At 43.4% G+C, this 272,721-nt stretch overlaps 5 protein-coding genes across 6 annotated transcripts; 4 read left to right on the top strand and 1 right to left on the bottom strand.

Moving 5' to 3' along the window:
* Positions 1-29,141: 29,141 nt before the first annotated feature.
* Positions 29,142-32,230, top strand: LOC132582147 (metallothionein-1). The gene is made up of 3 exons (XM_060253620.1): positions 29,142-29,454; positions 30,054-30,119; positions 31,981-32,230. The coding sequence occupies exons 1-3, from the start codon at positions 29,424-29,426 to the stop codon at positions 32,073-32,075; spliced, it is 192 nt and encodes a 63-aa protein (XP_060109603.1). The 5' UTR covers positions 29,142-29,423; the 3' UTR covers positions 32,076-32,230.
* Positions 32,231-42,928: 10,698 nt separating this feature from the next.
* Positions 42,929-46,203, top strand: LOC132582529 (metallothionein). Its single transcript, XM_060254141.1, has 3 exons — positions 42,929-43,298; positions 45,211-45,276; positions 45,974-46,203. Exons 1-3 carry the CDS (start codon positions 43,268-43,270, stop codon positions 46,066-46,068), a joined length of 192 nt encoding a protein of 63 aa, XP_060110124.1. The 5' UTR covers positions 42,929-43,267; the 3' UTR covers positions 46,069-46,203.
* A 35,018-nt stretch (positions 46,204-81,221) lies between these two features.
* Positions 81,222-92,920, bottom strand: POLR2C (RNA polymerase II subunit C). The gene is made up of 9 exons (XM_060254534.1): positions 92,640-92,920; positions 92,137-92,186; positions 89,266-89,334; positions 88,988-89,040; positions 88,315-88,443; positions 86,994-87,045; positions 85,122-85,290; positions 83,619-83,693; positions 81,222-81,847 (listed from the first exon to the last, which is right to left on the bottom strand). The coding sequence occupies exons 1-9, from the start codon at positions 92,723-92,725 to the stop codon at positions 81,703-81,705; spliced, it is 828 nt and encodes a 275-aa protein (XP_060110517.1). The 5' UTR covers positions 92,726-92,920; the 3' UTR covers positions 81,222-81,702.
* Positions 92,921-111,517: 18,597 nt separating this feature from the next.
* On the top strand, positions 111,518-208,561 carry NUP93 (nucleoporin 93). 2 transcript variants are annotated; one of them, XM_060254531.1, is made up of 21 exons: positions 111,518-111,718; positions 112,592-112,709; positions 163,135-163,197; positions 164,967-165,095; positions 174,624-174,698; positions 175,629-175,718; positions 176,577-176,716; positions 179,114-179,246; positions 180,105-180,262; positions 181,306-181,471; positions 183,601-183,694; positions 184,482-184,673; positions 186,201-186,327; positions 186,434-186,506; positions 187,883-187,927; positions 190,696-190,812; positions 192,897-193,015; positions 195,615-195,732; positions 197,135-197,218; positions 205,360-205,488; positions 208,325-208,561. In XM_060254531.1, exons 1-21 carry the CDS (start codon positions 111,540-111,542, stop codon positions 208,433-208,435), a joined length of 2,460 nt encoding a protein of 819 aa, XP_060110514.1. In that variant the 5' UTR covers positions 111,518-111,539; the 3' UTR covers positions 208,436-208,561. The 2 variants fall into 2 exon arrangements, with proteins under 2 accessions (XP_060110514.1, XP_060110516.1); XM_060254533.1 differs by lacking the exons at positions 111,518-111,718; positions 112,592-112,709 and adding an exon at positions 145,381-145,641.
* A 15,784-nt stretch (positions 208,562-224,345) lies between these two features.
* SLC12A3 (solute carrier family 12 member 3) lies at positions 224,346-263,435 on the top strand. Its single transcript, XM_060254303.1, has 26 exons — positions 224,346-224,679; positions 225,806-225,952; positions 228,464-228,539; positions 229,456-229,551; positions 230,138-230,277; positions 232,690-232,800; positions 233,938-234,049; positions 235,535-235,665; positions 240,186-240,270; positions 242,988-243,142; positions 244,624-244,731; positions 244,944-245,067; positions 245,248-245,349; positions 245,647-245,802; positions 247,019-247,118; positions 248,180-248,291; positions 249,354-249,494; positions 250,802-250,908; positions 252,631-252,713; positions 253,273-253,341; positions 255,833-255,934; positions 256,295-256,406; positions 258,849-258,935; positions 260,308-260,443; positions 261,848-261,915; positions 263,119-263,435. Exons 1-26 carry the CDS (start codon positions 224,377-224,379, stop codon positions 263,258-263,260), a joined length of 3,105 nt encoding a protein of 1,034 aa, XP_060110286.1. The 5' UTR covers positions 224,346-224,376; the 3' UTR covers positions 263,261-263,435.
* The last annotated feature ends 9,286 nt before the right edge of the window (positions 263,436-272,721 follow it).

Genomic DNA, 272,721 nt, shown 5'->3' with positions numbered 1-272,721 from the left:
GACCTCAGCAATGGCATTTAGGATGGCCAGCAGACCTGGAGGAAAATGTCCTGTCCCTTTAACAGAGGCTTAATTGGATGTTATTTACCCCTATGCCATGAAAAGCTTCAGTGAGCTGCACACTGCCAAACATTAAACCTCTATTAAAGGGACTGGACATTTTTCTTTAATCCTAAAGGCAAAGCTCATGAACCACTGGAAATTATTTTCAGTCTTTCAGGATATTCTGCTGATGATCTTAGAGTTACCAGACTTGAAAGTCAGGCTCTGGCAGAAAACTTCTGAACCAGAATTTGTTACTAAAATGGTGAAGAGGATGGCCATGTATGATCCCTGAACTTCTTGAAGGATGGGTGGAATAAAACTGTCATAAATAAAATCCATGCATCTGATTGCAGGTTCTAGTCCACAAATGCTTTGCTACAAGAAACGTCATTCCAGTGACATGAAATTCTCTATTGTTTTTTGCTGTAATAGACTAATGCAGCTACTCCTCCGAAATGCATCTATAAACTGGCTCCAAAATGCATCCTGAGCTCAGACTGCCTCCTCTGTTACAATGCATTGTGCATGTGTTTCCTTTATGTCACACAACATCACATATTCTTTACCTCAGAAAAGAGAACAAGTAGAGCTAGCCTGCTGCAGTGAAGACTGTGTTGATAATTTGTTGTGCTTACATTTTTGTATATACAACTTGCTTCAATAATTTTTAATATAAATTTTAAGGAAAACTTTGCCCCAGAAAGGGAATTTTGTATGCTCGTGATGGGAAACTTTAGGGATATCTATGAACTCGCTGTATAATTCCAAATCTATCTGGGAAATAAATGATGCTTCTTATTCTGAAATACTAGCCACTTTCCCTTAGGGCCACTGAGAGGGAGGGAGGGACTGGGAGACAAAATTCCCAGAGGCCCAAGTCAGTTGGAGTGTCCCTAAAATCAACACCATTCTGCAATCAATTTTTTCTGCACCCAATTTTTTCTAATGCAGTTCTGCACTGCAGCCACTAGGGATATAGAGAAGTCAGAGCTCAGTAAAAAGTTGTTCTGACGTTGCTGGTGGAGCCTTCCTGCAATGTTTAGTAGGAGCCTGAGGGAAACCCTTGTTTCTCAGATCCTGCTAAATCCATCAGCCTAGCCAGTATTGGAGCACAGTTAGACCAGACAGGACAAGCTACAGTCATTGCCAGGATGCTGTTTCCTAACAAGGTCATTATCTCTCTTAACGTACGGTTCCTCTTGTCCTTTAGTTCCACCCAACACCAGTTTTGTCTGCAAAGCCAGATCTTGCAAAGGGGCAGCCCTGTTAGTGTGTGGCAGAAATATTTTAAACAAGCCATATTCATTGCCTTTTCCTGAACTCTTTTCCCCTCTTTCATGTTGCTGTTTTCTTTTCATTATCTGCTATTCCTCTATTCCCACTTATAATTTTCTCTTCTCCACTTATTTTTCAGCTTAACTTCTTCTCATCCAACCTGGTTGGCAACTTAGAACATTTATAATAGTAGTATAACAACAAACCTTTGTTAACATTATGAACAGAAGGGATGTGTTAGTATTTCCCCAAAATCAAAGTAGTAAAAGAATGCTTTTCTCCCCCCTTCCACACATTACATACATGATAACAGAATATGCCTTAGTGGTCATATCACCTCACACAAATACACATACTCTCCAACTCTGTAAAAGTATCATAAAGTTTGTACTTTTAAAGAAACTGACACCCTCATGTGTCCCACCCAGAAACAGATACTATGTCTTTTCATAGTGTCCCCAAATCTATATCTCTATACTCCACAATTTCATAGTGCTCAGCTCACAAAGTACACACAAATGCCCAAACCAATACAGTTCAACAGGGCAAGTGCCTCATAATTTTACAGGCAAAAACAAAGACCAAGCAACCTGTGCTACCATAAATGACTTGGGTGTGTGACATGTATATACATGGCACTTGTTTCAATCAGGAGATAACAACTCCAGTCAGTAAGCATCATATGACTGACATTCATTGAAAATTTCATACATAGTTGTACAGAACCATAATAAAACTGGCCCTCTTATTAGATTCAGAGTAGTGTGTGTAAAAAAATATATCAGGCATCCATGCAATTCCAAAGAACAGCATCTGTGTGGATCCATAAATAGTGACCATGATAAAAGGAAACTAGAATGGGGGCACAGCAAGGACGTTCTGCTCAGAAGGCAAATTCTCCAAATCACATCCACAGCTTCAGTTTTTACAGCCACTCTTGACCACAGGAGTCTGTGCATAATTTATGCACTTCACACAAGTTCATTCAACAAGTTCAAGTTTCTGCAGAATATATGGGGTTTGGATTCCAGCCAACCTACCTGATATCCCTCTTCAGAGAGTTCTGGCAGGATTGGACCATGACATCTGGAGGCTTTAATAAGGGTTATTAAATCTTACCTACCTCACTGTAGTGAAATTTACCAACGTTAGTTGCATTTTTACTAGCATTATATTTTCCTAACCAAAGAAAATTTCAAACCAAGCAAAAAACCTATAAAAAGAAATCACCTTTTAAAAGAAAAAGAAATCACCTGATAGTCTGAGAAAGAACTTCACAGCTTTTTAATCTTCCTTTGCATTTATGCAGCATTTATTAATAAACCTATGTGTCAATATTTTACAAAACACATGCTTTCAGAAATTGGGTGATATGTCACCGCACAAGCAGTCTCATCACTTAACTGCTTTGCTTACACAATGAGACCTGCAGTTCCAATCCAGACCTGTTTGAAAATATTAGAATATGATCATGTCCCAAGGGACTGGGCTACTTCCCAACTTCCATTCATTCCAATGTCTAGAAACATAAAATGAGAAGAACGTATAGGTGTGCCTATTTCTAAAAACATCCATATCAGAAAAGAACTTCCACAAGCATCAGAACATTTGCTTGGCATGCAGATGGTTCCAGGTTCAATCCCTGATGTCTCTACTTAAAAAGATCAGGGAACAGGTGAAGTGAAAGATCTCTGCCTGAGGCTGTAGAGAGCTGTTGCCAGTCAGAGCCAACAAGACTGACTTTTGATAGAACAATAGTCTGATTTCATAGTCCTGATATCTCCACTTAGGAAGTGATGTGAAAGGTCTTTGCCCAAGAGCCACATCCAGTCGGAACAGATAGCACTGAGCTGCCCCTGGGCTTTGATTGGGACCTGACACTGCTTCATGTTGCTCAACACTAAAGCTCTCTCTTTATTTTCTGCTTCTTCCCAAAGACTATCTTGTGTCATCCTCCTCAGGTCTTGTCTCACCCCCAAATCTGGTGTAACCACAGAAACTGACAGAAGAATGAAGGCTGGTTGATGGATTGAAACAATTCTGGTCATTCTGCCCCAAGTTCGCCTGGATCCAAAAGGCAGACCTGGGGCAGAATGACCAGAATTGCTTCAATTCATCAATCAGGCCTCATACTTCAGAGAAGGGCCAGAAATCCAGACCGTAAACATGTGATGGTTTTGATAAGAATTATACATATTCTGCCAGGAGCTACAAGGCTCTATACTAGGGCTTCATGTGTTTAGAGTGTAAAGAAGAATCTCTGCAAGCCTCCTCAGGACTGTGGGTCAGAAGATACATTATCCTGGAATTTTACCTTGACTTTAAAAAAAAAAAAATGAAAAGCAGCCACAAGAGGCTGCAGTCAAGAATGGAGAAACAGCAAGTGAAAAGCAGGTATGTTCATTCCTTTTACTCTGTAACCTGTTTCTCCTCCCAAAATCACACCCAGTAGCTTTCTTCCATACAAGGGAGGGAAATACAACCATACCTTTCCTCTTGAGGAAGAAAAATAAGCTGAGGGGATCGGTTTTGAGGAGAAATACAGGAAGCAGGAAAGATGAAGACCTCCCTTCCCATACACCCTCACAACACTCTTAACAGCTACTTTACATTTTTTAAGTTATAGGGTTGCCAATCTCCAGGTGGGGCCTAGAGTTCTCTCAGAATTACAACTGATTTGCAGATGACAGAGATCAATTTCCCTGGAGAAAACCACAGCTTCAGAGGATGGACATCACCTCCCTGCTAAGCTCTGGCCTCCATAGGTGGGGTGTGTGTGTGAAGTGCCATCAAGTCACTTCCAATTTATGGCGACCTTTTGAATTAATTATCTCCAAACCGTCTTATTGTTAGCAGCCTTGCTCAAGTCTTACAAACAGAGGGCTGTGCCTTCCTTGATTGAGTCAATCCATCTCACCTTGGGTCTTCTTCTTTTCCTGCTGCCTTCAATTTTTCTTAGCATTATTGTCTTTTCTAGGGATTCTTGTTTTCTCATAATGTGACCAAAGCACAATAGCTTCAGTTTAGTCATGTTAGCTTCCAGGAAGAGTTCGGGCTTCTACAACTCACTTATTCGTTTTTGGTGATTCATGGTACCTGTAAAAACTCTCTTCTAACACAGCATTTGAAATGAGCCCTCCACATATACTGCTACCAAATATTCAGGAATTTCCCAAGTTTAAGTTGGCAACCCTAGTTATACAAAACTTTAAGTTTATGTAACCGTAACACAACAAGCCCCATCTATGTGTTCAGGTTCTAGAATCCTTTTCAGGGATAGAAGGCAATAAAGCAACAACAAAAAAACCTGGTTGTTATTTTGAAGCCTCTAGATAGGCTAAGACTGATATAACGAAAGCTACAGATTTCAAGACATTTTGGCATAGGGTTTATTTATTTATGTATTTATTTCTGGTGTGTGTGTTTTTTTAAAGTCCATCTTTCTCACTGGGATTCAAAGCCTTAGGACCCATTTGGTTAGATATGTATTGTTAGTTCTGTTCTGATAAGTTAATTGCCAATTAAACATGGGTCATTAATTCAAATTGAGATATGGTTCAACACTACAAATTGAGATATTGCTTCTACACACAGACAACAGTTTTTCAGTCTTCAGTAGCTCCCCTCGGGGGTGTAGTTTTTCCCATTGAGGAACCTTATATGTACTCCATTCAGTGTACATGGCTTCTTCAACCAGGTGAACAGGTACCTCTGGGCTGTTCCAGATTAAAAGATATTATTGTAAGAGGGAAGGCTATAGAACCCATACAACATTGTCCCAATCCAGATTTATCCTGGAATTGCATGTTTTGTGTGTATTTAAAAAAGCCTTGATATTTAGGACAAAGGTTTCATAATATGTTTGGTTGACTTCCAGATCTGAAGAAGTTTGCATGTACATAAAAGCTTATACTTTGAATAAAACTTTGTTGGTCTTAAAAGTGCCACTAGACTCAAGCTTGTTCTGCTGTTTCAGACCAGCGTGGTTACCCACCTGATTCTATGTTTGGTTGGGTTAAGCTTCTTCTGAACTCTTGGCAAGTTTGTTATGATGGCCACTGTCTTATACTTGGGAAGCTATTTTCTTGTGTTTTGAGGAAGATTCTGTTTATTCTGTTTATTGTCCTGACTGTTCTCAGGCAACTAATCTTAGCATACTCTGGTGCTGTTCCATCCTTAGAAAACACAGGCCATTGTTTTGTAAGATGGCTCTTTACCACAGAATGGCTGACATTTGATTCAGCCTTGCTGGCAAGCATGGGTCATATCACATGCTTAAACTGGTGTAGCCTTTCTTTCGCCTCAGGGAGTCCTTAGAACTTGAGAGCCTTACTCAGTCATTGCCATGGTAAAATGAAGCGGCTTTGAGAAAACTAAATATGTTTCATTCAAAAATTAGAGTGGAGAGGTGAGTTGCTAAATCCATGACATGAATTATAACATTAGTGTGGCATTGTCATTAGCAGAATTAGGGCTAACAGACGGTTCACTGTTCAGAATGTCAATTATAAGGGCTCAAAGGGAGCATTCATGGAGAACACAGAATAAAAACCGACCTTCACATTGCAAAGCTTGGCATCTGTCCCCCCAACTCACAAAGCCCCAATGTTAAAATGAATTTGTTGTTTTTATAATTTGCAAATACTTTGATTAAGATTTTTGGCAACAACTGTACCTTCTAATAATGCTAGCATTTCTGTATGTGTACAAACAATAAGTTGTTGAGGTCTCTCCCCTCACCCCCCCCCCCCCTTTGTGTGGCTGAGAACAATTCAGGATTCAGTCCCCCAGACCCCTGTTGGGAGTGGGACTGGTCATGCAACTAAAGAGAAACTTGTAGAACAAAGTGTCCCAGAACAACGACAATCCAGATATAAAACACCAATAAGTGGATTCCAAAATCCAGAAACTACTACCTTTTTAAAGGAGTAGTGTAGCAAACTGGTTAATCCAAAGCAAGAGGAAGTCTTGGATTTTCAGACAAGGCGTGTCGTTAAGCAAGATCTATGCAAAAGGAGAAATGATGTTCATAGAAATACAGGAGAATATCTAAGCACAGAGAAATTATAAACAATATATATTTTTGGATAGTTGGCCATCAAAATCATTCACTTCATTCATTTCTCAACATGAAGCCCTGCCAAATTTCCCAGTGCTGTCTTCTGTTTCACGTCTGAGGTTTTTGTTTGTTAGTTTCTGTTTTTTGACACTTTGGAGAAGTGGTTAGGATTGGAAAAATATGGGTTCAGGTCCATACTTGGTCATGAATCATGACAACTGGTTGACTTTTGCATATCTGGCATAACTCATAGAGTTGTTGTAAAGATGTAAAGATACAGTCATGACACCAAGAAGGACATATCTTGAGCCCAATGCCTACTTGTCCCTCTTCTTTTTCCAGGGCTTGGGGAAATCCTCCTGTCCATCAGAGTGCCTTGCCATCCCCCCACCCCAAAGACTTCCAGCTGCAACCAGGTTTATCTATGCTTTCCTTCCTTCCTTTGTACAGTGTGCCAAGTTTGAAGAAGCAAATCTTTCAGGAAATTCCAATTTGTTGTGATGTCTGGACACGTTATCGAAGCAATGTATTTTTTATTTTCCAGGTGGGCAGCCATGTTGGTCTGAAGCAACAGAACAGAGTTAGAGTCCAATGGCACCTTTAAAACTTTGTTGGTCTTAAAGGAGCCATTGGAGTCTAATTTTGTTCTATTTCTTTTCCAGTCACTAGGATTTTGAAGTTGAATTAAATCAGGCTTAAGATAACCAAGAAAGAAACAAGCCTCAATTTGTTAAAGTGCCAATAGTGGACATTCTTTCAAGTTGAAGTTAGTCAAACCGGTATGAGTTTCTTCTCCAGTAACTGGGTTTTTAAACCCACTTTGAATTATGCTTAAGGTAACCACGCAGGAAACAAGCCTCGATTTGTTAAAGTGCCAGTGGTGGACATCCTTTCAAACCAAAGTTAGTTAAAAACTTTCATTAGAAACCCTGGTTGTAGTCCACTCCAGGACTTGATATAGGCAGAAGTAGGGAGAAAGGAAGTTGTCACTGTAGCTCCAGATGGAGAAAGGACTGATTAAACTATGCTCCTGTTTGAAACTATGCTGCCTTCTTATTTTGAGACTTAGCATTAAGGACAGGATCATCTGCACAGAGTAAAGGAAGATGGGGAAGCATCTGCTTAAGCCTGCTGAAAGCTTATAGAGTGCTGGAGGGGGTGGTCCTCCATTCCTGAGATTCTTCACAGGTTTGTTATGGCTTTATTGTAGAGACTCCCCTCTGCATGCCAGTTGTTCCTTTTTTAAATACCAAAGTGAGTAGATTTTACAAGCACCAACAAGCATCTCCTTGGCATCATAAGTTGTTGTTTTGTTGGCTTCCTTGAAGGCTTGATTCTAATTCTGAAAACTAGTATGCTACCCAGAAAACCCACCCCCAAATGCCTTTCTCCCATTTGACAAGGCTTAGGAATTTCAGGACACACATCAGCCCAGAAAAAGATTTAATAGGTTTTGGTAATACTTATCCTATAGAGTGAAAACTTGTGCTTTAAGCCACAAATGGAAGGCCTCTTAAAGTTATAAATGTAGATCTTGAGAACTTTCAAGCAACTAGCAGTCTCAACAGTTCTATACCCCCTTTATAGGAGATGACCAATGTTCCCTCTAAACTGCAGAGTCTTGTAAGCAAAAATTCTACTTTGTGAGCTACTGTCATTAAAGTTGTGGGCTAGTGGCTTTAAAGTTGTGAGTTACTGCATAAATTACTATGCTCTGGGGTCATCCTTCCTGAGCTAAGACAAAAAGGTGTCAGCTGGAAGCTAAAAATCTGTGAGCTAGCTCACACTAACTCAATTTAGAGGGAACACTGGAGATGACCAGTTCTAAACATGATGAAGCCCCATCCCAGTGGATAACATAGTATTGTTTCTTAAGACCTCCCAGTTATGCTTAGATCCTCCTGCTATATGCCCCTACCATGTTATCAGAAGAAAGACTACCAGTATACTTTGCATCCATGTATAGTTTTGGTTGCAAAATTGAGCACTGGGTTTTTCAGACTTCTGGTTTGTGTGTACCAAAGCTATATGCTTATGCAAAAATAGTGTGTTTTTTCCAGTTAGGGTTGCCAGCCTCTAGGTGGTAACTGGAGATCTTCTGGAATTCCAAATGATCTTCTGGTGACAGAGAGTTCACCAGGAGAAAATGGCCACTCTGGAAGGTGGAGTCTTTAGCATTAAACCCCATTGATATCCCTCCCCTTCCCAAACCCTGCTCTGCTGATTCAGCCTTCAATTTCTCCAGGTATTTCCTAACCCTGACCAGGCAACCCTAGTTCCTTTTCAGACCGCACAGCCACCATGCCTATCAGGAGCACCATACGTAGTGCACACACTTTGGTTATGTGCAGTTGTCAGTCTCCTAAGTGCGTGTGGACATGATTTCTGCAGTAGACTTCTAATTCGTGAGTAATGTATGCTCCTGAGATGCACGGCTGCTGGGCTTCTGGTAACCATGGATACCATGACTGAAAATGGCTATGGATGGGTAGCACTGCCCCCTTCACCCATATTCTCCATTTTCAGTTACAAATGGGCACCTCCCACCTTCACAATCCAGTTTACACACGAATGGTAGAACATATAAATACATCATGTCTAGTTTGACCCACATATACTTCATTAGAGATGCTGCAAGAATCATTGTGATGGAGTACAGGGATCCCCAGCCTTGCTGAGATTTCAGACTTTTGAGAAGGAGTAGTGAGCACTACCACAGTGGCTGCCATGAGAGCAAGGCCCAATGCAAAATGGCTGCCACATGGAGTTTGTATCTATGGCCAACTGAGGGTTCACACCTGTGCTACAGCTGCCCAGGATAAGCTTGAAGCATCAGTTAGCTGGAAGGGAAAAATGAAATGCTCCGTATTTTTTTTAGCATTCCATTCAGGACCCTTTACATTTTATCCATGGGAGGTCAAGATATTATTCACAGGATTTGCATTTTGTCCAAGCAAGCATGCATGTAGACCTTCGGTACGTGTGAACCAAAACTCTAAAAAATTCACTAGTAAGTTTGCAAGAACCAAAGTTGTATGTACATACAAAATATGCATGGTCCCCCTGTTCAAACACTCCGTTAAGAGTGTATATTGGTCAGATCCATACACAGTTGGAAGGTTCCCAGAATACATTACTGTCACATACGAACAGGGTTCTTGTTCTGCATTGTGGCCTAAATAATTCTGCTTTCAGTCCATATTACTTTCTGTTGGAGTTGAGCTATGAGAAAAATGCATAAGATAACAGTCGGTAGGGGGCAAGGAGGATGCAAGGTTTGGTTCTCCTGAATATCTTGTCCCCTGCTTTACATATGAATAGGACACACAAATAGCTGTACATACATCTTGTCACACTTAGTTTGGCCCTTTTTCTGCTTTAAAGGGAAAAAATCCCTGTGAACACAAGCAGTGTTCCCTCTAAGCTGAATTAGTGTGAGCTAGCTCACAGTTTTCTAGCCTCTGGCTCACACATTTTTGTCTTAGCTCAGGAAAAATGGCCCCAGAGCAAGCTAATTTATGCAGTAGCTCACCACTTTAATGCCAGTAGCTTATAAAATAAATTTTTTGCTCACAAGATTCCACAGCTTAGAGGGACCATTGAACACAAGCTGTTCTCTGCAAAAGTCTCTCCTCTCCCCTGCAGTGTGCATGCCATGAGCACTATGGCTAATGTACAGTGGGGATGATCAAAGGTATAGCACAGCCATGGGTGAGTCATAAACTATCAGCCTCAGTTTCCTATCTGTAACACAGAAATAATGTTGTCCTACCTCAGAAGGCTGTTGTGATGGCAAAGTCAAATCACAATTGCAAAGACATTAAGTACTCTACATATACAAAGGCTAAGGGTGCCAACCCTCAGATGGGGATGGATTCTCCCAGAATTAACAACTGATCTCCAGACAACAGAGATCATTCCCCCTGGAGGAAAGGGCAGCTTTGGAGAGTGGACTGTATGGCATTAGATCCCTCCTGAGCTCCCTCCTCTCCTCAAATCTCCAGAAATTTTCCAACCCTGAGGTGGCAACCACAAGCCTATATCAATGATATGGCTAAACGATAATGAGAATTTATACCTCTTAATGTCTCCTTTAGGAACAGAGTGGAATCACATGGTAAGTATGTGAAGAAGGACAAATTTGGAATGCTGGGGTAGACCCAGTACAAATTGACAACCTGAGTCCTCTTTTCCAGGTTTGATTTTCCTTCCTAGATTGGGAGGGAGGGAGTGTTTTGCAGCAGTTGAGAAAGCAGTAACGGTTGTTTCCCCTGCCTCCCCCCACACATGGCATGCATGTATCTCTTACAATTGATGTACCTTCCATTAGGTTTACAAGAGTTACCAGCTCACATCAAAAGGGGAAGAAAGCCTTTCATCTTTCAAACAGGCCCAGACACACTTCAGAGGCATTCAAAGACATGCCCTCTGCCAATGGGATCAGGGCCAGAGGGCATTGCCCAAGCAAAACGCTTTGCTGTGCTTAGCCTGAGCTCAGTAAATACCGAGTCTGTTGGCCTTATTAGTAAAACTATATGGGCACCTGTAGGGCACACTTCTGGGTGGGACATTTCTGAAAAGTGAAATTGCCTGATGTAGCTTGAAGGGTCCTGCTTCGGCCTTTCGTGATAATGTCTCATTTGAAAGGCAGGGCTGCCAGGTTTTCATGTCTGTCAACTCCAAAATGGGAGTCCTCCAAAGTGAAGCAGCTAACCTCTCCCCTATGCCCCCACACCCAAACTGAATCAAACAAAGCCCCACATTTAGGCTGCAATCACACACACGAAACAATGCAACTTTCAGTGCACTTTCCAACTGAATTTTACTGTGTGAACTGGCACAATTCAATTGGAAAGTGCATTGAAAGTGGATTGAAAATGCATTATTTGGTGTGTGTGATCACAGCCTTAAAACCATTGCCTTTGACTGATCCAACAAGAGGAATATTTCCCTAATGACTCCATTGCTTGCCTATCACCTACCAGGTTCAGTTCAAGGAACTATCATATACAAAGCACTGTAGGGCTTGGATTCTCAAATCTGCATGACCACCTTTCCTCCTATGTTCCATCCGGACAGCTTTGCTTCTCTGCTGAGGGCCTTATGCCGGTGTCACCCCACAAATGGGTACAGTCAACAACAGCCCATACTGGTGCTTTCTCTATTGTGGCCCCCACCTTGAGGAACAACCAGCCTGGGGAAGCCATGAGGCCTCTGATGCTCTTGTCATTTTGCAAATCACCTGAAGTGATTCTGGGGAGTTTTTCTGTGAAGATAATAGGACTATACTATAACATAATAATTCAGGAAGGCTTTTTATTCAGGAAAAGGGACCATAGATTATACCACAATGTACAGGAGCTATTATTAATTTACTGCAAATATTACCCTGTTGCCATTTCATTGTTTTCTACTGATGTATTAACCAGGGTTGCCAGCTTCCAACTGGGAAATACCAGGAGATTTTGAGGGTGGTAAGGGACAAATGGGGTATAATGCCACAGAGTTCATCTTCCTAAGTGGCCATTTTCTCCAGATGAACTGATCTCTGTCACCTGGAGATCAGTTGTAATAGCAGATCTCCAGCCACTACCTGGAGGATGGAATCCTAGTAATAGTGTTTTTTTCATTTTATCCATACGCTATATCACACATAAAATGCTATGCTCACTCACATTTTGGTAATCCTAGTCCTACTACCATACTCATTAGATGTCTCCTCATATTGATTATATTGACCTATACTGTGCTTAATAGATGTCTCTCCATATGGAATGTTATTGACTTACACTGTGTAATCCATTTCAAGTCTCAGTGAGAAAGGTGGACTATAAATAGAGTCAACCGGGGTCATTTTGTAGAAAAAGAGGTGCCAGATCTCATTAGCACAACCCTTTTGCATAACTTGCCTGTGCCACACACTCACGACACCACCAGAAGGTGTACTAAATTATATCAGCTCAACATCTACCGTCAAATGCTTCTTGAATTATAACTGTCATAATAAAACCTTACTCCCATCATACTTTTAAAATGACTTTCTCCTATGTGGCCACAGTGGAATGATGAAGATTTCCATCTGTCTGGTTTATATGTTTTAGTTCTTTTCCCATTTTTTTGTGAGGAAAAATATTAGAAAGTTCATTAAATCTTAGAGTTCAGCAAAATTCTCACAGGGGGGTTGAACAATGAAGCCCAGAAGCATTTTGGGGCGGGGGGAGGAAGAAAGAACACAATAAAATTTAGAACTTCTAGAGCTCCACTCCTGTGAACTCCTCCCCAAAATGAGGCCTGCAGTGAACAAATAAATACATTTTATGTTGGAAAAGTGAAAGTAGCATGGGGTTACTTTGTAAGGGAATCCTGAAATGCACAGCAAGTTTCAAAGACAGTCCCAAAGGGTTTCAGTACCATGGGCTTGAGCAAAAAGAACTCACACACTTTCAAAGGCACATGCTCTCTGTGTACATAATCTAGGCAACATATTTCTGAGCTCATCTAAAACAGTGATTTTTATGTATATTTTTATCTTGGGATTTCAGTTATACAAACTATGGCTGGTGTGTGGGAATAGGCCAAGTAGGCAACTACCTAGGGCACCACCTGACCTAGGGGGCACTGCCAGGCACCCTCTCTCCCCACACACAGCATGTGTGCTCCTTGGAGTCTGCCTTCCCCAATGAAAAGCAGGCTCCATGGAGTGTAGATGTTGCCTGGCTGGTGTTGTGTTCCCTGGGTCTGTTACAGACCTGGGAAACGCAAAACTGTACAGCACCTGTGCAGTGTGCTCCTAAGACCCCGGAAGGGATAAATTAACCAATTGTAAAAGCTGAAGAAGAGCCAATTACAGATTCTAAAAATTGGCTCTTGTTGAAGTTGTATGCTGCTACTCATCCTTTCTGCTCTACTTTAATAGAGCCATGGGGTGGGAGCCATAGCATCTTTCTCGCATGCACAAGGCCTTGTCACTGGCACCTCCAACTAAAAGGATCAAGTAGTATTCTTACAATTTTTATTGCTTAGTCTCACAATTTAAAAAAAAATTAAAATAAAAAAATTGTAAATTAAAAATGTAATTCTGTTTTTTAAAATGGGGGGGGGGTGCTAGTGGGCATCTCGCCCAGGGCATCAAAAACCATAGCACCGACCCTGAAACAAACCCCTAGTTCTGATTACTGAAACAAAGTGAAGCTTTGAAGAGTTAAATCCCCTCTCCCCTTCCTGCCTGGTCCCAATCCAAATCATAGCTGTGCATGTGTACAATTTCCCTTTAACAAATGGGCGGAGATCTGTGACACTGATAATGTATGTCTTAGCTTGTATATGTTGATATAGGAAGAATGAATTCAATAACTATATGCGGAGTGATTAGGAAAAGATAATGGGCCATGACGCCCGCCTTCATACTAAAATTACTTTTTACAAACCCTACAAACTCTAAAATTACTTTTCTTTTCATATGCAGCCTCCCAGGGTTATTTCTTTCTCTGGAAAAAAGCAGGGCCTTTTTTTGAGCAGGAATGCAATTCCAGCTGGCTTGGCATCAGAAGTGTGGCCTAATATGCAAATGAGTTCCTGCTGGGCTTTTTCTACAAAAAAAACCTGGGAAAAAGAAAAGGAAACTTTAACCGTTTCCTCTCCTGCCGTTTTTTTGTGGGAAAAACTACTCAAATGTTTCTTTTTCACTTCCTGGTTGAGGGAAAAAAACCTATGGGATAAAAATTTCCAAAATAAATAAGACATAGTAAATATTTAGACGATTAGAAACATTCAGGGAGGAGAGGTCCTTCAACTGCTATTAGCCATGGTGACTGAAGTAAACCTCCATATTCAGAGACAGTCAACCTTTGAGATACCAATGATCTAAGGCAACATTAGGGGAAAACCTTTACTTATTTGCACTGTTTGTTGACCCAACTGGGTGGCCACTGTGTGAAACAGAATGCTGGACCACTGGTCTGATCCAGCAGGGCTCTTCTGTTCTTCGTGCCCAAAACAGACAACTCAGCAACCAGTATTTTATTAATCTGAACATCAATCAGAAAATAGACTCTTGGCAGTTGGTGTGTATGGAGTGATGTGCCAATATTGCCTTTTAATTAATTTCAGGTTTTGGATAGATGTAGTATACAGCCAGGAGATCAGATGCATCAATGGAAACAGTAAATATTCATAAACCCAGAGAGGTTTCTCAGGCATTTTCCCCCACTGCTTGCTAAGATGCAGTCTCACTCAAATAAAAATGAATGTTATCCACTTCAACCCTCTCTATATGGGGCAAGAGATGTTTGTGTGTGTAGGAGGGGACGGGTCTTATTACAGAAACACATACTACAAAAAGAAAGCCAGACACAATGAAAATCTGTGACAATTTCCAAGAAAGCCAATAGAAATTCTTCTACAGAATGACATTTCAGTCATGAGACTTTGCTGTTGCTCAGTCGCACGGTCGAGTCTGACTCTTTGCGACCCCATGGACAAAGTCACACCAGGCCCTCCTGCTCAAAGTCATGAGACTATGTACTTACTTTTTGCAAGGTGTTGTAGAACAATCTCTCTCTCAGCTTGGCTTCGCGAACGAAGATTTAAGAAGGGTGCAATAGTCCACGTCTGCTGCAGGCTCGCTGGTGGCTGACAAGACCAATGCGGGACAGTATTGGAGTTTGAAATCCTCTATATTAATAGAAAACAAGTTTGTCTTGTGGTAACTACATGCACTGTAGGAATTACTCAGACCTTTGGGTCTGGATTCTTGTGCAGAAACTTGACACAGTGAAAGACATTGGTGTGCTGCCCAAAGCAGCATCCCAGTGTCCTTTCCCCCTCCTGTCCCTTGTAGTGCCCAATGAAACTCATTGCCTGATGGGACATCATTGTTCCACATAATTGGCTTCTGGTGATGGTAAAGGAATTTACAGTGTAATTATGTCCTGCCCTAAGCCTCACTAGATACTACCAGGAGGCTAGAAGCAGACACAATATGCTTTTTTTAATGACAACCCTGTGTCTCCTGTTACATTTAGTGTAAGTGCTCTCCATGGTAACCATGGAGAACACTTACAATTTTGCTTGATAAGTTTGAAAAAGCAATGTAGACCTTTATGCAGAGCTAAAAAAATATTATGATATATAATATGCTTTATAATTATAATCAGGGTTTGTTTGTGGAAAAAAATGAGCCCAGAGTGAACTCATTTGCATGTTAGGCCACACCCCCTGATTTCACCATTGTTTCCATGCAGGGCTTTTTTGTAGAAGAAACCCAGCAGGAACTCATTTGCATATTAGGCCACACCCCTGTCACCATTGTTTTCACGCTGGGCTTTTTTGTAGAAAAAGCCCAGCAGGAACTCATTTGCATATTAGACCACACACCCCGACACCGAGCCAGCCGGAACTGCATTCCTGTGTGTTCCTGCTCAAAAAAAGCCCTGATTATAATAATGCTCACCACATCCCAAAGAGACAGACTTTGAATGTACAAGACCATTTTAGAAATGGGGAACTGAGGCTAATAGAGACTTTTGAGTCAAAACAAACATCTCGCAACATTTCAACACACAAGTTTTCACATTCTGTCATCTGAACCTCGAGGTGCATATCAGTATTCTGACTCTTATGACTGACTGGAGGAATCTGAGATGTGTTCACTTCCATTCCAAGTCATCTGTGGGATACAGCCAAATGTTTTCTCCCTCTACATCACAGCTGCCAGATACTGTCACATTGAAATAATCTGATGGTATGAAAAGACATCATTAATATTGATGTGTGTATATGTGGGAAGCTTATCTGCCTTCTGTAGTCCTGCCAGTTCTCCCTCCCCTTGTCCAGTTAGCACCATTCAAAAGAAAAGGTCTTGATCTCAGGGAAGGGGCTATAGCAGGGGTGGCCAACGGTAGCTCTCCAGATGTTTTTTTGCCTACAATTCCCATCATCCCCAGCCAGCATGGCCAATGGCTGGGGCTGATAGGCGTTGCAGGCAAAAAACATCTGAAGAGCTACTGTTGGCCTCCCCTGGGCTATAGCTCAGTGGCAGGGCATGCAGTTTGCTTGCAATAGTTCCCCAGTCCAGTCCCTGGTATTTCCAGTTGAAAGGTTCTCAGGAGTTCATGGTAGGAAAGCTGGTTCTCTAGCAGGCCCTGGAGACCTGCTGCCATGTCTGAGCAGGCCATACTAAGCAGATGGATCACTGGTCTGGTGTCATGGAAGGCAGCTTCAGATGTTCTCCTGTCTCTCTGTCCTCCAATGAGGAGCCAGAATCCATAGCTCCATTCCTTCACACCCCAGTAAGCTCTTGGCAGACAGAACAAAGGGTGCACCTGGATATGTCAGGCTCCAAGCCAAGGCTCTGTTCCTGCTAGTTCTCACCCATTGGGTGGAGCTTGGGTGCTCAGCAGGCCTTTGCTGTAGGTCAGACCCCCTGCCAAAGCAATATCTGGCTTGCCCGGGAGCAGTCTCTCAGGATGTACAGAATGCAAACTCCGCCCCCCCTCTCTGAATCCGGCTCCCTGGGACCCAATATTTGTTTCCTGGTGACCAATGCTGGATTATTCCTACTCCAGCCCATTCTCAGTTTCAGCCTTGCTTTTGTTCTGGCCAATGCAAGATATAAAGGCAAGAGATTCCAATTCTAGAGAGGAACCTGTGTTAGTAGCCTTGTTCATGTTACAAGGAACGTGCGTACAACTTGCATGTACAAGCAAACATCTGTTTTAATTATAGAGACTTCACAAATGACTTTACAAATGAAACCCAGGACCAGTACCTGAATAACTGTGGAGTTTAAATCACAGTGTGCATGCACTGAATGTAACATATGAATTATTCAACTCATGTGTAATCAAGTATACATGGCTTGTACATGCATGCACTGAAATTTGTGAATGGGTTTGTCTGTTGCAGCAAAAGCAACTAAGAGCCTTCTTGGAGCACCTTAAAGCCTTAGAGCTTCTGCTAAGCAATGATAGTACTATCCTAAACAGAGTTACACCCTTCTAAGACCACTGAAGTGAATAGGCTTAGAAAGGTGTAATTCTGTTTAGGACTACTCTATGAAACTGTGTCAGTTGTCCCTTGGAGCTGTCCATGGTCTAGGTTTGCCTCTATTTGAACTGACTGGCTGCTTCATCATACAGAAACATCCCCTGTACATAGAAAGCTCATGTGTCAAGAAGACATGCTATTTTTTTATGTGCAGGGACTTTTTTATGGAAGAGCATTCAGTCATGTGAGGCCTCAACTGAGGTCTAAGAGTTCAAGTATACCTGATGTTACAGTTCCATAATTAAAATCATTTTTGGTTGTTTTTTTAAAAAAGACCAATCAGTAGCCTGAAGCACCTTCTTCACAGAACAGTGACATGTGGCAGAAAGAAGGAATATTTAACCCTTTGTTATCATTCCTTTTTCTATTGTTTAAATGGCTTCTCTCAAGCTGTCGCAGCCTCCACAGGAACAGGTACAGCAGAGCTTGCTATAACTTCACAAAGGTCATTGAGGCCATGGGAGGAAAGGGTTAAACCCTGCCCTCACATGGCCTCAATCTTCAAGGTCACCAGTAAGCAAGAGATTTTAATCCCGGAACTATCTGTGCTGTCTGGCACAAGGCCAGGTCTATAAAAAGGCAGGTTTGAGGGTGGCCTCAGGTGGCAGATTTCAGGGAGGTGGCACGCTTTGCCTCTCCTGCCACACCTCCCTCTAGCCTTTCACCCCCACTGATGCCTCCTCCTCCTTCTATTCCTCAGTCCTCCTCAGAAGCAAGATCAACTAACCTTCCTTTCCCACTTCACTCCCCAGATGTCTTTAAACACATTGCAGGCAAGACACACATCAACAATAGGGAAGGCCTACTGGACATGCAGGGGATGTGGAATGGTATAGTATAGCCCAATCTAATCAGATCTCTGAAGCTAAGCAAGGTTGGTACTTGGATGGGAGACCACCAAGGAAGACTCTGCAGAGGAAGGCAATGGCAATCCACCTCTGCTTAATCACTTGCCTTGAAAGTTCTGTGGGGTCATCATTGGCCTGTAGCCACTTGACAGCACTTTACACCCATATTGGACATGCACAGCTGGTTGGTGTAGTGGTTAAGAGCGGATAACTCTGATCTGGAGAAATGGGTTTGATTCCCTACTACTCCACATGCAGCCAGCTTGGTGACCTTGGGTCAGTCACAAGTTCTTAGCAGAACTGTTCTCTCAGGAGCAGTTCTCTCAGCCCCACCTACCTTACAGGGTTTCTGTTGTGTGGGGGAGGAAGGGAAGGAGATAGCAAGCCTCTTTGAGACTCTGAGTGAAGGGTGGAGTATAAATCCAATCTCTTCTTCTTGCTGCCTTTATTTAAAGATGCTTGTGGAACAAGGAGCCAGCCTAGGCCGAGACGGTGGGCAGAGGTGATGACTGCAGCAAATAGGGGTGGCAGCTTCAAGCAGCTCCCTTGCCAAACTACCAGTGGCGGCTCGCCTCTGTCTCTCTTCACACTCTGCATCACAATCTAGGCATGCAGGAGGCCCACCATTGGCCTCTTGGCAACTGCTCCTTCTGAGACTGCTTTCTCCACTATGTCTCACTGCTATCTCCCAGGTTGTCTGAAAACACCTTCACAAATATTCTGCTGCCAAATGACAAGGACACACCCAGAGCAGCTTGCTGGCTGTCCCACACAACCAACTCACACACACCCTCCTCTGGAGATGGGCCAGAATCCCAGGCCCGGATATTTTAAGATCTTCTTTTTCTTTGAATTGGAATTTGGTAGCCAAAATGCTCCCACGTAACCTCCAAAACGGGGTTGTAGCTCAGTAACAGAGAGTCTGTTGTGCTGCCAGAAAGTCCCAGGTTCAATCCCTGGTATCTGCAGTTCAAAGATGTGAAAGACTCTCCCTGAGATCCTAGAGAGCTGCTGCCAGTCTGAGTAGACAAGGCTGATCTTGGTAGACCAATTGTCAGTAGAAGGCAGCTAGAAAGGGCCTGTGGGGTTCAGTGGCAGAGCTTCTGCTTTGCATGAAAAAAATCTCAGATTCAACCCCTGGTGTCACCAATAAAAGGACTCTTTTTTCTGGGAAAGATCTCTGCCTGGGACTCTGGAGAGCCACTGCCAGTCAGAGGAGACAACAGCAACCTTGGAAGACCAATGGTCTTACTCAGTCTAAGGCAGCTTCACGTATTTACCCATAGAGTGACATGACTTTTTTTTTTTTTTACTACCTTGTTGGCTGCCTGTTGGACAACAGTTTCACTGACCTCTAGCTGAATCCAACAGCGTATGGAGTCCAAACTTCTGGATCTGCTGAAAGTATCTAGGGGATAAATCTCATTATTATCTGGAGCTAGCAGCCTCTCAGCTCCAAGCAAAAGAGGAGCAGAGGAACAAATCATCTCTCATGACAACTTGACTGATCATCCACAAACCTTTCACAGCTCACAGTTTTGTTGAAACAAGGCCCATTACAGCAGCATACATTGCAAGGGCTGGCAAAAGCTCTTTGCAAACAAGAGTCCAGAAACATGCTATGGCTCACTGCATGCAAGATTAGTTCCACCAATGAGCTAGTGCACAACATTTAAAGGTGCAGCCAGGAGATGATTTCTCATGAATACACTTGATCTTCACCACTGGGTAGTGGACCTCCTGTATGCAGCAGCCTTTCCCTAGGCACTTTCTGTCTTCATATGTACCTCGGGCTGTTGACAGGCCTGCTGGGTCTGGCTCCAGTGTTAATGTCTGAGCACTCACCTTTCTCTACCCTGATCCTTTGAAGAAATGCTTGCCTTCATCTTTCACGTGATGACTGAGCAAGCCCCACCCAAAGGCCATTGTTTGTAGTTTGTAATCTGCAGTTGTTCCGGTCGAGACAGGTGGAGTTGACATTAGCTAATCTACTTTTGTGGCACCAGTCTAAGACATCAAGGAGTGCATGTTTGGGCATACACTAAGCAGAGCTGTTGCATGCTTCTGCAGGACAGCTTCCCGAGCATGGAAAAAAATGGAGGCTCACCCATGTTTGGATCGGTGGGAGATGGTTCACAGGACGCAACAAAGACTCTGCTTTAGGAGATGGGTAGATGCCCTTCAGCAGCCTGAGTAGCCCAATGTAGTCTGAGTTTATCAGAGCTTGGAAGTTCACCAGTGCAATGTTAGGACTTGGAAGGGAGACCACCAAAGAAGGCTAGGGTTGCTAGGCAGAGGAAGACAAGGGCAAACCACCTCTGTTCATCTCTTGCCTTGAAAACCCCATGAGGGGTTGCCATCAGTCAGTTGCAACTTTGATGGCATTAGCTTATGTCAGCTGCAGCTTGATGGCACAATTATTATTATTGTTGTTATTACATGTCCTTACTAATAGCTGTAAAAGCAGCAGCAAAGACTTAGACCTGATTAGCAGAGAGGGCAGAATGAAATGACTCAGGGCAGTATATATGGCAGAGGTGGCCAAAATTGCTTAATGTAAGAGCCACATAGAATAAAAGTGAGATGTTTGAAAGCCACAAGACATGAACGTCAGATGTTTGACGACTGCAAGGAAGGAAGGAAGGAAAATAGATGGTGGAGGTGGAAATAAAACAACTTTAAATGTATTCGCCACACTGCCTGCTGGCTTGGTGAAGTGATTTAAAGAGACAAATGCCTTCTCCAAGCCAGCTGACAGGGCAGTGGGAGCTTTGAGAGCCGCACAATATGTGTGAAAAAGCCACATGTGGCTCCTGAGCCACAGTCTGGCCACCCCTGTAATAGACCAATCTCAGAATTTCAAGAAAAATGGAACATAGCTAAAAATCAGAATTAAATTGTTAAAACAGCAAATGATAAAAAGATAGGAAACGTGTTTGAAAAATAAATTGTCAGATATTAAGTAATTTGGAAAAGATAAAACAAAGTTAAACAGAAGTGAAAAATTAAGAGCAGAAGTTGTATACAAGTAAGTTTTGATTGACAAATGTATGAAATATATTATTGCAGTTTATGTTTTGGGTATGTAGTTTTTGTCCTGTGTATGAATGATTTAAATATTGTAGATGACATAGTTGTAGAAGATCAAAGATTATTGTTCATGTTTATGCAAAATGACTGTTTATGTCATACAGTTTGGTGTAGTGGTTAAGAGTGGCAGACTCTAATCTGGAGAACCAGGTTTGATTCCCCACTCCTTCACATGCAGCTGCTGGTATGACCTTGGGTCAGTCACAGTTGTCTCAGAACTCTTTCAGCCCCACTTACCTCACAAGGTGTCTGTTGCTGGAGAGAAGAAAGGAAAGAGACAGTAAGCCGCCCTGAGACTTCGAGTGAAGTCCTTGATAATGGTTTATACCAACTTTCCCAGTATTGAAGTCAGACTGACTGACCTGTAGTTTCCCAGATCTCCTCTGGAACCCTTTTTAAAGATGGGGGTGACATTTGTCACCTTCCAGTCCTCAGGAACAGAGGCAGATTTCAATGAAAGATTACATATTTTTGTCAGAAGATCCGCAAGTTCAACTTTGAGTTCTTTCAGAACTCTTGGATGTATGCCATCCGGACCTGGTGACTTACTAGTTTTTAATTCGTCTATCAGTTGTAGGACCTCCTCTCTTGTCACCTCAATCTGACTCAAGTCTTTCAACACCCCTTCCAATATAAGTGGTTCTGGAGCAGGCAAGCACTTTCATCTTCCACAGTGAAGACGGAGGCAAAAAATGCATTCAGCTTCTCAGCCATTTCCCTATCCTCCTTCAGTAATCCTTTTACCCCTTGGTCATCCAAGGGCCCCATTGCCTCCCTGACTGGTTTCCTGCTTCTAATATAGTTGAAGAAATTTTTATTGTTGGTCTTTATGTTTTTTGCAATATGCTCCTCATAGTCCCTTTTTGCCTGCCTGATCACAGTCTTGCATTTGATTTGCCACTGCCTGTGTTCCCTTTTATTAATCTCACTTGGACCAGCTTTCCACCGCTTAAAGGAGTCCTTCTTACCTTTTACAGCTTCCATTACTTTGTTTGTTAACCATACAGGCCTTCTCTTATACCTGTTTGTACCTTTCCTAACTTGTGGTATATATTTTACCTGAGCTTCTAGGATTGTAGTTTTAAATAGCCTCCAAGCTTCCCCAAGGGTTTTGACTGTATTTACCTTTCCCTTCAGTTTCCTCTTCACATGCCTCCTCATCTCAGAGAATTTAACCCTTTTAAAGTTAAACGTGGTTGTGCTGGTCTTTTGGAGCAACTCTCTATTTATACAAATGGTGAAATCAATAACGTTATGGTTGCTGCTCCCAAGCGATCACTTTTACATCTCTCACCAAGTCTTGGGCATTACTTAGGACCAAATCCAGGATCTCCCCACCCCTGGTAGGTTCAGAGACCATCTGCTCCATAGCACAGTCATTGAGAGCATCTAGAAACTCAATCTCTTTCTCTTGATAAGAACACATATTGACCCAATCAATCTGCGGTAGTTAAAATCACCTATGATGACACCGTTTTTACGTCTAGCCACTATCTTTAAGCCTTCCATCATATTATAGTCATCCTCTATCTTTTGATTTGGTGGGCGATAATAAACTCCCATAGTTAAATTTCCTTTTGGGCCCTCTATTTCAACCCAAAGCATTTCTAGAAGGGAATCTAATTCTCTGACCTCAGTCTTACTGCACCGTATGCCCTCTCTGACATACAGAGCCACCCCACCTCCAACCCTTCCCTCCCTATCCTTTCGATATAACTTATATCCAGGAATCACCGTGCCCCACTGATTCTCCTCATTCCACCAAGTTTCTGAAATTCCCACAATGTCTATGTTTTCTCCCAACACTAAACATTCCAACTCACCAATTTTACTTTGAAGACTTCTAGCATTTGTGTACAAACATCTATAATTTCCCAGGCAAGCTAGGCCCGCCACCTTCCACCTGCCGCCTCGAGACTCTGGCAGGTAGTCCATTCTGTTTGTCACCATCTCAGTGGACAACTCTGATCCATTACCCGGTAGAAAAGTAACAGCTAACCCTTCATCTCTTTGAGATGAGTCCTCCCGAACCAGAGACATTTCATCTCCTGTCGGCTTTCCCCCAAGATTTAGTTTAAAAACTGCTCTGCCACCTTTTTGATTTTAAGCGCCAGTAGCCTGGTTCCATCCAGGGACAAGTGGAGACCGTCTTTTTTGTACAGCTCCTGCTTGTTCCAGAAAGCATCCCAGTGCCTAACAAACTTAAACCCTTCCTCCTTACACCATCGTCTCATCCACACACTGAGACTTCTAATTTGTGCCTGTCTCTCCAGCCCTGCACGTGGAACAGGTAGCACTTCTGAGAAGGCTACCTTGGAGGTCCTGGCCTTAAGTCTCCCGTCTAGCAGCCTAAATTTTTCCTCCAGGACTTCATGACTGCATTTCCCCACATCGTTGGTGCCAACATGCACCATGACCACTGGCTCCTCCCCAGCACTGTCTATCAGCCTATCTACTACACACGTAATGTCCACTACCTTCGCACCAGGCAGGCAAGTCACCATACAGTCAGTACACGGTTTTGCCACCCAGCTGTCTACTTGCCTAAGGATCAAATTACCAACTACCAAGACCCCCCCCCCCCTCTCCCTGCCCAGGGATGGCTCCTTGGCGCAAAAGGATTTCCACTCACCAACTGAAGAAGAGGTCCCTTCTGAGGGCACATTCCCCTTATCCTCAGCCCGGTGCCCTGTTCCCTCTCAACCCTCATGCTCCCTGGCAGCAACGGGGCTGCCACGTTCAGAGCGGGGCTCATCTAACACGTCCCCAAGAGTCTTCTCCGAGTGCCTAACTGACTATCTCTGCTTCTCCAGGTTAGTCACCTCAGCCTCAAGGGTACGAACTTGTTCCCTGAGGACCAGGAGCTCCTTGCATCGAGCACACACCCAAGACTTCTGTCCTTTGGGCAGATAGTCATACATGTGACACTCAATGCAAAACACTGGAAAGCCCCCACCCCCCTGCTGGCATTCTACCTTTATGATCTCTCTCTCTCTCTCTCTCTCTCTCTCGGCTTGACTTCGCGAACGAAGATTTAAGAAGGGTGCAGTAGTCCATGTCTGCTGCAGGCTCGCTGGTGGCTGACAAGACCAATGCGGGACAGGCAGATCCGGCCACAGTGGCTGCAGGGAAAAGTCTGATTTGGGGTTGGTGCTGTAGCAGTGCGATTCTTCCTCAATCTCCTTTTGTCCTCAAGACCAGCTATGCATGCGTTCTCAAAGGAAGAGACAGCCTGGTGGATGGTGTGCCTCCATGCTTTGCGATCTGAGGCTAGGTCAGACCACTGGTGATGGTTGATGCGACAGGTGCCAAGGGATTTCTTCAAGGAGTCCTTGTACCTCTTCTTTGGTGCCCCTCTATTTCGATGGCCGGTGGAAAGTTCGCCATACAGAGCAATCTTGGGAAGGCGGTGGTTTTCCATCCTAGAAATATGCCCTGCCCAGCGCAGCTGCGTCTTCAACAGCAGTGCCTCGATGCTTGTAGCCTCCGCCCTCTTGAGGACTTCAGTGTTGGTCACAAAGTCACTCCAGTGGATGTTGAGGATGGTGCGAAGGCAGCGCTGATGGAAGCGCTCAAGGAGCCACAGGTGATGACAGTATAAAACCCACAATTCGGAGCCGTAGATGAGGGTTGTCATCACAACCGCTTTGTAAACATTGATCTTTGTGCCTTTTTTCAGATGCTTGTTGCTCCACACTCTTTTGTGCAGTCGGCCAATTGCACGATTTGCCTTTGCCAGCCTGTTGTCAATCTCCTTGTCGATCTTGGCATCTGAGGAGATGATGCACCCTAGGTAGCTGAACTGCTGGACTGTCTTCAGAACTGATTCACCCACAGTGATGCAGGGAGGGTGATAATCTTCCTGGGGTGCAGGCTGGTGGAGAACTTCTGTCTTCTTCAGACTAACTTCTAGGCCGAATAGCTTGGCAGCCTCTGCAAAGCAGGACGTCATATGCTGCAGAGCTGATACCGAGTGGGAGACGAGTGCAGCATCATCAGCAAATAGTAGCTCTCGGATGAGTTTTTCCATTGTCTTGGAGTGAGCCTTTAGTCGCCTCAGGTTGAACAGGCTGCCATCAGTGCGATAGCGGATGTAGACACCATCTTCATCATCTAGATCTACTGCGGCTCTTTGAAGCATCATGCTAAAGAAGATCGTAAAGAGAGTTGGCGCGAGAACGCAGCCTTGCTTTACACCTGTGCCTATTGGGAAGGGCTCCGAGAGGTCGTTGCAGTGTCTGACTTGGCCTCGCTGGTCTTCATGTAGCTGGATGATCATGCTGAGGAACCTTGGGGGACATCCTAAACGTTCCAAGATTTGCCACAGGCCTTTCCTGCTAACAGTATCGAAAGCTTTGGTAAGGTCGACAAAAGTCACATATAGACCCTTGTTCTGTTCCCTGCATTTCTCTTGGAGCTGCCTGAGAAAAAATACCATGTCGGTGGTGCTCCTGTTAGCTCTGAAGCCGCACTGGCTCTCTGGGAGGAGTTCTTCTGCAATGGTGGGCACCAGTCTGTTCAGGAGTATTCTGGCAATGGATGGAGAGCAGGGTTATCCCCCGGTAGTTGGAGCAGTCTGACTTTTCTCCTTTGTTCTTGTGTAGAGTGATGATGATTGCATCGCGAAAGTCCTGTGGTAGTTTGCCTTGTTCCCAGCAGGTGACAAGTACTTTGTGAAGTGTGCTATGTAGTACTGTGCCCCCATGCTTCCAGATCTCTGGTGGGATTCCATCAACTCCCGCTGCCTTGCCACTTTTCAGTTGCTTGATGGCTTTAACAGTCTCTTCTAGGGTGGGGATCTCATCCAACTCTGTTTTCACTGGTTGAAGTGGGGTGAGGTGGATTGTTGAATCTTGAACTATGCGGTTGGCACTGAAGAGAGCCTGAAAATACTCCAACCACCGATTCAGTATGGATGCCTTGTCTGTGAGGAGCACTTGGCCGTCTGCACTACGCAAGGGACTCTGAGCCTGATACCTTTATGATATCTTTTTAAAAATATACAGTCCCCTTTTAAACCCTCTTTGTTTATATGGCTCCCTGCCTGGAGAGTCTACTTACCTTATTGGGAACACAAGGAATCTGGGTTCCTGGTCCTTACACAGCCCCCAGGGTAAGAGCCACAGGCCAAGAGCCCTTTAGCTCTCTGGCAAGGCACAGCTTAATAATGGAAAAAGGTTGGGGAACACAGCCACTCCTAATCAATCAGCAGCAATCACCTTCACCTTCAGCCCTTCATACAAACTCAAAAGTTTTCAGCAACTCCCCCAGCTGCTAAACCACAAACCTCACGCTTGTAGCACTTCTCAGTCATCATTTCTCCAGTTTGCAAGAGTTTCCTGTGTCTTTCCCCACCTGCTACTAAATTATAAGGCACACAGATCTGGAACTGTACAATTACAAAGCCCTTGACAGTGAGTTACCACAGCCTGCTTAGAGAACTGCCAAAAAGGGGAAAGCAAGCACTTAACTAATTTGGATTTTACAAAGTACTGCAGTCTACAGGTGATACACGTGAACTTGCTGTGGATGTTGGTTGAGCCACTCATTTGCTCTGTGACTTGAGAAGAGTCATGGGAAGCCATAGTTTCCAAGGTTATATGACAAACAGCTGGGATCCTCCTTCTAGATGTAGCAGCCTCTCTGACCTGATTTTCAAGGCTGCTGAGCACAATGGAATTTTTTTTTTCTTGAAGGCAAGTGGAACTACAGGTACTAACAGGCCCAAGCATGAAATCTGTAGCTTGCCTCAAGTTTCTATCTGTAAAACAGGTATAAGGCACGTTTGTCCCATTTGCAGCAGACAGTATTAACAGAAAATAGCAGGTGGTAGTTTAGTTTAAACAGCTTTGGAAGAAGGGCTGTTTAAATTTGTTTCTCTTCATACTTCTCCGATGGAAAACTGCCACACTAGGATGATTCTAAGCATGGTGGTGAAAGCTTTGAGGTGGCACTTTTCAGTGGGGAAATGGGCAAAAATATCTCTCCCCTCAAATCACACTCTCAGTGGTTGTTTTTGATTTTTTTTTAAAATACAGGGCAGAAGAATCACAAGACTACACATAATCGGCAGTTCCACCTTCGGTAAATGTGTCCGTTGTGTTCTTTACAGCACATTAGAGATAAAAGGCCTGAAGTCCAAATATGAAATTAGATATCATTGTATTTTGGACACTTTGATTCTCATGTGGCTTCTATGATACAGAATCAAGATCATTTAAATGGGGATAAATGGGAATAATACCTAGCGTTTTCAGTGTGCAAAGAATTTAACACCCTTCATCATTGTAAAAACCTCACAACAACCTTGCACAGTAGGGAGCTGAGGTTGGGTGACTTTCCTATGGTCACCTGGTGGCCAAGGCTGCATTTGAACCAGCAGCTTCCTAGATGGAGCTCCTAAGCACTATCGGCTTCTGAAAGAGCAATTATCTTATTTAGACCCTATTTTTGGATCTAAGGATCCCAGTGGTTTCTTGCAAGTTTAACTATCATTTCTATAGTCACCTGAGCTGCTAGTTGTTGGGAGGAACTGTGATATTCAGTCGTTATGAACCAGGTTTCATGTTTCATCCCCAGCCACTGGCATGATCAGGTTTGGGTTTTTTTTAACTACCTCAGCCCCTGGAGAGCACTGATACTGCTGGTCAGTGTAGGCAGAACTGACCTAGATGGATCAATAGCTTCATATATTAAAAAGGATTTTAAATGTGGATCCAAACTACCTTTTCCACACATGCACGTGTACACCCCATTCCCCCTGGGAGATGACTCTTGCAGGAGTAATGTAAACTGGTTTTCCTAAATGGTTCAACCTGCAATTATCTTCCCTTTTAAATCAGAGTTCACTTTATCAGATGCATGAAAGGTACCTCCTCAGTAGATATCTTTATATTTAACTGTGATTTTTTTAAAACTTAAAAGTTTTATCTGATGCATTTATCCTCCCAATAATATTTGATGATCTGATTGACCACAGCTTATCCTGGAACAAGCGCCACTGGGCTCCAGTTTCATTTTACTGTTGCTGCAGCCTACCACAGCTTCCCCTCTGAAATTATTATCTAGTTCCCCTGGACTGCCAAAACTCAGCAAATCCATCCGTTCATGGAAGGAAGATGCTTACATGATGAATCCAACCTAAAGCGATCCATCTCCCCTTCAACAGGAAAACTGGGATCGGCCTCGTTTGTCCTGAAATTAATTCATTAAATAAAAGGTGCTGGTATATGAAAAGCACACGGAAGACCAGCGTTCCTAACTCCAGTTGCTGGGGGGTGGGTGGCGAGGTAGAGACTCCGAAAACATTCTGCACATGCTCAGAAGAGCTTTCAGTTCCAACCGGTTTTCAGGAGCAAGGAAACCAAGAATATGGAGCCTGGGAGTGCTCTGACATTGAAAGCCACACTTTCTGGAAGTAACCGCCACGCCAGCAACCAAAGATGCAATCCTAAAACGCATTTACCAGGGAGTAAACGCCCTCTGGAACTCAATCAAATATGTTGTGGTTCGTGCGGCAATGCTAAAGCAGGTTTAGAACAATTGGGATTGGGTCCTCTCCCCCGGTGGTTTGAGTACCCCCCCTCCCCCGGTGGTCTGAGTAATCGCCACTAGAGTAGACCCCAGAGTGACCCGCTAGTGGCTTTACACCTAGGCTTATCCTACCTACAACTGTTCTTCACAGCCGCTGTGACGTGTCTTTGCCCCCCCCCTTCCCTCCCCAGCCCGTGCGCACGGCGGGCAAAGCACGCAAAAGGGGGACCCTCCCTCAACTCCTCGGCAGCCGCGGGTGTGCAGAGGGGGAGTGCGGCGTAGTAGAGCATTGATCCGCATCGATCTCTCATTGGCGCGTTGGCGGCACCGCCCCCTCCCTCCGCAGCACGTGGCGGGCGGGCTGGTTGGTTTGAACCGAGGGAGCCGTGCGCATGGAGCCGGGCGGGGAGGGGCAGCTTTGCGCCCGCTTGCCGGCATAAATAGCAGCCAGGCGCGGCTCCGGAGTCAAATCGCAATCCTCCCTCGTGTCTGATCGTTTACCAGCCGCTGAACAAACCGAACCCAGGATGGACGCTGAAGACTGTCCCTGCGTTAGTGGTAAGGGAGCTTTATTTTATAAGAAGAGAACAGCCTCGCCTTTCTGTCTCTCTCTTGTGTGTGATATTTTTTTCTTACAATTCACAGGTGCGTGACGGTCTCTTTGGCTGGCAGACTAACAGTTTAGCAGAGCAGGTGCTCACAGGAAAACAGTCTCCAGTCCTGTTTTTACCTTTCTCTTGGGTGTTCTATAATAACTTAAGGGTGTGCAGTTTGACTCCTCCAAGTTGCTAGAGCTGGACAAAGTGCAATAGAGACTGTTGCTTGTGCTTCAGATTTATGTTTACTTATCAGAACATTTATATCATGCTTTTCTGCTTGGCTCAAAACAACCTCTGCGCTTTTCATCATCTCTAGGTATCTTAGTTGGCACAAGGCAGTTGGTCCAGTTCCAAATTCCTTTAAAACTGCTTGAAGCCTTACAAGCTGCTGCTCCCTCATCCCCCTGCTTGTATTCATTCAGTTTGTCCCAAAAAATGGGATCAGTTCTGCTTTGCTGATAGGAAATGGGTGAGGGCGATGCTAAACTGAGGCTCACGTTTCAGCTATCTGTGATCTTAATGCTTGTTTTCTTTTTTTCTTGTCATCTGGTCCGGTAGGTGGTCTGTGCACCTGTGGCAACAACTGTCAGTGCAAAAATTGCAAGTGCAAATCGTGCAGAAAAAGTGAGTTTCTGGGTTTTGTTCTTGATGGCCTATCTGATTAAATGTATGGTGATGGAAAATGCTATTAAGTCACACCTCTGCATAGAGATTTTGGACTTTAGTTATTTAGTTGTTAGTGGTCCCCAATCCAAGTACTAATCAGGGCTGAACCTGTGTGGTTTCCAAGATCTCATGAGACTGGGCTAGCCTGGCCCATCCAGATAGGGTGGCCATGTCTCCCCTGGCCACTGGCTGGGGATGGAGGAGTCAGGTTGCCAGATCCATATTCAGGGATGGAACCTGAGAAAGACAGGGGCCTCAATGGGGTACAATGCCATAGAGTCCACCCTCCAAAGCATCCATTTTCTCCTGGGGAAATAGATCTTTTGTAGTCTGGGGATGAGCTGTAATTCCAGGGGATCCTCAGGTCCCACCTGGAGGCTGGCATCCGTATGATCAGGGCAATTAACTTGTGTAAGTGGGGGGGGGGGTTGGCCAGTTAGTAACTTCTTTGTGCAGTGTGATAGTTATTGTAATGACTGACTTGGGGTGTGTCGTGGGTCAACCGAAATGATACACTACTAGCTTGGCACCTGCAGTGTATGTGTGAATTGCACATGGAGGGGAGCACCAAAGCTTGCCTAAGAGAGTGAGCCAGCATAGTGTAATGGCTAAAGTACTAGATAAAACTCTTGGCGATTCTGAGATTCAAATTCCACTTTGACATTCAAACTAATTGTGGGACCGTGGGCGCATCACTTCCTTCTCAGCCTAACCCAGCTCACAGGGTGTTGAGGGTAATGTGGAAAAAAGTATATGCTCTACCCTGATTTCCTTGGATGAAGGGCTCGTTCAGACAAGCTTTGGCTGCTTTTTTTTTTTTTAAGATACTAACAATGACTTGCCTTGCAGGGCTGTTGTAATTGTTTCAACAAATTCACTTATACAGAATGTATTTGATGCTCTAAACCTCTCCAGTTTGAAGAGCTGATGTAGTTCTAAGCAGTCCTGATTAAAAAGCCAATGGGGAATGGATTGATCATGGGTAGGGTCGGCAGAGAGATGCTCTCCCCTCAAAGGATCCTGCATGAGTATTCCCCAGCATGGTGCTACCATGAGCGTAAAGGGGTGAGGGAACCAATGATGTTGAAAACTCTACAGCAGGAGTAAATTGGGCACAGAGAGCCCACCTGTCGCACCTACTCCTGAATGCTTTGCTGCTTGGAGTGCTGTTGCGACTACTCAGTTGCAAGCTCCCTTTGAAGGGGTGCTTCTTGAAAGTCTGTTACCTTACCCTGCACTTTTAGCCAGCCCCATCCTCAAAAGGGTTTCCTGAGCATCTTACAGCATTTGAGTGATAATATTAATTAGAATACATCTCCCCCTCCCCCCCCCCCCCCCGCAAAAGAAAAGGTGCTCAGGGGAAGGCTGCTTGCTGAAGTTTCTTCCAGGTGGAATGGAGGCAAGTCCTTATGCCACCCTTCCTCTATCTAGCCTTGATAAGGAGCAAGAGCAGAACAAGCCTTGATAAGAAACAAGAGCAAATCAGCAGAGCATAAGAACGTAAGAGAAGCCATGTTGGATCAGGCCAATGATAGTGAGCTCTTAAGCAGTGGCCAGAGCACGTTTGTGTGCAGAAAATTACTACCTGTCTGCGTCTTGGTAGACAGAGGACTAAGAACCAGAAATGTGACTGGCTTGCAGAGTTTCTTACTGTGAGCGTTCAGACTGATGCCACATTTGCAAGGCAGATTTTTTAATATGGGTGTGTACCCCAGTGCTGTACTAGTTCAGGAGGAACATGACATTTGGCTTTCTCTCCATTCTGCAATCCTTGTTGGGCCCCATTCATGAGACTTTCTTTCTTTCATTTCTCCCCTAGGTTGCTGTTCCTGTTGCCCGGTTGGCTGTGCCAAGTGTGCCCAGGGCTGTATCTGCAAAGGGCAGCCTGCCGCAAAGTGCAGCTGCTGCAAGTGAATGTCCACTCGCTGTCCAAGCGATTATCTGTATATTTGATTGCCTACCAGAATGTAACCTTATTGTTCATTTCTATATGTGCCTGTGCGTTTTCTAGCATTTAGATGTAAAAAAAAAATTAAGCAACTTGAAAATAAAGAAAAGTGTGTGTGTGTGTACATATATATGCAACTGTGTATTTCATTTGGGATTTGAGATCTAGTTGTGTAAGCTTCCCTCTCACTTGCCTACATTTGTGAATCAGGCCAGTGAATCTGTCCTCCAGAGCATAAATGGGAAGGAGGGGGAACATTAGTGAAAGCCAATGTGGTGTAATAGTTATGACCAGCAGATTCTAATCTAGAGAACTGGGTTTTATTCACCACTCCCTTTGAATGAACCTTCTGGTTGACCTTGATTCAGTCACAGTTCTCTCAAAACTCTCTCAGCTCCACCTTCCTTCCAAGGTGACTGTTGGGGGGAGAGGAAGGGAAGGCAATTGTAAGCTGCTTTGAGACTTCTTAGGGTATAAAAATAAACCGTTCTTCTATGACAACCCCCTTACAATGATATGGTCTGTATAGTGGTGGCACCTCCTAATGCATTTCCTGACATTTACTTCTTCCCTAGACTGTGGCTTTCCCTCATTGGGGGAATATGTGCTTCCAAAGAGCCCAGCAGATGTTGCTTTAGACTTGGCAGCTGTTTCTAAATAAGTGCTTTCTGCAGACACAGTTAGATAGGAGAGCAGGGTTCTGCAACTGGCCCCAATCCCATTGCAAGCTGTTTTGTGATGGGCCATGGCAACCATGAAGCAGTAGTATCTGCTATTCTCAGACTTCACTAAAGGCTCAGTGAGACTGGATACTCCTTGGTCTGCCACTTTAAAAAGTACTATTTCATCATTGATGAAATTCTATGTATAGAATGGAAGTCCTGCATGAAAGGGCTCATGTTATAAGTTTGTTTAGGCTCTAGAATAACTATGTGATTAGGGGGGTTACATAAGAGAAATTAGGGGAAATACTTGCTTTGATACTGGCAAAATGCAACATAGCTTAAATGCCCATGTAAGAAATAAAATAGATGTGTCTGTGGGAAATCAAGGAAAACACCTCACCATAGAAATCTCAAAATGTATTATGCAGAAGGCTATCTATTGCTTCTCTGCATGAGACAGTGGTAGTGGACAAAGGCAGAAGGCTCTAGATCCACTACGGGCCCCATAATTGTCCACCATCTTCAGATAAGGGTGATTCACCTATAGCTGCTGCTACAGAACATATTAAGCTGCCTTATACTGAATCAGACCTTTGGTCTATCAAAGTCAGTATTGTCTACTCGGACTGGCAGCAGTTCTCCAGGGTCTCAAGCTAAGGTTTTTCACCTATTTGCCTGGACCCCTTTTAGTTGCAGATGCTGGGGATTGAACCTGGGACCTTCTGCTTACCAAGCAGATGCTCTACCGCTGAGCCACCATCCCTCCCTTCTACAGAAGTGTAGTAGAGCTGTCTACCTTCAAAGGAAGCCGCTTATTATATCTCTACATGAGTCACAGGTCCGGATTGCTCAACTAATTGAAAAAGTCAGAAGAAGAGGTTAGAATTATTTGCCCTCAAAGTTAACTGCAGGGCCAGCCCTAGACTGGCGTCCTAGGCAAGGCTAACTTTTGGCATCCCCCCTCCACTGTTAAAGTCACTGAGTCACAGTTTGGTACCCCCAGAAGGCTTGCACCCTAGGCACTCACCTAGTTTGCCTAGTGGCAGGGCCGGCCCTGATTAACTGTGGAAAAGGCAATATGACATGAGCCTGAATTCTTATGCTGGGAACAAGATGTGCTTCCAACTCCCAGAACTCCAGGGGAGTCAGGCTGAAATGCTGGGAAAACAAAGCCTTTGAGGCCCCTCTGATGGACTATCTAGGGTTTGACTTATATATGAGTTTGGTGAGGCCAGAGGAATTCCCCATGGGCCATGTGAAACTTGCACCTGTCATGAAAAATTAGCTGTATAAAGCAGATACATGTCTTTGGTGTGCCAACACATCTAGCTAGCCTGTGGGCCTTTGGCATTCTCACTGGCATTCTTTTGTCTTGCCAGCATTCTGTTTAAACTGGGCCCAGATGACTCCTCTTTCTCTGCGTAAACAAATTCTGGTAGCAGGACTGGTCCTACCAGATGACAGAGAAAAGTTCTCCTGGGTTAGGCAATGTTTCTGAAGTACCATTAAAAAGCAGCACTCTTTCGAATGTTTAGTGTATCATCTTTTTATCATCAATCAGTGTGTGAATTCCATTTGAGTTTTCTGCTCAGGATCCAAATTGCCCAGGCCTAGCTCTCTGGCCAGGGGGCTTCCTCCTGTCCCAGCTTCCTTCCAGAATTTGTACCTGTCAATTTCTGAGCAGCCTCAAGTACCTCCTTGCTATTCAATTGATTGGGGCTCCAACCATCCCTCTCTCATGAGCCTTGTTGGCTCAAAAGGCTAGCAGAAGTTGTACCTTCTAAGCCTCAGGAGGATCCATCCCATCACAAAATGGTTGCCATGGAGTCAGTCACAGTGTCAGGAGGCTCTTAAGTCTGTGATGGGGTGATGTTTCCAAACTGGGTGTTCCCTGTAGTCCTAAAGGTGATGCTTCTTAGTATCCAGTTCTGAAGTACCTCCTGCTCCAGTGAGGACTGGCTCTTTACTTTGAGGAAAAGATGCTTTGTTGAAAAAGCCAGTGGACACCAGGAAATGTTTTGGTGAGCACCACATTGGGGGATCACCTCTATGATTTTCTGCAGCACCCCCACAACTTGTCTCATCCCTGTCCCAAAGGATTTATTAGGATTTCCAACTTGATGTTCCGGTAAAGCGAGGTTTTGAAACCTGTAATCGCAACAGTCTTCAGCCCAAAATGTCTGTCATCTGAACCTTCTGGCCACAAAATGTGTAAATATTAGTAATTATGAGTCATTGATATAACCAATGCATGGAAACCCCTTTTGGGGTTTTCAGCACCAGAGATGAGCAGAAGTGGTTTGCTATTGCCTGCCTCTGTATAGCAAAAGGGCTGCATGAATAAAAAGGTCCTTCATTGCCTCTGCAGCATACTTAAGAGGGTGTGTGTGTGTGTGTGTGTGTATAGCCAAGAACAATATATTTCACAAGAGCACTCCACACTTTTTTTAAAAAAATATGCAAACTACAGATTTTTGCAAACAGTGCACAGTTTGAAATATTTTTAGTTTGCATCTTGGGACAATAAGTGAACTGGCACTTTGTGTTCTTGAGAACTCTCTGGTCATTTTTGATTCTTTCTGACAGTGCAGGGACACAACTACAGCACAAGAGGCCAGGAACATGTGCAAAGTTGGCTTGTAATTCCCTGAAAACTTCTGGCTAGAATCCCACTTGTTTAGTGCAACAAAAGAACATCCTTGCACGCTTATTATTATTGCATGCTTAGTGCAGGAGAGGACTTGTGTTGTATTTTGAAGACAATTTGTCCCTTAGGCCAGGGGTGGTGGTAAAGTAAGCAAATCATGCTCAGAATGCTGCCAGTGATTCAGGTTTTCCAGGAACATGGGGATTGTTTTAAAATTCAGACTTCAATTACCCAAAAAGTTTGGCAAAGAAGGCAAATACATAATGTACAAGTGTGGGCCATGTACAAACGCTGGGGGTTGTCCTTGTTTCATCTCACACTTAGCCCATCTAACATACTTGATCTGCTTCAAGTGGGCAACCATGTTGGTAGGAAGCAGTAGAACAAAGTAGGAGTCAAATTGCACCTTTGAGACCAACAAAGTTTTATTCAGAATGTAAGCTTTCGTGTGCTCCAAGCACACTTCATCAGATGAGGAATCAGGCACAGATAATTGATCTGCAACACAACACAGCCCAGACTAGTAAGAGACTATCTATGCAACCCTATGCAGAGGTACACCACTCTAAACACATGGTTTCAATGGGCTCAAATTGGAGTAATTCTGGACAGGATTGCACTGTATGTTTACTTGTGTGGGGCAGAAAATTTTGCATAGAAAAATATAGCATTGGAAAAATCTTCTACCACACTTCTCTGAGCAACATATTGAGAAATTTGGAGCTATTGTCTGGATAATATCTGTGAGCAAGCCCCCTTGAAGTGGTCTCCTTAACAGGATTTCAGAATGAGAACCAATATCTAAAAGAGGGCTCACTAGGGTTGCCAGGTCTGTGTTGGAAAATACCTGGAGACTTTGGGGGTGGAGCCAGGAGAGGGCGGGATTTGGGGAAGGGAGGGGCATCAGCAGGGTACAATCCCATAGACTCCACCCTTCAAAACAGCCATTTTCTCCAGGGGAGCTGATCTCTGCCAGCTGGAGATCAGATGTAAAAGCGGGAGCTCTCCAGGCACCACCTGGAGGCTGGCAACCTTCGGGCTCACCTCCTAAGAGTCATATGCTATATTAATTTTTCTCCTGAATAAAGTCACCACATTCTTATTAAAATGAAAATCAGCATCTTCCTGCATGATTGCAGCACCTTATACTCCTTTTCCTTTGCTAACCAGGGCCAACCCTGCCACTAGGCAAACTAGGCAATCGCCCAGGACGCCAGCCTTCCGGGGGGGACCGAATTGGTTGCCCCCATGTGACTCAGTGACATTATCATTGCAGGGGAGGGTGTCAGAATCTAGCCTTGCTTAGGGTGCCAGACAGTCTAGGGCCGGCACTGCAGCTGACCAAGGACACATGAACATTTTGGACAGAACTCTAAATGCTAAACTCAGGGGAAGCTATGGACTTTCTCCCTGTGGTCTCTTTCCTGTCAGGTTATGATTCAATTATATGTAACACTGAGGTAAAAGGAGGGTTCATATTTCATTTCCAATCATCATAATCAAAAAAGCTGAGGTATTAACTAATCTTAGGAACACTGTGTTTTTTATTCTTTGGGGAACAGTCTGTGCCACAAATGGCAAGCACCAGTTGTGAAATTAAACAAACACATAGTACCTTTTCATTTCCCGTCAAAAGGCAGCACTTGTGAGTAAACATACAAAGAATGTGAATGCTGCTGTCAACGTTTTTATATGCTTGTGTCTGAGAGCCTAGATGCTTCAACCAGGGATTCGGCTAGAACATACGAGTTATGTAAGGATTACAGGGCAGAGTGGGAAATCCTCTGTTTGCCTCAGTGGGGAATTCCCTGACAACAGCACTGAGGTACGATATGATCCGCTGCTTGTCACTGGTGCAGTCCTCTGCCCTTGACATGAAAGCTCTGGGTCACAATCCTGTTCACTGTGCTGTCTCTTCCCAAACCAGCACACAGGCTCTCAAGTCAAGAGAGGTTACTTTGTATGGCCACAGTCCAAAGAACACTTTTTCTGAGCAAGCCCCCTTGAATAAATGGGACTTACTTATGAGTAAACATGCCTGCACTACCACAGCAAAGGCAAAAGGGAGTTTCCCACCCTCTTAAAGAGAACCTTCATAAAGCCCACAAAAGCTTTCATTTCAATAAATCCGATAAAGCCTCAATACTTCCTTTTTTGTTAAAGACTGCAACTGTAAGTAAACACATAGATTTGGGTGATGTGTGTATAAAACTACATTTACCACGTCACCCTTTTGATATGTCCTTTCCCCTGTTAATCCCTCCCAATACTTATGACAGAATCCCCTAACGGAACCATGTTGCCATGGAAGTTTACCAGCCGGGTGACCTTGAGCCAGTCATGATGATGATATTGGATTTATCAGAGACTCAGAGCGGCTCACAATCTCCTTTATCTTCCTCCCCCACAACAGACATCCTGTGAGGTGGGTGGGGCTGAGAGAGCTTTTACAGCAGCTGCCCTTTCAAGGACAAATCCTGTAATAGCTATGCTGACCCAAGGCCATTCCAGCAGGTGCAAGTGGATGAGTGGGGACTCAAACCCGGTTCTCCCAAATAAGAGTCTGCACACAACCACTACACCAAACTGGCTCTCAGTCTGACCTATTCTCATAATTAACTTGCTGACTGGATGGAGGCAGCAGCGTTCCAATTATGCATGAATTTGAGAAAGAACTGAACATTATGAATATTTTCTACACATATACAGCAAGTTTTACAAGACGTTACCTGGAGGAAGGACCTGGCGGTCTGAAATGGGCTTTACTCTGCTAGTGGTCTGTTGGAGCTCTTTTCTGGGTTTATGATGTTTTGGACTATTTGCACAATGGTGTATATATGTGCATAAATATGCACATGCGGTATGTAAAATTATGAGGTTGCTTAAATGCACTCTTTTCCTTGTATGAATTATATTTTGTAATAGCATTTTTCACGGAGTGGTTTGTTTCATTTGGTTGCAATCCCCAGTTGAAGGCCGGGGATCCCCTGGTTTGGAGGCCCTCCCACCGCTTCAGGGTTATCAGAAAGTGTGGGGGGGGGGTTGAATGCCTGCTGGGGACACCATTATATGGATAACTGATCTGTGGATATCTAGGCCTGTGGGGAGGCTCTCTTTTTTTGAGGTATAAGCACCACATTTTCAGCATAGCATAGCATCTGGTGCCTCTCCTCAACGCCCCCCTCCAAGTTTCAAAAAGATTGCACCAGGGGGTCCAATTCTGTGAGGCCCCAAAGAAGGTGTCCCCATCCTCCATTATTTTCAGTGAAGAGAAGGCATTTTAAAGGTGCATGGTCCCTTTAAATGTGAAGGCCAGAACTCCCTTCAGAATTCAACCATGCTTTTCTTGCTCCTGGCTGGCTTCACCCCCTAAACTAAGTCCCCAGATATTTCCTGACCTAGCAATCCTAGCGGGGAGAAAGGAGGAAATAGTCCTTTAAACCAGCTTTCTGTAATAAAAATGCTGAATTGAAGCTCAGACTCAAGCCTTTACTGCATGAACCAGCCTGTTAGCATTTTTCAGGATTTGGACGAGGATGAGTGGGCCTGCCAAAAAAGCAGTGGTCTCATATTTCGGTTCTTCAAAGATTTTAATGCTCTCAGTAATCTAGACGTTTGCTTTTAGCTGTGCAGCTGTGTGTGTTTATTCAACATTAAATCTGACTGACCCCCCCCCGTCCTGTTAAAAAAAAAAAAGACTGAGGTCTCTTTTAGCTGTGCCCCCTCCCCAGCCTTTCCCAGGCGCAAGACAACCAAGCAGAATAGTCATTTGTATGCTTAATCGAAATTTAAGATTCAGTGTTCAGTGTATCTTAAACTCAAACACACACAATATTATAGGCAGACGTGTTGAGCTGAAGCCTGTTTATTGGGAAATAAGGCGCAGCGAATTACCACCTACCTAAGGCTTCACCCCCACCACGCAGTGCCTTTCTTTACCAAATCTCTGAGTCACCAATGAATCAGCATAATCGGTTTCCCGGAAGGCAGGGCTGCAGAGCAAACATATACAGAGCTTGCACACTGCACTGGGCATGTTTGTGTGTGACAGTGACTGTTCGCTTTGCCACGTGCTAGAGGTGGGGCTTCTCTTTGCACACAGCACAAGAGGTTGGGCAACGACATGGGGACCTAATGAAGGAGGGAGATTTTTGCACACAGCTCCCTGCGTGGCACTGGCACTTCTGGGTGGGAAGGGGGCGGGAGAGACCCTTCTGGAAATGCGTGGGAAGGGAGGCTGGGGACAAGGAGTGCATTTGTGAGGCAGCTCTGCTTGACTCCATGTACTCTCTTAATCTGCACAAAACTCCCATATTGCCACAGAGAAGTTCTCGCTCTCTCTGTGTACTCCTGGCACTCTGCAAAAATCAGCGTCCCAACAGCAACTCAGATTTATTTATTTACCATAATCGTTGACAGGAACGCGGCACTCCCAAACAGATTATGCCTTTCAAAGTCCGCTAACTTCAGTTGATTTAAGGTGCGCCGCAAGACATTTGGCGGGTTCTAAATGGTTTAATAAAATTGTATGTGAATCCCATGTCACAAATGAGCCACTGAAGTTGGTTGAAGACTTCAACCCCCATAGGATTTTTAAAAATTGATTACAAAAAATATAGCATATCTCAGTGAATTCGACAGTTTTTTTAGTCCAGTTGATTTCTGATCATTCAAATACTACTATAGTATTCTGATAGTAGTTTGGTGTAGTGGTTAAGTGTGTGGATGCTTATCTGGGAGAACCAGGTTTGATTCCCCACTCCTCCACTTGCACCTGCTGGAATGGCCTTGGGTCAGCCATAGCTCTGTCCTCCAAAGGGCAGCTGCTGTGAGAGCCCTCTCCAGCCCCACCCACCTCACAGGGTGTCTGTTGTGGGGGAGAAAGGTAAAGGAGATTGTGAGCCGCTCTGAGACTCTTTGGAGTGGAGAGCGGGATATAAATCCAATATCTTCTTCTGATTTCACTGTCATACTAGAAGTATAGAGCCCTCTTCCATATAATTAATATCCATAGAAGTTAGACTGGTGTCTTGCAGCCACCAAGTGCAAGATTCTGCCTCCTGTACTGAGTTTATAGCCCAAACCTTTAGCGACCACCATCCCATACAGAATTCATAGTTGGGAAGTACAGGATTTTTTTTGTAAATGGGGTTTAAGCTAATTTGGGAGCTTTTTCTTTCTCTTCCAAAGCTCCCACCCCCCTCTCCTAGCCTTGTGGGGACAGGCTGTGGTTAATTCTGGGAGTGGGAAGGTGGTTCCCATGTTCTCAGGCTCTGCTTCCAGGGCTCAGACATGAGGCTGCAAATAAATTCCAAGCCTGAGCCCATAAAGTCTCTGCAGAGATTTACACCAAATTATGTTCAGTCCACAAAGTGCAAGATACTACCTGCTGTATTCAACTTGTGGAACAGAGCACTATACAGCCCAGCAATGGACAGGGCAAAATAATTGTGTTTTACAGAATGTCAGTGAAAATAGTTTTCAGGAAATATTGAGGATTTCGTTTATAGCCTGGAGGGAGGCTGTCTTTCTTAATCAGTGTTTATGCTACTGAGAAGCAGAGGGCTCATTTCACACCTGTGTGTTGACCTGATCAATTAATGGCCTCCAGAACATCTTGTCATTGACAGCCTTGCTCAGGCCTTATTTTATTTATTTATTTATTACATCTATATCCTGCCCTCTCCTGGCGGGCTCAGGGCAGCTAACAACAATTAAAACAACATAAAATTAAATGGTTGCGAACTGTTGCGCTTGCACAACTTTTGTACCTAGTTTTCATAAATTGTCACATTTCAAAAAACATTACACACATCTCAGTCCTGAATTCTGAAACATTTTGAATTTCAGCATTCAGTACCAACTAGGCAAAACGGCCAGATCTGCAAAGGCAAATGGGACTGAGTTGTCGAGGAGGCAACAATGCTCCAGTATGTAGATCACAAACTTGATCTATTGGAGAAAACAGAACCTGACCCTTTTATGGATGTAACTGAACACTGCTCCTGAGCAGTGTTTGGGGTACCTTAAACTCACTGAGTTCCAAAGGGCTTCTTAGGAATGAATCTCAATGGTATCAGTATGGTGAGATGCAGAAAGCAAATCTGTAAGCATGTAAGAAGTTCCCAGCTGGATCAGACCAGTGGTCCATCTTGTCCAGCATCCTGAATCACATAGTGGCCAACCAGCTGCTTTGAAGGATCAATAAAGAAGGCACAGCTCAAGGCCTTCCCCTGATGTTGCTTCCCTGCACTGGTATTGAGGTTGACTCCCTCTGAATATGGAGGTTCCCTTTAATCACCACAGCTCAAAGCCATTGATGGACCTCTCCTCCATGAATCTATCTAATCCCTTTTAAAAACCAGGCATAAGGCCATCAACAAACCCAGTGGCAGTGAGAAAAGTGCTTCCTTTTTTCCTGTCCCGAATGTATTGTCCATCAGCCTTATGACAGACAACATTCTTTTTGCCCACTTTCTCACCCCATGCTTAATTTCCCCTGTTGTCTTGTCTCCCAATGTGAAAGTCCCAAACTGTTGCCTGGGGAAATAATTATACAGGCAATATAAATGTATATAACAATGGCAATCATTTATCCGGTACCAGACAAGACCATGGCCGACAAAGTGTTAGGATGTGTTTAGCAAAATAGTTTGTTCTTGGGCATGTCTGGATATAGGCAGATACTTGAAATATATAGGCAGCTGTGTAAAACCAATGTACATTTACTTTTTTTCTGATCAGTCCCAGACCTTAGCCTTTCCTCTTTGGAAAAATGCTCCAACATCATCTTGGTTGCCCTCTTCTGCACTTTCTCCAGCTCTGCCATTTCTTTTTTGAGGTGTAGTCACAGGTCCATGCATGCTGGAGCATTGTATTCCATGTATGCTGAAGCATTGTATATCCAAGTATTGTCCCCCAGGTTTTTCAGTCCCTTGCCTCATCATTTCCAGCAGGAAATCAATAACCGCTGTCTCACATCCAGATGACCTTTTCCTCCAGCTATCCACTACAACCCCAAGATCTTTTTCCTGTCACAATTAGCAGGGTTTACTTGGAAGGATCCGATCTCGCTGATAAAGAGGGTGTTGGCAGCTGGGGATGCCCTGGAATTACAGCTCATCTCATCAGTTCCCCTGAGTAAAAATGGATGTTTTGAAAGGTGTCTTCCATTGCACTGTGCCCCACTGAAGTCCCTGTCCATCCCCAAATCTGCGGGAATTTCCAAACCTGGATCTGGCAACTCTACCCCCACCCCACCCCCTTCCAGAGGTTAAGCGGACCTCGCAACCCTACCCAAGGGCTTCCAGGACACTCTGGTTTCCCCGTCTTCCCGAATTTCTGGGAAGAAAGGATCTCGCAACACGCTCTGGGAAAATATTTGCACGTGGATCTAAGTCCAGGGTGTGTGGGAAAGCGGGGCGGGGGGGGGGGAGGGAAAGGACCCGCAAAATTTGCACGTCCCCCCACCACTATTGAGAAAGGCAGGAAGAGATCAGAACGGTCCAAGGCCACCCGATAAGTACGTGCGAATGCACACGAGGGTGAAAAGGAGAGGGGGGGGGGGCGTGCATTCTTTTGCACTCGGCCACCCAGGCAGGCAAAGAGACTGCTAGAGGCGCGTGCACAACCCGGGGAGGCGGAGGCGAGCCCTCTTTGCGCCCTGCCCTGCGGGCTCGTGCGCAGGGAGGAGGAGGAGGCGGCGCCCGCAGCGGCTTTGCACTCGCGCGGTAGCTGCCCGGCGGCTATAAAGAAGCGGCCCAGAGGCTTCGGGGAACAACAGCTGATTGGCCTGCTCCTCTTCTCCAAGCTGCCGACGGTGACTGCAAAACAGCCTCTTAGCGTGATGGATCCTCAGGACTGCCCATGCGCTGATGGTGAGTCTTTCTTCCCATTCCTTCGTTTGTTTTTCTTTCTCATTGAACTTTCGCGTAACTACCTGACAGGTTGACAGCTTTTTCTGCACCCTTCTCTAGCAGTAAGCTTTGTTGAGTTCAGTCGAACTGGCTTCCAAGAAAGGATGTCTGCTGCATCCTTGCTTATTCCTTTAGTGGAGTTTTGGTGTTATACTAGAAGAAGCTCAGGAGGGTGTACTTGGTTCTTTCTTCTCCCTGAAACCGTTTCATTCTCCTAGCAGCCCTGCGAGGTAGGTTAGGCTGAAAGAATACCTGGGCTGCAGTGGTCTGGTAGATGACAAGCTGTTATCTTAATTTGTATCCCACTTTTCACCCCAATAGGATCCAAAGCGATGCACAATATTTTCTCCTCCATTTTATCCAGGGGTGATTTGAACTTGGGGTCTTTCCAATGTTAGTTCTAACACTTGAATCGTGGCTCTTAGAACTTACTTGTGCCTAAGCTTTAGTTATTTCGTGGGGGACTGTGTCTTGTGCCAGCCTGGGGCTGTCTCTCGATGGGAAAGCATCTACTTTGCATGGGGATAATCCCAGGTTCAACCTTCAGCATTGCCAGTTGAGAAGACCAGGTGGTAGGTAAAGAAGAGGACCTCCTCTTGGAGAGCTGCTGCCATTCAGAGTAGACAATGCTGACTTTGATATGCACAACCATTCAACTCTGTAAAAGACAGCTTCTCTAGAACTTCTACAGATATCTGTTGAAGTGTGCTGGCAGCTGAAAGCCCATCCCTTAAATAAACTTGTTGGTCTTAAAGGTGCCACTGGGCTCATAATTTGCTCTGCTGTTTCAGACCAACACGGCTGCCCACCTGGATCAATCTTCAGAGTAGTTTACTCTCCCCCACATCTCTTCTCCTACTTCATTTACTGCTCATGTACTTTTTAATTTTTTTAAAGAAAACTAACTTGAGGCTGTGCAACACAAGAGTCTGGGTGGTATAGTGGTTAAGATACTAGTATCTGGGAGTCTAATGCAGCGTTTCCCTGTACTCCTGAATACCAAGTTTGTTAAATAGCATGATCTAACTTATAAGCAGTTAGTGTGAGCTAGCTCACAGTTTTTTAGTCTCTGACTCACAGATTTTTGTCTTGGCTCAGGAAGGATGGCTGCAGAGTAAACTACTGTATGCAGTAGCTCACAACTTTAATGCCAGTACCTCACAAAGTAGAACTTTTGCTCTCAATTCACAGCTTCCAGGGAGTATTGCTTACAAGCCTTTATTGCTTCAAGATGAAGTTACAGTGATATACAGAATTGCATCTCTAGTTTATGGCATTACAGAGGAAGGAGGCTTCATTGAAGAAACTGAGTCTGGCAGTTGTAAGTGGTGAAAATCCTATAGTGCAGACTGACTTTCAAACAGGGAAAATACTTAACAGCAAAGTGTGTACCTTTTTAATTAGAAGTAAACCTTACTGGCTCATCATGGCCTCAAACTATTTTGTAGATCTGTGCTGACTTATTCTAAAAGTTTCTGCACTTTGATCCTTTCTGTAGCTGTGGGGCAGAAATTTCAGAGAGGAATTTTAGGACCAAGGGGTTTTAACCCACACTTTCCTGCACAATGATGCTGGTAAAATGGCCTTGTTGCAAGCCATAGCTGTTCTGCTGCCAGTTGCACAGGTGTGTTTGGAATGCCAACAGGTCTGGAGACAAAATTCCCTGTCCCTTTAATAGAAGTTTAATGGGGTGTGATTTAGTTGCTTGCTGTGAAAAGCTTCAGCTGCCTTTTTGCACACATGGAACTTCTCTTAAAGCAGCAGGACACTATTCTCTAGCAGCTGAGTACCCTTTAATGCCATGTGTGACTTCATGTATTTATTTTTTGCTCAGTACCATGTGACTTATGTTTTCCCTCCCTCTTTCCTTCAGGTGGTTCTTGTACCTGTGCTGGTTCCTGCAAATGCAAAAATTGCAAGTGTACTTCCTGCAAAAAAAGTGAGTATGTTTACTTCACTTATTCCCTTATCTTTTCCCCCTCCATTTTATCCTCACAACTCCATGAGATAGCTTAGGCGGAGTGTGTGTGACTGGCCCAAGATCACTCCGTAAACTTCCATGGCAGAGTAGGGATTCAAATGCAGGTCTACTAGATCCTAGTCTGACACTAACCCCTGCACCAGAGAAGAGCTGCAAATGGGTGAATGGCCCAGGCTAACATCATCTTGGAAGCTAAGCAAGGTTAGCCCTAGTTAGTGTCTGGATGAGAGCAGGGCTCTTTGTAGCAGGAACTTATTTGCATATTAGGCCACACACCCCTGATGTAGCCAATCCTCCAAGAGATTACAGGGTTCTTATTACAGGGCCTATTGTAACCTCCAGGAGGATTGGCTACATCAGGAGTGTGTGGCCTAATATGCAAAGGAGCTACTGCTACAAAAAAAAGCCCTAGATGGGAGATGACAGAGGAAGTCCAGGGTTTGCTATGCAGAGTCAGGCTACAGCAAACAACCTCTGCTCTTCATTTGCCTTGAAAGCCCCATAAGGGAGTCAACATGAGTTGACTGCAATTTGATGATGCTTTCCTTCTCCATCCTGAAGGGGACTTAAGGGGCGTTGAACCCATCAGTGGGTGCCACAGGGGGGGATCACTACTGTAGATTCTTTGTCTTGACTTATTTTTGGATTCTTCCAGGCTGCTGTTCCTGTTGCCCAGCTGGCTGCGCCAAATGTGCCAAGGGCTGTGTCTGCAAAGAACCTCTGTCGAATAAGTGCAGCTGTTGCAGCTAAAAATGCAGTGTTTTGTTCTTTGTAAATATTCTGTATCATCAAAAAGATGATTGTTTGATCACAATGAGTATTTTGTAACTGTTTTGCATGCTGGGGAGGGGGAAGGAAAAATAAAAGCTGTGATTTAACAGGAAAGAAGTCTGTTTGTATTAATCTAAACCTCTGTTTAAAAATAATGGTCATGGTCGCTGGACAACTCATTACGACTCTGCAGTTGTTCAGATATTAAATGCAATGCATGAATCTTTTTGGTAACCATTCCAGTATCACATGTATATATGCAGCAATGGTAAATGTCCATGCCAGCATAAGTTGTGTGTGTCAATGTAACACTTACCTCATCTATACCCTACCTTTTTCCCCAATGAGGACCAAAAACCAATTATATTATTCTCCTTTCCCCCTTGTTATCTTCACAACAACCTTGTTAGGTAGGTGAGGCTGAGAATGTATCTGGCCCAGGGTCACTTGGCGAACTACCATGCCAGAGTGAGGACTTGAATCCAGGGCCACCCAGATCCTAGACTGATACGCAGATTACCTTGGTGGTGTAGTAGTTAATCACTACTGCAAAACATTCCGCTACCCTAGCACCAAAGAAAGCAGAAGGATAAGGTGGGAAAATGTAGGAAAGTTATACACCGGAGCAGAGGAGGCGAAACTGTCTCAGGAGCGACATGCGGCTCTTTCATATATATTGTGTGGCTCTTGAAGCCCCCACTTACCCTGTCAGTTGGCTTGGAGAAAGCATTTGTCTCTTGAAATCGCTTTGCTAAGCCAGCCAAAGAAGGCATTTAAAGTTGCTTTCTTTCTGCCTCCCTCCACCCTATTTGCTTTTCTTCCTGTCTTGTAGCTTTTGAACATCCGGCGTTTGTGTCTTGCAGCTTTTAAACTTCTCACATTTATTCAATGTGGCTCTTAAAATATGCAAGTTAGACCACTCCTGCACCAATGCCATACCTTAAGAGGGTTTGTGCGGTGTTTAAGCAGTCAATAAAAGCAGAAAGTTGGCGAGGCTTCTCCTATTACTGTATGAAAGTTTCTACTCTGCCACAAAGCCTATTATGTAATTCTGGGCCAGTCACTTTTATCCTGAGCTGCTTCATGCTATTGCTTTGAGTATAAAATGTCTCAGTTTATCATTCTTTATATTTCTGGGCTTCGCCTCTTTTCCTTGTGCCTGTTTAGGAAACTCTTAACAAAAAACTTGTTTTCTGCAAGGGTGCTCCAGCCACAAAATGCTGGGAGGTTCCCTTCCAGCCCAAGCATTTGCTATGAGGGAGGCAGCTTTTTCCAAATGGGTGCTTCCTTGCAGACACTGAAGTTACATCTCCCGGGCTCCTCTGAAGCGTCTCCTACACCAAGCAGGCAGAGGAAAACCACAAGGATTGGCTCTTTACTTTGTGTGTGTGGAAAAGACACAGACACTAGAAAAAAACTGGTGGGTTGCCATGGGCAAGGGCCCTGTGCTGCAGATCTCTGAACTAGGAGAGTCAAGGGCATGGCCTGGCCTTTGTAAGGTTGCTCATTGGAAGAGAGACCTTACTGTATGGCCGGGTGAAGTCCTTTCCTTACCTTAGATTTATATCCTGCCCTCCCCACCAAGGCAACTGAGGGCGGCTTGAATGCCAGGGCAGAAGAAATTACTTCAGGGGGGTAAGGAAAACGGTAGCTGCTGAAGGCATTGTTTGGGAATATCAGCTAAGCCTAACCACTCTGTATTTTGTCAGAGTCTTTGTCGTAGGGACAGAGTCTAGGGATGATGCAGCACAACCTCCCAGCTTCCCATTTCATCAGCAGGCCTTAAAAAGGCATCAGTTTCCAGGAGGAGAGGGATTTGCTCAAACCTGGCTTGGGCCTAGGGAGTCTGGGACTACCAGTTCCCTTTCCCGCTCTGCTAGGTGGTCTCCCCTGGATCTAGGCTCCCAGTTGGGGGCAGGGGATCCCATGGTTTGGAGCCCGCCTCTGCTTCAGGGTCATCAGAAAGTGGGGGGGATGTCTGCTGGGCACTCCATTGTTTTCTATGGAAACCATTTCCCATAGGGTATAATGGATAATTGATCCACGGGTACCTGGAGGTCTGGAGGGGCTGTGTTTTGAGGTAGAGATGTCATATTTTCAGCATAGCATCCAGTACCTCTCCTCAAAACATCCTCCAAGTTTCAAAACGATTGGACCAGGGGGTCCAATTCTATGAGCCCCCAAAGAAGGTGCAACTATCCATTATTTCCAATGGAGGGAAAGCATTTTAAAGGTGTGTGGCCCCTTTAAACGTGATGGCCAGAACTCCCTTTTGAGTTCAATTATGCTTGTCACAACCTTGCTCCTGGCTCCACCCCATAGTCTCCTGGTTCCACCCCAAAGTCCTCAGATATTTCTTAAATTGGACCTGGCGACCCTACTGTCTAGGCCTCCTGTATGGGGCCAGGTCCCACCCTGTCCCTTCCTCATTGGCTGTTGCCACATCCCTGGGATCCCTCAGGCCTGGCTGAGGCACTGGCATGTTGCTAGGTGACTCCTTTGGCTGGGCAACCAAGTCCAACTGAATGGATAAGTATGGGGGGGGGGGGGACAGGACCCCAAGACAGCTTTGGAAAGCATTCCTTCAAGGTCTGTGTCTGCAGAGATGTTTAGATGGGTGAGTGGAATGCTCATTCTTTTCTTTTAACACATGTGGTATTAGGGTTGCCAACCTCCAGCTGGGGACCTCAAAATCTTCTGGAGTTATAACACAATAGACATCAGTTCCCCCTGGAGAAAATGGCTGCTTTAGAGGGCAGACTCTTCTATGGTGTTATATCCTGCTAAAATTCCTGCCCTCCCCAGGCTCCATCCCCAAATCTCCAGGTTTTATTGCAACCCAGAGTTGGCAACCGTATGTGGTACAGAAGCTTATCATTTGTTTATCTTTTCTGCCAAAAAGTTCTTTTTGCTGAAGCTGTTGTAGCACTTGGTACAAGAATTAAAAAAATAAAACCCATGAGTGCTAGAACAAATCCAGACACCCTCTTATGCTGACTAGTAGCACCTACACGTTGCACTCAATAAAACTCTAATTAGCCCCCTAATATACTAATGGTATAAGGCAATGAGAATTCAGAAGGCTCAGTATTCATTTTTCTTTTCAAGTACTTTTTGTTTTCTCCCCCATCTGTTTCTTTCTACAAAACAACCTAGCTTCTTAATAGGTCCACATTCCCATTTGCACAAAAACTTTTTTTGCATTGCACAGTATGGTTTTGCTGCTGCACAGAATGTATTTAGAGCACACCATGGATCCTATTCAGAAGCAGTTGTCCCAATTTTTTGTGACTACCTCTTCCACGGCAGTGATTTTGTGTTGCTCTCTAGTCTCTCTCAAAATTCCAAACATGTTTAATAAGGTTGGGGAGTCCAGACGGATGCTATCCTGGTCCCCTTGGGGAAAAAATACAATTGTCATAAATGGGTGAGAATAGATAATGTTCTTTCTTTGCAACTCTCTTAAACCAGTCCCCTCCCCAGCATCCAAAGCTTGAAACATGCTTTAGGCCTAGGGTTGCCAGGCCTGTGTTGGAAAATACCTGGAGACTTTGGGGGTGGATCCGGGAGAGAGCAGGGTTTGGGAAGGGCCTCAGTGTGGTCCAATGCCATAAAGTCCACCCTTCAAAGCAGCCATTTTCTCCAGGAGAGCTGATCTCTGCTGGCTGGAAATCAGTTGTAGAAGCGAGAGATCTCCAGGCCCCACCTGGAGGCTGGCAACCTTATTTAAGCCAAATGCTTTGTTTGGGAACAGCTTGGACTACCAGCTGACCAGCAAAACAATTGCTTGGCTGGCTTTTTTGGTCTTCATTTGGAAATAGCAAGAAATGACTCCTCTTCACCTTCTGGAGAGTTTCACAACCTGCTAAGGGCTGCCTATCAAGCTGCTGGTTAAAGGCACAGCTACAGTGGCTTGTAGTGGAACTTTGAGCAGGGAGGGCAGTTCAGCATCTCAGGCTGTTTTATGGGGAATTCACAGAGCGGAGCACCACTTCAAATGTTCTTGCTGGCAAGTGAGCAGTACATTAGAGTTCTAATGACTAGAAGAGGGATGACTAGAAGAGGGATCCCCGCTTTTGCTGAGCCTGTGGGTACTTTGAGAATTGAGAACGGGTACTGGCCACCATCACAAAATGGCTGTCATTGAGCACAGCTAACCACAACATTTCTGCCTTGGAGGCTTGAACCAATCAGAAGATGTTGGGAGGCTCCCAGCAAAATATGATGGGGGCAGAAGTTTCTAACAGGATGCTCCCTTCACATCCAGAGGTGATGCCTCTTTTGGTCTTTTTGAAACATCTCTTCCTCCAACAAGGAGGAGAAAAGCCAAGATTGGTTCTTTGATTTGGGGGAAAAGCAAGCAAGTGCCAGAGAATGCACTGGGATTCACCACACTGGGGATCGCTCACTTAGGCAGACAAGGGGGGGGAATGTTCCTACTGTTTCTAAACATCACATATTTGCATTTTGATCATGAGAAGCAGCCTTGCACAGACACAGTTGTCTTTTTCCTGTTTTGAAAGGAGAACCTATTCTGTCTTCTTGTTAACAACTTGGAAGATTTCAAAGACGTTGGGTAAAAAATACTTTGTTTCAATGACAGCAATGATTAATGTGAATTCAGTCAATAATATATCTGTATCATTTCCTCAGCAGAACTCATAACAGCCTAAGCAGAGTTACACAAGGCTAGCCATTTGCCTGCTAGCCCCAGTCCCCCACCCTCAAGAAACTGAGGTGCGGGAGAAAAAGTGGGTAGAAAAGGGCTTCTATAATGACACTTTAGGAATGTCCCCATGTTTTTATCCCAGCATTGCAGGAGTTGCTGAGCACAAACCACACCAGCAGTAGCAGTACAGAAGGAAGCACAATGCATGAGCTGGCCGCTATTGTGGGCACCATTGGTCAGGTCTGAGCTGAGTGGCTGCAGCAACACAAACAAGAAGTCCTGGAGGAGTTGTCTCTACTTCTTCCTGGCTATTATGTTAGAGGTCCTCCAAGGCAGCCCTTCTGAACTTTTCCTGGGATTTAAGTGGCCTAGGCTTACTATACTGCCTACCTGTAGTATGGTAGGCAAGGCTTTTTTTGAGCATGAATGCAGTTCTGGCTGGCTTGGCGGTATGGTGTGTGGCCTAATATGCAAATTAGTTCCTACTGGGCTCTTTCTACAGAAAAGCCTTGTGTGAAACAATGGTGATGTCAGGGGGTGTGGGCTAATATACAAATGAGTTCCTGCTGGGCTTTTTCTACAAAAAATGCCCTGGTGGTAGGATAGGAAACAGGTAGAAAAGAGATCTGGCCAGGTCATAGACTGATTTATTGAGTGAGACAGTAGTTCTTTATGCCTTTTAAGATCTCCAATAAACTTAGTTTGGAACTTAAATTGTACTCAGTTACTTGATATAACACCACCCTTGGTCTTTCATGAGCTGTTGAATCTATGCATGGACTCATTGCCTGTTGGATTCTCTTTTAGAATAATCTTTGTTTATTTGTTGAGGTAAGGTACCTTTAACATCTGTTATTGAATGTCCATGGAAACTAAAGTGTTCCCGCTGTGTTTTTTTTAATGTTTTCATTCTTTTCTTTTAAAACAAATTTTATTCTTTGCAACATATTGAAATATATTTAACCATATACTTTCAAATATTAATTAATACATTACAAATTTCCTCCTCCACCCCTCAATTTCTTGACTTCCATCGGTGCTTAAGTACTTAAAACAGAAAGAAAGGTAATATTCACAATTATAGAATCTTCACTTATACATCTAACACAGAATAAACCAAGACTATGCACTTACAACTATTGAAATTAAACTTCTATTTTTCTCATAATCTAATCACCCTTACATGTCAAATCAGAAACCATATTATCTACTTTATCTTCCCGTTAAGAGTTCAGGTACTATTATCAAATACCACTAAGTGTCTCTTAACTTTCCATTGTTTTTCAACATATTCTTGAAATTTCTTCCAATCATCCTTAAATTCTTCTGAACTACAGTCTTTTAAGATTCTAGTAAGTTTATCAATTTCACTCCAGTTTAACACTTTTAAGATCCAGTCCTATTTCTCTGGTATTTTATCTTGCTTCCACATTTGCGCATATAGTGTCCTTGCAGCTGAAAGCAAGTACCACAACAATGTGCTATCTTGTTTCGGAAAACTTTCCTACCAGAAAGGTATCAGGTGCTCTTTTAATATCATAGTTCAATATTTTTGAGGTCTCTTGTTGAATCATTTGCCAAAACTGTTTCGCTTTATAACAAGTCCACCACATATGGTAGAAAGAACCTTCATGTTTTTTACATTTCCAACACCTATCTGATATTTGATTGTTCATTATTGCTAGTTTCTTAGGTGTCATATACCATCTGTACAACATTTTAAAACAATTCTCCCTTATATAGTAAAACGTCGATATTTTCATAGAGTTCTTCCATAGGTGTTACCATGTCTCCATTTGAATTTCTTTGTTCATATTTATTGTCCATTTTATCATTTGAGGTTTCACTACTTCATCTTCTGTAGACCATTTCAATAGTAACTTATAAACCTTGGAAATCAGTTTTTCATTTTCGCGCAACAGCACTTTTCCCAGTTCTGTTTACTCGTCTTATTCCTGTATTTCTAATATCTTGCTCTACCAAACTTTTAATTTGTTGCAATTGGTACCAATTGAATTTGTCCTGCAATTCTTCCACCAGTTTTAGTTCCACCCTGCCTCTGTATTTTTAGCAGTTGTTTGTATGATAACCATTTATCTTGCTGAGGATCTGAAGACAACTTTATGACTTCTGTTGGCACAATCCATAATGGCTTTCTCTCATCACCATATTTGTTATATTTTTTCCAAGTATTCAGCAAGTTTCTTCTTATGTAATGATGTGAGAAAAATCCATCCATCTTCTCCTTCCTGTAATATATATAAGCATGCCAGCCAAAGACATTCTCATGGCCTTCTAATGCCAATAATTTCTTATTAAGCAAAGTTATCCAGTCCTTAATCCATACCAAACAAACTGCATCGTGGTATAACTTGAAATCAGGCAACTGGAAACCACCCCTTTCTTTCACATCCATCAGAATTTTCATTTTGATTCTTGTTTTTTTGCCCGCCCATATGTTTTTATGTTTTCATTCTTAATGTACTGATTTGTGCCCATTTATTTTCGGATGCAGAGACAGCTCAGTGTGGCCAATACACTGGTGGCACATAGTAGCATAAATTATTCTAGAAGATGTGCAAGCAAATGAGCATCTGGTTGTAGAAAGGAAGATAGTGCGAGGCAAACATTGTGGGCTAATTGATCTTCTCTGCTCAAGAAAAATATTTGTCATTGTGAAACATTACTAGAGAAGACTGTCTAACCTCTGGATACTTTCCAAAGGCATTGTTCTTGTAGTATGTTGCAGCAAAACCTCCAGAGGTCTTGCAGCACTTTTATCAGATTTATTGTGGCTAGGGTTGCCAATCTCCAAGTGTGGGATAGAGATCTCCTGGGGTTACAATTGATTTCTAGGTGACAAAGATCAGTTCACCTGGAGAAAATAGTTGCTTTGGAAGGTGGACTCTATGGTATTATTCCCCACTGAAGTCCCTCCCCTCCCCAAACTCCACCCTCCTCAGGCTCCACCCCAAAAATCTCCAAATATTTCCCAACCCGGAGCTGGCAACCCTAATTGTGACAGAAATTGATACCTCACCAAACTGGTTGATCTTTAAGGTACGACAAGACTGTTAGAATATTCTACACCACCCAGTATGCTGTTCTGTTAAAAGGAGTTCCCCACACCTTACAGATGAACCAGGAGATAAAGCCCAGCAGCAACAGGGTTAAGCCTTAGGCAGAAGAAAAGAAGGATGACTGAGGCCTGGGCGTGGGCATTTGTGTGGGAAATTTGTCATCTACCCAAATGTTTTAAATTATCATGATCACACACTCTGGAAAGGAATTCAAGTATGCCTGAGAGTGGAAGGCTTAAGAAAACAAATCATTGCAGAATCTGAAGCCTTATTTCAAACATGAACAGATTTTTGTTTTGTAATTAAAATTAAAAATGTTTTGAAAGGAACATCTAACTCTTGATGAATTTAATTATTTTTTTTTTTTGTTTTAGGATTCCACATGCCATATTTCATACCATCATGCTTAACCTCCTCTCCAACAACCCAGTTTCCCCAAATCTAACAGTACCCAAAGCTAGGTTGCTTGGTGGGGCAGCCTCGGGGGGGGGGGGGGGGGGGGGGCTCGAGATCCTCTCGGAATTACAGCTGGTCTCTGACTACAGGGATCCATTCTCTCTGTGAATAGGAGGTCTAACTGTTTTAATGGATTGTTTTATTCATTTTAATGTTCTCATTTTAACTGTTTAATTATGTTGTAATCTGTCCTGAGCCCATTCGCGGGCTAGGGGGGAATATAAATTTATCAAATAAATAAATAAAATGGCTGTTCTGGAGGGTGGGCTATATGTGGCATTATATCCTCCTGAGGTCCTTCCCATCTCCAAACCCCACTCTTTCTAGGCTGTATCCTCACATCTCCAGGAATTTCCCAACCCGGAGCTGGCAACCCTATTTGGGGGAATGTTTGCTCCTAAATTAGTTTCACCCCTTCCTAAAAGGGGAAGCCTGAAAGTTAGCTGTTGTGAGGAGAACAGACGAAGCTTGACAGAAAGAGGGAAGGATGTATGACACGAAAAGAAGGTCCTGGTATATGCCAAAGGCCTAACCAGTTCAGTTTATTATAGAAGGATTAAAAGCAGAGTTGGCCGCATACAATAGGTAGAGTTACAAGAAGTTAGTAGAGACAGCTTGGCTGAAAGAGAGGCTCCCCTTGGGGGCAAGGATAGTCTTGAGGGAACCAGCCTTTCATAAAGTGAAAATATCTGTTGAAAAGTCTAAGACCCTGGAGGACAGAAACTTAGCAATGAGGTGTGGAATAAAACCTGAAACCGAGAGTTGATCATTTTAACTGCTAGGGAGTGGGAGAACACTCCAGACACATTTCATTCATGACATTTCCACCCCTCCTTTCCTCCAAGGCAACCAGAGGTGTGGTTTAGGCAGACTGGTAGTTTTATTTTACTCAGCCTATCAAGAATAGCAAAACCCATAATTTGCTTTGTAAGGCACATAAATGTCAAATTCTCTGCAGTCACTACAAACCAATGGGAAACTTCACTTTGATACTCACATTCCATTGCAAAGCAAACAGTAGAAATACAATTTAAAAAAATTGTTTGGCCACAAACAGAATGGACAAGAGAGAGAGAGAGAGAGAGCATCCCTGCTATTTGTACCTCATTTCTCTCACCTCTCAACTTTTATTATTTTCATATTCCCCAAATACATAAAATTGGCCTTTATCATTAAAAGATGTATATGCATTGGGCTCTTGTAGCTGATATATTCACTGGTATAGTAAACCCATAATCTGTGTTCTGTTGTAGCAGGCTGCACTAAAGGCTAAACACAGCAGAGAAAACAAAGGACACAATCCATGTAACGCCTTTAATTACAATAAACTCCATGACACATGCTAGAGTTGCCAGCTCCAGGTTGGAAAATTCCTGGAGATTTTGAGAGGGAGCTGGGGGAGGGCAGGGTTTGGGGAGTCAAGGGACTCCAGCAAGGTGTAATTCCATAGAGTTTAACTCCTCCCTCCCCCAACAGCTGCTTTCTTCTAGGAGGCCTGATCTCTGTCATCTGGAAATCAGTTTTAATTCCAGGAAATCTACAGGCTCCAGCAGGCGTCTGGCAACCTTATCACACACCTATACACTAGAACTCTTCTTCAGACTGGATGTAACACACAGACACACGTTTTAAAAGGGCTTGGATAGGGGAGAATGACTGTCAGGTCATGGAGTTAAGCCCTGTTGCAAGCTTGTATTGTGTGTCAGATGCAGAACAAATTCATATGGAGTCAGGTTCAAGTTATTCTGGATAGCAGGCAATAAATTGATTACACTCCATAGCAAAACCATGTTCAACAAATGTCTTTGATATCTCTCTAGACTAGCAAAGGGCCCTTAGCATGCTCAAACCTTCTCTTTTTACCTTTGATCTCTCTTACAACTTTAATAGCTGGTTGTTCCTAATATCATGGTTATCCTGCTAGTGGAGTAGCCAGTTAATTCTGCTGTAGTTAACAAAATAGAAATCTAGTGGCACCTTAAAGACTAACAATGTTTACTGCAGACCCAGGTGGGCAGCTATGTTGGTTTGAAGCAGTAGGACAAAGTTTTGAGTCCAGTGGCATCTTTAAGACCAACAAAGTTTTATGCAATGTATGAGCTTTTGTGTGCATGCACACTTCCTCACTGAAACAGAAATTAGCAGTTCATACAATATAGGTAGAGGTTGAACAGCAAATTAGCATACAACATAATGAAGGTGTTTTAACAGATGCAAACAGGAATAACAAGCTAAATTTATATGGTCACCATTTGTTTGGATTTAATTCTGGGGGGGACAGTGAAGCAAATAAATATGTCAAAACTGGAGATAGATGTGTAAATGTATCTCAATTGTGAAGTGCTAAGAGAAACTAACTGTTATGCTCCATCCATCTCCTCTCAAGCATGGAGGTAACTACCAGCATTTTTTTATTTGAGGTGATTTGTAGTGCAGTGCAGTGTTATGTCTTCTGTCTTACAGGACCAGAGAAATGCTTTCCAATATGCCATTCTAAATGTCTTTACATTTTAATATGGTGTTACATTGCATTTACTATTCTAATCCGCTATTTAATACACTAAAATAAAGAGTACACACCTCTTTATTTTAGTGTCATATCCTATACCACTTATCCTTATCCTATACCACTGCCTTAGGCTATACCACTTAGCTGATAAATATTCCCCTTATTCAGATGGGTGCCTGTACGTAGCTTTTATGGATCTTAACACTGACTTCAATTCCTAGATCCTGCCTTTGGGCCAAGTTGAATAAAACATCAATAGATAAAGGCTTCCCATCTTCCTGCTGGGGGCAGGGTTTCCCCTGATTTCAGGGCCTCCAACCTACTGGCATGGAATTGGCTGGCAGGGGCGTCTTGCCCCCAAACAGTGCCAGTGCACCCAACATGCCCGGTGCAATGATGTCACCCAGAAATGACGTGATCACACTGGGCATGTCACATGGGAGATACTCTATCATTTGGGGGAAGTTCTATGATAACCATAGAAACTCTATGATAGCCATAGAGTTTCCCCCAAAACGAGAGTGTCCCCTGTGCCATGCGACTTGCCCAGTGCAATGACATCACTTCCGTGTGACATCATCATGGTGAGCATGCTTTGCAAGTGTACTGAAGATCCTGGAGAAGAGGACCAGAGTGCCCTGCTGGCAGCCAGGTTAGACCTGGCCACCCTAAATAGATAAAAGATTACTTTGACTTATTTTCAAACTCTATAAGAATCCCGCTGCACAAATCTATTGTGGTTTGGAGAACTAGCTTACTAATTCAATTTGTCTCTTGAAAGGAGTAAAATAAGACTGCCTGCTAACCCCCACACTCTTTAACTTTTAAATAAATGACATGATCCTCTGTATTAAAAAAATGGCCTATTATGCGCCTATATTAACCGGGTTTGAAATTCCTGTCCTGCTTTATGTGAATGATACAGTCCTAATAGCTAGATCAGAGGAGCATGGAGTGCAAGTGGCAAGTTTATGGTTAGTTTTGCATTTTTAAAAATTTAATTGTCTTAATACGTTTGTTATTGCTAAGATCATTTTTGCAGAAGAGCAACCCCTCCCCCCTCCCCGGTGTTGGCAATTCTTAAATAATCAAACTATGCAAAAGTCTCCACACAATATTTTGACTCCCCAGGAATAGATCTTAATGTTGCACCCTCATACACCACATTTTCCGAATTCAGTTTTTCTGCAGCTTCTTTTCCTTTGGAACGTAACTGTTTTCCTGGAGAGGCAATTGCAACCTTAAACCTTTTTCCTTTTTCTAATGTGCAGTCAGTCCATCCACTTTTACTTTCACAACCAATCCACTTTCCCTGGTTTTTGTTTAAGGCTCAGGTGAAAACACCCAGAATGCTGGTGGTGAGGAAGACCATGGCCTGGGGCAGGATCTTGATGAGACATGAATCTCTACACTGGTGGTAGAAGATAAGCATGGCCATGGTGTCAGTGCCCAACCAATAGATTGTTGAAGGGGTAGTGGGGGACCACTATTGGTCTCTTGTTCTAGGGGATGTTAAGCGTGGCTGGACCCTGGTTTATTTGTTGGGAATGCTGGTTTTTTTAAGGAACCGTGGTCAAATTATTACTAGACATGGAACTGTGGCCCAAATATACCTGTACTTGAAACTATGTCCAGACTATCAACAGCACATGACCTAACCTTTGCTCTAGGTTACAAGTACTGTCATTGCAGTCATAACATGATGCCATTCTGTTTTACCCACAAGTAGCACTCCCTAAAAATGGCTTCTAGGAAGATCTTGTCTTTGCACCAGCCACTCCGACAGCAGATCAGCCAGGTTGGCCATTGCTATGATTGCAACTAAAGTGTATGCCTGTTGGCATCTGTGCCTAGGTTCTGGTTTTAGGCAAGCCAAAACAATGTTGGGATAAGGGTGGCCATTACCACATTCCTCCATGCCACTTAAGGTAGGAGGAACTATGGTTTATTGTGTAACACTAATGGAAGAGTGTGCAAGTGAACCATCGTTTCCAACTTTGGGTGGCAGACAGTGACCTTTTCTCCTAATGGTTGTGGCAAACCATTTTTTGCTTGCTGTTAATAGGTCACCTAACCTAAGAAAGAGCCTTTTTTGTCATGGTGCCAAAACCTTGGAACTCCCTTCTTTTTGTCTGTCCTCCTCTATCATTTTGTTCTGGCAGCAGATGAAGGCTTTTTTATTTTGTTTGGTTGTACCCACAGTGAAACTCTCATTGGCCCTCTTCATTTTACTGGGGGTACTGGGGTGTGTGTATCTATACATTTTTATTGTTTTGTTAAATACGTTAACATATACATTTTAAATGTTGGTGTAAATGTCTTAATGTCTGATGTTCACTGTCTTGGGGATAATATTTGGGTGGAAGGGTGGCCTGGAAATGTTTAAAAAAATAAAGAAGGAATCAGATTTCAGTTTTGCAGATTGCCCTCCCCCCCACAAGCTTGAGGATGATTCCTTGGTGGTGGCAGGTGTTGGAAGAGGAAGACCTGATATTGTCTCAGCCTTAGACTGTGAGAGGGAGGTTACCAAAAAGTTAGTTAGACACATAGGCAGACTGTGGGTTTCCTTCCTGTTTACTCTCCCAATTGCCTTCTGTTCTCTCTAGGGGTGAAATTCTAGCAGGAGCTCCTTTGCATATTAGGCCATACCCCCTGATTTAGCCAATCCAAGAGCTTACAAGGCTCAGGGGTGTGTGGCCTAATATGCAAAGGAGCTCTTGCTAGAATTCCACCCTTGGTTCTCTTTCTTGTTCTTACACACACACAAGAAGGAGCATGTTGCTTTTTTCTTTGGCACAGTGGAAGCAGGATGCCTCTCAACATTCAGACCCATCCAAGACAGTTAGATTAGATCAGGGTGCTTTTTTTTGTAGAAAAAGGCCAGCAGGAACTCATTTGCATATTAAGCCAGACACTCCCTGACACCAAGCCAGCTGGAACTTTGTTCCCCTGCATTTCTGCTCAAAAAAGCCCGAGATTAGATTCTTTCTCTGTCTCTAAGCTTTACTATCTGGAATATAGTTCCTAAATAAAAGGACTATTCTTAGTCTTGAAACTGGTGGAATCAGCTCCCCATAGAGATCCGGGCCTACCATTAGTATGGCCTGCAAGATGGAGCTATTTTGCCAGGCCTTTGGTTGAGGCAGCGGGTGGCCTATTCCATCTGCTCATTCCATCTGCTTGGCTTCCCTTGCTGTGATATCATACTGTGATACTATGCTATTTTATTATTACCATCATTCAGGCCTTGGATTCAGTGGGAGCTCACAGGAGCACAGCTCCTGAACCTTTCTGAGAGTTCCCCCTCCTCCTTCTCATTTTGTCCATTGAATAGTAGGTGCAACTGCATAACAATCCCTGGATGAGCTCCACCACCTATTTTTCTATGAAACGCCCCTGCCATCATTATCCCATTCTTGGCCCAATAAACTGTTTTAATCTGTAGAATGTGCCCTTGCCGCCTATGATGTATTTTATTTTATTGCCTCTTGGTATATTGGTTTTATTGTATTGTTTATGGTTTTAATATATAGGTTTTTAATTGTTATTTAAATTATGTTGTGATCCGCCCTGAGCCTGTCTACAGGAAAGGCCAGAATATAAGCCTACAAAAGCAAACAAACAAACAAACTGACAAATGGCTCTGTGTAACTTTGTACCTCTGCCAGCACAAGTGCGAAGAGCTTCTGTTGCTTGTGCCCTAAGTGCATTCTGCTAAATTGAGATGGGATACTGGATTGACTATACCAGATACTCCCAGCTGCGGGTAGATGGGTGGGTGGGTGTGGGGAGCCTGTCTATTTCGGAAGACACCATCTTGGGACTGCCATGCCCAAAAAGTATGTGTGGAATAAGCTGGAGAATAAAGGGAAGGAATAAACTGGGAGTCCTGAGGATGCAAAAAAAAAGTTGAAAGACTCAGCACATTCTTCTTGGATTGTGATGGTGCTCACATGGCTTCCATAAAGACTTGCTTCTGGCAGGACCGGATCTACATGTTTTTTGAAGGGGGGGAATTCAAAAATGGCGCCCCCTTATGGGCCCATTCTACTTTATAGCCGCCCTGAGCCTGCCTTGGCGGGGAGGGCGGGGTATAAATAAAATATTATTATTATTATTATTATTATTATTATTATTATTATTATTATTATTATTATTATTATTATTATTACTACTTTATGGGCCCACAGAATAGAATGGACTCCATAGCCCATTTGGCATCCCCCCTCCAATGGTGCCCGGGGCAAGCACCTCCCTCTGCACCCACCCTAGATCCGGCCCTGGCTTCTGGTGTACTTGGCTATTCTCTCATCTTTTCAACAAAGGCAGCCTCAGCTCAAAGGATGGTTCTCCAACAAAGAAGTTTTAATTAAAGAGTACTGACCTACTGCTTTTCTCCTTCAAAGCACTTCACATGAAAAAATTTACTTCTCTTTACAATAACCCAGCGAGATAGGCTGATATTAATAAGCCCTTTTGAGCAGGTGCGCAACAGAGGGCTAAATGACACTTTATAAAATTATTGACTTTTTAATTCTAACATAAGCTTTAGTCAGCTAGAGCCCACTGTCAAAATTGATCCATGAAGCTTGTGCTAAGTTTTATTTTTAAAGGGTTCAGGCTTTAAAGTTGCCCCCATACTATTATTTTGCTGGTAAAGATCAACACAGCTACCAGACTTCCATGATACTCTTTACCAGCAACATATTTCTCTCTGCTTCTTTGTCCCTCCCCCTTCTTTCATTAGCTTCCAGCCTGAGGAGAAGTTAGGCAAAATCAAAACGCTAGTTCATTCTGTTATGACTAACGCTGACACAGGCCTCCATTTTGGTTGGTATCAGTCTCTCCTGATGGCTTGCTCCCTCCATCTTGATGCTCATTTGAGGCCAAACAGGATTTCTGTCATTTCCAAGACTAAAGGCAGAAGTGTAGGACAGCACCTAACCTGGGGTTGCCACCCTCCAGGTTGTACCTGGAGATCTCCCACTATTACAATTTATCTCTAGACAATCAAGAGCTGTTCCACTGGAGAAAGTGACTGCTTTGGAGGATGGACTCTATGGCATTATACCCTTTGGAGACCCCTCCTTCCTGAAACCCCGCCTTCCCTAGGCTCTACTCCCAAAATCTCTAGGTGTTTCCCAATCCAGAACTGGGGACTCTAATATTAGGCTAAGCAGAATAAACTTTGCATCACCTGATATCTGGGCCATTACTTCATTAATCAAGGCCTTTGAACCAGTCCTTCTTTAGCTACAAAAGGAATCTGTTGCATTTGCAGTCATTAAACAACCTACCTAACATTACCGTTTTTCACCTAAGGTTCTTCTGTTGCTAGTGATCAAGTTTAGATTATTTTAGTTGCCTGCCTGCCAAGGCCCCACTCCGCCAGAAGACTCACATCTTTAGCCAAGGAGTCAGATCCTAGTTACGTTTTACATTTCCCCCATGAGACCATGCAATCAGACCCGTTTGCAAATTTTCTACTGTGGGAACTCAGTTCCCAGGTGTGTAGGGGCCCCATTCAGATCGAGATCATGGTGTACAAGGAGAAGGGGCCCTTCTAGCCCCTTGCCATTTTTCCAATTTGAAATAGCCCCTGGGGATAGTGCTGTTTGCCCCACTGGGGGCTCCACACACGCTGCTACAAGGTTTCTCCAGTGGGACAAAGAATGCTCCTTTGGGGAGAAAACAACACTGAGGAAGGGAAGGCATAAATCCAATTATCCCTGCACTCAGTAGCCCTAATTTGAATTGAGTTCCATAGACCTGGGGATTGAGCTCTCCCTGGAGAACTCACAAGGACATATCTGGTTACAGAAGAGCGGTCTAAGCCGCTCCAGGGATGGCAGGTGAGTGCCCTCAAAAAGCGTGTCTACATGCGCACAGCTGCCTGCTGCCCCCGAGCTGTTTCCACAACGGGAGTCAGCTTTAAAAAGCATCACTTTCAAAGTGGTGCCTTTTTGCTGGGGCGTCTCCGAGGCACCTCCCCAGCCATCTGGACAGCTGGGAAGCACCTGGAAAGTGTCTGGGGTGCCGCAGAAGGGGCGCATGAGCACTCCACATGCTCCCCAGGGCACCTGCAGGCCATCAGGATGTTCTGGGTGCTCCTTTTCTGGCCGGCTCATTTCTGTGTTGGCTTGATGCCACCCTGAGCCCGCCGTCTGCTAGTGGCCAGGGAGTCTCCAAGGTAAATATAACCTGTATGAATCCTGTGGGCAGGCCTTGAGAAACAGTAGAAGGAGGTTTTCTTCCTTTCCTGCAAGCCATTTCAGTGTGGACTGAGTTTACTGGACAGTGGTCCACCTCACAGTGTGTAAGATTACACATGTCTTTGGTTCATATGTGTTAATACTTGTTGGTCCTAATGAAGGTATTACATCAATTCTGTTGTTAGCATTTGCAATACAGTCAAGAGCAGAGTTATATTTTTCTAAAACTATTGACTTCAGTGGACTTTGATGGCCGTAACTCTGCTTAGGACTGCACTGTTGGTATGTTGCTGTCTGAACCAAAAAACTGAGCTGTTGGCTTTCCAGTTATCTATATTGAAGCAATTCTTCTCTCAGGCTTCTAGCAGTGTCTGGCCGTACCATTCCTCCCCTCTCTATTTTAGAAAGACGTATAATTGCACATTGGTCGATTCTGCTGGTCCTATATGTCTCATGCAGAGCATTGTAGCTGTTCTAGTGTAATAATGCAATGCTGAGAGCTGGAAGATTACATTTATATGGAAGGTGACGATCCCCAATTGGCTGCAAGGCATTTATTTTACATGGGATGTCATTCAGAAACACGCAGAATGCAAAAATGACAAATGCAATCTTTATTTGTTCTTCTTTGCCTGGAAGTGGAAGGGAGTTTGGGAAGCACGCAAAAAAATTTAAATAATGCCCTCGATTTAGCAACAACAACCAGTTTATTCAGTAAATGAAAGTTGCTGATCTCAGCTTGCAAAAGGTAATACTGGGATATTGCTTTGGGCAGGGGTTCATTCTTTTTACGTCTCTTCAGCTGCAGTCAGCATCTTTCATGGATAAACCTATCAGGTTTAAGATGTAGCAGGCCCCCACCCCCAGCACAAGCCTGGACATTCGTGATTTGCGTACAGGTCATTGTCCAAAATGTGCCAGTGGTTTTTGAAGACACAATATTTTGTGTTTTTCTGCATGTATAGAAAACTAGCATGTTAGCAAGAAGGTTAGGCTTCCCATACATACCAACTTTCTGTGGTGATCTGAAATCACTGTCAGGGCAGAAATGGGGTCATCAGAAAGTTCAACTGCCAGGCAGGCCTTTTCTAAAGAGATACAGAAGCAAATAAAAGAGAATTAAAAAAAATCAGTTACCTTATCAGATACATTTGTTGTCGTTTATTGTCCAACTTTTTCATGGGGACTCAAGACTGATTACAAGTATGATTACAAAAATCTTTTCAGTCAGTCGGTAAGCAGACTACAAGATAATATTTGAATGTAAAAGCAAAGATTCCTAATGAAATAAAATAATGCAGTTGGGCAGGGATTGTGGAATGGGGTGGGGGAGAACAATTCAAGGAGACATATCTCTAAGGCTGGAAGACCATCAGCATAGGAAAAACAACATCTTTAATCCTGCTATGCCTATATCCTTAATATGAGTCACATCCTAAGCTTTGCTTCCTATTCAAGAAAGCTCCCCTGAACAATTCTGTTTTGCCCATGCTAAGCTAGCAGCATGCACTGTGTTGTGTGTTAAGTGCTGTCAAACAACTTCCAGCCCCATCAAAAAAAAGGTGAAGGTAGTGCCCTGTGCAAGCGCCAGTCATTTCCGACTCTGGGGTGAAGTCGCATCACGTTTTTACAGCAGACTATTTACAGGGTGGTTTATCAGATAGATAGTTTAATACGGTAAAAGACCAATCAATTGAATACAAATAACTTAATAAGATACAGTCAGGCAATAGTAAAATGGGAATAAAACATACACAGTATAAAATATAATTAGGCAATACTATAATGAGAATAAAACATAGACAGTATAAAATATAATTTCCTCCCCAAAAACACTGATTAAATTCCAGAACCAATGCGTTCAGTTGGGTATTTCCTTTAGGAATTGCTTCCAGAGATCTGTAGCTCGCAAAGCTATAAGATACAGTCAGGCAATACTATAAGGGGGATAAAACATACACAGTATAAAATATAATTAGGCAATACTATAATGAGAATAAAACATAGACAGTATAAAATATAATTTCCTCCCCAAAACACAGATTAAATTCCAGAACCAAGGCGTTCAGTTGGGTATTCCCCTTAAGAATTGCTTCCGGAGACTTATGGCTCGTGAAGCAAATTTTGCCACACATAAAGTGGTTCCTTTGTTCCTATCAGCCAATAATCTGTCTAGCTGAAATCTAATATTTCTTCCAGGGACACTGGCACAGATCGGGAGTATATAATCGTCCCTAATATGCTGATATAATTTACATTGGAATAATACATGCTCCCTATCTTCCGGTTTATTGTCCCCACAAATACACAGTCTCTCCTCGTATAATTGTCCTGTGTATCTGCCTTCAATAATAGCTGATGGTAACATATCAAATCTGAGAAGAGTAAATGCTCTCCTATACTCTGCTTTGTCAAGATTTTGCAAGTATGGCATCAGTGTTATTTTATGTAACTCCTCTATTCCTGGTAAATAGCCTTTAAGCTGATTCAGATCATGCTGTCTTTCAACATCCAAGATCCTCTGTTTAAGAAAGGGTTTAACCAGATTATGCTCCATATTGAGCAAAAATTGTTTAGATAGTCCATAATAGCCCAACTTGGACTCCATTTCTCTGATCCACAGAGGAACAAATGAATCTCTTACTATCAGCCCCGCCAAACTGGTGGGCTGAATCATTAGTTTGTACCAGTAGAGAATAGCAGCAATCCATAATCTTGCTTTCACTGTAACCATACCCGTTTCTACTCTGATAAGTGAGTTGGGAGCACATGGAGGGACTTGTAGTATATGCCTAAGGAATTTGGATTGCACTTTCTCCGCTAACTGCCAGAGATGCTGATATGGTGTTATACTCAAAGGTGCCCCATATAACATTTGGGCGAGGGCCTTGGCCTTAAAGACCTTGACTGCAGCCGCCACGTTCTGCCCCCCGGAGTAGGGTTGCCAAGTCCAATTTAAGAAATATCTGGGGACTTTGGGGGTGGAGCCAGGAGACTTTGGGGGTGGAGCCAGGAGCAAGGAAGTGACATCACTTCCAAGTCAAAGGTCAAGTGATGTCACTTCCTGAGCTTCACTCCTCTATATCACTTCCAGCACACTGCATCAAACCCCACCTCTAAAACCCTTCATGGGGGTTTAGGAATCCTAATTTCTACATCACTTAAATTGAATGTGTCCATCTAAAAAATTCAAACCCATGGGCAATGGCTATCCTCCTACACTTCAAAATGGGGTCTCTTCTAATACTAAAGGTATGTATCCCTCCCCAGCAAAAATGATCAGATATAGCAAGGTGCTGTAATTAATCTGAATTTTTTATTGAAGAACTTTTATTAGATACTCCAGCACACCTGATTCTAAAGGGGGGGGGGGAGAGACTTTAGTGCTAGACTCAATTCAAATGATAAGATTCTAATTGACAAATTTGGATGAAAGCTTGCTAAATCATGTCACTTAATTCAAAACAGATATGGGCTTCCCTCTTAAACAGTGGAAGCCATTCCCAACCTAGTAAGACTTAGTTACTGCTGTCTTCTCAGGTCAAACACAATTACAAGCCCACGTAGCTCTATCATACCTCTGGTAATTCTGTGGTCAGGTATTTCTCAGTTGCATTCTCTTTGCCACAAAAAAGAATTTGTAGCTCTTTATGCTTCAGGAACTTGGCAATTTGGAAGCTTAAGATAATTAACAGCAGAGAAAATTCTTATATGCACACTAGAGCATATTATGTCCTCCTCTATGTCTAGCAATTGGGAGTGGAGGTTTGCATATATCACCCCTACCAAAAATCCTAATAAGCAGCTCTGGTTACCATCATGTAATAGAATAGCTCTAGGGTTGCCAGGACCTGTCACTGACCAGAGGCAGGAGTAGGGTTGCCAGCTCCAGGTTGGGGTATTCCTGGAGACTTGGAGGTGGAGCCTGGGGAGGACACGGAACTTAGTGGATTACAATGCTCCCAAAGTCCACCCTCCAAAGCATCCATTTTCTCCAGCAGAAATTGACTTTGTAATCTGGAGATATGCCATAATTCCAAGAAATACTTTCAAGTATCAGTTATTCATCTTTTCATTTAGTGGGATTAGAAAAGAACACAATATCAAAACAATATCTGCAGTACTGCATTTAGAACACCTGAGACTCAGAAGCAATGTTCCCTCTAAGCTGTGGGGTCATGTGAGCAAAAAATCTACTTTGTAAGCTATTGGCATTGAAGTCATGAGCTCCTGCATAAATTAGTTTCATGTGGGGCCATTTTTCCTGAGCTAAGACCAAAATGTGTGAGCTGGAAACTAAAAACTGAACTAGCTCACACTAACTCAGCTTAGAGGAAACATTGCTCAAAAATATGTTTAAAAGTCATCTAGAACCAACATATTCATAATGCAATAAACTATATTGCTTCCTTTTCACAAAAAATACAATTCCTGTCAAACTATCTGATCTTTACCTGGAAAATCCCTCCCCCCAGTCATTATAGGATTGGTTTGTTTGGTGTGTTTGTTGTGATAAAAAACCTGCTATATCTTAAGGGGGGGGGGGAAGGAGAGCAGGATAATTAACTCAGCTAAACAATGCTAGCAAATAAAAATAGGTTAGTTTTAACACCCATTTTCTCAAGTGAAAATGACTTCTGTAATCTGCAAATCAGTTGAATAAGTATGCTTGCACATGAAAAAATATACCTTGAATTAAACTTTGTTGGTCTTAAAGGTGCCACTGGGTTCAAAGTTTTAGCAAGGTTTTAAAAATTAAGACAAATTTCTTCAGAATGTTCCAGACACCCGGGCCAGCATATACCAAAGTTAAGCTGAACATGGGGTAGCCAAAGGCAATAAAAGCAGAGGAGGCAATAAATCAGATAAGACAATGAAAAAATAAACAGTCTCCACAAGAACACAAGGCTGGGACTGCCCTTAGCCCAGCCCGGCTGAGAAGCACATAAAACGAAAACTTAAGCACTCTAAACCGATACCTTAAATCATTTAAAATTAAGCTTTTGAAAGCACCTTAGTCGCAGAGCAAAACAGCGTCAGAAGACTACTCCTTGCCTGCACACACATCCACTGCACTTCCTGTTCTGGAAGAGAGGCTTTTCTTCTTAAAGGCAAAACAACCCCAAAAGTTCTCAGTAAGTATTCTACTGCAAAGTTCTGCAGAAGTTGCTGCTGACAGGTTGAGGGCAAGGCAGTTTATCAGTTCATGCATCATTCAAAATCTCATCAAGAACACCTCATGCCTTTCTGTTCTGCAGTGAAGACACAGGGCAGGTTTGTGTGACGAGAAAATGTTTGCTAGATCTCCCTCTCTTTGTGCCTGGAAGGAATGTTTATTTACACACCAACCACCTCTACAAATCTTCCTTACTAACAGGACAGGACACACACACACACCCTCCCTTCCCTTCTTTTTCGGCTCTTGCTTAGCATGCCTGGGTGAGGACTGGACTCCAGTGCCGAGCCTTCGGTGGGTGCAGGGAATCAGGCAGGCTCTCTCCGGGAGAGTGGCATGAAGTTCCCCCCTCCCCCCGCTTCTGGACTTTTGGAGACCGGGGGAGGAGGCCATAAATTCTGGAGTCCCCCGCCAGGGCGGGGGGGTTGGGAAGCCTACCCCGGAGTTCCAGTAGAATTTCTCTATGGCTCCTGAGCTTTTTGCTGCACTAGTTGTGACGTAGTCCACGTGTGCCTTCCTGGCCCCTGAGGCCTGAAAAACTACCCCTAAATACTTAAAGCAGCGTGTCTGTTCAATAGCCCTGTCGTTTATCTTCCAATGATATACCTTAGGTCTTTTTGCAAAGGCTAAAATTTTTGATTTTGAGTAATTTATTTCAACCTGGTTAACTTGACAGTAATGCACCAGGGTGGTTTATCATTGCCTTCTCCAGTCATCTGCACTTCCCCTCCACAGCAAGTTGGGTATTCATTTTACCGACCTCGGAAGGATGGAAGGCTGAGTCAACCTTGAGCCAGCTATCTGATCCCAGCTTCTGCTGGGATAGAACTCAGGTCGTGAGTGGAGCTTGGACTGCAGTACTGCAGCTTACCACCCTGGGCCACAGGGCTCCCTATCAAATAATGATCTCCAAGATGCCCTGTCATTAGCATCCCTGCTTTTACAAACAGTAGGCCATGGCTTCCTTGATTGAATCGATCCAGCTTGTGTTGGTCTTCCTCTTTTCCTGCTGCCTTCAACTCTTCTGAGTGTTGTTGTTGTTTCCAGGGTCTCTTGTCTTCTCATAATGCAGCCAATGTATGATAGCCTCAGTTCAGTCAGCTGTGTCCTGACCTGGTGTCTGAAGTGAGGTAGTTACACCAACCTCTTGAGGCAGAGAGTTCCAAAGGCTTGCCCTTTATCAGAGTGTATTGAATTGCCCAAAACAGTCTCTTTAAATATTCTTTGATTGACCTCGGTTGAGGAGTCAGGATCACATTGACCTGGCTCTGATCTGAATTTATTATTAATAGTACTTTCATGATTTGGTCTCAGAGCAGGAGGGATTGTTCAGTGGGATTCCATTTTGTTTCTGTTCTTTGGATCAGTTATTTGATCAGTTTATTTTCTCCTTTACGTGTCTGTACTACCTTTCAACTTTGATTTGCTGGTTGTAAAGTGCAGCACTCTCAGATGTAAATTGTTGGTGCCACCTAGTGGCAGAGACCAAAACTTTCTGGAAGAGGCTGGTTATCTGAACAAAATAGGAGTCAATTGCACCTTTAAGACCAACTTAGTTTTATTCAGCACATAAGCTTTCGTGTGCATGCACACTTCATCAGATGAGGAATGAGGTACAGTAAGCAGAGCCACATATAGCTGGTGGGGTTTGGAATGCCAAGTGGTACGAAGTTAAAAACCAATAGCTGAATAGTAAAAATAAATTCAGAAAATCTTTGATCTGGGTTGAATTAGCGTGGGAAACCATAAAACAGTAACATGTCAGAATGTGAGAATGCCTGTTAATTATTCTATTGCTAATAAACCTGGGTCAAAAAGAAGGCATTTCTTTCCCAGAAGTTTTTCCTGTCCAACTTACCTTTTAACATGTAACATGCTAAAAACATTAGCACTTGTTGGTCTAAAGGTGTTTTCTTTGCATTTCTCCCATGGGATCCAGGGAACTGGGCAAAGGAAGTCCTGGCTCTTTCCCTCCCTTCCCAGGGGACCAGGCATTTGTCTTCTTCTCCCCTTTTATTTGACTACCAACTCAAACACCATCCATACTCCCAGCAGGCACCTCTTTCTGTTGAAGTGCAAAGGCTGAGGAGAGTCTGGCTCAATTCACCACACATTGGAGCAGGCCCGTAGCCAGAAAATTCTTGTGGCGGGGGGCACTGGGGAAATTGGTGGAGTCAAGGCTTTTGAGCAGGAATGCACAGGGGTACAGTTCCAGCTTGCTTGGCATCAGGGAGTGTGGTCTTATATGCAAATGAGTTTCTGATGTCAATGGTGACATCAGGGGCGTGGCTTAATATGTAAATTAGTTCCTGCTGGGCTTCTCTACAAGACAAACCCAGGGCATGATGTCATAAAATTAAAAAAAAAACAGCCCCCAGGCAGCCCAGCAGCAGTTCCCCCCTTTTGTACAGAGTTTTCTTTAATGCAGAGAGCTTTCAGAAGTATGATTCCCTTCTCTGTCTGGAGGGAGATAATCTTGTATCACTGTAGTAGTGGAAACGGCTCAGCGCTGCAGGTCTTCTGTGCTTTGAGTCAGCTTCCTCTGTGAAATTGGAGAGTGTCTGTCATCCATAAATCTTAATCTGCCGCTGGCAGGGTAGAGAAGAAAGGTTTTTTGGGTGGGTTTCTATTACCACCACTCTCAGAAAGAGGAGTGGTGAAGCTGGCTCAGGAGTTGTGGAAAGGGGAGAATGCACATTGGTGCCTGTTCCCCCCCTCCACCCTCTAAATGCCTGTTTTACCCCCATTGCTGTTTGACTAGGAAGACACCAGCTGTCCAGGGACTCAGGCAGGTCTTTCACAACACCTACTGCCAGATCCTTTAACTGGAGATGCCAGGGATTGAATTGGAGACTTTCTGCATGCTAAGAACATGCTTTACCACTGAGCCACTGCCCCTCTAATGTTCATAGACAAAAATAGAAACATGTAGGTAACACTCCTCTTCTGATACCAAAGAAACCCCCCAATTACACCTTGCTGAAGACTTTCCTCCATACACTATATTTACATAAATGTGCCATTCTCTCATTTAAAAACACAGATTGCATTTTTAAAAAGGTAAAATACAAATTAGAAAAAAATTGTCCTACAATATACCTTCTTCCTGACGTTTCATTTTACCTCATTTTTGTCCTACTTTTATCCCCAAAGCATCTTACAACTCTTGCTATCTCAATTTTACCCTCATCGTGACCATCTTGTGAGGTTGGTTAGGCTGAGAGTGTGTGACTGACCCAAGGTCACTCAGAAAGCTTCCACTGGCAGAGTGGAGCTTTGAACCCGGCTCTCCCAGATCCTAGTCTGATGTTCTGAAGAGTCTACTAAGGTATAGCCTACTTTTCTTAATCACCTAAACCAGAACAGTGACTAGCAACTGTAGAATTAAATTATACTACACATTATAAAGTGGTTGGGATATCAGCCAACTTAATAAGTGGGGTTTGGGGAGGGGAGGCACCTCACCATGATATAGTAGAGTTGCCAAGTCTGACTCAAGAAATACCTCAGGACTTTGGGGGTGGAGCCAGGAGATTTTGGGGTGGAGCCAGGAGCAAGGGTGTGACAAGCATGATTGAACTCCAAAAGGAGTTCTGGCAATCACATTTAAAGGGACCATGTTCCTTTTAAATGCCTCCCTTCCATAGGAAATAATGGAGGATAGGGGCCCCTTCTTTGGGGGCTCATAGAATTGGACCCCCTGGAGAGCTGGAAACAGAGATTGCAGTTGCCATGTGTTGATCTGTGTTTGAATTATATTTACTGTGGCTCCAGAAGCAAAGTTTGTGAGAGAAAAGGCTGACAAAGGATCGGAACCACGAAACCGTGAGGAACCCCGGGCAGACGGTCCCTTACTCTCTCATTGACAAGTTGTTTTTCTTCTGGAAATTGGAGGGCTTCACCCAAGTCACTGGACTTATGCAATAACAACAGGAAGGCGTCTGCTGAAACACAACAAACGGCAAGCATTGTGAACTAGACTTTTGGGGGGAGTGTAAAGTACCCCGTATTCCAGTTTTGAGTGGTTATCAGTGATATGTGATGATTATTATTAATGCTGATGCATATTTGTTGACTCAGTAGAGTATGTATACACACTAGATGTGCGGTGATTTTCATTGAAATTTTCTCCAGGGGAGCTGATCTCTTTTGTCTGGAGATCAATCGGAATAGTGGGAGATCTCCAGGCCACACCTTGAGCCTGGCAATCCTAGCCCCTCACAAGCTGTTAGGCTTTTTAAACTGAAGCCTGGCCTCCCCTTGTAGTTATGGGCAGCAGATTTTATGTTAGAGAATTTTCCTTATGCTCCAGGGGCAGAGATGTGAAGATGGAAATATACAGATAAAAGGATTCCTGCGGTTACAGCAGGCAGCGATGTGAACTGCAAGAGCAGGGGGTGGGGAATGTAAATCCGGCCCAGGAAAGCTAATAAGAGGAGTACAAAACACCAGACAGCAAGATATCCCTCCTCAGTAGCTTCCTACAACCTTTATGCTTAAAATCTGGGAGTTAGATTTAAAACAATGGGATTGGAAAGACAATATGCTGCCAGGTCCATATTTACAGACCCCAGGTGAGCCCTCTCCTGCAAACATAATATGCTTATATATACACAATAGCAGTGAAATGGTTCCAAGAATGAAACAATGCTTTCATTATTGCTTTCTGCTTCAAAGGGAGCCCTGGCTAATTCAAACAAAAGCCAAAAAGCGCATTGTAGGTCTTATAGTATCTTGTTTCTGGGTGACCTTGGACAGGTCTAAACCTAGGAATGAGGTCACACAAGGGTTGCTTGCCCTGGTTTGGAAGCTGCTCCCCCCATCTCCCCGCTTCCTCACAGCATGGTGGTGCTGCCAAGAGAAAAGGTTGGAAAAGCTGCCTCCTAAGTGGGAAAAACTCTGGAATGCAACCCATGCAGAAAGTCCCCAGTTCAATGCCTAACAGCTCCTGTTAAAAGATCCTCAGAGACCTTGGTGAACTGTTTGCCAGTGAAAGAGACAACATGGGTCAAGATCAGAGTGGGAAGTCAAAACAGCCCAGGAGCATGAGTGGCCCCTGTGGAGCTATAAGCCACAACTCAGAGGCTACTCCACTCAGATCTGGCTAGCAGCTTCCACCTGGTGTAGTCAGTAATCCCAACAATGGGGCCTTTAGTGGAGTTTCCTAGTGCCTATTTGTTTCTTCCTCAAAACAACTCTTACCCAAAAGCAAAGAACCAATCCTGGTTTTCCTTCACTGCGCTAGAGCAGGAGAACCCAGAAACCACTGACTTCCTAGTAGAAGGATTACCGCTTCCCAACATTCTGTGGTCCTGTTCACACAGCATGTTGCGTCCGTGTTAAACTGATCCGGTTCTGTTCTGAATATCTTTGTTCTGGATATTATTGATCAGACTGCCATACTGCAATTCGAATCACTTTGTGGTGAAACCGTCTTCTGCCGTCCACATGATTATGCGCATATCGCTAAATAGTAAAAAAAAATGGTGCCCGTAAACTGGATGTCTGAGGCTCCTTTTGCTCTGGGACAGCCTTCAGACATCCAGAAGTTGGTTAATATCGTAGCAGAACTATCCAGACAGAGAAAACTATGAGGTGAAGCCGAACAGCTAAAAAAAACACCGCAAAGGAGCAGGTAACAAAATAATCCGGTTTGGAGAAGGATTGAGGTAGGCGACAAGGATTGAGTATCAGGAGGCAGATGTTGCTGTCTGATCAGGCACTTTTAATTTAGTAAGAAACAGCAACGGCAACTGATTAAACTGTGCGTCTGAAGAGGCCCTGTGATTGGCTCTATTCCTCAAAGGCAACCATTTTGTGGTGGCACCTAGGGGGACTAAGTCTCCTGTTATAACAGGAGACCTCCCACTCCTAGTGCTCTACTGCTGTCTGGTGCAACTGCAGGAGAAATTGGGAGGGAAAAGTGACACGGGGCATTGCCTTGGCAAATGAGTGCTACCCCAGGAGCTTTTGAGGGTGGTGCCAGTATTGTGTATTGCTGCAACATCACTTCCATAGGTATAACCAGAAGTGTCATGTGTTACTGTGACACTCTAGCAACCAACCAAATCTCTCTGGTAAAACCATAGAGTTTTGGGGGCTCGCTACATCAACAGCACAATGCCATGATGTCACTTTTGGTTACACAACTGGAAGTGATGTCATGGCATCATGGAACACTGTATGACACTGGTCTGGCCTCAGAAAGCCTCTGGGGGGTACTGGAATATTACCCGTTCCCCTTCAAAATTCTGAAAGTAGTCACAGGAGCAACAACATTGGGGATCCCTGGAGTATACAAGGCATAACCTTATACCCATTGTGGGCACTACTGGCTGGGGCTGAACTGATTGCCTCATGTGGAGCTTCTGGGGCTTGGTTCCACTTGCTCTTGGCTGCCAGCAGCCCTCCCAGAAAGTGGCTGATCAGGAACTTTCCCCTGTAAGGGAAATGGCCAGTCCACACCCAATATAGAGCCAATATAACATGGTTTCATAGGCATCAGCATCCACTCTTCGGCCTTGGCTTCCTCACTTCCACTCTTCAGCCTTGGCTTTCGACATGTGTCCTTCCCACATGTAGAAAAAGCTGTCCAATAGGGTTTCTAGGTTTCCCCGACCATCAGTAGGGGGATGGGGGGTAGAGTTTCCAGATCCAGGTTGGGAAATTTCTGGAGATTTGGGGATGCAGCCTGGGGAGGATAGGGACCTCAGTGGGGCACATGCCATAGAGTTCACCCCCGCCTCCCCCCAAAGGCATCTGTTTCCTCCAGGGGAACTGATCTCAGAAGAAGAGCTGCAATTCCAGGGGATCCCCATTACCTCATTGGAGGCCGTCATCCCTATTCCAACGGGCTGCAAAATCTGAAATAAATCTAGCTGGGTCTGTCATATCATTTGTCAGCCTGGACTTTTTTTTGGAAACCAAGCCCTGCTTACCAGAAATAGTTGGGCCTTCGTACTCCAGCAGTCTTGGCTGAATGTCATTCTGCAGTGCAGTATTTCCACTCATGCTTCTCTTTCACTGGGCCTTCTGGAATTTTATGAGGTTGATGCTGCTTTTTTCTCTCTCCTGGAGCTGCATTTGGTTTTATTCAGGGAAACTTAGATGTTGTGTACAGAGAGATCAGATGAGATGGCAAAAAAAATGGTTTAAAGAATGCACCGTTTCAGATTGTAGGTGGGATGGTGACAGCTGAGGACATTTACATGATTGACTGCCCCTTCATAAAACCACTCTATGTATTAAAGACCAGATGTCTGTCGGCGTAGCCCACGCTTAGCTTTCTCCTTGAGGGGATTTTTTATATGGAGGAGCATTCAGGCTCTGAAATGGTACAGTCCTGCAAGCTTTTACCACCACATTTCCCCTTTGGTCTTTGTGGAATTCAGTAGAAGTGATTTTTGTACTTAGTTGCAACATTCATCATTGTGTAGGCTCAAGGTATTTTTAAGGGGAAAAAAAATATGCTCTTAGCCTTCAGTCCCCTTGCTTTCGCTGGCTGTACCACCTCTTCTCTTCTGTGGATTCTGGAAACTCCTCCCCCCCACCCCCCAAAATGAGTTTATAATTAGATGTTCCATTTCTCATCAGCATCTAAGGACAAACTTGATTCCGGAGGCTCCTGGATCAAAGTTGTTTTCTGCTATGTTTTTTTTGGCGGGGGGCGGGGAGGGGCTGTCAAATCACATAGAGACCTTGTGGGGCTTTCTAGACAAGAGATGTTTGGAGGTGGCTTGCCATGGTGTGCCCTCTGCATCACAACCCTTCATTTCCTTGGAAGTCTCTCATCCAAATACTAACTAGGGCCAAAACTATTTAGTTTTGGAGATCAGGCTAGCCTGTTCAGGGCATAAAAAATTCAGCCTTTGTTCTCAGCTTGTATGTGTAGTCAGAGGTGGCCCTGTCACTAGGCAAATTAGGCATTTGCCTAGGGCCCTGGGCCTGGGGGGGCACAGAATTGGGCCCTCCCCCCTCCTGGCTTGGCGCCATAGGCAAATGCCCCCCATCCGTCTGCCTGCCACCCTCCTCTGTGGCACCCACACTGCATTACCACCCGCACCTTTTTGCCCCCCCCCCCATGGGAGGCAGAGGCCGGGCACCCTTTCCACCATCCTCCAGCTTTGCCCATGGCGGGGGGGAGAATACAGGTGGCGGGGCAGGTGAGTTGGAGAAGGGTGGTGGGCAAGAGTACAGGTGGCGGGGCAGGTGCTGTGGAGAAGGGTGGTGGGCAAGAGTACAGGTGGCGGGGCAGGTGCGTTGGAGAAGGGTGGTGGGCAAGAGTACAGGTTGCGGGGCAGGTGCTGTGGAGAAGGGTGGTGGGCAAGAGTACAGGTGGCGGGGCAGGTGCTGTGGAGAAGGGTGGTGGGCAAGAGTACAGGTGGCGGGGCAGGTGCTGTGGAGAAGGGTGGTGGGCAAGAGTACAGGTGGCGGGGCAGGTGCGTTGGAGAAGGGTGGTGGGCAAGAGTACAGGTGGCGGGGCAGGTGCTGTGGAGAAGGGTGGTGGGCAGTGCAGCGGGAGGGCAGCAGGGCAGGGCCTTGCCTAGGGTGCCGTGTGCCCTATGGCCTCCCCTGTGTGTAGTGGTTAAAAGTCTCAGACTAGGATCTGGGAAATCCCCAACTCTGCCACAGAAGCTAGCGGGGTGACTTTGGACCAATCACATATTCTCAGCCTAACCTACTTCACAGAGGTGTTGTAAACATAAACTGTTGTTAAAACATAAAATTGCAAGCCACTTTGTGTGCTCACTTTGGAGAGAAGTGGAGTATAAATTAAAATAGCCATGTTAAGGCTGGGAAGACTGCAAAAAGCAGGGATAAAGGAACTGCAATCTGGGGGGGCGGGCGGGGAAAGCTTCCATATTCATTTTGCTTCTCTCTTCTGTGAATCAAACCTGTGGTTCTTTGTTTCTGTATGGTTTTGTTTGCTTGCACCACATTTTCACCACAGTTTAATATTATGTGCACCAATATACACACACACATATACAAATACACACACGCAAAATTCTATATATATAATTTTGTGTGTGATATATATATAACTCTCTTTCTCCCCCCTCCCTCTATCTCTAATTCTATATATATATTCTGTAAATTTTATAGACATTCTGTAAAAATACTATCTAAATTGCATCTAAAAGCCATATTTACTGTGCATCCTAAACCAAAAACAATCTATAAAACCTGCACTAAGAACCAGAGAGCCAAAAGTGTTGAAAGGAATTTAAACAGCTCTGCAAAATAACAAATAAGAGATGTTTATTCCCTTCTGGTTTTGAGGATGGCTTTTAAAAAGACGGGATGCTTAATAGGAGCTGTAACAAATACTCCTTGCTTCTTACTGACAGGAAGGGATTTCATCCATGTGGCTCTGCCTATAGCTGTTTTGTTTCCAGATGGGTAATGGAGAAGGTATTCCAGCCCTGCTGTCTCCTCTCCAGCCCACCATAGGAGAGGACAGAGGAAATCAAATAGCCATTCACGAGCATCAGGCTGTCTCCAATCCGAGCCCGGCTGGCTGACTGTGCAGTTGCAGAAAACATCCCATCAGTCCGTCTAGGCAATCCACCACACTGTCTGGCCTGCAAAAGGGTTAAGTTACGCCAAGCTCTTTAGTGAAAAATGGCTCTCAGGGGAGAAAAAAAGGGAAATTGATCTTTTCCTTCAGACAAAAATCTGGAGACAAAAATCTGCAGCAATCTGGTCTCAAAAGCATGTGGAAAAGCTGTGGAACCTCATTTTCATTCTTAAAAATGCCTGTGTATCAAAGTATAAGACTCTGCTTCAAGGGTGAGTCAGTCTTTCCCCCCTTTTACCGACTTGAAGGGTAAAATACCCTCCCCCACACATACCTCCCCTACTTCACTGAAGAGAAACCATCAAATAAAAATGTGCCTTGCTTGAAATCACCATTTTTTTCAGGCTTTACAGCTACAGAAAACCCTTTTCACACCAATATGCCTACCACATAACCCCCACACATTGCAGAGGATTCTGGGATTGTTTCAGATCTCATCTGGGTGCTGGCTGGGTGTTATCCTGACGGGGTCAGTGCGCACATCCTTTTGCAGTTGTGCAACTATCTAGTAAACTATGTTTCAAGAAGATTCATCAGCCATTCCTGATCTTCAAGCCATGCAGATCTGAAACACTCTTTGACCAAGTACATATTGTCTTGCCCAACCAAAACTTAATTTAAAAAAAAAATGTGACATTTTGGGTTAGATATTGATAGACAAGTCTGTTTTACAATACACTGTTCCCTGGATCTTAATCCACTTATTGTGGTACTGGGCTACACTCCTTCTTGGAAACTCTCAAAAGGATAAAGGTTCTAAATTTTGCCAACGCCTAAATGAATAGTTCTTCAAAAAGTAAAAGGGCAATAGTTCATCCACACATTGAGATATGGACAGAAGCAATGTTAGACCTTGTGGTTAAATAAAGAGCTGCCTTTATTAGATAAGAAAGCAAATGAGAACATTTGCCCTGAATTCATGGAACTGGATATTAATATGTATTATTTCCCCTCCCACCCCGGGTCACTTTTAGTCTGAAGACTGTATAATTTGTTAATGGCCTTCAGTCTTTTTTTTCTTGTTGGGTTTCCTGGTTCCACTAGATTTTCTACTGTTTTCTGTTAAAAATCATTTTTCAACTTTTCCTGTATAATATACACAAAAAGAACTTGTGCCTTAATGAATGGAGGGATCACTCCATTGTCTTCACAGTGGGATGGTAACCAGTAGGGAGAAAAGCAGATTTTCAGAAGGCAGAAATTCTTTATCGGCTATCAAGCATGGCAGCCGCCCCTAGAGTTGCCAAGTCTAATTCAGAAAATATCTGGGGACTTTGAGGGTGGAGCCAGGAGACTTTGGGGAGGAGCCAGACTTTCCCATTTCCAAAATAAATGCATAAAAATACAGCAGTGCAGTTCACCTGAATAGTCATCATTTCCTCTTCCCCCAATAGCTGCAATTCTAGTAAATGAAAGTGTAAACACAAAAAAAGCAGCCAAAATGCACAGAGTTTGCAAGCTCACATTTTTGTGATCTCACTGGGGTTTTACTCACAGGAACTGCTGTTCTTCAGCCTAACACAGGCAAACAAAAGAGAGAGAGGTGAAGTTTTCCTCTATCCCATAAACGGGCTCCTATACAAAGACTCTGAAAACAATGCAAAACAAACACAGAGACAGACACACACTATTACTGCCTCCCCTATAAAGACTTCTGAAAAGTTCTCTCTCTCTCTCTCTCTCTCACTCACTCACTGGGTCTGGTTCCTCCACAACAACATCTGACAATTTCAGGGGCTACGTTGCTCTCTCTCTCTCACACTCGCACACTCTTACTTGCTGTGAAACGAAAGCAAAACAAATGGAGGCTCTGCTTCTGACCCTTCCCCATGAAGTACTTCCTGCTCAACTTTAAAGGGGCACACACAAAGAGGCATTTTAAAACGGGACCTGTTTGCAGGTTTCTTAACCTGTGGGAGATCTAGAGGTACATGGTGGCTGTGGGGAAGCCTGTAAAACCGGGGAATCTCATGCTGGGACCTGGGGATTGGGAAGCCTAGCCACCCCATAGTATGCACACATTTTATTTTCCTTGTGGAAAAGAACCATACTCCACATCAAACCTCTTTAAGCAAGGTTTCACAGGGATGAAACATGCCATTCCAGAAAACTCCTGTGCACCACAACTAAGTCTGTTTCAGGCAGGTAGCCATGTTAGTCTGGAGTAGAGGAGCAAGAGTCAAGTCCGGAAGCACCTTAGAGACCAACTAGATTTCGAGGGTATAAGCTTTTGAGTTAAAGCTCACTTATCACATACCTGACAAAGGAAGCTTTGAGTCTCCAGAATTTATATCCTGAAAACTGTGGTCTTTAAGGTACAACAGGACTTGAATCTTGCTCAGCAACTAAGCCTGAAAGGGAAATAGCAAGTGGCTACACAGCAAAGAAAAACAAACCAGTGTACAAGAAATATATTCCAAAGACTTTGTGCCAATTTCTTAGAGATACCATATATCACAGTAAAAAAAATGAGCTTGTGCCCAATTGAAATGCAAAAAGATTTTTTGCTTGACGTCAAATTGTGTATATTACAGAACAATATGGCTCTTGAAAAAGCATTTTAATGCGAAATGTGGTCAGAAGTCAACTGACACATAAGGAGTACCTCTATTTTAGAAGTACTTTTCCTTTGGAGCCAAATCATTATACAGAATTGTTGGATTCCACACTGAAGATTAATGGAAATGTGGAGAGACTTGCTGCTTTATAAGTATTTCTGATTATGGACTCTATTTATAGAAAAAACCCGTCTTATTTCTGCAGTGGGACCTTCCCTTATGAAAGAAATTACTGTGATATATGAAGTGAAGTGGCCAAGTTTGCAGATGACACTAAATTGTTCAGGGTGGTGAGAACCAGAGAGGATTGTGAGGCACTCCAAAGGGATCTGTTGAGGCTGGGTGAGTGGGCGTCAACGTGGCAGATGAGGTTCAATGTGGCCAAGTGCAAAGTAATACACATTGGGGCCAAGAATCCCAACTACAAATACAAGTTAATGGGGTGTGAACTGGCAGAGACTGACCAAAAGAGAGATCTTGGGGTCATGGTAGATAACTCAATGAGAATGTCAAGACAGTGTACGATTGCAATAAAAAAGGCCAATGCCATGCTGGGAATTCATAGCAGGAACTCATTTGCATATTAGGCTCTTATTCCAATCCTCCAAAAGCTTACTTATTCCAGGACCTACTGTAAACTCTTGGAGGACTGGCTACATCAGGGGTGTGTGGCCTAGTAGGCAAAGGAGTTCCTGCTACAAAAAAAGCCCTGCACAAAATCTATGTCCCGGATTTTGATAGCCAGTGCAGAGATTTGGAGACATCCTCCATTGGAAAAAGCTGCCGAAAAGGATATTCTTAGAACAACAATTAGCAACCTTCATTAACTTAAATGTTAGCTGGAAAGCGATCAGTGCTCTGAGATCTCCTTCCCAAGGCACCAGATGAATGGTTAGCCAGGGAAAAGGCTTTTATTCAATACAGTAACAAACACAAGTAACTAGCAAACTTCAGTTACATAACCTGGAGAGCTGCCAGGCGGGGGCTGTTTATCCCAAAAGTCCAGCACAGAGAGAGGCAGAGGACAAAAAAAGTATGAGTGTGTGTGTGTGTGTGGGGCGGGGGAGATCTGTTTTGCATTCAGTCCCCAGGTTCCCTTCAAACAGGACAGCATGTCCTCCAGACAGAACGCAGCACACTTCCTTTTTAACAGCCAGAACAACAGATTTTTGTGTTTGTGAACGGCAGCTTCCATAAGAGAGGGCTGAAAAATGTTTGGCTCGAGGGAGCGACACACAACGTATTCTTCCAGAGGGTTGGAAGCAAGTGGCTCCAGAGTTCCCCCATCCCACCCCAGCCTTGCGATGTCAGCAGTCTCCTTATTCATAGTGTATCATTTACATAACAGCTACCCAGAGAGAGACAGACCAGAATCAGTTTATAGTCAGCACGTCACTCTGGATCTCGTGACTCAGCTGGGTTTGGAGGTCGCTCAGTTTCTTCTTCAAGCCAGACAAGGCTGAGAGGACAATGGTCTCAGGGCGGAGAGAGCCGCAGGACTCTACATTGTAATAAAACCTGCATGAGGATAAACAAGACAGGATAGATTCAGAGAGAAATTGATATATGCCCTTGCTGGAGTTCCATGTAAACCAAGGAAAAACAAACCCGAGATCTTTCCTTCCATTCCCAGCGCTAATTAATTTTTTAAAAGGGAGACAAATGGGCGATCAGTCATTCCCATATTGCTAGATCCTGCTGTTATCCGCCCTGCTATTTTGACATTTGCACCCTGCTGGCTCACCTCTTCCAGTTTATCCTCACAATAACCTTGTGAAGTATGTTAACATGTCTGAGAGAGAGTGACTGGCCCAAGATCACCCAGTGAACTTCCATGACAGAGTGGGGATTCGAACCTGATCTGGCCTCCCAGATCCTACCCCAACCACTACACCACACCAACCAGATTCTAACCACTAACACCACACCAACTCTCTCTCTCTCTCCCCTCTAGGAGAAGATGCCATTCCCTGATGCAAGTTCAGAGGAATGCTTTTACTGGAGAAAAGTGCCTCTGCTAGCATAACAGATCTGCAGGGTCTAACTCTCAATCGTTTATTATGATCCAAGATCAGAAATCAAGCTTGTCAAGTGACACAGACATTACTAGGTGTCAGAATATACACTGAGCATGAAACATATTTGCCAAGATAAAATTTCTTCTGGTCACGCTGGGCATGACAAAAACTTTCACGGCTCAGAATCTGAGATTGAAGAATGATGGCTTGGGCTATATTCTGTTTTTCTCTGAAGTGATATTGAATAGAAGTATTGAAATTACTAATTCCTAAGTACTCACTTTATTTTAGTTTATTTAGAAAAGTCTTTAGGCTGCTTTTTCCTATATCTGCTTGGCAATGGTTGAGTCTGTTTTGTATTATTATTATTATTGTTCAGACATTGTAATAGTATGGTGTTATTAGTATAACATTCTGTTATTATTATAGTTCTGAATATATCATTGTTATAGTTCTAATATTGATGTTATTGTTATAGTTCTAATATTGATGTTAAAGTCTTCTACAAGTTTCAATACCTCCCCCCCCCAAAAAACCCTATATATACAAGCATTTGTTCAAATAAAATCTGTTAAAACAAGAGCATATTCTTCCGCCTGGCTGAAAATGCCAAAGTACAAAAGTCAGCTATCTTTATAGTAATTTCATTACAACAGTCAGAAGCAGTGAGACATAAAATTGATTGGATCTGCCTGGATATTTGGACATAACTGGAGTGATATACAAAATCCACATGTTCTGGTAAAACTGACAATATAGGAAGACATGCTCAATTGTTTCTATTGAACTGGATTGACATGGCCAGAGATGTTTCACCTACAGGATATGTGCAGATCTCCCATCGAGTGGGGCAGATGGTAGCATGTTATGTTGGGCCAAGGTAAGGGTCCAACGCTAAGGGTGACCCACTGCATAGGGCAGTTGCAAGGATTGCACAGAAAGTGCACGTGGGACACTTTGCATGTTCAAACACACTATACGGACACAAGGTGGGATTATAACTTGCACAAAAACTGTAGTCTTGGCTACAGAGATGGTCTCAGGATTTTCTATATCAATAAAATAATAAATCAAATTTGAATTGTAATCTGTCTCAAGCAATAAAAACCTCCTAAATAAACCATCCCGTTCAGTCTTGCGTGCATGCATGCAGGCGCAGGAGTTTGAGGGACCTCACTCTGCAAACGGCCCCAACAATACTCTGAGCCCAGAAACAGGACGAACATTCATGTCACTCCCCCTTGCATCATTGTAGTTACCCAACTTCTCACCTTTCTGGCTTCCCACTGGGATCATAAGGAGCTTGAGCCTCATCTTCATCAATTTCAGAGTATTCACTCTTTGGCCTAGGATGAAACAGGCAAGTGAGGCTTCATGCAATGACTTCCCACTTACACAAAAGAAGGAACATTTAGACTTCTAAATATGGCAGAACTACAGGTCCGCATTCAGTAATGTCTAACCATGCTCTGGTGCCATGTGAACATGTCTCAGGCTTATGCATTTCATGTGCACACAAAGCTGCCTTATGCTGAATGAGACTGTTTGTCAAAGTCAATGTTACGTACTCAGACCTGCAGCTTCCCATGGTTGCAGGCAGAGGTCTTTCACCTCACCTACAACCTTATTTCTTAAACAGAGATTGAACTTCAGACCTTCTGCATGCCAAGCAGATACTCTACTACTGAGCCATGAACCCTCCCCCCTTTCTCCTTCCCTTGGACACCACACTTCCATCCTGTTTAGACACAAGTGATAATTTGTCCCTTGAGTTATTTGCCAGCCTTCTGAAGGAATCTGTAGAAGCTACATCCAAAGCGAATACTTTGAAGGAGAACCACAGATACACAGAGATGGCTGCCTTGTTCCACAAGAGGACAACACAAGCGTTCAAAATGCTGGGGTGGGATGGGAATAAACAGAATATATCAAATCAGGGGTGGCCAAACTGTGACTTGGGAGTTACATGTGGCTCTTTCACATATTGTGTGGCTCTCAAGGCCTCCATCACTCTGTTGGCAGGCTTGGAGAAGGCATTTGTCTCTTTAAATCACTTCTCCTAGCCAAGTTATAATTGCTTTCTTTCCCTCCCCCCATCTATTTGCTTTCTTTCCAGCTCTCCTTCCTTCCTGTCTTGTAGTTCTCAAGACAGGAACTTAAGTTAAGCAAGTTTGGCCACCCCTGCACCAAATCATCACAGCATCCTTGAAGTGGATTCTTGAGATGGTAAGCTAATAACATGCAAAATGTATTTAATAATGGCACAGGATCCTATCACCACCCTAACGCTCCACTGAACAAAGTCTGAAGAATTCCTCCAGCTTCTGCAGGAAGAGCTATTGAAGTTGCAGTAAGGATCCTGGATCCATGGCAATATACAAGTGAACAAACAGGTCACAGCAAAACACCCCATAACTAGTATATAGACCAGGCTTGACTCCAAAAGTGGACTGTTGTACTTTTATCGGGGTGGGAAGAGAGGGAGGCCTAGAGGGAAGGTGGGGGAAAAGACAGATCAGGGCACAGCAGCTCAAGGAGACTGCCTTCTCTTGTCTATGTGCACCAGCCTCTCTCTCCCCCTTCTTCAGAGATTTTTTAGAAAGTATAGAAGAGAGTGAAAAGCAGGGTGGCCACTGGGTCTAAACATCTGGGGCATTATCCTGCTGACAAACAGCTGTCAACCCATGTTCACATGCATGTTAAGGTTTGCAAGGCATCCCATACGGCTCACTTCAGAAGGCAACACTTAAAATGATGCATTTCTGGAAACCCACCACTCCTCTGGCTTCGGGTACACTGTGTGCCGCAAGGCATTGTCAGGGTCATACTCGAAGGCCACGCCTGCCGTGGGATTCCATTTGGCATGCTCTTTGCCAAACCCCTTCTTAGCGTAGGCCCGTAGCCTCAGTTCCTGGCCTTTGCGTAGTTTGACAATGAGGATATCTAAAGAAAACACACATATTTGTGACTTTCCAGACCTGGGAGTTCAATCCCACCTATTTAGATGAATTCTCACCTTAGATATGTCATTACAGGGCTCCTCGGAGAACCTGCTGATAACCTGCCAGGAGACCTGAGTACCCCCATATCACTATAGGTATACGAAATTGTCTTATACTGTGTCTGGCAATTGACCTATCTAGCCCAGAACTAGCAACAGACAACTCAGACACAAGCCCCCCCCAGCTCTGCTATTCAAGATCCTTTTGATAGATATCAGAGGTGAAACTTGGGTCCTTCTACAGGCAAAAGAACTTGCATGCATTTTGCACCAAAGCCACCCATTTATGCATCTATGTGAGCCTGATGTTTCAGCTAGGCCACCGGGCATTCTGACTTTCAAATTCCACTGGGATTTCGCAATGGACTCAGTGAGCTAAACGTAAAAGGTAAAGGTAGTCCCCTGTGCAAGCACCAGTCGTTTTTGACTCTGGGGTGATGTTGCTTTCACGATGTTTTCATGGCAGACTTTTTTACGGGGTGGTTTGCCATTGCCTTCCCCAGTCACCTACACTTTCCCCCCAGCAAGCTGGGTACTCATTTTACCGACCTCAGAAGAATGAAAGGCTGAGTCAGACTTTTTTACGAGGTGGTTTGCCATTGCTTTCCCCAGTCACCTACACTTTCCCCCCAGCAAGCTGGGTACTCATTTTACCGACCTCGGAAGAATGAAAGGCTGAGTCAACCTGGAGCCGGCTACCAGAACCAGCTTCCACTGGGATTGAACTCAGGTCGTGAGCAGAGGGCTCTGACTGCAGTACTGCAGCATTACCACTCTGTGCCATGGGGCACTTTTCAGTGAGCTACTAACAGGCAATAATGTTCAGGGCACAGTTTTACATGTCAAGTTTAAATACAATACATATATTAATCTGATCTTCCTCTTAAGGCTGGAGAGACTAGGATTCAAGCAGTTGTGCATGTTCAGGATGTCATTCTACATTTCAAGTATGAAACCCAAACTCAGCTTCTACACACATTTTTGTGGGGGAGGGTGGCGTTAATTATTATAGCTATATTTTGCTTTCCAAACATTAGAGCGGGTGAGGCAATATCTGAACAATGCCTGGTTTGAACAAATAATCTTTTAAAATGTATTGATTTTATTTCATTTCTAGCCCACTCTCCCTGCACAGCTGGCTCAGGGTGGGGTACAACAACTATAAACATCAACGATTAATTTACCATAAATAAAATGCAGAAACACCATACAGTCATTAAAACCTACAGCATCAGATAATTAATTATAGATGGCAACCTGTAGCACAAATGTAGAGTCCAAAGTTCTCTCTATGAGGGCCACAGATGGAATAACTCATGCAAGGGAGTTGGCCACAGTAGGTGGAACAGGGCAGGGGAGGCCAATGTAGATGTTTTACTGTCACTTCAACCATAGGCCTGGCAGAACATCTCCATTTTACAGGCTCTGCAGAATTCTATTAAGGGCCTTGATCTTGCTTGAGAGAGTGTTTGACCAGGCCAGCACCAGAGCTGGAAAAACTCTGGTTTTGGTTGAGGCTAGGTAGACTTCTTTTGGGTCTGGGATCTGCATTCATCGCAGTTTGCTCTTCCAGCAGAGGAACCTATCAAATAACCCTGAGAACAAAAATGCCATCCTTGCAGACATGATTCAATCAGATACGTACCATCCTGTTCAACATAGTCATTGGGGTCATTATCTCTGCTCCGGGATGTCACCTGTGCAAGCAAAGGAAGTCAATGTGAAACACTTCATGAATATAGAATCCATGGTCCTCCCTTACACAATGTTTGCAAAGAGAGCTGGATCAGAATGAAGTCTTTAAGAAAGAGTATACAACCCACTGCAATGTACCTTCTATGAATCACTTTTTGGAATTCATTACTGAGAACCACCATCTCTAGTTCTGAACACAATTCCATAATGGCATGATCCAAAAAATCCACAAAATGGGGCCATGTACAGACACAAGGGATTTTCCCAACAAAAATGGAGCAGCAAGAAAGATAACCAAAGGAGGTGTCAGCAGAAGCTGGGCAAACAAACAACGGAAAGCAAAAGGTAATAGCAGAGGCAGTGAGGAAGAGAGTAAGAAAGAGGTGGTGGCAGCAGGCAAGTGAATGAAAGAGGCAATGAAGGAAGAAGAGAAAAGAGAGCTAGAGAGCAAAGGGGGCAACAAAGAAAGAAGGACATAAAGAGTAAAGCAGTAAGAGGAGAGAGGTGGCAATACTGAAAGGCAGTGAGAAGGAAAAGGGCAGATGGAACAGAAATAACCAGCAAGGTGGAGACCAATACAGGTGAGTGGAATTTCCTCTCCCTGATAGTTTCTTGTGTGTCCGTTTGTCCCTGCTAATACCATCCCTCTTAAATTTCTGACTCTGGCTAAGTAAAGAGGTGCAAAGGTAATTCCCCCCAGTGTTTTTAAGACACTGCTCCATGGTGTATATGTATAGCTGGATCCTAACAACGTTTCTGTCTGCTGTGCAGCTCCAAATACAAAGTGGATGCTGACTTCTAGAATCTTAAAACTGGGAAAAAAGAGGAGAAACTGATCCAATGCTCCAAACTAAGCCATCCCCCCAAAAAAAATTTCCCTTGCCATGAAAGGTGGCACTCATGATCTGCTCCATTCAAGCATCAGATAAATCTGTTCTTTTGAAAGTTCCTGAGACTATGGAGCTAGCTGTAGCTGGACGTCCCTTATTTATTCAGGTTTTCAATATTCACTCCACTGAGGCCTTTGGACTCTATGCCTCTTGGACTTTCTGCCTTAAGGACAGATGGACCTGCTTCCCTTCGAATTTCCAGATGCCACAAGAGAGACTTGCGTGAGAGAGTTTCTGATCCACAAAGAACATTCTAAATCTCACAATGTTTTGGAAAGCAAACAATAGGACCACTGCTCCTGGTTGGAGACTTAGTAATTTCTATCTGGAGAACAGGAACAAGAGGTTGTGTCCAAAGAGAGCAGAAAACATTGTACTGACTGGTATAACCCGAGGATTGTTGGAGATGAGGTCCCGGGATGTAACATGACGGGTCTGGTCCTCATTACATCGGACGTCAAGGGTGAACTCCACCGAACACTCAGGGCAAAACTCGTCACAGGTGCAATCCTTGGGAGAAAGGAAGAAAAGAAGGATGGTATAGGACAACTGGAACTTCCCATTCAATGAGGGTCACTGCTGGTATCCTTCCATGAGAATCAGAAGAAACAGTACTAATAATTGTGTACCACCGAATTGCAACTGACTCATGCTGAGAAGATCGTTTTCAAGGCAAGAGACAACCAGAGGTGGTTTTTCATTGCCTTCCTCTGCATAGCAGCCCCAGTCTTCCTTGGTGGTCTTCCATCCAAGTACTAACTGTGGCTGATCCAGCTTTCAGGTGAGACTGGGCCAAACAGGGCTATTCAGGCTGATACAAAATCTCTGTGTGAGTTGTTAGCATACAGTGATCCTTGGGCTCAGTCCCACTTTCCACAGAATCCCGTTTGGCTCTCCCCAGTAGCCAACTGGTGGGATACAAGGAAATGGCAATTCTGGCAAAAGAATGTGCCAGGAAGCCATGCTAGAGGGACTGAAGTAGGGGATTTTGGCCCTTCAGATCTAAAAGCAGTCCTCCGAGAAACTGAGTTGCTGTCCAGTGCCCCCCACTCACCCTGGAATACTGAAGCTTATCAACAACGTCATCGCTGGTGAGGGGGATCAGACCTGAGGTGCAAAAGAGAAAATAATGAAAATAACCACAGAGCTGAGCCAATGGATAGGGCAACAGGACCACAATTAAAGAGTTTCATATTAGAAATTTCAGGCTAGAGCAGACCAGACTGCTCAAATGCTCTGCAACACGGAGTGATGTGGGTTTTTTAAAGAACTCAAGAAAACACTAGGGAAGCTCCACAGAACTCTCTATGAGCAAGCTCCTGAGGAACTCACCCAGTCTGTGTGCGATGAACTCGTCATGGAGCACAGAGGAGTTGGCATCTATCTGGACCCAGTCGATGGCTGCAAATGAAACAGGAATAAAAAGATGTCAAAGAGAAACGTTAACATGTATTTTGCTGTAAGATGTCAAGAGGATGTGGATCCCAAGGCCACATCTGTGTTGTAAGCCTAGACTGGTTCACTTGTCACAGCTTTTCCTAAGATATTTTCCTAAGATAGGGTGCCAGCACGGTGGGGGTGCCAAATTCAGCCCCCCCCCCCAGGCAAATACCTATTTGCCTCCCCAGCCTCTGAGTCCTCCTCCCTTCCTTTCTCTGTATTTTAATGGGCTCTTGAAAGGTCTCCCCACCATCACCGCTGACCAACTGATCAGCAGGTAAATCCGTGCAGGGGGCCACCCCTTCAGTGTGCTCATGATCAGCACGGGGGAAGCATTGGTGGGAAGGACGAGCGGGGGGAGGCCTTTCAAGAGCCCCCCAAATGTGGCACTTTACCGCCGGTTCCAGCCATTAAAATACAGAAGGGAGGCAGGAGGAGGCGGTGCTGCAGTGAGGGGCGGCAGATGCAGCGCAGCACCACAGGGGGTGCCACGGGGCAGGGGGCGGGCAGCAAGGCTGCCTGGGGCACTATGTGCCATAGGGCCAGCCCTGCTTGCACCTGCTGATGTGCTTTCTAGAACCCTCACTCTTCTTGTGGTAATGGAAAGGGCCATCAAGTCACAACTGACTTACAGCAGCCCCTCAGGTTTCAAGAGACCTTCAGAGGTGGTTTGCCATTGCCTGTCTCTGCATAGCAACCCTGGACTTCCCTCATGATCTCCCTTCCAGGTACTAACCAGGGTCAGTCCTGCTTAGCTTCTGAGATTGGACAAGCTCAGATTAGTCTGAGCAATTCAGGTCAGGATACACTCTTCCTACCTGAAGCAAAGACCCAGAGTTGCCTTTCTACTACCTCAATGTGGTGGGATGTGCTTTGGAAAAGCCTAAGAGGCATCATTTTCTGTCTGCAAGAAACACTGATTCAGAAGCAGCTGCCTCCATCATAGGAAGATGTTTGGCTTGGAACTGACCAACATTTTGTGCTTGGCCCATGGCAGCAATTTTGCAGTGATGCCCACTCCTTGTTCTCAAAATTCCAGGAATGCCTACAGGGTCAGGGATCCTGGGTTCAGGAATCCTGGGTCTGAACTAATGGGACTATAATCCTTGTACAACACTAAACTCATTGACCACCAACGCCAGACATACAGAATTTATGTCATAGAGATGCAGAGCCAGAGTGCCATCTACCTACATGGTGCCACATGGCTAGTAGAGTCCTTCAGTTTTGAACCAGAATTTGAGGCTGTGTCATTCTACTTTTTAAAAAAAGTCTGTTGTGTGAGTGTGTGTGTGTTGCCATCAAGTCACAGCTGATACAACGACCAGGTTTTTGAAGGCGAGAGATGTTTGGAGGTGGTTTGCCATTGCCTGCCTTTGCGTTGACTCTGGTTTTTCCAGGAGGCCTCCCCATCCAAATACTAGCCAGGGTTAACCCTGTTTAGCTTCCAAGAGCTGAAGTCTGTAGTAGTGAGCAACATTCAAGTACCATAGTACCTTAGAGGCCAACAAAATTATGGTTTTCAAGTATTTTTCAAAGACTATGTGCTATATTCACATAGACTGGTATCTATGCGTAGTAGCTATCTTCATAAATCACGTTGTTGGTCTCTAAGGTGCTCCTGGACTTAAATTTTATTCCACAACTGCAAACTAACATGGCAACCCACTGGGAACTATTATTTTCAAAAGTGTGTTGTTGTTTTTTTCCTTGCAGAACTGTGTAGTGGATCCCGAGATGTGGGGGAAAAGACAACAAAAAGCAGACTTCTGACTGACCCCCAAACAGCCATGCCTAACCAAAGTAAAAGGAAGGACAACACCAGTTCTGGAGGGGAGGGGGAGAACTTGGAGTGTGTGTGTGCTACAACCAGACTTCTTTGTACTGCTATGTCTGCAGGGACATAGAAGAGCTAGTGATTTGTGCTAATACTTCTGGGTACAGAGGGAAAAGGTGTGATAATGATCTATCACTGTGCTTCTCAAAAGCAGGGGTGGGGAACCTTTTTTCTGCCAAGGGCCATATGGATATTTATAACATCATTTGCGGGCCATAAAAAATTATCAACTTTAAAAACAGTGCTCCGCCGAGGGAGAATGATTCAGGTCAGCAAAATTAATGCAAATAATTGTTTTTCTATTTGAAGTCATGTGGGGAGAGCCTAACCTCACACACACACCCGGCCCACCGCCCTAGGCAAATGCATAGGTCCAGGGCTTTTTTGTAGAAAAAGCCCAGCAGGAACTCAGTAGCATATTAGACCACATCTCCTAATATTAGCATATTAGGTCACACACTAATTAGCATCACTCACACCATCTGGGATAATCACGTGCAAACTGAACTGTGACAGTAACTTTTCCAGGCCCTGCAGCAATTCTGGCCAGCCAGCCAGGCCCCAGGGAGACTGCCGCACAGTACATCTGGGCCCTGTGATTCCTGCCTGGCCCTGGGGAGGCTGCTGCACAGCACAGCTGGGCCCTACAATCCTTGCTGGCCAGCCAAGCCCCAGAGAGGCTGCCACATGGCTCGGTTCGGCCCAGCAATCCCCGAGGGCCACTCCAAGTGACCTCGAGGGCCGCATACGGCCCTCAGGATGGAGGTTCCCCACCCCTGCTCTAAAGAGACTGAGAAGAGGGACATCCCAATAAAAAATTCAAGGCTGTGTGTGTACCATAGTAATATATATTGGTGTTTATGTATAGTAGCCATCTTCACAAGCCCATGGGAAAAACAGAGAATACTGATTAAATAGGAAAATACCTATGGTAGGAACTTCAGCTATGAACACCCTCCGGATAGAGTTTGCAACCCTGGAAGAGAACAAACAAGACTCACAAATAATAGGTATTGCTTTTTAAAAGAAATGTTCATATTACAAATTTTAAATGCAGTTCACTCGTGTTTCAATTTTTGTTCCTTAGCCTACCTAATAGGATTTATTTAGCACATTTCCATCCCACTCTGCTTCCAAGGCCCTCAAACCAGCACTCATCGTCTCCCTCTTTCATTTTATCTTCACAACAACCCTGCCTGGCTAGGTTGGGAAGGTTAGGCTGCCTGGCCCAAGCTCACCCAACCAGCTTCCATGGTAGAGAAGGGATCTGAACCCAGGTCTCCGCTATCCTAGTCGGGCAACCTAACCGCTATATCAGGCTGCCTCTCTGAAAATATTTAACCGAAGAGTCTTCGCAACGGGAATCTGATCTCCAGCTTTCCACGAAGGCCGGAGAGAATCGTCCCTTCAACCCTCGCCCGGAGCTCACGCTAGGTCGGTGTTTTCGATGATGAACTTGACATTCTCGTCGCTGAGCTCTGTGATGCGCACCGTGGGCTGGTTGGCGTAAGGCATGGCCGCAGCCGCCTTCCCGGATCGGCGAGATGAAGGGCGGAGCGAGCCCGGCGAGAGAAGCACCGCCTGCCCGGGAAGGCTGAGGAAAGGCAGGCGCGGCTCGTCTCCTCGCTCTCGCCCCCCAGCGACCTGGGAGGACCTGCAGCCAATGAACCGATTCTCTTTCTGACAAGCCTCGCTTGTTGCTTGCAGGCATGAAGCATTCTACACGTGTTGGCTTCGGCAGTGAAAACACGCACACCCAGGTCTTAGGGAGGATCACTGAACGATGGATAACATTTTATTTCAGCATAAACTTTCATGGACCTGACTGCATTCCTTTCAGATGCAATGAATGGATCTTCACTACAGGGGTTATGGCCCTGGGGAGGGGGGGGGGGGCGGGGGGAGAGACACCCCGAAATGTTATTCCAGCATCAATTGACTGTGTATTAAAAAGCTGGTTCTGTTCAACCAGATAATATCATCCTAAGCAGAGTTGCACCGTTCCAAGTCCAGGGTTTAACTCTGCGTACAGTGCAGCACTGTTGGAAACCCTTGTTATGGAATAGTATTAAATGTATCAAGATGTGTAACAGACATGTTAGTCTGTCTGCAGCAGTAGCAGATGTGTACAAGTAATACATGTCATTTTGGAATAATAACAATAAGGTATGGTGTTCTTATGAATTAAGAAAATGTAGCAGTGTGAAGCCATCAACTTTTATTTCAGCATAAAATTACACACCGCCTTTCTCTCCACTGGGGACCCAAACAACCCTCTCTTCCATTCAGTCCTCACAAGAACGGTTCTTGAAGAACCCTTTGAGGTAGGTTAGGTTGAGAGAGAATGAATGGCTCCAAGTCACTTACAGTCCAATCCTAAGAGCACTTTCCTGAGAATAAGCCCCATTGAATAGACTTTAGTAGAATTCAGAGTAGACCTGTTTAGGATTGCTCTCTTAGTCAGTTTTTATGGTAGACTAGAGATTTGAAGCTGGGTATCCCAGATCCTGGTCAGACACTAACCACTAGGTAACGCCACTGGGGATGCAATGACAGCATTCTCTCTGTACATTTATGTGGGCATGAAAAGAAAACAGCAGGTCAAGGAGCCATGAAATACGGGGCGCAGAGTTTAATATAATTATGGAGTTTTAAATTTAATCAGGAAACAAATACAAATTCCATTTAGTTATGTTAAACTACTCAGCGCCTACAGAGGGCAGGTCATCCAGGTATTTTTCTAAAATAGCGAGACCTTTAAAATGATTTTAAAATCCCCGCTATATTTTTCTGTGACTACCTATACCGTGTACGTACTTCTGTAGCTTCTCATTGCTCCCACAGGTTAAAAGAAGCAGCAAGGGAAACCTACCTGCCCAACCAACCTCCCCCTCTTTCCAGAGCCCTCCCACCAGCCTTGACCTTTCTCTCTTTTGTTCAGATTCTCAAACAAGTTGAAAGGAGGCGTGGCGAGAGCCCGAGCCTCGTCGCGCTACCGCAGGGGCTCCTGGGAGAAACCGGCCTCTCCTCCAATCAGAGTGCGCGGCGGGGACCGGCGCGCCGTTGACGTGACGGCGCTAAAGGCGAGGAACGAGGCGGACAGACTCCGGTAAGAGACGCTCGAGCTTTATTGGCGCTTCGTGGCTCTCTCTTTTCCTTCCTTTCTTTTCCTTCACCGGCTCCCTTCTTATCCTTACAGCCCTAAGGAGAGGAGAGCGGCGCGTTGAGGCCGACGTGCTCGCGTGGCAATCTCTAGCTTGTTGGATTTCCTGGGTGTTTCCCCAGCCAGAAATTAACTCCAGATGATCAATTTATAGTAGCTGGAAGTGACTGAGAGGAATTTAAAAGCCATTATAGAGAGTTAAAACAGGGTTTTTAGACATCTTGGAATGTTAGGCGAACTGACCAGCTGGGCCGGGTGTTCTTCCAGAATTACACCTGATCTCCAGACTGCAGTGATCAATTTGCCTGGAGAGATGCCAGTTTTGGAGGATGGACCCATTGAGATTCCTCCGCCCCCCAGGCTCTGCTTTCTTCAGCCATCACCCCTAAATCTCCAGAAATTTCCTGAGCCAGAGATAGGAACCTGGAATGTCATTCTAGGAATGCTTTCCTGGGACTTAGCCCCATTGAATAGGATTCTGAGTATAGCTGTCAGGAGGAGGGGGTTGTTGCTGAGATCCAAGCCCTATGGAGGGTTGACAGATGGTAAAATGGTCATTACCTCTGGAATCTAGTGATATAATTCATTCTATAAATGGTAATGTTAACCCCAGTGTTGACAACCATTCAGTGTTCGGCTTTACTCTCTCCTCTAATAAAACATGTTATCTTACAACATGGCAGGTTGGTCTTCCAAGGTTATTTGTGAAGATACTAGAATATGTTAATCTACACTTGACATATTTGTCCAGGAATCTTGGATGATGGAAGAGATATATTTTCCTGGTTATTTAGTTTTCTCTAAAGTGGAGCTAAAGGCCCTTTGGGCCACCCTTTAGGAAGGTTAGTGTGCATGTCTAATTTCTATAGCACTCTCCATCTACAACTCTGAAATTATTAAGATGCAGGATTTTGTTTTAGTTAACATTGGGGGATTCATGCTGTAATGTTATTTACAGTTTGTATGCTGCTCAGGGCCTTTTTTGTAGAAAAAGTCCAGCAGGAACTCATTTTCATATTGGACCACACCCTCTGATATCACCATTGTTTAGCATAGGACTTTTTTGTAGAAAAAGCCCAGCAGAAGCTCATTTGCATATTAGGCCACACCCTCTGATGTCAAGCCAGCCGGAACTGCATTCTTGTGCATTCCTGCTCAAAAAAAGCCCTGATGCGGTTCACAATTTCATGTGAATCAAAGTGAAATTGGTTCTTCTTGGGTGAAACATTTGATAAATTTAAAAAGTAGTTTGATAAATGATGGGGTTTTTTTAACTATCCTTTCTCCAGAGATCCCTGAAAAGCATACATTGTTATTCTTGTGATAGTTAAGTTGTCTTAGCCTTTCTAGGCTTCAAAAGATTTCCAGCTTGCCCTCTGATAGACCAGCTTTAGCGTTCAGTTTGATTCAACCTAGTGAACTATGCCTACATTTTTAAGGAACAGATATCTGTGTAATGTGTAGGATAGGATCAGGATGATCTTTTGTGAGAACAGAACTTGCCGCTCAAAATTGTTTTGCCTGTTTGGAAGCCAGAACAACTCTTGCTTAGAAGAAGGAACTTTTCCTCCTCCAGAGTGGAAAGACAGCCTTAAATGAGTCCAAGAAGACTGCTTCTAACTTAACCTTGCTTGTTCATATTTGTTCCTTATCGTACTATTTTTATTTTGTTTAATTTTTAAATAAAATCTTAAGAAGGATAAATTGCTCTGATTCCTTTTATTTTTTCTGCTAGGAGACTAATCAAATAAAAGGATTCTCACCCTTTTTGGGTAGACAAAAGCCTAGCTAACTTTTGTAACTGGGCAGCTGCCATTGCATAGTTGCTGTAAGTCAAGAGTTATCATGTTTTCCCAAAAGAGGCACCTGTAACACATGGTGAGAGGGAAGGTGACTGGCTCAGTGAGTTTCAGGGCTCAGTGGAATTCTCCCCTTCTCCATTTTATTTTTCTAGTGACTGTGATTGGTTGGGCTCAGAAGGGAAGACTGGTCCAGAGTCATCTAGTGGACTTCATGGTAGAGTGGGGGTTTGAACATGGCTCTCCCAGATCCTAGTCTGATGCTCTAGTTCCTGCATCACACTGTATTGTGACTCTAGAAGATCTAGAGGCAATTCGCTTTCTTTTCCATGAAGCTTGCTCGGTGACCTTTGACTAGTCACACTCGTTCAACTCAGTGTACTTTACAGGATAGATGTGAAGATCAAAATGAACAGGAAATCATTTATACTTCACTGAACTTGGAGAAAGGCAGAGTAACAATGTGATGAATGGATGATCTATCTGTCTGTGGTCTGTCTGTCTGTCTTAGCTTTCCTTCCTTCTATGGAGTTCAGAGTGGCATGCACGATTCTTGGCTGGTGACCTTCTAGGTCATGGTGCCAAAACTTCGGAGCAGACAGAGCTGTCTATCTCCCTCATTGCCTTCAGCCAGCAGTTGAAAACTTTAATTTCTTTGTCATACTCCCAGTAACTCTTATTGGTCCTCCACCCTGACTTTGGTGTTATGTGTGTTATTTTAAATGTTGTTTTAATGTTGAAATATTTTGATGTTTGCAGTTTAGGGGGCTCTATGTGGGTAGAAATGCAGCATAGAAATGTTTTTGATAAATAAAATAAATTCTTTTCCATTCATTTTGTGAAATCCATAAGGTAGAAATAAGAGAGGATATTGTTTAAGAGACAGTATATGGCTTAAAGACCAGCAGTGATTTTATTATTATTATCATTTAAGCAGACAGTTTTATTTAAAATGAAAAAATGAGAGCACAAATACTTTCTATTTAATAATAATACCAAATTAAAGTTTTTACAGAGTGCATATTATAATCAAACATCATGGCATGCATTTAATCCTGATGAGATAGAGGTTCTCTGGGTTAGTACAGGGACATGAAAGCTCTCCTTTCTTGGATGGGGTTATACTCCCCTTGAAAAGCCAGATTTGCTGCTTAGGAGTGCTGTTTAATGCAGCAATCATGTTACAAAACCATATGGCTGTGGTTGGTGTGTCAGCTGTGTTCATTCCTGGTTCAGTCAGATCTTCGCCACGGTGACTCTTACCATAATTACATTTAGACTGGACTATTGCAATGCTCTCTACTTGGGGCTACCCTTGAAGAGCATTTGGAAGCTGAAGCTAGAGCAAAATGCTGCTGTCGCACTGCTGGTCAGGGTCAGCTATTGGGAGTATGTGACTGTGGTATTACAGCAGTTACACTGGCTCCCAGTCCACTCCTGAGCCCATTTCAGGACTGTCTTCTCTTATATGTTCCTGCCTGGGAATTGAGATCACAGGGAGAGGCCCTCCTGACTGTTCCACCAATCAAAGAAGCTTGTTTGGTGGGCACATAAGAAAGGGCCTTTTCATTGGCAGCCCCACAGTTATGGAACAACATTCTTAGGAGGTGCACCTTCCCCCTCACTTTCAATCTTCAGGAGGCAGTTGAAGAGTGCTTTATTTAGAATTACATTTGACTAATTTAGTTTTTATTTATTGGTAGTTGTAGTCTTTTAGGTGATTTTATAATAGTTGTTATATTTAAACTGTAAGCTACCTTGAGTTCCAAAAGGTAGAAAGGAGGCTAAACATGTTTTAAATGAATAAAATATTTACCATCACAGTATAATGTAGGTCTTGGGCATTATTATTATATGTAAGTTGTCAAATCACCAGTACCAGATTCTTATCAAGCCTATTCTATATAAATTAACTTTTACCTTCTACGTATGCCAATCTTCATCAAATATTTCTTGTCTTCAGATGTTGCAGTTATGTTTTCAGTGTACACTTTTTTTTCTGCTGTTAAAAAAATGGCTCATGCATTGTTTGTCTGGTAATATTTCTAATTAAATTTATTTTAATGCTTCTTTAATTCTGTGTGAAGTTAATTCATATAACTATATTCCAAAGCTTTGAGACTCCAATGGCAAATGTTTAATGTATCTCTCATGTTTCTACCACCCAAATATATCTGTTGGTTTTCTTGTTCCTATTCCTATCTGGACCCTATGCTGTTTTAATGATTTATTATTAAAGGCTTGCTTTTTGTTAGTTTGTATGTTCACATCTTCTGTTTTGGTCCATTGTGGTTTACTCCTTGCCCTTCTTTGGCTGGTTTGCTGGATTAGGGAGCAAAGCCTGGTAAACTGCAAAATACATTATATATTCAACAAATGAACCTCAGCAATGACTACTGAGTAGATAAAACTCTTAATAATTGACATTTAAAAAAAACATCCCTCTCTCCATTTTCTTTTTTTTTTCTTTTAAAGGTCCTATTCTCTTCTCCTTCTCTGCCTGTAGCATAAGCTCATACCTGCCTCCCTGTATATGGCATACATTCTTCCAGTACAGCAACTCTGTAAAGTAGGTGGGTATCTGCATAACTGCAGATGGGAGGGATGAGGCTGAGGTAGGGGATACACACACAGACACTCACATAATTTGTGATAAAATAAATAAGCCTTTAGACTGCAGCTCAGTCCCAAGTGTGTGTGTGCGTGGGGTGTCCCTTGACCAGCAAGTCTTGAACACCACAAACACCAGCCAGCCTGAGCATGCCTCAAGCCAGCTGGCTTGGCAACCTGGGCTGAAGATGATGCCACAGGGCTGCCCATTTTTGTTGTCCCGATTCTCTGGTGCCCTAGGTATTTGCCTTGAGCCTTCTCAAGGACAGGCTGCCCTTGGGAGTGTGTGACCAGGCTGTGATAGTCCTGGGTAGAATAATTCAGAAGTATCCAGGTTATTTTGTAACACTGGTTTCTTCCTCAGGCAGTATGCAGTTACCTAAGTGCTTGCATTTCACTAATGCAAAACTCCTTTGGCCACTACATACCCATAAGCAGCAAAAAAAGAACTTAGATTACATTCATCAACCAACAAAGAGTTATAGTCTGCAACTTCCCAAATTGCAGTCCATCAGAGCTAGCACAGCAGAGTAATTTAGTACTGAAACTGAAGCTTGTACCCCCTGAATTCAGGTATTGCCTCTACTATGACATTGCTAAGTGTTCCTGCAAACCCCAAAAGGAGGAGGGGCTCAAGTTCTGGTCCCCATCAAGCCCAACAGACTCTTCAACATCTTTTCTTGTGGGTCCTATTGACAGTTGAGATCATAAGTAGAGCTTGCTGGATCAGACAGAGGTGCATCTAGGTCAGCATCTTGTTTCACAGAGCGACCAACCAGTTACCTTGAAGAATCATGCAAACAGGACACAGGCTGTGGGCTTTCCCTGATGCTGCTTCCTGGCTCTGGGATTCAGAGATTTGCTGCCACTAATCATGAATGTTCCCTTTAGCCACCATGGCTAGTAGCCTTTGATGGATCTCTTCTCCACGAATCTGTCTCTCTTAAAAGCCATCTTTTAAAACCTTTTGGTGCTGCCACTGGACAGGAGGGACATTTTAGGATTTGGGTGTGAAGAGACTTCCACAAGTCCTTGGGCCACCCCTGTACACACCTGCTGGGAGGGGTACATAATACGTTGTTGAGATAGATTCTGTAGAATAGTTTTGTAAAACAAGAATTGTGGTCAGTGCCTGACAAAAGTGTGGGTTGGGTTGTTCTTTTAGCAAGAGATACCCATGAAAATGCATTAATTACACGATGTCTTTTGGGGTTGCCTGTTACTTTTATCAGGTGCTGTTCATTCTTCTAATATTGTAAAGGTTTGCAATGATTTCCTATTCCCTGTCACGATGCCAGGATGGCTAGGATGGCCTGTATCGTACTTTGTCCCTGCGATGCACTCTTGGTATTTTTCTTTGTAGCAGTTTGCTTGTTCACCTGCACTCAGAGACAGCCCAAGGGCATGTGGCATCCCAGGCAGACTCACTGTCTGCCACACCCCGCCCCTGGAGGCCCTAGGTGCGCACACACACCCCAGGCCGGGCCACCCCCTCCCTTCCTTTCTGCAGCACTGTGTTCTGATGCCCCCCCTGCCCCCAGCACGCTCAGAGGAGTGCCACTAGAATCGCCCCTGCCCTTTTAGACATGGCCCAGGCATCTTCACACTCTTGAGTGAGCGCTTGACGAAGCTTCACACCCCCTCACTTCCAATGGTTCTAGAAGTGAGGGGGGAGCGAAGCCTCGTCGAGTGCTCTCTCAAGAGAGAGCTCGGAGATGCCTGGGCCACATCTAAAAGGGCAGGGGCAATTCTAGCAGTGCTCCTCTGAGAGTGCCAGGCGGTGGCGGAGTGCGGCACCACAGAAGGGAACGGGAGTGGGGAGGGAGGAGGTGGCAGGGCAGCAACAGCAGCAGGGCAGCAACAGCGAAGGCATACTTAGCATTTGTCTTGGGTGCGGGGAGGGAGGAGAGCCCAGTCCGGCACCCTAGGCAAATCCCTAGTTTGCCTAGTGGGCGAGCTGGTCCTGCCTACACTATTATTATTTTTTTCTGAGAATGGTCCACTGTCTGATTATAAGTAGTACCCAGTTATTTGTTAATCTTTAGATATCCTAGCACAGGGTACACTCATTCATACAGTGTCCCAGGCTTCTTGTAATTGAGCAAAATGGCAGCATATCCTTTCCCTGACAAAATAAGTCTGCAGTCATCTTTGCAGTGGGGGAATAGATTTATCAAGAACCATTTAGGGGTGGGCACCTTCATCCACTCCAATGGAATGGACAAAGGGGAAAATCCATGCTTTGTTATTCGCTTGTGCATCAGATTTTGGCTTTTGTTGCTGTGACCTCTCTATCCTCACCGTGCCCTATGAAACTGCACATATTGCTTTCATGTGGGATTATCTAAAGCTGTTTTAACCCTTGTAATTAACTCATTCATGTCTGTGCTGCTCATGTGCTAAAGCAATTATTCCTTCTTTCCCCCCTACCCTTTTCTGTGTATCGAATCTTGTAAAGACATTTTGCACAAAACAGATATTGGTCCTTTGAATTTCTGCCTGATTGACTGAAATAAATTACCCTTTTTTTGTGCGGTGCTTCAGCACTCCAGGGGTGTGTGTGTGTAGGATTGATACTGAGTGCTGGGTCTTGCACTACTAATTGGAATGCTTTTAGCACACTTTTTCAGATCAGGGCATGCTTGGATTCTCTTGGTCTTGGACTAATGTTGTTTCTAAACAGGGTCCTAAGAGCACACTGTGGGTTTGGTGTGAAGAATGCAGCCATTGTGGTATACAAAGATTTTTGCACTAAGGAGAATTGCTTTAGACTGAGCATTAGGTATAGCTCACGGAGAGAATGCTGTGGGCTGTTACTTCACTGCCTGTGGGTAGGAGCATGCCTTTAAACTATGCAAGGTCATTTTCCTTACTACTCACAGTTGTTTGCATTGCAAACAGGCATTGACCACTGGCAATGTAGTGTTTCCTCAGGTGGACCTGCATTGCAGGGCTAGAGCTATGATAGATGAACGAAGTCCGTCAGAATCCTAAACAGTCTGGGCATAGTGGCCGTGTGTTAGAATAACTCCGACCTTTTTTTTTTTTTTTTTTGCTGTAGTTTCTTATCACTCTCTGTCATTTTGCATTGGCTGCTGTTGGAGACATGATGCTGGGTTTAAATGGCATACATCTTGATTGTTTTAATGTTGAAACATATTTAATTGAGTATACCATTCGTTACACAACCCACCAGGATGAACTACAGCTCCTTCTTGTTCGAATTAGTGGCTCTCAAACAAGGCACATCTGTCTCCTGCATCTCTTGTTTGCTGCTGTAACGTTTTGTGGTGCCATGTAGTGAATTTAAAGCATCCCAACATGATTTCACACCTCCCATTTTAAACCCTGCCTGTATGGGTGAAACACTAGGAGATTCTCTGGCATGTGTCTTCAGATTCAAGTTTTCAGGAGGCTTGTCTAAAATCTGTTCCATTTTTTTGTGTGCATGGCATTTTTTAAAGAGTTGTCTTCCTTTGAAGTAAATATGGTACGTTCTGCCTTTCTCTGTGGATTCAGAAAGCATTGCATTAAGATTAATGTTGCTGAAGTGTTGCCTTCAGCTGACACTGGATGCAAAGGAAAAACATGCTTCTCTAGACCAGCAACCATGGATTGCCATGGCACATGCTTCAACAGCGATTCCTTAATTTGGTCACAGCAAGATATCTTTAAACAGGAGTAAGGAAAAATCCTGCTTGACTCCTTTTAAGGGTAGCTAAAGATAGCCAGTGGCAACAGATTTTGATATGCAGTGGTTGTAAGAAGGCTGGAGAAGAAGGGAAGGGGCAGAGCCCCATTAGACTTTTGCCAGCAGTGGTCATTTTGTCAGGTCCCAACTGTGACAAGCTATAACTCTTAGTGCACTGCAAGGCATGTGCACCCTCTTCTGATGTGACTTCTGCCTCCTCTGCCAGACAGGAAAGCAGGCAGCATTACCATTTGGGAAAGGGAAGCAAGAACACAGGTTGGACTCTGTGCTGTAATGATCAGGCTCATGGGTCCTTGTGCCTCCAACCCCTGCTACGTGTGATACAGCTTTCTGTCTGTTTCAATCCTCTGAAGAAATGGTTGCAGAAAGGAGAGTCCTTGTGCTCTGGGACAACTGACTGTCCCTACTTTTGGCTTTGTTAGAGCCAGGCAGGGTTTTTTTTTTTAATAGCAGAAATGCACAGGAATGCAGTTCCAGTTGGCTTGTGTCAGGAGGTGTGGCCTAACATACAAATGAGTTCCTGCTGGGCTTTTTCTACAAAAAAAGGTCCTGGAGCCAGGAGATCTGCTGTGGACTCTGTGTTCAAAGAAAAGTACTTTCCTTGTAATCTAGGACAACTGACTGTGCCTACTTTTGGCTTAGAGCTGGGAGATCTCCTGTGGACCCTGTGTTCAAAGAAAGTACTTTGCTTCCACTAGGACAGGTTAGGAAGGCTTTTTTGGGACCCTGTTGCACCAGAGATGGCTCTGGTCAGAGGAACAGAGGCGAAGAACAGGTAAGTAACAGAGGCTGAAGATGTTAGCCACAGTCTCTTTTGAATGGCTTCAGGGTGAGCCTTATTTCAGTTCCCATTAATCACACTGTGGCTTCAGTGAGAGATTCCTTGAGGACTGCCTTTCCTGAACTTAGCTTTTTGTGTGTGTCTGTATTGTCCCTACCTATCTAGTTCTGGTTTCTAACACTGCTAATTTCCCCAGCAGTGGCACAAGGCAATTGACCTGGGTTTTTTTTCTGGGTAGTTTTGTGTGTGTGCGTGTGCCCCTGCTTTTCTTTTCTTTTCTTTTCTTTTCTTTCCTTGCCTGTTTGTCTTTTCCTTGCTTCTAGTGTAAAGCAGTGAAACTGACAGAAGACTCAATTTCCCCAGGTCAAAGCCAGAGGGACTAGGCTAGGGCTCTGTGGTGTCATTTCTCAATTAATTGCTCATCCTTTAAGATATCATTCTGCTAGATTCTCAGCAGTTTTTCACAACCTTTTGGCTTAAATGCCAACAGCTAATATGGTGGGTGCTAAACAGGGGACACCCCTCAACACTGTATATTTAAATAGAGAACTTTTTTTTAAAGCACAGGTTGTGACTTAATACCACAGCAGCTTACTGACAGCTCACCAACCGTGTTAGAGAAGAGTCTTGCTTCACCTGGCTTTCAGCCCAGTGTTCGATCAGGATTTAGAGAAATTAGTTTAATTCCTTCTGTCTGCATCTACTCTCCCTATTGCTGTTTCTCCAACCGGACATGAAGCTCCTGGCATCATTCTACTCATGACTGTGCTAGCCCTTCCCATCCTGAGAAGCTACATTAAGAGTCAGACTGCAGTCCCTTCAAAGCAGTACATTTCCTTCACGTAGACTACACAGTTTCGCTGTATGTTGGTGGTCTATAAAATGTTTGATACTAGTCATTTGAGAAGAAAATTCCCATTTCTTTCTCAGTTTGGGTTTGAATGATGGCTGAATTGGAAAAAAGGGCTATATTCTCCCTCTGTACCTTATTCAAAATGGGCTATTGCCTAACCTTCCAACTTACTATTTTTCTGTTCTGCATTCTTCCACTTCAGAACCCAAAGCAACACACCTAAATTCCCAGAAGGTATTTCTACCAAGCCGTGACCATGCCTAGTTAGCATCAGCAAGGATGTTACATTGTGCTGTTTCTACTAATATCCTGGTGTGTTTGCATCTATTCAAGTAAGGCTGTGAAATCCAAGATGTCTCAATATTTTTAAAAGCCCTATAGCAAGACTTGTGTCCTTAAAGTATCCCCAGATACGAAGCACACTGAAAGTTTTTGAAACCTTGCATTAAATAGACTCGTCTTTTGATCTGGAGAGGATGTTAACTGCGTATACCAGTCCTGAGGTCCTCTAATGATGGACCATGGACTGGATAGTCTATGAAGTCTTTTAAGACAGTTAACCATTTTAAAGAACATTTTAGCCTGCCTGGTAAAGAGGTTTGGGCAGTACATTGTTTTATTTATGCATCTCAACAAGGCGAGCCATTAATATTCCCATTTTAAGATGGTCAGGTGAAGCCCAGAGTATCTTATTTAGAGCTACAGAGAGGGCTGATTATTAAGCAGTAGTTTGGACCTGGGTCTTTGCAGTCCTGTTCTGATATTCTGTTCTACTGTTTGGCATTCTTGATACATAAAGGTTTGGGTTACATTGAGGGACAGGAATCATCCACTAGTCCTGACCTATGACACATAGCAAGTCTAGTACTTCCCCCACTTTTAAAAATTCTTGTTAACATCTTTGCTGATTAGAATTTTTATTTCATCAAGTATTAGTTTAGCTTCTTGTGTGGTCAAAATTTTAATGCTGGTTAACCCCATGAAGCCACCTCATGCATTAAAAAGGCATGTGGTTTAAAGCCTCCATGTGATTGGTGCCAACTAATGTGGGAAGTTGCTTGTTTGAATGCATTACCCATCTTAGCCTCTTATGAACATAAGAGAAGCCATGTTGGATCAGGCCAATGGCCCATCCAGTCCAACACTCTGTGTCACACAGTGGCCAAAATTAAGGTGCCATCAGGAGGACCTCCAGCAGGGCCAGATTCCAGAAGCCCTCCCTCTGTTGCCCCCCAATCACCAAAAATACAGCGCATCACTGCCCCAGACATTGTTCCATCTATACCTTATGACTAATATTTATTTCTCTGCCATCTTTATCCCATGCATAGCTTTGTAAACCTCTATCATGTCACCCCTCAGTCATCATTTCTCCAAGCTAAAGAGCCCTAACCTCTTTAACCATTCTTCATACGGAAGGTGTTCCATTCCCTTACTCATTTTAGTTGCCCTTTTCTGCACATTTTCCAATTCTATATTTCCAGTACTGTAATTTTTTTTTTTGAGATGTGGTGATCAGAACTGTACACAGTATTCTGAATAAGGTCATACCATTGATATATACAGGGGCATTATGATACTGGCTTATTTTCAGTTCCCTTCCTAATAATCCTCAGCATAGCATTTGCCTTTTTTTTGCCGTTACCTAATGGGTTGACGTTTTCAGTGAGTTATCTACCACGACTCCAAGGTCTGTCTCCTGGTAAGTATCTACCAATTAGGACCCCATCAAAGTGTATTTAGTTCATTTTTTTTTTGCTTCAATGTACATTACTTTGCACTTGCCCACGTTGAACCTCATTTGCCATGTTGATGCCCACTTGCTCAGCCTTGACATTTTCTTTTGGAGTGCCTCACAATCTTCCCTGGTTCTCATCACTCCAAACAACTTAGTGTCACCTGCAAACATAGCCACTTCTCTGCTTACTACCAACTCCAAATCATTAATGAACAAGATAAAAAGCACCAGACCTAGTACTGACCCCTCACTGCTTACCTCCCTCCACTGTGAGAACTGCCCATTTACACTTACTCTGTTTCCTGCTAATTAACCAGTTTTTAATCCACAAGAGGAATTCTCTTCTTGCCCCTTGATTACTGAGTTTACTTAGGAGACTTTGATGAGGAACATTATCAAAAGCTTTCTTGAAGTCTTGGCAAGCAATATCTATTGGGTCATCCTTGTTCATATGTTTGTTCTCCCCCTCAAAGAACTCTTAATAGGTTAGCGAGACAAGATCTTCCCTTAAAGAATCCATTCTGATTCTTCCTTAGTAGCTTTTGTGCATCAACATGCCTATTAATTCTATCCTTATTAGGGATGGGAAGAGACTAGTACCCTGGCTTCCTCACCTCTGCTGCTGAAATCACTTGTCTGCTAAACTTGCCCATTTATTCCCTTGTTCCAGACACTTTGTCACTGGAGCTGAGACATTTTTGTCACTAGAGCAGAGCCTGCTACTTCTTCCATATAGATAGCTTCAGGTGGGTAGCCATTAGGGATGGGTGTAAACAGGCTCACAAGCCAGAATTTGGGCCAGTGTTTAGGGAAGACACCTTCTTCAAACATTTACTGGACTTTTAGCTTGTTTGGTTCAGCTGTTTGGGGATCAACCATTTAAACCTAACAGCTGAGCAGTGCAGGGTCCACCGCTCAGCTGTTAGGTTTAAATGATTGGCTGACAGCCATTTAACCCTTTTGGTTTGCTCCCCCCTTCAAAGCAGCAGGGAGCAAAAACAAAGAGTTAAACAAAGCCCCTTCCTGGGAGATACCCACCCCCTTTCTCCCGGCCACAGGGAGCCATGGCCGAGAGAAAGGGGGAAAGGAAGCCCTGTTCCAGGTGATCCTCCCTTTCTCCCATGACCGGGAGAAGGTGGGAACCAAACTCGCCAGACTAGTTTATTTCATGTGGGGCCCATTTGGTTAGGGGTTTGGTTTCTGGGCTGCCTGAACTGAACCAAACCACCCTTTTTAGGTTTGTGCCCATCCCTAGTAGCCATGTTAGACTGTAGTACTACAACAGAATTAGAGTCTAGTAGCCCCTTAAAGACCAACCTGATTTCCGTGAGTATACGCTTTCATGAGACAAAGCTCAGATATTTTTTGTGAGTCATAGCTTGCTTCTTCAGATGCCTTCCATTGTAATGGATGAAGTGAGCTTTGACTCTTCATGAGTCAAAGGCTTTTAGCCTATAAAATTTGGTTTGTCTTTTAAGGTGCTATTGGACTTGAATTTTGTTCTTCCACACAAAAAGTTTAAATAGTTATCTAATTTATTCATGGCATTTATGTTAACCTACTTTTCATTCCTGAAGTACAGTATTTTTTGCACCATAAGACTCACTTTTCCCCCCCAAAAAAGTGGAGGGAAAAGTGTGTGCGTCTTAAGGAGCGAATACTGCAAAAAATTCACACAAATGCCTCTAAATTCACACAAACGGCTCTAAAAACTAGGTGCGTCTTATGCTCAGGTGCGTCTTATGGAGCGAAAAATACGGTACTTGCAAATTCAAAATTGCAAAAGACGATTAAAATTAAGAGAAGTGGATCCTGTTTGAAAGTGAGCACATGGTCACCAGTGACAATAACATCTATTTAGTTGCCATGTTTTTATTTTTAAAAATGCATGCATCTTTTAATCTTATTTGTTCTGGGCACTGCATATAATTTTGAAATCAGACTTGAAAGGAGAGGATGCCTTTAGAAACTCTGAAGGAGATTGTGTGTATGAAACCGTGACAAGCTCCAGCATCATTCTGTTGTATTCCCCCCCCCCCCCCCCTGGTTTTCACATTTTAACGAAAGCTTAATTAAAGGGCAGGGGAAAACTCCTATTAAAAATCTAAGGCTTTGGCTATTTTATCTGAAGATTTGTGAGGCAAGCCTATCATTTTTTTCCAGCATCAAGTCTGCTGCTAAGCAAAACAAAACTATACCACGGAGATTTATGAGATACTTGAAGATCACTGTGGTGTTAAATTTTTCCTGTTCTTGACCTTTTTGCCAGTATCGAGTAAGTGGCCCAGCTCTGCTAATGCACTCAAGACTTCTTGCAGAGTGTGCAGATCAGATCATTCCAGCATTAGCAAAGATTTGTGTGTTTTGACTGATTTACTCAATATTATTTAATAAATATATACAAGATGCTTTTCCAGTGACATAAGCAAGGGATTGAGTCCTTAGGAAGATACAGAGTGGGAGCATGTTAAAAGTCATATTGCTGGTAATTTGACTGTACTTTACAAGAGGAGTGATTGCATGCAACAGAAATTTTAGAGAGCGTATGAAATAGAAGTGCATGGGGTTTTTGATAACAGTCCATAACCTGAGGAAGATTCTCTCCGAAATGAAGTACAGAAATCTGGAGTCTTTGTCTTCAATTTCATATTGGACTGTACTTTTGAACTTTATAGTGATATCAGATAGTGTGATATATTTATGCAGTCTGTGTTCTAGCCCTGTTGAGATATATTTATTGAATAATGTTGAGTTGCTCGGATTTTTTGACACTTTTTGTAATACATCTTTATAAAAGTTAAAATAATGGTTGCACATTGAGATACTGTTGTTTAAAATATTTTCCTTGCACAGTGCCAGTTAGTCGTGGTTATATTTTCTGTATTGCCTTTACATATTGCGTCTCCTGTATGTTATACAAGTATTTTTGAGTATGGCGCAAATTGTTTACAGGTTTGCCTTTAATGATGAAGACAAAGATGGAATTCTTGCTGCTGTTCCCAGTTGGCTGATTTACTGCCACTTCTCTATGATGTGTGTGTTGTTTTTTATAAAAACAAAAGAAAAAACTACAAGCAAGGACATACATTAGTTGGGTGCAGCCAGTGGAATGCGCTTTCCCGTTTGACATGCTTATTGGCTTCATTGCTGTCTGGGAAGTTTTCCGGTGCTTATGCTGCTGTCTTTCCTACGAGGTAGTTAATGAAAAAGAGAAGTGAACCGGATCAAAGCAGAGCCTGTGCTGTTCTGGCAGCCGGCACTAGACGCACTGCTGCTCCTTCTGGGAACCGGCAGTAGCAGCTTCAACTGGGTGGGAGGGTGACTGCTCCGGTCACTGTCTGCCAGCAGAGGCTGTTCTGGCAAGCAGTGCACAGTCATTCTCTGCCAAGGGGGGGGGGGGGGGGCGGGGGGGAGCGGCTTGCAAGTAGATCTTGAGGCGGCATCCTGTACTGCATTGCAGGGCATGAAATTGTCTTTTCTCCATGGTCTCTGTCTCTGAGTGGCTTCCGCATCCACTCCCTGCACCATTTATTGGCTTCTCGAAATCTGGTTGCCATTTAAGCTAACAGAGCATGCTGGCTTATGATGGTCGTTTGTGTGTGGAGGCAGGATGTTCATTGAGGTCCATTGTCTGGAGCTAGCCTGGTAGTTTGCAGCTTGGCGTCTGCATGAATTCAGGCTTAGCTATCAGGCTGTTTTTTTTACCTAGCAGTATTCCTGTCTTATCCTGATGGGTGGGCTGAGCATTGAGAGAGAGCTTGTATATTCAGAGGGTGGGGGAGGAGTTCAGCATGCACACTGCAACAGCCATGCACCCCCTCCCCCCAGAAGTCTCCTAGAGAGTCCTTGTCATGAATTGTCAGAATGCTTCCCCACCCCCCACCCCCGCCATTGATTGTAAACAGTGGACTGGATCCAGACTAAATTTTCCACAAATGGAAGGAGTGGAGTGATTTCTGCCCATTCTAGTTTCCTACTGCAGACCCCCAGTTTGCTCCTCATGCCATTCCTAAGGGTCCCTTGTCCACCCGGAGCAGCATTTTGGAAGGCCAACCAGCTGCAGCAGGGCAGAAGCAAGAAAGATCACTTCTGCTGATGGAAAGCGTCAGTGGAAATTTTAATCTGGATCCAACCCAAGATCTCCAACTGTAGTGCTGTACTTTTCTCCATACAAATTGTTGTGCAGTTGTTCACTTCAGTGAGAGGGTATAAAGGGAACAGGGTTGGGGTGGGGATTAACCATACTGGTAAACGAGGTGGTTTGAATCTCGCTCTTACCTGTTCTGGATTCTGTTTGTTGGTCATCCTAAGAGTGCAGCAGACCATTGGGAGCAGGCTGCATTTATTCATATCCATCTCTACCCTCCATTAATCTGAAGTATTACATCTTCGTAGCCGACAGCGCTATGGTATATTGGGTGGCTGTCTTGGCTTTAGGAATCCCCCAGCGGCCCAAGTAGTCAGACGTTAACAAGAGAAATAAACTGCCGCAGACCAGTTAAGCAAGATGTCAAAGTCAGGTTGGCACCGCAAACATAAAGGCTTATAAGCTGCTTTTCAAGATGTTAAGCAATTGCCATGGTGTCCAGGCTTGAAGTCATCCAGCCACTTTGAACACACTGGAAGGAGCCCAGGTGGCTGCAGCAACCCCAACCCCAGACCCCATCAGCAGCAAGGCCGCCTGCGTAGGTGGCACAGGGCTGGGAGGGCAGCCTGATTGGAGCCGAGCTGGCCACTTCCATCCCGGCTCCTGTCCCAGGTCTCTGGCAGCAGGACCACCCTCCACTGAGGAGAGACAGGAGCAGGGTAGAGAGGTCAGCCATAGCCACCACTGGCAATGAGAGGTTAGTCTGATGGATGGGGTCAGGTGATCCGGGGAGGTGGGGCTTAAAAAGGGAAGGTGAGAGAAAAGGGTGCTATCAAGCAGAGACTGGGAAGGAAGCAATCTGGGGACCAGAGGCTATATTGTGGTGACCCAGCAGGGAAGAGGAGGATGGTGGTGACAACCCTCTTCCCATCAATTCTTAGACATCTAGCTGTTCCTGGGGCTCATAAGGCTGACAACAGAAGGCAGCAGACCCATGGAAGGACAGGTGGGGCATGATACATTAGGAGGGATTTCAGTGTGGGAACAGTGGGTAGCCATGTTGGTCTGCACTAGAAGAGCAAGATTTGGGTCCAGTAGAACCTTAGAGGACCAACAAGATTTCCCAGGCATAAGCCTTCTAGAGTCAAAGTTCCCTTTGTCATCTAACATATCTGACAAAAGGAGCTTTGACTCTCAAAAACTTGTGCCCTGGAAGTCTTGTTGGCCTTTCAGGTGCTACTTGCTCTTCTACTACAATACATGGTTACCCAAATCAGAGACTCAAGCTGTGGTAGCCATGGAGAAACAACAAAGCCAAATACTTGCCAGTCCACAAGCCGCTCTGTTTGCCTGTATCATGATGGACGGAAGGAAGCTTTGATCCTTGTGTGTGTATACCTTGGAAAATCTTGGTCTTTAAGGTTTTACTGGATTTGAATCTTGATTTGTTCACAGCTGTTAAGCAGGGAACTAACTAATGCAGCCCACCTGATTTTGGGGCTGGCAGTCTTTATCACAACTTCAATTCCCCCCCCCCCCTTCTGCTTACCTTCCCTTAGGTTTGCCTTCTGTGACCTGCCCTACAAATGGATGGTGAAGGCTTTGGCGAGCTTCTGCAGCAGGCAGAGCAACTCGCAGCAGAAACAGAAGGCATTGCTGAGCTCCCTCATGTTGAACGTAACCTCCAGGAGATCCAACAGGCAGGAGAACGTCTGCGCTCCCGGACTCTCACTCGCACCTCACAGGAGACTGCCGATGTCAAAGCGTAAGTGCCCAGGTTGCTTGAAGTTTTCTGTTGTGTAGAACAGATTTTGAGCCCAGTGGCACCTTTATGACCAGCAAAAGTTTATTCAAGGTATGAGCGTTCATGTGCATGCACACCTCCTTGGATACATAGAATATATGCAGATGCCTCTATATAGGTGAACCACAAATTAGCATACAACTTAATGAAGCTGTTTTGACACATGTAAAGACTAAATAGCAATAACCAGCTAAGGTTATAGATCACAATATGTTTGGATTTAATTGCAGGGACCTATGTAGAGGCGTCTACCTACATATCTGAAGGTGTGTGTGTGCATACAAAAACTCATACCTTGAATAACCTTTTGTTGGTCTTAAAGGTGCCACTGGATTCAAAATCTGTTCTACTGCTTCAGACCGACATGCCTGCCCACCTGGATCTGTTTTCTGTTGTGTAGTTAGGAATACCAGCTCAATCTAAAATTTCAGCCACCTTTAGGCAAAATAAAGTATCATTACTATTTTCCCATTTGGCATGCTGAGACAATCCCAGGCAAACTTCCAAACACATGATACATGTTTTTTTCAGTTTGTTACTGTGCGTCCAGGTTGCCTACAACAGAACCGTAAAGTGGTATTTGAAAAATAAATGGGCTCATCTCTCTGTGGCTTGCACTTTCTGGACCACTTAGATTTTCCATGTTTAAAAAGTGAACCAGATTTATTTTAATACCTCTAGGATCTGATGTGTTGATAAGTTTTATGTGTTATGTTAGGATGTGTAAATGGGGAAATACTGTGGACAGTAATAATAATCTTTGATCCAAAACTGAGACTCCTGCCTCTTGTGCGAAAGCACCCGTAACCTTCTTCCTTCTCATCTCTCTCATAGGTCGGTTCTTCTTGGGTCCAGAGGGCTTGACATATCCCACATCTCTCAGCGGCTAGAAAGTCTCAGTGCTGTCACAACCTTTGAGCCTCTGGAGCCTGTGAAAGACACAGATATACAGGTAAAGGGCTATAAGTAACCCAGGTCGTGTTCATATAGTCAGAGGTGAATGGCAGTAGCTTCTGTATGGCTTGTGCACCAGGATACCTTTCTTGTGCTTTCCCATTGCGAACATTCCATTTAGTGAACTCAAATAAAGAAGAAAAAGAAAAAGCGTTGGTTTTACACCCCACTTTTCACTAACCGGGGGAGTCTCAGAGCAACTTACTGTCTCCTTCCCTTCCTCTCCCCATTACAGGCACCCTGTGAGGTAGGTGCGGCTGAGAAAGCTTTGAGAGAATGGCTCTTGAGAGAACAGCTCTGAGAGAACTGTGACTGACCTGAGGTCACACCAACTGACTGCATGTGGAGAAGTGGGGATCAAACCTGGTTCTCCAGATTAGAGTCCGCTGCTCTTAGCCACTACACCAAGCTGACTCTCAGGATGGTCCAGGTCTTTCTCTAGAGGGTTTAAATGTCTGCTCTGTTTGTACTAGGTAGTTGCAAACTGTGGTGTAGTGGTTAGTGTGTTGTACTAGGACTGAGGAGATTAGGGGCTCAGATTGATCCCCTCAGGAAACCTCACATACCTCAGCATAACATGACATGTGAAGGATAAAAGATGGGAAGGGAGGAAACCTATGTTGCTCTGATTTAATAAAATGTGATAATGGAGAGGAGACTTGTAACAAATTCAGGTGTAAAGGAGCGCCCACCATCTTTAATAATATTAATTATCTGATACATCAGATTTTGGTTTCACAGGGAGTGTGCTTGTGTCTGTGTGTGTGAGAGAGAGACTGACCATCCTAGTGGAGGGGTGAATTGAAAAAAATAATTCTGCATATTGGCTGTTGAAATCTCATGGAAGTCAAATAGGATTTCAGCAGTCTAATGATATGAAGGTTTACTGCCAAATCCCCCAATTTCCAGAGGACACAGCTTCTGTGCTTCTTCCCTTTCTTCCTTGGGTCATGGGTTATGCTACTCATAACAGCCTGCTTCTCTCTTTTGACTGCTTCTCCCTGAGTAACTTCATCAACTTGCTGATCTGTTTACAACTGCTAATCAAATTCTAGTAACTCCCCCCACCTTTGTAATCTTCCATTTAAACAGAATCCCCAGTTTGATTTCCTCCCACATATCTGAGGAAGTGACTCACAGAAAGCCCATATAGAAGTATATCTTGTTAGTCTTTAAGTTGCCACTGGATTTTTGTTTTAAATTGCTTTGCACCCATCCATATTTCTTTGAAAAACCCAAATGTTGCAGAATTATAGAACATCAGGGTGAGAATAGGTTCCCGCAAATCTGCTTCTTGAGGGTGGGGGATACTTTATCTGGCGTACATAACTTGTTTTCAGCATAGACTTCCCCTGGAATTAATTTTGAGTGTGGTTGTGGTACAAAGTACAATCTGTCCTATTCCATTCCTGCATCTGCTGTGTCTCCTTTCTTCTCATATTGCATTGTGGTGGGTGTTGCAGACAGATTTGTTGGAATTACAGCCTTTCAAATGAGGGGAGTCAAGGCTTGCAGTGAGAGCATCCTTGGAAACTGCTTTCCTGTAGATCAAATGCAGCAGTAAACAAATACAAACAGTGCTCTAGCAGGAAGGCAGGGCCATAAAAACCTGTGCTCAGTGATATCAGGGAGGCCGAAATTGCCTTGTCTTATTTTGTTAACCAGTTGTTTCTGGCCTGAATCTCACATTTAAAAACAACAACAACTTTAAACCATATTTTTTAAATGCTGACTAGAGAAAGGCATGGCAAATTGCATCTCGGTTAATTATGTGAATTATTTAGCAGTAATAAAATCTAGATGACTGATATAAAAAGAGGGTCGTTCCGGAAATGGCTCCCATTAGGGTAATTGGCCAGGAACCTTGTAGTAGATTCCTGTCACTTGAGTGGAATGGGTTTGTTTTCTTGTGTTGTGTCTTGGGAGCACAGTGGCCTTTGCAAATCAGTTTTGAGAATATAAAGCATTGTCTAGGCAATACAGCATTCTGTTTCCAGCATTGCAAAGCCTGATGCCTGTTATTTCCTTGCAAGCATGGCGTGAAGTCATTGGACCTTCCTGTGTTTGTGCCCATATTTGGTTTTCGGAAGTCTACTGCCTTCAAGCATGGAAGTTCTGTCTAGGTATAATGGCTACTACTGTGATAAGATACTGGATGAATGTGCTTCCTTCATTTAAAACTGATAAACTTGCAGCCCTTTTTGTATACCATTGTAAATTTAATAATCTAAATAAGTGTCACATAAAGAAGGGCTTCCTTTTTTCAGTCCTGAACATGCTGTATATCATGCATTGGATGACAACTTCTCTCCCCCCTAGAATTATGAGAGATGAGGATTCACTTTCTCAACAAGGCTCATAGTTGAGTAGACAAAATTCACTTGGACAGACAATAATGCCAGGAGAAGCCAAAGGCAGAAGGAAATGAGGGACCGGACGTGATATGGATTGACTTAGTTTGCAGGACTTGACCAAGGCTGTCAGTTATAGGATGATTTATAGGTCATTAATTCAGTAGGGTCCCTGTAAGTCAGAAGCAGTTCCTAACCTTGAGTTTTGCCTATGTAACTTTTGTACAGTGAGTTTGGTATTTTCAGTGTAATGAGCTTTCCATTAAATTCTCAAGAGCTCTTTCTTGAATAGTCTTAGGTTGGTGGAGGGTGCTTCAAGTATTTGCTTTGTGTGTGTGTGTGATTTTTATTGAACAATCCATTTGGATCTTCATGGTCTTCTTGTGGATCATCTTCTGATCTGCAGCTGAAGGCTCCTCCCCCCCGCCCCTCTTAAATCAGATAAAGTACATAATTACTACTCAGTGGCTCTTGGAATGAGGCTATTAAGAAACTGCAGTTATCTGCCTCTGCAGTGGACAAACACTTACTCAAAAGCTGCTTCTCAGATTGTGAAGTGGACCAGACTGTGAAGGAACAGGCTGTTTTGGAAAGGCCCAGGTGTTTGACTCTGACCTCTCCCAGTTCAATTGTTGTGTGACTACTCCCACCCCAGTTCCTAGAATGGGGACTAGAAGTCCGCTGATAACTGCTGTTGCTTTTGTAAAGCTGAGAAGGCTTAATTCTGAAAGCAACCCTCTTGTTCCTTGTAAGCATTTTTTTCCTGTAGGTGTTGTCAGGTTTTACTTGCTTTCAGAGTAATTCCCACTCAGATCAGCTAGGAGCTGAAGATGACGTGTCCTGTGGGCACACAATACATTTCTAACAGTAAGGAACTAAATGTTTGCCGAGGCTGCTTGCTTGAGTGATGACAAATCAACACTCTTCTTTTACTCAGAGATTTCTGGCTCTCATCTACGTACTTAGAAGCCTTGTGGAAGGCTACTTGCCTGTCACTCTATGTGCTGCTGTCTGGATTGGAAACAGTTGGCAGTCCTAATGAGCTTGTGGGTAGATATAGGAAATGGAGAATTTGCCACCCGAACTTTGAGCGAGAGCCTTCTCCACTTCCCAAGCAAATCAGCAAGACTGAGCTTCTGAGTAGAATCCTTAGCACCAGTTAGGCAGGGCAGAAAGCAGTCTGTAGTGCTTTCTTCCTTCTTCACTCCCCATCTAATAAAAACCAGGATGGGGGAGCATCACTTGGTTAAGGAGGTGGGGTGGGGGGAGTTTACAGCAGGGGCAGAATGAAAATATGCAACAGCTGGGCTTCTTCTGGCATACAGAATATCTCTTGAAAGCAAACAAATGGCAAAGAGAACTTCTGCTGACAGCAGACTGCAGTGCAGGATTTGGTGTAAATTGTCATCCTTTACACAAAATAACTAGATGTTGGGCCCTGTGAAGTGTCTGGTTGGCAAAAAAATAAAATAAAAAAGAGGCTGGGAATCTGTCATCTAGGATGCCTGTCCATATCTGAAAATGAGTCCTTTATTGGATGTAGTGCTTAGGCATGTCAGACTGTTTATAAGCCTGGTGTGCCAAAAAAAAAAAGAAAGAAAGAAAAGAAAAAGCTTTTGAGTTATCAAGTGCAATGATGAAGCATCCTTCACAAGAGTTCTGCTGAACTCGATGGCTTGTGTGCAGCAATGGAAATTGATCCAATACAAGAGACTCTTCGTTTCTTTTTGTAGTTTATCACATTGAAGAACTGACATGGCGACAAATATATATTCCGAAATGTAGGGCTGGTGTTATCTGCCTTTGTTTTTTTGTGTGATTCTCTGCAATACTTACACGCTGTTTCTCTTGTGATGATGTGCTTTTTCCAGTGATGTTTGAGATCTTTTAGACTTAACAATAAAGAACCTTTAAATAAATGATTTGGTAGACAAAATCTGGGTGAAGTTAACAGATTGACAACTATTCTTCTAATCTTAGAGAAACAGGGGCATTTGCAAGGATTCTTGGGTGGGGGGAAAACCTCTCTCTTCCTATTACATCTGTTTGGGTGGGGCTAGGGTAGGTGGAAGACCATCTGCTCATTATGCAGAAGGTTCCTAGTTCAGTCCTTGGCATCCCCAAGTTAAAAGGATCAGGTAGATCCTTTTATCATAAGGAAGATCTCTGCCTGAGGCCTGGAGAGCCACTGCTAGTTGAAGTAGACCGTGCTGATCTTGATAAACCAGTGACTTGACTCAGGCTATGCAGCTTCATGTGTCTCCTCTGTTCTGGATTCTGTAGTACTGATGCATGTATGTGCAGCTAGATGGGGACAGGGATAAAAAGAATACTGTGATAGGGAGCTTCATAGGACCATAACCTGGAATATTATTGGTTGGGAGGGGGCGTTGGGGTACCGGGAGGGTGCTAATTTAAATAGCCCCTAATTTAATTAACCCCTCATCATCACGGAAGGGAGTGGTCTGGTAGCCACTGCTGGACCCACCAATGGCCCCAGGAACAGGAGAAGGGGTGGCAGCAACCTCTGTGCTTGACTCCCTCTCCTCCTTGCCACCTGAGGTCTCCCACCTCCTTGCCACTACTGGCCCTGGGAGCAGGAGAAGAGGTGGTAGCAACCTCTGGTGCTCAGCTCTCCATCGCGGCTCTCCCTCGCCATCCTCACCACCCAAGCTCACTTGCCTCCTCTCCACCTGAGCTTGCCTGCCTGCAGACTGGGAAGAGAAGAAAATCCAGGTGGGGTGAAGCAAGGATTTCCCCGCACGATGGGACAAGGCCAAGAGGCCAGCTGCTCTCAGAAGCACCTTCCAAGTTCCATCCCCTTGAGCTGTTGGCTCCCTGGCAGTCACAGAGGAGGAAGTGGGCAGCAGGGGGAAACGAGAGCTTGCCTTCACTTCCCATCATGGCGGACTCCCAGCGGGCAAACAGCATGCCTCTCGGGGGATGCAAAATGACGTCCCTGTTGGGGGAGCTGTATTTTCAAAAGGGGGCGGAGCCCTGTCTGCCCCACCGTTGGATACAGCCCTGGAGTTCCACGTTATTCTCTCTAATAGATTTCTTTTCCAGCCGTGGGTTGATAGTAACTGAAAAAGCATATTTGTTGTGTCTCTTCTTGGCCCTTAGGTTTATTAGTGAAAATGGCATATTTGAACCTTTCTCTGCTGTCTTGTAAAATGGGTACAACAGCTTGATCGGGGTCTGATTGGTGTAGCACTCAATAGGCTGACTATTGGTTGTATGATAAGGTGGCTTCCTTCCTTTATGGCAGTGTGCCTTGGGGCTGTTTCACATGGTTGAACCCGGTCTCACTACCACCTGTGTACAGTCACCAGGAAACCGATTCTGGTTTTCAAGTGAACATAACAGAATTGGCATGTATGCTTGCAAACAAGCATGTTGCCTTTGCACTTGATGTTTAAAATCTCCTGAGTGCATGCCTAAAATCTGTAAAGCCTAGGGCCTTTTTCTCTAGTAATGTTTCGCTTCATTCTGTATCGTAAGCCTTGTTACATTTTGTGTTTTCTCTGTTCTGTGCGGTTCCCACTTAATCTGCCTGGAATTAAGGATGACACATCCCATAAATGTGAATTGCATTTGTAATAATGGGGACAGAGATGTTTACTAGGACTGTTTTAGTAATACAGCAAATCATCAGTCTCTTCTGCTTTAGGCTCTTTGGCTTCAGAATTGCCTGTAGGACGACAGACTAAATGGCATTGTGTAAACTCCATTATATCAAGCTGTATATTTTTGGTTACTTCGCTGTGTTAAATCCATAAGGAATCTGTTCCACTCTTCAGTTGTTCAACAGAAGTATCTTTTAAAAATTGTATTTGAATATTGCATGGTCAGCAGCATACATTTCTTTGTGCACATTTTCTAGTGAGTTTGTTTTCAACAATAAATTGTAATTTGTAATCAGTTACGAAAAGGGGACAGGATTTTCACTGTTCTGAACTGGAGGAGGTAGGGCAATGGGAGGAGGATATGCCAGTTAAGAGAGCCAGTTTGGTGTAGTGGTTAAGTGTGCAGACTCTTATCTGGGAGAACAAGTTTTGATTCTTCACTCTTTCACATGCAGTTGCTGATGTGACCTTAGGTCATTCACAGGTTCTCTCAAGAGTAGTTCTTTCAGCCCCACCTACCTCACAGAATGCCTGTTGTGGGGAGGAGAAGGGTAAGGAGATTTTAAGCCACTCTGAGACTCCTTTGGGTAGTGAAGGGCAGGGTATAAATCCAATCTCTTCTTCTCTAGCTCTTTTGCCAGGTAGTAGGACTCTAGTTGCAGTGTCAGTGACCATTAACTCTTAATATGCTGTTGCTTGATAACAGATTGGCCCAAGTGGTAGATGTGATACCTACTAGATGTTTTCTTCCACTGGCTAAATTGGCCCTCTCTTATGCTAGGGAACTGGGGTGTGTGTGAGTAAAGCAGTTGGATCAATGACTACAAGATGCACATGAAGAAAAATGTGGAACAGATATGGCTGATGACAGGTTGGCAATCAGCAAAGCAAAGTTTATTAAAAAAACAGTCATAAGACCAGCATACAAAATAATATAGAATAATACAATATAAGAACATGGCAATAGACCATTACAGCCATAATTCCTAAAATTCCAGACCGAACTAATCCTTCACTAATGACTCAACTTACAGTACGATCTACACTTTTTAATTACCAGATAACAATACCTAGCAACCTTGCGTGAGACGGAATCATAATTGTCAGCCAATAAAAACTTCATCAATTGTTCCTCGGCATATTTACGATAGTTTGCCAATGGTTTAAAATGTGAGAGCAGGGGTATCAGCAGCTGCTGCCTCTCTTCATCATACAGAGGACAATGAAGAAATATATGGGCGGCTGAGTCCACCTGATCCGACGCACAAAAACAAATCCTCTGATGCATGGGAGTCCGGGTACATCTACCAAAAAGGACTGCTGAAGGGAGCACATCGAAATGGGCTCTAGTAAATGCCCATCTATAATTAGGATTTTTTATAAATCCAAGATAAGATGCGGATCTTAGGCTTGGTCCCAGTTTCAGTTTCTTGTAATAAAAAGGTAGGGCTGCATAATCATTTTGTGCTTCGATATCCTTAAATCTTTGAGAAATCAAACTCCTTGCATACTTCTGCCCTCCCTCTAATGGCAGGTTGGAAAAAGTTAGTAGACCTTCTCAGAGGTGATGATGGTAAAGAAGGAAAGCTTCTTCTCTGCCATCATTGTGTCCACTCAGTGCTTTCCTGATGGCAAAGATGATCATCTGGATTCCTGAACCCCTTGACTGACCACTGTGATATATTTACTAAGCACTTTCAGGGTAACATTCTCCCTGAACCCAATTCAGTTGGCTGGTTGTTGGCATCCCCCTTTTGGGCAAGATGCTCAAGTGGATAGTGGTGGCCTACCTCCAGTCATTTTTGAATGGTGCGTATTATCTAGCCCAATTTCAGCTTGCCTTTCACCCCTGTTCTGGATTGGAACTGCCCTAGTCTCCTTGGTGAACAATGTCCAAGAAGACAGAGGGGGAAATACAACCTGGTGATTCTCCTGAACTCTTGTCAGATTTTAGTACTAGGGAGAGAAGAAAAGAATCAACTATCAACAGTGGTTTGGGTTTTTTTTTTTTAATCATCTAAGTTGGATTTTCTAGTACTGCACTCCAGTGATAGGATGGGGGTCCCAAGGATGTTTTCTTGGGATCCTTTTGATCTGGATTGTGGCATTTATGTCGTGTTTTTTTCTTTTGGACCATAATGTTATTCAGTGTTCGTGTGAAGCTCTTCAGAGAAGTTGTCTGGAGATGTGGACTGGTGAATAATTGGTTTGGTGATGACACCCATCTCTTATCTTTTTCATCTATTACGGGTGAGGCAATGAATATTTGGAATACTGTGTAGAGTCGGTAATAAGATGAATAGGGGCTGAAAAACTGAAACAAGACAGGACAGAAGAGCTTTTGAGTGACTTGCCAAGCATGGTGGAGGTGTTTAGCTCATATTACATGGGCTTGCACTTCCCTGTAAAGATCAGGTTCTCACTTTCAAGGTGCTGGAAGATACCATGCTACTTGTGAAACCCACAAATGGTAGTCAGTGTTCCCTCTAAGCTTCAGTCTTGTGGGCAAAAATTCTACTTTGTGAGCTACTGGCATTAAAGTTGTGAGCTACTGCATAAATTAGTGTGCTCTGGGGTCATCCTTCCTGAGCTAAGACAAAAATAAGTGAGCTAGAGGCTAAAAACCTGTGAGCTAGCTCATGCTAACTCAGCTTGGAGGGAACGCTGGTGGTAGTACTTTCTATAAACTTTGGTTGGTGTGGCAGCTGTAGCCTCTCCTGGAAAAGGGTTATCTTGCCACAGTTATGCATGCTGCAGCAGTTCCTTTACTGTAATGTGTTGTACACGTGCCTGGTTTTGCACGCAGCTCTTGTGCTAAAGGAACTCCACCGGTTCCAAATTTGTTTCCAGGCAAAATTCAAAGACCTGCTTTTGGTTTTTAAAAGCCCTGAGCAGTCAGGGGTCTACCTGAAGGATTGATTGCTCCTATATAAATGTGCGCATCAGGGGAAGATAAAATTGAGTACTCTCTTCTAGATTGATCCTCCCCAAGTTGCAAGCCTCCAAGAGTCTGGGAGGTGTGTTTGAGAGGAGATTTGACCTCACTTTTAGGGGACCCTCCTTGCCCTTATGCCGCACATAAATTGCTGCCATCAACTAGACTAGCATCCCTCCCACCCTCCCCAAAAAAACCTCTCAGTGGCTGGTTCACTGAAAGTAGGGTGTGCATATGGAGTAATTATCCCCCTCCTTCCTTGCCTGCTAGCCCTGTAGCTCAGCCAGGTGTTCCATCTTTGCATGGTTGAACAACTGGGCCCGTGGGTGAGCAGTTTAGTCACAGTCTGAGATCTTTAAAAGGCAAAAAAGGTTTTTATTTAACTTGAAACTCCTCGCCAGGATCACAAAGGCAGTGGGAACACATAGCAGAAGCAGAATAAGGCTACAGGTACCAGGACTAAGAAAAGAACCAAAAACAATCACTAACTAGATTTTTCTGGTCAGTGGTTTTACCTTGGCATTCCCCCCTGAAAAAATAGGCACAAGACACCTGAAATTTAGAAAAACAGTGGATGGTCTTTACAGACTTCTCTCTTCTTTCTTGATAGATTCTCAGCTCCTCCCTTGTGTAGCTTGCACAGAGCAAGCAGAATCATTTAACCCTTTCTTCTCCATCTGGGAGGGGTTTTGTTTGACTTATCTTGAAAAGGGGGCTGAGTCCCCACATTCCCCGCCAGCTGACATTGAACCAGTTATCCCATGATGTGCGCTCCTGGCCAGGATATTAAAAAGTAATATTAAAAGTAATCAATCTTACTTCTTCCTGGCAGCATGGCAAATGGTCTGTCTGTCGATCATTGTAAATGGGGTGCTTTTCTCCCTGTGTACAATAAGAGGCTTTTATGGCCTCTTTTTTATATGGGAACTTAGGCCACTGGGGTTGTAAAACAGAGTCATGTGTATTATTTCAGATCATCCCACATTGCCTTGACTTAACAGCCCTGCCTTCAGAATTTAGGCAATTTAAGCAATTTTTTTTGGGGGGGGGGTGGAGGTGAATGAAGTGGGGGAAGGTGCCTTTTATAGGGCTTTGCCCTATGTGTGGAACTCTTTCCCAAGGAATATTTGCCTGGTGTCATCTTTGTTGTCTTTAGATGTCAGGCTGTGCAATTTGAGCTTTAGATGGTTGATTTCCCCTTCCCCTACCTGTCTGGGTTTTAGTATGTGCTATCATTTCTGGGTTTTTAAATAATGTGCTCTGGTTTTTAAAAGTCATTTCAGTTTCACTGCTGCAGTAATTTAGAAGGTATTAGTTTGTTTATATTAATCTTTTCAGTTATCTTGTAAGTGCCTTCAAGCAGAAGTGTGGCATACTTTTTTTTGTTTAAAAATCACTGTATCTGTAATGTTTTGCTCTTTTCTGGAACCCCTTATATGTAACACCTCTAGTCACTTCTGACTTATGGCAGTCCTGTGAAAACAGCATCCCTGTTATCGATAGGACCAGGGGTGGAATTCTAGCAGGAACTTCTTTGCATATTAGGCCACACACCCCTGATGTAGCCGATCCTCCAAGAGCTTACAAGGCTCTTTTTTGTAAGCTCTTGGAGGATTGACTACATCAGGGGTGTGTGGCCTAATATGCAAAGGAGCTCCTGCTAGAATTCCATCCCTGGTCCTATCAATAACAGCCTTTCTTGTATCTTGCAAACTGAGGGCCGTGGCCTCCTTGACTGAATCCATCCATCTCATGTTGGGTCTTCCTCTTTTCCTGCTGCTTTCAGCTTTTCCTAGCATGTCTTTTCCAGTGAGCCTGGTCTTCTCATAATGTGACCAAAGTCCGATAGCCTCTGTTGAATCATTTTAGCTTCCAGGAAGAGTTTGGAGAATATATTTACTGAAATTAAAGAGACACAGTAATCAATGGTACCACTTAAAAATATGTTCCGCTCTCCCAGTGGTACTTTGCAGAAGTTTTCTGATGGTGGTGTTTGGCCAACTTTGTAATTTTCCAGTACTTCCTTATTGGCTTGGATTCATCCAAGTGACAAATTAAATTTTACTTGTAGTGCTCTGAGATAGATGAATCTCATTTTGGCCAAGGCTTGTGCTTTTGCAAAGGCAACTGAACCTGATTTAACTTCCACTCTCATAGGTCTCTCAGTTACAGAGTCTCTGTTAACAGAAGTGCTTGTCGATCAACTTGTGGCAACTAATGGTGCAGCTGTATCCATAATAAATGCCAACAATCTTAATTTGATTACTCTAGATACTTAACAACACTTTTGAAAGAGAAGCCGCTGCAATCTATTTTCCATGTCAGTGCAAAACAATCCGTCAGCCTGGGATGTCTAGAAAAACTTAAACAGGAAAAGTTTCTGACGCCCTAAATACAATGGGATGTGTTTTCAAATGTTTATCTTGATTTCAAACAAAATACCCCCATGTTAAATGTTATGTTACAGTACTCACAAGCTCTTGAACTTAAATATTTGATTAGGAATAATAAGTAAATCAAGTGTATTTTGAATGTTCTATTCAAACAAATGCAGAGTTTTACATGGAGATTATTTTTATTGGGATGATACCCATAAAAATAGACAATATAGCATGTATTTCCTTTGCATCTTTAAATTTCCACACACAACCCTCCCACCCCCGCCACAAAAAACAACAACAAAGGCACTTCAAACTCTTTGCTTATTCTAGCACACACACACCCTCAGCTGTGAACAATATGCCATGGATGTGGTTATCCATTTATCTGTTTCAGTGGAAATTAACTCTCTTCCATGGGGGTCATCGGTACACCTTAGTACTGTTTGTAACATCACTTGTGTTACTTGCTAGTTCCATATCTGATTGGTGATTACAGTATCACTTTCTTAATGTAAGAGGAGACATATTAAGAAGAATTTTAGTTTTGGTAATGCATGTTAAATCAAAAGCAGTCATCTTTCAGTTAAAGTCATAACTTGATTCTTAAAATTTGGATTAATTTATATTTAGTTTCCACCCACCCCAGTGTATAGATCAATAATATGTATGTGTACTCTGTCCTTTTGAATTGTTTGAGAATATATAAAGAACATTAATTATCCCTTGGAATTGTGTGAGCACTATCTAAAAAAGTTATTCTTTTAGTATGTTAATTTCACTATTTTTCCAATTGATTTTAACTTTGTACTATTATGCATGCTTAACCATTGCACACTAGCTATGCAGAACACAGCTCACTGTACCCCATTTCATTGTTTGCCAAAGTGTGCTTCTAGCACATGGAAGCTTACATTCTGAATAAAACTTTGTTGGGCTTAAAGGTGCTACTGAACTCCAACTTTGTTCCTGGCAGTTTGTGCTGCTTTTAAAATGAAAGTAGCAAAATGCACCACATGGTTGTAAGTCTTTCTCTGATTTCTCTGAATCCATCTCTAAATATCTCAAATCATTGGATATGGTTTTTTTTACTGGCAAGATGCAGTTTGAAGCTCTGTTTCTAAAAGTCTAAAAGCAATTTCCATTCAGATCAGGAGATGGAAAGTTGGAGCTCAGATTTGACAGTCCAGAGCCTGATAACTATCATTACTTTTTACCTTGTCCTAAATCACTAATTTTTTCTCTCGTGTCAACCCAAACTGGAAGTGGTCAGACTGTGAGGCCTCTGCCAATTGTGTGATCAGCTGAGCGGTTTTTCATTTGATGAACTCTATGAAGTCTAATTCAAAAGAAGTTCTCAGGGTGCTGGCTATGGAGGAGGAAAACTTAGTTGAATATTTAAAGAAAAATCAGCAACAGTGAGTGGATCCTTTAAAAACAAAATGTTCCTATTTTCAGGATCTTAAAACTTTTCTGTCTCTTGTAAGTTTAAGTTACCTTGAGTCAATCGAACAATGCTGAGTGTTGTTTTATGCTGTTAAATGGCTTGTTTCAGTATTGACAATTATGTTTTATTTTTATTTTATTGACTGTGTCAGGGGCAGCATGGCGCCCCTCTTGGATACCCCACATTATCAGGCCAGCTGTCCGCTAAACCCGGTGGAGCCATGGAGGCACCCTGTTACAATCCATGCTAGCCAGTGTTCCATAGGTGGTCCTTTGACAACCAGCTGACTGAAAGCTCTACCCTGAGGGTGGCAACACTTTTTTGTGCTGGTACAGTATACTGACACCTCTTTAACCAGAAGAGCTTGGGTCATCTGTGGTGGGGTACCAGCAGCTGTTTTTTTCTTTTTAAAAAATGGCACTGGGGACAGGGTGTGGCTGGGGAGAGATTATTCAGAAAGTGCTGTTGGTTTCACAAGGGTTGGCAAGGGAGAGATTGCTCCAAAAGTGCTGTTAGTTTCTTGAGGACTTGGTCCACACCCCCGTAGGGCTTCTGGTAGAGGCTAGGGCCTTTAAAAGACTTGAGAGAGGAGGGTTGGTGAAGATAGGCCAGTTCTGGCTTGCAGCTCCAAAGGGCATGGAGCTGGGGGAGAGGAGGTAGAACAGAGTGATCTCTCAGTCCCCCTATCCTTCTCTGTCTGAGGACGAGGGAAGGCACTGCAGCCAAATTGGATCCTGGTGCTCAATATCTGTGGCCCAGAGCCTTAGAATATTGTTTTGCTTCATGAATTGCCATGATCAGATCTCTAGAGAGGCAGCAAATAAAGTCTCTAAATAAAGAGAATCGTTCTGATATTTCTTTGGGGTACTAGTTCAGTGGGAAAGGCCCACATGATTGACCCTGCCCACGTGGTAGCAGGCCTTGAAGTACGTGCTGAGGTGAACCCAGAGGGGAGAGTACCACCATGATACAAGTATAACATTTAAGGGGCATCTCTTGTTGGGTTAAACTCAGCCTGAGCATAGGAAGAGTTTAATCCTTCCCCTCCCCCCGGAATGCTCTGCATAGAGTGTCATTTAAAGCAAAAACTCCCTGTATTAATTTTAAAGGCCAGTTATTACAGTAGATGGTACTGTCTTTCTCTTCATTTCTTTCATTGTTTGGGCAGGTTATCAAGGGTTTCTTATCTTCACAGGACAGTATTACAATGCAGCTCTTGTTACTTGTAACAGTGTATGGCTCTGAAATTTACGCCGCTCCCCCCCCCCCCCCGGTATCATCCTAGACAAGTGTTGGTGTATATATGACAATCAGTTTTTTTATCAGGCACAGTGTTCCCATAAACCTTGCATTTGTTCCCATGCAATACTTATTGTTTGTAAGTGGAAACTGAGGATACTTTTTGTGTTCTATCCATGCCCAGAGCTAGTGGGGATGTAATACTGTTATCCTGTTTAGGCATCATAGAATCTAGCCTACTTTTTTTAACTGATCAAGAAGACAGTGGTGTTTTCGTTCTGGTCTGTGAACACCCATGCTAGAACTTTTTGAAGCCAGAAAGAAGGGGGAATGACCAAGAGAGACAACAATCACCTTCACTTTCCATTTCTTATCCTTTCCCCCCTTCATTTTTTGGTTTCTAAAAAGCAATCTGCCTTCTTATTAAATCTCATATGACCAGCTACACAAAAGCTTAATTCCCATTCCATAATGATTCATCATTATCCAATTGTCACCTGTCTGTATGTTAGAATAAACTTTGGAAGCCATATCTTGCACATGGAATGTTCTGGCTGACCTTAATTATGTTTAGTTATTATTCCTGCCTTCACAGTTATTATTCCTTCTCCGTGGCGCAGAGTGGTAAAGCTGCAGTACTGCAGTCTGAGCTTTCTGCTCATGACTTGAGTTTGATCCCAAGCGGAAGCTGGGTTCAGGTAGCTGGCTCATGGTTGACTCAGCCTTCCATCCTTCTGAGGTTAGTCAAATGAGTACACAGCTTGCTGGGGGTAAAGTGTAGATGACTGGGGAAGGCAATGGCAAACCACCCCGTTAAAAGTCTGTCATGAAAACGTCATGATGCAATGTCACCCCAGAGTCGGAAACAACTGGTGCTTGCACAGGGTGCTACCTTTACCTCACAGTTACCAGGGATGCAATGAGACTAAGCTGAATTTGAAAGCAAAATTCACATCTGGTTACAAGTCTGTGTTAGCAGAGAATTCTGGTTAATGCCAGTATAAACATACCAAGCATGGTTAAAGATGGCAAGAAGATTTCATGTGCCGGGCGTGTGCACATCATTCCAGGGCCAGCACTTTAACATGGCTAAGCAAAGGGTAGCGTTGCACCTAGTGAACCTGGATAAAAGTAACTCTGTCCAATCTGGGCATTCTTAGAACAGTGTAAGGGAATACTGCCAAATTGTCAGTTCCACCAAAACTGATGCTCCTTTCAGTAAAACACCTAGGGATTGCTGTGGTTTGGACAGGAGGGAAAGTCTGTAACAAGGATGTAGATATCACTTCACAACAGAAGCAGAAAAGAGAGTCTCCCATTGATTGCGCACAGTCCTAAGATGTCTGGTAATAGAGTTAGCAAGGGCCAGAGGCTGTTTCAATGTTGTTTCCCACCTCTTTGTGGGTCATTCTTTAGTATCTAGAGGATCTTTTCACTGCCAATCCTACCTAAGCAGGAACTGTAGCAGCTGTAGAAAGGCTTTCTATTTGATACCTATTTGATGCCTCTATTTGAAGTGTTGGGATGGAAAGAGACAGAAGAAAAGCAGTGGACATCTTTGGAGATGCCGGATAGCCTCTCTCCATGGTTTGCTTTATTAGGCACACCACTGAAGCAGCTGTTTGGAAAGGAGGTGATGAGATACTGATATGACACCCCCCTCCACACACACACACAAGTTTGATATTCATGGAACTGTAGTTGTAAAACAAGGTGGGAGCATAAAAGAAAGTGGCTTCTATTTGTAAAACTATCCCCCCAAAAAACTGTAAATGCAGCCAGTTTTCAGAGGTTTTTGGAGTGCCAGCCAGGGCTGTGGTCTTTTTGCCTGTCCAAAATGTAGACGTTGCTACACTAATGCACTCAATGAATATTTCATTTGCCATTCTTGGTTCAGAACACAGCCTGTGCTCCTCCCCCACCCCTCCAAAGAATATCACCAATACGTCTCAAGTTTCATCCTGTTGGAACTTCTGCAGAGATTATAAGCCTTCCCTTTACTGGTAGGCTAGCATATGCTTAGCTGTTTACATGATCGCTCCTGAATGTTCTGCTCTTGCATTGTATGGATAAAGCTGAAATCCTACATCTACAGTGTCTTGTGATGAGTGCTTTCCATACTGTGAGCACAGGGAGGATTCTGCGCAAACATAGCTTGTTTCTTTCTTTCTAAGTTATAAATCGAAGATGTTTGCCATTCTGCATTGTCCATTTTAACAGCTCATAACAATCCATCATATGCTTTAAAATAATGAGACTTATCACTTCTACTATTTATTCATGCAATATACTTTTGTTTTGCAGTTAATCAGAAAAGGATGAGCTGATGGAATTGAATGGCATTTCGATTTCTAGTGGTTCCTTCCATCATTCTTTGACTCCATCCCTAGTTCTTTGTGAATGTGGATTTAGCATTGCTTGTAAAAGAGTATTGCTTAGTGCTAGTCCTGGCCATCTCCGACTCAGATTTGTGCTAAACTGTGAGGGTAAAACTAGCATAATCGGTGGAGCATAGCAATCAAGAGTATGGACTATGAAGTGAGCATAAGCTACGCACCTGGAAACAGCTCTGAGCATTGCTACTTCTCATGGATTTCTGTACCGCAAGCTGTCTGCTGAAACAACAAAGACAGTGGAACAGATCACTGTGTCCCAGTTAGAAATCTGCGCTTGTGAATCTCGGCAGGCATCATCTTAGGCATCCCCATTCTTCCTTGCACAAGAGAGAGTAGTTCTTCTAAGAAGGCACTTGCCAGCTGCAGTTTTTGTCATTGCTTGCATTAAAATCAGCTGCCTGATTTCTCCAGGACCTCTTTTAGTTTATTTTTAAACACTGCAGCAAGTGTGGATTTCTAGCATCTATGCAGCACTTCAGAGTGTTCAAAATGCTTCCCGTAGGTTATCGTCTTGTCAACCTTACAATGACCTGCTAAGGTAGGTTGGTATTATCATTGTCCCCATGTGGTTAATGGAGGGGGGAGCTGAGAGATAGAAGCTTGCTGAAGCACCCATTTACATTACCCCCCCCCCAGGAAGAGGAAGAGATTGGATTTATACCCCACCCTTCACTTGGAATCTCAGAGCAGCTTACAAACTCCTTTCTTTTCCCCTTGCCATAACAGACACACTGTGAGGTAGGTGGGGCTGAGAAAACTGTGACAGAAACAGCTCTTGAGAGAACAGCTCTGCTGAGAACTTGTGGTTGACCCAAGGTCTCACCAGCAGGTGAATGTGAAGGCGTAGGGAATCAAGCCCAATTCTCTCAGATTAGAGTCTGCGCTCCTAATTACTGAATTTGGGACTTGCTTTATAGCCAGGGATGTTTAAAAAAAAAAAAAAGCAGGAACGCACAGGAATGGAGTTCCAATTGGCTTGGTGGCAGGGGTGTGTGACCTAATATGCAAATGAGTTCCTGCTGAGCTTTCTATACAAAAAAGCCCTGTGTAAAACAATGGTGCTGTTGGGGGTGTGGTCTAATTGTAAATAAGTTCCTGCTGGGCTTTTTTCTACAAAAAAACCCTGTTTATAGCTCATTCTTGTGGTCACTGCAGCATACCTGTTCCTGGTCCACTTGTAAATAAAGCTGTGTCACTGCTTGGCTCAGTTTCTGCCTAGCCAGCCACATGTGATGTTATGTTTTTAATGTTATGAGAAAGCTGTTAATTTGTTTCCTCCAAGACAAGCTGGTGGTTTTCCCAAAGCATTCTGGCTAGACCAGGAGTTTACTGGAAACTTACTGGGGGTTCCTCAAAGTGTTGATCACTCATAGCTGGATCTCTTCTAAAAGGTAGCTTGCTCCACGATGCCAATCTTCTTTTGCATAATGTAGCTGCAGCAGAACATTGGGTGTGTTCTGGGCCATGGGCTTGATTCAGATGGGTCAAGGATAAGGCCTAACTGGTGCCCCAGTAAACTGAACAAGTACCACCAGAGCTTTCTTGCAACGTGGCAGTTTCTAAAATAGGGTTGTTTTTTCTTGTAAATTTTCCAGATGAAACCAAGACCAAAGTAAACTTGAAGGCTTAACAAAATAGTCTAGCGGCACCCTGAAGACTAACAAAATAGTCTTTGAACTGCCACTCAGTGACTTTCTAAAAAGTGTTTTCTTTTTGCTGCAATGGACAAAAAAGCTCTCCCCTCCACTGATTATTGAGAAAATAGTAACTTGTTCGAGAACAGTTCATGAACGGGTGGTTGGACTTGGACATAGATCAAAATCTGTTACAGTGTCCACTTGTGTGCCTGTGGATAACTTGGAGGAAAAATAAACACACATTCTCATTCAGGCAACACCTTTTGGTTGACCCTTCGCCTGCTGAGAGCCCTCCTCTCTTGGGCTTCCAGTTGCCACTGATGAGGCCCTCTGTGGGAGACAATAGTCCTCTGCAGATCTTCTCCCAAGGAAAAATTGTATTGAAATTTAATTGTCCTTTGTATTTTTTTTTAAAGAAAAACATTCCTAAGAGCCATTTTGGAGAACTACTTTTTGGTAGAACAGTGAGGAAATAAATAAATAAATGCCTTGCTCTTAGCAGCCATTCAGATAATTATTGCACAGTGGAAGCAGAGCTTTTCACCAAAGTAGATGGTTTTTTGACAGTCCTGGACTTGTGGCCATCGGCTTGTGTAACTGGACACAAACTGAATAGCTACAGTTTGATTTCGGTGATGGCTGGAGTGGAGTTCCAGTGTCCTCCTTGCAGACCATGAGTAGTTAATAATAATAGTGTGCCATCGAGCCACAACATATGGTGAATCCAGTCTACTGGGCATTCTGGGCAAGTGGTTTGCCATTGCCTTCCACTTCACATCAACCCCAATCTGATGGTCTCCCATCCAAGTACTCACCACGATGGATCCTGCTTAGCTTCTAAGCTTTGACAAGATCAGGCTATTAAGTTTTTAAACTTACTTTTAGCCATTTGGCTTCACACTGAGCTGAACATTTGGCTGTTGCCCCGTGGCTAACTGGTTCCTTGATGCAAGCAGCAATGCCTTCTGTGCTAGCACTCCGCCATAATCTGCCGTGAGTAAAATGTTTTTGTATTTGCAGGCACCTGTGAAAAATATGATCTCCTGATTACTCACAGATTTTCACCTTTTTCTAAATATTCTTTATAGGGAGTAACAGTAACACTCTGTTGTGTGAAAGTGCCAGCTGCTCTCAGGATGCAGGGTTTTGTTGTTGGTTTTTGTTGAAATTATTTGTATCCTGCTTTTTCAAAAATGGGCGCTCAAAACAGCTTGCAATTTAAAACCTGTCAACAAAACAGTCCCCAACAAAGACTACAATGATGGTAACTATTGACAACTGGCACCAAGTACCAAAATCACACACAGAAGTTCGAGCATCAGATTCCTGGCAAAACGAAAAGGTATCGTGGGCACCTGAGCACCGGTTGTGAAGATACAGTGTGGACCTTGTGGGAATGGTGTTCCAGAAGCAGGTCGTTAGAACTGAGAGACCCATATCCTTGGGCTGCGTGGTGACGGGTCTTTCTTTTTAAAAAATACTGTCCAAATTTGGAAATGAAATTAAAATGTTGTTGCAGAGCCTTTCATACAAAAGAGAGGTATGAACTTGGATGAATCCCTTAATCAGCTATGGCTCTCCCGTCCCCTGTCCACCTCTTGATGTAGCCAGCGATTGGACCTGAGACCTTCTGCATGAGGACGAAATCAGGTGTTTTACCCCTGAGCCACAGCACTCTCCACTTTACAGTTTAAAGTGCTTTCTGTTTTTATGATTTGTCTTGTGGTAGGCCACGGGGCCTGAGGTTAAAACGTTCAGTGTTGTAGTGAAGCATCATGTGAGCCAGGAATAAGAACTGTGAAAACAAGTTGCATTTCATTCCTGCCTTAAAATTTTGGTTGCTTTGTTTGAAGCTTCAGCTAGTCCTTTATCTGAGAGTAGGTTTCAAAGGGTGCCTTGTGACTTACTGTAATGCTGAAAGCATTGATTGTTGACTTATTTGTAGACATTAATAGCAAAGCATTTCCTTACTCGGTGCCTTGAATGTCCATTAAGGTTTTGGCTTTGAGCCAGTATAGGTTTGCAGTCCTGCAGTTTATAATGCAAGTTGTCTATCCATCCAAGAGCACTAATGTGGGTTTAATTTTAAAAGCAGATGAAACCTGCAGTTTCTTTTGTCTTTAATATTTATTATTCTGCCTATAGTAGAAAGGAAGGTTATTTAATATATATTACTGAGGATGGCTTTTGAAAAAGGGGTGGCAGGCAGAAGACATGAACATTATTTTGTGATATAATGTGATGGCCTCATAAAGCCCTTTTGCTCCGTCTAGGCCCCATTTTGCTCCTTCAGCATTTCCAAGCAGAATCTGTGTTAGTCACTGAAACTTTTGCCATTTTATCATGTCACCTTTATTTTTCTGGTTGATAAAGGCTCCTGAATTATTTTGATGAATGGGCAATTGAATGTCAACTCCAGTTTTTAAAATCCTTTTTTGTTTTGGCTGTCCCTTCCCTTTTTGAAGATTTGTGTTCCACTAAAGGGGGGTGGGGTAAACATCCCCACACTTGCTCCACTCCATTTGAGATTTGGACTCCCTCCTGTTAATTTGTTCAGGCCATCTGTCAAAAGATGATCCTCTACCTACTACCCTTCAGTATATGAAATCTAAAGAGATGCTTACAAATCCTTCCAGCATCACATTTTAGCACCTAAATAAATACCTGGGTGTGCTTTTCTGATGATGTTGTTATCATGGGGGTTATTATGTTATTATGGGGGTTTTATAAAAATTACCTAGTACCAGTGCTTGACATACCTTTGGGAACCTTGGTAAACATCTCTCTCTGTGTGTTTTTTCCCCAGTGTTTCCTGACTTAAGGGATCCAAGAAGTGGGCATTTGTGGATTTTAAATCTCCACCAATGTCTGAGGATCTCTGTAGAACAAAAAGAAGAAATAGGAGGTAGACCATAATCTTGGTCAGACTGCTCATTGGATTTGCAGTGTGGGTTTTAATACAGTTCTCTTCTGGTGTGGGTTTTAATACAGTTCTCTCACAGATTTAGCGCAGCATCCAATTTTATTGCATTTCATGAACATAGCTATCAAAAGTCTCCTAATATCCAAGAGATCACTATCATATCAATCCATTTGCGCTGAACACTAAGTTTCTCTAGTTTTATTTGTATTCCAGTTGCTTAGCCATTAGTGTGGAATGGGGGCTTTAAGGACACGAACAATTCAACGAGATGCCTTGACAAATTAGGCAGATATTCTAAATTCTAGTACAATATTGACTATTTACCAAGTTACATGCTTGAAGAATTTCACATTCAGAATTATTTGGGAAGGCTGATAAATTGCCATGTGCCTGATTCCTGACTGTCTCATGTTTTTTCACTTGGGGGCTCTTGTTATGAGACGCTGATTACTAGTATTTACCAGGGCAGTGTGGAAAAAGTATCTATATAGTAATATCCCATGTGTCCTTAATATAATGTGTCAGATAAAGGTCATGTGTAATTCACTGCTTTCCGCTTTAAAATACATGGGATCAGTGAATGGGAAATGACAGGACTTCTACTGTCTCCTTTTTTAAACACTTGTGCATCCTTGGCTTCTAATGGTGTGTACATGCATTTTTCTACTTGCGCATTGTCACACAAATATCCGCCATTGTGCAAGAAGCTGCCCCTCAATGCAAGTATGGGATGAAAAAAATGAATCAAAGATGGATCATGTAAGGGAGGAAAAATTGCAAAATGCAGAAGGAAAGTACCCAGTGATAACTTCTTCTAAGCTCTTTATAGATACAATTTTGAAGAGACACACAGATATAGTATTGCTGTTTCAAGCCCAGGTTTCAAATCAATAACCTACTAACTCAAAAGGAATATGACTTTCTCTCAGTTGGACCTAGAACAAGTTTTGATTCTTAATTTGTTCACATTCCATTTTGAGAGGGTACTGTCTGGTGAAATTAATGCCGACAACATATTAAAGAAGTTTTCTAAAGTTCAACAAATTCATCTTTCAGTTTCTTCACCATTACTGTGGGGTTTTAAAGATGAGAGCAACATGACCGGATGCCTCACCAAGCCAGGCAAATATTCTGAATTATGATAGAATATTTAACAAGTTATTCTTAATTATTTTAAAAACAGTTTTTAAAAGCAGACACATGAAGTGTTTAAAGAATGAGCACTTCCCATGATACTATTTTTATAGCATATATTTTAAAGAGTAAATAATTTAAGAAAGGTGAATGATTGAGCTTTTTAAATGGATGGATGGTTGTGAGATAATGATAACCTGGTTAGAATCAATATTCTGATCTCTTGCATTAAGCATGCAAATACTTTGTGTTTTAATATTTTTTGCACCCCTTCATTGGCTTGTTTGGGGAAAGAAAACTTATGGTATTTAGAAATGCTATCCTATAGCTTGGTGTGTAGGGTTGCCAATCCCCAGGTGGGGGCAGGGGACCCTCCAGTTTGGAGGTCCTCCCCCTGCTTCAGGGTCATCAGAAAGTGTGGAGGGGGGAGAGAAATGTCTGCTGAGCATGCCATTATTCCCTATGGGGACCCATTCCCATAGGGTACAATGGAGAATTGATCTGCAGGTATCATGGGGGGGAGGCTGTTTTTTGAGGCGGCGGCACCAAATTTGCAGCATAGCATCCAATGCCTCACCTCAAAACACTTTCCAAGTTTCAAAAAAATTGGAACAGGGGATCCAATTCCATGAGCCTCGAAGTTTAGTTTATTCAGTTTATAGTTTATTTGATTTATAAGGTGCCCTTATCCTTCATTATTTCGAATGGAGGGAAGGCATTTAAAAGGTGTGTGGTCCCTTTAAATATGATGGCCAGCACTCCCTTTGGAGTTCAATTATGCTTGTCACGCTCTTGCTCTGGCTCCATCCCCAATGTTTCCTGGCTCCACCCCCAAAGTCCCCAGATATTTCTTGAATTGGATCTGGCAACTCTATTGGTGCTCATGGGCAAAAATGGCTGGGACCATGTCTGGCAGGTACAGCTGTCCACTTTTAAGCCCTGCCTGTGCCATTTGCTGAGAAAATGTAACAAGATAGTATGGATAGAGTAGTACACAGCAACTTTTTGGAGAGTCACCAAGCTTTCCACTACTCTGGAACAATAAGGATATATTTCTTCTTTTGGCTGTTCTGTAACTTTTTCTTTTGCACTCAGTATTTACTGAGTTATGTGTAAACAAATTGTTTAGGTAGTAAGCAGACTATTTGCTTTAATAAGGCCTATAAATTTGAAGCACTATTGATTTTACTGTAGCATGTTATACACTGACATATTTCAGCCCAGCTTGGTCTTTTAGAGAGGTAAGAAAAAAGAGGGCATTACCATATAGCATTTTAATTTATACAGTGACAACGGCTATTTATAGGCTTAAATAATTACAATGCCAATTTGGGTCACCCTGCTCTACTTCTTTAGATACTCGCTGTTGCAAGAGATAATAAACTATCTGCAGGAGGGTGAATTAATAGGTGCCTTGATAGACTCGAAAGGGCAAGGATTTGATTGCATTTCTCAAACCTTTTTTCTCATTAAAAAGATTTTCTGTTGCACAGGTGAGCATTCTGTCCCAGCTCTTAAGTATGAAAACCCCTGTATTGAATTGGGACTGGCCATATTTAGTGTGAATCACACCACACAGAGATGTGGTGGTTAGAGTTAAAAAGCAAGCAAACAACCTTGAGTCAGGTGCTATTAGGACTGGATGGGTTATGGAAGGCTTTACCCATTTTTAGCCTTGGAATCCCAAGGTCAATGGCTGGATCTGGAACTATTGCAAGCAAAAGTTAGGCAAAGACCAGGCTCCTATTATTTATGTCAGCACTAGCCAATCCAGATATCTCCTAATTCTTGACGGTCACAGGGGCTGATATTGCCAATGCCCTGTCCATTTTGTGCCCAAAGAGGAATCTGAAGCACAGCCCAATTGCATACCTGACTGGGTCTAGACTGTGTCCCAGTTACATGGATACAGATGCCTAAAATATATGTGCACTGGGTCCATTTTGAAAGTGCATGTAGACTCTATTTACCACTTGACCCTTTGAAGTATCTTTCCTATTTGCTTCTTCAGTGTTTTAAAAGGGGTAAGTCACAAAGAAGGAATGTATAAACTCTTCACAGTTGACACCCCGTGTGTGTTGTGTTCATATATGTGCACTGCTGTGAGAGAAGTTTCCTTGACTCCTGTGTGTAGTGAAATGGACTTCATTTAATACCTATTGTTTCTGAGGCTTCATAATACCAGTGGGGTCTGAAGTAGCAGTAGTAGTTAACCAGAAAACAGAGAGAGATATTCAGTGAAAATATCACACACACCCCATATACCTCCCTGTATGTTGAGATCTACTGAGGGAGATTTTTGTCTTTGCAAGTGTTGCCTTCCCAGGAAGAAACAGGTACCTCATATTGCTGCTAAGGGGCTGACCTTAGGCTGCCATATGAATTTGTGACCAAGAAAACGTTTTGAACTGGAGACTCTTCAGTGCACTCTATTCGCGGCTATACATAATTCATGGGGTCCACTGCCACAATTTCTGGTGATGTCTGCTAGTTTAGATAGCTTTAAAAGAAGCCTAGACATATTCACAGAGGACGTTTCCATCAGAGGCTGTCGTGTTGAGAGGAAGTGTACTTGAACAGTAGTTGCAGGGGAGGGGGGGGGCAGAATACAACAAAGGAAGGTTATTGAGTTGGGAGTCCTGCTTGTAGCTTTTCCAGTGGCATCTAGCTGCACTAGATGGACCTCTGGCCTGATTCAGCAGGGACTGCTCTTAAACAAGTTGATTTATTTATTTAAAACATTTTGGTTTAATTTACTTAAAATAGCTAGTGCTGTTTTTATTCTGAGCCTCTGCACTATACCAGTGCTCAATCTACCAGCCATACATGTCTGAAGTTAAGTGATGGAACTGCAAATTCTCCTGAAAGGGCCAAGTGTTCTGGCCTACTTAGCAAGGAAGGGCATTTCACAAGCAAGAAATTGTCATGGAAGAATCCTCCTCTCCTATTTTTGATAGCCTACAATTTGTATGTTATTTAATCTGTGATGGAAAAGTTGTGGGTATTGACAGGTTCACAGAATTGTTTTTTTTAGATGGCAGGTCTACAAGATGGGGTGGTCTGCCTAAATATCTGCATAATATGGTCTTCTAGAAAGTGCATGTATGAATAGTTACACGCAGTAAAATCATAAATGACTGTGTCCTTTTCTTGTAACTTGCAAGTTTATTATATAAACATACTTTTGCAAGAGCATTCAGTCCTTGTGGTTCCCTTTCTTGGAACCATTTCAAAGGTGAATTTGGGGGCACCAGTAAAGTTGATGGGCAGTAAATACAGGACGGACAAAAGGAAGTTTTGTTTTTTACTCAGTGGGTGATTAAAATGTGGAATACACTGCCAGAGGATGTGATGATAGTCCAAAGCATCTATGGCTTTAAAAGGGAGTTGGATAAATTGATGGAGGATAGGTGCATCAGTGGGTACAGTGGTGATGAAAGAGAACCTTCACAATCAGAGACAGAAAATTTCTGAATAATAACACTAGGAGGCAGTGCTGGGTGGAGGCCTTGGCCTCTGTGCTATCTTGTTGGTCTTCCATAGTAACTAGTTGTCCAATGTAGGACAGGATGCTGAACTAGATGGACCACTGGTCTGATCCAGCAGGGTTTTTCTTATGTTCTTCTGAATCTGTGCTAAATGAAGAAGGATGAGGAATGGCAGGATTTAATTACCTTCTGCACAGTCATTGAGGAAGAGTGCAATTACTGATAGCTTGAAGCCTTATTTCTGTTCAAGTCATTGCATTGTTGGACCTTGTCAGAGAGATTCTTCTCAATCCCCTCTGGTAGTGGATTAAGAACATTAGCAAGTTGCTGCTATGAGTCAGAAGAATGGCACTTAGATGCTCATTATGTTGCCAGCTGCTTTGTGTGGACTGTACCTTGCAAGTAATTTATGGTCAATACTTAAGCAATTCTTTATAACTCAGGTTGTGAATTCATCTCTCTGCTTCTCTGTGTTAACCTGTGTGAGGTTTTTGACTGCCATATTAGTTTCAGTTAAGTTTTGGACATTTTAAAAGCATGAGAAAAAGTACTGGAAAAAGGCTGGTACAAATTTTAGCCAGGTGAAATCAACTTATGAAAAACCCTTTCTAAAACAAATAAGACCAAGCTAGCTGCCTGAAGGCAGTGCAATCTCTCATTAAAAATAGGACCCGCATTAAAATGGCGCCATCTACATTTTGTACGGTCTTGTTCTTCCTATAGGGTGTGGACAGTAGTTCTATTTTCTTCCTTTCAAGGGAACAGATCTTGTTGGTAGTGGTGGAAAGCGCTGTCAAGTTGAAGCCAACTTATGGCGGCTGTAGGGTCTAAGGCAAGAGATGAACAGAGGTGTTTTGCCATTGCCTTCCTCTACATAGCAGTCCCAGTCTTGCTTGACTGACCTCCATCCAAGTACTAACCAGAGCAGAGCCTCCTTAACTTCTGAGGTCTGTCAAGATTGGGCTGCACCCAGGTCAGGACGGACTTGCTTAAGTTTAAAAAGGTGAATTTGTGGGAAGATGGCAATGTATAGCCCAATCTTGGAAGCTAAGAAGGGTTGGTACTTGGATGAGAGGCCACCAAAGAAGACACTGCAGATGAAGACAATAGCAGACTGCCTTTGCTTCTCGCTTTTGAAAGCCCCTTGCTCAGGTTGGGAAGTTGGTTGGGACTTGGCATCATATATGTATGTAATATAGTGAACCGTTTAAAGTAAGTAGCTGAAAGTGCGTACTTAGGAGGCTGAAACTGGGAAGAAGCTGAATTAAGCCAAGATATTTCACAGTCTGCACTGAAAGGAACACAGAACGTTGGAGATTTTGGATTTGGTTTTTAAGACTGCCTTTCACCCTATGTCTGCTTTAGCAGTGAGTTTACTGTGTTCTGATCTAAGACATTTGCTGATATTAGGCTGTAACCACAGTGTCTCTGCTAGGGTTTACATGCGCTGGTGATGATGAGCCTCTTAGGTGTTCACTCATCTTGGGATTCTTTTCTTAAATTAGGTCCTTACAACAAAACAGCTATTAACTGAGAAAGGGGTGTGTGTGAGTGAAAACAAGCTGGTTGGCTCATCCTTGGTGGCATGCGAAAGCCTCTGTAGTATATTTGAACAGTTTTACCATTTTAATGCAGCTTTTCATCTGATTTCTGTAGGGAAGCACCATAAGCTTGTAGTGAGGCTGCACTTTTTACAAGAGAGAGTCCAGTTTGGCTTCATTTGTCCTTGCAGTTGTCTGGGAAAATTTTTTTTGCTGGGATAACATCTGATTTAAAAAAAACACACACACAGGGAGACACACCACCACCACCAAAGGTGTGACTGCATAATTATAGATTTGCAGTGTGCATTGCGGAAGGATTTAATGAGTGGTGCAAAATGTTAGGCTTTCAGCCTGATCCTGCCCCCCTCCTGTAGCTGTTGCAGCACAAACGGAGGCTGTTAATGCCACAGCAGTTCCTGCAGCATCCAGCACGAGGGGAGGGTGGGCAGACCTGGAAAGAGATCCACCTTTCTAAAAGGAAGAGAAAATGTTCTTTGTTTTGCTCCAAGCAAGTGTTGAGAGCTGGGAGATTGGGGCACAAAGAATTCCTCAGCCATTGAAACAGAAGTAGCAGCAGCTGTGGGGGGGAGCTTCACTTCCTAGCATTAGAGCAAAGCAATAGGTTTCCTTGCACTAGGGAAAAGGAGCCTGGTGTCCAATTCTGAGCACTACACAAAAAAGCACAGGATCGAGCTCCTTCTCTTTTCAAAATAAGCACAGCTAATTTCAGGCACTCTCAGAATTCTTTAAGCCTGACTTTATTTTGAGATTGGTGTTTATAAGCAATTCTTATTTGCTTTTTCTGTGTCAAGGTTTTTGACTATTCACAATTCCTGTTAATTTGGGGGGAAACCCCCCCCTCCACCCCCCCCCCCAATACTAACAGACCAAACCTGTAACAATGATGCATTTTGGATAACGGAACTTGTTACTCTTTGTTTGATTATATCTCGACTATCACTTGATGACGAGAATGCAATTAATACCTTAGGTTGTTTGTTAAAAAGGCTCCTAATTAAAACCGATCCCTGCGATTGCCTCGTGTGCATACAAAAAGCAGGCATTCTGTTAGACTGCTGAACTGTGAGCAAGTTCTCCATTCAGCTTGGCCAAATGACACCGTTAATTGGCAAGTGGGGTTTTCATGGCACATTCACGACAGCCCAGGCCGGTGCCAATCTTCCCAGCTACTTAAAGAAGGAAATTCCACCCCTGCTGCAACCATGTTGCTGCCTGGAAGGGTTTCGTTTTCTTCTCTGTAGGGTCTGCCCCCGCTGCAGTCCGTTGTGGCACAAACTTTGCAAACGTGTTGATTTGCAGAACTGTCACCAGCTTTAGACTTGATGTTCGGCTCTTGTAAACTTCTGCCAAAGCTGAAGGGAGAGTGCTCCATTCTGTTTATGCAGCAGTGTCTAAATCTGTGCCAAAGGCTGGCTCTAGTAATTGATACCATTCATTGATACTGGTGTTAACATCCACCCCTCTCCTCCCCAAAAAGGTCCTTATTCTGCTTTTTTCCTTTGGGGCTGGAACAGCCTTGGAAATATGATCATGAGCATTTACTGTTCATAGTAAAAACATTTTTAAACCTCTACCGGACCACTTCAGTAAGGTGGTTTAAAGGCAAGATTCCTCTTCCCTTTCCTCCTTCACCTGAAAGAGACTGTGGACAGTTTTTCCCAAAATTGCAGTTAGTTGGATTTTCCCTTTTAAAGAAATCTGGGCAAACAGATACCTTGGTTTCACCCGTGAGACTGTTGGCACAAGCCTTCATCTACTGAGTGCAGCTTCTGTTTGATCTGAAACAAGGAGGCCTGGTTCCTTGTAGTGACGGTGGAATCTCTCCCCTAGGATGGCTTCCTATTGCCCTCAAGTGAGCTGATGCTCAGGTTGTGCTAATTTCAAAGGAGGACCACACTGAAGCCCTGAGAGCTGATCTCGGAAGCTGTACTTCCCCCCTCCTTTGAGACAGATATGCCAGAGTAGGAAAGCATGCCCCGCGACATCATTGAAATTGGGATCATTTATTTAACATTTTATGCTGTGCTTTTATAATGTTTTGTTTCATTCACAAAAGCTTACCCACGGTTGAAATTCACTTGAGGTGTCTTATACAATATGGAATTTGCCCACAGTGTGAAACTGAGGTATACTTTAGTTAGCAATCAGTCCTGTTTATTCTTTTTTTCTATTCCTCACAAATATTACATGAAAACAAATTGTCCAAGGCACTTTACCTCAGAGAGTTTTCCCTCCCCCATCAAAGTTATTATCAGCTGCCATATTCGATAGATGTAAGGACTATACTTGAGGGAGGAAAAAGTAGGACTTGTATAAATGATGGCCGTACATTGTTTGTTTTGAGGTATGACTGCTGTGTGTTGATAGATAGAAGATGAACCTTGGGATATCTGTTCACCACATTTGATTAAATTCTGCTGACCTATATCTTCAAGGTATAAAGCCAAATGATATTATTTGTATGATAGTGTTGAAAGTAGTGAATTAACTCAAAGAATAGTAACCTCTCTGCCATCATTAGTGATGTGGGGAAGAAAATTTTCTAGAAAGATTTCCAATGCAGTATTTTTACATGGAAAAACTGTCTGCCCCATATATTTAAATAGAGTCTATTTATAGTTGTTGAGGCTGTTGCCCTGCAAATAAAATCATGTTATTTATTTTAGTATGCTTATATTCCGCCCTTTCTCATGAGTGAAATGGACCAAATGAGGGGTATGAAGCAGGAGCAAACTCCAGGGCTTGTACATGGTGTTATTTGCCTTCTTTTGCTAACATTACTTAAACATTTGCCTTTTTATTTAAATTGGAAAATTTCTGATTCAAATTTTCTCAGACAATCCACATTGCTGGGATATTCATATGAAGAGTTTTGGATGAGATTGGCCTTGGACAGTTTGCTCTACAAGGTAGATAGATGCTCATTCCCCCCACCTTCCCTTTTTTGTTTTCATTTCATTCTCTCATACCCAAGGCCAGCCCTAGACCATCTGGCACCCTAGGCAAGGCTAACTTCTGGCGCCCCCCCCTCCCACTGATAACGTCACCAAATTACATGGTGGACACCCGGTTTGGCTCACCCAGAAGGCTGACGCTCTAGGCAATTGCCTAGTTTGTCTAGTGGCAGGGCTGGCCCTGCTCATACCCATCACCAACATAACGGTGGACCATACACCATTTGTGCTCTATAGACCCTGTCACAGAATTCCACCCCCTTCTGGTAACTGTTGTCGCAATCCCCAGTGCCCTTTCTTTGTGTTTCTAGAGTTGTTTCCTCCATTACAGGTTTCTCATCATTCCATGTTGGCCCTCATCCACACCTTTCTGGAAAGGAATGCATTGGTAAGCCTTCCCAGCATCTCACTTGGTTTCCTTGGTCCAGGGCAGTGGGGTATAGAAGCAGCTCGGACTGCAAAGTGATCCTTCATCCCAGGAATAGTTGGAAGGTGGAGGAAAGGAGAGAGACCTCTATCCCATAGGCAAATAGTAGAAGCAGAGATCTGGTAGCTAGTCACTGCCGTTGCCTAGCCATTGCTAGGTGTGGAGGGTATTTGGGGTGTACATCAGCATAGGACACTTTGGCAAGTAATTCTTTAGACTGTGGGTGAATTTATGCATATATGGCAGGGCCAGTTTTTCTGTGTTGGACATGCCACACCTAGCTGTTTGGAAGTTATTCTGGTTTCTATAATGTGTTCTCTGTGAGGTTGCTTCTTCTCACTGTTGTTTCATTTACCTTGCACTGAATGCATCATTTTGCATCCGAGTGAGGACTGATGGCAGACAGCGTGTTACTCTGCTGATCTGCAGTCGCTTTCCATAACTTGTTGGGCTTACTGAAAGTGCTGCATTTATCCCATTAAGCCCTCAAAGGCCTCAGGTCCCATAGACTACTTCCTACTGGTATCCAATGTGGTGATCTCTTTCAGTTGGGGCCAACTCAAATGCAAAGCCCTGAGAAGCTGGTTCCTTTTGTAGAAAGCATGGAAAGGTCACAGTTACCAGCACATCTTTAAAAATGTATAGATTTGATTTTACAATTTTTAGGGTATTGCGTTCTCTTGCAGTATTTGCTTGGTCCATTACCGTGTGAGTAGGTGTGGGGTTATAAATCCAGTAAATGAAAATCAAAACTTGTTGATTGGAAAAGCCAGTTTGCAATGGATCAGCAGTGTCTTTTTTAATGTCTTTTTTGAAAAAGCTTTTAAGTCCTGTTTATGAGGTTCCCTGTCTGGTTGTCAAAGGGGCAAGTTATCCAAATCTCTGTTGTGCTTTTAAAGGTGGGCGTGGATCCATTTTCTGCATTTCTGTAAAAGTGTCTTTGTAGCCCCTTTAGAGTGAAGACTTGCTTTCTGTCTGCTAATACTTGGGGTGTTCCTTATTTCTCTTTTATGTTTGAGGGTGGGAAGAAGCAGGGCGGTGGTAGGGAACACCCACTTCTCGATCTTTCTCAGGTTTTCTGCACTGTAACGATGGCACCATCGCCTGATTTCCAGAAAAGACCGGCCTGAGTTGAATCATTGGGTGACTGGCTATCTTAGCATGCTTTCATCTCTCCCCCCTCCCCATCCGTTTTAATTGTGTAGCTGCTGCGGGATTGAATTCCAGTTAGTGACAATGACTGGCATATGTTGGTATATTATATCATAGACATCATTGTAGCTGGCAGTTCTTGGAACCTTTTTCCGACATGGGATCTACCTGTGTATTTGTCTATCATTCATAAGAACTCACCTGATTAAATTTATATGCACATCTATAAATTTCAAGCAGCTGTTAAGCTTACATGCATGCTGCGTAACAATAATAATTTTAAAAAGATGCCATTGTGGCAGGTTGTGTATAGATTTTGCAGTGCTTGTGCTTAAAATGCGGGGGTATGGGGTAGGTGAGTGGGGGTGTTGTTCCACTGGACGGTGAATTCAATCTGAATTGAATAGCCAATAGAATTTTCAAACCTTAGTAGAGAATACAAGTGACTGATTTAAATGAACAAAGATGCCAGTTGGTAATGATAATCCCAGTCTTGACTGCATAAATGTTAATGTAAATTTGACGTGTGTGTGTGTGTGGTTTTTTGGGGGGGAGGGTGTCTTCTGCGAGTCTGCGAATGGCAGAGTCATTCCGATATATAATAATCGAGTTTGCGCCTCTCTCTCCTCCCCCACCCCCGGTCTCAAGCAATGTACAAATTCATGCTTCTCAGTCAAGAGAATAGCTTCACAAACTGGTGTTCCAGTCTGTGGCCGTAGCCCTGCATTTTCAGTGCAGCAAATGCATTTTCCACATTAACCAAACATGACAGCCGAAATGATTATTAACCATGCAAGATGTCGGAAGTCATCAAAAATTCACATCAGAGTAATTGCAGCGGCTGTGGGGGGGGGAAGGGTTGACAGTGTTGTGGGGGGTGGGAATAAGTAGAATCTTTTCTCTTTGCTTGCCTCTCCTTTCTTCCTTTCCTTCTCCCCCCACTCCCCGCCCTCGAATCTTAGATGGTACATTCCATTAACAATAAAATATCCTTCTGTAACCTATAAACACTCCCTTCAGTAACTGGTTTCACACCAGTGATGTCCTTGGTATAGAACAGCCTTGAACAGAATGCCATTGATGCTTTACTAGCAGTCATGCTCAGCTGTGGAGACAGCGGCTTTCTCATTGTCTTGCCAGACTCTTCTCTGTCTCCCGCTTGCAATTTTTTTTCCTTGAGAGGAAATACTGTGAGCGCTAATGCAGAAGAGCGCAGCTGCCTGTGAGCCCAAATACCAGGCATTAGCAAAGTGTTGCAGCTACAGCTAACCCTAAAAGGTTTGTACCTTTTCCGTTGTGTGATCCACAGGTTATGATTTTTTTAAAAAAATTATATATAGATAATATAATATATATCTGCCTATTGATCTTAAGTAGTTTAACTGGGTTTTGGGGGTTTTTTTTGCATAAATATGTAAGACATTGATGCGTAAGTTTGTAGGAGGAAATTAATTCAGAATAGGTATCATGGGGGGATGGGTTTGGGGGGCATTGCCTTCACAAATTTCCCCCCTTCTAAATAGATGAAGGGTGGGGCATCTGATGTAAAGGATCTCAGGTTACTTGTTGTTGTTTTTTTTAATCCTTTTGGCTGCTTATTTTCTTAAAATTTAAGCAAAAGTCTAGCAAGTCAGGTTTCTGAGCTGTAGCCTGCTGACCTTATAAAATGTATTCCCTTTCCTTGGTTGGTATGTATTTAAAAGGTAAACATTGATAAAATGAATTTGGGGCTGCCATTGTGCCAGTAATGGGTATGTCTGCATATGACTATCTTAAAGAAGCTAGTGTTATACTTTCAGAAACACACGTATGAATTGTGATGGGAGAAGGTTTAAGTTTAGACTAGTAAGAGAGTCCATGCCATTTTCTGAAATCTTTTTTCATATGTAAAATTTGTTGTCTTTCATATGTAAAATTTGTTGCATTGCAATAAGTCACTCGATCACTTTTCTGTTGTACTGGATTCAAGTCATTAGCTGCTGTAAGGGGGGGGGATATATTGTAAATGCTGTGGGCTGGTAGGGGTGTATGTGTGTATCACCCTTTCAGTTGCTTTTGGATTCTCTGCACATCTTTAATTTTGTTTTCTCTGTAATACAGCATTCCAGCTGGGGAAACAGGGTTAATAAAGTATTTAGATCTCTTATGTGACAAAGGGTAGCTGATAAGTGTTAGTCCAGTTTGGAGATTCTACTCCAGAAGTGTTAAAGTGCATGCTTGAACATCCTCTCTAGCTCTATCCCTTGTTTCAAGGGAAATTCATGAACTTAGTTTAGCAGAGAAGTGCTGTTGAATGGGGACATTGCTAGAGAGAGAACCATCGCCACAGAGACAGCATGGAAAGGAACCTTTGAATTCCTGAAGATAACAGACAATGAAATGTATGTGTAAAGATGGAGGGATTCACTGCCACTGACTCCATTTAGGAGATGCTTAAATTATTCTTTCAGTTTGGCACAGTAGTATTGCAAATTATTTTCCTTTGTCTGGAGGATGGAAGCCAGAGTTCAAACTGAGCTCTGAAAATGCATGTATAGGAAACTGGTTAAATCTCTCTTTCTAACCAGCAGTTCTGGCCCATATAAAACCAAATCCTGGTTATCTCTGAGCTACAGATTTGATGTGTGCGTGTGTGTGTAAATTGTTTAGGTTAATATTTCTTCTTTTTTTTACTGTTATCATGTACATAGTATGGGAAAGGCTTTTTTAAAAAAGAAGGGTGTGGAGATGCAGACTGTTGAAAGGGAAAAATGGAAACCTTTTGTCTTCAGTGTGTCTATCATATAATTCTTGTGGTTGAAGTGTAAAAAGTTTAAACCAGGGATTTCACTGTAGTACTTATGTCTTCATTCATTTTTGATAATGATAGACATTTTTCCTGTTATAGCTGGAATTAATAAAATATACATTTATCACTAAACAATTATGTTGAACAGTTTATAAAGTTCTGCAGTAATGTGTTAAATTTATGTATTAATTTAACAGATGGATAATTTGTATTTTTAAATTAAGTCTTTTTTTAAGGAAACATCAGTATAAAGTATACTTTTTTTATAAAGCCGGGTAATTAAAAATAAATGTCCACATCTCTATGACTTCTTTATTTACTTTTTTTTTGGGTTAAAAGTGGGTTTTGAAATTGTATTTGCTTTAATGAATGGTCTGTTAACAAAAGTAACATTTCATTCCCAACACTTGCTTCTCTAATGAACTGCATTGTTCAGTTTTAGTTTTTGTGGATTATTTTGTTAATGCAAAGGATGACATTGCGATATAATAGGTTCTTGGAGTTCTGTATCTGTTGATTCTTTCAAAAGACCTCCCCCCACCCCTAGTGTCTGCATAAGTGCAGCATTTTCTATCCCTGCTTTTTCCCTTTGTTACACTCCAGCATGCATTGCTTGTACTAGCCTAATGAAATGGATCTTTAGCTTTGGAAGTTTTACTGTAGCAACAGCAAAATTCCCTGCAACCCTTCAAATAGTCATAAAGAACAGTACAGTAAATGATGTTGTCCAAAGTGCCGCAGTGAGTGAGCCCATCCGTGTCTTGGTTTCTGCATTTTGCATCTTCATTTAACTTGGTTATCATATTCCAATGCTAGCAATACATCGAGGAGGATTCTTGGAACCAGGCGTTGCCCGGTCAGTGGGCGTTGGTGTGTGCAGATGCAGAGTACTTGAAATGTGGACTGAGGGTGGGGGGAGGATTACAACTCTTCCCTTTCCACAGAAACTGCAGGATCTTTAGGGTGTCCAAGAAGGGAACCACAAGCAGGTACATGGAATTGTCTCGGGGCCAGAGAAACAACATTTAAGAACCATTTAGTTCTGTTTTAGCTCTGGGGAGGCATCAAGAAACGAAGCTGTTCTGAATCAAAGGGTGGGAAATGTGGGTCCTCTTAAATTTTTCATCCATTTTCAGGTGCACGCAGCATGTTTTAAATCTACAGGATGTGGGAAAATGGTGTAATAACATAAAATAGTACAAGACTGTATGTTGGTAAAATCCAAGCTATGAAAAATGCTTCTGAAAAACGGCAAATAAGCTGTTCTTATTGGGAGACAGAGGATCCAGATGTTGAGAGGGAGATATATGAATGGGAGTGAAAATTGTTGAGAGGCATGGCGTTTCCAGTGTAAGAAATTGAGTAGGCGGATAGAGGATCTGCCATGGTATTAATTGCTGCTTCGTTTCCTCTGTAAGTAATATTGGGGGTGGGGGGGGGGTTGACAGTATTCCAAGAGATTTGTGTAATAATTAATGGAGGAGGGGCAATTCATTGATATAGTTTCATTGAAGCTAATGGATCTACCTATACCAATGATGGGATCAATCATGCTTAAGGTTTTTATCAGTTAATTTCTGAGGCTAGTTAGCATTTACAATATGATGACTGTAGAATTAGGTTTTTCTGCAGTAGTAAAAGAGCAGGGTTGGCTCCAGCCTGGTCAATAGAGAACAGGTATTGTAAAATATCAATATGCTAAACTATTTGTGTGTATGTCGTAAAAATTTTTAACAGATGCATTTCTGCTAAGCTTTTTAAAACGCATTCAGTAATGAATCCTTTACTTGTTGGAAAAGCTGAACTCTTTGCCATCTTGTATTCCTGTGACATTGATGCATTTCCAGCAATTTTGCAAAAATTCCTAACCCACATTTGGGTGCAGAGAATTAAGGTGGGGTCCTCCGGGTAACAGAGTTGTGCCCTCTTTCTTTCTTTCTTTCTTTCTTTCTTTCTTTCTTTCTTTCTTTCTTTCTTTCTTTCTTTCTTTCTTTCTTTCTTTCTTTCTTTCTTTCTTTCTTTCTTTCTTTCTTTCTTTCCCCAAAGTACAGCATGGGCAGCAACAAAAGACGACCAAATGCCCATAACAGTTTTAATCTAGATTATTTGTATGATACTGGAAGAGGAGAGCATTTATTGCTGTTCTGTTGAGGGGAGCAAATGCATTTGTGTAACTACAGTACTAAAATGGCAGAAGAAGCAATAAAATGGCGTCATGAGGGGAAATTAGTTAAATAGCCTGGTTTAGGGCGTTCCCTCCTGCTCATTCTGAGGAAGATGCTTCTCTTCAGCCATGGGTATTACTAGTTATGACTGTCGATATAATGTCAATCCTAATTCTTCTCCCCCCAACAACAACAAAAAATCTATGTCTTCGATTTGGAGAAGAGGATCCAGGAGCACCAGGAGTATAATCTGTTCTTTCTGCTTTATGATTGCATTTCCTAATTCTGAGAACATGTTCTCATTAAAATTACTTTATTCCCATTGGCCTCTGATGGCATGTAGCTTTCCTTTCAAGCCTCAGAGCTTAGGACTCAAGAAACTTGGCTGTGTCTCCTACTAGTTAATTTTAGAAAGGAGAAGAAATCTAAAGGGAGGGGGATCTCATGAGGGGCTCATTTGTGCTCCCATATTTCATATTGTGTATTGAACTGATAGGGTAATGTTGTGCTAGTCCTTGAGATACTTGCCACAATTGAAGTATTTCACTAGGTTTTTATTCTGTCTGCACTTAGAATGTGACATTACAGAACCACGTGCCCAATTAGAGGGAGCCAGTGTGTGGTATATTGGTCAGAATGTCAGACTAATATCTGGGAGACCCAGATTTGAATCCCCCCTCTGCCATGGAAGCTTGCTGGGTGGCCATGGGCTAGTCACACACTTTCAGCCTAATCTTGTTGAGAGGAGAAGAGAATGTTATAAACTGCTTTGGGTCCTCCTTGGAGAGAAAGGTGGGGTATAAGTGAAGTAAATCATGGATATATGGCTTTGTTATGTATTTGTCTCAGTGTAGACCACAAATTTTGTGATGAATATTGACTGATGGTGGTACCCCTGAGCCCCAGAGGAAGAGTGAGAGCCAAATATTCTCTTTAATCTGTAAATTATTATTCTGGAAATGTAGTGTTTGATTTTTTTCCCCCTTCCTCCTCCTCCAAGTCATTTGGTACAACAGTTTCTGAGCAAAACACTGCAGCAAGGATTAGCGCCATAAAGAATGGTTCCATTACTGTCCTGAAACTTCTGGTACATCTTGACATCAGTGTCTGCAAGCAGTCCAGGTTTCGGGTAACATCATTTCTCTTTGGATAGTATGAAATATTCAGGGTCCTGTTGAATTGATGAAAAGTTTTAACTTGAGCCCACGAAACAAGACAAAAATGTTAAGACCTGTTGTCTGCACAATAATGGACTTCTAGCAGGTTAGCCGGGGAGTTTTCTCATCACCCTTATGGGAATTCAAAGCCTCAACTTGTGCAGTTTGTAAAATTATCAGTGCAGTAACTGTCATGAACTGCAATATTGATTGGAACCTACAATGAGTGAAGGTCCTTCCAAAAAATAATATTAATGTAAGTTGGGATTAAAGAGAAAAATTAATTTAAAACATTTCTGTCCCATCTTATCTCCCAAGACTCAAGGGGACTAACTTTATTTCCCCCCTCAGTTGTATTTCCTGAGTTTTCTGCATATTTATGTAGCTCAGTCCTTGAAATAATCGTATTTTTAATTTTATGTTTAAGCTACGTTAAGTGGAAGTATGTTTATTGAATGGGGGTGGGGGGAAGAGAAGGCCGTTGCTTATGCTTCTAAATGGGATCCCATCGTGTTCTCATGCACCCCATTAATTTTCCCATTTTAAAAAAAATAGCCCAAAGATATCACTGCAAGGACCCACTTCTATCCATTTCATAGAACTAACCTGGAAGTAGGATTGCCTTCATATTGTTACCTATGCCAACCTCTTGGAGTGAGTGAGTTCAGAAATACTATTGAATAGATAAAAATAAATAAATAAATCGGTGAGCTTGTTTTGTCAAGGAAAAGTAAAATGGTTGCCCACGACCATTTCTGCTTCTTTCCTTATAAACATGGAAAACAATGACTGTGATATCAGTCCTGCCTGTCTTTTCCAATTCATGTTTTCCGCCGTGTTTGCTCCTTCCTGGTGCAAATGACATTTTTAAATGCATGTTCCACATGCTTTGGACAACCCAAATTCTTTGTCTGCGGCAGGACATTTAAGCCCTTTCCAGTGCTAAATAGAGAGCCCGTATTATGTTTCCATTAGTGGCAAAAGCTGTTGCAGCACACCACATTTTGGGTGTGATCTTCAAGCACTCTCACCACGTAGCTTCCGTTCATTTCAGTGCGGGGCTTGAATAGATCTCGTGAGAAACCCTGATGGAACAAATGGAGGCAACACAGCAATAATGCTTGGTGGGTTGCACCCAGTTGCCTACAAGAAGGAAGCTGTTTGAAGCATTTCATGCACAGAGTGCGAGTCTTTCCTTTCTGCCTATGCATTCTGGCTTTTAGTTTTATTAATCATTATTAAATCCATTAGACTGCAACCAACCCATTTTGAAGCCATGGGGTTTTCAAGACAAAAGATGAGCAGAGGCAGCTTGCCATTACCATTGCCTTTCTCTGCATAGCAACCTAGGTCTTTCTTGGTGGTTTCTCATCCACGCAATAACCATGACTGACTCTGCTTAATTTCTGAATTTTGACAAGCTCAGGCTACATTAAATCCTGAAGCATTTTTGCCTTTTAGCTTTGTTTTGAATTGTTGATTTTAAATCCCCTCCGTTCCCTACTTGGTACACCTTTTTTTAAACAAAAGAAGCTACCACATTTATTGATGTAACTGGCTAACGACTGTGAAGGTAGGCTTCATCAAGCAAGGAGCATTGCTGTCTTATGTGTATTAATTATATTATACACAAAATTGTACTTACCGTTTGTATCTTCTGCAGGCTTACAAGCACACCATTATGTTGGAACCATGTGTTTAACGTTCCACAGTTTTGTTAAGGACTAACTCAGGGGAGCCCTGGGAACAGGACTGGTCCTAGACATGTTGCCAACTTGCCATCCCAGCCAGCTGTGTCTCCATAATTCACTAGATGCATCCCAGAATCCTTTGCAATGTTCAGGAAATTGTGAGGTCCACTTCTTAGTTTATTTGTAGTGCCAGGTGTCTGCTTCTGTTGCTTGAGCAGTTGGGTTTGGGGGGCGGGGGGGGGGGGGGGGGTTGGGGTCAGGTCTTTTGCTCATTCCACCTGCCTTGTGATTCCACTTTACTCCCAGCTACCCTGTCATTAGTTCATGCGCTCCTTCGTCCTTCCTGTACAGAATCATCATTATACATGACTTCTCAGTTGCCAAACTGTTCAGAGTCCTGCAAGAACCTGAACATTGTAGTAGTACAAGCTGTAATCCGAATGCAGCAGTGCCTGTGTAACACCACCTAAGACAATTATCCCTAAATCATGTTTGAGTCCCCCCAACCAAGTGCCTGGTCATGAATGCATGTATGTAATAGCTGTAATGTGTAAATTGGGATATGGTTTATCTTCTGTATATTGTTTGCATTTCAGCTGCTGTCGGTGGCTAAGAATCCCTTGACATCTTTTAGCCAGCTCCATGCCCTACAGAAGATGAAGCGAGATGACAATATTTTAAATAATGTGTAGTTCTAAGGGAGCTAGAAAGGAAGGCAAGCAAAGCAAAACAGAGCCCAACTTGATTTATGGCTCACTTCTTTATGCGAACAGACTTTTGACTCGTACGCTGTTGGGCAGAAGCAGTCCCATTTAGGGTAGATATTTTCTGAGGCTGGCCTACTTATTTAAACATCTTAAATCCTGCCTTTCCTCACCAGGGACCAAAGCCTCAAGTATTCAACTGTGGCATATCAGAAGCTGATACATGCTACAAGCATATCCTAGGGAAAGATACTACGTGTACTTCCTTTGATTCTGGTGGGATAATGCCACAATATGGCTTGCATTGTGATATTTCTAAGAGCCACTTTTTTGAAAATGCGTTTGTTCTCAGTAAGTATGTGGATGTAACTTTGGAGGGTCAAACATGCATCCTTTTCCAGATTCTCATCCCATGAACATTAATTTTTTATACTTCTATGTGAGATAGATTTGTTCCTTCAAGCCTGTGCTGAAATACTAGGAAAGAGTTACAACATGCAACCCTTTGGGGGAAAACAAAAACAACAAAAACCTCTACTATGGGTACTTTTCATATGGCAAGTATGGATGTCAAGCCACCTTAGAGAGGCATCCTGAATAAAAGGATGTCCAGAGCCAAGCCAAGATTGGTCAGAAGTGGTAGTGTCTTCCAGAAAAGATGTAAAACATGGTTTTCATGCAGTTTTCTGGAAGGGGGACAGTCAGAAAGAGCGTAATCAGAGATGTCTAGACATATGTAATTTCGGTGACAAACCCACTGTGGAAATGCACTCACAGCACTTGTGATACAGATTTGGTTTTTACTCACCGTTGACTCAAAAGTAACCAGAGATGCCAAAAATGCACAGCAGTGATTGGCCAGTTGTTATGTTAATTACAAAGGTCTCTTTGTACAGCCAGCATGATGTGGTGGTTATGGGCGGCAGACTCTAATCTGGAGAACCGGGGTTGATACCACGCCTCCTCCACAGGAAGCCTGCTGGGTGACCTTAGTTCAGTCACTTTTCTCTCTCTCTTAGTCCCAGCTACCTCACAAGATGCTTGTTGTAGGGAGAGAAAGGGAAGACGATTGTAAGCTGCTCTAAGTGCCTTAGAGTAAAGAAAAGTGGGGTATAAAAACCAACTGTGTGTGCGTGTGTAAATGATTTGACAGAACATAAACATATAGACAAAATAGGAAGGAGGAGGGTAAGGATCCTTGGAGTAAGGGCATGATAAAAATGTAGTAAACATTAAATATGCAGTGGAAGGTAGTGTGTAGGTATCTATATTTTCACACCTGTGTGTGTGCCAGTGTTTTTCAGGTTCATTTGTTTAGAAGCAAACCAGTTTTCCATTAAGCTGTTTTCCATTTCCTTCTGAATAATACCTCCTTTTTATTAAATTATCTTACACTTCCTTCCGAACCTGGAGAAGAAGAGCACCTACAGTAATCTGCTAATGAGCACATTTATTAAAATTTAATTGATTAATCATCTGCCCTTTTACCAGCTCATCAATTGAAATTCTTTTGTTGGTTGACGGACCTGGTTATTTGTGTTTCTAAACACTGAGCCTTTGTAACAAATGATGTCTTTTAATCCACATAATGAGTTATGTTGCCCATAATATTTGCTTGCATCTTATAAGGAACAAATATAACAAGGTATTTTTTTTAAAAAAAAAGGGTGTTAGAAGCAACCCTTATTCTATTTGCAGTCTCTATGCGGCAAATTTTGTGTTAAGGTATTCTACCATGATATAGAATGGCACAAATATAATTATACAAAGGGCTGGTGTTTGAATATTCAGAGATAGAGAACTGTGGCCTACTGGAAGGAAAGTATTAAATCTCAAGACTCTGGACAGGTGTGGTTAAAACTGCAGCCAGGTAGTCTTGGACTGTTTATGTCATTCCCAAAAGTCTTTAACCTTCATCCCAGCCTTGGCATATGGTCATCCTGCTTGTTTGTTTTGTGAACAGTGGTAAGATATTTGATGTAAATTCCGCAAAGGAATGAACTTCACTTGAGATTTATTCATTCTTAACCCTTATTTTCTTCCTAATATTCTCATACCTCTTCTGTATACAGCCATTTAGTAATCAGACCCATTTTCCATTTATTGTCTCAACTTTTTTTCTTGATGCTTTATCTCCAGATCATTTCCATGGCCCCATATCGTAGTGTTCTTAATAGGGGCCAGGTACACTCCCTCCCCTTATGGTATACAAATCTCGGGGGCTTTTGGAATTATAGACAGCTTCTTTTCCCCAGCTTCTTTACCAACCAGCAGAACAGATTTGCTTTATTCTGCTCGACCTTCCTGGGCCCTTCAAAAAGTGGCATCCAGTAAAAAGGAATCAAGAAGAAGAAGAGGAGGAGGAGGAGATTGGATTTATACCCCATCCTTCACTCAGAGTGGCTTACAAACTCCTTCCCTTCCTCTTCCCACAACAGACACCCTGTAAGATAGGTGGGGCAGAGAGAGCTCTCCCAGAACCACTCTTGAGAGGACCAACTCTGAGAGAGTTATGGCTGACCCAAGGTCACCAGGAGCTGCATGTGGAAGAGTAGGGAATCAAATCCTGTTCTCCCAGATTAGAGTCCACACACTTAACCACTGCACCAAACTGGCTCAAGAGACTAATGTTAAGGAGTTGGCTGATGCTCATCAGGCATCTCATTGAATGAGTTTTTTTTCCCATCCAGTTGCAGCTGACTCATGGCAACCCATAGGGTTTTCAAGGCAGGAGATGTTTTGCCATTAGTTTGCCATTGCCTGCCTTTGTGTTACAACCCTGGACTTCCTTGGTGGTCTGCCATCCAAGTCCTAACCAGGACTGACTCTGCTTAGTTTTTGAGGTCTAATGATATCAGGCTAGCTTGGGCCATCCAGGTCAGGTACTGTTTTTATGTCCTAATGTTTCTGCTTGGAAGGCAGATGAGTAGGAGTAGAAGTGTAATTGGTGGGCAGTAATGAATTACGGTAAATAAGAGATAGTGTTGTAGAATAACATTGGATGTGATTGTCCTTTTTTTGCTGCTTCTCCTCTTTTCAAGTGTGAACAACCACGTCCCCAGTTCTCTTCCTGATGTTTACATGATGAGCAGCAAAAAGATAATATACTTAACTTCTTACAATGCACTGCAGCATGTGTTTTTAGACTTGTGTGCCCTAGTGGAGTTTAAAACAGTTTTATATGAACTGCACAGCCTGTGTGATTTGTGAAGATATGATCACAGCAAGCAGAATCATGTCTTCCTAGCATATCCCCTTTACATGCCTTTCGAAATGTGCACCTCTTTCCCTTCTTACCTTTGTTCAAGGCAGCTCCTCAGATGCTTTTAAGGGTTATGAACAGGATGGATCCATAAGCGGGAACTGCCTTCTGTGTGCCAAGGAAATCCTAATTCTGTTCTAAAAATAAACGATAGCTTTCTTTTGTTACTTTTGTCTGAACCCAGTATCCAAGACTGTTGTATAAATATTTATTTTACTCTTAGAGTAAAATGTTTTATGTTTTATATGTTTTATTGGTTTTTAATGGAATTAATGTGATGTTGTGAGCCGCCCTGAGTCCGCTTGCGGAGAGGGCGGGATATAAGCTTAACGTAATAAATAAATAAATAAATAGAGTGGGAACAAGTGCCAGCAAAGGATGGGTGAATGGAAGAGAAAACATGCTTCTAGGCACTTGCGGGGGGGGGGGGGGATCTGCCCATGAAGGTGGTTTTGAGGATGGGATTGCATTTTTCCATTGCTGATGTGCTTGTTGATGAAGTGCAGCAGCAATGGCACTTCCACGTGGCAGGTATTCCTGCAATTTCTTTGCCCCAGTGGCTGCTCACATCCTGGCCTACCAGGGTTTTTGTAATTTTTAAAAATGTCATACTGAGGTGCTTGAATTATCACCTTTTTTAAAAAGTACATCTCTAGGACCTTCTGTTGCAGAGCTGTGCCTTCCCCCTTACATTTTTACAATGGAGGGAGGTAGGCATTTATTTTTTTAATAAAATCAAAGGAATTCAGAGAAATCTGGTACACATATTGGTAGGATATTATATTGATGTGATGATATTCTAGTGCTTGTTTCTGGAGGAGGGAATTAAAATCCCCCCCTCCACCTGGTAGGGGAGGAAATGGCTGCTGCAGGAAAAGATTGAGGAAATGGCCGCCATTTGGGCAGGAAAGCACGTTTGAGAAAGATTGGTGAAAAGCTAGGGGAACCCCAGGAGGTGCACGAATGTACCACAATGCTGTGGGGAAGCAGGAGAAAAAACTGATTCCCGAAAGTATTGAATCAGGGGGAGATAGCCCCTGTGGAAATTGCCAAGATAGTTGCCCTTGAACAAGCAAGCTATTACATGCATTACTTCAATATCTTCCAACATAGGTGTATAGCCACTGAGTCTAGGAACTTGCCTTAAAATGTTAAAAACCTTGAAAATCTGAGCTAGATGCTGTACTGTGCATGAGAGGTAAGCCGTTGGTACAGAATTCCACTAGTGTAGACTTTGAAAAAGCAAGCATGAGCAGTCAGGAATTGGAAAACCATTTACCAAATACAGGGAGAGCTGTTGAAACCTAGCAAAAAGGCTGTTATCAGGAAATTGTATATGATGGGAGGGCTTGTGTATGGCAAGGATTTGAAGGAGTGCGGTGAATATCTGAATGCTCCCACTCATAGAGATTCATTGTGCTTTTCTGCAGTCCCTGCTGGGTAGGGCCAAGCCACTTACCATCAAGATTGGAGGACAACAGTATCCCTAAGAGTAACATACTGTTTTTTAACCTATAACATTCACTCACAAAAGAAAAAGTGATGGAGTGATTAAGGGCCACCATTGGGGTCCAGGCTAAATCTACATCCTGACCATAGAGAATCAAGGCTTCTGGCTGCACAGCCCCATATGAGCTCCGTCTTCTGGTCATACTAGACTAGTATGTGGCCAAACTGTGGCTTGGGAGCCACATGTAGCTCTTACGCACATATTGTGTGGCTCTTGAAGCCTCCACCCCTACCCCATTGGCCAAATTGGAGAAGGCATTTCTCTCTTTAAATCACTTCTTCAAGCCAAGCAAGCCAGCAGCTTGGAGAAGGTATTTAAAGTTAAAGTTGCTTTCTTTCCCGCTCTCCTCCCTCCCCTGATCTATTTTCCTTCCTTCCTTGACTTGTGGCTCTCAAACATACGATGTTCATGTCTTTAGGCTCTCAAACATCTGATGTTTATTTTATGTGGCTCTTACATTAAACAAGTTTGGCCACCCATATACTAGAGTGTGATAAAATACTTGGAACAGACCACACAGAGAGGACTCAACAGCTTTCTTAATAGTCTGCATTGTGTTCTTCCTTCAGTGCAAACTGTGGAAGCCATAGAATATGAATTTTGATTCCCAGTTATATCTATGTTCAGGGTACTTCAGGCACTTGTTGTGTGTAGCCCTTGGAGCATGGGGGTTGGGTCCCCCCTCCAGCTGTGGCCCACTGATTTCTTTGGAATACTTTGCTTCTGGAGATCACAGGACCCAAAGACCGAAGACTTGGAGGTCTACAGTGGGAGACATACAGTTGGAGAAATACAGTGGGAGACAAAATTGCTCCTCCCTTCCATTGGCTGGAATCCTTGCCAGTATCCAACCCATAAGGTCATCCCATGACAAACCATTGCAAAATAGCAAAACTGAAACACTGGCAGTTTAATGTCATTATTTGATGTATTAAGCAGTTCTGATACAATAGTATTTTAAATGTGTGCCAATCATGAATGCTTTTGCAATCCTTGGTTGGAATTTAGGGAGGTGGAGGCAGGTGTACTACTTTCTGGGAATATCTGTAGAATTCCACTTGCCTTTTTTTCTCAAGGTCTCTGCCCTTTTCTTTCTTTTCACACTATCTTTCCTACACTCTGTTTTTCCCCTCACCCCAGTTTAAAAGAGAGAGCCGGGATGATAGCTTTCTGAGCATCATATTCTCAGATAGGATGGTCAGAGAATGGGGAAAGTCGAGAGCTGTGTTTGCGGAGTCAAGTCTGAGCTTTTTGAGTCAGGCAAATACTGTACAGTACAAAAATTCCTATACCATCTGGCATGGAAAGGGCATGGGCTGGTCAGCACAGGATGAATAGAAATGAAAAAGCAAAGCATTTTAAAAGCAGTTAATTGTGTCCCTTCATTATTTTTCTAATAGCAATGTTATACAATGAAGCTATCTTAAGTCCAATAGTACTGCATGTAATTTTTTTTAAAATTCTAATCTGAATCTGAAACATATCGGAAACCTTGAGGTAAATATAAGTTCTGTGGTTTCCATCTTCACACTTACTTTGGAGATCACATACTTTTAATAAGATTGTGATTCCCCACCCCCAGTCTTTTTCTTATACGCTCTTCATAGCAGTTGACTCTGTCTCATTTTGAACATCTCTCTCCTGAACTTCTCCAGTCTTGACCATCCATAATCCAGCAGTCTACTCTCAGACTCCTCTTTCTTAAAACCCTGCTCATTGCAATTGTTAACTCACACCAATTCCTTAGAAGCATTTGCTCTGCCCCCAGGCTTCTGCTTTCCGCAGCTCAAGTGATTGATTTCCCCATCAGTTGCTGTATGGGCGCATTTTGAACTGTGGCTCCTTCCAGTTTTCCTGGAGGCCCCCCACCCTTCTCCACTTTGAGTCAAAACACTAGTGGCTGGATTTGGATCTTAGGAGCTGCATTTGAATGGACTCTCTTTTGGGGATTAGAATGAATCTTTGAAACACAGCTTCAGTTCCCTTTAATGGTGCTGTATTTCCTTATGGTATCTCCCCTCCTGCTTTTTGCTTCTAAACCTGGGAATCTGGGCATGAGCTTTTGTTTGGATGTGGAAGGAAAATTAGCTACTCACCATTGCCATTAAATTTGCCCTTGCTACTCAAGTTGCCATTAAGCTCCACTTTATTCCTGCTTGCCATCAGAAGGCCAAATCTTTTAATTCCAGAATTGTGCAAAATTGCACAGTGCTTGAACCCTTTATGTAAGCTAACATTTACTCTCCTGTTCAGATAGCTTCAGTGTATGGTCTTATTGAGTGTATCTGGAATCAAACCAAAGCAGAACTCAGGGTGTGTAATCACCACCATCTTATCTTGAATGATTAAATAGATTATTTTTCTGTAATTCTTTTTAATTAGGCAAAGAAAATAATACATAAGATTGTACAGAGTCTAGAAACGTCATCTCCTAGTGTTCAATAAGCAGAATCCCATTTCTCACAAATATGTTCGATTTGCCTTTCCTTCTCTTTTCTAATAAGTCAGTTCAGTTAACATCACTATCTTCCAAATCCATGTATGCCAATCCTTGAGAGATGGTGCTTTCTTTGATTTCCATGCTACTGCTGAACTCATTCTACCCACCATCACCAAAGCCATACTCAATTCTATATAATTGGACCATATATGATTTTTTTTTCAAAACCCCAATTGTAATATTTCAGCTGCCAATGGCATATCATACTCTGTGATATTTTTAATTAATATCCAGATCTGTTCCCAAAAGGGAATGATTTTCAGACAGTTCTCAAATATGGGGAGAGGCTGTGACTCAATGGTAGAACATCTTGGCATGCAGAAGATCCCAGCTTTAATCCCTGGCATTTCCAGTTTAAAAAATCAGATCATAGATGATGTGAAAGACCTCTGCCTGAGGCTCTGGAGAGCTGCCAGTCTGAGTAGACAGCACTGACTTTGATGGACAAATAGTCTGATTCAGTATAAGGCAGTTTCATGTGTTCATATGTAACATAACTGTATGTTTGGGTTGACAGCACAAGTGCCACCTCCACCGGAATAACATTATTTTATATAGACATTAATTACTATTCTTAATATCACTGCACTTTTACTCTCATGCTTGTTGTGGGATAGCATATCCAATATTGCTTGAACTTAACGCACATTAACTAATTAGAATTGCAATTTTTTTAAAAAGGCATTAAATTGTTTGCAGTTGAAGAGCCATTTCACTATGAAGGTATAGTTTTTCAGAGTTCAATAAAAAGGCCCTTGAATCATTTCTTTTGTGAGCTCTGAGCCCTTGATTGTCTGTTCTGTTTCTTACCAAAGGAATAAAATAGGTAAAACAACCACTTATCGGAGCAACAAACTTAGTAAGGTGGTGTTCAGGTTCATAGGCATACTGAAGAGTTGAGACCAAGGCTTTTTTTGCACAGGAATGCAGTTCTTGCTGGCTTGGCATCAGGCGGTATGGCCTAATATGCAAATGAGTTCCTGCTGGGCTTTTTCTGCAAAAAAAGCCACTGGTTGAGACTGGTGGGTGCCCCCAACCTTGCACTTCTGCTGTTCAGGTCAAAGCCATATTTGAGAGACCATCTCCAGCCCTGTTTGCTGCTATACTTAATGGTTCTGGGGCCATCCGTCCTGAGCTAAGACTGAAATTCATGAGCTGGAGACTAAAAAAAACCTGTGAGCTGGCTCACACTAACTCAGCTTAGAGGGAACATTTTTACACACTTTGTAAATTCTGCTTTGGTTTTGATTCCAAATCAGATCCAGACTAAATTTTCCAGTGGCAGAAAATTTTCCTTCCCCCCCACCCCCCGCCCATTGCTCTCTGTGAAATGCTGCTTCTGGCAGATAGGAGCCCTGAGGAATTACTTTTTTGGGGGGGGGGGCGGGGGGGTGTTCTATAGCAGGAGGGGAAACTGGCAATTTAGCCTGGACCCAACCCAATGTTGTTGATATGCCACATCGCTGATCCAGCTGTTCATTCCCATTCCCTTGCCAATCCGCCTCTTCCCTGTGAGAAAATCAAGTTTTATGTGGAATTTAGTATTTTGTTGCAATTTTAACTTTTTTTTAATCAGCCACTTCAAGAAGGTCTTTTGCCCATGAAAAGCAGAATTTAATTTCTTTAAATAAATGATGAGACAAACCGTAGAGGTTAATCAGCTTGCATGTTGAGAATTCTTTCCCCCCAGAAGTACTTCAAAACATTGTTTGCCTGGCTCTTAGTGAACAGAGTAGTTGGTATAACAAACGTTCCTACTTGCTTTTTAAAAAGCTGGTACTGCTGTGCTGTTTGCCCCGCTCACTGGGATCAGAAAGAGATTGTGCATGAGATCATTTTGTCCTCTGAACTATCCTTAAAAAGTTAGTTGTGACTGAGAGAGGTGAAGGGCCCAGTGCAGATGAAAACCACAAGGGACTGAGTCAAGGGTTTCAATTACTGCCTCTTCCCCTCCTCCCCATACCCATATTTGTAACTACATGTCTGACTGTTACGAAGCCTGGCTGCTATGAAGTTAGGACTGTGGCTGTGCTCACCTTCTGAATCCAGATTGCATCTAAACCCCGAATGGGGTTTTTGAACGTGGTCTTGACGTTTGAGCCTGAGCCCTCCTGCTTTTAAAGACAGCAGTGCAGCTGACTCACCCCGCCTCTCATTTTGAGTGGCTGTTTCCTGCTCTAGGAATGGGGCTGGTTATCAATCCAAAATAAAGATTTTTTTTTTTAAAATGATGGTACGTGGCAAACGGAAATGAAAGAATTTATTTTTGTACACCCACAAGGCTTGTGGCTGCCTGCCTCCCTGAGTTAAGGATCTTTTGTGAATCAATAGAGTGGGGAGAGCGGGCTGTGTAAAATAAATGAGAGGTTGTTAGGCCTTGCCCAGACAATTGGTTAGCATCTCTGGCTGCATTAAAGCCTTCCAAAAATAATGTGATATATAAAAATACAGAGCAAATAGAAATAAAATAGCTTTGGAATTGAGGCTTTTCGGGTGAATAAGGGACTATCGGCAGTTGTTTCCCACATGCTTCAGCTATGCGGTCTCCTTGCACCTTTGTGAACATCTGCATGTTTTAAGTGCTGTGGCTGTCCATGATTTGGGTCTTTGGCTGCACCCTTTGCTGAATCATCGCTTTCCGTTTTTAAAAGACAGACGAGCACGCTTAATCACTTCTCATCTATCTGACAAGTTTTCATCCAATTCCGCTCAAAGGGAGTGGGAAAATAAGCCAATGCTGCATGCCAGAGATAAGAGAGTGCAGAAGCAGGACACTCGGCTCAGAGTTCATGCACTTTAAAAAACGCGATTAACATATTTCATTTTCATACGAAACTTTATGGGCATCTCAGGGCTTTTTCCCGCATTCGATTGAAACAACCTTTCACTGGTGACCCAAGTTGGGTTGTACTTGTAGCCTTGTAGGATACTAGTGTGCCTGGATTTTAAATGTGAAATCAACTTTCAGCTGCAACTGTGTTCTTCTTTCTCTAGGGGTTCCTCAAGAATGAAAAAGATAATGCTTTGCTGTCTGCCATTGAAGAGTCCAGGAAAAGGGTAAGTCAGGGATGTGGAAGAAATCTTAATTGATGTCCTGTGAATGTATTTCATACGCAGTGAGTGCCATCAAGTCACAGCTGGCTTATGGCGACCCCAGGCAAGGGAATTTCTCGGTGAGAAGCAGAGGTGGCGTGCCATGATGTTCTTCCACAGAGCCTTCCCTGGTGGTCTCCCACCCAAGTGGGTGGTCTCTGCTTAGCTTTCAAGATGTGACAAGATCAGGCTATATACCATGATACCTTTTCTCCAATATATTTGGTAGGATGTGACAAGATCAGGCTATACTATGCTGCCTTTTCTCCAGTATATTTGATAGGGAGGTCAAATCTCAAAAACATTGGTCATAGCCAGCTTTAGAACTCTTAAGAATGGTTATGCCTCACTTCACAGGTGCTGGAGGTGCCTCTGGCATCTTAAAATTCAGATGCTTTAGCAATGCCTCACTCTCCTTTTGGGCCCATCCATCCTTGCCAAGACATAATTTGTTTTTAAGGTCTCTTTGTGCATGTGTATGCATGTAGTTATCACTGACAGCATCTTGATATTGTGATTTTTATTTGTTTCACCCTACTGTTGTGTTTCGTTGCAAACTGTGCTGTTCCAATCCCATTCCTATGGCCAAAGCAAAACTTGGTTTAGTCAGCAGTTCAACGAGGACTCTTGTTTCGAATGGAACAAGGGCCCGAGATATTTGCTTCTGCTGCTACGTCGTTGTCTCATGAGCTAAGATGTGGAGAAAGGTCTCCTTGGGGCCATTTTTACCCCCAAAACCAAAGAACAGCTGTGGTTTGGGCAGACTTTGCTCTTCATGAACCTCTGCCATTTAATTTCGTTTGTCCTTATCCTGACTTGCTCTGAGGTTAGAGTAACTGAAAAGCACAAGGAGCTGTGGGAACCTGTGTTCCAGTTCAAGAGTGTTCTTGGCTGTGTCTCAGTTTTGAAGAAAGCAGATGGGGTCACAATACAGGGAGAGTCATCCTTGGAAGGTGGGGCCATGTGCGGGCCACATTAAAACAGCAGGGCTACAGTCGCCAGTCTCTAGCATAGATTACTGCCAGAATCCTGAGAACTCAGGTGCTTAGTTTTGTTTCCAGGTTAGTTTTTTCAGCCCAATGGGCTGGTGAGATTTTATTTATTCCTTTATTTCATTTCTACCCCAGCTTTCTCCTTAATGGAGGCTCAAAGTGGCTTACATCATCCCCCTCTTCTGTTTAATCCTCACAACAGTTCTGCGAGGTAGGTTAGGTTGACAGCTTATGACTGGCCCTAGCTTCCATGGCAGAGTGAGAATTCAAACCTGGGTCTTCCATATCTCTGCCCAGCACTCTAACTGCTCTGTCTGAAGTTCAACTATGTGTCCACCAATACTCCCTCTAACCTGTGGAATCTTGTGAGCCAAAATTCTGCTTCGTGAGCTATCGGCATTAAAGTTGTGAGCAACTGCATACATTAGTTTGCTCTGGGGCCATTTTTCCTGCGCTGAGACAAAAATGTGTGAGCCAGAGACTAAAAAGCACACTAACTCAGCTTAGAGGGGACATTGGTGTCTGCCACAGCTGATTCTGATAGGCTCTTGGACACCAGCCTTTACAGTTTTCTTCTTATTCTTACTTCTTTCCTTCTTACTCGCTATTTAGTATTGCCTTTATTATTCTTTGCAGTCAGTTAAGAGCAGGAGCATTTAGGGGTGCTGAGTAATGCTTGCTCTTGAACTCTAGGTGTGTCTCGTGCCCTTTGTTTTCTGCACATCCTTCTTTTTGTCTTAGACTTTTGCCATGGCTGAAGAGTATCATCGGGAGTCAATGCTGGTCGAGTGGGAACAGGTGAAGCAACGGATCCTTCATACATTGCTGGCTTCGGGAGAAGACGCCCTGGATTTTACTCAGGAAAATGAGGTACGATGGGGTCTGTTGCAATTACGTCTTCAGAAATATTGATTTGAACTAAGCAGCCAAATTTTTTGGCTGCAGGCCTCTCAAATTAGCAAGCTGTGGTCATGGTTGCATGTCTTTCACACTTTAAAATATCTTTATTAATTCTGCCCTGAATCCTACACCAAGACAGCTGAATTCTGTAGCATGTAGCAGTTTGTGCCAATGGAACAAATTTATATGAGCTCTCTTATTTTGCATGTTAAACCTCTGGCGACTGGAAATCTTATTGAGTTATCCTTCTGTCTTCTGTGATCCCAGCAGGCATTACCCACTGGTCTTTTTCAGTCGTGTATCTGCATCCATAGGAGCTAGAAACTAGCCAAGATTGTCAGGAGGCCGAGTTCTGTGCCCATTACCATGTTCTGCTCTTTTTCTGTGCTTTCTCAGTGTACACAATTCCTGTTTGAGCTTGGAGTCTCTTCCTCCTTTTTGATTTCCTCTGAAAGTTGTTTTGTTGTTGGATAAAAGTATAGAGCCCCTTTACATCAGTTTTATTTATTGGTTAGGACAAGTATTGAGATTTGGAAATAACATGGAGTCTTCACTGGGATGCAGGGAATGCTGAAGTCTCTGAGAATCGCAGATATACTGTATGTCCTCTTTGGAATGGTTCCCCTTTTTGGAAGATATTTTGCTGGCAACTTACAGTTGAAGTCCCAGCAGATTACCTGGTTTTTCCACTAAGGGATGGATGTAGATGAAATCCCCTTGAATCTAGCAAAAATCTGGAGGGATTTATAGATTTGGCAGCCAGTTGTGGGGGCTTTGTACTACTTCTGGGGTTTATATGAATGGCAATTTAACCTTCTTTGGAACATCAAATGCCATGGTCTCTTTGGGACTGATAGCTGAGGCTTGTCATCCCGCGTACCCACCATTAATTAGCATGCTGGCCTGATCACGGGCAACAGAAGTATCAAAGAGTTGGGGAGGGAAGTCCAGAAGGTTTGCTTAGGTTCCAAGAATGGGTTAAAAGACAGAACGTGGCCTGTCATCTTGCAGTCTCTGTTCTACAGAGCTTGCATAATGCCGGTGTGACACTGTGAGAGCATTAGAAATCCTTGATGTGTGCTGTTCCCAGCTTCGGAAGTCAAAGGCCTGGGAAGTTTGAAGTGCATCTGCTGTGTTCAAAGCCTCTTGCTTCACTTTTCCATCCTGGGTTGCTTTTAAGCTTATTAGAGCAAAACTGCATGTTTGTGTGTGTGTGAGAAGGGGGGTGGCTTTCGGAGACAGTCACTCATCCTGGACAATATAATAAGGGTTTTAACTGGCACGTCTCAATCTACAAAATCAACCGAAAGGCTGAGATCCAAACTCAACAGAAAGCACGGCAGCCAGAGAGCCAGTTTTCAAGCCAATGCTTACAGAAGTAAGGCTAATTAGCAAGCAATGCTTTATGGTTCAAAGAAGCCGGTGAACGAGTTCCCTCTCAGTAGAGGTTTCTACAGCTCCCAGTCCCCTAAAACATGTACTGTCTGGTAAAAGGTGGAAATAAGCTCAGGTGTGTTCTTTGGGGTGTTTAAGAGGCCAGTTCAGAACAGATTCACTGCTCTGGGATTGTTCCGCCCACCTCCACCCTTCTGCCTGTGATTTGCTTAATCTCTCTGTTTTATTATAAAGTTCTGTGATCACACAGTTTGCATCAGTCACAACTATACAGCAGGGCTGCTCCATCACAATCCTGTTCTCCCCGGGAGTCCTTGAATCTCCCGAACTTCTGGATATGCTCAAGCCACAAAGCTGAGCCAAAATGGCAAGCAGACTGGCAGCGTTCTATGTTTCCCCACCCTTTGCAAAATGCTTCTGGCCAAACCATTTGGAGAGTGGCCAAAATGTCTGCTGAGGGTTTTTCCGTTGCTCTTGTATAGGAATGTTTGAAGGAATTTTGTGCTCGATGAATAATGCATCTCCTGGTTGCCTGCTGTTTGCAGTTAGTGAGGATAAATGGTCCTCTATAAAAGGGGGCACTGGTAAATCTGCAGAATAACTTTCTGTGCTGTCACTTTGTCACTAAAAGCTGCACTCCATGAGGAAACTGAAGATGCATTTCCTCCTTGCTTGGAAGTCGGAAAGCAGACCACGCAGGCAGCATGCATCACAAACAAGCCGGTGCTGCTGAACTCCTTAAACGTTTGTTTGAGGTTGCCTGCGCAGTATAAAGGACAGTTGGGTTTCTATTGAACCTGATGGTTGGTCTCAAACACTGCAAGTTTTCAATTGTACATAGGGCGTCAAGATTCAGAGCCCCAAAAAAACATCTCATACCCCAGCTACTCTCTTTTCCTTTGTCTGTGTTCTGTAATGCCAAATGGAATGGTACCTTTTATTTTGCTTAATTATAGGGCCTGGTTAAAATAAGGCAAGTTTTAAAATTTAATTAAAGTTAATGGAAGCCAGTAAAAATCCCCATAAGGGAGAGGAGTAACATGGTCAAAGTGGCAAGAGCAAAAAATAAGATGTTCAGCAGTATCCATAACATAAAAGAACGGGCAGAGGTAGAATAAAGGAAAGCCATTGAGAAGACTGTTGTGCTGGTGAAGATTAGTAATGAAAAAAGGAAGGAACAAATGTCAAGGAAAACAGTGTGTTGTAGAAATACTAGGAATTCGAGCAGGAGAAATTTAGTGTGTGTGAGTGAATTAGGAGAAGAGAAAAATTAAGTGGAATCATAAGGAACCTGGACAAGCTTGAAAGGAGAGGATTAAGAGTCAAGAGAAAAGGAGGAGGAGATGATGGGAAGACCAAGAATTCAGGGTTGGTGAGCCAAAGTTTGAAATGATGCTGAGTCATGAGGGATAAATTGGAGAAGGAGAAATATCAGAACTATCAGAAAATACCAGAAATATCAGAAATATCAGAACCAGTATAGGAGCATAAAGAGAAAGCTGAAAATCATTGAAACAGAAATAAAAAGAAAGTTCAGAGAAGGAACCAAGTGAACAAATCTCAAAAATTGTGCTGATGCAGATTCAGCTGGGAAAGAAAGAGGAAAAGGAACAGTTCTGGAAACCTTTGGAGGAATGATTGGAAGAATGAGAGAACTAGGTCTGGTCTAATGCAAAAGATCTGGAAGCAGAATTTTAAAAAGTTTTTTAGGTTTTAGCAACAAAGACAGCTTGAAATCTTGACAGGAGTAATCTCAGTAGAAAAGTAAGGACAAAATCATGATGATAAAAGATGTTCAAGAAGAGCTAAGTGCAGGCAGTGAGAATATATCAGGCTTCAGGATTTTTGGTGACAGAAGAAGGAAACAAGGTAGTAATGTACAATCAGAATCAGAAGTTGCCTGAAGTAGTGGATATGCTACAGTTTTCTTAAAGCATCCATGGACGACATCAGAAGGAACTGAGAGGGTGAGAATATGAAAAACTGGTGTGGTCTCCACAGAGGAATAGAAGCCAAGAACTGAAAATGAGCAGAGGGGCAATGAATGGGCATACAAACATGGAGAAGTGGAACACAAACTAAAAGAAGATACATCAGCAGAAGGCTTCTGGTGAGAGAAGTGAAACGGGAATGTATTAATATTGGCAGTCTTGTTCAGCCTACAGACGTTTCAGGAATCATGAGAACAGGAAGTATCTCTCTCTCTCTCTCGGCTTGGCTTCTCGAACGAAGATTTAAGAAGGGTGCAATAGTCCACGTCTGCTGCAGACTCGCTGGTGGCTGACAAGACCAATGCGGGACAGGCAGGTCCGGCCACAGTGGCTGCAGGGAAAAGTCTGATTTAGGGTTGGTGCTGTAGCAGTGCGATTCTTCCTCAATCTCCTTTTGTCCTCAAGACCAGCTATGCGTGCGTTCTCAAAAGAAGAGACAGCCTGGTGGATGGTGTGCCTCCATGCTTTGCGATCTGAGGCTAGGTCAGACCACTGGTAATGGTTGATGCGACAGGTGCCAAGGGATTTCTTCAAGGAGTCCTTGTACCTCTTCTTTGGTGCCCCTCTATTTCGATGGCCGGTGGAGAGTTCGCCATACAGGGCAATCTTGGGAAGGCGGTGGTTTTCCATCCTAGAAATATGCCCTGCCCAGCGCAGCTGCGTCTTCAACAGCAGTGCCTCGATGCTGGTAACCTCCGCCCGCTTGAGAACTTCAGTGTTGGTCACAAAGTCACTCCAGTGGATGTTGAGGATGGTGCGAAGGCAGCGCTGATGAAAGCGCTCGAGGAGTCGCAGGTGATGACGGTATAAAACCCACGATTCGGAGCCGTAGATGAGGGTTGTCATCACAACCGCTTTGTAAATATTGATCTTTGTGCCTTTTTTCAGATGCTTGTTGCTCCACACTCTTTTGTGCAGTCGGCCAAATGCACAGTTTGCCTTTGCCAGCCTGTTGTCAATCTCCTTGTCGATCTTAGCATCTGAGGAGATGATGCACCCCAGGTAGCTGAACTGCTGGACTGTCTTCAGAACTGATTCACCCACAGTGATGCAGGGAGGGTGATAATCTTCCTGGGGTGCAGGCTGGTGGAGAACTTCTGTCTTCTTCAGACTAACTTCTAGGCCGAATAGCTTGGCAGCCTCTGCAAAGCAGGACGTCATATGCTGCAGAGCTGATACCGAATGGGAGACGAGTGCAGCATCATCAGCAAACAGTAGCTCTCGGATGAGTTTTTCCATTATCTTGGAGTGGGCCTTTAGTCGCCTCAGGTTGAACAGGCTGCCATCAGTGCAATAGCGGATGTAGACACCATCGTCATCATCTAGATCTACTGCAGCTCTTTGAAGCATCATGCTAAAGAAGATCGTAAAGAGAGTTGGAGCGAGAACGCAGCCTTGCTTTACACCTGTGCCTATTGGGAAGGGCTCCGAGAGGTCATTGCAGTGTCTGACTTGGCCTCGCTGGTCTTCGTGTAGCTGAATAATCATGCTGAGGAACCTTGGGGGACATCCTAAACGTTCCAAGATTTGCCACAGGCCTTTCCTGCTAACGGTATCGAAAGCTTTGGTAAGGTCGACAAAAGTCACATACAGAGCCTTGTTCTGTTCCCTGCATTTCTCTTGGAGCTGCCTGAGAACAAATACCATGTCGGTGGTGCTCCTGTTAGCTCTGAAGCCGCACTGGCTCTCTGGGAGGAGTTCTTCTGCAATGGTGGGCACCAGTCTGTTCAGGAGTATTCTGGCAAGGATTTTGCCTGCGATGGAGAGCAGGGTTATCCCCCGGTAGTTGGAGCAGTCTGACTTTTCCCCTTTGTTCTTGTATAGGGTGATGATGATTGCATCGCGAAAGTCCTGTGGTAATTTGCCTTGTTCCCAGCAGGTGACAAGTACTTTGTGAAGTGAGCTATGTAGTACTGTGCCCCCATGCTTCCAGATCTCTGGTGGAATTCCATCAACTCCTGCTGCCTTTCCACTTTTCAGTTGCTTGATGGCTTTAACAAGTCTCTTCTCCAACTCTGTTTTCACTGGTTGAAGTGGGGTGAGGTGGATTGCTGAATCTTGAACTACGCGGTTAGCACTGAAGAGAACCTGAAAATACTCCGACCACCGGTTCAATATAGATGCCTTGTCTGTGAGGAGCACTTGGCCGTCTGCACTACGCAAGGGACTCTGAGTCTGATATGATGGACCATATACTGCCTTCAGGGCTTCGTAGAACCCTCTTAAATCACCAGTGTCTGCACACAGCTGGGTTCTCTCAGCAAGCTTGGTCCACCACTCGTTCTGAATGTCTCGAAGCTTGCGCTGGAGGTTGCTACATACAGTTCGAAAGGTTGCTTTTTTCCCAGGACAGGAGGGCTGAGCAAGATGTGCTTGGTAGGCAGATCTCTTTTTCACCAGTAAATCTTGGATCTCTTGATTGTTCTCATCAAACCAGTCCTTGTTCTTCCTTGTGGAGAACCCGAGGACTTCTTCAGAGATCTGCAGGACGGTAGTTTTTAGGTGTTCCCAGAGTGCTTCTGGAGAAAGGTCTGTGGGGCAACTGGGGTCCTCAATTCTTGACTGGAGTTTTGCCTGGAAGGCAGCTTTAACTTCGGCTGACTGGAGACTGCCAACCTGAAACTTCCTCCGAGGGATACCTCCTCTCCTGGGTGTGGGTTTAAAGTGAAGACGGAGATTGCAGCGTACAAGACGATGATCCGTATGACATTCTGCACTGGGCATTACTCGGGTGTGTAAGACATCTCGAAGGTCTCTCTGGCGCACCAGAATGTAGTCGATAAGGTGCCAGTGCTTGGACCGTGGGTGCATCCAGGTTGTCTTCAGACTGTTCTTCTGCTGGAAGATAGTGTTGGTGATGGTGAGCTGGTGCTCCATGCAGAATTCTAGCAGGAGGCGCCCGTTGTCATTGCAGTTGCCAATGCCGTGTTTGCCAAGTACTCCTTTCCAGGCTTCCGAGTCTTTACCTACTCTGGCATTGAAGTCGCCAAGGATGATCACCTTGTCCTCTGTAGGGGTCTTCCGTACGAGGTTGTGTATACAGGAAGTATAGACTACCATAAAATGGCTGTCTCAGGGATAATCACAGAATGGCAGCCATAGAGTGCTGCAGTCAGTCTCAAAACATGAAAGGGGGGTTGTAAGGCAAGCATCCTCCTACAGTGTAATCACTATAATGATGTTGTTGGATGGGTGCTTCCTGCGGACATAAAAGTGATTCTCCTGGGGTTTTTTTGAGGCACCTCCTGCTCCAGTGAGGTAAAGGGAAAACCAGGATTGACTGTTTTCTAGGCAAGAGCTGACTTGTCAAAGAAGAAAATGAACACCAGGAAACCTCTTGGCGGACTCCATGGAACCTATTGGAGATCAGTGATAGAGAGAGCTATATTGGTCAAAGAAGAACGTAGAGTCTCAGTAGAAAATTGAGTGAAGTCTTGATGAGAGAGAAGAGAAGGCAAAAGAGGGTAAATGAAGGTAGGATTCAGAGTTCAGATTCACTGGCTGTTTCTGTTGACTGCCCTGAAGCCTATGTAGCCGCCAAAATGGGGAACCTGGCTTCTGACAGCAGTGGCATGGCGTAGGAAGTTCAGGAAAGCCATGCTCCTCTTACAGCTCCTAAGTTCCATTTCCTTCCTTTGTTCTGCCTTGATACTAATGTAATATAGCATGATTCGTAGGTGAACATTTGTGTTTAATTACATTCAATGTAATTGAATCCAAATTACACATTTATTAAAAGTGCCAACTTTCTTCCTGACTCGTTAACTGGACTGCAACCTTTTGCAATTTGAGGGCAAGAGAAGCACACTGATTTAATTCCTGCTACAAACAAAAACTGCAGTTAGTGCTGTCTATACATGCCTTCCTCTTTCCTTTAAAAAACCCCCCAAAGAGGATAAAAAACTGTTGGGACAGTGGGTGTACCTTAAGGATTGTGCCAAAGCCATAGGGCAAAGAGGAGTTGGTGCTACAGTTCCCCATTGTAGTGATCCTTGTCCACTCTCCAGCCTGTCTCACGTTGATGAAACTAATCCAAGGAATGTAATATTCCTTGTTACTATCCAAGGGGAATGGCTCTTTATTTTATTTATTTTTATTTTATTACATTTGTATCCTGCCCTCCCCTGACAGGCTCAGGATGGCTAACAACAGTTAAAACAACATAGTGCTAAAATAAAATCACAATAAAATCAGTAAAAATATTTCATACAGTCCAGAACATTCCATTTAGTTTCAGTTTCATTCCCTAGAATCCAAGATGGCGTGGATAGTTCTTATTGAACGCTACATATAATGATGTTGTTAGATATTTTTTGGCACTCTACATTTATATTGGGATGAGTTCAAACACCGATGCTGTGGGATGGTAGAATAAACAATTCTGTCTTGCAGGCCCTGCGGAATTGTAGCAAATCCTACAGGGCCCTGATGTTTTCAGGGAGGGCGTTCCATAGGGCAGGGGCTGCCACCAAAAAGGCTCCAGCTGTAGTGGCAGTATCCCCTCAAATCGTATCTCTGCTATAGGAGGGGCTACCAATAAATTAAGTAATCATTGCATGAAATTGATGTTTCGATGTCACTTTTGGGAGACTTCATATATGCCCCAAACAGATTCCAAAATGGATATTTGGAACTGAAGGTGTTAGATCCTGAACAAGTCCCTCCCTTTAAGGCTAAATGGTTCTAGTTTATCGCAATCCTGTGAGATCAGAATGATGAACCAGGAAGTGCCCTAGCTTAATATGTCAGGGTTCTGTTTGTTTCACTACCCTCTACAACAGTATGAGATACTTTATAGGAAGGCTCCAGAAAGCCATAATGTTGACTGCAGGGCTTTTTTGGTAGAAAAGGCCCAGCAGGAACTTATTTGCATATTGGGTCACACCCCCTGACATCACCATTGTTTTGCACAAGGCTTTTTTTGTAGTAAAAGCCCAGCAGGAGCTCATTTGATATTAGGCCACATCCCTGACACCAAGCCAGCCGGAACTGCATTCCTGAGTATTCCTGCTCAAAAAAAAAAAACCCTTGTTGACTGAAGTATCTTGCTCACAGCTAAAGTTATGGGACCCCTGAGTTCTGAAACTGATCTTAGAGACTGGATCTATTCAGTCAGATAAACTGCTCTGCTGATTAGCTCAGAATTCCTGGCACTGACAACTAGAACCTTGGAAGCCACACTGGAAAGAATTTATCTTAGGAATTTAGCAGAAATCTGTCCATTTCAAGAGTTCTTTGCTAGGCAGAGATAACATTTATCCCTTAATTTCCCCCCTCCCCAACATCTGTAACCTCCCTCTGCCACAAATCTTAAGTAGTGGTGTAGCTCTAAATGTGATTTCATGTATTGTCATACCATATTGTGTTGTGTTTAAAATTCTTTAGAAATTGTATGAGTTCAAAAAATGTGTCTAAGGTACTTCTACACACGCTGGTTTATCCAGCTTCACTGCACTTGAACAATCATTTGCAAGTGGATTTTGCCATTTTACACAACAAAATCCAATTGCAAAGTGTGCTGAAAGTGGGTTGTAAGGACATTATTCTGTATACGTGAAAGCACAGTCAGAGGCAAATTTTGAGTATGTACGTTTTGTTTTTCTGCAATCCCAGTATCCAAGGTCTTACGTCAGGTTTTTTCCAACGGCTCTATTCACATCTGAAGGTCATCACTTTTGTCAGACTTATAAAATTATTGTCATTTTTCACACTGAAAACTTGCTTTTTCAGTCGCTGTTGCCACAACACTATTAAAATCCATTTAAAATCAGATTTAAAAAAAAATAGTACAAGGAAGAAAAGGAAAAGATGCACTGAGGGGACTTGAAGTGGTTCCTCTAAAAAGCTCCTACAGGCTCATTGTAAAAGCGAACAATGAAAAGTAACAACTGGTATCTGCAGAGATGGTGCATAACTGTAGAGAGGTTCCTCTTGGCCATTAACTCAGTTACATACTGTTCAGTGGAATCCCAAACAATGAGAAAAACATGTTAGCACTGCATTTTGTTACAGTAGGCCACACACACAAAAGGTCACGTGCCATGTGAACGCAAAGTGACCGTGCTCAGTTTCCGTTAGACATTTTGACCACAATTGCATAATCTCCCAACAGCCCAGTTACGTCGGCGAGTTGGGGCCACCTGGCCGCAGTTCCTTGGACAACATCGAAATGGGATATGCCCGACAAGTGAGTACACTGGAACCTTTTCTGTCCCCCCCCTGGATTATCCTAACCTCCCTAGCTGGGCCACAGGCAGTCCTAGATGTTGCTCTTTGTCAGGAAAGGATCTGGAGGTCTCTGTTAATATCAGGGGTTGGTTTATATTTTTAAATTGCTTAAGTGCAATTCAAGCAATGCCTTTCATCGAGGCGATCCAGCCTTCCAGATTTCCAAGGACATTTGAAATTTCTTCAGGAATGCTTTTCTGTTACTTCTGGTGAGAAGTGCAGTCTTCAAGTGTATCGGGGTGTTCTTCATTTCACGGTGCATTACCTTTTGGACAGTGTTCGTTAATGATCTTCCACAAGTAAGAGGGTACCAGTCAGTAAAATCCAATCACTGGTGTGTTTAGTGAAGTATTGTCTGCTGTGATTGGCAGCGACTCTCCAGGATCTAAGACACTGAAAGATCTTGACCAAAACCTGGTTTCCTCTGTAACTGCGGAGAGGTCAGGGATTGACCCTTACACCTTCTGCATGCAAAGCGGATGGTTTGCCATCGAGGCCCAGTAGCTTTGTGCAGGGCTCGAGTATCTGCCAGCACTTGGTTCCCTCTGCCCTACCATTAGATCAATTTAGGATTTGCCATGTAGAGCAGCAGGAAATACTATAATGCTTCTAACCCCGGGGCCTGCCTGGAGCTGTGGAACAAATGCGAAGGAGCAATTTTATATTACTCTCCGTCCCCCGATGTGTTCCTGCTGCTGCAAGGCAGTGGAATTGGGAGGCTTGTGCCGGCTGGAAAACTCCCCCAAGGCCATCTGATCTGGAAGGCTTGTTCAGATTTCGCTGCGGCTAGCAGCTAAGGGAGAGAAGGGTTGATAGGGAAGAAGAATAGGGGGCCGGTGGGGGGGGTGCATTTGGTGGTGGGAAGCCGCTTACTCTGAATATGTTTCAGATTTACGTTTATAATGAGAAGATTGTGAACGGATATCTGCAGCCCAACTTGGTGGACCTCTGTGCCGCTGCAGCAGAACTGGATGATAAGGTACAGCCCACCAGTTAGCAAAGGAGTCGACTGTACTTTGGAATTCAGCCGAGATTAGTCGGTTGCTGACATAGGCTAAAATGAGCTGCTTTTTAAATATTTGCTCACACTTACAGCCATGCATTTGGGTTTGTTTTGCGGAAGTACAGGGAAGAAAATTCATTGTGACGAGCAGCTGCTTCAAGTGTATCTGTGCCTATCTGGGGCATTCCAAGGCTGCGTGGCCCTATTTTGCCCACAGAGACACAATTTATTAACTGACGTTTCATGTGTAAATTGGGGGCACTGCGAAATCTGGAGCATCGTGCTGTCCTAGCGAATCATCCCTTAAGTCCAAAATCAAGAAGGCGATGAATCCCAAATGAGGTTTTGGGAAGCTGCTGTGATTCTTACAGCCCTCTCATTTCATGTGCTCCCAGGCTTTGAGAAACTCTTCCAGCTCTCTGCAACCAGAGAAGCTGCCAAGGCAGATTTCAGCCTAGCATTGTGTAACGTTATTGTACTGTCAGGCTTTCCTCCAAAGGAACCTGACAATCATAGTGTTACAAATTGATGGAAGGAGCTCTAATAGGATTTCCAGCACCCTTGCAGATCTCCACACCTTCGAATTCCCGAGGTGTAGCAGGCACGATGGTGGTGGGGCAATAAAAGTGAGTTTGTCATGTATTTGTGGCCTAAAAGTAATAAGAGCGGGCTAGCACAGTCATCCGAAAGGGCAATGGTCATCAGTGAATGCAAATAGTTAGAAGAGGCTTACCTTTGTTTTAAAATGCTCACAAGGCTGTCCGTGTATCTTTTTCAGGACAGGATGGAATGGTAACTATTGTCTGTTTTATCACAACTGGGTTTGTTTCCTAGAACATTTCTGACCTATGGGTTATGGTGAAGCAAATGACCGACGTCCTGCTGGTTCCTGCTAGCGATGCGCTGAAAGTCCGGACGAGCATGGAAGTGCAAATGGAGTTTGTAAGGCAGGCTCTGCGCTACCTTGAGCAAAGGTATGAAGCTGGCTCCTGTGTGCCTGATGAGTAACTGGCATTCAGGAACTTCGGCTGGCTGTTTCTCCAGCCCGCATGCTGCAAACTGGGCTCTCCCATCCATTCTGCCTTACCCTTAGGCACAGACCTACTTTCCACGCCAAGAATGATTTGTGCAACTCCCTCGAGCCCTTGAAACTGATGGAAGCCCCTAATCATTTCTGATCTGTGCTGCTTACCTCATCCCTTCAGACCCCGGAGCTGCATTTGCATGAGCGGCGCTGGGTCGTTAGTTCAATACTGTGAAAAGGCAGCTTTCAGAGTAGTTGTAACAATGTGAAAATGCCTGCAGTGGGGAAGGGGGTGTGAGCAGTGCTTCAGCACGGTGTGAAACTACTTGGCATCCAGAACTACCTTCAAGCTCTGACCCTGCAGTCTGTTCCTATACTTGTCATAGAGCTGAATAGAAAGTATCCCCAAGAATTGCTCCTTAAGGTGGAAAACTGGATAGAAAAAACATAAGCGAGGGTGAGGGGTGGGGAGTGTTATAGGGTCTTGTGTTCCTTCCCATTTCCTGCTATGTCTTAGGCAAAAGTGATGTTGAATGCTACTGGCCTAATATATCTAGTAGTTTCTTTTTGGAGGCTTCTGGGTGGATTTTCCTGGGTGGGAGAAGTTTCATCAGCCTGTTTGGGGTGCCAGAAGGAAACCTCTTCCTCCCTTTTCTCTACCACTTTGTTGATCTTGACCCCCCCAGCACTATATTTAGATTATGAAGAGCTGCTAATCAGTGGCATGTCTTGTCCTAGATGCCTTTTGACCCTTTCCAGCTATGGGAACTTTTGTATATAGATCAGGGCTTTTTTTGTAGAAGACCCCCAGCAGGAACTCATTTGTATATTAGGCCACACCCCCAACATCACCCTTGTTGCTCACAAGGCCTTTTTGTAGTAAAAGCCCAGCAGAAGCTCATTTGGATATTAGGCCACACCCACTGACACCAAGCCAGCCAGAACTGCGTTCCTGTGCACTCCTGCTCAAAAAAAAGCCCTGATGTAGATGGTTCCTAGCTTGCTGTCTGTAAAATCCCATTTATAGAAAGCTCTCCATCATTGAAACAGTAAAGGCAACGTTTCAGTAACAGGCACTCTTCAATGGTTTGGGTGCCTGAACCTCTCAGGAAGAAGAAGAAGATAGAAGATATTGGATTTATATCCCGCCCTCCACTCCGAAGAGTCTCAGAGCGGCTCACAATCTCCTTTACCTTCCTCCCCAGAACAGACACCCTGTGAGGTGGGTAGGGCTGGAGAGGGCTCTCACAGCAGCTGCCCTTTCAAGGACAACCTCTGCCAGGGCTATGGCTGACCCAAGGCCATTCCAGCAGTTGCAAGTGGAGGAGTGGGGAAGAGGGGCCACAGCCCAGTGAAAGTGGAAAACACGCTTTGCAAGCAGAAGGTTCAGTCCCTGGCCCCTCCCATTTCAAGGTCCTTGGTTTCCAGGGATGGGGAAAGGGATTTCTTCTTCTGACCTTGGACTAGAGGGCCAATAGTTTGACTCATTAAAAGGCAACTTACTGTGTTCAAATGTTGCATATCTGCAGAAGTTAGAAGCAGCCGCTCAGACTTTGTCCACAGGCTCTGGGGTATGGATATCACATTGTTTCAAATGGAAGCTTCGTAGAGCTTGATCTGCGTGTTGCATTGTGTTTGCAGTCACAGATACGAAGGTGGCTGCCTGTCTTAGAAATCTGATGTGCAGGAAGGCAGACAAAGAGGTTCTTTGGTTTTTGTGCTGCAGCTAGGTATCTGATTTTGAATGCTGCCAGTACTATAATCTGCTGCAGTTTTCTGATGGAGGGATCCTGCCCCCTTTTCTTCAGAGTTCAAAAGACATATTTAGGCGGATCTAACTTAAAAGACTTGATAATACTCTTGTTTCTTGACCTGTGAATCAAAAAGCAATTTATTTGTTTATTTTAAACATTTATCATCATCCCTCCAGTCTGAGATTTACAGACATAGCAAAAAAAAAAACCCTAGATAAAACTGAACAGGTAACATATTCTTGAGGACCAGAGCAGAAATAGTCTGACCAGTAGCAGTTCTGTTGAGATGTATAATATTGTTCACATGCCAAATGCCTGCATAAATAGATTTGCAGGGGGACATGAAAGTACCTCTTCTCATTGCTGATTTCAGAAGCATTAGAGCTACTGCTCAAAAAGCCTTGCTGTTCCACCACAGTCTCGATTTCCCCAGACAGCAGTCTGGCCCCCACCATCTTGACTGGTGGCTAGGTTTCGGTTTTGTATTGGAAGATCCATTCTCTGACTAGTCTCTGAGCAGTTGAGTCAGTAACTACTCTTGTGACAAAACGCGCGAGACTCATTATTGATCAGTGATGGATGGTGTCTTGCAGTTACAAGAATTACACCTTGGTGACAGTCTTTGGAAATTTGCATCAAGCTCAGCTGGGAGGAGTACCTGGAACCTACCAATTAGTCCGCAGTTTCCTGAACATCAAACTCCCGGTGTCTGTCCCAGGACTCCAGGTATGTGCAGCCAGAATGCCTCAGCCCGTTCTATGTGTTGACCCTTTCAGTGATTTGTTTGGCTTCCTGTGCTGAAACGGGAGTGATATGCATGTAGGAAACCAGAGCTTGAGAAGGATGATTTGTTTGAAGACTTTGGTGACACTCCTTCCAGACAGCACTGTGCACATTCTGGAGGTTAAAAAAGACGGTCTGACCTTCATGGCCTGGATTTCCACAATCTGCATAAATTAGGTTTCAGGGCTCCTAGCAGGGGCAGGCCCTAGCTTCCGTGCTGAAGTGTTTGGAACAAGGGAATAAACAGGCATGTTTACCAGACAAGCAAGTTTAACAGTTGGGTGAGGTAGCCAGGGCACTAGACTCTCCACATCCCTAGAAGAGTAAGCACACTTTCCACAAACAGAGCTACATAAATAGGAAACTTATTTTTTAAAAAAGGAGAAGGGAAGAGCAATTATGAAGGTAGAATGCCAGCAGGGGGGTTGGGGGCTATCAATGTATTGCACTGAGTGCAACGTGTATGACTCTCTGCCAGTTGAACAGAAGTCATGGATGCGTGCGCAGTGCAAGGAGCTGCTGGTTCTTAGGGAATGAGTTTTCACTTTTAACGCCAAGGTGGCTGACCTGGAGAAGCAAAGATTTAGGCACACAGATCAGACTTTCGACTCTTATGATCATACAAAGAAAAAAAATGGGCGAACAGTCATGTGAGCCCTTACCTACAGTCTGAAGTGCTGGAGTCGAGATAGTGGTTAACCGCTGCAGTAAAAAAAACAGATGATGTTGCTAGAAAAGCTCTGTTTTTCTTTCCCTTCCCCCTGGTCACCTTCAGTTTTTATCTTTTTGTCTGCTTTTCAGGATGGAGAGGTGGAGGGCCATCCAGTCTGGGCACTCATTTACTACTGCATGCGATGTGGGGACTTAGTGGCAGCCTTACAGGTGGTGAATCGCGCACAGCATCAGCTGGGAGAGTTCAAGACCTGGTTTCAGGAGTACATGCACAGCAAAGACAAAAGGTACCGGGCAGTCTCTGGAAGAAGCAGGAGATTGAGGGAAGGGAGGGAAAAAGGGGAGAGCAACCGGCAGCAGGGGAAATAGTTTTGCTGAGAACGTGCAACTCTGATGCCTCGTTGTACACTCCTGTGAAAACAGAGAGCGGCATTGGCCTTGCATGTGTATTAAGTTCTGTGCAATATCTTGAAGTCAGGACTACAAAGCTGTGAGTTTTTCACAGGGGAAGAACCTACTGAAAAACATGCAGAAACTTCCCCATGAAACTGGTTTATTAACAGTAAAAAAAAAAATTCACCCCACCATTCCAGTCTTAGTGCAAACCCTGCAGTCATCAGACCTGCTGAAGCCGCATGCTGAGGATGCTCTGCTGGGTGTTATAGAGAGGGAGTTGCAGCTGTGCCCACTGTGTTGACACCGGGAATACTTTTGCACCAAACGTTTTGGGCTTTTTTGCACCTTGGAGACAGAGAGAATAGAGAGAGGTGATGAAGCATAATGAGTTAAAAATCCCAAGGCAAGTACAAGAGGACATGTGAAGGGGAGGAAGCAGAGGAAAGAAAGCAAATCACTTTGCTCTGTGGTGCCCTGAAGAGCCCCTGATCTTGTAGATGCCATTTCAGAGGCTGGTATGCCTTCCTGCTTCCTCTGCTGGCCATGACTTCGCTGCCTTCTCCAACATCCTGCCAATGAATGAGTAGTGCCTTCTGAACTCATGGCTTATTTCTGTTTGCAGATTCTGCTAAGGGTGTGTGCATTTTGCATTTATTCTGGGGAGCTGCACCTATTGCCTTACTCACTAGGGACTCCTTCCAGTGCTGTGCCCTCTGCAGCTAACAAGGTCAGGGGGGACCAGGGTAAAAACCAGCACAGGGGCATATGGGAGCAGTACAGCCTGTATGTTTCAGGGAAGCTGCTTGTGCTCAGCCTTGGTGGAGTGGGGTGGTCAGGCTGCTGCCTGGAGGAGGATAGTGCTGGGAATGAGGAGGCTACAAGCCTGGTGTTTTCCAGGCCTTCCATCTGATAATGTGTCTTCTTTCAATTGCAGGTTGTCTCCTGGCACTGAGAACAAGGTTCGCCTCCATTACAGACGAGCCTTGAGAAACAACACCGACCCTTACAAAAGAGCTGTTTACTGCATCATAGGCCGGTGCGACATTGCTGATAACCACAGTGAAGTTGCTGATAAAACGGAGGATTACCTTTGGCTGAAGGTAATTCTGCTTTTGTCTTTCCTAATTTTCAGAGCTAGCATGTCTCATTTCTGTCTCTCCTTCCTTCAGTTACAGTTTTGAACTTCTGAAAGTGTACTCCCATTTGCTGTATATTTAGATCCCCCTTCTAACATTTTTACTGGATATGAACAGCCAAGATTGCTGTGCATTTAAATCCACCTTCTAACATTTTACTGGATATGATCTGCCAAGAGCAATCACGCCCCACAGGGTTCTTGCTAAGATCTTGCAACATACAGGGCAGTGAAGCCATTCCAATCTCAGCGCCTTCTAGTATCAGGCCAAAAGGGAGGGATCTAGTTTGAACTAATGTGTGCCTCTGTAGTGACTGCTCAATACATGTGAAGAGTGACAGTGGATGCAGCTAACAGTTTTTACTGCTGTAAACCCAAACTTCTTCTTTTGGGCTCATTCTGCATTGGGTTTGCACCATTAATTGAATAAAATTGCTCTGTAGGTTTTTGTTAGAAATACTCCACTTTTCTTCAGTCGAGTATCTGTTTAAGAACAAATGAAGAAACTGAGGATTGGTATATGCCTTCCACCAATAATATTCCTGCAAGATGGATCAGAGTTATTCCCATTTTACAAACGGGGAACTGAGTTTGATAAAGAAGAAGAAGAAGATATTGGATTTATATCCCGCCCTCCACTCCGAAGAGTCTCAGAGCGGCTCACAATCTCCTTTACCTTCCTCCCTCACAACAGACACCCTGTGAGGTGGGTGGGGCTGGAGTGGGCTCTCCCAGCAGCTGCCCTTTCAAGGACAACCTCTGCCAGAGCTATGGCTGACCCAAGGCCATGCTAGCAGGTGCAAGTGGAGGAGTGGGGAATCAAACCCGGTTCTCCCAGATAAGAGTCCGCACACTTAACCACTACACCAAACATGACTATCCCCTGGATTAATCGCTGAAGTGGAATGTCAGTTTCAGGTCCAGTTATCCATTTTGTGAAGCATATCTCTTTTTTAAAAAAAAGCCTGATTGGTTTTCAGATGAGTTTTGTCAGTCATAGGACCCAGTGTCTTGTAGTGGTTTGAATGTCAGGCTAAGATCTGGAAGACCCAAGTTCGAATCCCCACTCTGCCTTGGAAGGTTGCTGGGTGACTTTGGGCCAGTCACACACTCTCAGCCTAACCTACCTCACAGGGTTGTCGTGAAGATAACACGGAGGAGAGAATGATGTGAGCTGCTTTGGATCTCCAGTTTGGGAGCCAGTTTGGTGTAATTTTTTTTAATTAATTTTAATTTAATTTATTTCTATCCCGCCCTCCCCACCTCAGCAGGCTCAGGGCGGCTAACAACATTTTATAAAAACATACAACAATAATAATAAAACCTTTAAGTTTAACAATATAAAACATCAACAATAAACTTAATAACATTAAAAACCAGTTCAATAAATACAGTTATTCTGCGGTATAGTTCTTCAACCGCGTTGGCGGCTCCTTAATTTCTGATCTTCCTAACAGTCCGGGTGTGCAAATTTGAAAAAGACGGTCTTGCAGGCCCTGCGGAACTGCTCAAGGTTCCGCAGGGCCCGCACCTCCTCGGGGAGTCGGTTCCACAGAGTAGGAGCCGCAATCGAGAATGCCCGTGCTCTGGTGCTCTGATATTTTATCTCCTTCGCCCCGGGGATGGTCATTAGATTTTTCCCGACTGACCTCAGTGCTCTCTGGGGTTCGTATGGGGAAAGACGGTCCCTTTCGTATGGGGAAAGACGGTGTAGTGGTTAAGTGTGCAGACTCTTATCCGGGAGAACTGGGTTTGATTCCCCACTCCTCCACTTGCACCTGCTGGAATGGCCTTAGGTCAGCCATAGCTCTGACAGAGGTTGTCCTCTCAGCCCCACCCACATCACAGTGTCTGTCGTGGAGGAGGAAGATAAAGGAGATTGTGAGGTGCTCTGAGACTGAAATTGGGAGTGGAGGGTGGGATATAAATCCAATATCATCATCATCTTCCGCTGAGGAGATAGGTGAGGTATAAATGCCATAAATAAATGTGGCATCTGTCAAAGGGCCTGGTGTTGCAAGCCTTCATTGGGAAGAGAAAGGATTATTTTTAAACGTTGCTTTCTTCATCTTCTGTATGTGTGTATATATATAGCTGAACCAGGTGTGCTTTGATGCTGACGGCACCAATTCACCGCAGGACAGGCTCACTTTGTCTCAGTTCCAGAAGCAACTGCTTGAAGATTACGGTAAGTAAGCCAGGGTGTGTTTCTGAGGACTCTTCTGGGTTTCGTAGATGTGGGTGACCCAGTGGCTTTTGTGAAATGCAGCCAATGCAAAGACTTGTCTCAGCACATTGAAAAGACATGGTGATTTTAAAGGAATCCACTTATCAGACTTGATGCATCGTATCATAGTGGGGACTACTGCAAGTCTAATAACCTGACTGGCATATTGCCTTTTTATTGCGCATGCAGTGAGGTCTGCTAGGAGACAAGCAGCCCAGTTTTAATTGTTATTAGTAGAAGTAGCGTAGTATATCCATTTTAATTTTATTATCGATTGGAAGTGTTTCTGCCCCATTTTTCAGCCCCATTGGTTCCCAAAGACACTTGCAGTTAAAATCTGCATTCTTTATTAGAAGACTGTTGCTGAGCTGCACAGTTGTTTAAACATTCCCCCTACATAATGTAAGAAGCGTCATCAAATACTGCTTCATTGCTGGGGACCTGGCAGAACCTTGCCACTGTTAGTTGGCAAAAATGATGTGTGAGGGGAGGATACTGTCCCAATGTCCTCCTTTCCTCCACTTTCCACCTGCTGGAAGCTTCAGTAGTGGGACCCTCTGGTGGCCCTGCTGGAAGCAGCACTGGTAATCTCTCTTAGGAGAGACTCAGGAGCTTTTAAGGCTCATCAGAAGACAGATGCATCACATTTTGCTCTCATTCAGCAATGTCTACTTCTTCTGCCAAGCAGTACCTACAGTCACGAGAACCAGCTTGACAGATCTTTTGTCATCCTTTTGTGTTCCCTCAGGCGAGTCGCACTTTGCAGTGAACCAGCAGCCGTTCCTCTACTTCCAGGTGTTGTTCCTAACAGCCCAGTTTGAAGCCGCCATCGCTTTCCTCTTCCGCACCGAGCGTTTGCGCTGTCACGCTATTCACGTTGCCTTGGTCCTGTTCGAGCTCAAGCTGCTCCTGAAATCTTCCGGGCAGAGCGCACAGCTTTGTGAGTCCCGCATTCCTTTCCCCACAGTGACCTGATTTGCCTCTTGCATCAAAGCCACCAGAGCAGAAGAGACGTGCGACTCAGGGCTTTGAAATCATCCGTTAATGAGTTTGACTAGCAGTTTGATAGCAGATGAGAAAAGAGAGCCTCAGTCACTGCAGAACAGATAAGCCTCCTTCACTTCTTCATCTTTACAGCCTCTTTCTTCTGGCGGGGCAGAAGACTAGCAGCTGCTTCTGCTGACTTCTTGGGATGTTTGCTGTGGGGTATTTGCTTGACTGATTTGGAGAGTGTTTCAGTTTTGTGGATGCTTTGATGTGGGAGCATGCCAGGATCACTGCAGTGCCTGGCTCAACCCCTGGTTTGGATTTTTTTTTCTGAGAGGTGGTCAGTGGTGCATGTTGCAGAGTTTGCAAGGAGGGTGGGCACGCACGCACACATCAGTCTGCAGCAGCTAGTTACCCCATGACACAGTTTTGCAAATGTGCCATGTTCTATGTGGTATAACTATGCAATTAGCAATTAATAATTGCTATAACCATTTTTTTGGTCAGACCTACAACACATCCACTCCAGTGTTCTGTCTTCAGCAGTGCTCAGCTAGATGCTCTTCAAGAGCACATAAGAGCGTTTTCAGCATCTAGCATATATTATGAGGTATTCTACCTTTAAACATGGAGATTCCGGTTTTGGTTGCCATCACTAAAAGACATTTATAGAGCTGTCCTTTTTTGCAGGGAGCGGGAAGTAATCTAAGTCGCTGATTGTTAACTCATTGCGACAGACAAATAGGTCAGCAAATAAGGAATGAAAGAGTGTGTGTGTGTCACACAACGATTTTCCTGTCCGTTTGATTTACTTGCATGAGAAGTCAGTGAGAATCAAGGTCCCTAGAGTATAAAGATTCTCAGATCTTATGAGACTCTCTTGAGTTCTGGGGGGGGGTGGAAATGCTTTTTTCAGTTCCCTCACTTTAATGACCCTCTTTTGTTTCCCAGCAGACAGGGATTGTGTGCTATCTGAATTTTAAGGTGAACAGGAAGGGTGGTGGGTTATTGATGGTCATCCATACAACCACACTATTATAGCAATACCTGGGTTGGGTGGAGGGAAGGAAAGAGGGATTGTCATATTCATAATTCATATATCAAAGTCTGCACCGGGAAATCTGAATTGTGGAACTGCCATTATGACCCCAAGCCTTGCCTTGCTCTTGCCTTTGCCTTTGCCCTTGCCTTGCCCTTTTCTTTTTTTGTTTACTTTTCTGTAATCAAGCCAGATGGTTCAGGGAGTTCCAAAGCAGACCATGCTAGTTTCTGAACATGGCAGAATACTTCTGGCCACAAATAGATACGCTTTCATGCAACCTTTATATAAGGCCCTGCGCACAAAGTCTCTAGTGACTGAAAAAGCCCTTCAGAGGTACATGGTGCTGTTCCTACGAATGCTGTCTTGGATGTATTAAAGCAGCCTGAGTGTTGTTGAGACCTTAAAGCCTGCAGCCTGGTTTTGTCTCTCACATTTTAGTGAGCCATGAGCCCGGCGATCTTCCTGGCATCAGGCGCCTGAATTTTGTTCGCCTTCTGATGCTTTACACCCGCAAGTTTGAGTCTACTGACCCTAGAGAAGCCCTGCAGTACTTCTATTTTCTCAGGTGAGTTCTTGCAGCCACTACCAAGCTGTGCATTTTTGCTTTTGTTCGAATGGCCACAGAGTGCGAGCCTGAAAGCTGCAATGCCTTTCCCCTCCCATTTTTCCAGGAATGAGAAGGACAGCCAGGGGGAGAACATGTTCTTGCGCTGCGTCAGCGAGCTAGTGATCGAGAGTCGAGAGGTAACACAGAAATAGCCTTGTGCCTTCCTTTTTTTCCTTCCATAGGATGCAATTTAGCCATATTTGGAAGAGCTTGCTAAAGCAGAGGTGTCCCCCACCCCCAAAACTGTGTGCAAGGGAACACCAAGCATCCTCAAAAACTACCCTAGGATACCAAGCAAGCCATTATTTCCCTGATAGTGCAGATGTGAGGAAGAAATGCCCATGACGAATGCCTGAAAGATGTGAGATTTTAATCAGGGTCTTCCCAAAAATCACACAGACACTGCAGTAGGACCAGCTTTCTCGGTCAGTGGGGGTCCCACGGTTTTGGGCAGGAGCCTGCACAAGTGCTGAGAAGTACAAAACTTTATTTCAAGTGATCTTGAGCTGAGGTGCACTAATGAGCCAGGATACACTAAAGGCCTCACTGGGATCATTTATTAAAAATTAGCCAGTTCTGATACGTTTACACATCTGGAAAAAAGGAAGTTTGAAAGCGAGCAATGTTGACATGTCCCCATTTAATCCCGGACAAATGATCCCATTACATAGGGTCAGTATTTCAGAAGGGAGAGAGTTCCATAAAGAAAATAGTTGACTTCATCAGCAGTGGGGGCTACTGAAGCACCCAGGACTGCTTCTTGAACTAGAGTAATAACCTCCTTTGAGGTAATAATATGGTCATAATTGTTGTAAAATATTGTTGACTCTGATGTTAATGAACAGTTCTGAAAAATTCCAAGAGGATATTTACCCTACAAGCCAATAAAAGGCCTTTTGTGTCTTCCATCTGTGAACAAGGAAGACTGCGCTTCACATATAATCCCTGCCATAAAGAGAGGCAAAGCGGTGTGGTGGTTTGTTTAAAATCTGGAAGATCTCAGGTTCAAATCCCCACTTTGCCATGGACGCTTGCTGTGTGACTACGGGCCATTCATCCAGCCTAACCTACTTCACAGGGTTGTTGTGAGGATGAAGTAGAGGAGAGAAGAACAATGTAAGCCACTTTAGGTCCCTTTAGGAGAAAGGCTGGATATAAATGAAGTAAATAAAATGAAAAAATAAAAACGTATGTGCATTATAATGCATATGTTCCTTGTAAATGCCTTGTTGGATTGACTTCACCGCATCTAAAACGTGTCCCCGTGTTCTCTGGAATACCACAGAGGTTCTGTGGCAGAGTCCACAGGGCTTTCTCAACAGGCAATCTGACGTTTACCTGTTGCTTTGTTGATAGACTGTTGTATCATTTGTTGATAGACTGTACAAACATCTGATGTTGCAGCGAGTCTTAAGAAGATATTTATTACTCAGAAGTGACAGCAAAACGGTCTTGCAGAACCTTGTAATGTGTGCCCTTCTTAATTTTGTTTTCTTTTTATTTGCATGGATAGTTTGATATGATTCTTGGGAAACTGGAAAGTGATGGCAGTAGAAAAGTAAGTTTACTATATACCGATTGATGCATATCTGTCTGTCTGTTTGTCTATCTATTCATCTCTTCCCCCCCACCCCAATCTATCCTGAGTTCTATTTTGGGAATTTTCTTAATTCTTGTGCTTTGGAGCCAAGTGAACAAACACCTGGTATGTTGTCAATGCTTGTTCTAGCTTGGTCTCAGTGCCTTGCTTGCACATGTGGATCCCAGGGAGTGAATTGGCCAGTTCTTAATTCTTGTGCTTTGGAGCCAAGTGAACAAACACCTGGTATGTTGTCAATGCTAGTTCTAGCTTGGTCTCAGTGCCTTGCTTGCACATGTGGATCCCAGGGAGTGAATTGGCCAGTTCATAGCAGGCTCCCCTCGCCTAAAGAGAGACAGGATCTCTGATGTTGCTTGCTGTAAATTATACCAGTGTAGGGATTCCTGAGACTTTCAAGCTCCAGTTTAACTTTGTCAATAGTGGGAGGAGTTGTTTAGGAATGTGCCGGCAGTGTCAGTGACAGCAGCCGGTCTGTTCCTTCCCTTGGTCTTTGTTGTTCCCTTGTGGCCTCTGCGTTATGTTCCTGCACCCAGATCCTTTCTCTCCTGCTGCCTTTACTGCTTTTTGCAAAATAAACTAAAATAAAATTGTAATGTGCCAGCTGCAAAAGAATTAAATTGCCAGTTTTGAAATAAAGCATAGAAACTAAGCTTGTTTGCCCCATTCTCACAAATACAGTTGACCCTTATCGTTTTACTTGATTTTCATTATATATGATTTACTTGAATTGTTGTGCTGTGACTGGGATAGCCCAGGCAAGCCTGATCTCGTCAGGTCTTTGAAGCGAAGTAAATGGATGGCAGACCTCCAGGGAATACCAGGTTACCACACGGAGGCAGGCAATGGCAAACCGCCTCTGTCCATCTCTTGCCTTGAAAACCCTACGGGGTCGCTATAAGTCAGCTTTGACTTGATGGCACTTTCCACCACCGCACAGAGTTGTTGCACTGTATGATAACGTCTTTGTGCTTTTAAAAAATGGCAGTAGTTTGTGTTACATTGTGAGGACTTTTCCCCAGTAGTGTGCATATTTAATAAATACCTAGGATGGAATGGGGAGTAATGTCTTTCCTCTTGGGCCATCACAGACAAAATGGTTTCGATAGCTTCCAACTGCTGTTAAGAGATCAGGAGTCAGTTGCGGGAACACCATACGCCCTCTCGTCTAGGAAAACAAATTCACCTCTCCCACTTTAAGGAGAATTTAAAGCACATGTTAGCGCCATCCTTAATTCATGCTTAAGTCCGACCAGGAATTCTTCTTAACCCAGATTCTGAAATTCTTTACAAGAATCTGGCCTCTTCCACAACTTGTTAAATGGGAATCTGGATTAGCCGTAAGATTTGTGCTGTGGTGCATGTGCTTCCCATGGCTGGCTCCCAGCCTCTTAGCCTTGGCAAGAATAACACCATTTAATGTTTGGAGAGAGAAAGATGTTGGTTGCCTTTACTGGAATGTGGTGAACCGCTTTATTTGCCGGAGGACCAGAATAGAAGCACTTAGACTGAAATCAAGGGGTAGTTTCATACAGCAAAGGGTCCCTTTTCCACATTAAGGTGCAAGCAAAAGTGAGGGTCCCATATTGCATTTAATATAGCGCTATATTTGCTTTAAAAATGTGGCTGTGTGGACCCCATCAAGAGTAAAGACCCTGATATATGTATGCTTAGAAATACATCTCCTTCAGCAGAAGTCTGAATTCCGAAGTCAGATCTGAAAACACTCAGGAAAAGAACATAGAAAAACACTGAAACACAGTAGGTTAACCGCACTGGAATTCCTTTGTTTGTTTGTTTTTAAATTAAGAACAGAAAAATTAACAATTTATGCTATTTCCAGACTAAACAACTAGTGTGGAACCAGCCTGTGTATCAAAAATCTGATAGGAAAACACATAGTAGTTAAATTCTACAGTAATGGGCTGGAACATCCCAAGAGCTTTTTGGCAGTGGCCAGCGATAAACATTAATCAGACTTAAGATTCAAATCTTATCGGGTTGTTCTTTTGACACATTGAGAAAACATAGAGATCGTAGATACTTGAATCTTATTTTGCAATAAAGCAAGGTAATGTGTAGAGGAGCAGTCCCTTTTAAACGTGCTAATTTTTTTGTAAGAGAAAACGCATGTTTGTACAATTGCTGCGATTGATATATACATCCATCAATAATTTATTACAGTTAAAGATCAGCCAAGTTTTTTTCTTTTCTTGTTAAATTCAACATTTGATGTATACATAAATTAAATGGAAAAGGTTAGCCTTTTTATTTGAGCAAAATGTTTACACGATTGCCGATATATATGCTGATCTTGGGTCGTGATAATAAAGATTGATTGATTATTTGAGCAGAGTTACCATCTTATTCTACAACTGGAGACTTACAGCTGAAGATGTCAACCATATTTTAATGTAAATTATAACGTTTTGACATGTCATAAATTGTTTTGTTATTTAGGACTGATACCAACTGAATCATGTAATGAAGTGTTCAGATTTTTTAAAATTAAAATCCACCATAACAAATCTTACAAGATCAGAGCCACTGTTACATCTGAACAAGCCCGTAGGATTTATGTTTTTTCCCACTGAGACCGTGTGCAAAGCTAGTTACAGTTTTGCGTGTAAACTTTTTATTTTACGTTAACAGAATGTTCCAGGGATGCTTAGCCAGTCTGTTGCTGAAACCTTTCACCCCACCACTCCTGTTTTGTCTTCTTTCCTCAGCCTGGAGTGATTGACAAGTTTACTAGAGACACCAAACCAATTATTAATAAAGTTGCTTCAGTGGCAGAAAGCAAAGGGCTGTTTGAAGAAGCTGCCAAACTTTATGACCTCGCCAAGGTAAGCAGGTTTTAATCGCTGCTGTCCAAGTAGCTGGCTTTGATTTTTAGGTCAGTCTGGATTAGTTCAAAGGCATTTTGATCTTCCTGAATTTGAATTTGTGGCTCAACAGCCGAAGACCAGTCACTTGATCAGGATCTGTTTTAGCTATTGTTAGTCATGGTCATCAGTGGTTTTTTTTGTAGAAAAAAATCCCAGCAGGAACTCATTTGCATATTGGGCCATACTGCCTGGCCTGGGAGCACATGGCTGCTGCATGGCAAGTCGGGCCAGCAAGCTGCCCCAGACAGAGCTCCGCTCCTGTGAGTTCCAGCAGAAAAAAAGCCCTGGTTGTCGTGCTAGCATTTATTTGGTCACTTTAGGGAACAGTCTCTAGCAGATCCACTCGGAAGTAGAATTGAAAAGTGGGTAGGAGGTGGGTGGGAGTGAGCAGGACAAAGAAAACCAATGCGAATAATGCAGCAAAGGGAAAAAGCCAACTCAAAACCCCACTTACAGAAAAAGTGGTCTCAAAAGAAATGAAAAAAAGCGGGGAAAAGAAAAGCAGAAATGAAAAGTAAAGGCACAAAAATGTATGTGGAAAACAAGGGATGCACCAAAGTAGTATGGGGTTAGAACCAATGAAAAAACCCTATGTGGAAAAGCCTTAAAATCAGAAAATGCTCTCTACTGCTCTGTCCTTAAGATGCATTTAAAATGTTCTTTAAACATATACCCAACATTTACTTCTGTTTTTAGACCCTGATACCTTTTCACTGTTTCTACTACTTCCTACATAGCCAATTGACATGCATTTGTTGGCACCTCCTGTTTGCACTGACTTGTAATAGGATAGCTCACCCAAACTTTGTCTAGTGAATCATCAAAATAACAATTTATCTGATTTTTATTTAACTCTTTGGGAATATATGCATAAATCTCCCTTCAACATGCAACTTTCCCCAGCATTACTGCTGGAGTCTTGTATGTGGCTGGAGCTGGGTTCCTTGAAAGATACACAGGAAGATGCTGATTGCTTTGTAGACTTGGAGACCTTGTAAAGGTGGAAAGGCAAAGTTTTAAAATAAAAATAGAACTGGACTGAGAATGCAAAAACAAATAAAATTTTGCTTCTCAAGCAATCCATGTTTTGTGTTGGATTTTGTAATTTGCATAAATTATGCCGATTAAACACATTTGTACAGTTGCTCTTGGTTAGCGTAATTCTGCTTTGGAGGTCTGTTTTTGGCATAATTTTTGTTTTGTTAGTCACAGTGGGAGCAATGACCCTGAAGATCACATTTAGCCATTTTTTCAGACTTTTGAGATTTTGCTGGAACCTAGCGACCTTCTTATATAGATCCTGTTGCATACTTGGTCTCTTCTGCAAGATTTCTCTCAAAGGCTCATAGCACTTCTTTTGCAGGGGCAGCCATCGTTTTCTCAAAAGAACTTTATAATGGTGGTGCTAGGGGAGTTTTCAAAATCCTAATATAACTCCCCCCCCTTCCCCCAAAATCTATCTGAGAGAGAAAAACATCCACTCAAGACTTTAGGCTTAGAGCATGTCATTTTAATAAGATGATCATTTGATGGGAGCAAGAGATCAAGCTGGTATTATGAACAAGATTCAACAGTCTTTTTTTAAAGTAGGATAAAACAGACAAGAGGTCAGGGTCTAGAATTCCAAAAGAAAGTTCATAATTCACTTTTACTTCTTTACGGAGTACACCCTGTGTTCTTTCTAGGGAGAAAAGGGAAATAAACCCTTTACACATTTTTTTCATCTGAGATAAGGATGGAACAGACCCTTGACTGAGATAAGGTTGTTTGTGATCCACAGGTCAAAGAAGAGTTTTACAGTGGCGGGGCGGTTAGGGAAGAATATTACATTTTTAAAATATATCCAGTGAACATAAATTCACAATTTAGAAGCCATTATAAGAATCTCAATCCTACTGGACAGTATAACTTTCAAGATACATGTGTAATTCCTTAACAGGTGGAAATGAGTTCCCTTTCCCCTCCATACACACAGATACACACAAAGGCAGGCTGCTTTTTTTTGTTTTTAATTAACTAAATCTGTTTTGCACATTCCACAGAACCCAGACAAAGTGCTGGAGCTGATGAACAAGCTGTTGAGCCCTGTGGTCCCCCAGATCACGGCCCCCCAGTCTAACAAGGAGAGGCTGAAGAACATGGCACTATCTATTGCTGAGAGGTGAGCAAAAGTTCATGGGTCGCCAGCTCAGCCAAGGAGAGGGTCCCTAGCTTTTTCTGCACTGGCTCAAGAAAGATTATTGGGGAACGTATTTAGCAAAAAGACATGAGGTTAGAAAGCGTCTCCTCCTATTTTTTAATTGCTGCACATTTTCAGAAGCCAGCCATCTACTGAGCATGCCGGAGGCAAGAAACGTTGAAAAGGAGGAAATATGCAAGATATAATCTAGCTAGCTTACATTTACACCAGCTACATGTGCCGCAGGAAATGAATGTTCCCCAAGTGCCTAATGCCCACTGCATGTGTGCATGATTTACTGTTCTGGCCTTGCCTCCTCCAAGACAGCCAGGGGAGGGGGGTGGTCTTCCACATCTCTAAACTGGTGATGTCCAGATCATTTAAGCAATCTGAAGGTGCAATAGAACTATATCTCTTTTGAAGAGGTCAACCATTGCAACCCTGTATGAGTCGTGACTCTGGGCTTGACTTCTTCCAGTCATGAGGCATGCTTCTCCTGCAGAAACACAATAATAAATAATAATAATAATAATTTTTTATTTCTATCCCGCCCTCCCCGCCGGAGCAGGCTCAGGGCGGCTCACAACATAAAACACACATTACATCAGTTACAATTATAAAACACGGTTAAAACAATTACAAAGTATTAAAATTCACATAACAGTATGGCGTTATAACAGGTTTCAATAAATTTCAGCAGTAAAAACAAGAATAAAAGCATTTCTAGCAGCATATCTAGTTTTGTCACAGTTTTTCCACTAATTTTTCGCTAGTTGAAGGCCATCTTGAAAAGGTGGGTCTTACAGGCCCTACGGAATCCCTCTAAACATCGTATGGCCCTCACCTCCTCAGGGAGTTGGTTCCACAGTAGTGGAGCAGTAATAGAGAAGGCCCGGTCCCGGGTGGCTTTCAGTCTGGCCTCCCTTGGCCCAGGGATATTCAGCTGGTTTTTCCCAGATGACCTCAGTGCCCTCTGGGGCTCATATGGGGAGAGACGGTCCCTTAGGTAGGTAGGTCCTCGGCCATATAGGGCTTTAAAGGTAATAACCAGCACCTTGTAGCGAACTCGGTATGCCACTGGCAACCAGTGCAGTCCGCGCAGCCCCGGCTGTATGTGCTCCCACCAATAAACACAGAGAGTGGAGCCTTTAATGTCAGGCAGTTCTTTCTCTGAGAAGAAACCTATTGAGGTATAAAAGTCAAGCTTGTCTCTTTTTAAAAAAAACATATCTCAGAAATTTGCTACACACTGAATGGGCCTAGTATACAGGCAGAGACTGCCTGTGCCCCTCTTAGTGGCCAGCAAGGCCCACCTTGTTCCATGGGAGTCTGAGGCAGGCACAAAGTCTGTCAGTTTTGTGACATGGTTTGAATGAAGAGGAATTGCCATGAAAATGACCTTGAAAACCTGTCCCTTCATACAGAGTTCTGGGCATGGGCAAATGACCATGGGCAAATAACATTAAATTCTTTCCTCCAAATCTGGTAATCTGTTTCTCTGCATCATTACACCACGCCCGCAACAAAAACCCAAACAATCTGAGAGTTAGCATAGCATACTTGCTAAGAGACTGAACTGTAAAAAGCAAAGAATCCGTCCTTCAAAGCTTACCTCAGCCAGGGACGTGCTAGAGGCCATCTCAAAGCCTCAAGTTATTCCTTGTTACTATCTGGGAATAATTAAAACGGCTGGCCTTAGAAAGACATCATAAAGATTGGAAAAAAACATTTGCCCATTTAGTATGTTCATACCACATCTTGCTCATGAGACTGTTTACAGTCTCTTATGATGAAAACCGTAAAACACACCAGTTAAAATGTTAACTCGATAAACAGTAGAACTAGAATAATCAGAAGAACGAATTGCAGCAGATCAGCCTTTGAAAACAACACCTTGGCAGGTATGTGATGAAGAAGCAAAGAAGACAGCGGGGTGGGGGGCAGCACCCCATCGACAAAGAGCTTCGGGAATAAAGGTACACCTGTGGCCCCAAAGTTAATAAACTTAGTGCCAGGTGAAGGGCTGGAAGAACACAGGTGAAGCACTTTGAACACTTTGTTGAATATACTTGGAGTTCACTTTCCTGCAATCCGTTCATGAGGCAGCTTCCAACAATAACTAAATAAAATACACAATAAATGCCATGCAGAAGGACAGTTATTTCAGATAGATTGTAACACTTCACTAAAATCACTTGCCCTTTAAAGTGCTGCATAAAGGCTAAGCGTTCTTATTTATCTACTTGCTTTATTTATACCCCGCCTTTCTCCCCAATCAGAACCCAAGGTGGCTTACGTAATTCTCCTCCTTCATTTTATCCTCACAACAGCCCCATGAGGTAGGTTAGGCTGAAAGCATGCAACTAGCCCAAAGTCACCCAGCAAGCTTCCATGGCAGAGTGGGGATTCGAACCTGGGTCTTCCAGATCCTAGTCCAACATTCTAAACCATTACACCATGCTGGCTGTGATGTATTCTCTGGACTATAGTTTTTCTGACCATTGAGCTGCCCAAGGACACCACATTGCATGTACTCATTAACCGCAGTTGCCACCTGTCTAATCACTCTTGTTTCTTCCAGGTATAAAGCTCAGGGCATAAGTGCCAAGAAGCCCATCAATTCTACGTTCTACCTTCTATTAGACCTGATCACTTTTTTCGATGAATATCATGCGGGTCACATTGACAAGGCCTTTGATGTAAGTTTCAGATTTTTTCCCCTTGCAAGTTGCCTTGTTTCACTTGGCTTAGCACTCCTGCAAGCCCGATTCTCTTGGTACACTCACAGCCAAGACATGAAGAAGGTAATCCCAGGTCTCCGTTGTGATGCTGGGTCTTGGGTTGTCTTTGTCCAATCATATGAGGGCCTGAGTCTCTTACTGGGATTATGCAACTTTGATTCAGGGTTTATCATTTTGTGTAAGAATCAGAGGGAGAGAGAGAGAGGCAGCAAATATATGTGTATATATATATATATATATATAAAATTCGAGTTCAGCATGACTTATCAAAAACAGAAGACACAGACAACACTGATTATAATGATTTCATAACAGTTTGGTATCCTATTTTAGAATATTTCTAAGAACAAAAGGAAATTCCTGCAATGATGTCAGTATTGCATCTTTGGTAACTGTAGGGGAGAAACGGTGGCTCAGTGGTAGAGCATCTGCTTGGTAAGCTGAAGGTCCCAGGTTCAATCCCTGGCATCTCCAGCTAAAAAGGGTCCTGGCAAATAGGCACGGAAATACTGACTTTGATGGACCGAGGGTCTGATTCAGTGTAAGGCAGCTTCATATGTTCATAGCTGTTGTTGCAACATCAGTTTGATCTATATAAAGTTAATGAAATATTTTTCTCATTTTTTTTGCTTTCTCACTCCCTGCCCCTTGTTGGCAAGTCCATTTTAATTTGTTTTTCTGTTTTTTAAGAGACTACAGTTGAAATATTTTAAATGATATAGATTATTTTCTTATTGTATTGCTTGGAAAGATGTTGGTCCCTATGTGAATCTTAATAAAATTTAATAAAATTAAAGCAGCACCTTAGAGACCAACACAATTTTTTAGGGCATAAGCTTTCATGAGTCAAATCTCACTTGGTCAGATAGAAACAAGAATGAAGATCCATCATCTCTTATACCCAGGACAGATGGTGGGTGGGGTGTTACCAAGAAGGACCTGTTGGGAACCAGGATCCAAAGGTACAATGGAAAATGGAAAATGAAATCAGCTTGATCAGAGCAAAGGATGGTATAATAAATATGTTGGTATAGTACAAAAAACTTGCTTCTCTCTGTATCTCACTGTCTCTCTATAAAGTAAAATGTATATGGCCACAAGTTGCAACAGACTTACAGTGACCTCGGCAAGGGGCTTTCAGAGCAGGTGAGAAACAGAGGTCCTTCCTCTGCAGAGTCTTCCTAGGTGGCTTCTCCCATCCAAGTAGTGATCCCGCTCAGCTTCCGAGATCTGACGAGATCAGGCTGTACCACACTGTTGCACATCCCGCCCATGAGTATGGGGCTTTTTCAAATCAGTGTAGCTCTATTCTGTCTCTACTTGATCTTATCTGCTGTTATTCATGCATCTTCCATTACAGATCATCGAACGCCTGAAGCTGGTCCCCCTGAGTCAAGACTACGTGGAAGAAAGAGTGGCTGCCTTCAGAAACTTCAGTGACGAAGTAAGTTGCCACAGTGCTGTCTGTCATCCTTCCCTGTCATCTAGGTCACAGCCCAGGCTATGCTGATTCTAGAAGATGGTGGTGCTGATGGTAGGGGCTCCCGTTTCCCATGCTCTCTGTGCTCAGGAGAGGGGCCATGGCTCAGCAGCAGCAGCAGAGAATCTGTTTGACAAGCAGAAAGTCTTGGGTTGCAGCCTCAGAATCTCCAGTTACCAAGGGAGCAATTGAAGTGAAAAACCAGTTCCTAGATCCTGGTGAGCCACTGCCGCTCAGAATAGACAGCACTGACCTTGATAGACCAAGGGTCTCACACGGTTAAAAGGCCATTCCACGTACACAAGAGTTTTTCGCCTGCATGATCCACCTTCTTAGGCAACACTACAAACATGGAAAATGGTTAGGACTAGCATGAGTCAGGACTCTTTTTTTTTAGCAGGAACACGCAGGTATACATTCCCAGCTGGTTTGGTGTCAGGGAGGCATGGCCTAATATGCAAATGAGTTCCCGCTGGCCTTTTTCTACAAAAACCCTGTGTGAAACAATGGTGGCATCGAGGGTGTGGCCTAATATGCAAATGAGTTCCTGCTGGGCTTTTTCTACCAAAAAAGCCCTGACATGAGGCATGTATTCTTCACAGTCTGGGGTGTATCCTATCAATTTTTCTGTTTGGTCTCACCCGATTATCATCCTCACTGTTGCCCCCATCCCACCTGGCTTTTGTTCATGTAGGTCCTGTGATTACTAGCATAGCTTGTTTCAGTGGTCCAAAGAGGCCTCTCTTCCCACTGCTGCCAGTGGAAAAGACAACAGGATCCAGCCCATAGCTGGAGAAGAAGCACCTTACTGTTTCTTAGTTGGTGGCCATGGTCCCCTTTGAGCTCAGTCCTGGGAGCATGGAAAGTGCTGCTGAACCTAACTGTAATAGCACATTGCAGCTCCCTTTCAGCAGTGGCTAGATGCATTCCACTGGGGGTATTTGTTTGCTTTATTTATTTATACCCTTTATTTATTTATACCCTGCCTCACCGAGACTTGAGGCAGGTTGCCAGATAAAAACAACGTATCCATACAGCAAAGGAAGCCAACGAACGGTGCATTAGTACAGAATGAAAAGACAATGCAAACAGCAAACTGCCTAAGACAAGATGATATTGTAGATGAAGTAGTGAGTGGGGTTACAAAGAAAGCACAGTGAAGACGTTGCGGTAATAGCTGGATAACGGTTAGAATAATCATTGCCATTAACTACAATCCTGTTCTATCATAAAAGTGCCCTCTCGGCCATTCTGCTACACTTCTAAAGTCTTTTTAAAAGTGTCCCCCTGAACATTACTGTTTTGCACATTGTGCGGAATGACAAAAGTACCGGAGCAGCCTTAGCCTTCCTCAGGGATGCCATTAAGCTCTATTAGAGAACCTGGGCTGGGTCCAGACAAAATTTTCCATCAGCACACTGGAACTTTCCTGCCTCGCCTCTCCCCCTGCAGGTCACTGATCTCCATGAAACGCTGCTCATGGGGAGATAGGGGACCCTGAGGAGCAGTTTTTTGGGGGGAGTCTGTGACAGGAAGGAGAAGCAGTGGAAATTGCCAATTTAGTTTAAATCCAGCTCACTGTGTTACATTTTTGACATACCTTCGGGGAAGTTGGCTACATTTCTGTCTCTCTGAAAAGCTATTGCCCCAAAGTGGCTTCCTCTCTTAAAAACACTGTTATTCTCCAGGGTTCCTCAAGGCTTTGGATGTACACACAGAGCCCCACGGTCACAGACGGCACCCTGTTATTTGCAGCACTGGGGAACGCTTGTGCTCATTCTCATTGTGCATATGAAGCACTGTCCAGCACTCTAGAGCATGGGACTTCCTCCTCCAGGGTATTTTGAGCCCACTGGAGCTTCTGCTCACACAGCAGGCCAAAAGTGCATACAAGATCAAGCACTTCAGTTTGTTCCAAAGGGCGGGGTCTGGCCAATATTGTAGAGCTGTGATACTGAGAAGGAAAAAAATAGGTTTGTTCATTATTCATGTGTCTCTTTTGAAAAACCAGCCTCTCAGAGAATTATTAAAAATTCATTTAAAACAGTAATTATTTTTTTCCCTGAGATCCTGCTGACCCTTCCAGCCAATAGGGACCAGTGTTAATTACCGTGTTGCGTCCCTGTTGGAAAGCAAACTGCTTGTGGGAAGGGGAAGATCTTCTAGATCTTCTTGTTTTAAAAAGCCAAATAAAAAAATGACTTGTAATTTTTCCAACATACGTTAAAGCAGGTTTGTCAATAAGGCAATTGTTTCCCTCTGCAAAGTAAACTTGGAGATAAAAGGCCTGAAAATGGACAAATTTGCTTCATGTCTGGGAGCGTTTTGATTTCCTGAGTCATCCATTTTGTAGGTTTTCAGCCAGCATCTGCTTATCAGTTTCCAGCCTGATTGGCTGCAGAAATGACCCTTGCAGTTTGACTTTGTGGGCCCAGCTCCTTTTCAGCACATTAATCCTGGTTCTAAACTTTCAGCTGAGTCTAAAGGTGGTACATTTCCCACCTCTTGTGCCCATGGGAGAGAATGAAATAATCCTTAATCTGCAAATTTTAAAAAAATCCAGACTTCAGATTAAAAATTGGAATGGGGGGCAGTCCAGTTTTACTGGGACTTAGTTTGATCCAAGTTGTAGTTTTCTTCTAGTTTCAGCATCATGCCTTAACTCTGGAGAAAGGGATAACGGGCATATCTGTGCTGTGTTTCTCTTGTGTGGAAGAAGGTCAGCTTCAAAGGCATGGTCATACCCTTTTTCCAGATGCCGCTTTCCTGTTCTAGAGGAAGTAGCTAGTTGAAGGTGGAATAGGTTATGACCTGTTGGAGCAAGAATCTACATAAACCCAGTCTGACAGCCACAGTATGACAGCTGGTGATCTAGCTGCCAGGCTAGGTCACAGTGACCTGATCAGCAGACCGGCTTGAGCCGGCAGAAGCCAAGTGATGCAATCTGCTGAGTCAGCATGGCCAGGATTGGCTGCTTGGACTATATATGATCTGTGTGTGCATCACACAGGTCTCTCCCTGTGAGATGGTGGTTAGGCGAAGCACTTTGTCCGTGGAGGTGATATTGTATAGACTGCACAAGAGAGCACTTGTTGTGTATATATGTTAATACACCTTTTGGCACTAGTTGCACGTGTCTGCCTGATTTTCTTTCCTGAAGCCCTGTGTCGGGCAAGTCATCTCCCTCACTCTGCTACTCCCGCTCCGACAGGGTTATGGGCCCAGGGCGGTTCCGCTGCGCGGAGGAGAGAGTTGAGAGTTGAGCTGACTGTGAGTTTGGAAAGAGCCGGAGGCGAGGAACGCCGGTGAAGGACACAGAAGCACCACCGTTCTCTGTTTGAGAGCCAGAGGGACGTCGGCAGCCAGCTGTGAGGAGGAGTCGGCACGATGGCTCAGCAACAGCTTGGAGTAGCCGTTGAGAAGCTCACCTCAGCCAACTACGCGGTGTGGAGCCTGAGAATGCAACACTACCTCAAGCGTGAAGGGCAATGGCTGTTCGTGAGTAACCCCCCTGCTGACTTATCTCCTGCCGAGACTGTGTTATCGGATAAGGCACTGGCCAACATAGTGCTATCTATAGGAGATGACCAGCTGGTTTATGTGCGAGGGAAGGACACTCCCAAGGCTGCCTGGGACGCGTTGAGTGCGGTGCATGTTAGCACCACTGCTGGTTCCCTCATGGCCTTGACAAGGAGGATGTTCCGCACCGTTATGCCGGCTGGAGGGTGTGTGAAAGATCACATCAAACGGCTAACGGACTGTTTCGTTGAGCTGGAGGCAAGAGGCAAGACTGTAGCTCCAGACGACAGAGTGTACATTTTGCTGTCGTCGTTGCCACCTGAGTACACTCCCCTGATAACTTCTCTGGAGACGGTGGACGTAGCGACCCTGACCATGGAATACGTCTGTGCCCACATGCTTGACTTCCAAGAGAGAATTGCGGCCGTGAGCTGTCCGGGGGTGTCGGCCAGGCAGCGTGCTGTTATCGGTGTGTCCGGGAAGACAGCCAAGAATGAGCCAGCTTTTGCTGCTGGCAGGCGTCCGAAGGTGGAGGAAGTGGAGCCGACTGCGTTTGCAGTCCGTCGCTGCTATGGATGCGGGTCGTCGCAGCACCTGCTCCGAGCTTGCCCTGAGAGGGAGAAGAGGCGGGGGCGTGTGCGGCGAGAGCGGAGGACCGCCAGCCCGTGTGAGGAAGCAACCCGGCTGGTCACGTCTGCAGTAGAGAGCACAGGGTCTGCTTGGATTTTAGACTCCGGGGCAACGAGCCATCTCTGCTGCGAGAAGGAGTTGTTGAAAAACATTGACAGTCCTGAGCATAAGTATGTGAGATTGGCTGATGGGACCACTGCCAATTCTGTTTGCTCAGGCAATGTGGAATTTCCTGCACTGAAATGTATGTTGCAAAATGTGTTGTATGTACCCTCACTGCAGTCTAACCTGTTGAGTGTTAGCACACTGTTTGACCAGGGATACCAGGTGAGATTTGAGAAAACCTGCTGCAAAATCCTGGGAGGTGGGGGAAAGTTGCTTGTGACAGGAAAGAGGGAAGGTAAACTGTATGTGGTCCAGAATGATTGTGCCCAGGTGGCTCAGGTGTCGAATGAGCCTGTGCACAATAATTGTATACATTTGCTCCATAGGAGACTTGGGCACTGCGGATTTAGGGCGTTAAAGAAAACCCTGGAGCTCGTGCCTAGTTTGAAAGTAAATCCTTGCAAATGTTACTTGGATTGCCAGGTCTGCAAGAAGACCAAAAGCAAGGCGTGTGCTGTTGCTAAAGAAAGCTCAAGGGAAAGCACACGAGCCCTGGAACTAGTCCATTTAGACGTTATTGGCCCATTGCCAAAGAGTCTGTCGGGGAGGAGATACTGCTTGGTGGCCACCGACGACCACACGAGGTACGCGTGGGTTTTCACCATGGTGCATAAGTCTGAGGTGTATAAGACATTCACCAAGTGGGTCAAAGCAGTGGAGAGACAATTAGGGGTTAATCTCCTAGCTGTACAAACCGACAGAGGGGGGGAATTCTTATCTAACCAGATGAAACGTTGGCTGGAAAACAAGGGCATTGCCCACCGTCTGACGAACCCAGCAACGCCCCGAGAAAATGGGCATGGGGCTGTATTGCAGAATGTGATGTATTGCATGTTAGAGGATGCACAACTGCCAATGACCTATTGGGCAGAAACCATACATGCAGCCGTTTTTTTGCAAAACAGGGTTTGGTGTAATACTGTGAAAAATGTGCCTTACAGGTTACTGTTGAACAAGACCCCAGATTTGAGTTCTTTAAAAGTCTTTGGGTCACGGGCTCGGGTTGGCATCCACTCCACGAGTAGCGGGGAGGGGGATGTCCGGGCAGAGAGCCTAATTTTTCTGGGCTACAAGCCAAGGGCCAGGTGTTATCGTTTCTGCAATAGCAAAAGCAAGATAACACTTAATAAGAGTGCCCAGTTCAATGAAGAAAGCAGCTGGCCAAGGTTGCACTCCTTGCAGAAACAATTTGTCCTGCTGCCAAGTAGCGATAACGATGTTGGAGCGCAGCCCAGAACTCCAGCCCAGGAGGTGGCACCCAGTGGGGCTGGAGAAGGTGAGCCGAATGCTGGCACAGAGCCTGACGAGCAGAGTCAGGAGGCAGAGCCTCAAATGCAGGAACTGGAGGTAAAGTGTGAGAGTCAGGAGGTTCAACACCCAATTACAGGGGCAGAGCAACCAGCCCAGGAGGTGGGAACAGAGCAACCCGAAGAAGACAAAGCTGGTCCAAGCACAGGGCCACGGGTGTCTGCCAGGTCCACCAAAGGCCAACGTCCCGCTAGGTACAAGTGTCCCTATGTCACTCTGACTGTCAATCCAGACCCACCCGGATTTGAGGAAATGTTAAAAGAAAAGGCTAAGAAATGGAAAGCCTGGGTGGCAGAGTGCGAGGCAAGGGAGAAGGAGGCTGAAGCCAAGCGTCTGAAAGAGCTGGCTGAACAGGAACACGATGATGTGTTTTACAATCATGATGAGTTCCTGAACGAATTCCGGAAAGGGTTCCGAGCTACGTAAATATGAACTGTAATGTTGCTGGTGGACATGTATGTAAACTGTGTAAAGTGTTTTGGTGCACTGGGTTTAAATAGATTAGGAGGTGTGTTGGAGCAAGAATCTACATAAACCCAGTCTGACAGCCACAGTATGACAGCTGGTGATCTAGCTGCCAGGCTAGGTCACAGTGACCTGATCAGCAGACCGGCTTGAGCCGGCAGAAGCCAAGTGATGCAATCTGCTGAGTCAGCATGGCCAGGATTGGCTGCTTGGACTATATATGATCTGTGTGTGCATCACACAGGTCTCTCCCTGTGAGATGGTGGTTAGGCGAAGCACTTTGTCCGTGGAGGTGATATTGTATAGACTGCACAAGAGAGCACTTGTTGTGTATATATGTTAATACACCTTTTGGCACTAGTTGCACGTGTCTGCCTGATTTTCTTTCCTGAAGCCCTGTGTCGGGCAAGTCATCTCCCTCACTCTGCTACTCCCGCTCCGACATGACCGGGGCTTTTTTTTTTGAGGAGGAACACAGTTCCGGCTGGCTTGGTGTCGAGGTGTGTGGCCTAATATGCAAATGAGTTCCTGTTGGGCTTTTTCTACCAAAAAGCCTGTGTGAAACCATGGTGATGTCAGGGAGTATGGCCTAATATGCAAATGAGTTCCTGCTGGGCTTTTTCTACAAAAAAAAGCCCTGGTTATGACAGTAGCCCCCAACCTCATTGAACCTGCTGGTACTGCTGAAGTTTTGAGATCAGGTGATGGGCACCATACCAGAATAGTTTGTCACGTTGAGCAGGTGAGGCATGGGAGCTACCGGGTCACAGAACATTGGAAGGTTCTACAAAAGGGTACCTCCCGTTTGCTTTGAAGCTGCAGTGCCTTTGGGAAGAAGTGGGCATGAGGAAACACATGGGTGGGCACTGTGGAGCCCCTGAACACCACGCTGTGAATGATTGGGTCACATCTCTACTGTAGCCTGTCCTTCACAAAGGGCAACACAACATCTTGCTGACCCAGTCAACTGCTGCAGTTTTAAGGTGCAGAGAAGGGGAATGCTGTACTTGTAAAATGTCTGCCGGTCATGCTGGTTTTTTAAGTATACAGGAGGTTAGAGACCAAAAAGTAGTAACCCATGCGGATGCCAAGATGGGGGTAATGGCAAGGGCAGTCTACTGAAGGGAGCTGTAGCTGGCACCAACCTCCTCAGGAGCAAACCAGGCCTGTGGCCAGATTTTGGTGGGCATCTCACTAGGATGACTTCCATAAGTCCTCCGAGAGTCTCAGTAGCTCCTTATTTGTAATTAATCTTCATTCACTTTGTAGCCACTGTTTGGACTTCCTCTGCTGAAACAGGAATCCTGTGCAGCTAAGTGCTGAATAGTCAGGAATCTGTGAGATGGTGCTGGTGCTTGCTTTGAACATTATTTGTGAAGTCAGCATCTTGTGAGCTGCCCGTCCAATTGTGAAACCTGAGCATTCAGGCACTTTCTGGTGGCCTGTGCAGAAGTTGTGGTCATCTGAACTGCTTGTCAGGTTCTTTTGAGATTTCATAAAAATGTTTAAATATTTGTAGGCTAGTTTTGCAGAAAGCTTAGAGGACACAGAGTCCATACAGGGCTTCCAATGCAGAAGGAAGGACTCAGGCATTTTATTTTCTACAGTTCCCTGTGCATTCTGTGTTAATCTTTGCTCTCTTTCATCTCTTCACTCACTGCCCACTGAAAGTCAGTTGCCCACAGCTATCAGTCTTCCTTTGCTATGCACAGCCTCAGGGTGGTATGAAGTGTGTAGCGGGTTAAATGCTCAGCTCATGAATAACACTGGTGAAGCCCAGTAGGCCTACTCATGGCTCCCCTGTTCTTAAAGAGGGAACCCTGGAAAAGCCACTGACCTGCAGTCATGTGTTCCTGTGAGTATAATATGGCTCAAACTTAGACTGTCTCTGGTCAGGTAATTTCACAGACTGGCAGAGAATTAAGCACCTGCCTCTCCTGTTGGTAGGTGATGAACCAAAATAGGCCCTAAACACCACCTACCTTCATAATGTTTGTATTTCTCTTTCCTGCCTGTAGATCCGACACAATTTGTCAGAGGTTCTCCTTGCAACAATGAACATTTTGTTTACCCAGTACAAGAGGCTTAAAGGTACCAGCCCAGCCACCCCTGCCAGGCCTCAGCGGGTTATTGAGGATCGAGATTCGGTAAGATTTTCCCCCCCTCTGCTGTTGGGTTTGTTTGTTTTTTGTAACGGTCTTTCTGTGGGTGACATGAAAGATTCTGATTCTTAGCAATTAATGCTAATCGTGTTAATATTTAAAAAGAGCTTTGTGAATCCTCCCTTTTATTCTGGCAGCACTGGTCCTGTGAGGAAAACCCTTGAATCGATGCAATTTTAGAGGGGAGCTGAGTTCTGAGAAAAGTGGATGAAGGGCCACCTACTGAGGTTGGGGTGAATCTGAGATCTGAACTCAGATCCCTGGTCTGAACTCTGGACCTGGAACTCAGATCCCTGCCTCATTGTCTCACAACATGAAGGCCGCTTCTGGAATTTAAATCCAGTCATTACACAATCCACCTTGCCTTAGGGTGGCAGCATCATTTTGGAGGGAACTGTGGATTGAAAAGTGGCTGAGGAGAATGTTGAGGCAGCACTAGACACTGGACCACATCAGTCTTCTGACCTCTCCTGCTAGCAGAGGCATTTTCCTCCATCAGAAAGAGCCTTGTTCTGATACATGAGGTCCTCTGTCCTCCTCCCGCTTGAGATGAGGGCCTGTGGCAGTGGAACGGATATGCGGGAACCAAGCCTGTCCACTATCAAGCTCTCATTCATATCTCTCTATGGCCACGTGGAAGGGACTCTGGTGGGAATGGAACAAGCAGCATCTGAGTTTCTTTCTCTTTTGGAAACTTTAGTCCCACCAGTTTGGAGATTTTATTTGTGTACTTCATTTATATCTCACCTTTTTCCCCAGTGGGGGGACCCAAAGCAGCTTTGATTATTCTCCTCTCTTCCATTGCATCCTCTGGGCCCAAAAGAGACAATATCTTATCCATTTCTTTATCCAATATCTTATCCATTACCCTGTTTTTGCTTTCAAGTATCCTTTTGGAAATTTAGAAAAATCTTCTCAACCTCACATCTTTATATCCTCATCACCACACCCCCTCATCATTTAATTAGACACAGTTAAGATCAAAGAAGTCCCCCCCCCCCAATTCCAGTGTGGTAGCTTTGGCCACATGTCCGCATAAATTGTTGGTTTGTTTGGGGATTTTCATTGATGCTGAAGGGCATTTTTTTACTGGCTAAAAGAGGAAGCAGAAAACAATTGTTATTGAAAGAGTTGGTGTGGTGTTCCTGTTTTTTTGGTCTTTGGTTAAGTAATTATCCTGAATGGAACACCCACACCTCCAGGCTTCCTTTAACCTTTATGGAGAGACCAACAGTGAATGTTTTCAAATGGGGGCGGGGGGGGGGGGGGGGGGGGAGGAGGGGGGGCTCATTACACATGCTGGTCTGTTTAGAAGGCTAATGCTCCGCCCTGTTCTATTTAAATGCACCTTTTCCCCCAGGCACAACATAAGGCTGTTTTTTGTTTTGATGATTTCTGGCCACCTTTGGCAAGTTCAAGGTAGATTTTAAAATATTGAGGCATTAGCTAAAAATACACAATCAACAATAAACTGGCATAGCTACACAGAGAGCATCCCAGCTATGACCACCCCACCTCCATTGTTGCATTGAACTCGAGGTGCAGCAACAACAGCTTTACTTATTTAAATAGTTTCTTTGCAGCCTCTCCAAAGACCTGGTTGAAGGAGCTCACAAAATAAAAACAATAAAAATCATAAAAGCAACAAGGTAAGGATGATCAGTAATAACGCAAGGCATAAACATAGCATAAAGCATCCACCAGCTTAAAGGCCAGCATGGTATAATGGTTGGACTAGGATCTGGAAGACCCAAGCTTGAATCCCCACGTTGCCCCAGAACATCAGTGGGAGACCTTAGAACCAGTTACACAAGCTCTTGATCTCATCTGCCTCCTAGGGTGGTGGTTGTGGGGATAAGATAGCAGAGAGAGGAACAGTGTTGTTTTTCTTTGGATGGAAAAATAGGGCACATATATCTAAATCAATGATAAAAATGTACAATGAGATCTATAAAGCATAAAACCTGCCTCTCTGGATCATGTGTTCCAGAGAAAAGCTGAGCTCTCTACAATTCAGGCCTGTCGGGCTTATAGCCTGCCAAACCAAAAGTGTGCTGTCAGCCTACCCCTTGTGTATAGTTGTTATTTCTTGTCTGACACTGCAGAAAATGGAAGAGATGGGGTTGTTTTGGTCCTGGCAGGTTGGAATGTGGGGCTGGTGAGCTGTGCTTGACTTGCCTGCAACTGGGTGAGACTTTAATGGAGGTGGTTTCCTTGCATCTGGCCTGTAACACTTGAGAAGAGTGTTACATGATTAAATGTGTCACATGATGAAATGCTGCAAGGGGGGGAAGGTCCTCCCTCCCCCCCCCAAAAAAGGGAGGTAGAGGCAGTCTACCTGTCTCTGACCCATCCCTGTCCTCCCAAAGGGGAACAGGAGGGAGGAATCAGCCACCTACTTTCCAAACTGGCCAGGCACCACCTCCTTTGCTTTGCATAGGGCTTGGGCAGGCTGGACATTACTTTTCTGCTGCTTGGCTGACTTAGCCCAGGTAGAGGGGGTTGATCCATGGGAAGACATCTCAGTGCCCATAATGGTCAGTCCGCCCCAGTCTTCCATACAAAAACTTCCCTCACATGTTACAAAGTAAAAGGGCAAGGTCAGGCTAGGCTAGAATCCTTCATTATGACATCTTGTTTCTATATGTCTGCTCCTGATTGCATGACAAGCCCATTCTTCTCTCTGAGAAGGCAGAAACCTTGGTATATTTATGAATGACTGAATACCAGGTTTCTCTGCTTTTGCTGACTGCCTGGAGAAAACTGTGCCCTTCCCAGAAGTCAAAATAACCACCTTTTATTCTGTTTCTCTGCTTTTCAGCAACTCCGGTCTCAAGCTCGGGCGCTGATCACTTTTGCTGGGATGATCCCCTACAGAACATCAGGGGATACAAATGCAAGATTGGTTCAGATGGAGGTCCTCATGAATTAGATGTTTTAAGACTCTCCTGCCACTGTTTAATGCGCTCCGTGGACGGATCCAATTTGAATTTTTTTTTGTTTGGGTTTTTTTTTGTATTATGTATTTTTGTCAACCACAATAAATTTCTTTGGTTTATATTTGCTTTTGACATTTTATTTTATGTTCACCAATTTTTTAAGTTTTCTTATCTGTTAATTTCCCCCTTCCCCACAAAATTTATTTCCCTTGGGGGAGCAGGGGGAAAAGGCTATTAATTGGCAAGCTGGAACTATGGAGACAGGTATTGCATCTTTATTTTCTTTTCTAGGCATTTTATTAAGCCCCTTACTGTTCAGTTCTGTAACCCTAAGTTATATAGGATGAGCAGCCTTTCTGAATAAGGAGAATTGGAAACCTATTTTTAATACGATTTTTTAGTTCAACATTTCAGTATTTCATTCTATTCAGTTTTTTTATGCTCTCCGGAAAGTGTCATTTTTCAAGTAATGAAGTCGGACTCTCTGAAGGAGGGTGAGGAGGTTTCAGGGTAAGATACAGTCTCTTTCTTGACTCTTCTTAGCCAAGGTTTGGGGTCTTGTTATTTCAGAAACATGGAATGCTAACTTAGGGGAGAATGGGAAAATGGCATGTTATAAGAAGCATGAGCTGCCACTTAAAACAGCAGTTTTCTGACACATGTTCCCCTTCACAATATATAGGACAATTCACTTCTGACATGAAGCTCAATGCTTCATTGCCAGTGACAGCCACTGATGTGGAATAGGGGGGTAAAGACATGCATGTATTTTGAGGTAAGTTGCACTGTGTATGATGGCAGAGGAAGAATTTGATGCAAGGCTACCTTTTTCAGCAGGAGCTCTGATTTTTTATATCGCTGCATTTTGCATTTGGAGCCTCTGATGTTTTTAGTTGGGAACTCTGAATTCTGCGATCCAGTATGCCGTAAATAGCCCTCTTCCTGCCTGTTTGGTACTAATTCATTACAAGAGTGTTGTCTCAGGTTATAGTATGTGGGAAAGAAACAATGTCAGACTAGAGATTCAGGGGATACCGGTCATAGGTGAAAGAGGAGGACTTGGTTCCCCTCCCCTCCCACCACAATCCTGTGCTCAATTGCAAGGTGTGACCCAACTGCGCCAGCAACACCAAGTGAAGAAGCCATATTTTAGGAATGCCTGTAAAACAGAGAGGCAGTACTGCAGTATTACACAAAATACTAGAACATGATTCTTGAATGAATAGGTGTAGCTGCAGGAGGGGGGGTATGTAGCACCCTGTTCCATTTTATAGCAAATAGTCTTTGGTCTCCTTAAAGATTAAAAATAATGTTCTGTGGCATGAAGCCTTCAGTAGGTCCAAGGAGCAGAAGATATTGGAGATAAAGAGGGCTGTCTCACAAAGTATGATGAATACATAGGGTTGGATCCTGCTAGCTTTTATGCCTGATCTCATTTAGTTCTCCTCCTTACCTTTGTCCCTACCTCCCATGGGTTTTGGCTATGTTGGGGGTCATCTTCCATCACTTGATTACTTCTATCACATGATCCAATCCTCAGGGCTGGACTTCTTACATCTAAGGAAGGCTCCCTCTATTAGAGGAACATGCTTATACTATTGGAAAGGATCCACAGGATCTGACTCAAGAACACCTCCTGTAAGCAGGAAGACTCTGCATGACTCAGTGAGTTAAGGAGTCATGCAGTATAGAAGCAAGAGTGGGGCAACCACAGGTGGTGGATCCAAGTGTACTCACCCATTTCAGACTGGGGCTTCAGCGCCACATAAGAGATCATCTAACCTAACTTGTGGTTACAGCCTGTGGAAATTGTGTCAGATTTGTCAGTGAATCCAGCAGCTATTAAAATTCTTTTTAAAGTGACATGTCCACTGCATTGCTGGAAAAGGGTAGAACCCTGGAGTGGGACCTGGGGTTTAAGTTGACTCCTTATTGACTCTCAATATTGTTTTACTTTTTTGCAGTTGAATGACTGTTGGGCTTCAGCAGCTGCTTTAAATGTTTTGTTCTGACCCAGTTTAAGAAAACATTTTGGGCACTTTTTGTAAAGTCTGGTTATTTTTATTTTAAATTGAGATTTGCTAATTCCCTAGAAAAGCATCGGGGTATTTTTGTTTTTGCTCTCCCCAGATGGTCATTTTCCCCAGTTCTATCCCTCATCTTCTGTGCTGATGTCAATCTATAGTTCTTGCTCCCACTCACTGGTAAAATTGGGGATATTGGTATCCAAATTGATTCGTAAGTATATTTCAGCTATTTCCCTTTAGAAGCTCAAAAGACATTTTCTGTCTGAAACCATACTTATGTAACAGGATCTGAACTATACATCTAATTTGAAAAAGCGGAGGTGTGCTGTCACCCATTCTAAATATAACTTTATCATATGATAATATGTTGCTCTATAATCAGTGTTTCTAAGATACCAAGATTTGTTTTCTCTCCATATCTAAAGCTTCCCCCAAAACTATCCTGTATCTGTTCATTGCTCATAGTGAGGGTAAATGAAATAATCCTGGACCCAAGTCAAGGTTTACAGTATACCAGATACGCAATACATAATTAATAATAGGGTTTACTTCTGTATGTCAAGTTTTCTTCTGTATGTGGATATAAGATTAATTGAAGAAAAACAAGTCTCAACAGCTTACAAAAAACTCGATTGCTAAAATATGCTGGATTCTTTGGAAGTCTCAATCAATGCAGTATTTAGGGATCTGGAAGCAAAAAAATACTGGTTCTGTCATGGAAGAAAATCATCTAAAAACTTACCCGGAAATTAAAAATGAATTGGCATTTTGGAAAACACTTCCTCTCTCAGGGATGCAGTTGATCTGCTGCATTAAAGGTGGCTGTATCATCGATTAATCTGTTGGTAAAACCCTCTGTTCATAAAATGTGGGAGAAATTGTTTAAGAAATGTATTTGGCTGGGAAATATTATAGGATAGCTAGGAAGGTGTCAACCAGACCACTGAACAAAAGGGTGTGAATGTGGGGGTGGGGGGGTGTTATATTATAAAGCTTCAAGAACAGCGGAAGTAAGAAACTAGTATAAGTCTGATAAGGACTTATAGGTGATGTTAGAAACATCACTTAAAGGCAGTTTAAAGTTAAGAGATCTGGTTTGGTACCAGTGGGAAAATCAGTGTGTTTATTACTTATTTATAGGCTGCCTTTATTGCTGAAGCACAAAGTGAATTATGCAGTGCAATACAATGCAATGAAATTATATGAGACATTCAACAAACAATGCAATAGGACTAAGATTTCAAAAATTAGAAACCATGCAAATAAAATATCAGACATGCCATAAACAATGCAAAAAGCAGAATGACAGACGTAGAAAACAAAGTAAGAGCAAAGCAGTGCATACAATAAACAGTGGACTAAAACTCTGTTCAGAGCTCCCTCCCCCTTGCATTATACCATAGCCTTATTCCTTTTATAGAAAAGATCTCCTGAACAATTCTGTTTTACAGTTTGCAGAATGAGAGAAGAGTGGGGAAAGTGGTTTTTATAGTGTAAAAAACTTTATATTAAAAATATTTATTTCCCCTCTTTCCACAATGCCCAAGACTGCTCACAAAATATACACCGTTAAAAGCATAGTTGAATCACTTTATGAATTTATTATTATACAATGAAACCAATAAGTCAACTGAAAGTCCAGCCTCCATTTTACTGATATTTCCAGATTAGATTTTTTTAAAAAATATATGCATGAAGGAGTAGAACTGCATTCTTAACATGTAACAATTTGAAAAACTTGTAGTATCAAGAAAAGAATCATAGTGCTTTTTAAAGCCCTAAACCAAAAATCCTATATGATAGGGGGGGATAGTATTAAAAAGCAATCAAGAGTTAAGGTCCTTTTTATTTATAAAGCCCTCCCACTTTTCAGTGCCTTCAGACTTCCTGCCCATTTATTTCCACGCAGAAACACCCAAAGGTACACTTCAACAGATACCAAAGTAGTGTATATTTCGTACTGGAAAATCAGTTTGTTGTCTTTATTTATGAATTCTGCAAAGACAGGGAGGTCCAGCAGCACTGGCTCCATCTAGTGATTTATTCTTGTGCAAACGTGAACGTTATGTCCTGACCTGGATAGCCCAGGCTAGCCCCATCTCCTCAGATCTCAAAGGGTAAGCAGGGTTGGCCCTGTACTTAGCACTTGGATGTGAGACCATCAAGCAAGTCCAGGGTGGCTACACGGAGGCATGCAATCACTAACCACTTCTGAACAAATTTTGCTTTGAAAACCCTACAGGGCCACAATAGCAAATTCCCTCCTGTCCAGTCCAAAAGGTCTTCCAGCAGGCGGCTCTTCTGAGCTTGAACAGGTTAATCCCTTCCTCCATTCTCTTTGTTTTCTTCTCTAATACACTTGTGACTTCTCTGAACGTTTTGGGGTAGTGAACATGCTCAGATAGGTTTGGGAGGGAGTGGGAACTTGGGGGGCGGGGAAATCTAGTTTTTTGCTGCCCACCTACAGAGTCTCCTGGGTATGCGTTCAGAGGGGATGCTCTAGCAAAGCATTCCATCCTGTGGGAGTGGGGTGGGAACTAAAATGTTCTTTGCAGAGCTGTTGATTTGTGTGGGTCTCTCAATAGCCTACTAGTGAGAGCCATTGTGGATAGGACATCAAGTTTTGTCCAGGGAGATTTTCTTCTGAGGAGAACCTGGGGCCTGTTACTGTCTTGTCCTAATGCTTGTTCACAGGGCTTTTTTTGTAGCAGGAGCTCCTTTGCATTTTAGGCCACACACCCCTGATGTAGCCAGTTCTCCAAGAGCTTACAGTAGGTCCTGAGAGAAAAGCCCTGTAAGCTCTTGGAGGATTGGCTACATGGGGGTGTGTGGGCTAATATGCAAAGGAGTTCCTGCTACAAAGAAACCCCAGTGTTTTTCAGAGAATGAATGAGGGGCGGCAGGAGTCATGTATTCCCAGAGCAAGCTCCTTGAAGGACAGATGGGTTTGGATTATTTTTGGAAACTTTCATTTTCACCTAACACCAAAACTAGGCTTAGGTGTGTGTAGCTAAACGGATGCACGTTTTCATCTTTGCCTTCCCTTCTGTCTTTTACTTTCCCTGTGCCACATTTTAGATTGTAAATTTCTCAGGACAAGGACATGTTCTTTGTGTTATGGCAGGATACAAATGAATGGTGCTAAAGAATGTTAGACTAGAATGGGGTAGACTTGGCTTAAAAGCCAAAGATAGTAATGGTAATGAAGCTGAGTAATAAAGCTTTACAAAGCTTTTTGGCAATTGCATTCTCTCTAAGTCTAACCTACCTCACAGGGTTGTTGTGAGGCCAAAATAAGGAAGAATAGTGTACACCATCCTGAGGTCCTTGGAAGAAAGGTGAGATAAAAATGTGTCTATGGATTGGCAGGAGGAGGGGTGCAGTTTAGAGGAATCTTACACAGGGATATGTGGCATATCCCTATCCTAGAATATGCCTATTAACCTTTAATCACATTCACCATCAAATGTCCTTGTGCCCCTGTCTCTAACCTGACATGGTGACCCAGCCAGATACTGGAACAAAAGGAAGCACTTCTGAAATAGTTTGGTTTTTGGATGGATTGTGAGGTTATCTGGTTTAGCTATTGAAACGGAACAAGGAATAAGTAGATAAAACATCTCTTTGCTGGTGTAGGCACATGACCACACGAGATTTGTATGTCATAGTTCTGTCCCATATTGTGCCTCTGTTTTCCTCCCTCCTCCTCAAGATGTGCTTTGTGACTGCCAACAGCTGCGAGCAACCTTTGTTCCATATACCCCTCAAAATCTTCCTTGAGTCTCAAGTAAGTAAATAAAACAGCTGGCCAGACCCTAGCACATATTGTTAGGAACACAGAAATAGGCTGACCAGAGACTCCCTGCACAGAACTGGCATCTGTACAACACCCTTGTTCATTGTGTGGATGTGGCAAACCTAAGAGCAGGTGATGCTTTGATGAGGGGGGGGGGGTGCCTCTCCTCAACCCCACCCCCCAGGTTTAAAAAAGATTGGACCAGGGGGTTCAATTCAATGAGACTCAGAAGGAAGTATCCCCATCCTCCATTGTTTCCAATGTCTGTGAGCAATCTGTTGAAAATTTGTGCACCAGCGCTCCCTAACACAGCTTAGAGGGAACTATGGTGGCTTTAGTCAGAGATGTGGGCCAAATTTCCTCAAATAGCTAGGCAGCCCATTTGTTTCTCTCTCCCTCTTTCCTCCATACTGCCTGGTAGAACGCAAGGAATGGGAAAGAGAAAGGGACATTCACATAGCAGCAGTAAAACTCTTCAATCATCCATCTTCTGCTTTCAGGACACCTACCTGAACAGGGGAGAAGAGAGGGAACTAGATGGCCCTGCGCTAGTTGCCAATAAAACTGGGCTGTTTTATATGTTTCAAACACTTTCAAGACTTTGTGCTTTGTACTAAATACTTAGCCATACTTTGGGTACAACTCAACCAAAGTTAGGCACTTTTAAATCATGTTGATTTTGATTGGTGAAGTTAGAGATGTGTGTAAATCTCTCCCATTCAAACCAATGTGACACAGAAGTACTTCATTCTGAGGCGACTGTGCTTTTGTCTGGAATGTCCCATTTCACTCATTGGGCCTTCTAAATAAGCATCACTGGACCAGCTACATGTTGATCTATCAGTGAGAACCAATTCTTACGGATTTTTTTTTAAGACCACACAGATTTTTTTAATAAGCAATTATGAGGGTCCCCCCTCCCCCCAGACTGATAGCTTCTTTTGCTATTTCAAAAAAAGATTCCTGTGTTGCAACTTTGGTAATATACAATTTTATTAACATCCAAGTGTTAAAAGGCAGTTGGTCAATAATCTTAATAGTATTATATGTTGATAGCCCTAAATATCACCTTTTTGTATGTCAAGACTACTTTTTGTATATCAATAAGATGCAGAATTTGCCTGTTGATTCTTGTGGGTTATCAGCATTGGCCTGGGACGAGGCATTGGGCCCCAGCGTGATTGGGCTGTTGAATAAAATTACCCTGAAGGAGAAGAATCTTTCCACTGGGAAAATGCATCTCTGCAACACAACACACTTTGGAAGGGAAACGTCTGAGAAGCTGTGTTCCGAAGCGGAAAGAGGCCATGCAGCCCTACCCTGGCCGAAGTCACGGTATTGTTGCTGCAGCTGGTGTTGTGAATCAGGCCGACAAAAAGCGCATCTTACTATCCGGCTATTTCACTACACCAGGGTTGCATCATACCACTCGCCTTCCCTGCACATCCAGCTCTGGAGAGGCTGCAGATTTGTTGTTTCCATGGCCTTCTTTAAAATTGTGCTTTGTTTTGCAGTTGGCTGTTTCTTACGCCTATTGGGATGTGTGGTTCTAGAAATAAAACCGATTACTTCAGGCGTGTGTGTGTCTAGATTTTTTTTTTTAAATGTATGAGCCTTTCTCAGACTCAAAGCAGATTATGCAGTGTAAATTGATGCAGTCGGTGGGATGCTGTGAATGAGAAGAGTGTGGGCTAGTTCACATCAAGAGTGTAGACCCGGGTAAAAAATCTTTGGGCTTCTGATATTACCATTTGTGGCTTGCCTCTGCTGTGTTTTGCTGAAAGCTCCTTTAAATCAGCGGTGTGTGCTGATTTAAGATGTTTTGTGTAGAGGTCTGTCTGCAGAATCTTCTAACTAGGATCCCTAGGCCTAGATCTGAGCTTGGCTGTGATTGAATATTTCCCTGAAGAAGATATCTTACTGAAAATGAGGTTAATGAAGGCTGAGCTATCCTAAGGCGAGCCCAAATTTGCCAGCATTTTGTTTTTACAAATACTCGATCCAGCAGTCAGAAATGGAGGAGGGGGGGCAAACTGCAACTCAGGAGACACATGTGGCTTTTTCACACATATTATGTGGCTTTCGAAGCTCCCACTGCTTCATTGCCCAGCTTGTAGAATGCATTTGTCTCTTTAAATCACTTCTCCAAGCCAAGCCAGCATTTACAGTTAAAATTGCTTTCTTTCTCCATCTCCCTCTCTCACCCCTCCCCCATCTTCCTGCCTGCCTGCAGCTCTCAAACATTAGGCTTTCATGTCTTGCATCTCTCAAACATTCTGTGTGGCTTTTACATTAAGCAAGTTTGGCCACCCCTGGTCAAAAACATTTTACACATATGTGGAATACTCACAAAGTGTACTGCTATACCCACGTATACAAACTATACAAACCCTCCCAAAACTATAAACTTAACCTTTGATGGGAGGAGAAACTCATTGAATGGAATGGCTCTTTAAATAGAATATAGCTCCAATCAGGGTTCATTTTACTCTTTCTAAACCTCCCTAGCATGAGTTCATGTCAGCATTGATGGGTATTGTTTTCGTAGCCTCTGTGAATAAAAAACCCAAGAGAACTATGATTTTCCTCAACCCCTGAAATCCTGTGAGGTCTGAGCTCGTGTCACCTGTACCAACTAGCCAGCCGCCTACCAAAAATAAATGCTATCAGATAAGCAGAAAATATTTTTTTAAAAATACATTTTGAATTGAAAATAAATCACCAATGCGAAGCATGTGGGATGCTCACTAAGCAGAAAATATTTTTAAAAAAATACATTTTGAATTGTAAATAAATCATCAATGCAAAGCATGTGGGATGCTCAGTGCAACTTGGTATCATAAGCAAGGTGAGTTGGTTAATAATGTGTTTGAAAATCAATTATCACAAAATCACTGGTTGAGAACGGTGCCTTCCTCATAAATGCTGGTCAGCACTTACATGCTTTCCTTTTTTCTGACTTCATCTCTTAATAACAGTCTTCTCCAGTGGCTCTGGAATTCTCTGTCCTGCCATTCTGAGTGTGTCTTTCCTGACCCTCAACCACTTCATCCTCTAAGGTTGACTGCCTCACATAGGTGGATTTTATTTACATATCAGCATTCCCAGCATCTCCTTGGCCATTTGAGTGTCCACAGGTGACAGAAGGAAACTTCAACATGAAACAGTCTAAAGATACAGTCACAACACTTCCCATGATTGTTGCTGGAACACATTTGAATAAATTGGGCTGTGCTAACATTTTCACATGCAATTGTGAACATGCATGTTGAGGAGGGAATGTGACAGATGCATATATCAGGGGCAGTATGTGAAGCTTGAGTAATTTTGTGATAGGGTTGTCAATCCCCAGTTGGGGGCAAGGGTACCCCTAATTTGAAGGCCCTCCCCCTGCTTCAGGGTCATCAGAAAGCAGGACAGGGAAGGAAATGCCTGCTAGGCATGCCATTATACCCTTTGGAGGCCAGTTCCCATAGGGTATAATGGAGAATTGAGCCGTGGTTATTGGCTTTTTTTGAGATAGAGGCACCACATTTTCAGCATAGCATCTGTTGCCTCTCCTCACCCCCCCCCCCATTTCAAAAAGATTGGACCAGGGGTTCAATTCTATGAGCCCCCAAAGAAGTGCCCCTATCCTTCATTATTTCCAAATGGAGGGAAGGCATTTAAAAGGCATGCAGTCCCTTTAAATGTGATGGCCAGAACTCCCTTTGGAGTTCAATCATGCTTGTCACAACCTTGCTCCTGGCTCTGCCCCCAGAATCTCCTGGATCCAGCCCCAAAGTCCCCAGATATTTCTTGAGTCAGACCTGGCAACTCTATTTTGTCAGCACATAGGAGCATGGATGATAATTGCGAAGTGGAAATGGTAAGTCTACAAAGCAAAAAAAACTGAGAATAGTGTAACATGAGATTCTAATTAATTGAAAAATAACAAAGTCCTTTAATGTTGAAGTTGGTGGCTCCTGAGAAGTAATCTACATGGCAGAGAGAAGGAGCTTGACAAATGGAGAGATGCAGAGTCATATTTACTGTCATTTTTTTAAAGTGATGCCACTGAAGGGCGGAGCAAATAACCTTTATTCTACATAGGGCAAACAGGACAAACCCTACACCAAAGGATAAATAGACACAAATCTGACATCAAGAATTACAGAACTGAGAAACCTGTCGGAGAACATTTTAATCTTCCTGAGCATTCAATGGGTGACCTCGAAGTAGCTGTTTTACTGCAAAGGAACTTCAAGAATAGAATGGAGAGAGAAATTGCTGAATTACAAATTGTTATGAAACTTGGAACGAATACCTCCCTAGGACTGAACAGGGATATTGGTTTTTTATCTTGTTACATATGCTAAACCAATTCGCACTGAGTCACTATACATCCACAATATTCCAATGTATTTCTCTTTTAGAACAGTGTATCAGAATAATTTATTTTTTGTATTGACATACTCAAATAAGGGATATGGGCTGTTTATCTCATTACATATACTAACCCACCTTCCACTATATTTTAATGTATCCTGTTTTTCTAATGGCTAACTAATATGTACCATATTTCTCTTTTAGAACAGAACATCAGAATATTGGGGGATTTTTTGTATTGACATACTCAAGGGATATTGGCTGTTTATCTTATTACATATACTAACCCATAATAAGATATGTAATATCTTATTACATATACTAACCCACTGTATTTTAATGCATTCCTTTTTTTCTAATGGCAAACTATAATGATGTTATAACCTCTTGAGTAACTATGCCCTCTATTTAAACCCAATACTAACAAAGCCAGAATGTTACCCAGATTTATGGCACTTCACACCTGACCTAGGACATCAATCTGCTTTTTATCACCCTCCAATGTTTTTCAGCCCAGTTAACAACATTAACTAACAAACACAGACCCCTATTTGTGATTCTTTTAATCTGCTAAAAACATTCCCATGCTTCTACATACCAACTCACTGCCAACTTATATTAAGAACTGCTGCTTGCCATTCCAACTTTGTCTGATGAAGTCTGCTTAGAGCATACAAAAGCTTACATTCTGAATAAAACTTAGTTGGTCTTAAAGGTACAACTTGTCTACTGCTTTGTTTTATTCAGCAGTGTGAGTTCTTGCTACAACTGAACTCAGCATAGCTGCAGTACTGTCCTGGATAGCAGTTGGTGGGCTGCAGAACCACCTCACTCTATGCAACAGCCTCCAATTCTCAGAAGGCAAAATTCTAACAAGAGGCAGAACCCACTAAAGGGCATGGCTCAGCGACCATGTAAAAATGTCTGTCCTTTTAAATACCCTATAGGCTAGCTGATTTGGATCAATCCTGCATGTGGGCTGTATTATGAGGGATGAGGGTTTGCCTTTGAATAGATGTCACATGGGGCCCAGCCCCAACTGGGCATCCAGATGTTTTAAGGGGGGAACAGCTGATGGCACTTTCTGGCCCTCTTACATACCGTGGCCTCTAGGGAGGTGCCATCTCTCTTATTCCCAGTCACATTCTGGAAATGGTCACCGCCTCACATGATGCCTGCAATGGGAGGGGGGGATAGTGCCAATTATTAAAATAACCCTTGTGAAATTACAATAATTAAATGATTTATCAGGAAGCTCTAAAATTAGCTTTTCAGTGATCATTTAAAAGTATTTCTGGCAACTGGCCTTTGATTATTATTATTATTATTTTACTATAGGCCAGGTGTCAATTATACTTTGCACTTCTGCTCATAGATTCCTTTGGTTCTTTTCTCATTAAAGACAGGCAATGCCAGGACTCTGGTGTGCAGAACAGTGAGGAAGAGACAGTGGTGGGAGCACAACAGATAAACTTGTGCACATCAGAGCAGGAGGGAGGTTGGGGCTGCCAAGGCAGGCAAGAAGAGAAGAGCAGGTGAGTAGGTAGGTGTCTTAGATGAGGAACTAAACCAATCTTAAAATGTAGGACAGAGAAAAGCCAAAGAGAGTTTCCATCAGCTATTGGAGGGGCCTCTATGAATATCTAAGAGCAGGGATTGTGCTGGATCTAAGTCTGGGGGAACAAAACTGCAGTTAAAGCCTAATGCTATTCAACAGACACCCCAGAGGCACTGCAAAAAAAAAAAAAAGACCAGTTTTCCCATTAACCTGACTAAAATGAGCAGCTGTACTGAATTTCAAATGGCCTTTCCCGGGTTGTACCTGAATTTTATGGCTGGTCTTCTACTCACTGTCTCCCAAGATTGCAATCTGTCACTGTTTTTAAATTGGCATGTGATTTTTGGAGCACCAGACTCCCAGAATGACGGGAAAGTAAGCCTTCAACACTTTGAGGTGGTTTGTTTTCCCCAATGGTGAATTCTTTTTCATAATGGGCTCATAACACATTTCCTTGTTCTGGGTACAGCAATTTGCCCTTTGAGTTCCCACTGGGGGAAAGGCAAGGGTTACGCGAAGTAAATAAGTCAATAATTTAAACTAATTATTTCAAAACTGGCTGAAAGTTGGAGTGTACGATGGACAGACTCGAGGTGGTGTGGAAACAAATTTATTCCCAAAGATCCTCTACAAATGTCTCTGTTGTGGAGCTCAATGTCAAATGCACTTTAAATTCTTGAGTGAATACTTTATATCTGGAATTGACATTTTAATTGGTTATGTCAAACAGTATGTGAAAGGGGAAGTAGGTAATCAGTCTCTGAAGGTGTTTGACAGCTGACATGCAAGGACATCTCATAAGAATGGAAACAGATCTCAGCTAAATCTGACCAAAGGTCCAAGTAGTCTAGAAGTCTCCTACAATGGCTAATGAGATGCTCCCCCCCACCCCACAGAAGCCCAAAAGTATTGCAACCTAGTATCTGATACTCAAGAGACAAACTGCCTCAAACAAAGAGGTGACTTCTAACTACCTTGTTTACAAGAATGTAAATAGCCCAGCAGGTTCAGACCAAAGATGTACTCCAGCATTACCTTCCTAGAGTTGCCAATCTCCAGGTGGTGGCTTGAGATCTCCTGGGATTACAACTGATTTCCAGGCAACAGAGATCAGTTCACTGGAGAAAATGACCACTTTGGTAGGTGGACTTTATGGCATTATACCACATTGAAGTCTCTCCCCTCCCCAAACTCCACCCTCTTCAGGCTCTGCTCCCCAAAAATCTCCAGATATTTCCCTGCCTAGTGCTGGCAACCCTATCTCTTACCTAGAATGACCAACCAGTGGGCTTTTAGAAAATCCCCAAAACAACATGCAAAGTACAAAGTGCCTCTGCTGTTATTAACGCTCCCCCACCCCAGCAACATATTTCGTATCTGATTTTGGCAATAATATTCATCATTTTACTGTATTTGATATGTAATGGTATTTACTAGCTAATGATACTGAAAGAGGATATGCAATATTTACTTTGCATATTTACAATATTTACCTTTCTTCCCCGAAGGTGACCCAAAGTGACTTACACAATATTCTCCCCGACTCCATTGTATCATCACAAGGATCCTATGAGGTAGGTGAGACGAAGAGCATGTGACTGTACCAAGGTTGCCCTGCAAGTTTCCATAGGAGCTTGCTGGGCAATTGGAGCCTGGGTCTCTTAGGTCTTAGCCCAGCACTGGAACCACTACACCAGGCTGCTTTTTTGAAACTGCAATACTATTTAGTGTTCAGCATATCTGGACAGCTGCCAGTTTGAGATTTCATGTCTGGTAATAAAAATTTAAACCATTTGAGTTTTGACCCAAAGCAAGTAATGGTCAAAATATTAAAAAGTAAACTCAACATTTTGCATTTCCAAATTTGTCAAAATTAATGGAAGTAAATTTTTTTAAAAATTCAATGCTTCATAAATCTAAAATCACACAGACTGGTGGTCTAAGGTTAGCCCCTTGTTCAAGTGGTAGGTATGTATATCAGCCAATGCTGAGTTGAAGGAGGGAAGGGAATTTCAATGGAAAACCACGGTTTGAAACTGCGTACAGTAGCAGATTTTTTTCCAGGATCTCTTACATTTATTTATTTAGTTCAAATATTTATATCCCTCCTTTCCACAAAGCTCAAGGTGGCTTTTGAAATGTAAGCATACACAGTAATACGACTTAATTGAAACACATAACAAAAAAAAACCTAGTTAAAACTTGAATGTATATTGGCACTCCAAGCTGGATTGATAGTATATCTGAGCTCCAAGATGGATTATGTGCCTCTCTAATGCTGGAAACTGTTGTTTGGTGTTCCGAATAAATAATATTAAAATAATGAATTCTTTGCTTTAAAGAACCCAAGATACCCTCAGACAGCTACAGTTCACAGAGCTCCCTGTAGAAAGGGAAAAAGCAGTGAAACTTGTGGAAGTCTGGAGTGTAGATCCTCTGCCTTTTCTTATGCAACTTTAAAAAAAAAAATCTTTGCTCTTTAAAGCCTTCGCTGAAGAAAGATAAAATAACTTGCCTACTGTCATAAGCTTGGTTCTGTTCACCATGGCTACATGGCAAAGGGAATGGTAGTGCTTCTTCATGATTGTGGATATTCCCTCTATGGGTCTTAGCGGCAGTCTGGGATTGGAGGAGGTGGCTCCCCCATGCACGCACACCTTGGCCAAAGGGAATAGGCAAGATTTAGTGTGTGTACATGTATGTCAGTGAGGAAAAGAGAGAGAGAAAATAAAGCCTCTATACCTTTCTGGTCTTTGGATCCACAGAAGAGGTCATCCAAAGATAATACATCTATAATAGCACTCTCAAGAAGGCAAAAGTTCCTGGGGAAAATAATGGTAGGAAATGGTGAAGGCAGAAGAAGAAGAGGAAAACCCAACATGAGATGGATTGATTCAACTGGGGAGCCAGTTTGGTTTAGTGGTTAAGAATGGTGGAGAACTGAGTTTGATTCCCCACTCTTCGAAATACAGCTGCTGGGTGACCTTGGGCCAGTCACAGTTTTCTCAGAGCTCTCTCAGCCCCACCTACCTCACAGGGTGTCTGTCGTGGAAAGAGGAAGGGAAGGTGATTGTAAACTGCTCTGAGACTCTGAGTGAAGGGCAGAGTATAAATCCAATCTCCTCCTCCTCCTCCATCAAGGAAACCACAGCCCTCAATTTGCAAGACCTGAACAGGTTATTCATGATAGGATGTTTGGGAGATCATTAATCCATAGGGTCATAAATCGGAAGTGACTTGACAGCACTTAGCACACACACAGTAGCCCCCAGATGTCTGCTACACCCTATTTCTCAAGTTAGACCTACTGGGGCCCATGTCTTCTTTTAGTTCCATGCACATGTACAGAAAAGGGCTGTAGTTTAATACTTGGCCATGAGGAGTGCTATGTTCAGTTCTTAGCCATCTCCATTTTAAATTCTGTTAGGTAGTAGTAACAGACATCTGAAACCTTGGTGAGCCACTGCCTGTAATATATTGTTAAATTATATTGTTAAATTTAACTGTTTTGATTATTATTGTATGTTTTTATGAAATGTTGTCAGCCGCCCTGAGCCTGCCGAGGTGGGGAGGGCGGGATAAAAATAAAATAAAATATTATTATTATTATTATTATTATTATTATTATTATTATTATTATTATTATTATTATTATTATTATTATTATTATATTAAGTACTGGGCTTATTGAACCAATGGTCAAACTCAGTTTGAGGTGGCTTTGTAAATTCATCATCTCCTTTCCATGAATCATCTCCTTTCCAGCAAGGCATGGCTTGTTTTTGTCCTACCTAACGAATCTACAGAAGAAACAGAATGTACCCACACAAAATGAATCAGAGAAGTTCTTCCATCCCAGCCTCCTATCAACCTGGTGTTTTTAGCAGGTCTGTCCTGAGGACTTAATGCCAAATCTGTTATCATATGCTTGATCTGGAACTAGAAGTTGGTGAGTAAGTATTTAGATATTCCTCCAGGCTATTATTTCCTACAACCAGCTTAAGATGGTTCAAACCAATTCATTCCCTCTGTTGGGAGTTAATTGAATAGAGGGTCAGTCAGTTCTTTCTGGTTTTGCCGGGTATAAAGTTCTCATGGTTCTTATTATGTTGCACTATATGCCCCAAACCTACACCACCCCATACCTGTCGGAAGAGAGTCACAAACAACATCCAAGGAAATGAAATGGCTGAATTGCCAGTGTCAGAACGAAATACTGACCCAGCACGCTCCAACGGGAGGTTCACTATCAGCACCCTGATCGGCACTGAGGACAACGGCAGGATGCATTACGGGCAGACAGATACGGCCCCATACGACACCACCCAAGCCAACCACCTCACCACCAACAGCACTTTCTATATGCGGACCTTCGGCTACAATACAATTGACGTTGTGCCGGCTTACGAGCACTATGCCAACACAAAGATCACCAATGAAACCAAGAATCCCAGACCCACCCTTGCTGATCTGCACTCATTCCTCAAGGTAAAGGCAAACAAGGGTGCTCTCTGATGCCGTCTTGGCAAAATTGGGTGGCTTTCCTCTTATCTGTCCTCCAAACTTAGTAATATCTTGAGCTAGTAGGCAGCATTGACTGTTCTCCATTTCCTATCCTAGCAAGAGGAAGTCAATGTTATTTATTCTCTTGTATTGTTTGCCAAACATTTTAATGCAACTTTCCCCCCTTGCCCAGGGATATTCCTTCAGAGTCTTTAGCACCACTGCTTTCCTCTCTTCTCCTGACTCTAATGAAAAGAACAATGCAGGAAAGCAGCTCTGAAAAACAGAACTGTTCCTTATCTTACACTTCCTTGCTTGCATTTTGGGAAGTGGATCCACCTGCCAATTACCTTGATAACACCAGAATGTTCAGACTGAGCAGGAGATACCTGAACTGCGCTAAGGGTCTTTGAAGCTTTGTAAGTTTTCCCTCTCATATTTGAGTCTGAACATGCATCAGTTTGAGATAGGGGTTATAAGGGAACAGTTTTGAGTGCCAGGCTTCGTCTCCATTGAACATAAGAGGTTCATGATAAAAAAGAGAATACCAATGAGCATATGTATAGAGCATTCCTTCCCCAATAATGAATCATACTCAACCCTCTCAGGTCCCATCTTCTGAGAGCTCAGGAGATGCATTAAGTTGAGGTTCCCAGCTGGAGGGACCACTAGAACATTGAGCTCTTATTATACTGACAAAGCATTGGGCCTTTGAAGCAAAGTTGTCACAGAAGAAAATGCAGGGAAATGTTACTTTAAAACTATATCTTGGCAGAGCTGGGAGGTGAAGTACCAATCCTGCTTCCCCCATATACAGCACTCCTTGTGAATTTAGCAGTATGCTTCTCTACTTGGTGAGAGTTAAGAGTCAAGACATGTGTGCAACATGTGCCTATTGTATCAGCTATGGAGGTTATACGTGCACCTTTTTATGAAATTGCCTCAATTCTCCCCACTTGCATCCCAAGCAGTTGTGTTTAAAGCTCCAGCTTGCCTTCAGATCCCCTCACACGGTCTTGTTGTAGACACTCCAGTGCTGAATTGTGTTCTTAATCACTGTCTTGTCCTGACTTCCTTCTTTTTCACCACTGGCTCCCCCCCACCCTTACAGCAAGAAAGTATCCACATCCGTCCCCCAGCATATGAACTTCACAGAAACGATGGCCTTTCTGAAGAAGAAACGGAAGAAGTGGCCAGTGAGGGGGCCGAGAACCCCCAGAGCGAGCCTGTTCGTTTTGGGTGGGTTAAAGGGGTGATGGTAAGTTGACAGTTGCAATGTAGCACAGTGATGCTAGGCCTGCTTGTAAATCTTCTATTTTGTTATGATGGGGAAACTCATTTTCTGCAAACTAGATGCATTATGTCAGAGGAATTTAACCCACCTCCTAAACATATGTAAGTGCTGACAAGGCTCTCAAATGACTTATGGCAGCCCCAGCCAATAGCATTTCAAGGCAAGTGAGCAGAGGTGGTTTGTCATTGCCTTCTTCTGCAGAGTCTTCCTTGGTGGTCTCTCATCCAAATAGACCCTGTTTAGCTTCTGAGATGTGACGAGAACAGACTCCCACCTCCTCCCACCCCCAAATATTAAATAAATAGGTAAAACCTTTCCTTCTAACCTGTGCCCGCATGAGATTCTGTATATTCACGTATAATAAAAGGGGAAACTGTTGGGTTCAAATGGTTGATCTCATTGGTGTTGATTGGGTGCTGCTGACTTTTCTATTGGCAAGAGAGGGAGGAGCAGCCTCTTTTGATCACCAAAAAAACCTATGCAAAGGACTGTGGGACTATATGAACAAAAGCCATGTGGCAGGGGGACTACAGTGAAGACAGCAGATAGGATCTGATTGTATTCAACCATTTTAAAAAATGAGTTTTTATTTTAAAAGCATGGGGGTTTATTAGACTCCAGTACCTTGAATGAAAAAAACAGTAGCCAAAAATGACACCTCCCTCCTCGTAACACATTAAAGGCTCTTATTTTATAGCACAACTACTTATTTTATATTTCTTTCAGGTCAGTTGTATTGCTGTACTCCTTAACTGTAAGCAATAATCCTTACTATAACTGAGTTTCATTTCACTGTAAAATACAGAATTTTAAAAACCACAAATTAGGTCTATTTTGAATCAATAAAATTATTTTGTCACACCTAACAGTTGAATTATTTATTAACCTCGGCCTATTTTAGATCAATCAAATAGTTTTGGCAACATCAGAGGGCTCAGAAAATTTGCCTAATACTTGAATGATTTATTCTACTTTCAAAATTCAAATTCTCCCAGTTTTTAAAATGTTGATGGGAGAGGATTGATGGAAGGAAAAGTATAAAGGTTTGGATCTCAGACTGTAGAACGAGAAAAGCAGGGGTAAGAACCATAACCATTCAACAAGGAAGAAAAAGTTATGTGAGGTATGTGGGATTAACCAGCACCCCCAACATCTGGAAGCCATTCTCAGACTTAATCAGATGTTATTCATCTGGTGCACAACTCAGTCAAGAAAATGGCTTTTTTAAAAGTCCCATGATCATCCAAAAAGAGCCCTTCTTCTGCTGATGTTAGTTTCCAAGGAGGCCAGGTGGAGGTGGCTTGCAGGTCAGCTAGAAATTCAGGGCAGGAACAAAGATGGGAATGAGCAGGACTGGTGCCAGGTGCTGTAGGTGAGGCTACCTACTTGTGTCCCCCCCCGCCCCGATGTTCGGACTACAGCAGGGACTGCACGGAGCTCCTCCTCGGCATGAAGCAGGGGTCACTGGGGATGTACATGTGTGGAGAAGGCATTTATGAAGTTCCTGCATTGTACAGGGGGTTGAACTAGATGACTCTAGAGGTCCCTTCCAACTCTATGATTCTATGATTTCATTTTCATTTAAGAACTACATTTTGTTGGGGGGGGGCGGGGTGCAACAGATTTCAGGCCTTCTGGCCTAACACTATTCCCACTATCTGAGACAGGATGACAAGTACATGGCCAAAGCCACAGTGGGCTTCTCAAGGCAACCCACTTCAAGATCTCAGCTTGACAATGCAACTGGACCTGTTGCTGAGCGCTCCTCCACTCTTCCAGCACAGGTTTCTCCGGTTCCCCTGTGAAAACTGTTTTTAAAAGGCAACTCTTGTAATAGTTTTGGCCGTTATGAAACCATGCAAGCAGCAATAACATCAAGCATCAGAGGGAATAAGTTCTACCAACTCACAGACTTTCACTAACCCCATGGTATGAGAGGGCAACATAAACTGGAGGAAGACAGCCAGAATCAGAATCAGGGAGGAGATGAACCAGGAAACACTATGGTGGTTTCTTGCAGAATCCTTCCTTTTATGACAAACAAAATTGGTGAGGAGCACCATCAAATTGGATTCAAAGATTTAGTGGATCAATCTAGAACTCTATTGGAGGGGCTGTGAATGCATAAAGTCTGGTACTTTCTCTTGTCATGCTATTTTTTAATCTTCAGGAATCCCCCCCCCCCCCCATGAGAGAATATTTAAGCATGCATATACACATCAGTGCATGCCACCTCTGTCTCTTCACCCATTTTGATTCTGCCAAACAAGCCTCCCAATTGTTCTCCTATCCAGGACTAATCCCAGGCTCTGTTGTCAGATGAGTGCAGGACCTTACAGCTTCAGGCTTTGACACCTTCATTCAGGTGCTGACTGAATTTGTCCCGACATCTGAGTTACTTCCCTGTTCCTGAGGTTTTGTTCTGGCTAAGTTGTAGTGATTCTGTCCAGCTATTACTGTTGCTTTCCCTTCTAGATTCGGTGCATGCTTAATATTTGGGGCGTCATTCTTTACCTCCGGCTGCCATGGATCACTGCACAAGCAGGGATAGGTAATGTACCTTTAAATATCTTACTTCCTTTTATACCAGTTTTACAGAACAGTGAAATCAGGAGGGCACTGACTCCAGTGTAAATTATTCTGGAATCATAAATGTAATCTCTTACAAACACTGCTAGTTTTAATATGTCAGGGAAAACTAGGACAGTAAATGGCCCACAGGCAAAGATACCCTCAGTGTGCCTTACAAACAGAATTGCAAAAAATTATGTGCCATGGGAAAACTATTAATTTGCCATGAGAAAATAAATTAATTACAAATTTAGAGTAAATTGCACAGTCAGAGAGAAGATTGTCTCCTGCATCTCTACTTGATTTACTGTTCTGTACTGGCCTCCTTCCAATCTGTCTCTTTTAAAGGGTTGGAAATTCTACTGCACTGAATCATTAAGTCACTCAGTACTACAGAATTCCCACCCTTGAGGAGGTTGCCTGTTATATCTCTGTATGATACACAAGTCTGGAGTTGCCTGCCTTCCAGTCAGCATATCCTGGGTGCAGAATGGCTGCACTTCTGATGCAGCAGAAGTACAGAACAGTGATTCCTGCAGAAACACTGAGGATAGGCTCTTTTGAGGACAGGCACTTTGTATTCTGACATGCTCTGCAACTAAATCTTTTCAGGGGCAAGAGTTAAGAGTATCTTCAGTTTTAATTCAGGAAAGGTATGCCTCAGATTTCAGACACATGGGAAATACTGGTCTGTTCTGGAAAACCTGTTCTGATGTGGCAAAAGAAAATGAGGACTGGCTTTTTGATTTGGAGAAGTGAAAGCTTTGGGGAGGGCACCCAGAAACATATCAGTAGGTGCTGTATTACTGATGGGGGTCACATAGGAGAAAATTCAGTGTAACTGAGTTTATACTATATACTACAGTATAATTTAAAATAATTACTTTTCTCAACAGCACTGACATGGGTGATCATACTGATATCTGTGACAGTGACCACCATCACTGGACTTTCAATCTCAGCAATTTCTACGAATGGCAAAGTCAAATCAGGTAGTGTTTTATGCCTAGCTGTAAAACTTGGCAAAGTTCCACAGAATCTTTCTCATTACATGTCTTTAGTTATGCTCACAAACATGTTTTTATTGATGGTATTTTTATCTGGCCTGTCTTCCCATGAAAGTTCAAGGAGTTCTATAGGGTTTCCCAGCCTGGTGCTGTCCAAATCTGTATCTGCTTAGCTTCCACAAGATGGTTTCATTCTTTGTCTTCAGATAATGGGAATTTGGCATGGCTGTATACTGGCTTTGAAAAAGCCAGTTCTCTTTGATGCATGCCACAGCAATCACACAGCCGCTGCCCTGCTGCCAACATGGACTGCACATGCACAAGAGGAGCACTTGGACTGCTCCTGCATATGCAGGCCGGGTACATTGTTCACCCCGGCCATTCAGACAGCTAGGAAATGTGTCCTGTATGCATTTTAGAGATTTGCTACCGGGAACTTCCAGACCCAGCCCATCCTAACACAAAGCAAGGAGAGGGAAGACGTGGGGGGGGGGGGGATGTGCATGTGTGATCGTGCACATTTGTGTATTGTTGGAAATGAAGTAATGGTTTCCATATTCTCATCTGTTAGGTGGGACCTATTTCCTCATTTCCAGAAGCCTTGGGCCTGAGTTGGGAGGCTCTATTGGCCTCATCTTTGCTTTTGCCAATGCCGTAGCTGTGGCCATGCACACTGTGGGCTTTGCAGAAACAGTGCGGGACCTTCTTCAGGTAAACAGTGAACAATCATGTGTGGTTGTAACTATACCTTCCCTAGTTTAAAAGAAAGGTTTTTTAAAAAAAATTATTTATTGTGAAGTGATTTGGTGCTGGTATACCAAAGCTCTATTAGCTAAGGTTAGCCAATTCCAGTTTAGGAAATTCCTTGAGATTTTATTTTTATAGACTTACCCTCCAAAGCAGCTATTTTCTCCAGGGGAAGTGCTATCTGTAGTCTGTATATCAGTTGTCATTCCCAAAGATCTCCAAGCCCCAACTGGAGGTCTGGCAGCCATATATTGGGTTGAATTGTTATTTGCAAGACTTAAAATTTCATTCTACCAAATGCTAGCAGAATTTTTCTTTTAAAGGCTTAGTCATTTCTAGGCTTTAAAGGCAGAGCCAAAAGATCCCAGGAGGGTTGCCATAGTAGTCTGTGGTAGCAAAATGAAAGTCAGGACTCCAGTGGCACCTTAAAAACTATTGATTTATTTCCTTCATTTATACCCAGCCTTCTCCCTAGTGAGGATGAAAAGCAGCCAACATCATTCTCCTCTCTTCCAGTGTATGTCTGGTCCAAAGTAATTCAGCGAGTTTCCATAGTAGAGTGAGACTCAAACTTGGGTCGCCTAGATCCTTGTCTGACGCTCTAATCATTATACCATGCTGGCTTTCAACAAAATATATTCAAGGATAAACTTCCATGAATTAGGACTCACTTCATCCGAATAAAAGGGTAACCCAATAATCACTGTTCAAAGGCACTGTGTGAGGGAAAAGACAGGGTCAAGGCATGGGAGAAATGTGTCCTGTTGGTCTTTGGGACTTATTCAGAATTGCATGAGGGCAATCAGGATGCATTGCTCTCCTCTTCTGGGGCCAAAAGGAAAAGCATGCCCTTGGAGAGTTACTGTTGAGCTGGTGTGCATGTGGAGGTCTTTCCCTCTTAGGGTTCTGAGAGCCTGCCATCCTTTCCTGTCAATGAGAAAACACTCCCCCCCCACACACCCCAGAATGTGAACTACTCCTCAATAGGTGTAGTTTCAATCAGCTTCTCTTCATCCAACTGCACTACAGCTCAGGGCAAATTCTCCCTCACTCCTATAGCTACTCCCCTGCTTCCCAGTCTTTTTACTCTCCCCTGAGGGAACCAGCTAGTCAGGTCTCCCTCTGCCCTGTTGCTAAGCAACACCTCACAGAGAGTCTTCACAATCCCCCCCCCCCCTCCTTAAGGGCTGTACATATCACTTATGGGTTCAATTTAAATAAATGTACATGTTACTGAAACCTCAGAATAGGGGCCTCTTGAGAATGAGGGAAGGATGAGGAAAGCAATATTATCTAAAAGGAGAAGAAACCCCTGCTGCATTAACACACCAGAGCCAAAATAGCTTCCAAAAATGAACAAGAATTTGTTTAAATCTGACACACACATCTGTTAAAATATGCTTCCACCAATTAACCAGCTAACAGGACACTAAGCAGGTATAATCAGAAGTCAGTGCAGTTTTATTCAGTGGGCCTTATTTCCAAAAATGTGCTCTTTGGATTGCAGCATGTAATTTTGTCAGATTACTATATCCAGATTATTGGATCAGTGCCTGAGGCCCTTAACATGTATGCATAATATAAACTAGATTATACAGGGAAATGAAGTATCTACTTTTGCCTGATTAAACAGCTAAGGTGAGAAGATATTACAGCCATTTTAAGTAATTGGAGGGAGATATGCAATTTGAAATGCATGAATATGTATATTTTCATTTTTTGTTCACTTTTATCCATGATGGGGAAGTCCACTTTTGTCCAGCCTGGTTGGGGGGGGGGGAGGGTAGTGGAGGGGGAGTTTCCCATTATATTTCTTTCTTTTGTTAGTTTTGTTTTTTATGACATTTTTGTATGATTTGCCATTTATACACCATTTTGTATAAAAACAGGCATCAGCATTTACAGCAATATTCCTACTGATTTTTGTTGATATAGTCAAGAAAAAAAGATAAATGTGGCTTTGTTCTGAGTATGGTAACATCATCTGAAAAAACCTGAGCTTTCCAACTGAACCAGAGTTGTCACAAAATTCAATAACCTCTTTAGACACAATTGTCCTTTCTGTCACCTGGGGATGAAATGATGAATATGAGGAAGAAATTCTCATCTATGAGAAGGATTCAGCAATGAGAGGGAGACTGTAAAACCTTTCTGTAATGTATAACAGCTTTAGGGACACAGACCATCTGGTTAAGGAAGAGACAGGTAAATTTTATCTCTCCTTAGAGGTATGCAAGTGTCCACTAAGTTAGCTGACTTCTTATTTTCTGTTTCCTGTGGATTCCCATACCTGGAGTTATTCCAAGTCATTGTCCATTCTTTATTCATTCTGACAGCAAGCTTGCAAAACACTGAAGGCTGAGTTTCTTTTCTTAGGAATACAATTCTCCAATTGTAGACCCCACAAATGACATCCGAATTATTGGAGTTATCACCGTGACTGTGCTGCTCGGCATTTCCTTGGCTGGAATGGAATGGGAAGCTAAGGTGAGAAGTTTTATGTGTGTGTATGGACATACATACACACAATGGGGAAGAAACCAAAGCTGATTTGGTTGGAGATTCCAGGCAAGTAAAAAAGGCTTCAATGTTCTGCCCCAGTCTCTCCAAACACCATCTCCAAATTCAGTATTTAAATGTCCAAGGGACCCTTCATCCCCTTTGTTTGATCCTGTTCATCAGCTCCTTGCTTATTATATGAGTGGACACAGACCTGACCTGCTTTAAGTCCAGTTCTAGTGATCCTCCCACTCCCTGAATCAGATCAGGGCTTGACTTATCAGTGCTGGCCCCACCCCTTCTTCAAATTTCTGCTATGTTGCTTCAAAGTCTGCTGGACCAGAATTTTAAAATAAATATGTTTGGTTGTGATCAGAAGGGCATTTTGGCCTGCCATAGCTATCCCCACCCCTTGATTTAATTTGCATGATCACACATGCACACCTGTTCCTTGCAACCCACTCATCCTTACCTTGTGGTCAGTTGGCCCAGGAACAGAGTAAAGCAAAGGCCTTCTGGCACTTCCATGGCACATTCCTGGCAGCGTGATTGGCTTGGACTCACCATGCCTGTGCAGGGGTAGTGTGATTGCTCCGCCCTGTGTGTGTATGACCTGTGTGTCAGCTGCCAGCCAGGTGGATTCTGTCTGAAAGCCAAAAGATTGCTGTGGTTAACTCCCCATCTGATTACACCCTTTCTCTGTGTGTTGGAGATAGAAGTCATTGGTGGGTAGTTGTCTACTTAGAATATATCCTAATTTTGAGGGATGTAATCTTTCCTCCCCTTTTATTATACACCTGGAAATAAATGTAGGTTATTGCTGTGTCACCTCTGTTGTACATTTGATGCCATCTAAGCATACAGGCTCTTGTGTGCTTCTGACTCCATCATGCACTGTTTTACATGCTGTCCAAACCTAGGACATTGGCTTATCAAGGTGTGTATGAAGTGGAAGAGCTCCAAAGTTCCCAGTTGAGGTCTTCCACATCACCCACATTCTTTTAACTAAAATGCCGGGGACTGAACCTAAAACCTTTGGATTGCAATGCAGATGTTCCACCACTGAGCAATAGCCCTTCCCCTGGACCCATACACTTCTCACACTATATTTGCTTCTTCTTGCAGGCCCAGGTTCTCTTCTTCATAGTCATCATGATCTCCTTTGTAAACTATGTTGTTGGGACAATAATCCCAGCAAGCGTGGAAAAACAAGCAAAAGGATTCTTCAGTTACAGAGGTAAGCAGCTGCTGGCATGAATGCATGATACAGAAGAGAATCTTTGTGAATTGCAGGCCCCCAGAAAAAGTAATATGACAAATAAGCAAGAGAAACTCAAAGGCCTCACAGAGCTGAGGTAACTGATGAGACTTTCAAATCAACAAGTTAATACTTCTCTAAGCAATAGCCTGGAGGGCCCAGGCTAGCCCAATCTCATCAGATCTTGGAAATTAAACAGGGCTGGCCCTGGTTAGTACTTGGATGGGAGACCACCAAGAAAATGCAGGTTAATTTGTTAAATACTGGGTCTGATATAGGAAGAGGTGCTGATCATGATCAGATACTGGCTCCAATGAGCTGCTGTACAAGCGCATGTGTGCACAAAACCCTGGATACAACACTATTAGAGGCAGGTAATGGCAAACCACTTCTGAACATCTCTTGCCTTGAAAAACCTATGGGGTCTTCATAAGTCAGCTATGACTTGATGGCACTTTACACATACACACACGCACAGGCAATAGCAACAACACATCATTTCAATTCTTCAAATCCTAAAAAAAAAAAAAAAAATCAGAGTTCAGCTAAGGTCCAGGGTCAGCTCTTAGCTTGGTTGGTTTGTTAGCATGAGAAAGAAAGAGGAACTGACAACATTTTCCTAGCATTTGTTTTATTGACAGCTAGAGCATGGGTGGAGGAATAAAGATAATCAGGGGTGGCTAAATTTGATTAACGTAAGAGCCACATGGAATAAATGCCAGATGTTTGAGAGCCGCAACACATGAAAGTCAGACGTTTGAGGGAGGGAAGGGAAGGGAAGGGAAGGGAAGGGAAGGGAAGGGAAGGGAGGGAGGGAGGAAGGAAGGAAGGAAGGAAGGAAGGAAGGAAGGAAGGAAGGAAGGAAGGAAGGAAGGAAGGAAGGAAGGAAGGAAGGAAGGAAGGAAGGAAGGAAGGAAGGAAGGAAGGAAGGAAGGAAGGAAGGAAGGAAAAATAGATGGGGAGGGATGAGGGAAGAAGAGGAGGAAAGAAAGCAACTTTACATTTATTCTCCAAGCTGCCAGCCAGCAGGGCAGTGGGGGCTTCAAGAGCCACACAATGTGTGTGAAAGAGCCACATGTGGTTCCTGAGCTACAGTTTGGCCACCCCTGAAGGTAATCCTACAAGACAAAAAATCTACTATCCCATGTCAGATCCTTAGGGGGAGAAGGAAACTCACCCCAAAATGCTTCAGCTGAGTTCCAACGGTCTCTGTTCATTTCTCTCTTTACCAAAATCTAAGCTACTTTTATTCACACAGACACTTGCCTGCTCCATCCCTTCAGCTGGGGGGAGTCACCTTCTCCATGTCCTGGTGCGTTAGAGCCAATTCCCCAACATGTTTATTGGTTAAAGAAAAAGAGGAGGGGTGGTGGGGAAGCCTTGCTAGTACATTGAAGAAAATACCATGAAAAAGTATGGTTAACCTGAACTCACTACAAGGATAAACCCTTTCTTCTGTTGCAGCGGATATATTTGCTCAGAACTTCGTGCCCCACTGGCGTGGGCCTGATGGCAGCTTTTTTGGTTTGTTTTCAATCTTTTTCCCATCTGCTACTGGCATCTTGGCAGGAGCCAACATTTCAGGTGATTTGAAGGTAGGAGTTGCTGGCAGGGGCCTCCAGGGAAAGGAGGGGTGGTGTACACAAATGGGGTCTCAGAAGGCTGGCAAGACTTTCCTACTTCCCCATTGTAAGAAGTGGCTGTAGTCATGCACATGGCAAACCAGGGAAGAGAAGAAAGTTCAAATGATCTGTATGTCTGCTATTTTTGACATGTGCTGCTGAGCTTTCATGGAGATGGATTCTACCCATCATTTTATAATATATCTGTTTACAAGCAGGGGACCTACAAAGATTTGCAGAGGGCATCTCATTTCTCTTCCACCACTATTTCTTCTTTCTCTTTCTTGAAAGTCCCTGTCACAGAATTTTGGGTTGGGCCTCTTATGAAATGGGCACTAAGCTCTTCAAAGTTTCTTAAGTTTCTATGGCCGAGGTCAGACGAACATAAACTGACGAGATGGGCATGGATGAAAGCCAGATGCATGTCGGATTTTATGCGGTTGTCCAAACATCAGCATCTGGCAATGGTCGTTGGCTCGTTCGTGTCCCAAACTGCCACGACTGAGACACGGACTTTTTTGATAGTACATTAAATCCAGAATAAGAATGCTTCCGACGACTCCCGCGCGTATTTTCTATATTTGAACGCTCCATTGTAGCCGACTCATCTCAAGTGTACATCCACTTCCCTATGAGAGCCCACTCCAAATGATATCATTGCGCCAGCAATTGTTGACTCAGCCTTCCAACCTTCCGAAGTTGGTAAAATATGTACCCAGCTTGCTGGGGGGGAAAGTGTAATGAACGGGGAAGGCAATGGCAAAGCACCTTGTAAAAGGTCTGCCGTGAAAACTTTGTGAAAGCAGCATCACCCCAGAGTCGAAAACGACTGGTGCTTGCACAGGGGACCTTTCCTAAATGGGGTGGGAGGCAGATCGCCCACCTTTGCTGTCTCCCTGCCAGGGGAGGAAGATGACCCACCTTTGCCGTCTCCCCGCCAGGCGGAGAGACAGCAAAGAGAGTTGCCGTGCTACCCCCTCCCCCATTTAAACACTACGTCGGGGTGTTTAAATGGGGGGGGAGGAAGATCACCCACCTTTGCTGTCTCCCTGCCAGTTGGAGAGACAGCAAAGAGAGTTGCCATGCTCCCCCCCCCCCATTTAAACACCATGGCAGGGTGTTTAAATGAGGGGGGAGGAAGATGACCCACCTTTGCTGTCTCCCCGCCAGGCGGAGAGACAGCAAAGAGAACTCCTGGGCTTCCCCTTCCTTTCTGGGTGTTTAAATGGGGGGGGGGGGGCAGATCGCCCACCTTTTCTGGCATCTTTAAAAAAAAAGCCAAGCATGATATCCCACGGTACCGCGCTTGCGCGAGTGTGGAATGCCATCTCAAAAAATGAGGTCCGGTTGAGACCTCTGATCAACCAGCAATGGGAGCAACGCTGCTTAGAACTGAAGGATGGAGGGATGTCTGATCAGGAAATTCGTTGTAAAAAAGCTGCAGGGTATAATAGCGATGGATTAGGGATGGATTTAATGGTGAGTGTGACCGCGGCCTATATTTCTCTTCGCGTTGGCCCTCACAATTATTTTGGCTGCAGTTATGGAATTTGGCAACTAGAGGTCTCAGTCTTTCAGCACCATAGAGCATCTATATCTGGGCTAAATTGGGTTAGTGGATGAGGGGGGGGGCAAGCTGCCTCTCCATATATGATATGGCAGGAAACAAGATGGAGGAAGCCTGCTAAGTGGTTCAAAGGTCAAAGTGAGCTGCGGCCAAGCTGGGCTCTAATTGTTTACATTTGGCTGTAAAATTATTTACAGTAAGTGACCCAGTAGATCTAATATGGGATCGGTTGGAGCCTTTAAAAGCTGTGGATTGTTGGGCACAAGCTGCTGATCTGCACTACACTGCCTCTGTGTCAGATCATGTCAAACTACTTGAAACTTAGACTCTTAGGTTGCTCTGCAGAGACAGTTTCTCTGCTGGACAACCTAAGAGGATAGACAGCCATTGCTGATTTTAAGTTATCTCCAGTTTTAGGTCTCAAACATAGTGTAAATGCTCAAACATGTTCAAATTTAGAATATAGAGCATTGCTCTGCTAGAATGGGACTTAGATTTTAAATGGGAAGATGTTACTAATAGGGGAAGTCCCTGTTGGGACTTACATTTTTATGGTAGAACTATGCTTTATACTTCTAACTTCTGAATTCTAACTGTGTGATTGTTTTCTTAAATGTGCTAAGTTTATCCAACTGTTTTGTTTTCTATCCATATATTTTAAGCCTTCTGTCTAAAGGAACTGTATGTGCAACTGTACTAATGTAATCTCTTGTTTTGCCTTTCTAGCTATATTTTAAGCCTTCTGTCTAAAGGAGAAACTTGAAGTCTAGTAAACTGTTTGCTTTTCTAAACTTGGAGTCTAATAAAGTTTATCTATGAGGTCTTAAAATTTATTAGTGAGTATGTATTAGCCTTCTGATAACTGCAGGTTGTTTTGGTTCCTGGAGGTTGGTTTGGGATTTGTGCAATAGAAATCCCCCAACAGTTTTGGTGACCTGTGCATAAACAGAATTCGCTAACAGCCCCCACAGTCTTTTGCTGCTTTCTCCCTTCCTTCCCACCCCTTTGGACAGCCTACCCACTGCCCCATCTTCAGCTTTCCCTCCTTCCTTCTCCTGGTACCCTGTCCCCAGGAATACTATGGACGAGTTGTACAGTATTAGCCATGAGGCCAGGCCCATTTGTGTAGTGTGGAATCTGCAAGGGCTTGCAGGGGACACCTCATTTGTCCCTGTTCCATTTCCTTTTTCCTGGCATTTTCCATATCTTCAACTTTCGTTTCCTTCTTTGCTACCCACCAACCAACACACCCTTTATCTGCCCATCATTTTCAGCTATATATAGATTATATATTTACTTAATTTATACCCCACCTCTCTCCGCAATGGGGATCCAGGTAGCTTGCATCATTCCCCTTGTCTTCATTTTATCCTCACAGAAACCCAGTGGTGTGTGTTAGGATGAGAGGACATGGAACTGACCCAAGGTCGCCCAGTGAGTTTCCATGGCAGACTGGTTGTTTGAATCGGGATCTTCCATATCCTAGTCTGAACTGTAACCACTACCCCACAATGGCTTTCATGGGATAGCTGCTGTTGAACAGTAGCAAGCAGCCAGGTCTGGGTGAGTCATGAAAATCAGGTATAGCAAGCCACCTGGTGGCTGATGTCAGGTTTGGGACCTCCCTCAAGGGCCAGAACAGCCCTCAAAAGGGCCCTGCCCTCACCCCTGACTTTTACCGATAAAAACCAATGTTTGAAGGCTGGCAAAACTTTCCTAGCAATGACCACTGAGGGCATTTGTTTCTAAAAACTATAGGTGCTGCTTCTATTATTTTGCAGAGTTTTGAATTCCACCTTTAAAAAACCCCTTTTTTTTTAGATTTCAAATTATTCTGCAAAACTGAAACTTTTTAATGTTTCTAGAACTATCTGCTTTGTCTATTCATGGCTCTGATCTCTAGATTTATGTATCCACAGATTTAGCCATGTTCAGAAGTAGATATATTTAAAAATGAAGTTATTCATATGGAATAAATTCCTAAGAATCTAGAGCCTTGTGGAGTGCAAAACTAGTAGTCTGCTGCACCATTTATTTATTTGTTAACTTTTTAGAATCTTACCCTTCCTTCAGGGAGCTCAAGGCAGCATACATCCTCTGTTTCCCGTCAAAGCAACCCTGTGAGGTAAATTATCAGGCTTCAGGAAGATGACTGGCCCACCTAGTGTCAGCATGGGGATTTGAACCTGAGACTCCCAAGTCCTACTCCATCACTTCAACCAGAACAGCATACTAGTCCTTGTATGTGTGCAACATTGTTCTATTTGTACCTGTCTCTGTGTGTGACTCTCTCTCTCCTCCCCACCCTCAAGCTTTCAAAGTAGATTCTCCTGGTTTGGGCAAGGAAATGGAAGAAAATTGGGCCAAGGGGGGGTTTCTTTGATATAAGGCTGAAGGCCTGAGAGGGGTATGGAAATCATGCTTTGTTTGGTCTCAAAACCCCAGAAAGAAGCAACATTTCCCTGACCCTTAGGGGCCCAAGGCATGTATATTTTGTCTGATTTATGTGGCTAGCAAACATTGTCAGGGGAAATTAGCACAGAAGCACATAACCTGATGCCCGAAGGGCATGGAGGGAATTTGCCCTGGTTTGGTGCCTTGGCTTTCTAGTTGGACTGGAAATACCTGAACAATTTGCAAGTGCTTTCTGAGTCCCCTAATTTGAAGGAATCTATTCCATGGGTCAGTAATGCCTCAATGCTTACACAGGGGACTACCTTTTCCTTTTTATCCCATTTTTAGATTTTCTGGTCCTTATGTGCCTTAGACTTTGTGTGTACTGAATCTGAGAACTTTAGCTCATCAGGGAATACCTAAATGAGTCTGATTTCTCCTCACTTCAAGTGAGTCTCTTCGCCGGTGTGGCCTATATACTGTGATACCTGAGGAACTAATCTTTCTAAATATCACTTGTTCCCTTGGGCAGGATCCTGCTATAGCTATTCCTAAAGGTACCCTTATGGCTATTTTCTGGACAACAATATCGTATCTGGTTATTTCTGCTACAATTGGTAAGCGTTAGCAACAGATACACACTTGATTTAATTTATGGTCGTAGAGTCAATGTTTTGATTGGTAAAATGCCCTTTCTCTCTCCAGGCTACATAATCAGTAGACTGTAGACAAAATTTCTTCTTTGCCGTCTCTCCCCTGCTTTCCCAGTGATGCTTGCGCTTTTTGTCGTCCCCCCCCCCCCCCCTATTCTCTCTCTCAACCTTTCTCCCCAAATCTCCTGCTTCTTACAAGCACTCCTGGGCAGAAAAACTTATTTACCTGCACTCAACTTGTACTCTGTTCAGGAGTGGAAAGAAAGACGAAGCTTCCACAACACATCCCCCTAACAGTCACGATAATAGTAATACTTTGAATTTGTATAGCTCTTTTCACATTCAAAGAGCTTTGCATGCATTATCATTGTGATAGTAGCCCTGTAAGGTAGACCAGTATATTGCACACTAGGGGAGGGGGGCACGCTCAATGGTAGAACATCAGCTTGGCATGCAGAAGGTCCTAGGTTCAATGCCTGGCATCTCTAGTGAAAAGAAACAGCTAGAAGGTTATGTGGAAGACCTCAGCCTGGGACTCGAGAGCAGATATCCCCGAATGTTTTGAGCCTGTGTGGGGACCTTTGGAATTCTGACACAGGGGTGGCTGCAACCTTAAAATGGCTGCCATAGAAGGTAGAGCCATACACACAGCCTAAGTACAGGGGAGAAGAGTGTATTTTAGGAAAGACACTGGGAAAGAGTGAGAATAAAACCAACACTATGGTGACAGCTGCTGCTGAAGCAATGTCATTTTAATCTGCCCAGCCAATCAAGTATGTCAGAAGCTGTGCTGGACAAATGCCCCACCTGGCCTCAACCATTTTCTAAAAACACCGGTTGGGCACCAGGAAAAGTGTCAACAGGAGCCATGGTGCCCACAGGGACCACGATGGGGACTTGTGCTCTAGAGCGCCACTGCCAGTCTAAGTGGCCAGTACTGACCTTGATAGACTAGTGGTCTGATTCATAAGACAGATGCATGTGATTTGAACCAGTGACCTCTCAGCTTGCAGCTCACTCCATGTTTTCACAGAAGCCAATTTTGTTGGTTCTGATAATAGCCAACTTGAGAATAGCTTCACTAGAACAAACAGCTTCTTTTCAAAGATTGCTACAAAGCCTAAGAACTGGGAGGGGGTAGATAACAGAGGGGACTTCTTATTTTCCCTCCCTGGCACATTGTTTGAAAAAACGGACCTCAAAACAAACATGAATGTGTGGACACACATATGTAGAAATATGGGCCCTTTCCTAATTGGATTAGTGTGGCATTGTGGAACAAACTACAGCATTACATTTTATTTTTGTTGCTGAAACTTGTTTTCTTTCTTCCTGTTGAGGATGCTTTTAAGAAGAAGGCGAGGAGGGCTTTAACCCTTTCCTCCTTGTCATGATCTTGCTGTAAAAACCCACACTTGGGCTGATGTACCTGGTATGAAGAATGGTATTTCACAATGAGTTCTGTAGGGTGCTGTCTTTGGTGCTGACCCTTTATGATTCTTTAAGGATGTTTATACCATTTAAAAATATATTTAACTTTTATCCTATCATTTCTTGAAAGGACCCACATACCATAAAGTGTTCCCACCCCTTTTGCCCTCACAACAACCCTGGGAGATAGGCTAGCCAAGGCCACTCTAATTTTTGTGCCTGAGTGGGTATTTGCACCCTGGTGTCCTTGATTTATGTCCAACACCTTAACCATACTGGCGCCATACTGACCAACTTGCTGTTTTGGACCCTGCATTTGAGAGTTTCCAGGTGCATGTACTTCACCTAGGCAGATACAAAAGTTGTACATACGCACACAGGCTCTGTTCCAGGCTTTAGATGAACTTGAAGCATTTGGGGGACAGGGCAGGCAGGCAGAACCCTACTTCCATTCCACATATATTCGTTCAGTTGAAGTATTCCAAGCACAGCCATGAACTTAAAACAGCAGAAAGCAGCCACACTTCTTTGCAGACAAATTTCAAACACAAAAATTGTGTGTTGTACCTTTTATTCAAATCAACCAAAATATCACAACATGGTGGCACAAGTTTTTTTAGAGTTCTGTTTTGTGAAATTTGGTGTGGTCCTAATAAATGGTATTGCATACAACTTTTACTTTGGGTTTGTGTGTGAGAGAAAATCTAGATACTTGCAGTTTTTGGGAAACCAAAGGAAAGGATGTTTCAGTCAGAAGAAGATACAATGGTGGGACTTAGTTTACAGGTGCTGCTTGCTCTCCATCCACTGGTTAATATTGCTCCATTTGACTAGGTCAACACCTTAATCTCCAACTTTGTTAATGAAAAGACCACCATTATCTGGATACTAAGACACTAAACTAACTGCTGCCACTTAGATTCACAAAGGGAGAATACCCCAGCTTGAAAACTTGCTTTGCACCTGACAGCATCTAATCCCATTTGACCTGCAGCATGTCCTGTATTTCATTTTAAAACCACAACTCCAAACTTGGGACTTTGTCACCATGCCCAAAGATAACATCTTCCAGATTGATGAAGTGTTCTAGAGAACTCAAAAGCTTGCAGAATGTTCTGAGATATTTTTTGTTTGTCCCAATGAAAGGTATTGCACTTTAAAAAAAAAAATCCAAATTGCTTATTGGAAAACACAAAGTATAGGATGAGCAAGCAAGAAAGAGGAAATAATCTTAAACTGTTTCTTTTTAGGTGCTTGTGTGGTCCGGGATGCATCTGGAAATGTGAATGATACCCTTCTCATTGGATCTCCAGGCTGTGAAGGAATTGCTTGTGATTATGGTTGGAACTTCACAGAGTGTGCCCAAAGTCACAGCTGTCGCTATGGGCTCATTAACTATTACCAGGTATCAGCCTGATGGTATCGGGGCAGAACAACATCTCATATTTGCTGGTGTCTGTTGGAAGCTCTGGATTTGGGGAGTTGAGGGACAAAGTTAGTGCCCTTTCTAATTAAAATCCTCAGAAAGGATATTATAGCATTGGAAAAAGTGCAGAAAAGGGCAACTAGAATGATTAAAGGTCTGCAACACTTTCCCTATGAAGAAAGGCTACAACGCTTGGGGCTCTTTAGCTTGGAGAAACGTCGACTGTGGGGTGACATGATAGAGGTTTACAAGATTATGCATGGGATGGAGAAAGTAGAGAAAGAAGTACTTTTTTCCCTTTCTCACAATACAAAAACTTGTGGGCATTCAATGAAATTGCTGAGCAGTCAGGTTAAAATAGATAAAAGGAAGTACTTCTTCACCCAAAGGGTGATTAACATGTGGAATTCACTGCCACAGGAGGTGGTGATGGCACAAGCATAGCCAGCTTTAAGAGGGGATTGGATAAAAATACGGAGCAGAGGTCCATCAGTGGCTATTAGCCACAATATATATCTATATGTGTGTGTATATGTATGTATGTATATATGTGTGTGTATACACACCCACATATATTGGCCACTGTGTGACACAGAGTGTTGGACTGGATGGACCATTGGCCTGATCCAACATGGCTTCTCTTATGTTCTTATGTTCTTACTGTAGCCAAGGATCTGAACCTACCAGATTTGCATAGGAATCCCTTATGAGTGATACTTTTTGGATCCATGGATGCCAGTAGCTCCTTTATTGTGTCAGACAATCACAGTCTTCAGAATCACAGAATCATAGAGTTGGAATTGACCTCCAGGGTCATCTAGTCCAACCCCCTGCACAATTCAGGAAATTCACAAATACCTCCCCCCTGTCCCAAGTGATCCCTGTTCCATGGCCAGAAAATGGCAAAAACCCTCCAGGATCCCTGGCTAAACTGCCCTGGAATGGAATGGGGAGGGCAAAACCAGTCCCCTGTAGTGCCAAAGAAGGAGGCATTAGTATAGTCTCTCAACCAAACTGAGTATGTGGCTAATTCTTTCTCTGATATGTACATAGGAAGTCACCCTGCACTATATCAGACTAATGATCTAGCATTGTCAAGTCAGACAAACAGCAGCTCTCCTTCCAAGGTCATAGATCAAGATCTTTTGCAGCCCTGCTTCCAGAGATCCTTTTAACTGGAGGTGCCAGGGATAGAATGTGGTACCTTCCGCATGTGTTGTTCAACTGAGCTACAGCCCAATAGCCATAGGTGAATATTGCCCTGTAAGCCCATAGGGAAAAGTATAGATCTGCAATGGAGAATACTATTGTGATGAAAACAAAGCTTTTCCCTTTTTCATGAGACTAGATGTCCTGGCCTGCATTGACAGGAATGCATGTGATGCATGTGTCCTCATGCATCTCTATGCACATTGTGTATCTTGCAGATGTGACCTGTTGTTGGTTGCTTTTCCCCATAGACCATGAGCATGGTGTCTGGCTTTGCACCTTTGATCACAGCTGGAATCTTTGGTGCCACCCTCTCTTCTGCTTTGGCCTGCCTTGTTTCAGCACCCAAAGTCTTCCAGGTGAGATTGTGATATTCACCATTCTTTTGCTCTCTTAACTGTGTCTCTGTTAGCAAATGGGACTGAAGCATTTTGGCAGTTGGTGGCTGTTCTTCAGACCCTAGTAGAGCCATACATCCTTTTATGTTTGCCTTCCCTTGGAATCATTGAGCTGGAGCTCAGGTTTCTAGCCAATGACATCACTAGTGACAAAATGATCTTCTCTCCAACAGTGCCTGTGTAAGGATCAACTCTATCCTGTCATTGGCTTTTTTGGGAAAGGATATGGAAAAAATAATGAGCCTATCAGGGGCTATATGCTGACTTACGTTATTGCATTTGGGTTTATTCTCATTGGTAAGTTCTTAGGGATAGTATACCACTGGGTTGAATTCAGATGGGGTATAGGGAGCACTAAATGATGGGAGGACTTTTAAATTCGGCACTAAAAATCCCAGTTCTATGACTCCCAAATTCATGTTTATTCTGTCCTTTGAATAACTTAAACTGGATATCATTCTCTTCCTAATCCTGCAGCGGAACTGAATGCTATTGCCCCCATCATCTCCAATTTCTTCTTGTGTTCCTATGCTCTCATCAACTTCAGCTGCTTCCATGCCTCCATTACAAACTCACCAGGTAAGAACTTGCATAGCTGTGCTTAACTTAGTTTAACCTACCAGATTAGATACAAGGCAGTTTCAAGGACCTCAGTTTTGCAAATCCAGAGAACACCTAACTAATGTGGCTAGAGGGACATGACTTGGATCCAGGGATGTGCAAGCAGAAACATAAATGGGCTTACCTTACAACAATATTTTAAAAGATAATGCATGTAAAATGCTTTGAGAATTCTATAATGCTATAAAATTCCTTGTCTTTTTCATATTCATCTTATTATTCACAGTAGTCATCTCTTATGCTTTGTTCATACAGGTTGGAGGCCGTCATTCCGGTATTACAGCAAGTGGGCAGCTCTGTTTGGTGCCATTGTGTCTGTAGTCATTATGTTTTTGCTGACCTGGTGGGCAGCCCTCATTGCCATTGGAATTGTGGTTTTCTTGCTGGGATATGTTCTGTACAAGAAGCCTGGTATGTTACTGGTAACAGATCAGGCATTTGGATTGTGGAGATATCAAATACTGCCCAAGAGTAATGAGTTCTTTTCACAGTCACAAGAACTGATGGTAGAGAACACTATTCCAACATGGTCCAAATCATTAAGGGACTGATTTTAGGGAGAAAGGGTGAGACTGAAATAGATGTTCTGAGCAAAGAGATGGTTCCGTTGATTGGGAACTGCTCTTGCAGAAACTTCATCCATGTAAACCAGGGGGAGGGGCTGCGGCTCAGTGGCAGAACATCTGCTTTGCATGCAGGAGGTCCCAGGACAGGTTCAATCCCTGGTATCTCCAGTTGGAAAGATCAAATAGAAGGTGATAATGAAAGGTTTTTATTTCAGACCCTGGAGAGCTGCTGCCAGTCAAAGTAAACAAACCTGAATCAGAGGACCCCATGGTCTGATTCAGTATATAGCTTTGTGTGCCCATAGGTAATCTTCCACTAATAAATTCTGGATTTTTCTAACATAATGTTTTATGTGAATTTGGAATGATTCCCATGGAAATTTAGACATGGGAGAAAATGTTACACTGGAACTAAAATCCTTGTACACTTTCCAGGGGAGGACTGCGTGCAGCAACCATCAATAATATTTTGGGCAACCCTGATTGGAAAAAACCAATGGAAAGATTCTTAATTACTGCCCACTGCACTAAGGGGTATCCAGGCCTGGCAAGTGGAAAGGTTATCTATAAGGGCCTGATCTGCCTGGCCCACAATATCTGCAAATAGTTTGTCAGACAAGGTGGTCGGTTAGATACATGTTCAAAACTCATGTCCCTAACCCAACTTCAATGCATTTTCAGTTGTACTCCTAGCTTGTGGTGTTAGTTAATGAATGTGGAAAGGGTAATGCAGAAAACCTGTACAAGTGTGTTATATACATGACAACTGCCAGCAACATGGTTACTGCAAGGAACATGACCCCGATATATAAAGAATCATAGAGTTGGAAGGGACCTCCAAGGTCATCTAGTCCAACCCCCTGCACAATGCAAGAAAGTCACAAATACCTCCCCTCCCCAGTGACCCTTGTTCCATGCCCAGAAGATGGATATGAAGTCACATATGAAGTGTGTGAAGTCCATCAGCCCAAAGCTGATGATTCACATTCATGGTTAGTGCTACTTTAGCTACAGTTAAGACAAAATGACTGAAAGGATCTCAATGATCTATCTTTCTGCAGAGGTAAACTGGGGCTCCTCGGTCCAGGCAGGTTCCTACAACATGGCTCTGAATTATTCTGTAGGACTCAATGAGGTTGATGAGCACATTAAAAATTACAGGTAGGTAAGTCCAAAGGTCTCTAAACCACAGACTCTGCAAGGTGATGCCATAAGACCCTGCAAACCAAAGAAACAGCTGACCTGATCACAGAGGCATTTCAGCAATGCCACTGAAAAGCAGAGGCAGATTGGCCATCTGTTGTACTGGGGAAAATAAGCCTGGTGGTGGGTAAGATTGCCAATTTCAGTTTGGAAAATTCCAAAGAGATTTTTGGGCAGAGCCTGGGGCGGGGGAGCTTGAACAGGGACTTCAGCAGGGATGTAATGGTGTAGAACCCATCTGCCACAGCTGCCATTTCCTCCAGAAGAACTGATCTATGTTCTTAAGCAGGTCTTGAATTCAGCAGGAGAACCTTTCTGATTGTTCCCCCTCCTTCTCCCCACCTACGTTATCCATGGAATAGTAGCGGCAGCTGCATAACAATCCCTGGATTAGGAGAGCGAGCAGCCAGCCAGCCACTTGGGGCTTTGCCACACACCTCAGCAGCCATCATTAACCCCTGGAGAAGCCTGTACCATCCTTTCTCCACTTCTTATGTGATTTTGGGTGGTGGGTGGTTTGCTGGCCTTTTAACTGAGGGGGAAGGGTGGTCAAGGAGAGCCCCAAGTGAGCAAGGCCTGCTTGGACTGATTGGATCTCTAGCCAGACCAAGCAGGCCTTGCTCGCCTAGAGCTCTCCTTTCTTGCATTGGGTTGCTTTTGGCTGGTGGGGGACGGCATATGCTAATGACCTCCACCACCTATTTTTCTACAAAACAACTCCTGTTCTCTGAAGATCAGTTGCAATTCCAGAAGAATTCCAGGTTCCGCCTATAGGTGGGCCACTACCCTGAGCCCCTCCCACCCCAGAGTGGGACTGACAGAAAGGAGCATGATGACACCTGATTTTGGCATGCCAGCCTAGGCCCAGCTTTGCCCCACAAGGAGGACCATGGCATGGCAACACTTGGCTTCAGCTGCCCTGAAATTGTCAGCTGGGGTGGCTGCCTCACCTTGCCCCATGGTAGGGCTGCCTCTGCTGCAAATGAAACATTTGAAGCTGCTGATTGTTTCTTTGCCAGGCCTCAATGTTTGGTCCTCTCTGGCCCTCCCAGTTTCCGGCCAGCACTTGTGGATTTTGTGGGCACCTTTACAAAAAACTTGAGCCTGATGATTTGTGGGAATGTGTTAATTGTGAGTATTTATTGCCCATCTATCATTACAGCAAATGCTAGCTCAGGATAATGAATACTCATTTAGGAGCAAACTAGACAATGGGATGAATCCAGCCAGATTTTCTGGGAATAAAAAACGGTTTGCCTTTGAACATCCAAAAAGGATATGCTGGGGACTTGCATGGGCAAAAGCGATGTGAGGCAGAGGCTAGAGTAAGGAGTGGATTTGAGAGAGATGGAAAGGAGAAACTGGTTGGACCCACCCTGATATGCATGTAAACACTTCCAAAAAGATTTGTTTTTATTAAAACCCAGCATTCAATGCTACTTTGTTTTTTAAGTGAATTTGCACTTCTATATATATCACAATTGTTCTTAATGCATTTTATAAATCCTGAGTTTGCTAAAGTTTATGGAGCAGAGAAATAAACTTGAACTAGAGACTGAATATGATAGTTCTAGAAACATGGGATGGAGGGAGGGGTTCCTTCACCCTTTCCCTTCCAGCCTATTTTGGGCTCAAAATTGCTTCCTCTGCCCTTTTCTAGTCCTTTCTAGACATTTTTCTAGCCCTTGGGAAAAGATATCTCTCTCTCCATATCTTTTTCCCTCCAAAGAAAAAAAAACCCATTAAAAGTGAAGCTTAAATACACATACAAAAACTTACCATTCCACTGCATGTTGGTAGGAACAAGATCTTGGTCTAAACTGGGTAATTTGAAGGAGATCTAGAAAAGCCCCATGGTGCAAAGTGGAAAAGCTGCAGTACTGCAGTCGGAGCCCTCTGCTTACGAACTGAGTTTGATCCCAGCGGAAGCTGATTCAGGTAGCCGGTTCCAGGTTGACTCAGCCTTCCATCCTTCTGAGGTCGGTAAAATGAGTACCCAGCTTGCTGGGGGGAAAGTGTAGATGACTGGAGAAGGCAAACCACCCTGTAAAAAGTCTGCCGTGAAAACATTGTGAAAGCAACGTCACCCCAGAGTCGAAAACGACTGGTGCTTGCACAGGGGGTTATCTTTACCTTTAGAAAAACCCAAATATCAAAGTCATGCTCTTGCATATTCTTCCTGCTTTGTCACAGGGGCCATGGAAACAGAAGTTGTCTGAGCTCAGGCTCACATCAAGGGACCATACCGAGTGGCTCACCAAGAGAAAGATCAAGGCTTTCTATACTGATGTCTTAGCTGAGGATTTGAGAACTGGGGCACAAATACTCATGCAGGTAAAATAACCAAACAGGACACTGTAATACCAAGGATGTGCAAGTGGCTCAAATCTGTAACTGCTGGTTTGAGAAGTCCTGAAATGCTTGCTTCTTTTCACTGGAAATGACTACATTCTGGATGCTGGTGAAGGGGGTTGCTGTAACTGTGAGGTGAGGCATCTCAGTACTAGCTCCAGTCTGCATTCACATACTGTTGGATATTGTGCTATAATTGTACAATAGCAGCCATTTGCAAGTGAACTTCCCTATGTGGACATGGACAAGGCAATCTAGTTGCAAATGATTACAAGGACTGGGCAATAGCTCACTCACATGAGGATGCAGCCTTGTTGTATCCATGTATACTTAACCCTTAAGCACTCTGTGTTAACCTCAGTAATCTAGACAACATATCTGTTTTTGGAAAGCCATTTTTATCATCCTAGTATTCTAGATGAGGGATGAGGATTGTAAAGGGACACTAAAATCCTTGTGGGTGCATGAGATTAAAAAGTCTTTAAAACTGTAGCACAGCACTCTTAGAGCCAACCGTTCTTGGTTGACTGCTGCCACCTGGAGAAAGTAAACGATATTTGACATGAATAGCTTGTACCAAGCCAGTACTAGATTCTGCTGCCAGAGCACACAAATGTGTGTGAGAGTGTGTGTGAGGGACAGAAGAAGGATCTTTCTTGCCATAGAAGAAGGCCCATCAAATTCATTGCCTCCACAAGGAAACTGCCTCCCCCACTCCGGGATTCTTGGCAGGGCAAACTGAAGTTTGTGGGGAGATGAACACAGAAAGTCTCTCACAATACCCCTCCAGTTCTGAAAGGTTTATTCTAAGCAGGCCAACAGGGGAAAGGGAAAGTCAGAGGACAGAGAAAAAAATAACTTCCTAGCTAACTTCAAATGTACAGTATTTTTCTGGTTTTTTATGTCTAAGACAGGCTAGCAAGGCATTGTATTGTAGAAAGCTGACTGAGCTGACCAAAGGCAGGCAGAACCTGACTGAAAGCCCCTCCCCACACTTGCTAGACAATATTAGATGGGTTCATGCTCTAAACCCCTGCAACATACCAACTATCTAATTCAGCTAAGCTGAGAAGAAGCCAATACAATCCTTGGTCTTTATCATATAGTTGTGATGTAATATTCAATATTCCAAGAAAAGCATCAAGCTTTTCTTTGAATATGAAGCCCTTCATCTACCACAATAATGGTGGCTCTATAACATCCCTTCCTCAAAACTAACAAAATAGTACAGTTACTGGGTGTAAAAAATGTGTTTGCTTTAACAAAATCCTTCTATTTTGTTGATAAAGGCCACTGGTCTTGGGAAAATGAAACCCAATGTCTTAGTGATTGGATACAAGAAAAATTGGCAAGTGGCTCATCCCCAGACAGTGGAGGACTACATTGGGATTCTGCAGTAAGTTGGCAAAGCGATGCTTCCATAGAATCTGTTTAAAAGTGAATCTGCAAGTCTGACTGACTTAAGTCTAGTTCTCAACCTTTATCTTAGCTGCTGTCATGTCAGACTGCTAGCTCAAATGCTTGAACATTCCAAGGTTGACTATATATAGACTTTTGAAAAATCCCTGCACCTAGAAAACTAAGATGTCAGGAAGGAGGTTCTGTTAGAATGCCACTCCCTGACATGCTAGTTATCAATGCAGAGGGAGCTTTTGTAAACATGAGTCTTCTAGGGTTGCCAACCTCCAGGTGGTGCCTGCAGACTTCTGCTATTACAGTTGATCTCCAGACAATAGGGATCAGTTCCCCTTGAGTAAATGGCTGCTTTGGAGGGTGGACTCTATGGCATTATACCACATCCTCCCCAGGCTCCACTTCTAAAATCTCCAGGTATTTCTCTACCCAGAGCTGGCAACCCTACGTCAGTCATGTGACTCCCTATCTGTGGTTCAAAGTGATACAGTCTAGATATAGATGAGAACTGAGATGTTTGTTAAATCTGCTGTTACATGCCATGCATAATGTTTTCCTTTCTTGTACTGCTACCTATCAATGAGTTTTCTTCTTACATGATAAGCCACCTGGGGTGGATTTTAAAGTTCATTCATTCATTTCCTTGCAGTTAAGGACCCTTTCCTTGTCTCACTCCATCTTCCTTTGTCCTTCTACCTCACTATACCAGTTCATATGCTTTTCCAGTGATTAGGTTTTCTTCTGTACTTGCTTTCCATTCTGAGCAACTGGAATGTTTGTGAACATTCTGTGGCATCATGGTAGCTCAGCTTATGGTGATGAACAGGAAGAGACAAAGAATGAGTTCCGACGTTAATCTATTTTTCCAAGAAGCACCACCGCTTTGCAGTACATGTTTATTTAAATGTAATCTACAGAATGGCTTGTCTTTATTTCTTTTCTGGAAAATGGAAACAATATTTTCAGCATATGCTGCGCAGAAAAGAAAATATTGGTCTCTCATCTAACAGAGAGCCAGGTTACCCCAGTCTGATATGTGGTATTAGTTCAGTGGGTCCTAGGGTTGCCAGTGTCCAAGTGGTTTGGAGGCCTTTCCCCCACATTAGGGTCATCAGAAAGCAGGGGAGGGGGGTGTCTGCCGGCCACTCCATTATTCCCTATGGAGATCGATTCCCATAGGTGATAATGGAGAATTGATTTGCGGGTATCTGGGGCTCTGAGGGGAGTGAGTTTTGAGGTTAGAGGCACCAAATTTGCAGCATAGCATCCAATTACTCTCCTCAAAAGACTCTCCTAGTTTCAAAAAGATTGGACCAAGGTGTCCAATTTTATGAGCCCCAAAAGAAGGTGCTCCTATCCTTCATTTCCAATGGAGGGAAGGCATTTAAAACGTGTGCAGTCCCTTTAAATGTGATGGGCAGAACTCCCTTTGGAGTTCAATTATGCTTGTCACAACCTTGCTCCTGGCTCCACTCCCAATGTCTCCTGGCACCATCCCCAAAGTCTATTGGGGATATTTCCAGGGATAAGTCCCTGGATATTTCTTGAATTGGACCTGGCAACCCTAGTGGGTTCAGGGGTTCAGGCTTTGGCAAACACAATTTTTAGTCTCCTTTCTTTCTAACCTAGAATGTTGGGCTTCTGAACTGCTCTCCAAATCCATGGATCTATCTGTTTACGCTTTGTCATGTCCCCTTCCTTTCAGTGATGCTTTTGATTTCAAGTATGGTGTGTGCATGATGAGGATGAAAGAAGGGCTAAATATTTCCAGATTTATGCAAGCTCATGGTAAGTACTTCTTGTGATCCATTTCTCCTGGGGCAGGGTTCTGATTGGATTTAGATTAACAGATGGTCCATTGTCATGAGCAGCCACTGTTTCTCAAAGAAGAAACAAAGCCTTGGGGAAACAAATGATCCACAGAACAATAAAAAGAGACAGTTTCAATTGCAAATATGCATACACTTTGTACCCATTCCTGGCCAGGACTGCCAGAGGCCACTCTGAAGAATTTCCAGTAGGTTATTCTGTTTATCTGATAACTCAGTGGTCTAAGTGACATCTAGAAAGGGAGCTGAACTGGGAAAGATCTCTGCCTGAGAGTGATTACCCATCAGTGGGTACTGGGATAGATGGGGTACTGGTCTGACTTGATGTAACATGATGTAACCTTGTACTTAATATTCTAGCACTGAGGCACAATCAAAAAGCGAAATTCAATAAGCTGTCACTGCTTCCCCAATAGCTACAGTATAAGTCCCTTGTGTGGAGGAAAAAACAGTTTGCTTATTAATTGCAAAGTGTCATATCTCTCTTTCACATACCCTTATCCTCTCCTCTTTTCCAGTTAACCCAGTTTTTGACCCAGTAGAAGATCCCCAGAAGAACAGTGATGCCCCTGCAGCAATAAGCACATGTCAGTTCTAAGCAGGTTTCTCTTTGTGGAGCACAAAATGTTCATCTTCCAATTAACTGTGCAATTAGCAGAGCCTCCTCCATGGAGCAGCTGATTGAGGGTCACGTGAGTGATCTGTGATCAGCATCTCCTACATTTTATCTTTAAAAATACAAATGACAATGGGGGAAGACTGGGGTAGGGAAATCAGATTGCGGTCATAGACAGTGTTAACATTCTCCTATACTACTATGTTGATTTAAATTGTGCCCTCATCCCACACATATACTCTACTATTTCCAGGAGGAAGTATTTGTATTTGTCTAGTGGGGGGAAATCCATTGCATGCGCATGATTCCAAATTCAGTTAATTCATACCTTCTGCTAATGTAGGGGTAGCCAAACTTCAGCTTGGGAGCCACATATGGATCTTCCACACATATTGTGGGGCTCTCAAAATCCCCCCCGGTCTTGTCATTTCTCTTTTTAAATCACTTCTCCAAGCCAAGCCAGCTGACAACTTGGAGAATGCATTTAAAGTTGCTTTCTTTCCACCTCTCCTTACCTTCCCCTCCCTCCCTCCCTCCCTTCCTTCCTTCCTTCCTTCCTTCCTTCCTTCCTTCCTTCCTTCCTTGACTTGTGGCTCGCAAACAATCATGTCTTGCAGCTCTCAAACATCTGATGTTTATTCTATGTGGCTCTTACGTTTAGCAAGTTTGGCCACCCCTGTGCTAAGAGATCTCAGGAGGCAAATGCTGGGGAAGACTTTTCTCTGCTTAAGACCCCAGGAAGCCAACTGAACAGGGCCAGATTGGAATGTTGAAAAGGATCTGAAGGAAGCAGAGACAAATTATTCCTGCAGTGTTGGCACTGCCCCAGGGGACAGGCCATGGTATTGATGCCCACTGATATACTATAGAGCCACAGTATAGATGCACCTGTACTCGTTGTCATCATTGCCAAGGCCTGGGTCCAACCTGAGCAGCCTCTGCAAGCTGGGAACTCTGTGGGGGACAGACAACTTTCACTGCTATCCCAGTAATTTAAAGGGCCAGTCCATGCCTGCTGGTACCAATCTGTCCTGAACCAGCATGCAGGTTCCTCCTCGTCAATAAAGAGACCGAAGACTCAGATAAGGAGATTGCTAATTACTTACCAGAATCACAGAAAGAGATAGTCGGGACTCTACCAGGACCACCACCGCCTTAATGTGCAGGAAGAACCTTAGGATTCTGGAAAACAGGCTTACCTACAGGCTTAGGCTTAGCTTTAGAACCTGAACCCTACACTCCAGAGCCTGCTGCTAAAACAGAGGTCTCTCCTCTACTGCCTCTCCAAGCCGAGAACCTAGGGTTGTCAGGTCTGTGTTGGAAAATACCTGGAGACTTTAGGGGTGAATTTGAAAGAGGGTGAGTTTTGGGGAGGGGAGGGGCCTCAGCATGATACAATGTCATACAGTCCACCTAGGAAGTGATGTCATTGTGCCAGCAACATCACGCGGCGGCCACTCTAGGCGTTTCCAGGAAAACTCTATGGTTTCCTGAATGCTTTAGCCATTTTGGAGGGAAAACTCTATGGTACAATAGGTTTCCTCAGCAAACTTCCATGTGCTTACTCAGGTATCTTGCACATATTTTATTAGGGACCTTGGATATTTCGCGTGTGCAAAAGTCTCCCACTGGAGAACGCAGGCAATCTTAAATCCACCTCCCACCTCCTTGCAGTAGTATTTAAGACCTCTGTTTACCCACAGCCTTCACTGGAACAATGTCTGTCACATACTGTTGGCTCCAGTTCCTGACCTGATTCTTGAACCTCATCCATAAGCAGGACACAGAATAGACAGACACTGAGCTACTGGAAGAGGCCATGGCTCTGTGTTCTGAACTGAGAATACTCACCTTAATGGACCAATGGTCAGATTCAGTATAAATCAGCTTCATGTACAGGTGAACCCAACTTTGTATGAAAGCTTTATATTTTTATGCATTCCCCACCACCACCACTACCACCAGGGGGCACGTCGTAGTTCTCTGTGGTGAGGGAAATTTAAATTGAGAAAATTGCATGGGGAAAATTGATTAATTTTCCACAATCCAGTCTGTAGCAAGGCTCTTGACAGCTGTTCTCTCCCCCCCCCCCCCACTTAGATAAATAAGCCTACTGTAGATTTATTGTGTTCATATGTCATTTGACCTCTCAGTCTTGCAGTATTTTGTCTCAAGTTGAAAGGTCTTAGAGACTATGTCTTTCTTTGAAATTAAGAGGTGCAGATTCAGAGATAGTTATTGGTAAAACTTCCAACTTAATCTAAGGGCATATCTATACTATAAATGGCTTCATTTACCAGTTTACTTGTGTCAGCATTCTGCAATGTACAAAGTGACAGACAGAGCATCTCTGCATGACCAGTAGGATCATTTCATTGTCTAAGAAACTTGTAATATCACTGCATGGGTTGCATTTGAACTATTGGCCATGGTTTCTATATCATTCTTTGTCACCTTTCTAGTGGATCCTGATGCGCTGGTAGCAGAACAACAGGCAAGCACTATTTTCCAGGTGGAGCAGGGCAAGAAAACCATTGACATCTACTGGCTATTTGATGATGGAGGTAATTTTTGGTTCCTGCTAAAAACCTGGAAACTTTTTCACTTCTAGGATAGCATTCAAGCATCCCAGGTTCATGCATACCCAATATTTACCCTGTTTATACATAGGACTTACAAAAGTATAAGGATAAGAGTGTATTGCTGACTAACAGAGGTATTGGTCTGGGTATTTTCATGCTTAATTGCTTCATCCTGATGTTTCCATCAAGTGGTCCACAGCATTAGCAATCAGGAATTTAACCATTTGAAGTACCAATCATGCCCCTGTGTCTAGGGAAGAGTCATATAGATGACTCCCTTTCAGAACTTTTCATAGTTTTTTTTTTATTCAAAAAAATCACCCCATTTCTCCTGTCTGGCAGGTCTGACCCTTCTGATCCCATACCTCCTTGGCCGCAAGAAGAGGTGGGGGAAGTGCAAGATCCGGGTGTTTGTTGGTGGGCAGATCAACAGGATGGATGACGAGAGGAAAGCGTATGTTTTTTTTTGCTAGTTCTTCCAAATGATACAGCTGGAATTCTGGGATAATTCAAAGTAACTTCCATTTCCTTGTAGAAGGGGAAAGGCTTGATCCATAGTCAAGTTGTATGCTTGGGAGGAATCTTTTCATTGATTTTCAGACAGTTTGGGTAAGATCCAAAATATCCAAGGTCCCTAATTGATATGTACATGATACCTGAGTAAGCACATGGAAGTTTGTTGAGGACCTAAGAAACCAGGCTCATGGCAAACTTATCATGGTGGGCAGCCATGTTGGTCTAAAGCAATAGAACAAAGTTAGAGTCCAGGGGCACCTTTAAGACCAACCAAGTTTTATTCTAGGTGTGAGCTTTCATGTGCAAGCAGACTTCATCTGACAATGCAATCGAATTAGGAAAACCAGTCGTACATATAGAGAGTGGGTAGTAAATTAGCATGCAAAATGGTGAAGATGTTTTTTAACAGATAAAAAGAATAACAAGCTTGGTTTATGGTTATCATCTGGGGGGAATAACATAGATAATAAATATGTCAGAACTGGAGACTGATGTACCCTTAATGGCGAGCATCTGTCATCAGATACCATCCATCTCATCTCTAGCATGGACACAAATTTTAAAGCATCTTTTTCTTTGCAGTGGGACATTGGTTGTGTAGAATGTTTTTCTTGTCCACAGAATGGAGAATTACATTTAAATCTACCATTCCAAATTGCATTACATACTTAATTACATTCTTAATTTTTAAGAGTAGTATACTGAGATTCTGTTACATAACATTTTGCTCGTCTTAAGCATGGAGTTAACTAACAGAATTCTTTTGGGGTGCAGTTTTAAGTCAGAGCACAGCAATATGTTGCATTGCATTACAATCACTATTATAATATAATAATAATAATAATAATAATAATAATAATAATAATAATAATAATAATAATAATAATAATAATAATAATTTTTAATTTATATCTCGCCCTCCCCGCTGAAGCAGACTCAGGGCGGCTTACATGATATAAATACATCATTACAGTAGTACAGCAATAAAATTCATAGCAATTAAAAGTACAATTACATTTAAAACAGCATTTAAACTAATAATTTAAAACCACAGTATGATATGGTGCTACAGTCTTGGTATATGCATATAAACATAGTTTTCATGGTGATGATACAATAGTTCCATCTTAAAAGGCCAGCTGGAAGAGGATGGTCTTGCAGGCCCGGCGGAACTGATTAAGGCTCCACAGGGCCTGCACCTCTTCTGGTAGCTGGTTCCACCAGTGGGGTGCTATAATCGAGAAGGCCTGCTCCCTTGTCGCTTTTAGTTTGGCCTCCTTTGGCCCAGGGATTTTCAGCAGATTTTGTGAGCTAGATCTCAGTACTCTCTGGGGAATTCTCTGGGGAACATATTTCTAAAATGAAAAACATTAAAAGACAGGGGTTATGTAGCCCTTTTTGGTGAGAACATTTGTGAGGACTGAATGAATTAGCATATATAATGAGGTAAGAAACCTATATCCCTGTTATGTCCTAGGGGTGTTTATTCTGATTGTTGTAATAACTTGTAATTCAGGAAGGAGTGAGATGAAGGTAATCTCTATTCTGCAAGAGCAGGCCTTCTAGTTGTTCATACCAGCAAACAATCTCAGTGCAGAAACTTTTACAGTGGTCAAGGAGTATCACCTAACTTTCTCTGTCCTATAGGTGTAAGGAGACTTCTTTGATTGATTGTGCCACTCCTTTTGTATTTTCTTCTGTATGTCAAAGGTGGACAGTGTTGAACTGGCTGCATCACTGCCTGATTTGGCTCAGGTTAGCGGTTCAAGATCCAAGATAGGTTTGAGCCAGCACAAATTTATGGGAAAACTCATGCCCTCTAAAGAGTTTAAAACATCTCTTTCCATCTACATAAAATAAAAGATCAATAGATCATGGGGGTGAGTTTGTTGCTGAAATAAATTTTGAAAAAATAGCCCAACCGAGTTTGGATTTGATATTTTGCTTGCAAAAGTTCAAAATGCAGCCATCCAATATATTTGTTTCCATTATATTCTATTTTAGGAGTCTTTTTTGTTTTGAAGGTTTTATTTTCTTTTTCTCTTTTTAAAAAGATGTTAACAAGACCCCAGTTTGAGAAATGCTACTCTATTGGTGGGCCCCCATAAGGACGTCTGTATTTGTTTATTGGTTAACTTACTTCTCAGTCAAAGAGTCCAGTTTGTAGCAATATATATGTAGATTAAAATATTATTTTGAAAGTGTTTAGGGAGAGAGTTGTCTGCAAGATCTGGGCCTAAGCATGGGTGTTCCACAAAAAAAGATTTTTCACCTCCCTCAGATTACAGAAAATGTTTAGGGTATAGACAGTGGATAGTGGACTTTCAGATAGCAAAATCATATTGTGAAGCACAGGAAATCCTTTTCTTTTCTTTTACAGGATAATTTCCCTATTAAGCAAGTTCCGACTTGGATTCCATGAGGTGCACATCCTTCCTGATATCAATCAGAAACCTCAACCTGAACAGTAAATATGATTACAATAGCTCTTCTGCTCACTCATTTTGGTTTCTAGACTTGGCTCCTTCTACATGTATATGCATTGTAAAGTCAAGTACAATTGTGACCCAACGCAGGGACAGGGAGGTCTTTAGAAGTATACTGTATGGGTATAATGTGGGCAGGCAGAATGTGTCAGGGTAGCTTACAAATCTTAACTGGACAAGCGCTATCTTTGGTTCTTGAGCAGACAAATCTGTTTGATTTCTATTCTGCTCTGGTTAATCCAATCAATTCTGTGCTTACAACAATCTTTCATAAGAACATAAGAGAAGCCATGTTGGATCAGGCCAATGGCCCATCCAGTCCAACACTCTGTATCACACAATGGCCAAAAAAATTATTTATGTACACACACACACACACACGCACTGTGGCTAATAGCCACTGATGGACCTCTGCTCCATATTTTTATCTAACCCCCTCTTGAAACTGGCTATGCTTGTAGCAGCCATCGCCTCCTGTGGCAGTGAATTCCACATGTTAATCACCCTTTGGGTGAAGAAGTACCTCCTTTTATCTGTTCTAACCCAACTGCTCAGCAATCTCATTGAATGCCCACGAGTTCTTGTATTGTGAGAAAGGGAGAAAAGTACTTCTTTCTCTACCTTCTCCATCCCATGCATAATCTTGTAAACCTCTATCATGTCACCCCGCAGTCGACGTTTCTCCATAAGGTAGGTTAGGATGCTATTAAGAACATAAGAGAAGCCATGTTGGATCAGGCAAAAAATGGCCCATCCAGTCCAACACTCTGTGTCACACAAGTGGCCAAAACACCCAGGTGCTATCAGGTGGTCCATCAGTGGGGTCAGGACACAAGCCCTCCCACTGTTGCCCCTCCCAAGCACCAAGAAGACAGAGCATCACTTGCCCCAGAGAGAGTTCCAACAATATGCTGTGACTAATAGCCACTGATGAACCTCTGCTTCAAATGCTCTCTTGAAGCTGGCTATGCTATTAGTGAATGGTTCAAAGTCACCCAGTGAACTGATGGCTGAAACAGATGCAATTACTTCCTGATTAATTCCCAATGGGAATCTGCCCATAGAGTGCCATCCTAAATTCTTTCAGGAAGCATTCTAAGATGTTAACATAACAACTGGAACAGCCCTGCTAGAAAACATCTTAACAAGAGTGAAGGAGAGAATGAAGCTCAGGGCCTCCGTTAATAATTTTAAGGCCCGAGGGGTGGGGTTCTTACAGACCCCCATGGCTGACTGGGATCCATAAAGAATTAGTGGTACAATTTTACAGTAAATACACTAATCTCCTGGGGGAATAACCTTGTTTCTCAGCACATATGGTTGCTCACAAGGGCTCTATGGCTTTGTCCACAGTGTGAAGAGATTTGATGACTTAATCGCCCCATTCAGACTCCATGATGGCTTCAAAGATGAGGCAATGGTGAATGAGTTAAGACACGATTGTCCATGGAAGATTTCTGATGAGGAGGTCACCAAAAACAAAGCTAAGGTTGGGGAGCACTACTGCTTGCGATCTTGGATTTCAGATGTTGCTGCCACAGGAACTCAGAAGATGAGAGCTGCCACCATTTGAGCAGTCCCAAGACCCCCATGTGTTTAAGGCTTCCCAGGAAATTCTGAAATCCTGAAGAGCCAGTATGCTAAATCGGTGATGGGCAAAGCATAGTCCAAATCTAGTTGCACGTTATGAAAGAGTGCATGGTACAATTTGTCTAGTGCCTGGGAGTGGTTTTGCCTTGAGTCTGACTCTGTTGAGCCAGGAACAGGAAGCAGCAAAGAGCAGGAGAGAGAGGCAGGTTTGTAGGCCTAATTCCAGGCCACAGCCTGGCTCATAAGCCCTTGTGCTCTGTCCAGGCCTGCTGCAAAGTCTTTCTGCTTCTGAACTATGTGCTGTAGGTTGCATCCATCACTGTTCTGTCACTGAGTCAGTCCATGCTGAGCCTTAAGCAGCCATAAAATGAGGAAGCAACCTAGCTCTTCCAAAAGGCCCAACCCTAACATAGAAACATCTATAATATTTTCAGATGGCTACACAAGGCTGAAATATATGGATCTGAGGTTTCCTCAGGGCTCCTTACATACTACGAAGGAGGAAATATGGTCACCTCCTCTGAGTTGGGAAATACTTGGTAATATAGGGGTGGAGCCTGAGGAGGGAGGGACCTCAGCAGGGTATGATGCCATACAGTCCAACCTCCAAAGCAGCCACTTTCTGCAGGGGAAATGATCTATTTTGTCTGAAAATTAGTTGTAATTCTGAGGGATCTCCAGGTCCCACCTGGAGGCTGGCAACCCTAGAAAAATAAATGTTTAGGGCTCCACTGACCACCACTTGTGATGTTGAAGGAGTTTACAGATACTGTGGACTGCCAAAAAGACAAATAAATGGGAGTTCTAGACCAAATCAAGCCTGAATTTTCCCTAGAAGCTAAACTGAGGCTGTCGTACTTTGGCTACATTATGAGAAAACAAGAGGCACTTGAAAAGGCAATAATGCTAGGAAAAGTTAAAGGCAGCAGGAGAAGAGAAAGACCCAATGTGAGATGGATTGACTCCATCAAGGAAACCACAGCCCTCAGTTTGTAAGACCTGAGCAGGGCTGCTAAGAATAGGAGGTTTTGGAGAATTTTAATTCATAATGTCACCATAAGTTGAAAACGACTTGACAGGACTTAATACCCGCCCCCCCCCCCCCCCACACACACACACAGAGCACCTAGCAGTACTAGCCAGGACCAACTTCCCACTTCAGTTTCAGCAGCTGAACTGTGTCTATGTGGAATGTGAATATATTTCCAGAGAGGCCACCTGCCCAAAGGCACTTGAACAAAAATATATCTGCTTCATGCCAACCGTACTCAATAGTAGTTTCTGTCCTCTTTCCTTCCCTCAGTCCCTTCGGCAAGTAAGGATGAATGAAATCTTGCTGGATTACTCGCGGGATGCAGCTCTCATATTCATGTAAGTAAGAGGAGTTACAAACTAACCAATTAGAATGCCTTCCATGACCATTCCAGCTAGGTAGCTGTATGAATCTGTCACAGCAAAAATAAGCAGGGGTCTAGCAGCACCTGGAAGTCAAACAGGACTGGATTTCAGCACTAGCTTTTGCAGACTAAGGCTGACTTCTTCTCCTGTTTATTTTAACCAGCTGAAGTTCCATACTGTCCTTCAGGAAGTTTTTGTCACCCTTCAAGGCGAAGCCCATGTTGGAAATGTAATGCTTGGTTCCCACCATGCTGAAAGCAGCAACTGACCAGCCACATCAGGAATTTTGCAAAAATTCTCCTGTTTCTGCAGATGTGGAGTAGAAACAGCATGTTTACCAAGCTCATAAGGTGGGGCACCACATGTGGCCAATGGGGGCAGGGCTGCTGTTAGTGTGGCAGGTAATGAATTGATGGTTATTTAAATTTATGGTGCACTATATTCCATGGGTGCAGCAAGTTAAATATGGATATTGCAGTGGACAAGGATGAAGGAAAACAAGTGACAGGTTGCTTGCTTGCCCATGTGCCCTCTGATACACATAAGGCTTGTTCTTGCCCTGTGTCTTCATGTTTCCTGAAGACACAATGCCATAGAATCCACCTTTCAAAGCAGCCATTTTCTGCAGGGGAACTACTCACTGTAGTCTGATGATCAGTTGTAGTTCTGGGAGATCTCCAGAAGACTGGCAGTCCTAGTTACTTTATTATTAAATATAATAATGGTCTTTATCCCTGATAAGATCATAGCTTGATTCTACACTTGTAGTAACTGGGTACACACAATTAATTGATCATGGTCAGATCAATTTGCACTGGGGAACAGATGTGAAAAAGACGACCTGGCCAAAGGAAGGAGCATTGAAATAACTGTTTGTTGTATATATAGCTGTTCCATTCTTAGGCTTCAAGTCTTCCAGGGGGCTGCTTTATTGGGTAGAACATACTTCCAGATGTCACTGCATGCTAAATTTGTTAACAGTCCCATTACCTATAGTTTGTACTCTTACACTGTCTAGTGGTCCAGCCAGGAAACTGTAGTTTTTCGTTTATGATGCAGGAAAGACCCAAGGCAAAGCATTTACCACTGCAACTGCTCTCTCTTTTTCCACAACCTTAGTTTCAAACTAATAACCACAAGCCACACTCCTTACCTTATCCCTTGTCTCCTTTGCAGAACCCTGCCGATAGGCAGAAAGGGGAGATGTCCTAGTAGCCTCTATATGGCCTGGCTGGAAACCCTGTCACAAGATCTGAGACCTCCTGTCATCTTGGCCCGTGGCAATCAAGAAAACGTCTTGACATTTTACTGCCAGTAATTCCTGGATCAGCAAGAGCAAAGCATTGGATCAAGATGGAAATTATTTTTGGACTGAGATGGATCCTGTCTTTGGACTGATCTTTACAGGGGTTTTGTTTCAGTTTGTGGATGCCTCCAATAAAGACTAGTACCAGACAATTCTTGGGCAATAAGAACTTCCTTCTTTATTGGTATGAGTCACAGAAGAGCAGCCTGCGACATTATTTGAGTTGTGGCCTGGTTAGTTGACTTGCAAAATCTAAAAATAAAATCCATTGAACACCTTTTATTAAGGCCACTTAAAATAACACAACACAGTGTGCTAGCAGTCATGTTCTCTAGAACCCTTCATCAGGCTGAATGTTCAAAAACAAACAAAAGTGGAGTTGGGGATTTTCTAAGCCATGATGTTAAGGCCCATTTATCAGCCTCTTTGGGTAGAATCCTCAGCTGACTTCATTGAGTGCATGACATTCTAGAAAGAAGGAGCAAATCATAAAAGCCATCTAACTGGAATTATAGAAAACCAGTAACTAATCAAGTCTCTCTGATGGTAAACGGAACACACAGGTCCACTAAATGCCAAGAGGAAAGGCAAAATGGCCCACCACCTTTGCTACTAGAAAACAAGGGAGAAAAGGGTCTATTTAAAGGCTATTCTGAGCATAGTGTGACTTGTAGAAAAAAGCCACGTGGGGTAGTTATTGCAGTGAGGAAAGGAATCAGAAGTGACGAAGCAGGAAAGTTGTTAGGATAACCGGAATGGCCCATCCATCATCCAAACCTCCCTGATGTTTTTTATCTCCTTTGGGAGCACTATCACATGCTGTTTGGCATATGATGTCACAAAACTGAGATGGTATTCTACCTGCTGGATAAAAGGATCGGTTGACTAATGAGTAGGGTTGCCAACTCTGGATTGTGAGATACCTGAAGATTTGGTGGGTAGAGTCTGGGGAGGGGAGGGACCTCAGCAAGGTACAGTGCCATACAGTCTACCCTCCAAACCTGCCATTTCCTCCAGGGAAACTGATCTGTATAGCCTAGAGACCGGTTGTAATTCTGGGAAATCTCCAGGCCCCACCTGGAGGCTAGCAACTCTCCTGCTTGTGGAGAAAGTGGGAATGGTAACCCAACCCAGATTCCCTCCACCCACTGAAAAGGACCCTTTGCAATAAATTCTGATGTACTGCTTTGATTTCAACCCCTGAATATTCCCTAAAACAGAATTTGTCTTTTTTCACTGCTTCAATTCACCATGACCGATTTCACACTAAGGCTTGTTCCGGGTGGAGAGCCCTTTTGCCCCCGGCACTTCTCTCTGTTTTTGCACAAGCTGCCCCAGAGCGAGTTGGCGCACCACTTTTCTGCTGCAAGCAGAAACCACTTCTAAAAGGATCTTGCTTGCTGTGGAAAAGCGGTGTGCCAACTCACAGCTCCAGGGCAGCTTGTGCGAAAACAGAGAGAAGCACCAAGAGCAAAAGGGCTCTCCACCTGGAACAAGCCTAGTGTGAAATCAGTTTATGTCTCCAAAATCTACTTCCTGATCAATCACCACTAGACTCCTTAAATTCAATTTATATTTAAAGTTAAGATTCCCCCCCCTTTCATTGTGTGTTACTTTCATTGTGTGTTACTTTGTTAGAGAGCCAGTTTGGTGTAGTGGTTAAGTGCGCGGACTCTTATCTGGGAGAACCGGGTTTGATTCCCCACTCCTCCACTTGCACCTGCTGGAATAGCCTTGGGTTAGCCATAGCTCTGGCAGAGGTTGTCCTTGAAAGGGCAGCTGCTGTGAGAGCCCTCTCAGCCCACCCACCTCACAGGATGTCTGTTGTGGGGGGAGAAGATATAGGAGATTGTAAGCCGCCCTGAGTCTCTGATTCAGAGAGAAGGGCAGGGTATAAATCTGCAATTCTTTCTACTCATTCAGGGATGTAGAAACTCATTTGCCAAGCCAGTTTGGAAGGGTCCTTTGGAAGCTCTTCACAGACTCTTGTAGTTTTCACCCATCTTGAATAGTGTCTGGAAGGCCACTTCAAAGGGACTGAGCAGCAGCTGCCTAACAGAAGTCCAAGCAAACAAATTGTAAGGATTCAGAACAAAATAAAGTTAATAGTCCATTTAGGGTGGAAGCTGTACATACAATGTTTGACTAGTTTGGCTCATTTTCCCCACAGCCACACAGCAACTGCAGGGAATGGCTTTTTTCAAAATCTCTGTGAGGGGGTCTTTGCTACTACCAGTCATTACAGGCAAGACCTGCCATTCAAGGACACTTTTTTTAGCCTGACCTGGACCTGGACAGCATGCTTAATTTGTAAGACAACCTGGCGTGAGAGGCACCTCCCACACACATACAAACACAGGGATTCTTGCTTTGTATCTCCCTCCCCACCATTAATAAGCCAGAGACAGAAACCGGGTCTCACACTTGATGGGCCTGCAAGTGGTCACTTGTGTCAGCGGGTGTTCCACATTCTGGCCACCTTGTGGTGTTGTTCAGTCATAGTGTAGCAGTCATTCCCTCTCTGGCTGCTGCAAGAGAGGCATTATTGGAACCTGCCTCCATGTGGTTGGTTCTCTCCCCCAGGGCAGCATGGTAGGGTCCATTAACTGTTCTGAACATTCCAATAATGCCTGTAGACTCAACAGATTGGGGGGATCCTTGGATTACATACAGGATAGGCAACAAACCCTGATACATAGTTTCTTTTACAACAAAGTCACTGAGACCACTCCTCTCGTTTTCAAAAGAATTCTGCTGACTAGCCTAGGAGAAAAGTAAAACAGAAATCAAGTGGCACCTTTAAGACTAAGCAAGTTTACTCCAGCACGAAAGTGGATGTCTCCATATATCTACTTTCTTCTTTCACTTCTATATGTATGAAAAGTCCACCTGTGTGTGGTAGAGTCAATGTACATCTGCTATAATAAAAGGGGTTAATTTTAAAAAGAATATTATAGATACAGAAAGTGCATGTAGTGAGAGAAAAAGGGAAGTGAGATAAATTTGTTTCAGACTAATCTAGACTAGAGTTAGCCTGTGGTCTATTTACCATTATTGTAGCCACGCACACTGTTTGCTAACAAAATCTGGATTGGATACTTTTGTTTTCTAATTTGTTTTCTACTGAGAACCTGTATTTTGCTTCTCCTGGGCAGACGCCTTCTCAGAGCAGCTAACAAAAAATCCTTTACAGTTGCAAAAGGATTCTAAACTGAACATTAAAAAAAACTTGATGCCTTACTTAGGAGACAGAGAGGATAGCAAAGGATGAGGCATGAGCAGTTCCGTCTTGCTCAGACCTAGCCTTCTCTTGGCCACTGGGGAGCTTACTGGCATTGCAAATTATTTAAATGTTGCTTTGGCAGAAGCTGCCACCACTGCACAAGGATCTTCACTGAGTTGTTGAAGATAAGTTGTGCGTATGCAACAAACATTTTAAACACTTTGTTCATTTAAAAGGCATTCTGTTAGCCAGAGCATCTGCCTGAAATGTTGATATTACTATTAGAATTATGCATAACCTCATTACCCTAAATTGGGCTGCCCAGGCTAGCCCAATCTCATTAGATATCAGAAACTGTGCAGGGTTGGTCCTGGTTAGTACTTGGATGGGAAACCACCAAGGAAGTCCAGGGTTGCTATGAAGAAGCAGACAATGGCAAAGCACCTCTATTTGCCTTGCCACCCACAAGCATCACATCGGTAATCTACATGGCAAATCCATTGGTTTACTAAGCCTGGGCTTCCTCTCCACACTGTCAGACAGTAATGCTGAAACACTACCTCTTGCAGAGTATGTGTTGACTGGAATTCTAGCCATGGGATAGGAGCCGCCTTCAAGGATTGGCTCTCCAGGATACATGAAGGTCAAAACTAATACTGGAAAATGGGAATTGTAGTTAGAATATAACATAGAGGGGGAAGAGTTCCTTATGCACTATGGAAACAAAGTTTATTGTTTTTTGTTTTTAAATACCATTCTAAGGAGGGCACATGTGATCTATTCCTAAATCCATAAGTATGTTATGCTGCAGTAAACAATCGTGTGTATATGCAGGGCTTTTTTGTTGTTGGTTTTAAGCAGGAACGCAGTTCCAGCTGGCTTGGTGTCAGGGAGTGTGGCCTAATATGCAAATGAGTTCACGCTGGGCTTTTTCTTTTAAAAAACCCTGTGTGAAACAATGGTGATGTCAAGGTGTGTGGCCTAATTTGCAATTGAGTTCCTGCTGAGCTTTTTCTACACAAAAAGCCCTGGTTACAGGTTTTCATGGCTATGGCTTCTGTGCACTCCAGCACTGGGAAACAAGCAAGATGACTTACTGAAAGAGGTGGGTGTGAAGCTCTTAAGAGACCTCGGTGGACCCCGTTCCCAACAGCTGCTTAGTGTCCCATACTAAAGGAGCAGGGGGCTGCTGGGCTTTCTCTATAACCCCCCCCCCCAAAACCCTGTATATATGAGTGTGTTTTACAACAGAGTTAAGGGAGCCTGCAGCAGACGTGGACTATTGCACCCTTCTTAAATCTTCGTTCGCGAAGCCAAGCCGAGAGAGAGAGAGAGAGAGAAAGGGAGGAAAGATCACTGCAGCACACTTTACAGGTCTGTAAATAGCTTCAGGATTGCATCAGCCATTTAACTTGAAAAAGCACTTCCTTTCTTGTGCAATGTGAAACAGACACCTGTTTCTACATCAAAAGCCAGAAATAGCTCTACGTGTTTCAGAGGGAATGTTGATTTGGGGACTGGTGGTAACAGGCTGCACTTTCACATACAGATAAGTATGCCTTGATTTATCATCCAATTGTACCTATTTAATAGGCCCAGTAACTATTTTTCTTATTGGGAGAACATACAGACTGCATAATCTCACACAAAGCTGACACAGGTGTCCAGTTCTTGGTTTGCAATGCTTTTATATGCTTGGCTGAGAACAGCAGTTCTGTGGGGAAGTCGGTGGTGCATAGACCTTACTAGATAATGCTTGTGTGATGTCACTACTCCTGACCTCATCATTAATCTCTCTCCGGTTTGGCTGTCATCACTTTGTATAGCCAGGAATCCCACACAACATACTGTTTTTCGTATTCTCCCACCTTGAAAACTCTGTGCCAGGCACAGAATTTAATTTTTGTTGTTGTTGCAAACTTTGGAAACCAACTAGACTTTTGAGAAACAAGCAAGGACTTGGGGATATATAAAGGAGCACCACCATGATACTGGTGAGATAAGAAATCATTCTTCCTGATGTGGTATGATCTATTTCTTCCCAACTACCACCTTTCTCTTCAAAGCAGGGCATGTACCCTGCTTACGTAGATGCTCAAGCTTACCTAGAAGTCTGAGATAGTCTTCACCATATGTGATAGTCTTCATCTGGGAATGACTGCTGGGTTTGGTTGTTTGGGGGGATTTTTTGTATTGTGTGTGTGTGTGCATCTACACCTGGAAGTCATGTCACCCTCTGGTGACTGACCCCTACTGGGGGCCTGGAAGATATTCAGGGTGGTGGCTGAATAGAGCCTGCCCTCACCTCCCGACTGAGTATTCTAAGGACAGTCTCCCATCCAAGTACTAACCACAGTTGACCCTACTTAGGTACTGAGATCTAATGAGTTCTGATCTACTTAGGTTCTGATGAGATTGGGCTTGCCTGGGTTATCCAGGTCAGTTTCTGCTGATTTTTTTTAATGTGATACTATAAATAGCTTCTAGGAACATTTAAAATTACCTCCTTGCCTCAATTGCAAAAGTAGAAACCAAAATTCTGCTGTATAAAACTGGGGTGAGTAGAGGGCCACAAATTCCTTCCAGGGTTCTCTGGTCTTGCGTTATATGAAGAAGTGCCATCTGCTGTACCAAATATTCAAATGCAAACATTTTTGGTTTAAAAATAGTGCTCTTGGACAGCTGAAATGTTTTCTCTTCCCCCACTATAATCGCAACTTCAGCACTGTTCACTGCCCAGGTGACAGCTGGACAGCTGCTTCTGTGTTGTTATTATTTAGTCTTCCAGCCGACTGGTGATCAAGTCACTTCCAGATCAAATAATCAGTATGATGACTTTCCACTATATCAACACCAGCCAGCTACAGTTACAAATGTCTGCTGTGTTGTAGTATTATTCTATAGTGTCACTCTGTAAAGTATGCAAGAGCCACCCAGGGCAGTGATAAAGAATGCTGGATTAGGATCTGGAAGATTCAGGTTCAAGTTCCCAGTCAGCCACTTGAGAGGTGATCTTGAGCGCCCTGGCCTGAATAGCCCAGGCAAGCCTGATCTTGTCAGATCTTGGAAGCCTAAATGGGGTCGACTGTGGTTAGTAGTTGGATGGGAGACTTCCCTGAAATACCCAGTTGGGAGGACAGGGGCAGGCTCTATCCAGCCACCTCCCTGAATATCCTTCAGACCCTCAGTAGGGAACAGTCACCAGAAGTTCTCATGACTTCCAGGTGTATGTATGTGTGTGCGCACACAAACAATTTTTTTAAAAACCCAAGAGGTGATCTTGGGCCTGTTACTCTTTCATTGTCCAATAGGATGGCAATGATAAAATAAGGCAGGGAGAACTATGTATGCTACCCAGTGATGGGAAGTTTGTTTGAAAAAATGAATTGGGTATTGGATATATGTCTTAGTTAATACAACAAAACTGCATAGTCATAGAAGTGTGGTATCATGTGTGGTATCATAAACTCCAAACAGCTATATTGCAAAAAGGTAAAACATACATTTATTGAGGTAGATTCAGTTCAAGTCCTTGTTGCTGTGGTGGAAAACGAGACAGAAATCATGGAGGACTAATCTAATAAATCCGTATTACAAGAGGCCAGGGCTTTTTTTTGTAGCAGGAACTCCTTTGCATATTAGGCCACACCCCACTGATGTAGCCAATCCTCCAAGAGCTTACAGTAGGCCCTGTACTAAGAGCCCTGTAAGCTCTTGGAGGATTGGCTACATCAGGAGGGTGCAGCCTAATATGCAAAGGAGTTCCTGCTACAAAAAATCCCTGTGGCCAGGCCAGCTGATCTAGCATCATGGCATAGCTTCTGCAGGAGAGTCCTGAAGATGCCATCCTATTTATAAGCTCCTCTCTACAAGGGGAGAGAAAGATCACAAAGTGCACAAGAAGAGAAAGAGCAGCCAGAGAGAAGTTTCCAGGTTAAACAAACAGAAGCATCTCATTCAGTAGGTATATAACAGAAATACATCTAGAGCAAATATGCCCATCCCCACAATGTCAAGGCATACTGAATTCCCTTACTCCAACACTGAGAAATTTTCCAGAAACAATTTAATTGTTCTGAATCAATGGTTCCCAACCTTTTAAACTTTGCAGGCATATTCGGAATTCTGACACAGGTTGGTGGGCATAACCACAAAATGGCTGCCACAGGAGGTGGAGCCAACCACATAAAGGCAGGGAATGAGGTTCTGCATAAATCTAATAGTCAGTCTTCAACATTTCAGGCAGATGTTATGTTGAGCACAATGCCTTTTTGAAATTAACATATTGTTTTAAAATATTTTCTTGCATACATAGCTTACTTTCAATCTGCTACCAAAAAACCAAATTTTTTTATTAAAAAAACCTGCACAGCCAATAGGAAGCCATGCTGGGGAAAACCCCCACTGTGCCCACCCACTTTGCAAAAATGATACAGATGCCCATGTTAGGGACCCCTTCCTTGGCGATTGCTGAGACACCTGAGTTACATCATCACTCTGTGATGTAACTTGCATTACTTGTTATTTCCAGATCACGTTAGTGATTACAGCGTCTCTACCACCATATGAGAGGAGACTATTTATTTATTTAACTTTTATCCCGCTATATCCCACCAATGGGCTCAGGGCAGCTCACAACATAATAAAAAACAATAATGATTTGTGTGAGGCAATGGATGTCAAACACTAACCCCCCCCCCCCACACGACTAGCTGTAAACTGTATAATTGGGGAATTTTTAAGGGGCTGGCCTCTCTTTTCTTTACTGTGATACTATGCAAGGACATTATGGAATGATTTATCAGATTGTCATCTTGGTTTAAGGAGTTAAAGTTTTATAGTAGTTGTGCTTGGTTTTATTGTTGTTTTTATATTGTAATCTGCCCTAAGCCCATTTGTGGGATGAGTGGGATAGAAATAAAATATAATAAAATGATGATGATGGTATATAAACAATTAAACAATTAAGCGATTTAAACAAGATGGCACTAAAACACTAATAGTCTAACGTTTCCTATTAAATATTACTTTTTTATTTGCTTTTGATTTGCCTTGCACACTTGCACAGCCAATCAGATGAATTCATTCCATCAAATATGAATTGTTATATGAATTTGTGGTTTTATTTCCCTGTCCCAATTTGCAAATCATTAAAACATGCATGTAGCCTGACACACAATTCCTAGAGATAATAATCTAAAAAAACCATTTCATCATAACTTGGGAACCGCCAGGCTTGCCTAATATTGTCTAATATTGCCTGCACATAAACAGGAAGGAGGTAGTACGGGCAGCAGGCCTGCTAACAGCCTCTGGGCCCATCACTTCCCACTAGGGATGCCAGACCACCCGGTAGGAGCTGGGGCCTCCCACTGCCAGTCCCCACCTCTCTGCCACAGGCCAGTTGGCTGTGGGGGGAATTACCCCCCCCCCAAGGCAGAAACACCAGTGTGGGGGGGAGGTATTTGTGAATATCCTGCATTGTGCCGAGGATTGGACTAGATGACCCCGGAGATCCTTTCCAATGCTATGATTCTATGAAATTAACACAACATGCCTACATGGCCCAGAAGTGATGCAGGCATGCTGGGGGCATGGGCAGGAGCAATGTTTTGGTTCTGGGGCATAACTCTATGGTAGAATTAGCTTCTATGCCCTATGGTAGAATAGGAATCACCCCCAATGTTACTTCTGGGTCATGTAGGACCAATGTGCTAATTTCCAGCATTCCTCCCCATTGCTGGTAAGTGTACCTCCCATTCTCTGCCAGCAGCCCTTGAGGGCTCTGGCAACCCTGATCCCTGATGATGGCTCGTGTCATGTTAATGCAGCTTTATTAGATCCCAGAGGGTAGCATTCTTCTGGACTGCAACTTCTTCTTCCTTTTCCTGCCATCTAAACAAAATGTGTGTTGCTACAAGGTTAAAAATCCAGATCTGTTAACAGGAGCTTACATGGTGTGAGATGCATTCCTTTTACCTCTGGACAGACAGGATCATTTTACGGTACTCCTCCTGAACTACTGAATCACTTCTTCCATGTGGGCATTTTCAAAGTACAAATGACCCATGCCTACCCTACATTCACCTTCTTTCTCACAGGATTGAAACAAATAGCTTTCTGTGCCCAAGAGAGATCAGGAGCAAGCACCACTGAAGCAACTTGTGGTCACATCCTGTTTGTTCATTCAGGCAAAAAAAAAAAACAAACCAGTCCCAGATGTCACCAAGCAGTAACAGAAACTGAAGTA

The sequence above is a fragment of the Heteronotia binoei genome, chromosome 14 (genome assembly GCF_032191835.1).
Source record: "Heteronotia binoei isolate CCM8104 ecotype False Entrance Well chromosome 14, APGP_CSIRO_Hbin_v1, whole genome shotgun sequence".
NCBI lineage: Eukaryota > Metazoa > Chordata > Lepidosauria > Squamata > Gekkonidae > Heteronotia > Heteronotia binoei.
Note: the sequence above shows the minus strand (reverse complement) of the source record. Positions and strands in the feature narration are given on the sequence as shown.

Bases quoted from the DNA above. Each gene is read 5' to 3' on its own strand.
- LOC132582147 (XM_060253620.1), top strand. From the start codon at position 29,424: ATGGACGCTGAAGACTGTCCCTGCGTTAGTG. The intron at 29,455-30,053 runs GTAAGGGAGCTT...CTGGTCCGGTAG, and splicing joins AGACTGTCCCTGCGTTAGTG to GTGGTCTGTGCACCTGTGGC. The intron at 30,120-31,980 runs GTGAGTTTCTGG...TTTCTCCCCTAG, and splicing joins GTGCAAATCGTGCAGAAAAA to GTTGCTGTTCCTGTTGCCCG.
- LOC132582529 (XM_060254141.1), top strand. From the start codon at position 43,268: ATGGATCCTCAGGACTGCCCATGCGCTGATG. The intron at 43,299-45,210 runs GTGAGTCTTTCT...TCTTTCCTTCAG, and splicing joins GGACTGCCCATGCGCTGATG to GTGGTTCTTGTACCTGTGCT. The intron at 45,277-45,973 runs GTGAGTATGTTT...GGATTCTTCCAG, and splicing joins GTGTACTTCCTGCAAAAAAA to GCTGCTGTTCCTGTTGCCCA.
- POLR2C (XM_060254534.1), bottom strand. From the start codon at position 92,725: ATGCCTTACGCCAACCAGCCCACGGTGCGCATCACAGAGCTCAGCGAC. The intron at 89,335-92,136 runs GTATTTTCCTAT...TTTCATTTGCAG, and splicing joins AGCTGAAGTTCCTACCATAG to CCATCGACTGGGTCCAGATA. The intron at 87,046-88,314 runs GTCAGTACAATG...TTGCTTGCACAG, and splicing joins ACAATCCTCGGGTTATACCA to GTGACATCCCGGAGCAGAGA.
- NUP93 (XM_060254531.1), top strand. From the start codon at position 111,540: ATGGATGGTGAAGGCTTTGGCGAGCTTCTGCAGCAGGCAGAGCAACTC. The intron at 183,695-184,481 runs GTAAGTAAGCCA...GTGTTCCCTCAG, and splicing joins GCAACTGCTTGAAGATTACG to GCGAGTCGCACTTTGCAGTG. The intron at 197,219-205,359 runs GTAAGTTGCCAC...TCCTGCCTGTAG, and splicing joins TCAGAAACTTCAGTGACGAA to ATCCGACACAATTTGTCAGA.
- SLC12A3 (XM_060254303.1), top strand. From the start codon at position 224,377: ATGGCTGAATTGCCAGTGTCAGAACGAAATACTGACCCAGCACGCTCC. The intron at 230,278-232,689 runs GTAAACAGTGAA...TTCTTTTCTTAG, and splicing joins CAGTGCGGGACCTTCTTCAG to GAATACAATTCTCCAATTGT. The intron at 258,936-260,307 runs GTAAATATGATT...CTTTGTCCACAG, and splicing joins CAGAAACCTCAACCTGAACA to TGTGAAGAGATTTGATGACT.